Source organism: Nomascus leucogenys, chromosome 19 (genome assembly GCF_006542625.1).
Source record: "Nomascus leucogenys isolate Asia chromosome 19, Asia_NLE_v1, whole genome shotgun sequence".
NCBI classification, from domain to species: Eukaryota; Metazoa; Chordata; class Mammalia; order Primates; family Hylobatidae; genus Nomascus; species Nomascus leucogenys.
The window spans coordinates 2787084-3026946 of record NC_044399.1 but is presented as its reverse complement, the minus strand read 5'-3'; the positions used below and the strand labels follow the sequence as shown (position 1 = coordinate 3026946).

General features: G+C 49.1%; 1 protein-coding gene across 2 annotated transcripts; it reads left to right on the top strand.

The window, feature by feature from the left end:
• Nucleotides 1-1277: 1277 nt before the first annotated feature.
• On the top strand, nucleotides 1278-175975 carry EIPR1 (EARP complex and GARP complex interacting protein 1). Of its 2 annotated transcripts, XM_030799727.1 has the most exons (9): nucleotides 1278-1562; nucleotides 15775-15858; nucleotides 32162-32294; nucleotides 113199-113355; nucleotides 151122-151221; nucleotides 168284-168420; nucleotides 171053-171220; nucleotides 172653-172820; nucleotides 175440-175975. In XM_030799727.1, the coding sequence occupies exons 1-9, from the start codon at nucleotides 1521-1523 to the stop codon at nucleotides 175612-175614; spliced, it is 1164 nt and encodes a 387-aa protein (XP_030655587.1). In that variant the 5' UTR covers nucleotides 1278-1520; the 3' UTR covers nucleotides 175615-175975. The 2 variants fall into 2 exon arrangements, with proteins under 2 accessions (XP_030655587.1, XP_030655588.1); XM_030799728.1 differs by lacking the exons at nucleotides 1278-1562; nucleotides 15775-15858; nucleotides 32162-32294 and adding an exon at nucleotides 75381-75454.
• The last annotated feature ends 63888 nt before the right edge of the window (nucleotides 175976-239863 follow it).

Genomic DNA, 239863 nt, shown 5'->3' with positions numbered 1-239863 from the left:
TGAATAGGATGATTCTCATGTCTGGGCAATTGCTTACTTGATTTCTTTCTTTCTTTTTTTTTTTTTTGACCGACTCTGGCTCTGTCACCCAGGCTGGAGTGCAGTGGTGCGATCTCATTCACTACAACCTCCGCCTCCCGGATTCAAGTGATTCTCCTGCCTCAGCCTCCCGAGTAGCTGGGATTACAGGCGTGTGCCACCACACCCGGCTAATTTTCGTATTTTTAGTAGAGACGGGGTTTCACCGTGTTGGCCAGGCAGGTCTCGAACTCCTGACCTTGTGATCCACCCTCCTCGGCCTCCCAAAGTGCTGGGATTACAAGCGTGAGCCACCAGGCCCGGCCTGCTTATTTGATTTGTAATGTAATCTCTAAAATCTCATCCACTCAACAGATATTCATCCAGCCTTAACTCAGTTGGGCGCCATGCCCAACTGAGCAAAACCAGACCCAACCTTTTCCGTCACGGAGATCAATAAAGGGTAGAGGGGAAAGCTAATCACAGAAATGGAGGAAAGGTGTGTGGTCCTGGAAGCCGCGGTGGAACTAGGCTAGCGGCGTGGTTCAGCTATGATGTATTTTGGAGTCCTTGCAATGCCATTTCTGCTGGCCCAAGGCCAGGGCAGGCACTTTGGGCAGGATGCGTAAGAAGGGAGGTCTCTCCACCACAAGTCTTCAGTCTTTGGAGACCTCTAGGAACCCCAGGGCCTTCCCTTCCGACTCCCATTCGGAGGCATATACTAGTCCGGGACCACCAGTGGTGCGGTGCCGGCTTTCATAACCCCATCCTTGGTAGTGCTTTCTTTGCCACACAGTGCTGGGCACCTGCAGAAATGCATTAGGCATGGCCCTGACTTAGGGCACCTTGGGCCGAACCTAAGGGAGTCAGACAGCTCAGGTGCTCATCCTGGCTACCCAATGGACCAATGCGCGCTGCGACTGTTACTCAACTTTGCAGCGTCTCATCTGTAAAATGGAAGTGTAACGGCTTATTCATGGGGTTGGATGAAGCTCCTTATGGCAGTGCGTGTGAAGTGCTGGCCCAGCGCTCAGGATCGCCAAGTACAGTACAAATGACAATATATGGCGTCGCCCAACTACGGCGTGAGGGATTCTTACATGCAATGGCTAGCTAAGGCTAATCGCCGCTCGCTCCTGACGGCCTGCGCCCAGAGCCGGCCTCCGCAGCCCGCTCCGCCCACTACCTTATTTCCTCTGGGCGGGGTTCTCACCTCCGGGATCCTGCGCGCTGAGAGCCCGGATGTGACCTAACTGGGCATGCTCACAAGCCAGCGCCGCTGCCATTGGTCGCTGGTGAGGAACAGATTGATGACACATCCGAAAAATAGGAAGTGGCCACTACGGAAGCTGTTCTGGGCCAGAAAGACTGCCAGTTTGGAGTCGTTTGCTGCGGGGAGGGAATGAATGGGCGCTGGGAACACGCCCGCGAGGTGGGGACGCGCCGGCCGTAGCGAGCGCCTTAGCGTGTGAGTGGCCGGGGTCGGGTCGCTTCCCCGCAGCATGGAGGACGATGCACCAGTGATCTACGGGCTGGAGTTCCAGGTGGGTCACTCGGAGGGCGGCAGGTGCTTCTCGGCCTGGCTGTTGATAGCATGCGCGGTCCCATGGTGACTTTGGTTTGCAGATCTCCCACCAGCCCTGCAAGGACCCGTGTCTGTACCCTAGTTCCCATTTTGCAGAGAAGTAAACTGAGGCTTTGGGAAGTTAAACGGTTGTACTGGATAACAGGGTTGGCCACAGCCGGCCTGCCTCCTTCCCCTTCACGTCGTGTCCCGAACATGACTTCTGACCTGGAAGTTATCACTCACCTTGGTGGACTCATTTGTTTACACGCCCACCTTTTCCTCTAGAATTTGAGTTCCTGAAGGTAGGAACTGTATGTTGTTTTAAAAAAATTGTTTTATTTTGAAACTATTTAAAGTATTTAGAAGAGTTGCAAAGATACATAGAAAGTTCTTCTTTACCCTCCACCCAGCTTCCCTTAATGTTAACACTTTACATAACCATGGTACATTTATCAAAGCTTAGAAATTAACATTGATACACTAATATTCAGTAAACCACAGACTGTCTTCGGATTTAACTGTTTTCACACTAGTTTTTTACCTTGTATTTTCCAGTGCCTTTTCATGATTGTCACATAGTAGGTGTTCAACAAATGACTATGAACTGAATGAGCCCCCAGAGCATAAGCAATGCACATGGCAGTTCAGGACAGCAAGAAAGCTGCCGTGGATAGAGTAAATGCATCAGGGGGAATGAGGTAGGGGATGAGATGAGCGGGGGAGGAAGATGAGGATTGTGTAGGGCATGGTAGAGTCCTGTCCTGGTTTCATCTATTCAAGTAGCTTTTGAGAATGTGTTATGCCTAAAGCACTGAGGGACAGATAGATAGATAGAAACACAGTTCACTGCCGTATGAAGTACTTGATACATAATTTTGTGCAGCAGTATGTGTTAAAGATATAAATTATGTCTGCCTTTTTTTTTGTTTTTGGGATGGAGTCTTGCTCCATTGCCCAGGCTAGAGTGCAGTGGCATGACCTCGGCTAAATGCAACCTCCGCCTCCTGGGTTTAAGTGATTCTCCTGCCTCAACCTCCCGAGTAGCTGGGATTACAGGCACCCGCCACCACACCCAACTAATTTTTGTATTTTTAGTAGATACAGGGTTTCACCATCTTGGCCTGGCTGGTCTTGAACTCCTGACCTTGTGATCTGCCTGCCTCAGCCTCCCAAAGTGTTGGGATTACAGGCGTGAGCCACCGCACCTGGCCTAATTTAACTTCTTGATCTCCTTAAGAAATCTCTCAAAAAACCCATAGGATTTTATCTTCAGTATTGTGTCTTTGAGGTTAACTGAAATGCTATTTTCTGAGATTTGAAAAATGAATGAAATTGATTCTATTTTTAGTAGAGATGGGGTTTCAGGGTGTTAGCCAGGATGGTCTCGATCTCCTGACCTCGTGATCCGTCTGCCTCGGCCTCCCAAAGTGCTGGGATCTAGCCACCGCACCCAGCCTAGAGATTAAATTTTCAAATGCTTTTTTATATACATGGAACTGATAATTTGGTCTTAGGATTTTTCTCTTTTCATGTCTTTGGTCAGTTATGTTTATAGCTTTTTAAATATTGGCCCAGGGCTTGCATCCTTAGAAAGAAATTCCACTTGATTGTGGAATAGTCCTCTGCTGGATTCAGTTTACGAGTAGTTTACTTAAAATTTTCACGTTTAATATCTGTGTATTTTCCTTGTTGAGTTTTGTTTCACTGCTATGCTGTCTGCATAAAAAGCACTTAGGAATTTTCCTTCTGTTTCTGTGTTAGAAACAACTGAAGGTGTTATTGGTGTTGCCTGCTCCTAAGGCGTGGTGCTCTTAAAATGTTGACTTTTTAATCTGTGGTAACTAGTTGTTCAGATTTCTTGTCTTTTCTGATCAGTTGTGGTAACTTACATTTTCCTGGAAAATTCATCATTTATTCAGTGGACAAATATTTATTCCCTGTAATAAGGCACTGTTGTATGTGCCTGGAACAGCATAGGAGGAAACAGACAAAATCCCAGCCCTTGTGGATTTACTCACCCAAGACGCACCCTTGCAGAGGTATTTCTGTAGAGGAGTGAAGTCTCTGAGAATTGAGGATTTGTCTTTTGGGTTGTTTCCATTTTTTTTTTTTTTTTTTTAATTTCATCAGTTGAATTTTTATTTATTTTTTATTTATTTTTATTTTTACTTATTTTTTGGGACAGAGTCTCACTGTGTGGCCCAGACTGGAGTGCAGTGGCACAACTTGCCTCACTGCAACCTCCACCTCCCAAGTTCAAGCGATTCTCCTGCCTCAGCCTCCTGAGTAGCTGGGATTATCGGCGTGCGCCACCACAGCCGGCTAATTTTTCTATTTTTAGTAAAGATGGGGTTTCACCATGTTGGTCAGGTTAGTCTTGAACTCTTGACCTCGTGATCCGTCTGCCTTGGCCTCCCAAAGTGCTGGGATTCCAGGCATGAGCCACTGCGCCCGGCCAGTTGAAATTTTTAATACAAAAAATTCAAAACAATTTCCATTCATTTGCTCAGCATTTTTCTATCTTAATTACCCTCTATGTTGGTCTTCTGTCTTTTATTTGCAGTTGCTTAAATTATTTGTTTTCATTCTTTTTGTTAACACAAGCATTTTAAACACATGGATTTTCTTCTGAACACTCACTTCTTGATTTTATTGTTTTGTGGATGTTTTGCAGCTTTGAATTTAATTTTGAATTTCAGATCAAATTTCTTTTTTGACCTGAAATTCATTGAAGAGACCCTTCTCACTTCTGTCCCTGTCGCCTGCTGTGTTTGGGAGTTGTCTGTCCTTGTGTCCTTTCCACTGCAGACTTCCTTCCTGTGCTGGAAGTTTTCATTTCTATGAGCTGGAAGTTTTCATTTCCATCTATTTGTCTTGGGTTGTCTTGCCATATCTTCTTTGAGTTCTGCTTTGCGTTTTTCTCTTTTACTTTTCTTTTCTTTTTTGTTTTGAAACAAGGTTTTGCTGTCACTCAGGCTGGAGTGCAGTGGCACAATCTCAGCTCACTGCCACCTCTGCCTCCTGGGTTCAAGCGATTCTCCTGCCTCAGCCTCCCAAGTAGCTGGGATTACAGGTGCATGCCACCATACCCAGCTAATTTTTGTATTTTTCTTAGAGACAGGGTTTTGCCATGTTGCCCAGGCTGGTCTCGAACTCCTGACCTCAAGTGATCTGCCCACCTCGGCTTCCCAAAGTGCTGGAATTACAAGTGTGAGCCACCATGCCGGGCCTCTTTTTAAAAAACTTTTTTTTGAGACAAGGTCTTGCTCTGTTGACCAGGCTGAAGTGCAGTAGTGTGATCGTGGCTTATGGCAGCCTGGAACTCTTGAGCTCAAGCTCTTCCCCGGTTTCAGCCTCCTGAGTAGCCAAGACTACAGGTCTAGCTTATTTATTTATTTATTTATTTATCTCTATCTAATCTATCTAGTCAATCACTTAATTAATCAATGAGATGGGGGTCTCATCATATGGTCCAGGCTGGTCTTGAACTTCTTGGCTCAAGCAATCTTTCCACCTTGTCCTCTTACAGTTGTGGAATTACAGTCTTGAGCCACCATACCCAGCTTCTTTTTTTTTTTAATTAAAACAATTTTTTAAATTGATGCATATTAAATGTATATAGTTTCAGGGTATATATGATAAGTTAATACATTTATGTGATTATAAAAATCAAGTCAGTGTATCTGAGATATCCATCACCTTAAATATTTGTTTTTTCTTTATGTCAGAACCGTTCAAATTATTCTCTTTTAGCTATTTTGAAATGTACGATAGACTATAAACTGTAGTCAACCTGCTGATACACCAAACACTATGTCTTATTTCATCTATCCAACTGTATATTTGTAGCTATTAACCAACTTTTCTTCATCCAAGCCACCCTGCTGTTTTTCTCATTCTCTGGTGACCATCAGTCTACTCCAGTTTCAGAAGATCCACTTTTTTTTTTAGCTCCCACAGATGACTGAGAACATGTGTTGTCTTTCTATGCTTGGCTTAGTTCACTTAACATAATGACCTTCATTCAGTTCCATCCATTTTGCTGCTAATGACAAGACTTCATTCTTTTTTCTTTCTTTCTTTTTTTTTGAGACAGGGTCTCACTCTGTCACCCAGGCTGGACTGCAGTGATGCAATCTCAGCTCACTGCACCCTCTGCCTCCCAGGCTCAATTGATCCTCCCACCTCAGGCCCTGGAGTGGCTGGGACTACAGGTGTGCATCATCACACCAGGTTAATTTTTTTTTGTATTTTTTGTAGAGATGGGATTTCATCATGTTGCCCAGGCTGGTCTCAAACTCCTGAGCTCAAGCAATCCTCCTGCCTTGGCTTCCCAAAGTGCAGGGATTACAGGCATGAGCCACTGTCCATGGCAATTTTATTTGTTTTTATGGCTGAGTAATATTTCACTGTGTATGTATAGCACATTTTCTTTATCCATTCATCTGTTGATGGGCAGTTAGGTTGATTCCATGTCTTGGCTATTGTGAACAATGCTGCAGTGTACCCCGGGGTGCAGGTATATCTCTTCAACATACTGATTTCCTTTCCTTTGGATATCTACCCAGTAGTGGGATTGCTGGATGATGTGGTAGCTGTATTTTTAGTTTTTTGAGGAGATGCCATACTCTTCTACATAATGACTGTACTAATTTATATTCCCATTAATAGTGTATGAGGGCTCCCTTTCTCTACATCCTTGCCAGCATCTGCTATTTTCTTTTCAATAAAAATTATTCTAACTGGGGTGACATGATATCTCAGTGTGGTTTTGATTTGCATTTCGCTGACAGTTAGTGACGTTGGGCATGTTTTCAGAGAACTGTTGGCCATTTGTGCGTCTTCTTTTGAGAAATGTCTATTCAGATCTTTTGCCCATTTTTTAATTGAGTTATTTTGGTGTTTTTTTTGTTTGTTTGTTTGGTTTTTTTTGCTATTGAGTTGTCTGAGCTTCTTATCTGTTGTGGTTATTAATCCCTTGACAGATGGATATTTGCAAATCTTTACCCCATTCTGTGTCTTCTTCTTTTCTTTTCTTATCTATTTATTTTTTTGAGACACGGTCTCACTCTGTCAAGCAGGCTGGAGTGCAAGGGTGCAGTCTCTGCTCATTGCAGCCTTGGCGCTCAAGCCTCCCACCTCAGCCTCCTGAGTAGCTGGGACTACAGGTGCACACCTCCACACTTGGCTGACTTTTATATTTTATGTAGAGATGGGATTTCACCATGTTGCCCAGGCTGGTCCCAAAGTCTTGTGCTCAAGCCATCCGCCCACCTTGGCCTCCCAAAGTATTGGGATTATAGGCATGAGCCACCATGCCTGGCTGCTTTTCTTTTCCTCTCTTCCCTGTTTTTAGAAAGATGATTCCTCCATTAAGTTTTATGATTTTTGTCGATATGTTTGATTACAGTTTTCAGCTATCCTGTGTCAATACTTCCCGGTTTGTGTTTTCCATCCTTTGATGTCTTTTTCTGTTTTTCTTCCCTGCCCATCTCCCTTTGTAGTGCCTATGCTCGGCGCCTATGCTCGTTTCTTTTGATCGCTGGTCTTTTCATGGTGAATCTTTCCTGGTCCAGCAGGATCTGTATGTGGAGCTGGGCCCAGGCCCCATCGCAGGCTGGCAGGAATGCTGACAACATACTGTTGTGTTTGTGAGGAAATTCTTTGAGCTGTCATTTACCCCAAGCCCAAGGAGAAGGGCAGATGCAGGCCGCCCAGGATGCAGCACCTCTCCCCTCAGCTTGAAGAGCCAGAAACAGCTTCCTGAGAAGACACCAGGTGGCCCTGCCTGCCCTACTCTCCTTCCTACCATGTGGTGTGTGGGAAGCACCTGCCCCCAGCCTGGGCGCCTGTTGCTGTCGTCCCCTCCAGGGTTTCAGCATTGCTTCCAGGGCATGCACGTGGTCTAGGGATGCTCCCCGGGGTGTGCGGGGCTGTGGCTCCCCCAGCCCGCGCCTCCAGCACCTGCTCCTTCCTGACCTCAGCAGCCAATGCCATCTGTCTTCAGATACTATGCCTTTGGATTATAGATGTTTCTAAGTTTCACTGTAGATGGCGTTTATATTTCTGTTTTTTCTTCTTTTTTTCTTTTTTTTGAGACAGCGTCTTGCTCTGTTGCCCAGGCTGGAGTGCAGTGGAGTGATCTCCTTCTCCTTCCTGCTTTTGTGTGATTTCCCAGAGTCTGAGAGGAAAGAAATGAAGTCTTCAGCCCACCGCTTAAAACCTGAAGTCCAGATTTGACTTGATAAAGTAGCTTTTGTGGCGAGCTTTAGGGTAAACTGGAACATGAACTCAGTCGGGAAAATTGGTTAAGAGGTTGTTAAAATGTAATTTAAGCACCGAATGGGGAGAGGAGGGTGGGGATGGAGAGCGCTGGAAGAGCCAGAGCCCAGGTATTGGGTGTGGGGCTGGGAGGGAGGGGCTCACCCCCATATGTATGAATGAATGGGGCAGGCTGGAGGGAGGGGCACATCCCCCTGTGTATGAATGGGGCAGGCTGTGGGGGAGGGGCTCACCCCCATGTGTATGAATGAATGGGGCAGGCTGGAGGGAGGGGCACATCCCCCTGTGTATGAATGGGGCAGGCTGTTGGGGAGGGCTCACCCCTGTGTGTATGAATGGGGCAGGCTGGGTGGGAGGGGCTCATTCCCTTGTGTATGAATGGGGCAAGCTGTGGGGGAGGGGCTCACTACCCCCTCCCCCCTCCCCTCCCCACTGCCATGTGTATGAATGGGGCAGGTTGGGAGGGAGGGGCTCATCCCTGTGTGTTGAAAGGGGCTGGGGGACTGGGGAGGGACAGGGACCAGAAAGGTAGTTGAGGTCCAAGCTTAGTTGAGTGGACGTGCCCAGGGGCGCTTAGTGCAGGTCTGGCTCGCGCAGTTGAGGAGGTGCCTGGGCACCAGATTCGCATCTGGAAAGCAGGGGCCTAACTTACAGAAAAGGGAGCGTGCCTAAGAGGAAGGTGTGGGTGAGAAAAGTCAGAATTGAACTCCAGAAGCGAAAATGCAGGTGAAGGGAGAAAGAAGAGCAGGAGGCGATTGGGAAGGCTTTGCAGGGTGTGCGGATGGTGGAGGTGCCCGTGTGAGGGAGTCCAAGGGCTTGGGCAGGGTCAGAGGGTGGAGGTGCCCGTGTGAGGGAGTCCGAGGGCTTGGGCAGGATTGGGGCTGGAGGCGGCTGTTGGGTCTGACAGTTGGGTGACTCTGGTGACTGAGTGGAGGTCAGCTCAGCACAGTGTGAGGAACCGGGCGCAGCTGGCTGGAAGGGCTGGAAGAGCACTCCTCGCCTGCTTACCCATCGTTACATCTGCTGTGAGTGGAAGGACGGAGATAGGGCAGTAGTTTGGGAGGGACATTGAGTCAAAGACAGTTTTTTTTTTTTTTTCCAAGGAGAAGGGGACATGTGAGCTGTTAACTAAGAAGCCAGAAAAGAGGGAGAGGTGAGAGCAGAATGGCTGCTATGGGGGTTTCCTGGGGGTTTCCTGCAAGCCAGAGATGGCTCTGTTTCCTTGGGGACCTGTGAAGTGAGTTCTTTCGTTGCAGCTTAGGGGGCTGGGCTTGCACCAGGGGCTTGCGAAGAGATTACAGGTAATATCTACCCCAGGCGATACAAAATGGAGGAGGCGAGGGTGGAATGAAAGCCCCTTAGCTACGTGGAAAGGCTTGGACTTCAACGGGTAAGTGCAGGAGCGAATGAATGAATGTGTGTTAGGGCTTCTGGGCTCTCAGAAACAGAGCATCATCACCTCAGTTCTCCTGGAGGGTTTATTTTCCTTTTAATGCACTTCAATGCTTTGATTGCATTTTTTCTTTTGGGTGTAGGAGATGAGAAATGGGTATTTAGGTAACACAGAATGGGGAAGTTAGCACTTTGCCCCCTTTCCTTCTTTTCCTTTTTTTCTTCTCTTCTCTTCCTCCCTCCTCCCTTCTCGTCTCCTTCCTTCCCCCTCCCCTTTCCCCCCGCACTTTCCCCTTTCTGAGGGTCGTCTTAGTGATTGGTGAGCAGCGCTCTGTAGCGGTCCTTTCTGGAGGGAGACTCTCAGTGTTGGAGAGCAGGTTCATCTGCCCCTGGCCTGTGTCTCCCCTGCTTCAAGCTGCAGCCCCTCTCCACCTGCCCTCCTTAAACCTTCTAAGTGGGGAATTCTGATAGCAAAGCTTTAATGGACATGGTTTGCTACCTGTTTCTGGTAACCACTTACTTGCTTAACCTAGTAAGCAAATGAATACAATTTTGAGTTTCCCCAAGAGAACAGCATGTGCTCAGTTAATATGTATAGGTACTGATATTTCTACCTTCTCTAAGTAGTCATAAGGTTCCTGATGGTTCTTTCCTGCTACGATCCTGAACTCTCAGCATTTCCAATTCCTTTGCCTGGTTTGGTTCCCTACAGGTGGTGGCAGACTAGAAATTTGGCTTTATGAGAAAAACGCCTTGGCCTTTCTTTTCTTTTTTTCTTTTTTTTTTTTTTTTTTTGAGATGGAGTCTCACTCTTGTCGCCCAGGCTGGAGTGCACTGGCATGACCTCGGCTCACTGTAACCTCTGCCTCCAAGGTTAATCAATTCTCCTGCCTTAGCCTCTTGAGTAGGTGAGATTACAGGTGCCTGCCACCATGCCCAGCTAAGTTTTGTATTTTTAGTAGAGACAGGGTTTCACCATGTTGGCCAGGCTGGTCTCGAACTCCTGATCTGAGGTGATCCGCTCGCCTCGGCCTCCCAAAGTGTTGGGATTACAGGCGTGGGCCACTGCGTCTGGCCTCGCCTTGTCCTTTATGAGAATTGGGGAAAACGCACAGCATTTTTATTATAAAGGGACCTGTGTTCCAGCTTCTACCAAATGTGCCATTTGTGTTGCCGTCTACCCTACTTTACCAGGAGAGAGCCATAGCGGGGCTGAACAATGGGAGTGTGGGTTCTTTTTCTCCTTTAGTAGCTTCAAGGCAGAGGTGAAGTCACATGACCTTGCTGGTCCTCAGTTTCTTTATGTACTAAATGGGAATAATCCTCATCCTGTCTTCCTGTGTACTTCATTGAATTATGAGGATGAACCAAGACAGAATATGTGAAAATGTTTTTTGACATATACCATGAAAATTTTATCTTTTATAATAAGGTCATTGGAACACCTGTAAAACGATCATTCTGACTAGACTTAGTGGTCATTTTATCATTACTTTAATCAAAGAGGTAGAATTTATACATAGATCTGTCACCACAATGGCCCAAATTAAATAATTTTGGGGAAGCTCTTAAACTTTTTATTTCACTGTGATTTTTAAAGATACATTTTAGATATGTCTATACAAATGATTCTCTGCTTCCATTTTTTTTTTTTAAAGAAGTGTCTTTTCTTGTATGAGCTTGAATATGATAGTTTGCAATGCTTTTCTAAAACTGCAGCCTCTTCACTCCGTCTGAAACAGATGATCTATTTAGACTTGTTTTTCTGCTTGCTTACCATGATTCCTCTCCAGGTATGCAGCTCTCGGCTCTGCAAATTGCTTTAGAGTGGAGTAAATTGAATGCTGGTTCATTGTTGTCACTCAAGCAGCTTCTGCATTTTCTGAATTGCCCTTCATTTTTCAATGTAGTAGCCACTGATACAATTTACTTATTTTTGGTTTTCTTCTATTTTAAAGTGATGGCATTTAATCCTGCCTTCTGTCTAACTTTGAGCTCCTGGGTTCATTTTGATAAATGTTAATATGTTGTTATTATGGTCTGTGCCAGTGTTTTTGATACTTAATCGTCTATCATCTTGTCTTTTAATCTTTTTGAGTCTTTGTCTCCTCTCTCCTGATGGGAGTCCAAGTTTCTTGAGGGCAGAGGTGGCACCTCATACCTCTTTGATGCCTCCACAGCACCTGCTGCTAGGCAACCCTTCATCACTGACTTGAGGCATAGACGAGCTTTTCTGTGGAAAATAATAATTCCCTTTCAGGTGGGTCCTCTCCTGGGTGCTATTTTTGGGGCCTTTTGGGCTTTTTAACATCTAGGGTGATAACACAGTCCTGCATTTGAAAATCTTGGTGTTCTTGTCTGAAGGTGGACCTATCCCGGTGTTCTCTTTCCTGACCTGGGGTTCAGCCTTGGAGCAGTCAGCGCTTTGTCTTTCAGGAATGGCTTGCCCTCCTCCTCATCAGAGTCATCGTTCTCCAAGCCAGAGCTGTTTAAATTGGATAGAGTCAGAGGCTCTGTGAATTTGCTGATAATTATATGCAAAATTTTCTGCGCATATATGCACATTTTTGGCAGAAGGCCTATAACTTTATGAGTCTAAAGCTCCAAAAATTGTCCAGGGAAGTTGCAGCAGAGGGTAGAGGAATACCAATAGTGGGACCCTTAAGTGTATCTTGAAGAGTCGAATTGGCTCACACAGCTATTTTCTCCAAGTGTCTAATCATGGGAATGTTGCTCTAGACATGTGTATTCTTGGTTTTATTGAAATGTATTTTAGCTGTTGAAGTTTTGTGCTGCTATTTTGGGAAGGTTGGGAACATAGATTAATATTGGTTATGTTTTCTAAGAATAGTTCATGAAATTGTTCTCTCTCAACTTTTTTGCATTGGATACCCAAGAGATGTCATTGTTTTGCTCTAGTTGTGGAAACCAAGTCAAAACTAGGCAGAGTAAATGGTCAGGGCAACCGTTCACTTATTTCTCTTACCTGGTTTTGAAAGAAATGAATCAAAACACCGGAAAGAACATGTAAGAGTTGGATGTGACTGCCGAGGAGGTGGGAAGTGGGTGTCAGGTGTATTCAGAGCTTCGTATGGGAAGGGGGTGTGACCGAATGGGGGCGTTTAGTGAACTGTAGGATGCAGGGTTAGTTTCCTGTTGCTGCCATAACAAATTCCCATAAACGTAGTGGCTCAAAATAACAGAATTTTATTATTTTACAGTTCCGTAGGTCAGAAACCCAAAATGAATCTCCCTGGGCTAAAGTCAAGACATAAGTAGGTCTCTGTTACTTCCTGGAGGCACCAGGGGAGAATCTGTGTCTTCACCTTTTTTAATTTTCAGAGGCACCCACGTTCCTTGGCTCATGGACTCTGTTACAAGAAAAACTTCAGCTGCATCAAATTTAAAGGAGTTAAATTGAACAATGATCAATTCGTGAATTGGGCAGCCCCCAGAATCACAGCAGATTCAGAGAGACTCCAGGGATGCCTTGTGGTCAGAACAAATTTATAAACAAATAAAGGGAAGTGACATACAGAAATGGGAAGTGAGGTACAGAAACAGCTGGCTGGGCTACAGGCTGGCATTTGCCTTATTGGAACACAGTTTGAACACTCAGTGGTGTATGAGTGGTTGAAGTATGGCTGCTGGGATTGGCCAAGACTCAAGTGTTACAGGTGCATACTCCTAAGTTAGGTTCTCAATCTTGTCTGCATATTAAGGTAGGTTATGTTTAATCCACCAGGACTCAAATATAGAAGCATGGAGTCCTTCTCAGGCCATATTTAGTTTGCTTTAACAACTCCCTCATTCATCTCCAAATCCAGCAACAGCCACTGGATCCTCCTCACAGGTGCTGTTGTTACTGGTGGAGGGTGTCCAGGTTCTTGGCATCTTGAGCAAAGAATTGGACAAAACCAAGTGAGGAAAGAATGAAGCAACAAATGCAGAGAGTTATTGAAAATGAAAGTACACTCCATGGGGTGGGATTGGGCCGAGCAGCCGCTCAAGGGCCCTGAATGCAGAATCTTCTCGGGTCCGGATACCCGCTAGAGGTTTCCCACTGGCCACTTGGTGTTTACCCCATGTAAATGAAGTGATGGCCCACAATCAGTGTGACTGGTTGTAGAAAGCAACCAATCAGAGGCTACAGTGAAGTTACAAAGTTACAGCCTTATGCAAACGTCTGATTAGTTGCAAAAAGCAACCAATCAGAGGTACTTTCAATTTCCCTACTGCCATGCAGAAAAGGTGAGGGTTTGCAAAGGGTGTAACCTCTGGTCCTTTTGTTACTTGGGTGTGGAAAATTAGGATTTTCCTTTCAGTTTAGTTCTAGGAAGTCAGCGTGAATTGGCCTTAGGTTCCCTGCCTCCAGACCCTGTTCTCCTGCCTCTCCACCTCTCTGATTTTCTTTTCTGTGGTCACATTTCTCTGGGGCTACAGCCAGGGAAGGTTTTCTGATTTCAGTGACCCATGCAATTAAATAATCCAGGATAGCCTCCTCATCTCAAGGTCCTTAATTTAAGCACATCAGCAGGGTCCCTTTACTGCGTAAGTTAACATTCGCAGGTTCTGGGGATTGGAATGTGGATATGGGTGGAGGGCCATTATTATGCTGGCCACAGGGACTTGATCCAGGTGCAGTTAATGCTTGTCCTAAAACAGATGGATTTGAATTTATAAGCCTGCAGTGCTAGTCACAGCTCTAGTAACCAGTTGTACAACTTTTTCCTCTAAGCCTCAGATTCATCACCTGAGATCTTAGTTTTATCTTCTAATTATTAAACATATTAACCATAGCTATTGCAATTCAGGCTGTTGGATACAGCCTACATTTCTCTTTCAGGAAATCCAGCCACTTCTGAGATAGTTGGAGGCTGATAGCTCTCAGCTGGGCCCTGCTCCAGTAATTGCCCTCAGCTGAACAGAGGCACTTTGCCCAAGGTCACACCCCTCCTCAGGGACAGCCTGCATCCAGTGACTGACCCATGGGGGTAGGGGTTGGGTGGTATAAAATCCTGGCCATCTGGCCTTAACTCTGAAGGGCCGTCCAGCTCCAGAGCTCCCCATTGGATTGGCTGAGGCCTCCATTGCAGATGTGATGCATTTCATCTTCTCCCTCCCAGCCCTTCCTCCTTCCTCCCAACATGGAATAGTTCCCAAGAGCACTCTCTAGTAAGTCTCCTTTACATACCTTTGGAGCTTTAGAGCTTGCTTCCCAGAGAACCTGTTTGAATCCTCTGTAGCCCTTTTTCTGTTGGTTGTTGTTTCTTTTGGTTTTTGATCATGTGGTTTTGTCTTATTGTATGACTGGCTATTTTAATTAATTATTCATTTTATTTTATTTTAGTTAGGGTCTTGTTCAGTCGCCCAGGCTAGAGTGCAGTGATGTGATCATGGCTTATGGTAACCTCAACCTCCTGGGCTCAAGTGATCCTCCTGCCCCAGCCTCTTGAGCAGCTAAGTCAACAGGCACGAGCCACCATGCCCAGATAATTTTTACGATTTTTTTTTGCAGAGATAGAGTCTTGCTATATTGCCCAGATTGATTGGCCAGAACTCCTGGCCTCAAGTGGTCTTCCTGCCTCAGTCTCCCAAAGTGCTGAGATTAGAGGTGTGAGCCACCATGCTTAGCCTTATGACTGGCTATTTTTGATTAAATGTTGAACATTTTTCGGTGTCAGATTTTAGAGACTTGGGATGTTATCTTCTCCCAGAGGATTGACTTCTGGCAGGAGGCTGGCTAGACTAAGAGCACTGGCCTGCTCCAATCAGGATTGAGATGACTTGGAGCTTTAGCCTGGGCAGGTTGGTCTGATTCTCGTTTGCCTTTACTCCTGGGCTGTACACCGGTGGGGTTAGTGCTTTACAGGCTCTTCTCCCGGGTGGGCCCTGAGCTCGGGCTTTTGTGCCCTGAGCTCCACAAGTCTGTCAAAGCTCTCGTCAGCATCATCCTATCAGCCAGGCTTTCCAGACTGGCAGGTGCCTTTAGGTGAAGAGTGACCAGGTGCTGGGCTTCCCCACTAGGCTTCCTCCTGTCCTGGATCTTGGCATTTCTTCGTTGCCTTGGTAGTTCTCTGAGGCTGTGAAACAGATTCAGGTTATTCCTTTAGTTTTTCTAGTTGTTATCTGCAGAAGAGTTGGTTTAAACCCCCTACTCTGCTATTGCTGGAAGCTATTTTCTGCTGTATTGTTGAAGTATAATTTGTTTAACCAGTCTTTTACTGTTGAAATAATAGTTTTACTAAAAAATAATTTAAACATTGATGTGTAGATAATTTACATCTTTATTGCTTAATTTTGTACCCATTTACAGTGATTTCCATATGCAAATTTGAAGTGGAATTGTGTTGAAAGTGTGCAAAAGTCGAAGGCTTTTAATACGTATTTCTAAATTGCTTTCCAGACACTGTACTAATTTGTACTTTATCAACAGTAGATGAGATAAACTGCCTTTTTAATCTGTATTAAATCTAACTTCATAAATGTGCATGTATTTTTCTTCCCTCCTGCAGGCACGTGCCTTAACACCTCAAACTGCAGAAACAGATGCCATTCGGTTTTTGGTTGGGACGCAGTCTCTTAAATATGATAATCAGGTAACTATTTTTGACAAATGTATACATGATAATTACTAAGCCTATTCTTAGTTTTATAACCGTTTTGCTCTGATTTTCCAGCAACATTTGAGAAATTAATGCCACATAAACAAAATAAAACTTTCATTTGGATTTAAGTCTATCTTCAAATCAAAGAATATTATCCGTCTATATTATTGATTGTGTTCAGTAATTTAAACTTCCTCTGTTTGGCATGACTTTCATAGTCTTGTCTGGCTCTTGTGGTTATATAGATTTGGCTTTATGAGCAATTGAGAAGCAAGGATATGTGGTCACCACTACCCCTCCTTCTTGGGCCTGTGTATTACTTCTTTAATTGCTTGTAGAACTCTTTCTAGGTGAATGTGGGCTGGGTCACAACCTCATCCCCACTTGACCCAGGCCACTTGATCTGTCACTGCCACTTGATCCAGGCAGGGATACAGATGGAACCCTTTTGCTGTTCTGGCCACTGTAGTGGACACTCAGGAGATCTAGATACGGTTCATGGCCTGGCAGTAACCATGTGACCTTGAGCACATGGATTCCCCTTGCTGGACTCCGTTTTCCTCATTGCTAAAGTGGAGATTAAAATGAGATGCTGTGGTGATTGCAAAGATGTGCATTGTCTTTGACAGTGGGAAAATGTGCAGGAGGCCATGTGAGACATGGTCTAGGGCTTCTGTCCAGCTTATCTGATCACACAGGGGAAATGGCATTCAAATAGCTGTCGAAGAATATGCAGGCCTGCATAGGCTCTCGTATGTCAATAAAGATTTAAAGTCGGCATAGTCATTGGCAACTAATTCAGTGATATATCCTTAGAGCTTAATAAATAAATGTTTATGTACTCAATCTGTAATTCCTGTTCCCAAACCTAGGAAAAATCATTATACACAAAGAATATTAATTATAATGATACTTATAGTCATAAAAACTTACAAGCAATCAGAATATCAAAATGTGTGAATGTTAGGTTGAACAATATGAAGTTGCCATTTGTAATGGCAGATTCATACACTTCCCTCAGGCTTAATCTGATTACTCACAGTGAATAGTATTCCGTTATTACACTCATTAAAAGTTACAGACTCCGAAGAAACATGACAACTTAAGAATCGTTAGATGATTCGGTGGGATGTTAAAATTGTGTTTACAGTATGATCAACGTGTTGTAAAAAAGCAAAGTGCACAATTGAATCTCTCCTTAGAATAAAGACTGGAAGAAAATAGGCCAAAAAGGACTAAAAATTGAGCCAAGGGTTATCTTCAGATGCTATTCACAGGGCATGTGTTCCAAGACCACGCAGTGGATGCCAGGAAACCTTGGCGAGTACTGAACCCTAAACATAACATGTTTTTTCCTATACTTACATATAGGTAAAGTTTAAGGTATAAATTAGGCACAACAAAAGATTAACAACATAACTAATAAAAAAAGAACAATGATTATTGGTTATGAAAGTTATACGAATGTGGTCTCTGTCTCTCAGAACACCTTACTGTACTATACTCACCCTTCCTCTAGTGTTTTTTTTTTTTTTTTTTTTTTTTTTTTTTTTTTTTTTGGGACAGAGTTTCACTCTGTTGCCCAGGCTAGAGTGCAATGGCACGATCTCAGCTCACTGCAACCTCCGCCTCCCAGGTTGAAGTGATTCTCCTGCCTCAGCCTCCTGAGTGGCTGGGATTACAGGCATACACCACCACGCCTAGCTAATTTTTGTATTTTTAGTAGAGATGGGGTTTCACCATGTTGGCCAGGCTGGTCTCAAACTCCTGACCTCAGGTTATCTGCCGGCCTCAGCCTCCCAAAGTGTTGGGATTACAGGCGTGAGCCACTGCGCCCGGCCACTCACCCGTTCTCTTGAGAAGAAGTGCAATAGTATAAGGCCTGCATGATGAGATGAAGTGAGGGGAATGACATAGGCATTGTAATGTAGCGTTAGGCTATTATTGACCTTCTGAGGATATGTCAGAAGCAGGAGTATCTGTTTTGGGTGATCCAGATCATCAAGCCATACGGTGTTGATGGTTGGATGTCAGGAACAGACAGTGTGGATGGCTCAGGGGCAGGTCGCTTCTGTAGCATGGATAGGCTGATCAAAGGTGTCAGGAACAGACCGTGTGGGTGGCTCAGGGGCAGGTCGCTTCTGTAGCATGGATAGGCTGATCAAAGGGATGACTCATGTTTCGGGTGGGATGGAGTGGGACGGCTCCAGACTTCACCGCACTACTCAGAATGGTGTGTGATTTAAACTTATGAATTGCTTATTTCTGGAATTTTTCATTTAATATTTTTGTGCTACACTTGACCACAGGTAACTGAAACCTGAGAAAGCAAAACCTCAGATTGGGACAAGGTGGGGGCAACATCTATTCAGGATGTAAAATTCTTTTCTTTCTAATATTTTGTTTTCAGAATGTATATATATGTATGTGCGTTACTTTTCTACTGGCAAAAATATGAGAAGGGAATTACTTATTTATAAAAATAGTTACCAATGGCCACCTGAAAGGGAAGGAGGACCCACCATGAAGATGGCCTGTGGTTTCAGGGATGGTGCCTACAGGGGAGTTGGGGAGTAAAACCCACATGGGTGACAGTGGCACAGAGATAGGATGGGAGGCATGCCAGTCTGCCTTCCAAATGCAGCTCCAGGAAGCAGAAGCCAGCAGAAACCCAGGAATTGAACACAAAATGGGGCCATGGAAAGCATGATAGTTATGAGCAAATTACTGTGTACCTGCTCTTAGCCAGAATGCAGTAATGGCATTTCCATTTGGTAATGACATTAATGAAGAACCACTGGTACCAAAGTTATCAAAATAGAAGAAATAAAAAGAGGCCAGGTGTGGTGGCTGACACCTGTAGTCCCAGCACTTTGGGAGGCCAAGGTGGGTGGATCACTTGAGGTGAAGAGTTCAAGACCAGCCTGGCTAACATGGTGAAACCCTGTCTCTACTAAAAATACAAAAATTAGCTGGGTGTGGTGGCAGGCACCTGTAATCCCAGCTACTTGGAAGGCTGAGGCACGAGAATTGCTTGACAACTGGGAAGGTGGAGGTTGCGGTGAGCCGAGATCACACCACTGCACTCCAGCCTGGGTGACAGAGCGACTCTGTCTCAAAACAAACAAAAAAACCAAAAAGAATGAATTGCCCAAAATGACAGAAAGTGTTTTAATCTGCCTTAATTTGTTTTTTTTTTTTTTTTTGGAACGAAGTAACATTCAATTAATTATTTTAAAGAAGCTTTCCAGTTTTTCTGTTTCCTTTCTTCTAAATTGAAGAGTTCCTGATAATTACTCAGGTTAGTTTCCCAGGATCTTATTTTTTTGAGTCAACAGTATGTTTTATTACACACCTCATGTATCTCCACACTTGCCTGCAGTTGTGTGTGTGTGAATCCATATGATAGGTATGAATCTGTGTTTTTGACTTGCTGGTTTTGTCTTTCTGTTTCTGGTAAAGGCATGTGACATTGTTGAGCTGTTCATTCATTCATCCACTCAACAAATGCTTACTTTGTAGATTAACAGAACTCTTTAATGCTTCTTTTTTATGTGCTAGGTACACAAAAACTGAACAGATATTCGTGTCCTGAGTTCAGTGTTTAGTGAAATGGTGAAATGGACAAGCAGATATTCATAGTACTATTAGTATTACCATCTGGTATAGTTTGGCCCTGTGTCCGCACCCAAATCTCATGTTAAATTGTAATCCCCAGTTTTGAGGGAGGGACCTGGTTAGAGGTGATTGGATCATGGGCGTGGATTCCCCCCTTGATGTTCTCGTGACAGTGAGTGAGTTATCACAGGTCTGATTGTTTGAAAGGGTGTGGCACATCCCCCTTCATGCTCTCTCCTGTCGCAATGTGAAGATATGCCTGCTTCCCATTCACCCTTCTGCTGTGATTGTAAGTTGCCTTAGACCTATCCAGCCATGTCCCCTGTATAGCCTGTGGCACTGTGAGTCAATTAAACCTCTTTTCTTTATAAACTACCCAGTATCGGTAGTTTTTTTTTTTTTTTTTTTTTTTTAGACAAAGTCTTACTCTCTCACCCAGGCTGGAGTGCAGTGGCGTGATCTTGGCTCACTGCAACCTCTGCCTCCCAGGTTCAACCTCTGCCTCCCAGGTTCATTCTCCTGCCTCAGGCTCCCAAGTGATTACAGGCACAGGCCACCATGCCCAGCTAATTTTTGTATTTTTAGTAGAGACAGAGTTTTGCCATGTTTACCAGGCTGGTCTCAAACTCCTGACTTCAGGTGATCCGCCCGCCTTGGCCTCCCAAAGTGCTGGGATTACAGGCGTGAGCCACCGTACCCGGCCTCAGGTAGTTCTTTACAGCAGTATGAGAACAGACTAATACACCATCTCACAGTATTCTCTGTGTCCCCATCTTGCGGTGTGCTTCCTGTCCCTGTCTCCCAGCATCCTCCCTGTCCCCGTCTCCCGGCGTCTTCCCTGTCCCCGTCTCCCGGCGTCCTCCCTGTCCCCATCTCCCGGCGTCCTCCCTGTCCCCGTCTCCCGGCGTCCTCCCTGTGCCCATCTCCCGGCGTCCTCCCTGTCCCCGTCTCCCGGCGTGCTCCCTGTCCCTGTCTCGTGGTGTCCTCCCTGTCCCGGTCTCCCAGCATCCTCCTTGTCCCTGTCTTGTGGTGGTATTGTGCAGTTCTTTGGCTGCTGTTTGCCCTGGGTCTGTTTGGAGCCTCCCCGGAGCCGGCTGTGTGGGCGGTGCTGGCACTGAGATCAGTAAAGCAGGCCCTGCCCTCACACTCTTCCCAGGGCTCACAGTTGGCCGAGGTTGTGGAGTCGGGGAGGTGGGTGAGTGGCTGGAGGAGGCAGCTCGTCGTGGAGCAGGGCCGGTTAAGGCTGCTTCCCACCTGCTGCCTCACTCAGCAGAACACGTTTTCTGGTGAGGCAGGTGGCCCCACGCAGTGTGTAGCTGGTGTGTGGCAGAATCGGAACTGAAACCTGCACGTCTGCCTCTCTCTGCTGGCTTCCCTCTCCTTTGAATTTGCAGTTCAGCTCTGAGGCATGTGCCATGGATATGCTCTTGCACCTGAAGTGTACAGTTTTGTGCAGACACACATGGAAAGAGTGCACCCGTGCTGTTGCCATGCCATGTCTCTGTGGGGTGAGATGTCCTGAAAATCAGGACAGCTCCATCCTGAACAGCCTGGGCCCCATGGTTCCAGCTGCGAGCAGCCCGCCTGTGCGCATCTGCACAGACCAGGAGAGACGCCGGGAAGTGCTCCACTGGCTGTGGACTGCAGCCCTGCCCCTGCCTTCTGTGACTATTAATCGAGTCTGGCCTCCTCCTGCACAGTCGGAAGCCCCCGTCCCTCGCTCTGGAGCTCCAGCTCTCCTGGCGAGTGGTGGCTGGGAAGGGTTAATGGCTCCTGGCGTTGCCTCAGGCCCTCGCTCCTCTCAGTCATTAATTCCCTGGAAAATGCCCGGTACCTGCATCGTTACTCCATAATGCAGCTGCGCTATCTTTCTGAAAATGTGGGGACTGTCACAGTTGCTGACTTTCCTCTGAGGGACGAACTGATTTGTGTGTGTTTCCTCCTGTGGGACAGGACTCTGTCATAGCTCCCTGTGCTTAGGCAGGACAAGGATTTCTGGGGTCCTTGCTCGCTTTCTGGGGTTCTCCTTTGAGGAGGAGCTGGAGTTCTTCCTGGGGGGTGTGCTTATGGCTTAGCATGGGCAGGGATGAGGAACCGCGACCTGAGGTCTGTAAGTGCTTCTGCGTTTCCCACGGACTCTCCCTGTGTATTGGTACCCCCCTCTTTCTCATGTAGATAAGAGATGAGTCTTAGTCTTCCTCTGGAGACCTCTGGGAGTGCCATGGTGACAAAGAGGACCGGCTTTGCCTCTTCTAACATGGAAGCATTGCCCCAGTGGCTGGGATCCTCGTCAGTGAAAAGACTGATGTCACAGAAGGGCAGTGACAGAGCAGCTCATTTCCTCCCCTGGGTAATGTCTTGGTTTCTCAGCTCAGCTGCGTGGTTCTGCATCTGGTTCTGCATCTGTTTTGATTTGTGACAGCTTTGTTCCTGCAGTCCCCCTGCCTGCAAGTCCTGTTCTCACCTGTACTCAGAATCACCAGGGCGCTTGGTCAGCATTCAGATTCCCAGCCCCGTTCTAGACTAACTGAGCCTTGATTTCTTCCCCAGTGCTCCTGCTGTTTCCTCCCTCACCCTTCTCTCTTCCTCTAATGGTAAAAGGACCTGGTTGCTAAGCGTCCCTGACTCGCATTTCTGTTTCTTACTGTCTTCAGTGTGAGCTCCATCTTCAGGGGTCCTGTATTTTTAGGGTACATCCCTAGATGGTCTGCCATACTTGGAAATTCTTTAATTGGTTCTTTCCAGCTTTCAAGTTCAGTGAGTCTTAAGATCTAACATGTAAAGTGCTCTCTGATATTCCCCTTTTCCCTCACTCTTGAAAAATCGGTTTGACCCCGTATCAGTCTGTTTTCATGCTGCTGATAAAGACATACCCGAGACTGGAAAGAAAAAGAGGTTTAATGGACTCACAGTTCCACATGGCTGGGGAGGCCTCACAATCATGGTGGAAGGCAAGGAGGAGCAAGTCACATCTTACGTGGATGGCAGCAGGCAAAGAGAGAGCTTGTGCAGGGAAACTCCACCTTATAAAACCATCAGATCTCATGAGACTTATTCACTATTAGGAGAACAGCGCAGGAAAGAACTGTCCCCATGATTCGATTATCTCCCACCAGGTTCGTCCCATAACACATGGGAATGCAAGATGAGATTTGGGTGGGGACATAGTCAAACCGTATCACACCCTCAGGTCTGTTGGTGTATTAGGCCATTCTTGCATTGCTATGTAGAAATACCCGAGACTGGGTAATTCATGAAGAAGAGAGGTTTAATGGTTCTGCAGGCCATACAGGAAGCATGGCTCCAGCATCTGCTTCTGCGACAGCCTCGGGAAGCTTCCAGTCATGGCAGAAGGTGAAGTGGGAGCAGGCACATCACATGGCGAGGGCGGGAGCAAAGAGTGAGGGGGAGTGCCACACGCTTCAATGGCCAGATATCAGAAGAACTCACTATCACGAAGACAGCACCCAGCCATGAGTGATCCGCCCCCAGGATCTAAACACCTCCCACCAGGCCCTGCCTCCAGCACTGGGGATTACAATTCAACATGAGATTTCAATAGGGACAAATTTCCAAACTATATCAGGTGACATTCCTGCAAGTGTTCAGCTGGAAGGGCTCTTTGGGTTTGAGGAGAAATTTATGATTTTTGTCCAAGGTTTTTGAGTCCCGATGTCTCCTACAAACAGCTTCTGTCGTCTTTTCTGTGAAGTCTTTCCTTTTCCGCTGCCTTTTCAATTCCTGAGCTGGAACTAATTGATGCCTTTTCTCTACTCTTGTCTGTCCTTGTGTATGCATGCCTCTAATATAAGTCTTCACGTTATAGGATTCCTGTTACTTCTATTGTGTATTTATTTTTCTCCAAATTCCTTGACACTTTGCCATCCCTGACACATATTTTGAGGCCAAGGACCGTTCACTGCTGTGTCCTTTCGATGCCTGGTGTTGAGCAGGTTGTTGGATGGATATATTTTAAGGAAAGTCACAGACTTTTGTAATAATTAGTTCTACTGCAGCAAGCATACTCACTTTTCACAAGTAAATCTTGTGATGTCCTGTTGGGCATCTATTACATTTTCAGACAAACATTGGCTTTGTTTCTGTCTAGAGAAGTCACGCTATCCAGAAACCCCATGCCTGGCCATCCACTTCCGGGATTTTGCTGCAAATTCCATCAGATTCCCTGGTGTCCATATCAACGAGCATTGGGTCAAAACCCACAGCCAGTTTCATCGGTCCCACCAGAGTCACAAGGATTCAATGCCCAGAATCTCCCATGAGCCCTGCTGCCGCCCTTGGGCCAGCTCCCAGGTGGTGGCCCTCCTGCACGGGCCTATGCTCGGTTTGTGGGGTGTGGGGGGTGGGTAGGGTGTCTGTCACTGCTTCAGATGAACAAAACTTGCTGGGAGAAGTGGTGTGGACTCTGGATCATAGGGTTTCTGCAGTCATCTGTTTCATAAGGGTTTCCTTAATGCATTTCTCTGTCACGGTGGTGGTGGTGGTTTTCACTGGATTTCTGTACCAGGAGCAAGTCATACGTGTGCACCAGTATAAACCAAGGGAAAGATTAACATGGTGCCCTATTTCCCTCTTACGTGTGCACCAAGCTAGATCTAGGGAAAGATGAGCGTGGTGCCCTGGGGCCGCATTCCCTTCCTACATGTGCATCCATGTAAAGAGAAACAGAAGTGTAGTGCCACGGTGCCACCTCCCACTGTGCACTTTCTTTTTTATTTTCCTCTGTGAATTGTACCCCACTTTGCTTTCTGAGAATTTTGGTCTCACTATATATATACATATTTTTCTTTCTGTTTTTTGATTTTTTTTGAGACCGAGTCTCGCTTTATTGCCCAGGCTGGAGTGCAGTGGTGTGGCCTCATCTCACTGCAACCTCTGCCTCCCAGGTTCAAGCGATTCTCCTGCCTCAGCCTCCTGGATAGTGGGGATCACAGGCGTGCACCACCATGCCTGGCTAATTTTTATATTTTTAGTAGAGACGGGGTTTCACCATGTTGGCCAGGCTAGTCTTGAACTCCTGACCTCTGTTGATCCACCCACCTCACCATCTCAGGTGATCCACAGTCCCAAAGTTCTGGGATTGTAGGTGTGAGCCACTGCACCTGGCCTGGTCTCACTATATTGATTATGCCCCAGTAATTTTTTTTTTTTTTTTTTTTTTTTTTTTTTACAGAGTTCTACTTATGTCTTTCTGATTTTTAGAGTGAGAGGCAGCTCCCCACTGGAAGGAAGAGTCCGTACTTCAGCCCTGTTCTCTGCTACCAGAGGCAGCTGGTGGCATTCCAGTGACCCAGTTAGGTTCCAGCCTCCCCTGCGCCCTTGACCACACACTACACAGGCTGCGTCACCTTCTGCACAATTCGGAGCAACGTGCTTGTGGGGCACAGGGAGCTTCTGGAATGTGGAGTCTTTTTTCTCTCCCACTGCCAAGTGTACTGTTTGGGCTTCACGGGCAAGGGCTATTAATACCCTATGCTTTAATTGCCTAAGAGAGAAGTATTAATATGTTTAGGGAAATGGTGGTTTATTGTGTAGGGCTCATAAGCACTGGAAAATCTGTTAACATACTTAATAACTCTATTACTCACCATTTACGTTCTTAGCTAAAGGACCAGTATGTGTTTTGGCCAAGTGTGGTGGCTCATGCCTGTAATCCCAGCACTTTGGGAGGCCCGGGCAGGCAGATCACAAGGTCAGAAGTTCAAGACCAGCCTGGCCTGGTGAATATGGTGAAACCCCCTATCTACTAAAAATACAAAAATTAGCCGGGTGTGGTGGTGCCTGCCTGTAGTTGCAACTACTCAGGAGGCTGAGGCAGGAGAATCATTTGAACTGGGGAGGTGGAGGATGCAGTGAGCCGAGATCGCACCACTGGACTCCAGCCTGGGAGATAGAGTGAGACTCTGTCTCAAAAAAAAGAACCAGTATATGTTTCTATTAGAACAAAGGGATCTTAGAGATGTAGTTTCCTAAATGTACAAATGCTGAGAAGGGCCCAGATACACAAAGAGCCCAGAAAGGGTTAGTGGCTTGCCCAGGGTCACACAGCCAGGAATGGCAGAATCCAAATGAAAAAACCAGCTCTCCTGATTGGCAGGTCACGTTCATATCAGCACCGAGCTGAAGTGTGAAGCCGACTAGAGTAGAAACCGTGTTTTCAGAGTCACTTGCTGTAACCAGGGGTAAAGAAAACCAGCGATATGGGCCCATGGCTTGTCCTGTCCAGGATCTGGTCCCAGGCAGTATTCAGTGTTCTGCATAACTCTTAAGGAATTGCCATTGGGCAGGTGGGCTTTAGTAATGGATGACGTGGCAGGGATGGCATCTCCTGTCATCTGCCTGGTGGCTGTCCAGGGTGAGAACAGGGGGGTTTGCCATCAGTGGCCGAGGGAATCTCCTGCCTCTGGAAAGCCATTGGATCATTCACTTTCCCTAGGCGGGTGGCTCTTGATTTTTTTTTTTTTTTTTTTTTTTTTTTTTGAGACGGAGTCTTGCTCTATCACCCAGGCTGGAGTGCAGTGGCCCGATCTCGGCTCACTGCAAGCTCCGCCTCCCGAGTTCACGCCATTCTCCTGCCTCAGCCTCTCCGAGTAGCTGGGACTACAGGCGCCCGCCACCACGCCCGGCTAATTTTTTTGTATTTTTAGTAGAGACAGGGTTTCACTGTGGTCTCGATCTCCTGACCTCGTGATCCGCCCGCCTCGGCCTCCCAAAGTGCTGGGATTACAAGCGTGAGCCACCGCGCCCGGCCATTGATTTTTTAATATCCAGTCTCATTTATGTGTGGTATTTTTTATTTTTATTTTTTTCTGTAGAGATGGGATCTTGCCGTGTTGCCCAGGCTGGTCTTGACCTCCTGGGCTCAAGCCATCCTCCTGCCTCAGCCCTGTAAAGTGCTGGGATCACAAGTGTGAGCCACCGTGCCTGGCCCTTTTTTTTTTTTTTCAATTCTCAAGAGTTTTTAAACTTTCAGTTTAGAAGCGCAGATGAAATGGACAGCACAACGGCCTCAGCTCTGTACTCAGCAGCCCGGCCCCGCGGCTCTGTGCTCGGCGGCCAGGCCCTGGGCTGTGGCCACACAGCATTTCTCTCCAAGCCCCGATTCTTCCAGAAAAGGAGGGAGAGGTGATTAAGTTCATCTTTACGGACTTCCTAATAAATTTTTATAACTCTTTATTCTAAATCTTTACAGTGTCATCTGTAGCCTTAGCCCGGCACTGGTAAAATCAACTTTAAAAATTTTAATGATGATTCAAAATATATGAGTTTGATCTTTATTATAAACGATTAAAAAATTTAAATTTTTAAAAATTAAATCCAATGTGGCGTGAAAAGTTTAAAGTAACATTTAAGTACTGCTCACAGGGCGACCGTCTTTGCGGACCTGCCTAGCTGGTGTTAATGGGTCTTTCTTTTGGGCCCTGGTAACCTTTTGCACTCACCTTAGTTACGGTGCATTACTTGTTTTCGGAGCTGGCCTGTACCTGCATATGTTTATTCAACAAAACAGTTGTTTATACTTTCAGGTGAGCTGGGTGTAGGGTGATGCCCTGAGAACAGAGAGTTGGGGTACTGGTTCTTCCTTCCAGCTGGGAGCTGCCTCTCACTCTGGCTTGCTGCCGCCCTGCAGAGCGCATCCACAGGGCAGGCAGCAGGGCTGCAGAGCTCACACGCCAGGACCAGGGGCTCCCGTAGGCCTGGCTCTGCCGTGTCTAACTGGAGGAGCCCAGGCCCTCCACTCTTCAAGCCTCGGTCTTTTCACCTGTAGATTGTGGTTAATAGTAATATATTTATAGGGCTATTTTAAGGATTAAGGCACTAAAGTGTATAAAATACTTCGCATAGTGCCTGATGCAATATAAATTTCAGCCATTACTTTATTTTTGCTCATGGTGGTTGATGGCATCCTGTTTGAACAGCCCCGAGTTAAAACAGTTCGTGAAGATGTGTACTTGCACTGCTCTATGAATCAACCATAAATAAGGATATGTGGGAAAATCTCAAGACTCATCAGGCTTAGCAATGAAGGTTAAAGGCCATTTCTATTGCAGCATACCAGATGAGGAGACATGGGTCCCCCTCTGCCCTGTGTGTGCTTGCTGGCTGGAAGAGGTGAACCTAGAGCAGATGTGTGCATCCAGGAGCTGAGTCCCATTGGAAAGCTGTGCCTTGTGTCTTCACAAGAAGGAAAACAGCTGTATGGGAAGAAAGGCGGGCCCAGGTGGAGGCAGAGCCTGTGGGGAGGCAGGAGACTAGGAGAGAGGGTCTGCTGAGACCTACAGCCAGGCCGAGGGGCCAGCTTGGGGGCCGCGCCGCGGCACTGTCCTGAAGATACGCCCAGAAGGCCCCTGGCTGTGCCTGCTGCCCTGGTGCATTTCAGAGGAGCAGATTTGGAAGGCAGTACATTTAAGTGCATCCCTTTTTTCAATGCTAATGGATTTCCTAATAAGTAGGAAATGTGAAAAATACTGAGGAAAAAAAATTCCCTAGCAACACAAATATTACTTCTAATTTTCTATATCACCTTGTGGTCTGTGTTACTGTGTGATGGTATTATATAATCACATGCCATTTTATAGCCTGCTTTTAAAATGTAATACCCTTGTAACATTTTTGGTATTAATAATTGCTCTTAATCATAACTTTTAAAGCTATATAACATTTCATAATACACCTTTTTTTGTTCATTTATTCTTTGGGGCAGATTTCACAAAATCAAATTATTGTTTCAGTTTCAACATTTATGTAGTTCTTATTTACATATTATAACAAATCTTCTAAAAGAATTGGACAAGTTATAACGTGGACCAATTCTATCATAGAATTCCCTGTATTGGTTGCCATCACTTAGAAAAAGTTGGCTAATATAATAAATATTAATTGGTATGATGAAATTCTCATTTTTAAATTTTTAAGTCATTGGTTATAATAAAGAATAAATTTTCTTCATGTGTTTGTTACTAGTTTTTATTCTAATGCATTTCTGCCTGTAAGATATAACTATAACTTAACGTGCATCCAAGTGCATGCATCCAGAATATGCTACCGGGGGCATCTTTACACATGCATGCACTGGTTCCCCACACCCACGTACCCACCACACACCCACACCCTCCCACGCACCTTCCACACGCCTGCACCTGCCTCACACCCACACATACATGCACATTCACACCCATGTACATCCACCATACCCATGTACCCACAGACACACACACCCTTACATACACACCTGCACCTGCCTCACACTCACACCCCCTCCCTACACAGCTGCACCTCCCCCACACCCACACCCGCACACATACACGCATAGACCACGTACCCATACTCCCACACACATCTGCACACATACATGCATAGACTGTGTACCCATGCTCCCACACACAGGTGCACACCTGCGTGTACACGCACCCACACCCACGTGCACCCGTGTCACTGCCGTGAAGGACACCCCAGCAGTCCCCTCAGATTCCTGGAGTCTGGGCCAACTCCAGGCCTGCGGTGAATGGTCTCTGTCGTTACCTCAGTTGGTTTTGCCTGAGGTAATCGCACAAGGTGCTCTTTCTCGTGTCTGATTTTTCTCACTCAGCATTGCCTGTGCGTGTGTTGTTGTTACTTGTCATTACTGTAAGAATTGCATTTGTGAATATACCACAACTGATTTACCTATTCTATTGTGGAGTTTTTTGTTTGTTTGTTTGTTTTTTGTTTTGTTTTGTTTTGTTTTTGAGACAGAGTCTCGCTCTGTCACCCAGGCTGGAGTGCAGTGGCGTGATCTCTAGGCTCACTGCAACCTCCCCCTCCCGGCTTCAAGTGATTCTCCTGCCTCAGTCCCCCAAGTAGCTGAGATTATAGATGCCTACCACTACGCCCGGCTAATTTTTATATTTTTAGTAGAGATGGGGTTTCACCATATTGGCCAAGCTGGTCTTCAACTCCTGACCTCAGGTGATTTACCCGCCTTGGCTTCCCAAAGTGCTGGAATTACAGGTGTGAGCCACCGCGCCTGGCCTACCCATTCTGTTGTTGATGGACATCTGAGATGTTTACTGCTTTGGCTATCACAAATACATCTGCTGTGAAAATTCTTGCACTTACCTTTTCTTTGGTGTTTGTAGGGTCTATCCCCAATTGTAGAGATGTGGCATCATAGGACATATGTATTTCTGCCAACTGTTTTTCTGAATATCACTTACTAATCATTTAGTAATTAATAAGATATTATAAAATGTGTAACAGGTCCACAGAGGAAAAAACTGCTCATAGGTAAACTTCCCTTGGGTGTGGAAAGGAAAAAGAGTACAACAGATTTTCACTTACAAAAACAAGTGCTGTGTTCGTTTCTCTGGTTCTTAGATGTGTGATTTGTAATTGGAAGCTGTTCACTGGGAATGTTTCTGAACCTGCTGTGGAAACTTCAGTGGCCCTGAACGGAAAGGGCGGGAGTGCATGCTCCCTGAGCTGCTGCTCTGCAGTGGGTACACCGGCTGTAGCTGGCTTCTCCTTGGCCCCAGGACCCGGTGCTGGCGGCCTGCTCTACTCCTGGGAGATGGTGGTTCAGCTCACATGGCTCTGGGCACTGGCCAGGTGTGAATTCCACCCTGAGCAAATCCAGAATGACTCCTTGGGGTCACCTTGTATTAGTTCGTTCTCATACTGCTACTAAGAAATAGCTGATACGGGGTCATTGATAAAGAACAGAGGTTTTATTGGCTCACATTTCTGGAGCTGTTCAGGAAACAGCAGCATCTGCTTCTGGAGAGGCCTCAGGAAACTTCCAATCATGGTGGAAGGCGAAGAGGGAGCAGCCGCCTCACATGGAGGAGGCAGGAGCAAGGAGGGGGAAGATGCCACTCACTGTATTTTGTTGTTGTTGTGGAGACGGAGTCTCGCTCTGTCGCCCAGGCTGGAGTGCAGTGGCGCGATCTCAGCTCACTGCAAGCTCCGCCTCCCGGGTTCACGCCATTCTCCTGCCTCAGCCTCTCCGAGTAGCTGGGACTACAGGTGCCTGCCACCATGCCTGGCTAATTTTTATATTTTTAGTAGAAACAGGGTTTCACCATGTTAGCCAGGATGGTCTCAAACTCCTGACCGCAGGTGACCCGCCCACCTCGGCCTCCCAAAGTGCTACAATTGCAGGCGTGAGCCACCGCGCCCAGCCCATGCCACTCACTTTTAAATGACCAGGTCTCAGGAAAATTCACTATCGTGAGGACAGTAGGATGGTGCTAACCCATTCGTGAAGGCCCATCCCCCATGATCCAGTCACCTCCCGCCAGGCCTCACGTCCGACATTGGGATTACAATTTGACGTGAGATTTGGACGGGACACAGATCCAAGCCATATCAGACCCTGAGAGGAGCAGGTGGAAATAATGAAAGGGCCGTCTGAGGCCTGGGTGATGTGTAGGTGCTAATGGGTATGGTGGAGACAGTTTAAAAATGGCATCTAATGTTAGATTGCAAACGTATTGCAGAGTGCGCCAGGCACAGTCAGTCCCAGACCTAATTAGGCAAAAAATGTTAAAAGTGCAAATAAAGCACAAAGAAGTAAAGGAAAACCACCTATAATTCCACCATCCAGACACCACTCAGGTACCTGGTAGTTCTCGTTTGGACACGCGTACATTTTTAAAACAAAACAAAACAAAAGGATGTAGCATTCGTACGATTTCTTTTGTGTATTCTCTTCTAAGACATATATTACATTGTTCCATGACACTGAGTAGTCTACAGTACAACGAATGGCGTCATGATACTATATTACCTTCAAATGCTGCAATTTATTTGAACAGTTTCCTATTACTAAACATTTAGGTGACTTCTAATTTTTTTATTTCAATAATCAATGCCATGGTAAATGTCCTTGGATATAAATCTTTTGTGCAGCCCCATGAATGTTTTCTTAGTTCAAATTTACTTTTAAAAGAGGAATTATATTTTCTCATTGACTTGGGTATTGGCAAGAAATTAAATGTGAAATCATTTTAATTCTTCTAAAAATTATCCTGGAAAGCATGGAGATAGTATATTTAACTTTCTTATGTAGTGGCTAAAATGTTATACTATTTAGTATCGTAAGATAATAGGCACCAGTGGCTGTTGGATTTGTTTTTGAAAAGAGGATAAAAGTGTGTGAATATACAGCCCTTTCTCACTCTCTCCCACCTTAACTATGTCTGAAGTTCTGCCCACTATAGACAGAGTGGGCCAGGCGCGGTCAGTCCCAGACCTAATTAGGCAGTTGTGCCCTGCCGCCCCTGCCTTCCCCAGCAGCCATGCAGCAGGCTGGGAGGACCTTGCTGATATGGACAGCCCTGGGCAGCTCTGGCCTGGACACCAACAGTGGCTCAGTCCTAGAGCCACTTGAGGACACAGCGTTTGGTGCCTTATTTCTTTAAGACTGGATATGACCAGAGGGCAGTCGTACGTAGCTTGCAATCTTAAAAATGCTCCACAGGGATTTTTTAACTTGTCTTTGGAGAGGAGTCCAGTAAGAATTAAATATATAAGCACATACTGTTGGCATAATAACAATTAATTAAAGATGTATCTGTCATGAAATGTGCATGTGATTGTTCTTTGTAATCATGATGTCTGATGAAGGTACTGAGGAAAGTGTTTGAGGTCCTGATGTGCTCTTTTCCTGTATTTGTAGATCCACATCATAGATTTTGACGATGAAAACAACATTATAAATAAAAATGTCCTCCTCCATCAAGCGGGTGAAATCTGGCACATTAGCGCTAGCCCTGCAGACAGAGGTGTGCTGGCGACCTGCTACAACAGAAGTAAGTGCGGCTTTTCTAAGGTACTTGCTAACTGGAGGTAACTGGAGGTATTTCCTAAGACTGGTTTTGTATTGCTAATGGGTCGACACATGACTGAAAAGATTTAGCCATTAATGAAGATGTTGCATGCACAGAGAAGCCATGATATTGTGAGTAGATGTTTGCAGAAATTATTAGAATCTTAAGATTCTAAGAATTGAAGCTGGAATCAGCTGTTCTGGGAATGTTGACCCCTTGGTCAGGGGAGTACAGTACTGGAGTTTCCTGTGAGGCAGACACAGGTGTCCTGATGTGGAAACTGTATGTTGTGGGGAGCAGCAGGGATTCATCTCTTTCCTGTAGTGTCTTGGTGACTGTCTTCCAGTCCTCTTTGGTAAGGGCAGTTCCATGCACACACGTGCGTTGACTGGTGATATGCCTCATAGGCTTCTTCCTGCCCGCTGTTGGGCTCTCTAGGCTCTTGGGGCTCTGGGACCTTAGTTTGTGTCAATGCAGTTGTCTGAGTTGCTGAACCGAGCCTCCCTCTTCCCCAGTTCTCCTTGTTCGGTCATCGTCAATGACTACTTTCTAAATTCTGGCTCTATGGAGAAATACCTCCTGGGATCTCGTTCTCTACCATGTAAGCCAGAACAAATGCTTTGTGGTTTTTGATATGTAGTTTCTAAAATGTTGCCTTCATTTGTCCCACAGGCTGAATGACTTTTTAGATACTTTTAATGCATTCTGTCTGATCTTCCCTCTCATACCCTGGCTTCAGAATATTGATGAGTAGGGATTGCATGGCTCGTGTATCAGGCTAGTCACCAGGACGTCCCGATCTAAAATTCCACTTTCACCGGGTTCTGTGTATATTTCCCTTCCCCTCCCTTCCCTTTTCCCTTCCCTTCCCTGTTCCCTTTTCCCTTCTCTTTCCCTTCTCCCTTCCCCTTTCCCTTCCTTTCCCTTTTCCCTTCCTTTTCCCTTTCCCTTCCTTTTCCCTTTTCCTTTCCTTTCCCTTCCCTGCCCTTCTCCTTTTCCCTTCCTTTCCCTTCCCTTCCCTTTTCCCTTCCTTTTCCCTTTCCCTTCCTTTTCCCTTTTCCTTTCCTTTCCCTTCCCTTCCCTTTTCCCTTCCTTTCCCCTTTCCCCTCCTTTTCCTTTCCTTTCCCTTCCCTTTCCTTTTCCCTTCCTTTCCCTTTCCCCCTCCTTTTCCCTTCCTTTCCCTTCCCTTCCCTCCTCCTTTTCCCTTCCTTTCTCTTCCCTTCCCTTTTCCCTTCCTTTCCCCTTCCCCCTCCTTTTCCCTTCCTTTCCCTTCCCTTCCCTTTCCCCCTCCTTTTCCCTTCCTTTCCCTTCCCTTCCCTTTTCCCTTCCCTTTTCCCTTCCTTTCCCTTTTCCCTTCATTTCCCTTTTCCCTTCCTTTCCCTTTTCCCTTCCCTTTTCCCTTCCTTTCCCTTTTCCCTTCATTTCCCTTTTCCCTTCCTTTCCCTTTTCCCTTCATTTCCCTTTTCCCTTCCTTTCCCTTTTCCCTTCCCTTTTCCCTTTTCCCTTCCCTTTTCCCTTCTCTTTCCCTTCCCCCTTCCCTTTTCCCTTCCCTTTTCCCTTCTCTTTTTTCTTCCCTTCCCTTTTCCCTTTTCCCTTCCTTTCCCTTTTCCCTTCCCTTCCCTTTTCCCTTCCTTTCCCTTTTCCCTTCCCTTCCCTTCCCTTTTCCCTTCCTTTCCCTTTTCCCTTCCCTTCCCTTCCCTTCCCTTTTCCCTTCCTTTCCCTTTTCCCTTCCTTTTCCTTTCCCTTCCCTTTTCCTTCCCTTTTCTTTTCCTTTTCTTTTCTTGACAGAGTCTCACTCTGTCGCCCAGGCTGGAGTGCAGTGGTGCAATCTGGGCTCACTGCAACCTCTGCCTCCCGGGTTCAAGCAATTCTCCTGCCTCAGCCTCCTGAGTAGCTGGGATTACAAGTGCACATCACCACGCCTGGCTAATTTTTATATTTTTAGTAGAGATGGGGTTTCACCATGTTGGCCAGGCTGGTCTTGAACTTTTGACATCAGGTGATCTGCCCGCCTTGGCATCCCAAAGTGCTAGGATTACCGACGTGAGCCACTGTGCCCAGCCCTTCTTCCACTTTAACTTCACAGCTGCCCCATGTCCGTCCTCTGAGGGCCCTGCCTTCCACATGGAGGGCAGCATGGCATGTGGCTGAGTGTGGCTATGCACCTCCCTCCCGCCAGCGGGAGGTTTGGGGTCCGAGAGCCTCCTTGTGTTTTGTCTGCTCTCTGTGCCGATTGGTCCAAGCTGACAGTGTCTCAGCAGAAACACATTTCTCAAGAATCTGTGGGTCTTCAGTAGATTTCCTGAGGCTTCACTTCCTCAGACAAGAGCCTAACTGCAGATCTTTTAGAGACGATCTCTGCTCTGCCTTGGTCTCCTGCTAAGATGGCCAAGGGACTGCCTCCTTCATCCTTGACCCTTCACCCCCGCCTTCACCCTTCACTCTCTCTTCTGCCTGAGGATCTGTGAGGTGCCTCCTTGGCTTCTTGAGAGGCCCTTCCTAGGCCTGCACTCTGACCTCCTGATCTTTCCGAGGCTTTAACCACATGCAGTGTGGCCCATCCTCGGCCTTTTCTTAGGGGCACACCCTCCTGACAGTCGGGGTATTAGTCCATTCTCGCACTGCTATGAAGAACTACCTGGGACTGGGTAATTGATGAAGAGGTTTAATGGACTCACAGTTCTGCGGGCTTAAGAAGAAGCATGACTGGGCAGCCTCAGGAAATGCACAATCACAGTAGGGGGTGACGGGGAAGCCAGGGCCTTCTTCACAAGGGAGCAGGAGAGAGAGAGCAAAGTGGGAAGAGCCACACACCTTCAAACAACCAGATCTCACTGTCACAAGAACAGCAAGGGGGAAATCCACCCTGTGATCCAGTCATCTCCCACCAGGTTCCTCCCCAGACACGTGGGGATTACAATTCGAGATGAGATTTGAGTGGGGACACAGACCCAAACCATATCAGTTAGGCTTTTCATTTCAGCACTTTTTGCCGGCTGGAGACGCTGTGCTTGTTGTTACTCCACCATCGTATAGGTCTTCCCCATTTGCCCTCTCCTCCACCCTTGCCCTGTCCCCGAACCAGGAAATGCCCCGCGTGCAGGACCAGCCTCAGCACAACAGGAGCTGCCTCCATGGCCCTGCAGGGCATGGCCTTTCTGCCCCCTGGATATTCCAGGCAAGCTCTGTTTTTTCTGTGGCTCCTCAAAAGCCTCCCAGCCTCTACCCACTGCCAAAATCCAGAGCTCCTCCCGCATTTCAGGCATTTGTTACTGTGGCCCCTGCTTCCATAGTCATTATACACTGCAGAGGAATTCCCACAAACACAGCGGCTTCCAACAGCACATGCCTCTTCAACAGTATGTACTGGCTGTAGCTTCGTAGGGTGCTGGTCTGGGGTCTCCCGGCCCCCAGCAGGCTGTGTCAGGGCTCTCGCCTCATGTGGCTCCTGGGGTTGTAGGATGCAGGGTTGTAGGATGCAGGCTTGTTTCCTGGCTGTCTGCTGGGACCACCCTCAGCTGCTCCCAGCTGTAAGTGGGCTTTGAGTTAAGCTGCCAAGTTTGTGGCAATTTGTAGAAGCAACAGAAAACTAACACAATTGCCGAGCACTCTTGGTCTTGTTGGTCGTCCACAGGCGTAAGTCGATCGCGTCCTTCAAGTTACCCTGGATCTCGTGATTTCCAGTCGCGGCTTCCAGAGACTGACTCTTTCTGCCAGACTTTGAAGGCAGCATAGATCTTCTGTTAAGTATTTCCCGAATCTGTCAGCCTCTCGAGGAAGAAAGGCGAAATTGTTCCACAACATTCATGTCCAAGTTCCAAGAATTCTATTTTATTCCTGCCATAGCAGAACTGAGATTTACATCCCGCAGGGAAGGCTGGTTTCCAGTGTGAAATGCTGCGAGTTCCTGCTCTGATCAGGAAAGAGCAGCACAGCTGCCTGACTCGTGCTTAACCTGGCTCTTTGCCCTTCGAAGCACACACGGCGCTGTGTCTCATCTGAATCAGGTCATCTGCAGCAGCGGTCGCACCCGTGGGGCAAGGCGCCAGGCCCTCTTGCTTCAGCTGCCTCCGGAAAAGCCTGGAGTCACAGACCTAAGCTTGCTGTGCGTAATGCAGTGCAGGGAAAACATTCTAGAGGCTTCATGTGTTTTGCAAACATACTTGTGCTCTGTAGTTTTTGCACTTAGCTCGCCTGTAAATCACTAGGCTTCCACATTGCAATGAATCAAATATGAATTAAATCCAGAAGCACCACAAACTTAGATTAGACGGCATTGCTTAAATCGTCACTTCGTTATAACAAGTCTCTTTGCAAAGATCAGAGTTGCACTTTCTCCTCTTTGTCTTCCAATAGTGTTTTCTCCTATTGTGCTTTTACCCTGCTGGTGCCTGGGCTGGTGGGAGGCTTCTTGCGGCATTTCCTGTGTATGTGCTGTTTATTAGGGGTGCTTAGAGAGAAGCTCCTGTTGTCTGCTGTCCTTGGAGACCCACGTGTGTTTTTTTTGTTCCTGCTCTTTTGTAGCCCCTTCCTTCTTTTTGTTTCCATTGGTTTGTGTGCTATTTTGGTGAATGGTGGCATCTTTTAATGAAGAGACCGAGAGCTTCTGAGACACGCCTTTCGGCGCACACCCCGTGTGGGGCAGGGGCAGACAGTGTGGGAAGCAGAACCACAGGTGGAGACGGCGAGCAGATCACAGGGCCAACTGGTGTTGAGTTGTTAGGAGCACCCTCCTTCCGGCAGACAGTTGCCCTTTTCTTTCTTTCTTTTTTTTTTTGAGACGGAGTCTCGCTCTCTCGCCCAGGCTGGAGTGCAGTGGCGCAATCTCGGCTCACTGCAAGCTCTGCCTCCCGGGTTCAAGCCATTCTCCTGCCTCAGCCTCCCGAGTAGCTAGGACTACAGGCCACCACGCCCGGCTAATTTTTTGTATTTTTAGTAGAGATGGGGTTTCAGTGTGTTAGCCAGGATGGTCTCGATCTCCTGACGTCGTGATCCGCCCGCCTCGGCCTCCCAAAGTGTTGGGATTACAGGCGTGAGCCACCGCGCCCGGCTGACAGTTGCCCTTTTCTAAAGCTGCTTTCTGTGTCTTTCTTCACAGATGTCCTGAAATCCTTTTTCATGGAATTTTTTTTTTTTTTTTTTTTTGGAGATAAGGTCTCACTCTTGGCTCTTGTCACCCAGTCTGGAGTGCAGTGGCACGATCTTGGCTCACTGCAACCTCCGCCTCCCAGGCTCAAGCAATCCTCCCATCTCAGCCTCTCGAGTAGCTGGGACCACAGGTATGCACTACCATATCTGGCTGATTTTTTAAAAAATTTCTAGTAGACATGAGGTCTCACTGTGTTGCCCAGGCTGGTCTTGAACTCCTGGGCTCAAATGATCTGCCCACTTCAGCCTCCCAAAGCACTGGGATTACAGGTGTGAGCCACTGCACCTGGCCTTCCATGGATCTTATGGGGAGGAAAAGAGACAGCAGCCATGGAGAAGGGGCCTCTGGGGAGAGTGTCTAGAAACAGAATTCATTTGGAGGGCCTGGCTCTTTTTTAGGATGTTGCTATTGGTTATTTGTCAGAAGCAACAGTGTTTACATTCTATCTGTTTATTGCGTCACACTGAATCTCTGCAAATCAGTGGAAGTCTGCAGTAGAACTCTTGTGCACACAAGCACACCTGCTAGAATGAACATCACAAATATGCAGAAGTGGATGAGCTCGTGACTTATTTTTTTAAATGCAAACGAGAAACCCTTTCTCTGTACCCTTACTGTTCTTAAGAAGGGTGGTCAGGAACGGCAGTGTTGAGTTCCCCGTGCACAGCTGAAGGATCTGGCGCTCATAGGCAAAATCTCCTTGAAGAGTGATGTTCTCTTCACACTTAGAAAATGATAGAAAATTTGCATGAGGTTAAAGTATCCTAAAAAGTCAAACATTTTCAGATTAAACCCATACATCCATCTCTCCTAGCTTAAATCTCTATTCATGCAAGGAACAAGTGACAGATTACCATCGATTACTGATAGGGATTTATAACTGCTGTTGATGTGTTTTCAGTTATTACCTGTGATGATTGTGAAAAAGACATCCCTGGAGTTGGTGGAAGGGGGAGTTGTAGCCCAATAAACTCATGGAATGTTTTCTACATAGACGATGAAGATTTAAAAAACAACTTTAACTCTCCTTTCTGATAATTTTATAAGAAAAATGCATCTCCATGAAAGCAAAATGAAGGACTGTGCCCAGGGTAGTAGCTGTCTCGACAGGACTGTACATACTTGGAACAGGAGAGATCTCAACAGTAACTGGCCTGTGGGCATAGATTGCAGGTTGGACACGGCTGTGGGGATGGTGGCAGGTGGCAGGCTGGCCTCTGAGGAGGACGCAGACCTCCACACACAGCAAATAACAGCACAACCTTCAGGTCTCAATTGGACCTGGGGCCCCGAGAGGCTGTGGTGTTGCCACCTGGAAGAAGCCTGGTCATGCAGGGAATTAGCATGAGTGACATATTTCTCTTGGGGTTTCTCCCTTCGGAGCTGCCGGGCACTTCCAGTCACCTCCCTCCCCAGTTTGTGTGCACTTCAGAATGTGCTGTCAGCAGGCCTTGACCTTTCTATGCATCTCACTTCCTATATTTAGAACTCGTTTCACCCAAGGTTTTCTTAAGGTTCATTGAGAAAAAAGCATATGTTTCAGATAAACATAAAAAAACTCCAACTTTGCTGCTTTAATTTCTAATGTATGTTTCTGAATTAGGGTACACCACATGCGCCTGCTTCTGCTCACACCATCTCGTGATTGTGTGCCAGCCTCTGCTCACACTGTCTCATGAGTGTACAAATGTCTGCCGCTGTTCACACTGTATCCTGTGTGTGGGCCTGTCTCTGCTGACACCATCTCATGAGTGTATACACACCTGCCTCTGCTCACACCATGAGTGTACACCTGCCTCTGCTGACACCATCTCATGAGTGTGCACACGCGTGCTTCTGCTCACACCACCTCATGAGTGTGTGCCCATCTTTGCTCATGTGTCTCATGAGTGTACACATGCCTGCCTCTGCTCACACCACCTCATGAGTGTGTGCACCTGTCTCTGCTCACACCATCTCGTGAGTGTACATGTGCTTGCCTCTGCTCACACCATCTCATGAGTGTACACGTGCCAGCCTTTGCTTACACTGTCTCATGAGTGTGTGCACCTGTCTCTGCTCACACCATCTCGTGAGTGTACACGTGCCAGCCTCTGCTCACACCATCTCATGAGTGTACACGTGCCAGCCTCTGCTCACACTGTCTCATGAGTGTGTGCACCTGCCTCTGCCCACACTGTCTCATGAGTGTACACATGCCCGCCTCTGCTCATACCCTCATGAGTGTATATGCCTGCCTCTGCTCACACCACCTCATGAGTGTGTGCACCTGTCTCTGCTCACACCATCTCGTGAGTGTACACGTGCCAGCCTCTGCTCACACCATCTCTGAGTGTACACGTGCCAGCCTTTGCTTACACTGTCTCATGAGTGTGTGCATCTGTCTCTGCTCACACCATCTCGTGAGTGTACACGTGCCAGCCTTTGCTTACACTGTCTCATGAGTGTGTGCACCTGTCTCTGCTCACACCATCTCGTGAGTGTACATGCGCTTGCCTCTGCTCACACCATCTCACGAGTGTACACGTGCCAGCCTCTGCTCACACTGTCTCATGAGTGTGTGCACCTGCATCTGTGCCCACCGTCTCATGAATGTACATGTGCCTGCCTCTGCTCACACTGTCTCGAGTGTGTATGCCTGCCTCCATTCACATTCTCACGTGTGTGTGCCCCGCCTCTGCTCACACTGTCTCATAAGTATACATATGCTTTCCTCTGCTCACACCATCTCATGAGTGTGTGTGCCTGCGTCTGCTCACACTGTCTTGTGTGTGTACCTGCCTCTGCTCGCACTGTCTCATGAGTGTGTGCTCCTGCCTCCACTCACACCATCTCACGGTGCATACCTGCCTCTGCTCACACTCTCTCCTGGGTGGGTGTGTCTGCCTCTTCTCACGTTGTTTCATGAGTGTGTACCTGCCTCTGCTCGCACTGTCTCATGAGTGTGTGCTCCTGCCTCCACTCACACCATCTCACGGTGCATACCTGCCTCTGCTCACACTCTCTCCTGGGTGGGTGTGTCTGCCTCTTCTCACATTGTTTCATGAGTGTGTGCCTGCCTCTGCTCACACTGTCCTTGGCGACACTCTGTGTGGTGGCCTGTCAATCAGCAGAGGGAACCAGTGGCCTGGCTCTGTGTCCCCTTTGCTCTGGACCTTCCATTGTGTCCCCTTTTGTGTCTTCGTGACCATGTCCTAACTTGATCCCTTATACTGGTGCAAGCCGTTTTTAAAACTTTCATCTGCTTTTCTTGCTGCTCTCTAAATATTTTCACAGACTTTTACACCTTGCTTGAAAAACAGGTTTGCAGAGTGAAACTAACTCCTGCATTTAGCTGAGGTTATACGCATTGAGTAGTGGTCACTCCAGAGCACTTTGTGGGTTTCTATAGAAAAACAAGAATGGAATTTAGTTCTTCACTCCTAAACTTCAGGAATTCGCCAAGGGGAACCTTCTCAATATCTAAGGACATCTGACCCAGGGGAGCCCAGGCTGGTGCCCCAAGATCATTAGAGAGTGGTCATGGAACTGTCTTCTGGGGGAGCCCAGGCTGGCACCTCAAGATCATTAGAGCATAGCGCATGGAACTGCGATCCAGGGGAGGCCAGGCTGGCACTCCGAGTTCATTAGAGAATGGTCATGGAACCCTCATCTGGGGGAGCCCAGGTTGGCACCGTGAGATCATTAGAGCATGGCGCATGGAACTGTGATCCAGGGGAGCCCAGGCTGGCGCCCCGAGATTATGAGAGTGTGGTGGGTGGACTCTGATGCTGGGGAACCCAGGCTGGTACCCCGAGATCATTAGAACGTGGTGGGTGGACCTATGATCCAGGGGAGTCCAGGCTGGTGCCCCGAGATCATCAGAGCGAGGTGGGTGGACTGTGATCCAGGGGAACCCAGGCTGGCCCCCCGAGATCGTTAGAGTGCTGTGGGTGGGCTCTGTTCCAGGGATCCCAGTCTGGTGCCCCAAGATCATTAGAGTGTGATGGCTGGACTGTGATCCAAGGAAACCCAGGCTGGTGCCCCGAGATCATTAGAGCATGATGGGTGGACCTGTGATCCAGGAGAGTGCAGGCTGGTGCCCTGAGATTAATTAGAGTACAGTGGGTGGTCTCTGATCCAAGGGAACCCAGGCTGTTGCCCCGAGATCACTAGAGCTTGGTGGGTGGACTCTGATGCAAGGGATCCCAGGCTGGCACCTGAGATCATTAGATCGTGGTGAGTGGGATCTGATCCAGGGAACTCAGGCTGGTGCCCCCAGATCATTAGAGCGTGGTGGGTGGACTCTGATGCAGGGGAACCCTGCTGGTACCCCAAGATCATTAGAGCATGGTGGGTGGGCCCTTATTCATGGGATCCTGGCTGGAGCCCTGAGATCATTGGAGCATGGTGGGTGGACTCTGATCCAGGGTAACCCTGCAAGTACCCCAAGATCATTAGAGCATAGTGGGTGGGCTCTGATTCAGGGGAGCCTGGCTGGCACCCTGAGATCATTAGAGCGTGGTGGGTGGACTCTGATCCGGCGAACCCTGCTGGTACCCCAAGATCATTACAGCGTGGTGGGTGGAGTCTGATCCGGGGAGCCCAGGCTGGCACCCCAGATCATTAGAGCATGGTGGGTGGAGTCTGATCCAGGGGAACCCTGCTGGTACCCTGAGATCATTAGAGCGTGGTGGGTGGGCTCTGATTCAGGGAACCCTGCTGGTACCCCGAGTCATTAGAGCGTGGTGGGTGGAGTCTCTTCCAGGGGAGCCCAGGCTGGCACCCGAGATGATTAGAGCGTGGTAGGTGGGCTCTGATTCAGGGGAGCCTGGCTGGCACCCTGAGATCATTGGAGCGTGGTGGGTGGGCTCTGATTCAGGGGAGCCTGGCTGGCACCCTGAGATCATTAGAGCATGGTGGGTGGAGTCTGTTCCAGGGGAGCCCAGGCTGGCACCCCGAGATCATTAGAGCATGGTGGGTGGAGTCTGATCCAGGGGAGGCCTGCTGGTACCCTGAGATCATTAGAGCATGGTGGGTGGGCTCTGATTCAGGGAACCCTGCTGGTACCCCGAGATCATTAGAGCGTGGTGGGTGGAGTCTGATCCAGGGGAGCCCAGGCTGGCACCTGAGATCATTTGAGCATGGTGGATGGAGTCTGATTCAGGGAACCCAGGCTGACCCCCCTAGATCATTAAACGTGGTGGACCCCGTGTGATGAGCAGGCGGTAGGGGTGGCACCCCCAGGTGGAAATGGTCCTTAGAGAGGGATCTCTCGGTGTGAGACAGACTCATGTACTTCCCGTCCGAGGTAGTCTGCTGTGACAGGTGTGAGCACAGATGTTTGGACCTGGAGGTCTGAGTTCCAGGGAATGGTGCCAACCCATGAGCTTCCCACGGCTCCCCAGGTGACATCCCTCTGCCTTTGTGCCTTTCTGTGGCTCTGGCCCACTCCCCAACCCCTCTCTTGTGTACACATTGGGAGCTCTTTTTTACCCTTAGAAATGGAGGCCAGGGTGGGTGGATCGCTTGAGCCCAGGAGTTCAAGACCAGTCTGGGCAACATAACAAAACTCTGTCTCTACCAAGAAAAAAAGAAAAGAAAAAAAATTTAAAAATTAACTGGGTGTGGTAGCATGTGCCTGTGGGTCCATCTGCTCAAGAGGCTGAGGTGGGAGGAGGGCTTGAGTCCAGGAGTCTGAGGCTGCAGTGCCCCGTGATTATGCCACTGCACTCCAGCCTGGGTGACAGAGTTAGACCCTGCACTCCAGCCTGGGCGACAGAGTTAGACCCTGTAGCAAAAGGAAAAAAAATACAGGATAGTTCATCCGTGGAGTTTAACAACAAAACAAGCTGAGTATACAGAGATTGAGAGTAAAACCATGGTTACATGGTTAAGGAAGGGGCACTGGGAACTGTAGGTCTGAGGATGCAAAGTAGCAGGTATGTAGGATGGAGAAGGCCAGAGACCTCATTTACAGCGGGGCTGTTGTTGGTTATCTTGTTTCATATTTGGGATTTTCGCTCAATGAGTGGATTGTAGCTACTCTTGCCACAGAAAAAGAGAATGAGTAACTGTGTGAGCTGATGGATATGTTAATTCGCTTCACTATAGTGACCTTTTCTCTCTGTATCTCAGCATCATGTTGCAGACCTTAAGTACAGACAATAAAACTTTTTTAAAAAATGAAAAAGGGCCAGCACAGTGACTCACACCTGTTATCCCAGCACTATGGGAGGCCAAGGCGGGCAGATCACTTGAGGTCGGGAGCTCGAGAGAAGCCTGGCCAACATGGTGAAACCCCATCTCTACTAAAAATACAAAAATTAGCGGGTGTGGTGGTGCATGCCTGTAGTCCCAGCTACTCGAGAGGCTGAGGCAGGAGAATCGCTTGACCCCAGGAGGCGGCAGTTGCAGTGAGCTGAGATCACACCACTGCACTATAGCCTGGGTGACAGGACGAGACTCCGTCTCAAAAAATAGCACAGCACAGCCTCTGTCTCAAAAAATAGCACAGCACAGCACAGCCATATCCACCGCCTCCTGAAAGCCCCACTCTACCCTAGCTCCCCGGGGTCCGGGGTCCCAGCCCGTCTCCCTGCCCCTGTGTGGCCGTTTCTGCCAGAGCACTTGTCTCCCTGTTTCCTGTCTCACCTGCTGACTGGAAGTGCCCGGCAGGCCTGGACGCGGCTGCTTGCCTCTGTGCCGAGCACCCTGGCCTGCAGAGGCCACGCAGCTTCGGCCGCTCATCCTGGCACCGTCTTCCCCTGAAACATGACTCCGTTTGAGTGATCAGCCATTTTGCTACATCATAGCTACTCAGAATATAGTGACAGACTGAGTCGACCAATTTGAATTATGTTGAAATTATCATCTCAGTGAGATTTAGGAAGATACAGTGGATTTTTCTTGGGAACAAGGCTACTGAGGTGTACTGAATAAATCAGTAGGAAGAAATGTAAGAAAATGACAACTGAGCAGCTAAATTCATCTGGGTCTGCGTCCTCAGGTACTGCAGTGTCCTGGAAGTGAAATGTGTGTGACCTGGAATGGGTTCTTTACCCTTTCTCTGTCTCGCTTCCTCTGTCACACCCTGGACACGAAAACTTAGCACACCCCACGGAGGCGTTTGTGAATGAGTGAGACCCACTGTCAGATTGTACTGAAAAATTAAAAAGGGAAGCTAACTGTAAAGTGGTCCAGTTATTTTCCCAGCCTTTCTTTTACCTCATTAGGTGGGCATGGTGGGAGCACGGCAGTGGAGGCTGGGGAGGCAGCGGTCTTACAGGGGCACCGGGCAGTAGAGAGGGCACCAGGTTTGGTGGCTGGAAAGCCTAGACTCTCTGCTTTTCCCTCTGCTGCTTACCGGCTCTCCAATCCTGGACCAATCAAGTAACCTCTGGAGCTTTCATCTGTAAAATGGACACAGTTGACTAACACCGCTGTTAAATAATGAGAAAACATGAGGCTGCTGTGAACAGGTTTGTCTCAGAGTTGGATCTATGTACCCTGCAAGGACGGGACTCCAGGGGTGTGTGCAAACAGTCCCGAGCAGTGGGCTCTGAGCATCTAGAGCACACCGTATGCCCAGTCCAGGGCACCTTGCCCCTTACCCCCAGGAGAGGTGGGCAGCGCTGCAGCCACAGCCTCCTCTGCACTGGGGAGCAGCCACCGCAGGAGCCTCCGGCACAGGCAGCAGAGCCCGCTGGAAGCACTGGGCCAGCCCAGGAGTCTACCCGGCCTCACGGCTCACTGACCGAGCCTTCCCTTCCATGACGGGAGCTTCTTAAGCAGGTCACAGCACCTCCAGGGGTGGGTGGCGGGTGCCAGGGGCACTGAAGCCACAGAATAAGGGTGGTGTGTCTTTCTGTCATGTTACTTCTATTTGATTTTAAGTAATGAAAACATGATTTATAGCCTGAAATGAATGTAGCTATGTTACGAAGTAGAATGCAAACTGTGCGGTAATCTCTGGAATGAAACATGAGGCTCGCGGAGGGTCCCTTTAGAGAGGGTCCCCAGACCCTGTTGTGCAAACACGTAGCAGTGTGTAAAGGACGCTGTCACAGTAGGATGTGCCTTCTCTTTCCTCTGCTGTTGGTGTGGCTCCCTGAAGACAAGGACAGCAGCTCTGTTTTCGGGGGTTGGGAGTAGGGAGGGTGGCACAGGGAAGGTTTTGTGCTGAAATGGGCCCTTTCACTGGGCGGCCCTCGAGTGGAAGGCGGCCCGCCCCAGCTTCCTGTCACCGCTTCCCTGCCTTGACTTTCCTTTGCCAAATCCAAAGGGCCACAGTGGACAGGATGCTGGTCCTCTCTGAAGACCCCACCTCCTTTTCACCTCGGCTGCTCTGCTGCGGGAGAATTCCCATTCCCGTGACCTGGAGATGCACCTCCCACTGTGACCTGTGAGCATCAGGCGTGCTCTGCACGGGAGGGCCCCACGCTGGGGACACCTCTTGGGGCTGCTCGGTGATGCAGGGTGATATTTGAGGTGGTCCTGACCCCCGGCCCTTGCAGGGAGCCCAGAGCTTGGCCTTCTCGTCAGCTTTCCTTTTTGGGCCCAGTTGTATCTCTGTTTCCCTGGGAACCGGATGGGGCAGTGCTGTAGCAGGTCACCAGGCAGGGTTGCTTATGATAAAAGATACAGCTGATCAGGCAGTCGTGTCTGGACTTAGGACTCTGACCCTAAACCCCTGGAGGCCGTTCTTTGGCTTCGCTGAGGATGGCGGTCCTGCCAGATCGTGGGAACCTGGAAGTGCTGCTTTTCAAGTTGTTACAGCTCTTGTGAGGCTTGAGGCCCTAAAACCAAGGCGCCGCTGACCCCAGCCTGATGAGGGTCAGGCCCTCCCCCCGAGGTGCTGGAGGCACGGCAGTGGCCGCTTTGGAAGTCTGAGTGTGTAGGTTGCCTGCACCTCCCCCGGTGTGACCGGGGCCCACGAGGCTGGACCCCGGGGATTTTCCAGCAGGCCTCCCGCCTGCTGCGTCATCCCACTGACCAGAGTTGAGGATGTCCTGAGAGACTGATTGTTAGAGCGAGGAGTAGTCACGAAATGCTTCACAGACAAGTGGTGCCCTGGGCAGGGTCGGCTTTCACAAGGTGCCGCCCTGAGCGGGTGGGTGGCCAGGGGCTGCCCTGAGGTGCCTGCCCCGAGCCTGAGTTAGCATCATGGGAGAATCCCCCCAGGACAGACAGCTGCCCGAAGCTGCAAGGCCCGTATGAGGCCGCGGCCTGGGAGTCCGGCCTGGAGGGCAGCATCCTGCATCCTGAGGAGCAGCAGCGGGCACACGGAGCGACACTGCTTAAGCACTGGGCCACTGCCCGGGAGGAGCCGGGAAAGCTGGGTGGGTGCCGGGAATGACGCAGCCATGCGTGCTGCTCACCGTGAGCTCTGTGGGTGTCCCTGCAGGGGCCGTTAATCATGTCCCCAGGGGCAGCGAGCTGTCATGGGTGGGTCCTGCGCTCCAGGGGCTGGGGACCTGCTCTGGCTGTCACAGTGCCACATATCGCTCATACAGTGCCTGGGGAGGAGGTGCTCCTGTCTCTGAGCCTCAGTCTTCTCATCTATAAGATGGGAGGAATTCCGTCTGCCTTGACTACTTTAGACTTTGTTGGGATTCAGAGAAGGCCGTGTGCGTAACATGGTTTTGTTACGTGATTTCTTAAATCGTTGTTCTGTCCCGTCATTGTTTTCACACTGGCGCTGTGAATTCAGTTTTCCTACCTGTCTGGGCCTTGACTCTGAACCTTCCAAGAGTGTTCAGCCTCGCCCTTGCTGCCTGCTCCAACACAGCAGCAGCTGAGCACCCCTGCCTCTGCCAGCAGGGCCCAGCGCTGCCCGTGCCACATACTGTGCTGCCTCCTTACGCAGATGGGTTCATTTAGCCCCGTGATACTAAGCAGCAGTCACTGTTGAAAATCCCAGCTTTTCAGATGAGAAAACAGGGTTCATAGAGGGTGCCTGGAGGTCGGATTCAAACCTGGGCCCATCCAGATTCTGCTCTGGGTGTCTTCACATCTTGCCACCGTCGCTCCCAGACTCTCCCTCACGTGGTAATTCTCTGTAAGGGACTTTAAAGCCACTCCTCCACATGGCTGGTTTCATGGAGGCTGACAACACGGCGAATGTTGGCTGAGGGACCACGTGCATCATGGACCCGTGCCCCAAGGCTACAGGAGAAAATGCAGAGTGAAGACCTCGTCGCGTGCAGGGCTCGGAGGGAACTTAAGAACTCTTTACCCTCATCGATGAAGGAGACTAAAAATATGAACAGATGAAGGGCGCGGATGTCCTCGTGGCGTCAGATTTGTCGTGGGAAGCCGGGGATACTGGGGGCAGTTCCCCAAACCTTTCAGGCAGATACCACCCCCACATCGCCTTTGGTGTCCCTGCCAGAAGCCTCATTCCTGGCTGGGGGGACCACTGGTCTAACTGGGGATTCCACGTCTTGAGCCTAAAACTTTTAATTTCTGGTCTTCTGACACGCCTATATGGAATCATTGCAAATATGGAATGAAATTTTATAATTTTTATCATTCTGAGAGATTATCCTCTTCAGTGACTAGGTGTTTTTTAAAAGAAAAAATCAGAGAGCGGAACTGTAATATAAGATTAGCTTTTCTGCCAATTTCTGAATCTCCAGAAAGAGCCAGAGGTTATGAAGACTTTAGTGTTTTTGCATTTTCATAACGTTTGTCGCTTTTAGTTTACATGTTGGCTGTGGTGACAGGGATGCCTTGCACATACGCTGAGGCATCCCAGCCAGATCACCCACTCGCTTCGGTAGCTGCGGGAGGGACGGTGCTGGTGGGTCAGGGCCCTGCCCTGCCTTAAGCTCCCTAATGAGCGCTGGCCTGGGGACTTCTGACTTTGCTGTTGAAGGAACTGGGGCATTGTAAGGACTCTCTCAAGGCCACCTGGGCAGTGCGAGGGCGGATTTGGGATTCGGGCTTTGGGCTCTGCCTCCAGGCTGTGCTGTCTTCACCGGGCCCTGTGGCCTCTCTGTTCAGCCAAAGGCAGATGTGCGTGCGAGGGACTCTGTCAATGGAATTCATCCCGAGGCTGCTCACCGAGTTAGGGCATCCACAGTCAGTGCTGGATGAGGAAGACCACAGGATTGCAACTTAGGAGACTTAAGTTTTGCCGTGATCTTGCCAAAAATCAGTCCTGTAATCTCTGACAACTAAACTTTCTAGGTTCCATTTTTGTCATCTGCAAGAAAGGAAACTTAACCGTGGTTATGGCTAAGACCCTTTTCTGTTTCCTGCTCTGGACATTCATTGTCATTTGCCTTTTTGAAAAAATTTTTTGAGCTTCTGTCATGATTGAGACAAAACAGTAAGTACTCAGGACAGAGAGATGAGAAGACTCAGTCCCAAACTCCAGGCACCCACCATCTAATGGGGCAGACATGAGAGACACAGCCAGTGTGTCCTGGTCAGCTAGTGCAGTTTCAGTGCTGCTTTAGGGTCCTCACTGTGACCATCAGCCCTAAAGCCAAGGCACCGTGGAGGCCCTGCCAGGGGAGGACCGTGCTGACCTCACTGGGAAGAGCGGATCTCAGAATCCCACTCTGGCTCCTGATCCGACAGTGGAATATGCCCTGGGCTCAGGCCTTTGGACATCTTCCCGTGAAGTGAGGGCGGAATTCACCACTGATCCCTTGGATAAGATGCTGTCGAGAATTGGCTTTCGGAATCCTTCATTGTGAAGAGCAGCCTGTATCATTTGAGCTTGTGCGTGGCCGTGGGCGGCGTGGCCTTTGTTGGAGATTTCCACTGCTGAGGAGTCCGTGGATGAGGCAGCGTCTGTGCCTTCTGTTCACTGGGAGTGATGTCTGCCGCACCCGCCTGGTCCAGGACGTGCTTTTTAAGCTGTAGAAAGAAGGTGCTGAACTAGAGGGTTCCTGAGATTTCTTATAGCTTCGAGGTCTGGAGGCTCTCTGCTCATAGTGAAAACTGTATCCTCCTCCACAGATATAACAAGAAAGTCAAGATACAATGGTTCTTGTTTAAAGGTGCATTTTCCCCTTGATCTCTGCACCAAATGAGAAGAAAGTTGCATTTTTGAGTGGTTACTTTGCATTGTGAAAATAAGCTGAGAGAAGAAGTGGGTTTTCCCTGGAAAATGGTATTCTTAGGCTCCTCTTTGTGAAACCAGAATTCTGAGAGAAAATGACCAAGAGCCCTCTGAAAGAATGGAGTACACGAGAGGCGGGGAGAAAAGTTGGAATCCATCAGCCTCATTGTCAAGTGCATGCTTAAAGACGGGGTGGCGGGGGCAGAGGACGCTCTGCTGCACACAAGATGCTGATACATTTCTCAAGCATGCCGGCTTGTGTGTCTCCGGTTAAAGTTTCTTTCCCATTTTCTGTGCAGATGTTAAAAGATTGACTTCTTTCCTTTTTTCAGGGTATAGGTGCTCAGCTGGGAAAGGTGAGAGTTAAATTTTCTCATGATGCTGGTGTCAAGAAATTGCACCTTGAAAAGAGAAGGAAATCAAGCCATGATCTCCAGGGAGCTGTCATTTGGAGCACATCCCTGGGAGTTCTCCCCGGGCCGGGAGGCTGCGTGGTGTCGTTCCCTCAGCAGCGTGCTTTGGGTGGAGCCTCCTGCCCTGTTCAGATACGTTATATAAGAACACCCTGACAATGCCAGCCCGTCTTTAGTTTTCACACCATCTCAACTAAAATATGTTTTGAAATGAAAACATTTTGCATTTTATTTTAAGCTTATTTTTGGGGCTCTAATTTTTTTTAAGACTAACAAAAATAGAGTTGGGTGACCTATCTTCTCTGGAATAGCTGTGCACTAACCAAATTGTCAGCTGAAGAGGGTTTTGCTTTGGAGGCATAAGACAGACAGGGCTGAAGTTGAGTGTATCTGCTGAATTAACAACAGAAAGGGTTTCTTTTGGTCCTTTTTCTTTTGGGATTCCTATGGAAATAGTTCACTGGGGTCACTTTGGTGAGAGATGGGAAACAGCATGAAATATCAATTCACCCGAGTTCTGTTTGTTGTGACTTCAGGGAACAAGTTATTATTTCAGTTCAATGATACTTCCTTTAGGGTGTGGGTTGCTAAGTCTTATTTACCATAAACTGTGCATTTCATTGCTGCCTGGTCTAATAAATAGTTCATTTGTTAGTGATAAATGTAACATAGCCTAGCAAAGAGAGCGTCTGTGCCCTCCCACCTTAGTGCAAGAAGAGGAAGCAGAGTTGCTGGGGGCTGCCTCTGGAACTTTGTATGCAGGACCTGGAGCACGCAGGTGCAGTGTTGTTCACAGGTGTGGTGGTGTTTGCAGGTGCAGTGTTGTCTGCAGGTGTGATGTTGTCCTGCCCGCAGGTGTGGTGTTGGCTGCAGGTGCAGTGTTGCCCACAGGTGCAGTGTTGCCTGCAGGTGTGGTGTTACCCTGCCCATAGATGCAGTGTTGCCATGCCCGCAGGTGCGGTGTTGCCTGCAGGTATGGTGTTGCCTGCAGGTGTGGTATTGCTCTGCCTGCAAGTGTGGTGTTGCCTGCAGGTGCGGTGTTGCCTGCAGGTGCGGTGTTGCCTGCAGGTGCGGTGTTGCCCACAGGTGCAGTGTTGCCTGCAGGTGTGGTGTTACCCTGCCCATAGATGCAGTGTTGCCATGCCCGCAGGTGCGGTGTTGCCTGCAGGTGTGGTGTCACCACAGGTGCAGTGTTGTTTGCTGGAGGGAGGAAGAGCACACCGGGCATGGTGGACAGAACAGCCTGGATTGCAGCCAGTACTTGGGCATGGAGAGTGATGAGGAAACCTCAGAAGACTGGAGCTTAGGCCCCAAGTCCACTGCTCATGGTGGGTCCTTGGGCAGGTCATTTACGGTTTTTGGCTTCCATCATTTTCATCATCCTTACTTTATACATGAGGGAATGGGATAATGATAACGACAGTGAAGATGATGACAATGACAGCTCCCATCGAGGGCTCATGTGCCAGGCATGGGGATCAGCGTTTTCTGGGAATGATCAAGCTGAATCCTCTGTTCCATTGGCCTTTCCCCCTGAGGGAGCTGCAGTGACCCGCCGGGCCAGCAGCGCTAATTAGGAGCACTCAGCGCACTTCCAGAGCACCTGACCCACAGCTACAAGGCTTCAAGGATGCTGCTTCTGAGGCGCAGATTTTGTAAATATGCCTTGTTGTATAAACATGTTTTCTTCTTGCTGGTTTTTGTCACGCAGGATGGAGACGTAGCTATCACCTCTGAGTAACATTTGTAATGACGCTCAAGCACTGGAGTTTAGAGGCCGATGAGGTAAAGATCTTAAACACTTTTCTCCTTTCTGTCTTTAGAAATAAAATTAGATTTTATGGACCCAACTATTTTGTTGCTGGGGTAAGTTCCAAGTATCTGAATTCCTTCTCGTCTTTTTAGGAGACATCATAGAATCCTTTGGCTTTCTTCCTGTAGCTCAGAGTCCCATGGTTGTCTTTGTAGACACGTTGCACCAGGTCTTCTTCAGGGGACAGGTCGTAGGTGAGCTCAAAGGTGTTTATGTAAACAAGCACCCCTCCTGAGTTTGGGGTGCACCCGTGGGGATCGAGGAATGGCACGTCACCAGATGTATTTTGGCCTCAGAGATTGGAACGGTGTGTGAGGAGAACTCTGATTGCCAGGACACAGCTGAGCATTGCACAATGAGAGTCCTGGTTCTGGATATGAAGGACTTGAATAGCAAGGGGCTTCAGACAGTAGGGAGCATGTGTGTTTTATTTAGTTGTGTTGTGGAATGAGGCATGGCTCTGGAATAGTGGCCATTTTTTGATCTTCCTTTTTTCGAGGCTGACTCCTGTGTTGTTTCTTGCGTTCCTCACTGACTCCTCAGATCCCGTTTTTATCATCTCTCTGTCCTCACTGACTTTCTGTGGCACCTCCAAATTCAGTGTCATCTGGAAATGGAATTAACGTGCTGTTTACGGCTCCTTCCAGATCACTAATGAAGATGTGAAATAAGACTTGGTCCCTGGAGCAGCCCGCGACGGCTCCTCACGGCGTCCTGCTCTGTCATTTGCCGATGCGCTTTGTTTATGGCCCTTTCTCCAGGTTTCAGCCCACGAGGGGGTGCTTAGACAAAGCCCAATTTGAATTAATTTTTCCAGTAAGACTGTAAAGAACACGGGCCAGCTCCTCCCTCAAGCCCAGATGTGTGGTGTGCTGTGCTCTTCTGCGGCCCACTGGTCTGCTCCCTGCCCTTGGCCCACAGCCGCTTCCACGTGGCAGCAGTTCTGCGTGGAGGTGCAGAGAGGAGCCATTAGGAGCCATGGCTGTGCGCCTGGGACCCAGCAGGAAGCAGATGTGACCTTGAGATGATGCCCCGTCCGAAGTGCTGTGCATCCTGTTAGGCAGGTGCTGAGCCCGTGTCTCGGGCGGCCTGGACGGCTGAAGCAGAACACTGTGAACTGGGTGGCCCAGGCAACAGAAGTTAATTTCCTCCCGGATCTGGAGGCTGGAGGTTCAGGGTCAGGCATAGCAGGACTGGTCCTCCTGAGGCTACGCTCTGGGCCTGCAGTCAGTCCCTTCTCACTGTGGCATCATGTGGCCTCTCCTCTGTGCATGTGCGAACCCCACATCTCTTCCTCTTCTTATAGGGATGCAGGACCCACCTGATGACCTCCTCTAACCTTAGTTACCTCCTTAGAGGCTGTGTCTCCAGTACGGTCACACTGGGATTAGGGCTTCAGTGTATGAATTTGGTGGGGGAATGGGGGGTAGATTCAGTCCATATAGCATGGAGTCTTCAGTGTGTTTATTTAAGTAAGGTGGGAGTGGCCTCTGTCTAGACTCAACCCTCACAGCTGCTGCAAGATCACCTGCCTGTCAGCACCTCATGCGCTCCCGGCACTCTGTGCTCCACCCCGTGTGTGAGGCATACAGTAGGCTCTCAGCTCATTCAGTGCCTCATGTGCTCCCAGGGCTCCGTGCTCCACCCCGCGTGCGAGGCACACAGTAGGCCCTCAGCTCGGTCAGCACCTTGTGCGCTCCTGGGGCTCCGTGCTCCACCCCGCGTGCGAGGCACACAGTAGGTCCTCAGCTTGGTCAGTGCTTCATGTGCTCCTGGGTCTCCGTACTCCACCCCATGTGCAAGGCACAGAATCCTCAGCTCACACATGCACTATTTCTGTGCGTCTGACTCTTGGTGGTACCTGACAGCACATGGTCTGTTTTCCTGAGGCATTTTGAGTCTCTCACTGTTGGGACTGTGTCTAGACTATGGCAAGAGGTTGGCGTGGCTGGGGAAGGTGTGGACCAGGTCAGGGGGCTGTGAGGCCAAGGAGCCTGGTGGCCTGGCTAGCGTCTGTTCTGCAGCCAACGTTGTGGTTCGTTACTTGAAGTTATCTGTACAGCAACCCTTTGGGGGAAAAAGTAGTAATTACACAGCTTCCTTGTGAAAAGTCAACGTGAAGACAGAAAAACTGGGTGGAAGTTGAAAAGCAGTGAACTTGAGGAATGGGTCTCCTAGAACGTGTGAGTGTGGCCTGTGAGTTGGGAGAGAGGCAGGATTCTGTCCAAATAGTAGTGAATTTGCAGCATCAGGTATAATGGCTGCCTACGGATTGCCTCATAGGAAGTTTGTGTGAAGTATGGGACTTAATTCTACCTAATCAAGGTCTATTTCAGGCATTAAATAAATAAATAAGTACTTAAGCCAAGCTGGTGTGCCACAGTGGCTTTGCAAAAACATGGTAAACAGATGGTGAGGAGATTGTTCCTCTGGGCAGGTGCTGCAGACTCCAAGACAAAAGCACCAGGGTAGAGGGGTCCTGGGTGTAGTGGAGGGGGTGGGAGTGGGGATGGTGGTGATGATGATAATGGTGGAGGCGATAACAGTGGTGGAATGGGGGTAGGGACTGGGATGGTGATGGTGGGAGTGGGTGTGAGGGTAGTGATGATGGTGGTGTGGATGGTGGTAGTGATGATGGTGGTGGGGTGTGGATGGGATGGTGGTGATGGTGTGGTAGGGGTGTGGATGGGATGGTGGTGATGGTGGTGGTAGGGGGTGTGGATGGGGATGGTGGTGATGGTGGTGGTAGGGGTGTGGATGGGGATGGTGGTGATGGTGGTAGGGGTGTGGATGGGATGGTGGTGATGGTGGTAGGGGGTGTGGGATGGTGGGATGGTGGTGGGGGTGGATGGGGTGGTGGTGAGGGGGGGGTGTGGATGGGGATGGTGGTGATGGTGGTAGGGGGTGTGGATGGGGATGGTGGTGATGGTGGTAGGGGTGTGGATGGGGATGGTGGTGATGGTGGTGGTAGGGGGTGTGGATGGGGATGGTGGTGATGGTGGTAGGGGTGTGGATGGGGATGGTGGTGATGGTGGTAGGGGTGTGGATGGGGATGGTGGTGATGGTGGTGGTAGGGGGTGTGGATGGGATGGTGGTGATGGTGGTAGGGGTGTGGATGGGATGGTGGTGATGGTGGTAGGGGTGTGGATGGGGATGGTGGTGATGGTGGTAGGGGTGTGGATGGGGATGGTGGTGATGGTGGTGGTAGGGGTGTGGATGGGGATGGTGGTGATGATGGTGGTGTGGATGGCGGTAGTGATGATGGTGGTAGGGGCTTTGGATGGGGATGGTGGTAGGGGATAGGGATGGTGGTAGTGTGGTTGTGGGTGGTAGTTGTGATGATGGTGTTGTAGATGGCAGTGGTGATGGTGGTGGCAGTGGGGGGTGTGGATGTTTGTGGCAATGATGGTGGGTGGAGATGGGTGGTAGTGGTGGTGAGGATGGTGGGGGGTGTGGGTGGTGGTGATGGTGATGGGGGTGGATGGTGATGGGGGTGGATGGTGATGGTGGTGTGGATGGTGGTGTGGATGGTGGTGGTGATGATGGTGGGCATGGGGGGATGCTAGTGGTGATGATGGTCGTGTGGACAGAGGTGGTGAAGACAGTGGTATGGATGGCGGTGGTGATGACTGTGGGGGGGTACAGGTGTTGGGGGCGGGTGGCGGGTGACGGTGGGGGCATGTGAGTAAGTGCTGCACGAGGGGATGCAATTTGCCATAGAGCAGCAGCAAGAGGATGCTGTGTGGACACGGCCAGGGCAGGGCCTTGCCAGGGAGGCCTCGGGGTGACCAGCACTCTTGCTGCTGGTCCTGAGAGTGAGCGGCAGGTCACCAGGCAGAGCCCATGGGGCACAACTCAGGCCTAGGTGAGAGCATCTGCAGGTGCATGCGGCTTGTTGGTCCAGTGCGGCTGAGGCAGGTCCTTGGGAGAGGTTAGCTGGAGGCTGGGGGAGAGAGCTTTCTGCAGGCAGTCAGAGGGGCATCGGAGCCTAGAGCCAGAGGAGTCCCAGGATCAGGTGTGTCCTTCAGGAGGCCCTAGGGGGATCGGGAGGGAACACGAGAGAGGGACGGCAACAGGCTGGCCGGTGAGTGAGACCACCGAGGGCCCTGAGCCCGGCTCCTGCCCCTCTTCTGCCTGTCACAGAAATGCTTGTCACCCTGTGGTCTTGGAAAGACAGTCTTTACAAAAAAAAAGCCAAGTACTATGAAAATATGAAAATCCTCAACGTACTGGTGAAATTTCAGGAAGACCAAAAAAGACAGTGTAGCCTTAAAAATAATAAATGTCCACCCATGATGGAGAATAAATGTAAAATGATGTGGCACAGATTGATAAATTAGGACTGTAAAGTCTGCTGTATAATCGGGAACTGGCTTAGCTCAAGCAATCCCTGGCCCCAGGACAGGGGGCTGAGTGGCAGCTGGCATTAGCAGCAGCCGGAATCAATCTCCTTCCTCTGTACTTGGGAACGAGCGTCCCACGTTAGAACCGGGATGAATTTTTCAGCAGAGGAAGGTGAAATGTCAGGAAGACTGTAGATCACGCTGGCGCAGAGTCCTCGGGAAATTAGAGCCATGAAAAGCTGCCAGCGCGGCGCCCCGATGACATACGGCCGGCGTGTGTGCTCTCCGGGGAGCTAGTGTGAGAGGGGGGCTGGGTCAGCCAGTGCCGCCCTCCCCGGGTCCCAGCGGCTCAGGGCCATTGACCCAGACCTGCAGCTCGGGGACAGCCCCAGCTGCTGCTGTGACCCGCTGCTAATGAAGACCCTGGGTTGAGGGTCAGATGCACATAATGAGCCCTCTCGTCTCTGCCTGCCTCGCCCTCCCTGATCCGAATCCTGGTTTTTCCTTCATTTCTGCCCAGGCCCCAGCTTGGGCCTTGAGTTTCTCATGGGAACAAAGACAGTCTGACTCCTGCAATGACTTTTCTGAAACACAGATCCAGACACTCACTGTGCTTCTCAGAAGCTAGGGCGATAAAGCCCGGCTCCTTACTATGCTCCTGATGGTGGGGAGAGCTGTCAATGGCTATAAATTTAGGCAGGTGGGGATTTTCACCCTGGTCCCAGCATTTATTACCCCGAGGCCTTCAGCAATGTGTGGACCTTCTCTAGGCCCGTTTATGTCCACATAAATGGGAATAATACTTGTGGGTCCAGCCAGTGTTCGGTGCCCATTCACCTGGAGGACTGGGCTCTGTGTCCTACTGTGAGCTGGCTCCAAGCCACCTTTCCACCCTGGTCTCCTGCCACGCCTGTCCACAGCGCTCAGGTCTGTGTGCGCCTTGAATCCCCCACCCACTTTTCCAACTCTCAGGTGGCGTTTTTTGCTGCTGTCTCAGCCTTTGATCTTCTTCCTCCAGGTCTCTGCCTCTCAGAATCCATGTCCTCTCCCAGGGGTCAGGTGATGTCCAATTGGGTCCTCACTGCCTTTAACCCTCTCAGCACCCCTTTCACCTCGCATGACACTTTGTATCTAAGGGGTGGGCAGCTGTCTGGCCCCCAGTGGGAAGAAGTGGAGCCCTCATCGCAGCTCTGGCACTGGGGACTCTGAATCGGAGGCAGTCACCCAGCCTCACTGGGTCACTGGGTCTCTTTGAGGCTAATAGGTAATATATGTCCCGTACCTTGTAGATTTGTGTTGAAGCTGAGGTGCGAAGTGTGCATCAGAAGTAGGGTTGCCAGATAAAACACAGGATACCCTGTTAAACTTGAATTTCAGGTAAACAAGGAGTAGTTTTCAGTGTAAGTCAGTCCTGTGCCAAGTTTTTATTTCTCAATCTGGTGACCCTCATCAGTAGGTGTACCTCCATATGAGGCTTTGTTAGGTAGCATCCATTCCAGAATGAGGCCCACAGCGGTGGTCAGGCTGTGACGTGCTCATGTCACAGACCAGCAGAGGCAGACAAAGCAACTTAACCACCAAGAACCTTCTCAAGCCTGGGGCACCAAAGATCTCGTTGAAGGGACCAGTGGAGGCTCTTCCTCACCCCGCCGTTATCCCCTGAGCACAGAGGCAGTGGCATCTTGGCTCCTTCTCCCTGCAAAGCTTTACCTGCAAAGCTACGGATAAAACTTCAAATTTAAGAGACCAGAAACACGCTGACAGTGATGAGCAGGTGCTGAGTGTGGGAGGGGGCCTTAGGAGGACCGTGGGAACCCGGAGATGGAATATTGGACAAGGTGTATTTTGGAGGCAGTGAGAGAAGGTCCAATCATGGGGTCTGAAAAATGAACTTCGCCCCCCAGATATGAGTCTCATCCCCACAGCAAGCACACAGAACCTTCCAGGGACTGTCTTTGCCAGGAAACTCAATTTTATGCCACAGCCACCTAAAAAGTAGTGCAACCTCAGCCTCCGTTGACTAAGCTGTGGTCAGTGGGATGGCGGGTAGAAGGTCAGAGCACACCCGGAATGCGGCCTCAGTGGCCATAGGCAGAGTAGACAGATGGAGACTGACGTGGCTGCAGGTCACTCCATGTGCAGAGTGATGGACAGATTCGGGGGGCAACTTGAGGAAATTTGGGAGCATCCCGAGACTCATCTTCAGGCACTTCAGTTATCAGACAGAGGGGAGAACTGTGTTTTGTGGCTCCAAGCCGGGCAGTCTTGGGTCAATGAAAGCTACAGGGTGGAGGGTGTCATTTGCATGTCAGCACGAGAGTGACCAACAGGTCCTCATGTGGTTCCGTGCGCTGTTCCAAAGAAGGCCAGGTCCAGGTTCCCGCAGGGTTCAGCAGATGCTGGGGACAACCCCGACACTGCACAGGGACCCCAGGGCCCCAAGACTGGAGCCCCATGCCCCCGGTGACTGGAGCCCCCCTCCCACCTCTGGTGCCCCAGAGTAGAGCCCCCCGCCCAGCGCCCTGCGAATGGAGCCCCCCAGCACCACGCGACTGGAGCCCCCACCACAGCATCCTGCGAGTGGAGCCCCCTGCACCCTGGGACTGGAGCCGCCCCCCACGCCTCGCAACTGGAGGCCCCCGGCGCCCAGTGACTGGACCCCTAGCCCTGTACTCTGCAGACACCACCTCATGCCCTCCTGTTTCTGAACGAGGGATGGTGGGTGAGACAGGAGTTAGTAGGGAGAATGTCTGGCCTGTCTTAAGCCTCAACATTTTTTGAACTAAATGAATAGAAGAAAAAGAAAGTGTTGTAAGAGAACGCCACATGTTCTCAGATTTAAAATATGCCACTGCCTTCTATATGTTCTAAGTGTGAAAAAAGCAAGTCCTTGACCTTATGGGACTTGCTTGTAGCTGCCCCCTCACCCCCATAAAAATCATGCAGAATTACTTTCTAAAAATCTTTTTTTCTTTTTTTTAAATGTGAAAAGAAATCATTTCTGGAATCTCAAAAGATACAAAACTACTAATTGAGGTATATTTGAAAATCACATATTTCTAGGAGGAGATCAGCTTGAGAGTGTGTAACAGGACCAAGGAGAAGAAAATTCTGTGGGCTTTTTCTGGTCTATCAAATAGTAAAGCTTAGAAGGTGGAGGCACTTGTGTTGATAGAGACTGTTCTACCTGTGCACATACTAGGCCCAAGTAAGTAGTAACCTTGCCTTTGCTTGCCAATTTTCAAAGCACTCTTCGAGCTATTGCAATGTGATATTTCTGGTAATCGTCTGAGAGTGCGCGTCTTCATATGCTCCATTTTCGTCAACAAGAAAATGGGAGGTTCAGAGACATTGGTTTGCTCAGGGTCTTGTATGTAACATTTCAGAATCAAGTTTCAGGAAAAATTTACTTTTTACCCAGCAATTATTTCCCCTAACATATGGGAAACTGGGCTGATTTGTTTGTTTGTTTATTTATTTATTTACTTATTATTATTTTTTGAGACGGAGTCTCGCTCTGTCACCCAGGCTGGACTGCAGTGGCGTAATCTCAGCTCACTGCAAGCTCCACCTGCTGGGTTCACACCATTCTCCTGCCTCAGCCTCCCGAGCAGCTGGGACCACAGTTGCCAGCCACCACGCCCGGCTAATGTTTTGTATTTTTAGTAGAGACGAGGTTTCACCTTGTTAGCCAGGATGGTCTCGATCTCCTGACCTCGTGATCCACCTGCCTTGGCCTCCCAAAGTGCTGGGATTACAGGCGTGAGCCACTGCGCCCGGCCGATTTGTTTATTTGAAAAAAAAAAATTGATTGATCTGGGGGAATCATAAAATATTTACCAGTGTAACAAAGTTTAGTATATAACATAATTTTAAATATTTGTATACCATTGAGACGTAGCATACACAAGTACAACTGTACCCTGAAGATTCTTGTGTTAAATATAAATATAAAGCAGTCTTACTATAAAGTTTAGATAAGTTTTTAGTTTTAAATTATCAAGACTTTTAAAAGCCTTTGAGAACTTACTGGTATTTCTTCTCTCCCTAAGAAAAATATTAAAAAGGAAGATTTTTATAATACCCTTAGTATCTATTTCCTGTTGTTTGGAAACCATTTGTAGTCTTCAGAACAGATAGCTATTTGCTGTAGTCAATCTTGGGTGACTGTGGAAGCATTGTTTTCTGACCTTGGCGCTGAACCAAGCGTGCACTCCTAATATATAAACAACTTTCCAGCTCCTTTTTCTCTAACAGAGTGTGGTGATCTTGCGGTGGGCACATACCCTCAGGGGCTGTTCTTGCTTGTGTGGGGTAGTGGCTGTGTTCTGGTGTCTGCAGTGAGGAGACACGAATATTCCAGTTTGGAGCAGCACAGGGAGCGTCCCTGCCCTGCGCGTACCCAGGAGCACTGCCAGAGCCTGCACACCTGTGCGTACCCAGGGGCACTGCCAGAGCCTGCACACCTGCATGTACACAGGGGCACTGCCAGAGCCTGCACACCTGCACGTACCCAGGGGCACTGCCAGAGCCTGCACACCTGCATGTACACAGGGGCACTGCCAGAGCCTGCACACCTGCACGTACACAGGGGCACCGCCAGAGCCTGCACACCTGCACGTACACAGGGGCACCACCAGAGCCTGTATGGAGGCTTCTGCCCACACCACCGCCTCTTTCCTACCCTCGCCTCTGCTGCCTCTCTCCCACATGATTACCTCCTTTGAACAGGTAGGAAGGGGGGTGTTAGAACAGAAGGAGGTGTGGACTGGTCTCTTCAACCTTCGTTCCCATTGGGAAACATCTGTCGTTTTGGGGTCTCAAGTCAGTGACCCTGGTCCTGGTCGAGCCCCGGCCATTTTCATGCACTCCACGCCCACCACCCTCCCCCACTTTTTTTCCTTTCCCGGGATGCTCCGGGTTTTGGGAGGTGGGATTTTTTGTACACTGCATAGGCCACATGGAGCTGGATTGTGTGTTTACGTGCATATGTTTATTCCCTCTGCCAATCTGTGTCTTGTAATTGGTATACTTGGACTACTGACCTCTAAATTATTGATCTCTTAGGGCTTAACTCCGCCATGTTGTTATTTGTTTTCTGTTCTCTTTGTTTCTCATCATTCTGTGTCTCTTTCACCTTCCTGAGTTATGCGAACATTTTTAATACTCCATTTTGATTTAGTTACAGTGTTTTTGAATATACAATTCTGTATAGGTGTTTTGATGCTTGCTCTAGATGTTACAACGTACCTATGTCACTTACCAAACCCACAGTTATTGGCATTTTCCTACCTCGAGAGGAATAGAGCAGCCCCGCTGCCATCGAGGCCATCTCTGCCCTCCCACTTTAAGAATATAATTGTCTTAAGTGTTTTCTCTCTGTACATTGACCATCAGATGTGGTGGTGTAACTTTTTCACCAACCATCACATGTGGTTTAAGAAGCTCATGAGGAGAAAGATGGCTACTGTATTGACTGGTTTTTGCCCATTCCGTTGTTCTTTTCTTTCAGAAGTTCTAAGCCTTTTTTCATTACAATTTCTTTCCGTTTGAAAAATTTTCTTTATCTATCCTTTGAGGATAGATCTGCTTGTGGCAAACTTCCTTAGTTTTCCTCCTTTTGAAAATATCTTTATTTCCCTTTCATTCCTAAGGATACTTGCACTGAATATAAACTTCAAGGTTGACAATTCTTTGAAAAATGGAAATATTTGAAAAATATTGTTCTGCTTTGTTCTGGTCTCTGGTTTCGGGTGAGAACTTGGTGATCCAGTTTGAATGCAGAGCAGAGGCTGCTTTCGATTTTTGTTCTTGTCTTTAGTTTTCAGACGTCTCATCGTGCCGTGTCTTGGAATCGCTTTCTTGGGGTTTATGCTACTGGAGATTTTCTCAGCCTCTTGAATCTGTAGGCGATGGCCTTCACCAAATTCGAGGAGTCTCTGTCCATTATTTCTACAAATGCTTTTCAACCTCACTTTCTCCTCCCTGGAGACTGAGGCCATCTGCTATTGTTCTGCGTTCCTGAGGCTGTTCATTTTTTTTCCCGTCTATTTTCTCTCTGGTCTGGTGTTCAAATTGGGCATTTCCTGTTGTACTGTCTTCAAATGTATTCTTTTCTCTGCCATATTTATTGTGCTGCTGTTGAACCCATCCATTTGGTTCTTTTTTATATCTTTCATCTCTTTGTTGAAATTTTCTGAATTTTTTCCCTTTATTTGTTTCAAGAGTAGAGCCCCTCATAGAAGCATCTTTATGGCGGCTGCTTTAAGATCATCCTGTCCATTGACTGTCTTTTCTCATTCAAATTGTGATTTCCTGGTTCATGGGAAACTCTGGGTCATATTTCTGCCAGCAGTCGCCCTGTTTAGGTTTGGGGGCTGGGTCCTGGCCTCCTTCCATGGGCTGTGGTTCCAGTGGCAGCTGTCAGAGCCCCCACAGTCTGTGCAGGTGGGCCTCATTCTCTGAGGCCTCTGTGGCCACACATGGCTGACAGCGTTGGCCAGTGCTGGAATGTTCTTCCTGGGGTTGGTGCGGCTCTGTTGCATGTGGGAGACGCCAAGAGCATTCCCAGGCCTGCTCTGATTTTAACTGATATAGCATAGTGGGACATATTTTGGAGGTACATGTGATATTTTGATACATGTATACAATGGGTCATGATCAAATAGGATCATTTGGGATAACCAAATGGCTAGCGTATCTTTCCTTTGTGCTGGGAACATTGCAATTCTTCTCTTCTGCTATTCTGAAATATACAGTAAATTTTTAACTCTAATTTTCCTACTATGCCATCAAATACTAGAACTTATTCCTTCCATATAACCATGTTTATACCATTCACCAGCTTCTCTTCTTCCCTGCCTCGCTTCTTTTCCCAGCCTCTGGTAACGGGCAGTCTACTCTCTCCCTCCAGGAGAGGTGCGTTTTAGGCGGCACATGAGCGAGAATGGGGATGCCGTCTTTCCATGCCCGGCCTGCTCCTGAGGCTGTGCGCGGGCAGTGGGCAGGGCGGGGCTCTTGTTTCCGGGCTGCCTGGTGCTGCTCCTGCAGAAGCAGGGCTGCTGGTTCTATTGCACAGAGACAGTCTCCATAGGCTTGCTTCCTGGGGCCCCAGCATGGTAGGGCTCCTGCATGAACACTGTCTATGCCGCTGAGAAAGGGAGGCACCCACCCCAGTGCCCTCTACCTCTGGCTTGGGGCCGGGAGACATTAGGGCAGGAGCCGCTGGGTCCGGGGAGACACTGGCAGGAGCTGCTGGGTGAGGGCTGGGAGGGGCTGTCTGGAGTTTTTGACAGATATTGGAATTTGGGCTGGGTGCAGTGGCTCATGCCTGTAGTCCCAGCACTTTGGGAGGCTGAGGTGGGCAGATCATTTGAGGTCAGGAGTTTGAGACCAGCCTGACCAACATGGTAAAACCCCATCTCTACTAAAATACAAAGATTAGCAGGGTGTGGTGGCGGGCGCCTGTAATCCCAGCTACTTGGGAGGCTGAGGCAGGAGAATCACTTGAATCCAGGAGGTGGAGGTTGCAGTGAGCCAGGATCGCGCCACTCCAGCCTGGGCAATAGAGCAAGACTCCCTCTAAAAAAAATAAATAAATAAAAAATAAATAAAAAATAAAAAGATTGGAGTTTGAAACCATATATTTATGTACATCCTAAATAGCAAATATAGGAAAAGGAGTTCTCTTTTTTGACTCTATAACTAAACAATACAGTTGACTTTGAACAACATGGGTTTGGACTGGGGGGGTCCACTTACGCGTGGAATTTATCCTGCCTCTGCCACCCCCGAGGCAGCAAGACCAACCCCTCCTCTTCCTCCTCCTCAGTCTGCGCAGTGTGAAGATGACAGGATGAAGAGCTTTATGATGATCCCACTTCCACTTAATGAATAGTCAATATATTTTCTCTTCCTTATGATCTTCCTAAAATGTTTTCCTTTCTCTAGCTACTTAATTATAAGAATATAGTCTGTAATACATATATCATACAAAATATGTTAATCGACTATTTATGTTATTAGCAAGGCTTCTGGGCAACAGTGGACTATTAGTAGTTAAGTTTTTGGGGAGCCAAAAATTATACACAGAGTTTTCAGTTGTGTTGGGGTTTGGTGCCCCTAAACTGTGTGTTGTTCATAGCCCAACCGTAATTTCATAAAGAAAAGCAAACTTCTTATGACAAAAGGGAATATATGATATCACCAAAAACGAGTGACCAGGGAATAAGGTCAGATAAGAATCTTAGATAACGAATCCTGCATAAAACACTAACCTGGGAAACAGAAGGGGGAAAAAGAGAACAAATCTAACCAGATATCCTTAGAAACCCAGAATGTGGGAAAGGTGTGTACAGCGCCGTTCAGAGGAGCCAAGGGAAGGGGCGGGGTGGGACCCAGGCCATCGCCAGCGTGACGAAATGCTGACTTCAGGCCTCTGTCCCTCAGGCTGAATGCGTCTGCGCTGGGTGCCCATGCAGCTCACCCCAGTTTCGTTTTTGTATCTGTCAATAAGTTTGGCACAATATTGTTTGTAAAAGGCGTGGCTTTGCATTGTAGTGGGCTCGTACCCAAGTGACTGCCTCGGAACTCTGTAGAAAGGGGGAAGCAGCGATTTGAAATTTTCAGATCATAGAATTAGTGTGATCATGGTAATATGTAAGAGGAGTCATCTTGTAGGAAAATACAGAATAAATAGGAAAGAAAGGAGAACAGAGCCTATGAACCGCCTGGGAGGAGGTGAGAATTTATCAGAAATAGATATGACAGACATTTAGAAGACTGTCTGGATATAGACATAAATGAAAGGGGTGAGTCGAAACTGTCAGATGGCTCTCAGCCCAGCTGTGGGAGAAATTGTGGCGGTGCCGTCAATGGTGAGGGCCTTTCTGGAGGGCGGGCAGGTCCCCCTTTGTCTGTCTTTCCCCGTCCCCTGCACCTGCTCCTCCCCAGGGTTGTCAGGTCTGTGAACGTGGCCCCAGTCCGTTACTCAATGGGGGCACAGGACGGGAGTGGAGGGCTGAACTGGACGGGAGTGGAGGGCTGAACTGGACGGGAGTGGAGGGTTGAACTGGATGGGAGTGGAGGGCTGAACTGGATGGGAGTGGAGGGTTGAACTTGACGGGAGTGGAGGGTTGAACTGGACGGGAGTGGAAGGTTGAACTGGATGGGAGTGGAGGGCTGAACTGGACGGGAGTGGAGGGTTGGACTGGATGAGAGTGGAAGGTTGAACTGGATGGGAGTGGAGGGCTGAACTGGATGGGAGTGGAGGGTTGAACTGGACGGGAGTGGAGGGTGAACTGGACGGAGTGGAAGGTTGAACTGGATGGGAGTGGAGGGCTGAACTGGACGGGAGTGGAAGGTTGAACTGGATGGGAGTGGAGGGCTGAACTGGACAGGAGTGGAGGGTTGAACTGGACGGGAGTGGAAGGTTGAACTGGATGGGAGTGGAGGGCTGAACTGGACGGGAGTGGAGGGTTGAACAGGGCAGGAGTGGAAGGTTGAACTGGATGGGAGTGGAAGGTTGAACTGGATGGGAGTGGAGGGCTGAACTGGACGGGAGTGGAAGGTTGAACTGGATGGGAGTGGAGGGCTGAACTGGACGGGAGTGGAGGGTTGAACTGGACGGGAGTGGAAGGTTGAACTGGATGTGAGTGGAGGGCTGAACTGGACGGGAGTGGAGGGTTGAACAGGGCAGGAGTGGAGGGCTGAACTGCAGGTGTCAGAATCACATAGTCTTGGTTGCTGGACGTGGAGCAGAACCGTGTGTGATTCTGAGAAACGCTGGGAACCTGGACACTTTGTTCCTCAGCCCTGGCCATCTCAACTCGGATCTCGCCGGACCACCTCCCTGTGCACAGCACGCTGTTCCCTGGATCTCTCCAGCCTTGCATGGCTTTCCGTGGGGTTTTGGGAAGATCATCTCTGTGGCTTCACCGCTGCCTGTTCTCATGCCTGGGCGTCTCCAGCCCTTCAAATGGATCCTTTCCGTGTGAACTTGGTGACCGTGTCTGTCTTCCTACATCAGAGTCAGCAAATCACACAATGGGGATTTTGTAACAGGAAATCTTCATTTCAAACCATGAAACAATTACGGTAAATCGGACTTTTGAGTGATAGGGTTTTATGAGAATCTTCATTATTCAACCCAAATTATATAATTGTATAAGATTTTTGACAATCTTCCTTTGACAGCGATCGACTCTTTGGGGTTATACTCCTCTGTTGTCTGTTCTGGCTGGTCAGCCTGCTGTGAGATTCCCGGTCCTCCGAGCACCCGATGGATCCCGCCGGCTGCCAGCAGAGGGCGAAGCTTCCCGGGCGCGGCGGCCGTGCCGTATCACGTGTCATCTATTGTGTTCACTGTGCCCGGAAACACAGGTTGCCGGCGTCTGGCGGGTTTGTGGCTGCTCCTTATCTTTGGAGTAGTCTTCCTGTGCTTGGGGAAAATTCCTAGGTTGTTAGTCCCATTTCCCAATATGAACGTAAGAAATCTATTTTCCAGTTTCTCTGTGACCCAGCTCCGCAGGCCTGAGCATTTGGGTGAGACTGATTCAGAGGTGGCAGTGTGAGGGGACAGTGGGGGCTGCCACTGCTGCTGTGAGTGGCAGTCGAGGTGGCAGCAGTGCCGGTGACTTCCAGGTGGTGGCCGGTCCCTGGCACGCAGCAGCCTAAGGCAGCAGCAGAGCTGTGGGGTGGCTTCCTTTGTGCTGGATGGGGGCTGCAGAGACTCCCCTGCTGGGCCATTGCCCTGGTGAGGCTCCGAGCTTGGCCCCCCAGACGCTCTGCTTAGCCTGGCCCTTGGCATGGCTGGTGAGAGTGAGCTGCCTGGTACCCCTCTCCTTCCACCGAGACCCTCACGTTCATCTCCTTTTCTGCTTAATCAGCTGGAGCCAGCTTTTGTGAATTGCAACTAAAAGTGCAGCAAATACATGTGACGTTGGGCTGTGTAAGTCCCCAGGCTGGGGATGGTTACATAGGTGGACACGAGGGCACTGGCTGTCACCACGACTGAGTGCAGCTGTGAGCCGGCGCCACTGTCACTTTTCAGCGGTCTTCATATTTAATCTCCACAACTCTCGAGTCACAATTTCAGTTTTACAGATGAAAAAAACGGAGTCAGAATTCGTGTCCCTGCTGTGGCTGCCCAGGCCCTCCCTCCTGCTGACCTTGGCCCTGGAGCTTCTGCCCTTTTCCTCTCTTCTGTTCTTAGTATTGATCCCTCTCTCCTGCATGCCAGACGCCCTGCTGGAGTGCCCCGGGCTCAGCCATGCAGACACAGCCAGCCTGGCCTTTGGGAGCCTGTCCTCTGATGGGAAGACAGGCACAAAGCAAGCAATTCACCCAGAGTGACAGCGACAGGGCGGCGGGGGCTCCAGGATGCAGGGAGGGCTGTGGATCTGTACTGGGCCTGGGCTTCTGGCAACGGCCACTGCAATGGGGCACAACCTCCGGTTTCGCGACGTCACATCACTGCCATCGCTGTCCTCATCCAGCCTGTCACCGTCCACCAACTGCACTCAGGATCAGCTTGCTAAAGCCCAGCAGCAGAAGGAGAAGCAGCCAACAGAAAAGAACTAGGGGGCAAAGAAAGGAGATCGTGGTGCTGGGAGGACGAGGCAGCAGGAGAAAGCCAAGGACCTGGATTTCAGAAGAGGGATTGTCCTCTAATTGCTTGAAACCGCAGTTTGCCACTCACCACACATGTTTTATTTAAATTACATTTTAATTGATTGTTAACATTTTAATTTTTTGTCGAGACAGAGTCTTGCTGTGCTGCCTAGGCTTCACCAGAACCACAGAATATCAGGCAGAGACTCTGATCCTGTGATTCATTAAACATTGGCACAGAGGCATCCTTGTTAAACTCAAAGCTGATTGAGTTTAGGAAATTAGAGTTTTTCTTTTTGCTGTATGCCAGGAAGTTTTCAGGTGGCTGGATCTGGAAACCCCAAGTTGCTGAGGGAGTATTCTATACACAGGTTTCCTGAATTCAGTTCTACCCTGGAGGTTTTGCCACTGCTGGCGTGGCCTCAGGAGCCCTGTAAAAAAGTCCTGTGAGCTTCTGCTTTATCGCATCTGGTGGTCTCTCCACCTTTAGAGCCCTCTTGGTGGTCCCGTCAAATCCTAACTGGTGCGCTGCTCCCCCTTCTGGCCTCCCGACCCAAGTTGTTTTAGAAGTGAGAAGCCCAGATGGGTGTTTCTAAATTTGTTTTTATTCCCGTGTGTTCCTGATAGAAGCACCTACCACGTCTAACACCTAAGACATTTTAAATGGTGGGTTTGAGTATCCACAGGTATCAAAGATGACTAACCATCCCTTGCCACTTGTCACTTTATTTTTATCCTACTGTGTTATTTTATCACCTTGAGACTGTATTTAATCAGTCTCTGAAATGAAAGTAAGAGGTTTGAGGTGTCAAACAAATATTATAAGACCAGAAACACTCTTCTCGTTTGGTTTTGTTTTTAACACAGTTCAGGTATGTTTGGCCACCATTGTGGGTACCTGAGTAAGAACTAATTACTCAGTAATGAGCCTGGCCCACTTGGAAGAAGAAAGAGCATTCTCTGACTTAGTGACCTGGCCTGGGAGACTCCTCGGTGTTCCAGTGGTTGTCCCCTGGCAGGCATATGGAGTGAAGGCCAGTTCTCCTTGGAGTCCCCGGGACCTGCCTCTCTGCTTGTTGCTGTGAAGGGGTCAGAAAGATATGTGTCTGTTGCCATCTACTGCATCTCACTTGGAACTGAGTCACTCATCCCGGAAGCTGCATCTGAAAAGCAAGGCTCACTGCGGAATCTTATGCAGATACAGAGGAACTTGTATGCCCGTGAGTGCTGACCTCTGCTTGTCCAAAGAAACTGTCATTTCCCAAGATGTTTTTGGAATTCTTCTTTCAGAAATGCTCTAAAAGTCAGCTTCAGTGCCATCTGAGAAAATCTCTCTGCTGTGTTTTTGTAGGATACTTTTTGGCTCCTGATAATTTAGCCCTATGAATCACCTTTTTCATTCATCAGGCTGGCCTCTGAGATTTTTGACTATTTTGAGAACTCAACTGTACCCTGAAAAACAAGATTTCTCCTAACGAAGAACACGCAGAAGCCTGTGCTGTTGGATTCGGCACTGTTAGGATTTCACAGGTTTGCTCGCTCACTCGCTGTTTATAACCCGTGACATACATACTCTCTTGTAGAAAACACGCCTGGGTGACAGCTGGTTTACAAACGCTTTTGGATCATTAGGTATTTGTATGATCGGGACTTCCCAGCATCATCCAGAAAGAATTGCATAGTGTGCACCTTCTTGTTTTCGTTTTTGGTTCTTTTTTTTTTCATGGAAATGGTATTGGCAAGAAGGCTGTTTGATAGGGTATTAGCGCAAAAGCCCATTTGACCCTGAAGCACAGCCTTGAGAAATGGACACATTGGAGAGACTGTGACGCAAGGATATGGCCGTGGACATGCAGGTGGCATTGAGGCGAGACTGCTGGGAGCCCAGTGCAGGCTTTTTAGGGGACAATGACAAGGGCACTGTAAGAGCAGAGGAGGCAGTGCTTGCATCCTGAAGCCAAGGCACTGATGAGGGGGAGAGGGGACGGGCCTGTGTAAAGGCACTTAGGTAGACCTGTGCTGGGAAGACTGGAAGCCAGCCATTCATATGTAAAAACTGTCTAGGTACAAAGGAGAGTACATGTGTTACAGGGAAAACTGTCGTCTTAATGGACCAAATAGAATTTTGGAGTTTTGACATCTTAAAACTACTTTTCCATAATACAGGACATTCATTTTGCAGTCGTCAAAACTGGGAGGTTAAAAGTCTTGTTTGGGACCAGGCGCGGTGGCTCATGCCTGTAATCCCAGCACTTTGGGAGGCTGAGGTGGGTGGTCAGGAGATCGAGACCATCCTGGCTAACACACTGAAAAACCCCGTCTGTACTAAAAATACAAAAAATCAGCCGGGCGCGGTGGCAGGTGCCTGTAGTCCCAGCTACTTGGGAGGCTGAGGCAGGAGAATGGCGTGAACCTGGGAGGCGGAGCTTGCAGTGAGCCGAGATCACGCTGCTGCACTCCAGCCTGGGCAACAGAGCAAGACTCCGTCTCAAAAAAAAAAAAAAAAAAAAAAAAAGTCTTGTTTGGGATTTCACAAAGTTGAGTTATATGAAATTGCTGAAATTTGACCCTTTTTGACCTATAAGAATGGCAGTTTCATATGGTTCAAACTATTGATTTAGTGATCCAGCCACAGCTGTCTGCACTGGCGTTTGCACTTTGCCAGGCCAGGCTGCATACTTCCTTGGGGAATCTTAGGGTCCCCGTCTAGAGGCACCTTGGAGACCAAATAGTCGGACTCTTGCATCATAAATTTGCTGGTTCTGGGCTCTGAGCGCTTGAGTGACTGGCTCAGGATGGCTCGACTGTGAGTGGTGGAGCCGAGACTGGGAACGAGATCCTTTTCGCTCACTGCCTGGAGAACCAAGCTTTCTACAGACTGTCAGAAGAGGGAATGTGGCTTGGTGAATGACATCCTAGGGACATATAAGATTGAATGTAAACTGCCCGGATGTCTGTCTTCCATGATTTGGCAAAACCTAAGAAGAGCTTACACAGCTTACACGTATAGCCATAACTCAGTGTGTGTGTGTGTGTGTGTGTTTGTGTGTGTGTATATCTGTGTGTGTGAGAGAGAGAATATTTTCCTTTCTGAAATTTAAAACTTACACACAAATGGGAATTTCAGCAGGCTGTAGTGTCAAAGTCAACAGTATGATTTGCCCATTAAAACAAAAAGTCAATCTAATCCAAGGACTCTCTTTTCCTAAGAGAAGGAGATATTTGTAACAAGGCCATGCCTGGTCAGATCACATTCATGTGGCATCCAGCTCTCAGAACGCCATCAGCAGAGCCCCAAGCAGAGTCCCCGGGACAATGAGCTGACCCAGGGCCGAGCACTCCAGGCTGGGGGACCAGGACAATGAGCTGACCCAGGGCCGAGCACTCCAGGACAAGGGGCCAGGACAGTGAGCTGACCCAGGGCCGAGCACTGCAGGACAGGGGGCCAGGATAATGTGCTGACCCAGGGCCGAGCGCTGAAGGACAGGGGGACAGTCCATGGAGGCTCACACAGGAGGCCCTGTTGGGAGACAGACACAGCGACATTCTCAGCAATGGCTAGGACTTGTGATGAATCTTGGCTTCCTGAAGTCCAGAACTCACCATGGTTATCTCATTACTTTTGAAAAATGAGAACCCCCCCATTTTAAATGTTTGAGGCTTTTGGGCCTCATTAATAGTGCTATGGTGGGGCTTTTCTGTATCTGAAGGGCTGCTAAGCAGAAGAAGACTGGACCTTCTCTTCCTGCTCCCAGGGCAAAGATCTGAGTGCAGTGAGCAGGGGCGGGGTAGGTCAGGGAGCAGTTAACGCCGAGTCAGACGATGTCCCCTGGAAGGCTGGGCTTGACGCCTGCAGCTGTCCCAGAGCTGTACGTGTCTTCTCCCAGGAAGCATTTGTGCCGACACTGGAATGCCTTCTTATGGAGGGCGAGTCTTCTGATGGTGGTTGGATAGAGTATGGTTGGGGGTTCCTTCCCTCATGGAGAGCCTGAGCACCTTAGAGAACACGGCCCCTGTTTGGCTGCTGTCAGTCCTGGTGTGGAGCATTTCTGAATACAGAGTGAGCTCTCGGTATAGCCGATCAAGAACCCACGACATCTTGTCGGGGGAGGACACTGGAATTGCTTGTTGAGATCGCAGGACGCTCAGCCAGGGGGAGGATCATTATTACAGAACCAATTTACCAACACCATCAAGATAGTAAGATCCTAGATACTATCAGGATGACTTTGGAGGCCATAACTCCCTTCTGATTAATTTTATCTCTTTCGAGGGCACGGCGACAGACGAGATGGGTCCAGGGGAAGCAATAGATGTAATCTGACACTAGTAAGACTTGGATTCTCTCCCACACAACCCAGCCATCAATAAAACGGCAATATCTAGGCCAGACCAGTGGCTTTCAGATCTTGTTTTAAAGCTACAGAACCCGTTTTCACAAGTGACAAGGAACCCCAATATATAAGCCTGTAATAGACATATAAATAAAACCCCAGTATGTGAAACGGGTAAGAGCGGGGCTGCAGTGGCTGAAGGAGTGGGCTGCATGAATCTCAAGCCTTTCTCTGCTAACAAGCATCTGTTAAGGGAATGAAGGGAAAATACAATAAATACAGCAGGAAATGTATAGCATTATCCGTGAGTCCCAACTCTCTGAGATGGCAGATCTTTCGGTGATGACCCCCTCTCTGACCCATAGGCTCAAAAGTGCCTGGCACATAGTAGGCACTGAAAAAGTATTTGTTGAAGGTAGTGAATGAGCAAATGAATGAAGGGTTTCTCCTAAATCTCCTTAAAAAGCAGGACAAAGCTGAACCTGGGAGGCGGAACTTGCAGTGAGCTGAGATCGAGCCACTGCACTCTAGCCTGGATGACAGAACGAGACTCCATCTCAAAAAAAAAAAAAAAAAAAAAAAAAAGCAAGACAAAGCTTTTCATGGTCTAGGAGAGGGGCCAGGAAACCACAGCCACAGCTAATTCTGGCCCACTACCTGGTTTTGTGAATAAAGTTTTATTGGCACACAGATACACTTGCTTATTTCCATAATGTCTGTGGCTGATTTTGCTCTACAGAGTAACTGTGATAAAGACTGTGTGGCCTGCAAAGCCCAAAATATTTATGACCTGGCCCTTTCCAGGAAAAGTTTGCCGTCCCTTGGACTAGAATGCAGGGCATGAGGCTGAACTGGGAGGTGGAACCTCGTAGCTCAACTCATCTGAAACTGGTTGAACTCTGCTGTAAAATCAGCTCATCTACAGCTTTATTTAACTGTTAGGGCAAATGCCCACCATCTGCTGAGCCCTGTGCTTACCACTTGCCTCACCAGTGGTGTAACGTGAATGGCTGTCTCTGCACGCTGCAGGTGAGGCAGGTGTGGCTGAAACACTCACTTCATGCCATTCAGCTTTCTTTTATACCCCACTGAAACATCAGCCTTTCCTCGCCCCCACCCTCTTTATTCAGGAGTCAGACTCCATCAATGCTGTCTTCACAGTGTCCCACACACCTCTTTCTTTTATGGTCAGCAGATATATGCTGAGCTCCTAGCATGTGCCACACTGTCCCAAATGCTGGAGCCACAAACACAATTAAGCCCACCTAAACCCTGCCACCCAGGAGCTCATGGACAAAAGGAAGTGATTCTGGTACAGAGAGAAGCATTTTAACTGCCACCACCTGCCTGCCAGATGGGTGCTGGGAGAAGTAGATGGCTTCCAGGCTAGGCAGGAGAACAAGATTAGCTCTCAAATTGGAAACCCCTAAAGAAACAAGTCAGAGATTGGGAGAGGCTTGGTCCTAGACAGCTGAGGTGGAAGAAAGGTCAGAGCCCAGGGTTCGCATGTGAGGACAAAGATGCCCAGAGCTGGATGGGCAGTGTGTGGGTGCAGAGAGGACAGGCTGGATGGACAGTGTGTGTGCAGAGAGGGAACAATCTGTGTGTGTACAGAGGGTAGGCTGGATGGACGGTGTGTGTGTGTAGGGAGGATGGGCTGGATGGATTCTGTAGGCAGAGAGGATGGGCTGGATGGAGGGTGTGTGTAGAGAGGATGGGCTGGATGGAGGGTGTGTGTGTAGAGAGAGGATGGGCTGGATGGAGGGTGTGTGTGTATAGAGAGGATGGGCTGGATGGAGGGTGTGTGTGTAGAGAGGATGGGCTGGATGGAGGGTGTGTGTGTGTAGAAAGAGGATGGGCTGGATGGAGGGTGTGTGTGTGTAGAGAGAGGATGGGCTGGATGGAGGGTGTGTGTAGAGAGGATGGGCTGGATGGAGGGTGTGTGTGTAGAGAGAGGATGGGCTGGATGGAGGGGTGTGTGTAGAGAGGATGGGCTGGATGGAGGGTGTGTGTGTAGAGAGGATGGGCTGGATGGAGGGTGTGTGTGTAGAGAGGATGGGCTGGATGGAGGGTGTGTGTAGAGAGGATGGGCTGGATGGAGGGTGTGTGTAGAGAGGATGGGCTGGATGGAGGGTGTGTGTAGAGAGAGGATGGGCTGGATGGAGGGGTGTGTATAGAGAGGATGGGCTGGGATGGAGGGGTGTGTGTGTAGAGAGAGGATGGGCTGGATGGAGGGTGTGTGTGTAGAGAGGATGGGCTGGATGGAGGGTGTGTTTGTAGAGAGAGGATGGGCTGGATGGAGGGTGTGTGTAGAGAGAGGATGGGCTGGATGGAGGGTGTGTGTAGAGAGGATGGGCTGGATGGAGGGTGTGTTTGTAGAGAGAGGATGGGCTGGATGGAGGGTGTGTGTAGAGAGAGGATGGGCTGGATGGAGGGTGTGTGTTTGAACATCAGTTCAAGAGCACAGGTCAAAGCCAGGTCACGAGTCTGCTAAGCTGGTTATAATTATTCCTCCTGTGGGATTCTCCTGATGACCAATATTACTTCTATACAATAAGATTATCATTTATGACTTTAAATGTATTTGTTAAATGGTTATACATAATTTTTTGTTTACTGATTTTGAAAAGTTCAAGAATGAAAACATTATTTGCACTTTGGATATCATCAAAGAATTGTTAAGGTTGATATTTGTTAAAGTGTTTGGAAGCTGTGGTGTTCAAATAGCCACTATTCCATTTAATTAAATTTAAGGAAGAAAAATCTTTCTTTTTGAATAATATGTGGTTTCTGTAGCTTCACAGAACATTAAAGGGCATGTGTAGACATTAACATGTTCGGTGATGGACAAATTCAAAGTTGTCTGTAATCAAGCTGAAGATGACTTGATCATTCCCTTAAAATAATGACAGGCTGCCTCTGCTTCCTGGGGGTGGGTGTCACCTGCAGCATATTAAGAGAGTTTACCTGCTGCTGCGGCCACCTGCATCCAACAGCTGTCGGGACCGTTCCTTTCTGGAAAACCCAGGAGGACTGTCACCAGGTGTGTCCAGAGTGATGGGGAGAAGTGGAGCAGAGGTTGAGGGGTTGAGGTGCCCGTGGGGGCTGGTCCAGTCGTGGCTGATGGGCCCGTCTTTGAAGCAGGTCTTCTGTGTGCGGTTTTGCAGCCTGAACGGCTGTCTGGGTGCCAGGACCATCCTGAGCAGTGCGGGTTCTCCTTGGGGCCTGCAGCTCTGCCAGGAGAGAAAAGCAGGCCACATCTGATTGGTCCAGGCCCTCCCCACGCGTGGGCTCACAGGCTATACCAGCATTTCCCTCTGTTTTCCACCACACCCCTCCTAAAGCCTTCCAAGGGCCTCCTGGAGGAGCCACTGAGCCAGCGAAGACGCCCTTTCCCGAGCCTGCTAGCGTGTCCTGGGAACCCGGTTAGTGTGCTGCAGGCCGGCTTGAGGGGAGGCCCTGATCTGTGCTAGAATGTTGCTGAGTTAAGCTCAAGTCACCCAGCAAGCCATGCCACCAGGCTATAGATTGTGGGGTGATAGTTTGTCGAGATTGTTCTGTAATGGAATGAGAGGAAACACAGGAAGACTCGTAGGCTGGCAGAGGACTTGGGAGGATACATGTGGGTGCAGAAGAGCTCAGGCCCGGGCCAGTATCTGCACAGAAAGGCTTCATGGGACCGGGGTAGCGGGGCTTATTTCGTTTAATGTGGAAAAGGAACGTTCTCTCTCCCTGTCTTGTTTTCTGCAAATGACAGTTTTATTTTAGACCTAGCCACTAAGGTTTATATTTAGTTTTAGTTGTTTTTTTTTTTTCAAAACATTTTTGCTCTCTGTCTCATATCTCATTATTTTCAGTAACAGTTGAATTCATTGTAAAGAAATCGACATTATTTTAATCTTCCACATACTACTGGCATCATCTTGGCAGAAGTCGCTGTAATGTAGATGAGAGCTTTTTGGTGGTGGTTACCTGTTCATCACACGAGGCTGCGTGCCTCGGAGGCAGCACAGACATCAGCGTCAGACATCCTGGATTTGAGTCCTGGCTCTGGCATGGAGGCCGCGCGGCCTCGGGGAGGTCTCTTAGGCTTAGACTCATTCCTTGTAAAAGAGGGACAGCAGCACCTATCTGGAGATCGCTCTGGGGGTTAAGGAGAGATACTCGTGAGGTGCACAGAGCCGGCCGTCTGTGAGGTACGGGGGGCCATCCCCCCAACAGCGTGGTGAGCATGGGGGAAGTATCTGGAGCCTGCAGGGCTCATGGTCTTTATTGGACGAGTGTTTTATGAAGGGCACTTGAAGATGACAAACCATTAACATAAATGATGGGTCAGCCACTTAATGGACTGGGTCCCAGTCTGGCCACGCATCAGAGTCACCTGAGGACTGAGGGAAAGTTCCAGTGCTGCAGGCCTCACCTTGACCCAGAATATTTCCCAACAGGGCCCCAGATGTTAGTAGGTTCATTCCTGAGTGATGTTAGCATGTAGCCTCCATGTTAGAATGGGAAACGCTTCAACCTTCCTCACAGAGCACAGCGTGTGTGGCAGGAGGGCTCAGCGGACATAGGCTGCCATGTGGCCCTGTGGCGAGCATGTGTGTATGGTGCCCCTGGAGTGGATGGCCCAGCGGGGGCCCTGATGGCCACAGGACCGGGACACAGACAGGCTTGGGGCCGACAGCATCCAGCTGTGCCACTTGCTGTGACATTGCCGTGGTCATGCAAAGGTGACCAACTTACCTTTACATCACATTGTGTTTCTCCAAGAAAATCTTGGAGAGACGGCAGTAAGATTGATATTTGAGAACTTTGGTTTGCTCTTTATAAAGTGATAACAATACCATGATATAAAAAGGTAATAACCTCCACGTCTGTTATACAGATTAAATGAGAGAAGGGATGGAAAGTACCTGGGTGAGTTTCTTAGCCACACTCCGTCACGGCGCCACACTCCGTCACGGCGCCACACTCCGTCACGGCGCCACACTCCCTCACGGCGCCACACTCCGTCACGGCGCCACACTCCTCACGGCGCCACACTCCGTCACGGCGCCACACTCCCTCACGGCGCCACACTCCGTCACGGCGCCACACTCCTCACGGCGCCACACTCCGTCACGGCGCCACACTCCCTCACGGCGCCACACTCCGTCACGGCGCCACACTCCGTCACGGCGCCACACTCCGTCACGGCGCCACACTCCGTCACGGCGCCACACTCCCTCACGGCGCCACACTCCGTCACGGCGCCACACTCCGTCACGGCGCCACACTCCGTCACGGCGCCACACTCCCTGCACGGCGCCACACTCCGTCACGGCGCCACACTCCGTCACGGCGCCACACTCCGTCACGGCGCCACACTCCGTCACGGCGCCACACTCCCTCACGGCGCCACACTCCCTCACGGCGCCACACTCCCTCACGGCATCACTCCAGAGACGACTTGAATGTGTTCCCTACTCAAGACAAATGGATGCAGATTGAATTTAAAAACCATTTTTTTAGGAGGTATGCTTTGTATTTAGATAAAACTATCTTTTAAATTATGACGTTTTTATCATATAATTTTGATCTATATCTTAATGCATTTAACAACTAGCCATCTCTCTTAGACTCCTTTTGGAAGCAGATAGTTATGAGTTCTAAGTGTTCAGCACCCAGCATCATCTAATATGTGGATTCGGGTACACGGCAGAACTGTGTGTGTGGCCCGTTACGTGGATTTGGGTACATGGCAGAACTGTGTGTGCGGCCCGCTACATGGATTCGGGTACGCAGCAGAACCATGTACTCTTCATGTAGGATGATAGCCCACTTTGCACTGATGTGTATCCTAATTACAACAGAATTGAATTCTTGACCTCCAGTTGTGTGTGTTGTGATGCTGGGTGTGCCTGTAGCTTCATTCTGGGTGTTCTTGCCCTGACCCCCAGGCATCCCTGCTGCTGTGGGGTTGACATCCAGCCTCGCATCTGAGGCATGTTCCTCGGGGTATCCTCATCGATGCCAGGGTGGGGGAATCTCTTAGGTACTTGGGCAGAAGCCAGATTTTAGACCCAGTTTACTTCCTAATCAGAAAACTGAGGGCTGGCCCCTGGAATGTGAAGAGTCCATCCCACTCTGGCCTCTTTCTCTCAGTCCTGGCCTGGCCTGGAGCACCAGGAGATAAAATAGATTCTCTGTGCTCCTCTTGCATTGCTTGGGCCGTGATGGAAGCGCTGTCTGTGTGTGCTGACACATGCAATCTGATGGCAATTAGTGCTGGTTGATTCGCGAAAGACCCAGATGACCGACGGTCCATGTCATGGGGCCTCTCCTGTCACAGCGAGTGCGCTCAGCCCCACAGAAGTGGTCAGGCACGGCTGCCTGTGCAGTGAGGAGAACGTGGACCCTCGCTGCCACACCCCCGCCACCTGCCCCCAGCACCCTCCTCTTTGGAGAGCCGTGGCGTACCCTAAATTCATGGCCAAATGAATTCTACAGATGGCCAAGTGGCAAGACCCATTACAAAGACTGAGCCTATTTTTTTAAGGAAAAATCCCTAAAGAAGTACAAGCTACAGCTGATTGCTGCCGCCACTTCTTCAGGGAGAAGATTTTTCTCTTGATTGTGGCTTAGATTCCTGGGAACCTTTGACTGCCCCAATTCCAACCCTTCCTCACCCAACCCGCTATCACATTTTAGTGGTAAAATAACATCTTTAAAAAGGACTCTTCCTTTTGTATTCTTTTGCATTTAAAAAGTGTTATGCATCTCATAATCTTTTGTGTACTTCATATAATATATCATAATTACGCATCCACCATCCTTCATTGTGCATCTTATTCTGCCCCAGGCAGCATTCTAGGCCTGGGGGCTGCATCCGGGTGAGTGAGACGAGCCACTCTCTTGTGCCAGGCACTGCCCTGTATACTGGGCCTGTAGCATCCACCAGCTACACACCTTGCCCTTGTAACCTGCGGGCTTGATGGGGGACAGACAGTGTTAAGTACAAAAGAAAATGTGTAACTTGTGCAATGGGATAAAGGAGAAACAAGTGGCTGGGAAGGAGATGCCAGCCAGGGCTTAGCCAGGAGGGCATTGTGTGGTTCTGTGAGCGACCGTGGCAGCTGGAACTGGGGCACTCACCCTGGAGGCTGTGACGAGGGGTGTAGTGGTCATGATGAGAGGCGTGGATCAAGGTGGGGCCAGTATCTTGTGGCCTGAGCAAGCGTGTAGCACTGATGCTGTCTGCTGAGACGGGAAGCCCCAGGAAGGATAAGCCTGGGGGCTGCTGGCATTCAGGTTTGGACACTAAGTGTGAATTGCATATCATGCGTCTACTCATCTGCTGAAGCCGGTGGCTCTGGGAGCCTGCGTTGGGGAGATGAGCATGGGAGATGTGAATTGGGTGCTGTTAACACACCCTACGGGATTCAAAGCCCTGGGGCTCATTTTAGACTTGGTGCACATAGGGAGACAGGATCACGGATGGGTCTGGGCATGCCTCGTTTACAAGCTGGGAGGGAGACTGAGGCAGCCAGCACAGAAGCGGAGGGCCGGGAGGCTGGTGCAGAGTGGGGAGCAGGGCATGGCTCCCAGGATCCCGTGGCCCCGCAGTTCGGTTTTGGGTCTGCCATTGCCCTTCTCCCACAGAGGACGAGACTGTTCCCTCTGTCATTGTTGGAGGCATTCGAGATCCAACAACATACTCCGGGTCCCTGGGTCACACGCCCCATCCTCTGTCTGGACAGAGAGAAATAAAACCCTGAGCTCGGCATTCTTTGTTTTAAAACTATAATTTGGAGGATCACCCAGAGAGAAGAGAGAGACAGCGGAATGATTGAGAAGAAAGAGACAGGAAGAGCAAGTCCTGAGAGGTCCAGGAAGCAGGCGGCAAAGAGGTTTGCCAATTAATACGGAAATGAATCCTGCCTTGTCTCCCCTCTCCCCTGAAACCAGTGGTGAGATATTAATAGAGCAGTTCTGTTGCCTAGGAAGAAAGCAAATGGGCAATTAAAACTCCAGAAAGCTGAGCAGTGCGTCAGCGTCATGGATTTGAAAGCCTGCATTTTAATTGTGGGAGATACGGCCGTGCAGGCACTTGGAGGCTGCGTGTGGGGTGGGGCTCCGCTGGGTGCCTGTGGCTGCCCAGGGGGCCAGGGCTGCTGGGGCCTGTGGGCGTTGCCGAGGCCACCACCTGGCCCTCCTATCCATCCCATGCAGGAGTGGCTGGTGCACCAGAATCTGGTTTCATCCCCACTCCCACTGTATCATGGCTGCTGCGTGCTGCGCGTCTGTCCTCTGTCCCAGGCTATGCACCATCTGATGCTGCCATGTCTGACCGTGCCTGCTGAGCAGTGTTTCCTGGTCTTGATGGAAGGTCGGGCTTGTCTCGGGATCTTCACGTTTGGCAAAGTTCAGCAGCTGCCACCCTCTGATGCCCGAGGAACTGGGAAGGCTGTTGCTTAGCAACAGATTCCGGGCCGCATCTGCCCTGTAAGGGCCACAGTGACACCCCGGTTTTGTCCTCGGAAGTGCTTTTCTTCCTGGCTTGTGTTCTCACATCATTAATAACTGTCTTTTACTCTGCCACCTGTCAGAGAAGCAAAAGAATTTTCCGGACACCCCAGAAGCCCCAGCCATGTGAGACTCATGTTCAGCTGTAACGTGGTATTTCATATCACCTTCTTGTTCACCCTGTGGTCACTTTCGAAGAACTTGGATAGTTTCAATGACAATTTCCTAAACTGCTAGAGTCCCAAAACTTGCTTCGGGTTCAGTGTTTCGATGAGGTACGAGGGTGGCCTGCGTTTTGGAAGACCTCCAGGTTAGCAGAGAGGTGGGGGTTGGAAATAGCACACCTGCTTCCAGAGCAGCATCTGAAGGGTGGCAGGACAAGCATGTGCCAAGGCCCCAGGCGGCAGTGGGTGACTGTGGCCCTGCCCCACCCGCTGCTCTCACCCGCCATGACGCCACCACATCAGGATGCCACCCCGTCAGGATGCACCCTGTGACAACCCTACCTACAGCAGACTGGGGCCGCAGGGAGGAGGGGGGAACCCTGTGAGGAGCCACGAGGAGCTCTCATGGCACTTACCCCTTAGTGCAGGCAGCCTACTCCTTACTCAGTACCCTCTGCACACGACCTCAGCCCTTCCACCGCCTGGGTACGTAGGGGCTAGAGCATGCTGAATGAGCTTTCTGGAGCGTGGTGAACGAGCTTTCTGGAGCATAGTGAATGAGCTTTCTGGAGCATGGTGAATGCACTTTCTGGAGCGTGGTGAACGACCTTTCTGGAGCGTGGTGAACGAGCTTTCTAGAGCGTGGTGAACGAGCTTTCTGGAGGGTGGTGAACGCACTTTCTGGAGGGTGGTGAACGCACTTTCTGGAGCGTGGTGAACAACCTTTCTAGAGCGTGGTGAACGCACTTTCTAGAGTGTGGTGAATGACCTTTCTGGAGCGTGGTGAACGACCTTTCTAGAGCGTGGTGAACGCACTTTCTGGAGCGTGGTGAATGCACTTTCTAGAGCGTGGTGAACGACCTTTCTGGAGCGTGGTGAACGACCTTTCTGGAGCGTGGTGAACGCGCTTTCTGGAGCGTGGTGAACGACCTTTCTGGAGCGTGGTGAACGCGCTTTCTGGAGCGTGGTGAACGCACTTTCTAGAGTGTGGTGAATGGCCTTTCTGGAGCGTGGTGAACGACCTTTCTGGAGCGTGGTGAATGCACTTTCTAGAGCGTGGTGAACGACCTTTCTGGAGCGTGGTGAACGACCTTTCTGGAGCGTGGTGAACGCCCTTTCTAGAGCGTGGTGAACAACCTTTCTGGAGCGTGGTGAACGCGCTTTCTGGAGCGTGGTGAACGCACTTTCTAGAGTGTGGTGAATGACCTTTCTGGAGCGTGGTGAACGACCTTTCTGGAGCGTGGTGAATGCACTTTCTAGAGCGTGGTGAATGCACTTTCTAGAGCGTGGTGAACGACCTTTCTGGAGCATGGTGAACGAGCTTTCTGGAGCGTGGTGAATGAGCTTTCTGGAGTGTGGTGAATGAGTTTTCTAGAGCGTGGTCAACGAGCTTGGTGCTGCAGCTGGGTCTAGGTGTGATGTGCTCCCCACCGCCCCCTCTGCCAGCTGGCACTCTGGTGTGTTCTTGGACGGTGGCTTCAACTCTCCAAGCCTTGGTTTCCTTGTCTGTATGTGAAATTGATAGCTCCGCCTCTTGGAGCTGCTGGGAGGACGGACTCAGCACTTGGGGATGCAGGGGCTGGCTTGTTCCTCTGGGGCATTGGTGCCTGTGCTCTGCCAGCTGCTGTCTCAGGGGTTCTGTTGGGCACTCTGGACTGTGAGATCCCCTGCTCCTCTGGAGCACACTGCCTATGACATATGACAAGTGCTTATGAAAACGCTTCCAGAGTCCCCAAGGTAGACACAGCCGGAAGCCTGATGCCTCAGCCTTTCCCTGTCATGGACACCAAGTGTCCCTCACCCCTCGGTCTTCCCATGTGCCCAGGACATGCCTGGCAGGATGGCCCCACCCCCGGGAGTCCTCGGCACTGCTCCTTCTGCGCCCACTCCTGGGGCTTCCTGGAATCTAGCACTTGACACCTGGAGATGAATGGAGACCATGTCACGGCAACACATTTTACACAGGAACAGCGTGTGCACGCATCATACACAGGCAGACACAGTGACAGTTGTCGAATCACCCTGGGTTTGTAAATGAGGCCAACCTATTTTTTTTTATTAGCATAAGAACAACCTTTTGTGCTGCTCGTGGGTTCTGAGGGTCGGGAATCAGGCAGGGATAGCAGGTGTGGCTTGTGTCTGCTCCATGTGCCTGGGGGCTTGGCTGGAAAAAACTGGAGTCCTGGGAAGGTTTTTTCACTCCCAGTTGCTGCAGCTGGCATGGGCTCTCAGCTAGGAAGATGAAGCCACAGCTGGAACACCTACAGGCGGCTGCCCCATGTCCTCAGGGCAGGGCACTGCTTCCAAAGTGAGGGTCCCAGAGACAGTCAGTGACTTCTGCTCCGTGCGAGGGTCCCGGAGACGGTTGGTGACTTCTGCTCTGTGTGAGGGTCCTGGAGACGGTGACTTCTGCTCCATGTGTTAGTAACTCTTGCACAGCATCAGAAGCTGAGGCTGCACCAGTGCCTCCTGAGCTTTGCCTCCCTGTGGTCGGCAGAGCTTTCTTTGGACTCCAACACTTTAATTCTTAGGGAGCACTTCTGAAAGAAAACAAGCAAACTCCTGTTTTGAAGCTAGAAGTGCTTAGTCCCCAGCGCTCGGTGTTTAATTGGCCCTGAGCCCTGATAGAAGCAGAGGCCGTGGCCGGTGCTCGCTCGCTGCAGCTGGGCAGGCAGTGGGTGTTGCTGCTCCCGTCCACCACAGCCGGGGCCTGGGGGGTGGGGGCGGTGGGGTGGGAGGGCGTTGGCTCTGTTTCCTGGCCCCCATTCTGACCCCAGCCCTGACTTTGAGGTTTGTTCCAGGATGTGCTTGGAGCCTGCTTCTCCCCTGTGCTATCCCAGGTTCTTCCTCCTGGGCTGGGGGTCTCTGGTTTGCGTGGAGATAGAGGCAGTAAGGGCCACAGGCTCGCTGACCTCGGGGGACTGTCTGGCCTGCCCTGAGATGGAGCGAGAAGCCATCTTTCACGAGGACATTTTCCGTGGTGGTCTGACGTGTCCCTGTGTATTTAACCCATTCTCCGTTGGGGGACATTGACTTTCACTATCTTGCCCTTGTGCAATGCTGTATTGAAAATCCATACCTACCCGTTTGTTCTTCTTTCTCGGGGAGAGTTGCTGGGTCACATGGTTCTGACGCCTGCTTTCCCTTCTCACGGTGACCTCACCAGGATCTCCCCCGGGGTCTCTGCACTCTCTCCTCTCGCAGCCACCTTCTCTTCCTCTGACTCTGCTGCTGGGGGGCCCCCCTTTCCCAACTGTGTGCTCCTTCCTGCCACAAGAGGAAAGGCAGGATAATAACACGGCAAAATGGATTTGGAGTGGGGCAGACTCGAGTTGGAATCCTGGCTCCATTTGAGTTACTATATCCTGAGGCGTGAACTGCTCTCTGCTCCTGACTTTTCTCATCAACAGAATGGAAAGAACATCTGCTTCGTGGAGTGAGATTAGATGGGCTGAAGAATGCAAAGTGCAGGCACATAATAGAAATTGAGTACATTTTGGTTCTGTTTCCCTTTCTGCACCACTGTCTGTGGTCTGCACACTGCTCAGGACCCGGCCTCCGGCCCCATCTCCATGTGCCCAGCTTACGTGCAGCCATGGCGCGGCCTTCTGTGCCTGTGGGCGGCCTCCGGCCCCATCTCCATGTGCCCGGCTTATGTGCAGCCATGGCGCGGCCTTCTGTGCCTGTGGGCTCTCCCATTTGCACGTCTGCTTCCTGGCCTGCGTCTTGGGGAGACAACCCTGGGCCTCTGCACCACTCCCTTGCACATCCTCAGGTGGTTTTCCCTTTTCTTTTTTCTTTCTTTTTTTTTTTTTTCAGATGTAGTCTCGCTCTGTCTCCCAGGCTGGAGTGCAATGGCGCAATCTTGACTCACTGCATCCTCTGCCTCCTGAGTTCAAGTGATTCTCCTGCCTCAGCCTCCTCTGAGTAGCTGGGATTTACAGACAGCCACCACCACGCCCGGCTAATTTTTGTAATTTAGTAGAGACGGGATTTCACCATGTTGGCCAGGCTGGTCTTGAACTCCTGACCTCAAATGAGCCTCCTGCCTTGGCCTCCCAAGGTGCTGGGATTACAGATGTGAGCCTCTGTGCCCAGCAGTTTTCCCTTTTCTTTTCTCCCCCTCTTTAATTAGTGGTGCTCGCTGGTATCTGGCTCTCCTGCCCTTCTGGGTGTCCTTCGCAGCTGGGGGAAGGCATGGCGAGTTTTGGCCGGTGTGCCGGGTGTGAACGTGGTACATCACTGATGGGTGTGAGCTGGGGGAAGGCATGGCGAGTTTTGGCCGGTGTGCCGGGTGTGAACGTGGTGCATCACTGCTGGGTGTGAGTTCCTTCTGAGTCCTCATGTGCCACTACAGGCAATGCTGAGGCAGTGGCTTCCCTCTCAGCCTGGGTTGCAGAGTGAGGAGATAGGAGTGGCCCGGCCACCTGCCAGGAGGGGTGGTCAGGGCAGGAGGTGGGCCTGGTTGTTCGGAGCCCCTCGGGTGCCTGCGTGTTTGTTGGCACAGTGTTACTTGGCTGCTCAGACCAGTGCGCCATGCTGCTGGTGTGGGGAAGGAGGCCAGCCCGGCGTGGTGGTGCTGAGAGGCGCATCTGCTGCATGGACCCTCTTAGGATGTCCCTGCCGCAGGAGAGCCTCATCACTGTGATGGCAGTAGGAGCCAAGGGTTGGGGCAGCTGGCCTTCCCCTGATTCCTCAAAGTGGCAAGGACTGGTACGTTTCATATATTCTCCAAATGAGGACTGCAAAAACAGGGAAGACTAAATTGGGTTGGGGGGCATTGAAAATGGAATAAATAAGCAAAATAAAGCAGAGTTTGCATTAAGTAAAAGGACAGATCACCCCTAGGTATGCAGGGCTATTCCACTGCTCTGTAGCTGACAGGCATTGTCTAAAAATAGTAAGAGCGCCTCCTCGAAGCTAATTCTTTCCTCCCACTCTGTGCATTTTGTTTGGGTGGTGAGAGTGGCGTAGTCATTAATAAGGCAGCAAGGCAAGCCCGTTTGTCAGTGGGAAGAGCGGGGCCTCTGGACCTGCTCCTTGTTCCTGGAGCACGGAGAGCACTAATGGGCACCTGCCGGGCACAGCCCCTGCAGCGCCAAGGTTCAGCCAGCACCGCGACAGGCGCCGTCCTGGTGCAGACTCGGGAGCGCACACTTCAATGGCTGTTCCCTGGGCAACGGCGTTGCCGCCGCCAGCTGGCTCTGCCCCCAGAGCCCATCAAAGCACACACCCTGCCAGAAGCCGGCGCAGCAGCCCGTGCGGTCGTCTGTAGGCACCGATGTCGGCGCGTTGGCAGTCGGGTTTCAAGGTTAAACACGAGGGAATGAGCGGGATGACTGACTAGACAGAGACCGCAATCTGGGTATGTTCAGTATGCACCAGGTGGGAGGGAGTGAAGAGGGAACACAAGAAGGAAGTGCCGGGCTCATTGAAGCCTGTGGGGCTGTGTTTTTTGTTTTTTCCACACAAAAGGCTGGAAAGACAGATTTCACCACTTGGTCTGAGGGTAAAAGCATGTTCAGTCCAGGGCAGCTGCTAGCTGTGTCCACAGAGCTGTCCGTCTTCAGGCCTCTGTGCAAGCTGCACGGAGGGGCAGTGCCCCCACCTGACGGAGGCCCGGGGCTGGTGATGGCTGCCGACACCAACCCAGCAGGGAGCTGACTTGGCTCTCCTGTTGGCTGGTTTGTCCTAGAATTTTCATAAACTTACTTATTTGATCTTTGCAGGGATTCGCCCTTCACTTGATGGCTGCACCAACTGGCTCTCATCAGTGAACTTTTTTTGTAGCATTGAATATAAAATTCTCATTTCCACGTATGCAGTGCCCCTTTCAAAGCGTCCCGGCATTTGAACTTGGTATTTCCGCCTAACACTCAGTTCCATTCATGTGAGCCCCTCTAGTGCTTAAAAAGGGTCTCTACCATCCCGCAGAAACTTCGGTTTTAATCTCTTGTTTTGTTAAAACTATTTTTTTTGTTTTTTCTCTCTGATCTATAGGAATTCGAAATAAACACAGTTACATTTGAAAAGATATGGAAAATTCAAATAATTTATTTCAGAATCAAGTTTCAACATGAAATTTTAATTTGGGAGGGTTGGACAGGTAAAAATAAGAATATTCAGCATATTCCACATTGTAATGTAATGAATGTCAATGCTGTTTTCGCCTTGACCTTCTGAAGGGAGCTGGTTCAGCCCTACTGCGCCCTTCCAGGCGTGCGCTCCTGTATACGTGGGTGTTGCTCATGAATGCTGTGTGGTAATAGTGACTTTTTGGAGCCACTGACTAAATTTCCAGATTTTTCCTCAGTTTCTTCATCTCACGACTCCAATTGCTCTCTTCTGTGTGCCTTTTCCATTGTTTTGCTTTGCTTTACCTTTTCATGAAACAGGTGTAAGTATTCCCAGCGTCTAATCCCTGGATCTGTTTACCTTTCATAATGAAGACTTCTGACTTTTGAGAAGCGCTCACTAACTCGCCCTACGTTCTCAGGAAATGTGCACACTCACTGGATTTCTGTAAACAAATCTCCAGTCTTCCTGGAGGGACACCGAGAAGGAGGGCAGGTCCCAGCCACCACAACCAGAGGGCACTTTTGGGCCAAGAAGAGAAATGTGACTTCCCTGATTTCCAAGTTGTTGAGTGGATGTTTGTGTCCACTCAACAGTGTGAGCCAGACCTCGAGTACAGAAAGACCAGGGAGTGTGGTGCACATTCCAGCCATGAAGGCAAGGACAGGGCGCTGTGCCCAGGGAACATGGCTTTGTGTGGGATGGGGGCGGGTATGGTGCTTGAGTTCTCCTGGAGGACCACGTAGGAGATAGCGCCCCAAGCTGGAGGCCAGGGACAGGGATGAGACACCAGAAGGAGGGAGATCAAGGGGAGGGAGAGCATCCAGCAGCGGCAGCCGCACAGGCGGCTCCTGGAAATGACCACAGGAGGAGGCGCGGGTGGCACTGGCTGCTCGTGCTCAGACCTCTAACCTGGGCATGCAGCTTCTCATGTCCTGAGGCTGAGAGGAGCTGCCTCTCCTTGAGTGCCCTGGAAGGCACAGCTTTCAGTGTGGCACTGGCCACGTCCCTCTGGGTGCCACCACCTCTAGGAGCCACATTGTGGAAGCCATGCCAGTGACCTCTCATGAGAGTGAAGGAAAGAGCTTCCCCTGAACAAAAGAGGCCTGTGATGTTAAAATCAGAGCAGATACTTGCAGCTGACTCAGCCAAGACAAACTCATTTGCTCGCAGTCTTGAGCCCTTCCCGTCTGCAGGCGCGGTCAGGGTTGTGAGCGAGTTGGCCAGAGCCCCTCTTCCCCTGGAGCAGGTTAGATTCAAGTTGGGGGAGACAAGCAGGGAGGTGGGGCCAGTCATCCCAGGTCCACTCACCCGCGGCCCACCCTGTTCCCCCTGCCAGGGTGCAGCTCCTGTGAAGCCTGAGATGCTGCCTCGAGGCACCTGGAGGACGGGAACGAGGCTGGGCGAGGGGTTGGGAGACCGGGTCCGAGTTCCTCTGTGTGCGTGAGGGAGCGTGGAGCCTCCTTAAGGTTTTGCCGACTTGTCTGTAGCGGTGGGTAACCACCAAGGTGCTTTGCAACCTGTGAGGCTCTGGACTCAGGTTTAAAGGGGCTAAGCAGAGTGGTCAGTGTGGAAGGAAGAGTGTTTTGGAATTACTGCTGCATCTCCCTTCTTTTCCCACAGTTAAAGAATCGGAAAGGCGTAAACAACACATCCCTTTCCTCTTCTAAGGTGATTACAAGAAAATGGTGAACCAGAATGGGCTCCATAGAAATCATACAAATACGTAAAAATAGAAAGATAAATAGTAACATTTATTTTTCTTTTCTCCGTCCTTACAAAAAGCTACTGGCAAGACTGCAGCTGATATGCTCCAGGCTGCGCTGTGGTGACTAGTAAGAGGATGAGGTCCTGTTACTTCTTTTTAGCCAGAGACGTGGATATAAGTGAGAGGTGTTTGATTCCAGAGTCGTTTGGTGTGTGATGCACCAAACTTCCCGGGTTGTGTGTAATGTCGTATCGCGGTGTTGGTTCACCTCACAGCTGTGCACATTGGGTCAGCGGAGCAGCCTCCTGCAGTTGCACAGATGAGCAGGCCGCTGTCCCGACCCTCGTGCCTGGGCGTTCACCATTCCACACCTTCTTTAAACTCGCTTCTGTTGAGTGTCTACTTTATCTCCTGGGCTGCATGATATGTGCATTCATTTCCATCTCATTTAATATTTTAAAAATCCCGAGAAGAGAAGCGTTGGTATCTGTCTACATTTTGCAGTTGGGGAGACTGAAGCTTAGGGACTGTAAGTGACACCTTGCCCAGGATCCCAGCTGGCAGGCCACAGCGGGGGATTCCGACCTTGCCTTGTATGATGTCCATTTGGCCCTGCATCCCTGTATCCTACACTACCTCGTTGGGCTCAAGGTGACAGACAATTCCCACCTCTTCCCAGTATTTACTGACAAATATGTTTTTACAGATAAATTGAATATTTTTATAAGAGCATTTTTGATATTCCAGTGTGGGAAAAAATATTGGAAACCTAAATACATCAGTCAGAAAATCATCAGATTTGCAAAGAATGAAGGGATGAAGATTTTTTGGAGTGAGGGGTGTTAATTAATTTCTGACATGATCGGTTGCCAGGTGTATAATGCTGATTTTTAAAAACTACCTCCTAAGGTGCCATGTGCCACCTTTGCTTTAGCAAATGCTGGCAAATCCACATTTTCCTGTTTTAGTGAGAACATGGGTGTCGAGCCACTGTCTGGAAAGTAGTTTGATGTCGAGCAGACATCACTGTTTCCTTCTGTAGGCGTAAAAAAATGGCTCGATGTACTCAGAGCACAGGTGAACTCACGTATCACCCAAGGTTTCTGCTGTCTGCCAGAATGCTTCTGTTGGCTGGAGGTGAGGCTGACGGGCTGGCAGGAGGTTGGGCAGTGCCCCCCCGTGACCTCCTCCCTGCACAGGGCAGCCTCTGTGGGGCTTATGGAGTTGCCAGTTACGGGGGTGCTGGGGCAGACATGGCCTTCCGTCTGCTTGATCTTCCGGGCTTGCCTGAATCCTGTATGTGGTTGGGTTTTGGAGGTGGGCCAACCTCGCTGATGGTCTGGGGGCCCTGAAGCAGACTCAGCTGGAGGGGAAGGCCACTCCCCTTAAAGAAATGGCCACAAGTGGAGCCTCTGGTAGAGCAGGCCAGGCCAGGCCGACCTCAGGGGTCAGAAGTCGTGAGGAAGGAAGAGGGTGAGCTGGGCCTGGCTGCCTCCCAACCTGCTCCTGCCAGGATGCTGTGGAGACTGGGAAGGACAGGGCTTGGATTAAGGAGAGATGGTGCCCCGGGCAGAGCAGCTCTGCACGGAGGGAGGGTATTCTCTCAGAGGGCCGGCTGGCCACAGGTTAAAGGCAGGTTCCCCTGGCTCCTGCAGAGAAGTGGTAGCTTGGAGGAGGTTCCTGGTTGGGCAACATGGGGCCCATGGTCCAAGGGCAGGGCATGTGGGCAGTAGCACCAACCGCAGCCTGTGTGTGGTGTGGATGGCAGCAGCTGATGGGGCAGGATGCGGGGATGCAGGTGGCCTCTGCCATCCACCTGCATCTCCCCCTCCTCTCGTTTCCATCTCAGACTCCTCTGGGCCTCTGGGGCCTGTGCCTCGTACCTGGAGTCCCCATAGACAGACTGAGTGAGCCTGGGGATGGTGGTGGGACCAGGTGAAGTTCAACCACAGGTGCAGACCCTCCTGCTATTCTCAGGGATGATTAGGGAGGGCAGTTCCCTAGTGAGGGAGGCCTGGGAGCAGAGGGTGGGCTGGGGCCCTGAAATGGGAGTGCTGGTGCAGCCCTGACTGGCTTGTGCCCCCTCATTCCATGAATGGCTGGAGAACACAGGGACGGGCCGAGGAAGTGCTGCTTGGTTAGTGCCGCCCAAGGGCTCGAGTCCACCATGAAACACACCTTCTCATGTAGCTCCCTTCCATCCTCACCACAGCCTGAGAGATGCACAGATGGGGCAGCAACGTTCACAGCAGTCAGGGCCCCTAGCTGAGGCTGCGCAACAAGTAAAGGAGGGCCGGCGGTGAGATATGGCCGACTGCAGGCAGTGCCCGGCAGGGACCCCACTCATGCCCCGGGCTCCTTTGGAGAAGCAGGTGGGCGTTACTCAGCCTAGTCAGGTGGGTCACTTAATTAATGAGAAAAGGAACCAGATGAACACCTGGGGGAGTAGTTCCCACGGCCTGGGGTTGTTCACCGGATAAGTGAGTTCTTATTTGTAAAGCACGTAGGTGGAGACCACAAAGGCAGGGCGAAGTGGATGTCTGCAGAATGGTCTTGCCACCCATCACCTGGTAAGGTTTTGAAGCTGTTCGTCTTTGACATGGGGTCAAGGCGTTTCTGCAGACCTGAGTATCCCGCATGTACATCACCCTTCTTATGTAAATTATTCCCAGAAATGTCCTCTACAGTTTCCAGTTGTAGTTTCAGTGCACTGAATGGAGAACAGGAGACACGCGTGGAGCCGTGCGAGTGGAGACGCTCCTGGATTTCTGTGGTTTCTCCCCCAACATTGCACTTTGTTTTGCCTGCATCTAAATGGGCAGGGTTTTTTAATAACTTGTTTTTACCGAGACTTCCTTGCACATTCAACCTAGTTTTCCTGGTACCTTCTCTTTCTTTTACGTTTTTAATTAGAGTATTGGATTACACAGTACCCGTAACTGACGAACAGGTTTGCTCTCTGGTGACTCCTCTCGTGGTTTAAGGTATTACTCAGAATATAAAGTGTAAATTTAGAAATTTCAGTAAATTAATCTATCATTGTAGGTGTTTGCATTTTAACCTAATCATATGGATGCTATTATTTTTAATATTACTGATGCTTAGATTTGTGTTCCTTGTTAAAACAACCAGAACTTAGAGAAAACTATGAACTCAGTGCACATCCACTGAAAACGCCACCCGCTGGTAAATTACATCTGTAGATCTAGAGGAAACCTTTCCAGAGCATCCTAGCATAATTCTAGGGATGCGGAAGAGCAGCCATATTTATAGTTTTTCAAAACCAGTTGACGTGGAGGTAGTGGATTGTGAGCTGGCCACAGTCTGAGACCAAGTGGCACATGGGCCACTGTGCTCCCAAACCAGCAGGAAGACACCCAGCTTTGTGTGGTGGCCCAAGGGTGCTGGGTGCAGCAGGAAAGAACATGGTGGCTGGACTCCTGACCACATGAGAAGAGCAATCTTGCAGAAAGACTGCAGCTAAACTGGATATAGTCTATCTCTTACATGCTATAAGAAAAAATTCTAAAAGCAATATTTTTCATGAAAGGAAATTTCAGCTCTGTGGATAAAAGTATTTATTCAACATAGGCGCCCACATCATCCCTTCTCTGTCTGTAGATGAATATTTATGCACCAGAACAGCTAATTATGTTACCAATAAATTGTCAAAGAATAATTTTTAAAAGTTTTTGATATAGCATTTGCAACAGCAAGGAAGTAAACAATCCACTTTAGATTGATTTTCACCCTAAGTGGTAATTTCTAAAAATCGAGTACATGTATCTTGACAATTTGTCTGTGTTTCATAGCAATGCCTATGAAATTGAATGGTTTCTTCACTTTAGTGGGGTCCTTTCATTGCCTACCCTACTGTTTTGTAAATTTTTAAAATACTTATTTGCTTAAGGTCATTGGTACGTTGGATGCAATAGAGTAGAAAAATACAATCGTCTTTGAGTCCAAAGCCTTGAGTTCTATTTTTGTTCTGCCATTAGCAGTTATGGGACCTGAGGCAAGTTACTCAGCTGTCATGGTAGCAATTTTCTCCTGTGACCTCTATAATAATCTTCTTGAGTGTATAGTCTTTGGCAGCTAGATAATTTAACTTAGTAGTGTTTGCACTGTAGGATTTCAGCACATCTTCACTTTTGCCTTTTCACATTTAGCCATTGTTTGCTGCCTCTCACAAGCATGTGTTATTGTGAAGATGCAACTTTTTCCTAATCTTTTATTCTCTCTTGGTAGTTTTTAGAAATTCTGATATTGACGTGGAGTCTCTTTTCCATAAAAGGGGGACGTCAGTTAAAAAAGGAATATGATTGTTTAATAGTAATTCTTTGAAATATATTGAGATTTTTAATGGTCTATTGTATGGATTAATTTTTATATTGCATTTATACTTGAGAAAAAAATTGTGTTGTGTTTGGATCTTTTATAACCTTGCTATTTAAATTTTTTTCTAACTGGTTCTATCAGTTATTGAAAGATTTAAAGTCTCCCACTATGATATTGGATTCCTCTATTTTTATTTGTTCTGTCAATTTTTGCTTTATGTGTTTTGGTGTAATTTTATTGAGGGCATATAAGTTTAGAATTTTTTGTGTTTCTGAACCTTTGTATTATTCAGTGGTGACGTTTTTTGTGTTTCTGAACCTTTGTATTATTCAGTGGTGACCCTTACTCCTTTTGCTCAGATCTATTTTGGCAAATATTAATATGGCTAAATCAGCTTTTCTTTTGTTGCTTGGTGTGGTGTTTTCTGTTCTTTGCCTTCCTGTGTCATTACGTTTTAGGGATATGTCTTGTAAACAATGTTTTGCTGATTTTTAAAAAATTCAGTCTAACAATCTCCACCTGATGTCCCTTATAGTTATTGTGAACACTGATCTGTTTGTAATAATTCCTGTCATCTTATTTTATACTTTTTTCTGGTACAACTTTCTTCCTTCTTACTTTATGCCGTTTTGGGGGGTTTTGGTCCTTTCTTGTTCTCATGAATGATTTTGAATCTTGTTTTTGCTCCATTTCTCTTCCTCTGTTATTTTAGAAGTTATGTGCTCTTTTCTACTCATAACATGTTGTTATTCATATTTAACATGAAATCTGAAATTAAATATTCAGTATTTCTCTATTCCAACAATATGAAAAGCTTTTAAATCTATTTTCATCTCCGTTCTATCTTAGATACTTTGTTGGCCAGTATTTTAATTTTACCTTTGGGTATTTTTATTAACCTCAGAAGTAAATATTGTTATTATCATTAGTGTCACACATATTTAGATGTTTTCTAGATTTTTGCCATTTATTTCTCTTAACTTTTTCTTTTTTTTTTAACTTCGAATTTGAGACCTTTCTTCTGGGATCACTTTCTTTATTTTCCAAATATGTCCTTAGAAGTTTCCTTAGTGAGGCTTTTGGAGGTAAATTCTCATGGTTTTAAAAATATTTTATTTATACTCCAAGTAGGGTCTCATGGCTTGATTTACCTTAACATGCCTTTATTTTTGAGTGTTTAGCCAGCTGAACAGTTCTGCCCTGACTTTTTTTCTAGCATTTTGTTGTGTGCTGTCTCTGGATTCCTTTGGTGCTCTTGGGAAGTCAGCTGCCCAACTATTCATAGCACTGGCAACCTGTAAGTTTCTGTCTTTGTCTTTGGTGTTCTGCATTTGTGCTACAGTGTGTCCAGGAGTGGATATATTTTTAATTATGGTACTTGGAGATAGTTGTGCTCCTGAGTCTGAGAACTTGTTTATTGATATCGTGCCTGCTGTTTTCTATTTTTCCTGTGCACCCCATTTAAGGGTACAGTGGACCCTCTCAGCCTTTCTCCCACATTCCCACGCTGCAGTCTCTGCTGCGTCCTAGGTTCTTTCTTCATATCTTTATTCCAAATGATTAATTTTCACCAGTTATTTCTAATCCGCTGTTAAATTGCCAATGGAGACTTTTATTTCTTTTTTTTTTTTTGGTATGAACATTTTATTTTATTTTTTTTTATTATTATACTTTAGGTTTTAGGGTACATGTCCACAACGTGCAGGTTTGTTACATATGTATCCATGTGCCATGTTGTTTTGCTGCACCCATTAACTCATCATTTAGCATTAGGTATATCTCCTAATGCTGTCCCTCCCCCCTCCCCCCACCCCACAACAGTCCCCGGAGTGTGATGTTCCCCTTCCTGTGTCCATGAGTTCTCATTGTTCAATTCTCACCTATGAGTGAGAACATGCGGTGTTTGGTTTTTTGTCCTTGCGAGAGTTTACTGAGAATGATGTTTTCCAGTTTCATCCATGTCCCTACAAAGGACATGAACTCATCATTTTTTTATGGCTGCATAGTATTCCATGGTGTATATGTGCCACATTTTCTTAATCCAGTCTATCATTGTTGGACATTTGGGTTGGTTCCAACTCTTTGCTATTGTGAATAGTGCTGCAATAAACATATGTGTGCATGTGTCTTTATAGCAGCATGATTTATAGTCCTTTGGGTATATACCCAGGAATGGGATGGCTGGGTCAAATGGTATTTCTAGTCTAGATCCCTGAGGAATCGCCACACTGACTTCCACAATGGTTGAACTAGTTTACAGTCCCACCAACAGTGTAAAAGTGTTCCTATTTCTCCACATCCTCTCCAGCACCTGTTGTTTCCTGACATTTTAATGATGGCCATTCTAACTGGTGTGAGATGGTATCTCACTGTGATTTTGATTTGCATTTCTCTGATGGCCAGTGATGATGAGCATTGTTTTCATGTGTTTTTTGGCTGCATAAATGTCTTCTTTTGAGAAGTGTCTGTTCATGTCCTTCGCCCACTTTTTGATGGGGTTGTTTGTTTTTTTCTTGTAAATTTGTTTGAGTTCATTGTAGATTCTGGATACTAGCCCTTTGTCAGATGAGTAGGTTGCAAAAATTTTCTCCCATTCTGTAGGTTGCCTGTTCACTCTGATGGTAGTTTCTTTTGCTGTGCAGAAGCTCTTTAGTTTAATGAGATCCCATTTGTCAATTTTGGCTTTTGTTGCCATTGCTTTTGGTGTTTTAGACATGAAGTCCTTGCCCACGCCTATGTCCTGAATGGTATTGCTTAGGTTTTCTTGTAGGATTTTAATGGTTTTAGGTCTAACATTTAAGTCTTTAATCCATCTTGAATTAATTTTTGTATAAGGTGTAAGGAAGGGATCCAGTTTCAGCTTTCTACCTATGTCTAGCCAGTTTTCCCAGCACCATTTATTAAATAGGGAATCCTTTCCCCATTTCTTGTTTTTGTCAGGTTTGTCAAAGATCAGATAGTTGTAGATATGCGGCATCATTTCTGAGGGCTCTGTTCTGTTCCATTGATCTATGTCTCTGTTGTGGTACCAGTACCATGCTGTTTTGGTTACTGTAGCCTTGTAGTATAGTTTGAAGTCAGGTAGCATGATGCCTCCAGCTTTGTTCTTTTGGCTTAGGATTGACTTGGCAATGTGGGCTCTTTTTTGGTTCCATATGAACTTTAAAGTAGTTTTTTCCAATTCTGTGAAGAAAGTCATTGGTAGCTTGATGGGGATGGCATTGAATCTATAAATTACCTTGGGCAGTATGGCCATTTTCACGCTATTGATTCTTCCAACCCATGAGCATGCAATGTTCTTCCATTTGTTTGTGTCCTCTTTTATTTCATTGAGCAGTGGTTTGTAGTTCTCCTTGAAGAGGTCCTTCACATCCCTTGTAAGTTGGATTCCTAGGTATTTTATTCTCTTTGAAGCAATTGTGAATGGGAGTTCACTCATGATTTGGCTCTCTGTTTGTCTGTGATTGGTGTACAAGAATGCTTGTGATTTTTGTACATTGATTTTGTATCCTGAGACTTTGCTGAAGTTGCTAATCAGCCTAAGGAGATTTTGGGCTGAGACGATGGGGTTTTCTAGATATACAATCATGTCATCTGCAAACAGGGACAATTTGACTTCCTCTTTTCCTAATTGAATACCCTTTATTTCCTTCTCCTGCCTGATTGCTCTGGCCAGAACTTCCAGCACTATGTTGAATAGGAGTGGTGAGAGAGGGCATCCCTGTCTTGTGCCAGTTTTCAAAGGAATGCTTCCAGTTTTTGCCCATTCAGTATGATATTGCCTGTGGGTTTGTCATAGATAGCTCTAACTATTTTGAGATACGTCCCATCAATACCTAATTTATTGAGAGTTTTTAGCATGAAGCGTTGTTGAATTTTATCATAGGCCTTTTCTGCATCTATTGAGATAATCATGTGGTTTTTGTCTTTGGTTCTGTTTATATGCTGGATTACATTTATTGATTTGCGTATGTTGAACCAGCCTTGCATCCCAGGGATGAAGCCCACTTGATCATGGTGTATAAGCTTTTCGGTGTACTGCTGGATTCGGTTTGCCAATATTTTATTGAGGATTTTTGCATCAATGTTCATCAAGGATATTGGTCTGAAATTCTCTTTTTTGGTTATGGGAGACTTTTATTTCAACAGTCATAATTTTTTCTTCTAGATGCTTTATTTTTTTTGTTTTAAGAAGATTGCTGGTAAATTGTGATAGTCTTTTGTTGCCTGCTCATAATCCGGCTTTTATTTCTTTGAACATTGCGATTCTAGTGTCTGAAGTTGTTGGAATGCTAATTTGCTCTGTTCTCTTGGACTGCCTTCATTCAGGCCACTGTCTTCATGGGTTTGTCGTGGGTCACAGGCTCCTATCAGGCTGCTCTAAGTCGGTGGGGCCTCCAAGGGGCCGGCCTGTGGGTGCATTCCTCCAGAGACGATTCTCATTTGTTTCTAGAAAATGTCCAGGGCGGCCCAAAACCCAGGAGTTCTTTAAGTTAGATTCTTGGCTTAAGATTTCCTGGACCACACCAGTAAATTCAAAGTCAAACTTTTATAAGGATCAATGCAGTTTTCAGGTTCTCAGTGTAGACTCTATTTTTTATAAGAGCCATAGCTGAGATAAACAAGTGGGTCTTTTTTTTTTTTGACATTTTTCTATGCATGCCAGCTGGAGAATAATGTTTTCTAGCTCATTCCTGTAATGAGGACGTGGGTTTTAAGGAGCCTGGGTTTTTGCAGAGGTTCTAGTATCCCCTCTTTACCTTTCGTGGGCCAAAAGCTTACTTTCCCATTCTATGTGTGGCCTTTAGCTTCCTAGCAGAGGCCAAGTGTGAAGGGTAACCATGGTTTATCATTTTGTTTTCAACAACAACTTTACTATTTGCTCCCAGTCATATTCTTCACTTCCCTGAAAGCATAGCTATGCCTTCAAAAATATATCTAAATATTTTAGAGAGGCATGCTTTTTTTTTTTTTTTTCCAAATTAGCTGTATTGCTAGAATCCAAAGTCCTAGAATCTATTGATACATGAAAGAGAATGTGAATAAAGATACTGTAAGGTAAAATAATCTCAAACCTTTACTTCCATCCCTGGGCTTCACATAACAATATCTAACTGCCTGGTAGCTGTTTTCGCCTAGATAGCTCTTGACATCTCAAAAGCAGCACAGTCTAAACCGTGTTCTCTGAATTACTCATGTCAGTGGGTGATGTCGCCATTGGTGTAGATTCTAGGAGAGTTTGTCAGTCAGGGTCAAGAAACCACTCTAGATACAGGTGCACCTCATCTTATTGCACCGTGCTTTATTGTGCTTCTCAGGTGTTGTATCTTTTGTAAATTGAAGGTTTGTGGCAACCCTGTGTCCATCAAGTCTATTGACCCCATTTTTTCAATTACACGTGCCAACTTTCAACAGCACGTCCCACTCTGTGGCACGTTTTGATAATCTCACAATATTTGAAATTTTTTCATCGTTATTATATCTGTTATGGGGCTCTGTGGTCAGTGGTCTCTGATGTTCCTATTGTAATTGTTTTGGGGCTCCACGAACCATGCCCATGTAAGATGACAAAGTGAATCCGTAAATGTGTGTGTTTTGAATGCTCCATCAACCGGCAGTTTCCTCATCTCTCTCTTTCCTCAGGCCTCTCTGTTCCCTGAGAACAACGATATTGAAGTCATGCCAATTAATAACCCTATAATGGCCTCTGAGTGTTCAATGAAAGGAATATCTCTCACTTTAAATCCAAAGCTAGAAATGATTAAGCTTAGTGAGGAAGCCAAGTTTCAGCCAAAAGCTGAAGTAGACCAAAAGCCAGGCCTTGCATACCAGTTGGCCAAGTTGCGAATGCAAAGGGAAAGTTCTTGAAGGAAATTAAAAGTGCTACTCCAGTGAACACACAAATGATAAGAAAGCCAAACAGCCTTCTTGCTGATAATGGAGAAGGTTTTAGTGGTCTGGATAGATGATCCAAATCATGCACAACATTCTTTTAAGCCAAAGCCTAATCCAGAGCAAGACCCTAACTCTCTTTATTCCATGAAGGCTGAGAGGAGTGAGAAAGCTGCAGAAGAAAAGTTGCGAGCTAGCAGAGGTTGGTTCATGAGGTTGGAGGAAAGAAGCCATCTCCATAGCATAAGAGTACAAGGTGAAGCAGCAAGTGCTGATGGAGAAGCTGTAGCAAGTTCTCCAGATCTGCCTAAGGTCATTGATGAAGGGGGAACGCTTCAGAACAGTAAACAACAGATATTCAGTGTCAATGAAGTAGCCTTATATTTGAAGAGTATAAGCCATCCAGTACTTTCATAGCAAAAGAGGAGAAGTCAGAGCTTGGCTTCAAAGCTTTAATGGACAGGCTGACTCTCTCATTAGGGGCTAATGGAGTTGTTGACTTTTAAGTTGAAGCCAATGCTCATTTACCATTCTGAAAAACCTAGGCCTCTTAAGAATGATGCTAAATGTACCCTGCCTATTCTCTGTAAATGGAACAATAAAGCCTGGATGACAGCACATCTGTTCATAGCATGGTTTAATGAATATTTTAAGCCCACTGTTGAGACCTACTGCTCAGAGACAGACTCTTTTGAAAATTACTGCCCATTGGCAATGCACCTAGTCACCCAAGAGCTCTGAAGGGGAGGTACCAAAGAAACGAATGTTGTTTTCATGCCTGCTAGGACAAGATTCATTTTGCAGCCCATGGATCAAGGAGTAATTTCAACTTTCAAGTCTTATTATTTAAGAAATACATGTCTTAAGGCTGTCATTGCCACTGATAGTGATTCCCCTGATGGGTCTTGGCACAGTAAATTGAAAACCTAGAAAGGATTCACCGTTCTAGATGCCATTAAGAACATTTGCGATTCATAGGAGGCGGTCAAAATATTGACATTAATAGGAAGTTAATGGGGGAAGTTGACTCTAACCCTTGTGGATGACTTTGAGGGGTTCGAGACTTCCATGGAGAAAGTAACTGCAGTTGTGGTAGAAATAGCAAGAGAACTTGAAGTAGAAGTGGAGCCTGAAGATGGGACTGAATTGCTACAATCTCTTGATCGATCTCGAATGGATGAGGAGTTGCTTCTTAAGGATGAGCAAAGCAAGTGGTTTCCTGAGATGGAATCTACTCCTGGTGAAGATGCTGTGAACACTGTTGAAATGATAACATAGGATTTAGAATATTCCATAAGCCCAGTTGATAAGGCAGTGTTAGGGTTTTAAAGGACTGACTCCAATTCTGAAAGAAGTTCTACTGTGCATAAAGTGCCGTCAAATAGCATCACATGCTAGAGAAATCTTTCATGAAAAGAAGAGTCAATAGATGCAGAAAACTTCATTGTTGTCTAAGAAACTGCCATTGCCACTCCATCCTTCAGTAGCCACCACGCTGATCAATCAGCTGCCATCAGTTTTGCCATTGAGGCAAAACCCTCCACCAGCAAAAAGATGACAACTCCCTGAAGGCTCAGGCGACTGTTAGTATCTTTAGCAATAAAGTATCTTAAAATCAAGATATTCCCAGTAGTTTTTTAGACATAATGTTATTGGACACTTACTCGACTGCATTATAGTGTCAGCATAACTTTTACACGCACTGGGAAACCAAAAAATTCATGTGACTCTCTTTTTGTAATATTATTGTTACTGTGGTGGTCTAGAACCAAACCTGCAGTAAGTGTGCCTGTGTTTCAGAAAGAGGGGATTTCATCCAGGGAGGAAACACAGATCTTAGTTACCACGGGAAGCAGCTACCACCCCTGCATGGAGACGCAAAAGGAAAAGGTAATGAACCTGGAGCTTGGAAGAGGTACCCCGCAGAGCACACACTGGCACACGCCGACACACAGCAGGCCCTCTGCGGGAGTGTTGGCATCCATGGAGCAGGTCTTCTGAGAGACTCTTTGGAACTGAGACCCTGCAGTGAGCATCCGTGTGGGCACAGATGGGCTTGCACTCTGCTCAGCCTGAGCCCCGACATCCGCTCCTTGTTTTGCCCCTGCTCTGCGCTTTCCAAGTCCTGGTTATATGGGCAAAATGGAGGCTACTGCCTCTAAATCAATAAAGATCCATATCTCTGTCCATCTGCCCATCTGGACGATGTGGACAGCCAAGTGTCCTGCTCAGAGTTTTGCCTCCTGGTGTGATTTCTCCTTACCCATTGTTGTCAGAGACATCTCTTCATGGAGCACCTACCGTTGCTGCAGCTCATGAGGCAGTGCTGTGTGCAAGCTGAGGGCCGGTGCTCCCAAGCTGAGGGCTGGTGCTCCTCTTCACTCGCGGTGCTGGGGAGCTTCCCAGGAGAACAGTGACAATGCAGGGGCGCCAAGGGCAGAGGGATCTGCTGCCCCTAGTTGTGCCATCTGCCTGTGCCTCAGGACCTGCTTGAACACAATTTTATTTGGAAGAAGTGAGATTTCCACGCAGTGACTGAGTGCGATGATTGAGTGTGATGCTTGAGTATAGCTGCTGCTTCTGTCTGTGCTTAGGGCTTGGTGATCGGACCACATGCATTTTTTGATGTGCAGTGCTCAGTGTACAGCATACCCACATGATGGAGTGGGTGGGGAAGCCAGGAGCTGTGTCTGGACAGGAGAGAAGTTACCTGCAGAAGGGACACTGCTTTCTTCCCACACTTCAGCAGCTGGCCTGTGATTCTCCCGTGGGTCCCCCAGAGGCCCCACACAGCCTGCTTGTTCACCCGACACTGTGGGTGCCAGTGGCCATGCAGGTCTTCACAGCCCGCCATATGACATAGGTAGGCTTTCTATCATATGTTACCTCCCAGATGCAAAAAGCCCCACCAAAGTCGGCCTCATGGTGGTGAAGATGCCCCCACCTGCCCACATCACCGGACCTTGACGCCTCCCCGAGCCGAGGGGAGCCGGCTTACTTTCCATCTCTGTGCACTTGTGTTGTTCGGGTATCTGAGGTGCCCTATGCTTCCTGGTCAACAGGCCCCAAGCGCATGCTGTCCTCAGTGTGCTTTCTGTCCCTGTGATTGAGGTCTTTGTGGATGAGGTCAGGCTCTATTGGTCTGGGCAGGAAGCGGAAACAGAGCAGGTTAAACAGGGAAGTTTAGTATGAAGAAGGGCTAAGTGTGGTAGAAGAGTCACAGGCATCAGATATTAAGAAACTCTCTCAGGTCACCCAGGACTGAGCAAGAACAGCCCAGGAAGGAACACCTTGGAGGGGCGCAGACCTCGGCCCACCGTGCAGCAGAGGTGGCTGCTTTGGCCAGGCTGGAGCTGGTCCCCAGTCGCTGGATTGGCAGGAGGCTGCCCTCTGGAGTGCAGGTGGGGAGTGGGCGGTCACAGCTGATGGCATGCTGTGCCCAGGGAGTGCAGAGGGTGTGGGAGTTCTCTAGGCTATAGGCAGGGTACAGATAGGCCCCACGAGTGCCTTCAGAGGGAACCAGGACGCTGGCGCGGGCCCCAGGCCACCCGGAGCTGGTGTGGGCAGGAAGACTTGGGGTGCCTGTCTGTGGATTGAGAGGCCCATGGAAAGGCTATCACCAGGCTGAGGTGGTGGGGTCACAGAGGGACCAAGGGCCCAGTGCAGGGGCCACGCTTCTCTGCACACACAACCACTCCAGGACAAAGGCATGGAAGCCCCTGCCTCTTGCAGTCTCCCTCCAGGGCCTTCGGCTGAGAACAGGGTCTCACCTCCAAGGACAGCAGCCAGTCTGTGCGCTACACAGGGCACAGTCTGCAGGGCACCTTCAGCACCTGAGGTGGCAAGTGGGTCACTGGCACAGGTGGGTGGAGCCAGCCAATTTCTTCCTTAAAGGGCCAGAGAGTAAATATTTTAGGCTTTGTAGGCCATTCAGTCTTTGTTTTATATTCTTTTCTGTGTCCTTTTATGTCTCTTTAAAAATGCAGAACCACTCTTAGCTCATGGGGTGCAGGCCAGATGTGCCCGATGGGCACAGCATGTTGGCCCCCGGCCTGAGTCTTGATGTAGGTCTGCAGCAGGACGTGAACAGGCACTGCTGGCCTTGCCAGGTGACAGCAAATAGCTTCTGGTGGCCCTTTAAATTGGCGGTGTGAGACCAAATTGCTAGCTCAATCTTTATATCAGAAGCCAGGGCCTGCATTCTTGTATAGATATGCTCTGTGACAACAGCGTATCTGAAATAGCTGCAGTTGGGGTTGCCCGCCTGATTAAGTTTATGATCATGCACTGTCATTCTCCAAGAACCCTCTGCTGCGACGCAGGCCAAACAGCATCTTCCATGCAGCACCGAGCATCTTTCACAACCTCCATGGTGCTCCTAACTCTCCATCCCGCCGACACTGCAGTGTTGCTTTTGGTTGACTATTTTCACAGGTGAGGGAATGTCCCGGGGCATCCCTCTGGTCCTTCCTGTCATCACTGGCTCTATAGCCATGGAGTGAGTGCTGTGTGGTCGTCCTGCCAATGCCAGGTCCGCCTATTCCAACACACATACAGGGATTGGAGAAATAACTGCAGGTTGGATACACTGACCCCACTGGGCCCTCTGAGGTGGACTTGGGCCACAGCTTCCGGGTCCCAGCTTGGCCCTAGACCCTGTGATGTGTTGGGTCCAGCAGGACTGGCATTGATTCAGGGTCTGGGGGTAGTTCCCTCTCCCCATGGTTAGCTCTCCTATAAAATAGCCATGGGTCCTTCCCCAAGGGGACCTGGGTTCCCCTAAACCGAGGGGCCATAGGCCTGTGAGCTGGCTTAGGTGAAGAGCTGAGAGAGGCCGCGCCTCTGCACTGTGGTCATCGGGCCAGCTTTCTGTCTCTGTCCTGAGCCTTTCTGGCATGTGGAGTGGGGCTGAGCAGCCTGCCTGTCTTTTTCTCTCTTGGCCTCTGCTGCAGCTCCATCTGGGCTAGACTGCTCTGATTGGCACATCGTGCCTGCGCCCACTGTGTCTCTGGAGCTCACGGCCAGCGAGCCCCTGACACCCCCCACTTCTCAGCACCCCCTTCCTGTTGGGGCAGCAGCCTGTTGTGATGCTGGCACCACCTTCTGCTGCCTCCTGGCCAGCAGAGCTTGTCAGAGGCGCGGGTGCCCCTCACCAGTGCCTGGAGGATAAGAGACTTGGTGTCATCCTTGTCTTGCTCATCAGCCTTGCCGCCTTCTGCAGTCAGTCTCTGCCCCTGCATACGCAGGCGATGCAATCTGTACATGGTGCCACCCCTAAGGCATTTAAAAGGCCATCGAGGAAGGTATTTGTAGGCCCAGATCTTCAGACATCCTGTCGTGCACCCCGAGGCGTACCTGCATCAGGTGAGCGCCCAGTGAAGCTGTCGTTTGTCCTCATCCATCCTGCTCAGCTCCTGCCAGACTCAGAGATGGCTGCGGGCTCTGAAAACAGCCCCATCTTAATGTACTGCTTATGCAGCCCTGGAAGCCTCCTCCTCCTCCAGCTGGGGATCAGATTATGTCCCCCAGGCAGAGCATCGTTCGCCCTTTAGCCGGGCTGGCTGGAGCTACTATTCATGCTCACGAAGACTCCAGTCTCCTTTGAATTCCTGTAAGCCTTTTGCCTGGTAATCCCTTCCGCGGGCAGCATACCCGTGGCTGCAGTTGGCGGTCAAGAATATGCCTCCCTCCCTTCATTTTGCCCTGATTATCTCTTTATCTCATTAAGGGCCTTTAGCTCTTCTGTTAACATGTAACAAGTAGGTGGTGGCATCAAATTGGCTATAAAGACACAACTTGGAATTTTCTCTCTCCAAGCAGGGGGCTGTTATGGGAGTCAGGAGGCTCCATTCATTCTGGACATCAGTGCTAATGAGCCGTTTGAACTTGGAAAAGTCAGTGGCTTCACTGAGCCTCAGTTTCCTCATTTGTGAAATGAAGGGGCTGTGTCGTTCAGCATGATATCGGAGTTCCCTTTCAGCCTAGGTATCATGTGGTTCTCTGACTTCTGTCGGCACAGACACGGTTTCTGTGGGCAGTGCTGCTGCGGTTTGTGCCATAGGCCTGGTTTTATGTGGCAGCCTTGAGCCCTGCCCTCTGCCGGCTTCTAGTCATTGTGATATTAATTCGGCACAGGAAGTTACATTACAGAACCTCAGTTCAGGAGTGTGTGAAAAACAGATAAAAGATGAAATGCCTCCCTGCTTACTAACAGCATTTTCCTTCTAAAGATCAGGTTTTCCTTCTTAAAAGCTCCTTAGTTTCTTTGATAGCTGCTGGATGTGTGTTGAACACTCTGTTGGGATTCACACAGCTACAGAAATCCTCAGAGTTTCAGAGCCGATGAGTGTCTCCACAGGTGCTTCTTCCTTAGTGCTGTTTACCTTCCATTTCATCGGCCTCTGAGGATGTGGACAGTTTCTGGAGGTACGAATGCCTACCGTATTTCCTGAGCCCCAAGCACACTCCTTATTCAGCAACGTGTGCAGCTTTGTTCATTTCTTTGGGTGACGATGCCAGTGACACCTCCTGCCTGCACACCCCTCTAATGTTCTGGTCTTCCTCAGGGTGGTTTCTGGTGTTCACATACTTTATTAAGGCACTTTGAACTCACCTCGTACCCACCAGATTTTCAGACCAAATTCTAGAAGGACAATTTTATAATCTTTTGGAAAATCTAAGTAAATTTTTCACACACTAGAAATTTTATTAATTTTATTTTACTTTTAGTTACCAATTTTTAGAAAAATGCACTGGGGCCAGGTGCAGTGGCTCAAGCCTGTAATTCCAGCATTTTGGGAGGCTGAGGAGGGCGGATCACGAGGTCAGGAGTTCAAGACCAGCCTGACCAACATGGAGAAACCCCGTCTCTACTAAAAATACAAAAATTCGCTGGGCATGTTGGCGGCACCAGTAATCCCAGCTACTCAGGAGGCTGAGGCAGGAGAATCGCTTGAACCTGGGAGGCGGAGGTTGCAGTGAGCCGAGATGGTCACTCCAGCCTGCGTGACAGAGTGAGACTCCGTCTCAAACAAACAGAAAAACTGCATTGGTTCCGTAGTGTTTTGCAAAGGAACGGGGTGAGGTTGTCTTCTTGTGTCACATGAACTCGCACGTGGCTAACATTGTTGATGCTTCCACCCACTGCAGTTCCCTTTTTTGATCTGTCCTGCCCGGAGGAAGCCTCCTCCGGCCCCTGCCTTTGACACTTCCCTAGCAGTGCTGGGAGCTTCCTTATTTGCCATACACAGGAAAGTCTTTATTTATCCAGTTCTTCTTGGGCACAGCAAGCTGAATTTGATTGGGACATTCATTACAATATGGAAGCAGCCTGGGTGCTGCTGGGCCGGGTGAACGGATAAAGAAACTTGGTCCAAATGGAGCACGCTCGGCCCTGAGAAGGAAGGAAGTCCTGCTATCCGCAGCACCAGGATAATCCTTGAGTGAAATGAAACCAGCACAGATGGAGCACGCTCGGCCCTGAGAAGGAAGGAAGTCCTGCTATCCGCAGCACCAGGATGAGCCTCGAGGTCTCGAGTGAAATGAACCCAGCTCAGTCAGATATCATGCAATCTCACTTATATGCAGAATCTAAAGATACTGAAGTCACAGAAGCGGAGTAGGTGATACCAGAGGCTGGCGGGAGGGAGGATGGGGAAAAGGGAGATGATGGTGAAAGGATACAAAGTTTCAGCTAGGTGGAGAAATGAGTTCTAGAGATCTATTGGATGTCTTGCTGACCACAGTTAGTAACAATGTATCATGGTAACTGAAGTTATTAGCAATGTATCGTATACTTGAAAATTGTTAAGAGAGTAGATTTAAGTGTCTTCACAACAAAAAAATGATAAGTAGGTCAGGTAATGCAAATATGAATTGGCTTGACTTAGCCATTCCACAGTGTACACACATATCAGAACGTCCTGTCGTATACTATAAATATATGCATTTTTTAATTAGTTAGATAGTAAGAAAGTTCATGGTGCTGCAGCATCATTTGTTGGGGACACAGAGCCATCTGGAAATACTGGGTTCCAGGCCTCTGTGTGCTATTACTGGGGCAAGGAAACTGACAGAGGAGCTGGGTCCGGCACCGTGCCGCGTCCTGGGGAAGGCGCTGGCTGCACCGTGCCGCGTCCTGGGGAAAGTGCTGGCCGGCACAGTGCCGCGTCCTGGGGAAGGCGCTGGCCGCACAGTGCTGCATGCTCTTGCTGCATGAACCCGGCACACCTACGATGTGATATGGATAGGAGATCCTGGGCCCACTCCTGCTTGCTGCATAGTGCAGTTCTGTGGCTTCTCTGATTATGTGCTATTTGTAGTGGTGGGGCTGTTGGGGGGTGGTCTCTGGTCAGGGCATCAGGGCTTTGTTTTTGCAGCCAAGAAAGGCAAACTCATACTTGGACTAAGTGTTGGATGAACCCCTTCCGTTCTCAGGATGGAAGGGGCTCCAGGCATCACCTTGCCACATGCAACACAGTGGGTCTCCAATTTCTCAGTCTTTTTACTTCCAGGCTTCTAACCAATCACCAGGCAGTTGGCCACGCCCTTGAGCATGGGCCACTTTTTGCACGCCGCAGGGGTGGCCAGAGCAGTGCTGGGAACCCTGCCTCATGATCACCATTCTTCACAATCAGCTTTCCCTCCATGCTCTCCCAGCCCTCTCCTGAGCGTAGCCATCTGACAGCACCTGCCCATGTTTGGCTTATGTCCTCTCCCGAACTCATTGATCTGTAAAGCAGCTCAGATCCCTTCTCCTTCTTCAGCTAAAAGTACAGGACTCCCACATGGCCACAGGCGTGAGTGCAGGGAGGGTCCGGGGCGGAGAGGTCATGTATGGTTTGGGCACCTACCATGCAGTTTTCTGGTGCCCTCTGGTCCTGCCTGACTCTCTGTCCTGTGTGCACCATCTCTACTTTGTAGTAAGTCACTGCTGGCCCTGCCTGACCCTGTGATGTGGTGGGTATGACTGAGCTCTTCTCAAGAGTGACACGTGGCACTTGGTGCCCCATGGTCAGGAGCTCCATTATCAGGTCCCAGAGGCATGGTCAGAGCTGTTTATCAAAAGACGTGGTTCTGTGCTGCAGATGGCATGGCTTGCTCCAGAGACGTGGTTCTGTGCTGCAGATGGCATGGCTTGCTCCAGAGACGTGGTTCTGTGCTGCAGATGGCATGGCTTGCTCCAGAGACGTGGTTCTGTGCTGCAGATGGCATGGCTTGCTCCAGAGACGTGGTTCTGTGCTGCAGATGGCATGGCTTGCTCCAGAGACGTGGTTCTGTGCTGCAGATGGCATGGCTTGCTCCAGAGACGTGGTTCTGTGCTGCAGATGGCATGGCTTGCTCCAGAACCCCGGGACCACATGGTGACTCCACCCGGGCTCTCCACAAAGTCCATGCTGCATGCTTTCTGCCACCGACAACCTCCACACCAGCAGGTCTACTCGGCGTCCCCAGAAGCAGGGCCGCCTCTCCCCAGCCTGATCTTGCTGTAGTGCCCTCTTGGCCTAAGCTGGCAGCCTTACGTGCTACCACAGCATCTGGGCTGGCCCAGCCTTCCTAGGTGTGTAATGTGTCACCTCTAGAATGAAGAGGCCTGCCAGGCATTACAGCGTCTTTTCTGCTTTTGCTCTGGAGGGGAAGTCCTGGTGTCCTTAGCAGAAGTAACAGGTCCTGGAATCGCCATAGCTTGTGTCTCCTGCCGTCTTGCCAAGGGTCTTCTGCACGCTCCTCCTACGTCATCACTGTGATGTCATGAATGCAGTGGGTCCATGTGATGGTCTATGGGCTGCCCACATCTCTTTGGACTATATTATGATAGAAAATGGGAGACCAGCACAGCTCTGTGGCAAGAGTGTTTACTGTTTTCCTTTGCTTGTGAATGCGGATGGTTTCTCATCTTCTTTCTTCATTGGGATAGGACAGGATGCATTTGGTGATCCGTGTGCACGCATCATGTGCCTGAGGGCCTGCGAATCTGCTCTAACAAGACTCCACGGCTGGCACTGTGGATCTGAGCAGGCTCCTGCTTTGTTGAGCTTAGAGTCATCCACAGTCATTCTCCAGGGCCCATTGGCTTTCTGCAGAAGCCAATGGTGAATTCAGCAAAGCCACACCCACTTCATATCCTTGATCATTAAAGTAAGCGCAGATCTCTACCACTCTTTGATGGGATGGGGAGGCAGTTTCAGAGGCTTCTATGTGACCTTCCCGTTAACTCCACAGGCCACAGACCCAGTACGGGTATTTCATAAACTGTCCAGTATGTCAATCCTATCTCACCTTAACAGACCCTGGAACTGCCCACTGGGTGCATCCACAGACTTAAAGGATGTACGGTAAGCCAGGCTTTGCCTAGGACTTTACTTATTACCTGGCATCCCCATGCCCCACTCGGGCTGGAGGACAGTGGGACACTTTGGGTACGGACTGGGGTAATCATTGCAGTGTACACCTGCCCTAGGTTCCTAACTCGGGAATCTGACCATCTTTACAGTCAGTGGGTTCCAGCTCTGAAGCTGCCTCAAATCTGGAACTGGGTAAGGGATCGTGACTGTGAGGGGTGACTTCCCTCAGCCTTCGGCTCATTCATTCTTGTTTTCTTTTTAATACGTATGTACGTTATGTATGTTTGCATGCATGTGTGCATGTGTCAGGCAGGCAGTACTCTCCTTGCATGCCTGTCTGTTTCACCCCTAGGAATACCGTCTCTATTAACTGTCTCCACAGCCCTCTGCCAGTTAAGCTTCCTTGGCCAGCACTCTGGTCTCGCTGGTCATTATGATAATCTCTACCCCCTGACTTCTGGCAGTTACATACCGTCACCCGACCACATTTACTTGGGGCTGGGTTTAACTGCCCAAGTCAGAAAGCTGCCACAAGGCTTATTATCAACAAGCCAAGCTTTGTGACAGCTTCTTCTAAGAGTGGGATTATTGGGTCATCTGGGAAGTGAATATTCAACTGCAAAAGTGTTTTCCAAAATGTGTGTACTGTTTACACTCTCTTTTTACAATCTGAGAGAGATCCAGTTACCGTACATCTTTGCCAATACTTGCTATTGTTGGTCTTTTTTCAATGAAAATTTCACCACTCTAGTGAGATGTGTGGTGCATCTCACTTGGTTTCACTTTGCCTCCTTCCAATTATTAATAATGTTGAGCAGCTTTTCTGGTGCTTGTTGACCATTCATATGTTTTCTTTTGTGAAGTGTCTGATTTGGTGTAAGGTACATTTAAAAAAATTGAGTTATTTCATTATTAAGCTGTGGGAGGTCTTTATATATATTCTGGATACAGGCCCTTTGTCAGATATATGTATTATAAATAATCTCCCCCTGGTCTGTCTTTTCATTTCTTTTGTTTTCTTTCGTTTCGTTTCTTTCATTTCTTTCTTTTCTTCGCCCTTCCTTCCTCCCTTCCCCTTCCCCTTCCCCTTCTCCTTCCTTCCTTCCTTCATTTTTTGAGATGGAGTCTCGCTCTGTTGCCCAGGCTGTAGTGCAATGGCACAAGCTCAGCTCACTGCAACCTCCACCTCCCGATTCAAGCAATTCTCTTGCCTCAGCCTCTTGAGTAGCTGGGATTATAGGCGCCCCCCACCATGCCCAGCTAATTTTTGTATTTGTAGTAGAGACGTGGTTTCACCATGTTGGCCAGGCTGCTCTCAAACTCCTGACCTCGTGATCCCCTGCCTCGGCCTCCCAAAGTGCTAGGATTACAGGCGTGAGCCACTGTGCCCGGCCAGTGCTTCATTTCTTTAATAGTGTCTTTCTAAAAGCAGAGTTTTTAATTTTGATTTTAAAGAAGTTTTAAATTTTGATGAAGTCCAATTAATAGGGTCTTTTGGTGAATAGAAGTTCTTAATTTTACTAGATTCTGTGTTATTAGTCTTTTTCTGTACGATCCAGCTTTTTTTCCTGCCATTTAAGGAGTCTTTGCTTGTCCCAAGGCGGAGAAGATATTCTACTATGTATTGTTGAAAAGATTTGTATTATTGTATCTTTACATCTTTATCATCAGTCTATCTGGAATTGGTTTTTGAGTATCTTATGAGGTAGGATATGAGTTTATTTTCTTTCATATGGATATACAATTGATCCAGCATCGTTTATTGGAAAGACCATCCTTTCTCCACTCTGAGTATTATTTTTGTAGTAAATCAAGCAGCTGTCTTTCTAAGGATCTGTTTCTTTCCAGCTTCCGAAACTTCATTGCTCTTCTATCCTTGTGGGTTTATGTTTTTAAAAGAAAATAGAAACAAAAACCCCTCTTTGTTACAACATTAGAAAGGTTTCAGAATGGAGTAAAAGTTGAAGTGAGTGTAGATTCTCTTATCTATATTTTCTTGGAGGTTCCTCCATTGCCTTCTCTACTCTGTGAAGTTGATGGACTGTGGGGGGAGAGGTGAATAGCGCTAGATGAACTGGATATGTGGAAACTTCATTGTCCAGCTGGTCACTTAAACATTGTATCTGGTGTAGACTTTGAAGGGAGGTAGCTTACCTGAGAGTGGAAAATCTTACTTCACCTGCACCACTTTTGCTTTACTGAGGGCAACATGGATATAGTTAAGGAGTTTGGTGAGCTGGCGTTTACAGGAAAGTCACTTTCTTTACACCTGAACAGAATTCTCCAAAGAAGGAATTTGTGGGGGATGTGGGGGGAGTGTTTGCCATTAGTCATTTCTTCCACAGAATAGCTGTTTTTACTATTCCCTGCCTTTGTCATCTTGTGTATTTCATTCATTTTGAAGTGCAGCCACAATTTAGCGCTCCCATTATTAGTTCTATCACTTGTAAGATTAGACATGTATTTTTCTGCCATTTAGAAAGATGGAGATAATCTGCACCTCTGTTGGGTTCGTGTGTGCTAGTGGGTCAGGCATTCATTTTTTTCTTTCCTACTCCAAATTGCCTGCTTTCCCTTTGGTTATTTTCGTGTTTCCAGGAGTGCCATTGCCAATCTCGTGGGCTCTGCAGAAAGATCGTGTAACTGAAAATTTCAGCAAATAAATAAATAAAATAAAATTCTCATGTAGACTGAACTGTCTGTACACTCCATTTTTGTAAAGTTGGAAATGTTAACATTATATGAATATATGATGAAGGAGTTTTTTTCTTTAAGCCACAATTGCATGTTCTTTTAGACCCAACGTGGTATATGAAATGGGCACTGAATTTGGAATCAGAAAATCCTGGTTGAAATCTTAATCTTTTAACTTCTCATCGTCCGATCATGGTTAACAATGGCATTAAGAATATTCACAAAGCTAGATATTTTGTCATTAAGTTGGTTGCTGTATTTCTTGGTTGATTAGTTGATATTGAGATCGCAGGAGCATCATCACCAGTAAGTGATACATTTTCGATTGTAACATAAGGTCATTGTTATTTTGTAATGCCATACTGTTTTTCTTCTTATACTACCCATGGGATGTTTTTTTATGTTCTAACACAATATATAATATTTTTATATTCTTCACTTGTTATCAATTGATGATTTAGTGTTGAGTCCTGTTTGCTATTTTATGATTATTCATTAAAGGCCATCTTTAAAAGGGAGAGGTGTTTAGCACATATTCAATTTAAAACTAAATGGAAAGCAAATTCTGAAAGGATTTCTGTTCAAGAATTCAACGTTAAATCTAATTTTTAAAAAATTTATCATATTGAGAAATTTTGTAGAGCGTCAGAGACCTTCCTTGAAAACAAGTGACCCCAGTCTTTCTAATGCAGGTTGAGTCTCTATCCACAAAGTGGCTTTTCTAGGTACTCTAGATTCCTGGAGCATCTTAAAAATAAAGAGTATCAAGACTCAGGGAGACCGAGCAGCCACCAGCAGAACCATGTAAGGATGGGACTCTCATTTCTAGTAGAAGAGGCTGTATTGATGGTGACATGACCAGGCTGGGCTGCCACCTGCTGCCCACCAGGGCTCCAGGCCTCAGCATGCGATGCCTCTGAATGGCATTACCTTCCGGTCCCAGATACTCATCACTTTAGGTAAACTGAGGCAGAATAACATGAGTGACAGGATTTCCAAATGGAATATTGCTCAGTGTGCTTAATAGTCATTTAAGGTGATCTCATACAGCGATGAAGAGAAAACCCATTTAATGCCAACCTTAGACACCAGCTGCATGCGTGGTGATTATATTTTTAGTCCCCCATTTTGCTCCCTTTTTTGAAGAACTATTGAAGAAGAACGGAAGGAAATCGATTTTGAGGAAATTAAATTTTCTTTTGAAACAGCATGATGGTTTTTAAAACAAAGAGAAAGCGGGGAACAGGATGCTGATTACAAACTGTGCCGGGTTCTGCCTGCAGACTCAGGCTGTGCTTCTCCCTGCTCCGTCTTTGCTGCCTGCAATCGTAAATATTTTAAAGAGCAGATGCGCCCTGCTTATGGATTTGTGTAAATGTGTGTGTGCTGTCTGCAGAATGCGGGGCACACCGTGCTCTGTTGACATTATCCATTATGCTCTGTTGCTCAGCTTCAGACAGCAAAGTCCTGACATGTGCAGCCGTGTGGAGGATGCCGAAGGAATTGGAATCAGGCAGCCACGAGTCCCCTGATGATTCATCCAGCACTGCGCAGACCCTGGAGCTGCTCTGTCACCTTGACAACACAGCCCATGGCAACATGGCCTGGTAGGATTTTGCATATTTCATGCGCCCAGAATGAGCCTGCAGGTTGGCCAGGTGCAGGAGCTTGTGCAGATTCCTTTGCAGGAGCCACCATCCACGCTTTGAATACGCTCCTTTCTTTTAAAAAGCTGCGAGAATTTGATTTTTAATTTTAGTCCCTGAGTATTCTAGATTAGCCACATTGGCAGAAATGTAGCAAGCGCGCCTGCATCCCGTCTTTCTCCTCTTCATCTAAGAGGACTGTTGCCCACGGGGACCTGCCAGAGGCTAAAGGGTCAGGCACTGCACTGCCCTCGAGCACCGTGTGGCTTTTCAGCTTGGTCAGTATGCATTTATTCACACTCGCACGGCAATTATTTACCACTTCAGGTTGCAGGCTTACAATCCCTTCCTCCCGTGGACAAAGCATGAATGCGCGGTGTGCGTGTGGGGCTGCGTGCCCGAGCCCGCCCGTCGGCATGTGGCGTGTCATGCACGTGGCTCCCTGGCCAGTTGCTGCTTCATGAGCTTGGAGGCCTGGCTGTGTGCACCCACTGGTCATTCCCAGGGACCTCTCCATGGCAGTCATAGCTGCTCTCTGAAGGCCCTGAGGCCTTGGTAAAAATTAAGAAGCCGTATTTTCTAAAGGAGATTGCAGGGGCATGATGTTGTTATGAGTGTTTACAATAACGATAGTGATGGTTTTACTTAATGCATTAACACATACACATGTGCGTGTGTGTCTGCAAGAGACAAATCGTTTGTACAGTGACTTCTGTCTAGTCATTTCTACCAATTAAATAAATTTAATACAACAAATACTTACTAAACACCTGCTACACAAACCCTGCCAGGCCCCAGGGACACCAAGGTGACAAGTTAGAGGACCCGGCCTCCGAGAGTCATGATCTCCATGGGGAGACCTAGGGTGTACACAACTAACTGTGGCTGGGCCAGCCGTGCTGTACCCCGAAATCATTACGAACTGTACGCTGTGGCCCCGGAGGGAGCAGGCATTAATTGTTATTAGAGGAATTGAAGAGGGATTCACTTCCGAGGTGGAGTTTGGAACGGGCACTGAGGACCGGCTCAGGTTTCCCTCGTCAGGTATGGAGGAGAGCAGTGCTGCGGGTCAGGCAGTCTGTAGCTCCGGATGCTCTCTGTGTATCAGTGTGTGGTGGAATTATTTTTATACTTGCTGTGCTTCTACCACGTTGGTGGATGTTTCTTCTTATGGAGATGCTCTGAGTATTAAAATCGCAGCCAGTCTTGCACAGTAAGGGGAGGCAGATGAAGAGTCCCATGGTCCCCAGGAGTGATTGCCTCTGCTGTCACTCCCTGCCCGAAGGCAGGATCTCTGTGCAAACCACACAGCACTGTTACGAGTTCCACATTTCAAATGATCGCCACATCCCCAGCAAATAGACATTTGTGCACATGTGTGTGATGCGCACATGCATGTGCACACACATTTGTGCTTGTGTCTCTGTGTGCATACGTGTGTATGTGTTAATGTGTGTACACATTGCAGGAGACACCGGCACCAGGGAGCAGTTGAGTGAGACTCTGTGCAGGTTGGTGGTCGTGTTAGGGAGGTTAGCATGTGCGGAGGATGGCAGTCCTGCTGGGATGTGCAGAGACAGGGGAGCTCAGAAAAGGGACCTTGGTCCTGCCTGGGGACAAGGAGCTCCTCAGCTTCCCACCGTGTGCAGACACTATCCCATACACCATATGCAAAGGCTGGCCACATGGGTGTGTGTCATGGGGAACTCATTATTAGATTGTAATGTTAAATTGCATCATACATACATAGACTTATGAAAATAGTTGTTGAAGGTGGGGTGCAGTGGCTCACACCTGTAATCCCAGCACTTTGGGAGGCAAAGGTGGGTGGATCACCTGAGGTCAGGAGTTCGAGACCAGCCTGGCCAACATGGCGAAACCCCATCTCTGCTAAAAATACAAAAATTAGCCGGGTGTGGTGGCACGTGCCTGTAGTCCCAGCTATTTGGGCAGCTGAGGCAGAACAATCACTTGAATGTGGGAGGCGGAGGTTGCCGTGAGCTGAGATCAGGCTACTGCACTCCAGCCTGGGTGAGAGAGTGAGACTCCATCTTAAAAAAAAAAAAAAAAAGGAAAGTAAGAAAGTAATTGTTGATATTAAACAGGCAAATTCAACTATCCTCAGATCTACCTTGGAATGCCATTTGCTCTGATTTTGCCTCTATTTTTCAAAGTATTGCTTGAATTCCATTTTGTTATCCAATATATTATTGCATATTCTTTTTTCTCTTAAGCTTTTTATTTGGAGGTTGTAAATTCACATGTAGTTATAGGAATAACAGAGAGATCCCGTGTATCCTTCAGCCAGTTTTCCCCAATAGTAACATTGGATAACTATGGTACAGTCTCACAAACAGGAAACTGGCATTGATACAGCCCACTGAACTTACACAGATTCCACCTGTTTATATGCATTTGTGTGTGAACATTGACTTCTGTCCCATTTATTGTGTGTGTGGGTTCGTGTAGCCACCACCAGAGTCATGACACAGAACAACTCCAACCCTGGGTCCCTTGTGCTACCTTATATTTATAGCCACAGCCACCTCCCTTCCTCCTCCAAGGCCTTAGCTCCTGGCCACCCTGAATCTGTACTCTCTGTATTGTTATTTGGAGAAGGTTCTATAAATGGAATCACACACAGTGTAACCTTTGATAACTGATGTTCTTTACTCAGCTTGATTCCCTGGAGGTTGAGTTGCTGCCTCATTTTTAAGTTTGGGTTCCAGGCACCATGTGTGCCGGTCAGTGGCCGGTTCCTCTTTGCTGCCACGGGATATTCCATGGCATGAGGCACCACGCTTTGTTAAGCATTTACCTATTGAAGCTGATCTGGATTTTTCCTTGTTTTTGGCGATTATGACTACAGTTGTGGTAAATATTAACGAACAGGTTTTTGGATGAACAGGAAGTTTTATTTCTCTCGGCTCCGTTGGTTTTGTACGGAGCTGCTGCACATGTGATGCCGTGAGACAGCGTGAGGGCCCCTCCTCTCTGCGTCCTCCCCAGACTTTGGTGTCATCATGCGTGTTCTTTTAAGTGTCTTCCATGGTGTGAAAGTGTTATGATTAGATAGGGAATTTGATTTGGGGGAACGTCGGTCTGGTGAATACAGCACAGGTGAAGGCTACCCTTTGGGGTCAGGCTCCAGGTGCTTGGTGGTGGTTTTGTTTGCCTCCTTTTGGCATATAATTGGCATCAAGTACAGCTTCAGGAGACATTTACCGCACAAAGCTTCAGGCCACCCGGGAGTGCCCGAGAATGCCACACGTTTCCCCACACTCATGTCACTACCACTCCAGCCGCCATCACACCTGCCATGGGTGCGCCCTGCAGACTAGAGGCATGCCCTACACCCCAGGGAATGGTGTTAGGGGCTCCTGTCCTCCTGGCCATTTCAGCTTTTGCCTGTCTGTAGCAATCTGATGTCCTAATTTCAGTCACCCCTCCTGTGTCTGTTTCAGCCCTCCAACAAGCAGAGGCTGAACAGAGCACCCCACCAGTCGCCTTTAGCTCCTGCTAGTGGGAACAGTGAAGGCTAAGGAAGGAACTCGCAGAGCCTTGTGACCCGGTGTGCCCCCCGGAACACTAATCAGACATGCTCCAGAGCCAGGCAGCCTATGGAAGCAGACAGAGACTGGCCGGGAATTACTGAGCCCGGTTTCTCGTCCTCACCCACTCCTCGAGCAATAGGGGCTTTAGGAAGTCACTCATTTCTCTAGCTCCAACCTTCATCCCTGAAACAGAGATAATGTTGCTCAGCTGATGGTTATGTGGCAGGGCCTTTACATGTTGTCCACCAAGAGTCCAATTCTGTAAAATATTTGAAGAGATTTATTCTGAGCCGAATATGAGTGACCATGGCCCGTGACACAGCCCTCAGGGGGTCCTGGGAACATGTGCCCAAGGTGGTCGGGGCGCAGCTTGGTTTTATACGTTTTAGGGAGGCATGAGACATCAATCAAATACATTTAAGAAATACATCGGTTTGGTCCAGAAAGGGGGGACAACTTGAAGCGGGAGGCTTCTAGACTGTAGGTAAATTTAAACATTTTCTGGTTTACAATTGGTTAAATTTGTCTAAAGACCTGAGATCAACTGAAAGGGATGTCTGGGTTAGGAAAAAGGACTGTGGAGACTCAAGTTCTTATTTGCAGAGGAACCTTCAGGTAGCAGCTTCAGAGAGAATAGGCTATAAAATGTTTCCTTTCAGACTTAAAGCCTGTGTCGATGTTGACGCCGGAGAGGTAGAATGAGGCACGTTCGATCCCCACTTCCCTTCATGGCCTGAAACAGTCTTTCAGGTTAAATTTTAAAAGAGCTCTGGCTGGGGAGGAAGTCCATTCAGATGGGTGGGGTTCTTAGAATTGTTTATTTCTGGCCGGGCGCGGTGGCTCACGCTTGTAATCCCAGCACTTTGGGAGGCCGAGGCAGGCGGATCACGAGGTCAGGAGATCAAGACCACGGTGAAACCCCGTCTCTACTAAAAATACAAAAAAAAAAAAATTAGCCGGGCGTGGTGGCGGGCACCTGTAGTCCCAGCTACTCGGAGAGGCTGAGGCAGGAGAATAGCGTGAACCCGGAAGGTGGAGCTTGCAGTGAGCCGAGATCGCACCACTGCACTCCAGCCTGGGCGACAGAGCGAGACTCCGTCTCAAAAAAACAAAACAAAACAAAACAAAAAGAATTGTTTATTTCTGGTTTACAGTGGAAATGTGTCCCTTACCATATTTGCTAAGGAAGATCCTAAAAACAAGGCAGTGCTGGGGTTCCTGTAAGGGCCCCTCAGGTCCCCGCCAGCCCTGGTGCTCTGCAGCTCTGTCCGACAGGGACGGAGCCCCTGAGCTGGGCTTAGAGGAGCTGCCCCATCACCAGCACCACTTAGACGCTCCTGTCTCTGCCTTGCCTGGTTAACCCTTCCCTCTCAAGTCACTATGCTCCACCCCACCCTGTGATTTCTTGCCATTTTGCCCAATTTTTTGTTTTCGTTTTTGTTTGGAGACAGAATCTCCCTCTGTCACCCAGGCTGGAGTGCAGTGGCATGATTTCAGCTCACTGCAACCTCCGTCTCCCGGGTTCAAACAATTCTCCTGCCTCAGCCTCCTGAGTAGCTGGGATTACAGGCACCCACCACCACGCCCGGCTAATTTTTGTATTTTTAGTAGAGACGGGGTTTCGCCAGGCTGGTCTTGAACTCCTGACCTCAAGTGATCTGCCCACCTCAGCCTCCCGAAGTGCTGGGATTACAGGTGTGAGCCGTTGCACGCGGCCCGTTTTGCCCAGTCTTCATAGGAGTTGCCACTGCTCAGTACTCCTGTTTCTGTTCTCACTCACGTGTGGCGTTCTCTGTGGACGCTGAGCCTCTGCAGAAGCTGCTGACTTTGTCAGGTCCGAGGCTGTGTCCTCAGCACCAAGGACAGCACAGGGCGGACACTCCGCGTATTTTGAGTGAGAAAATGAACGCTTTGCAACAACCATATCGTATCGAACCGTTCTATGAACCAGGCTCCTTTGCTAGGGCTTTGCATGCATTACCTCATTCATGCAAATCCTGTAAAGTAGGGACTGTCCTTTCCCATGGCCCCAAGAGATTAAGGTAAAGGTATCTGGCATTACTCACTCCTACAGAGGGAGTATTCAGGATTCATAGCCAGAAGGTCTCGCCCCAGAACTCCCGAAACACTGGGATCCCCTCCCTGCTGAATGAACAGAAGGACCCATTTGTGTTCATCACAGTGTGATTATGAAATTATCTCTGTTCTAGGAATATAAATGTATCTTCATGAGAGTAAGCGTTGAGGATGTTTCAGTATTCTAGCTGGTCCTTTTGGTTGATAAACATCAATAAAGTATGCTGTATATGGGAATTATGCGTTTTGAAAACAACAAAATGCCCTTCTTTTCTAACCTGCTTTCCCCTCCTACCTCTGGTTTGCTTCTTCGTCAGCTGTAGTGACTTGTGGGAGAGATGGTGGACTTCAAGGTAGCAGACCTAGGGTGGAGGGCTCTCGTTTCAGATTTGCAGGTAGTTATTTGTAGTGTTCTAACTTTGGGCAAGTCATTTCTGTTGAGGACTTATTCTCTTGTGTGTGGAGTGGGGGTGGTTGTGGGGCCTCTAATTCTTTCCAGTTCTATGTTTGTTAGATGTAGAGGACATTTATTTGTTTATTAGATGTAGAGTCTACATTTATTGACTCTTGCTCAGTGCCACATAACTTTGTTTTTAATGAATCAAAAATAAATTACAGACCCTCTTCCCACCCTCCCTTTAGCCTCACAGTGGCTGACGCCCCTGCTACTCCAGCTAAGCAGCCTGCTTCAGGAGTAGGAACTTACAGAGGGCACGGCTGCAGTCTTCTCGCTGAAAAGGACTTTGGAAATCATTCAGATGAGTTCCCTCTGTGGATGAAGTCAGTTCAGCAGACCGCTGGCTGCCTGGGTGGAAGTGGATTGAACACTCTCTTGGGGGTGGTTTTATCAAATTATGCCCATCTAGTGGAATGTTTTAACTATTTTTCAGTATGTCTCACACTGTTATATTTTATTTTATGTGTGTTAGCTGCCTCTGTTAGTCTGTTTGCGTTGCTATAAAGGAATACTGAGACTGGGTAATTTATTAAAAAAAAAAATTGGGTCAGGGTTCTGCAGGCTATATAAGCATGATACCAGCATCTGCTCTTGGTGAGGCTTTAGGAAACTTACAACCATCGTGGAAGGTGAAGGGGGAGCCAGGACATCACATGTTAGGAGAGAGAAGCAGTTGCCAGACTCTTTTAACAAGCAAATCTTATGGGAACTAACTGAGCGAGACGACTCAGTCATCACCAAGGGACGGGTGCTAAGCCTTTCATGAGGGATCCACCCCTGTGATCCAGTACCTCCCACTAGGCCATGCCTCCAACATTGGGATCACATTTCCACATGAGATTTGGAGGGGACTAACATTCAAACCACATCATTCTGCCTCTGCCCTCAAAGAGCTCATGTCCTTCTCACAATGCAAAATTCAATCATCCCTTTCCAATAGTCCCCCAAGGTCTTGGGGGACTTGTTCCAGCCCCAACTCAAAAATCCAAAGTTTCATTTGAGACTCAAGGTATGGGCTGTAAAATGAAAACCAAGTTATTTACTTTCAAAATACAATGGGGGTGCAGGCATTAGGTAAACATTTTCATTCCAAAAGGAAGAAATCAGCCAAAACAAAGGGGCAACGGGCCCCATGCAAGTCTGAAACCTGGCAGGAAAGGCATTAAATGTTAAAGCTCCAACACTGACTCTATGTCCTATGTCCAGGGCACACTGGTGTGAGGATTGGGCTCCCAAAACCCTGGCCAGCTGTCCCCATGGCTGCCTGCATGGGTTGGAGTTGAGTGCTTTTGGCTTTTCCAGGCTCAGGATGCAAGCTGCCTCTGGCTCTACCATTCTTGGGCCTGGAGGGCAGCAGGTTCCTTCCTACAGCTCCACTAGGCAGTGTCCTAATGGGGACTCTGTGGGGGCTTCGACCTCACATTTCCCCTAAGCATTACCCTAGTACAGTCTCTTGCAGTGGCTCCACCCCTGTGGCAGTCATCTGCCTGGGCACCCAGGCTTTCCCATGAATCCCATGAAATCTAGGGGAAGCTGCCAAGCTTCTTTCACTCCTGCATTCTATGTACCCACGGACTTAGCACCATGTGGAAGTTGCCAGGGCATATAGCTTGCACCCGCCGGAACTGTACCTGTGGCCCCTTTGAGCCATGACTGGAGCTAGATGCGGGGAGCAGTGTCCTGAGGCTGCACAAGGAAGCGGGGCCCTGGGCCTGGCCTTGGAAACCATTCTTTCCTCCTGGGCCTTTGGACCTTGGATGGGAGGGGCTTTCCCTCTCCCAGGATGCCTGAGATGCCTTCAAGGCCTTTTTCCCGTTGTCTTGACTATTAGTGCTTGGTTCCCTTTTAGTCATGCAAATCTCTCTAGTAAGTGGTTGCTCCACAGCCCTGTTGGATTCTTCCCCTGAAAATCCACTTTGCATCTTTTCTACATGGCCAGGTTGTGACTTTTCCAAACATTTGTGCCTTGATTCCCTTCTAAACATAAATACCAACTTTAAGTCATTTATTTGCTCCTGTATCTGACTGTAGGCTGTTAGAAGCAGCCAGGCTACCTCTTGAATACGTTGCTCCTGAGAAATGTCTTCTGCCGGATACTCTAGGTCATTTCTTTAAAGTTCAAACTTCCACAGATTCCCAGGGAATGGACACAATGCAGCCAAGCTCTTTGTAAGGCATTTACAAGGGTGACCTTTGCTCCAGTTTCAAATAGCTTCCTCATTTCCATCTGAGAGCTCATCAGGCCTTCACTGTCCATATTTCTATGAGCATTTTGGCTACAATCACTTAATAAGTCTTTACGAAATTCCAAACTTTTTCTCATCTTCCTTTCTTTTTCTGAGCCCTCCAAATTCCTTCAACCTCCGCTCGTTACCCAGTCTCAAAGCTGCTTCCACATTTTCAAGCATCTTCGTAGCAACGCTCCCCTCCTCAGTACCTATTTAATGTGTTAGTCCATTTTTGTGTTGCTATATGGAAATACATGAGACTGAGTAATTTATAAAAAAAGAGGTTTATTTGGCTCACAGTTCCACAGGCTGTACAGGAAGCATGGCAGCAGCATCTGCTCCTGGTGATTCTTTAGGGAACTTACAATCATGGTGGAAGGTGATGGGGGCCCAGTGCATCACATGGCGAGAATAGGAGCAAGAGAGAGAATGGGGAAGTCCCAGACTCTTTATTTTTAATTTAATTTAATTTTTTCTTTTTTTTAGACAGTCTCACTTTGTCCCCCAGGCTGGAGTGCCATGGTGCCATCTTGGCTCACTGCAACCTCTGCCTCTGCCTTCCAGTAGAAGTGATTCTCCTGCCTCAGCCCCCTGAGTAGCTGGGATTACAGGTGCCCACCACCACGCCCAGCTAGTTTTTTTTTTTTTTTTTTCTTTTTCAAGACGGAGTCTTGGTCTGTCGCCCAGGCTGGAGTGCAGTGGCGCAATCTCGGCTCACTGCAGCCTCTTCCGCCCGGGTTCCAGTGATTGTCCTGCCTCAGCCTCCTGGGTAGCTGGGATTACAGGCACCCACCACCACACCTGGCTAATTTTTGTACTTTTAGTAGAGACAGGGTCTTGCCATGTTGGCCAGACTGGTCTTGAGCTCCTGACCTCAGGTGATCCACCTACCTTGGCCTCCCAAAGTGCTAGGATTACAGGCGTGCGCCACCACACCCAGCCCATGCCCAGCTAGTTTTTGTGTTTTTAGTAGAGACGGGGTTTCACCATGTTGGTCACGCTGGTCTTGAACTCCTGATCTCAGGTGATCCACCCACATCAGCCTTCCAAAGTTCTGGGATTACAGGCATGAGATACCACACCTGGCCCCCAGACTCTTTTAAACATCCAGATTGTGTATGAACTAATTGAGCAAGAGCTCACTCACCACCAAGGGGATGCTGCTAGGCTATTCATGAGGGATCCAACCCTGTGCCCCAATACCTCCCACCAGGACCCAATACCTCCCACCAGGCCCCACCTCCAACGTTACGGATCACATTGCAACATGACATGTGGAGGAGACAAACATCTCAACTATGTTACTGCCTTAAATTCTTTCTGGAAAAGATGGGCTATAGATAAATAAGAAGAATTAATAAGATTCTATCCTTTGACTGTTACAGAAATTGAGGCTAAATGAGATGAATACCAATGTCACCCTTGTAATTGATAATACATTTTTACTTTCCAAGAGTAGATAAGAAAGGTTTCTTTAGGATGCCTTTTAAAAATATTATATATGGTTATTCTTCTGTAAAGGATTAGGTTTCTCCCTAAGTCAATGATTAAACTCATAGCTAAATGCATCTTATCAATATATAGAGTGTACATATTGATAGTGAATAATGAGCAATTGACTGTGGACCCACCACATCCTCTAATGCTTCCCAGCACTTTACACCTACCCAGCTCATGTTTACACCAGTGCCTTTCAGAGCCCTGATAAAGGGGAGGTTTCCTGGAACTCTGCAGGTAAGAGCAGGAAGGAGGTAATTATCTTCTGCAAGTACTGTTCTCTTGTGTCAGCTTGCTGTGAAGTTGGGATGTGGTGTCTCCACAATGCATCATCATCACCATTGGTTCGATGGCTGATTAGCCACAACAGGGTAATTTTATGGTTTTCCATCTCGCTTTGATGATAAAGAGGCTCTCCAGCTGTTCAAGAGTTATGCACCTTCACCGTAGATTAATGCTCCCTGCCGGCTAGTGGAAGCAATGTCAAAATAATGGAAACCTTGGCGCATTCTTGTTGTGCTCTGTTTCCCAAGTGGTATATCAAGAGTCGTCCTAGAAATCGCCTTGTTTCTTGGATGATGAAAATCTCCTTTAAAGGCAAAGTTACTAGAATCCATAATAAGAAGCTTTTGAGGGATAAGAGTGAAGTGAATCACAGCTGCAGCTCCCTCCCTCCCTCCCTCCCTCCCTACCTCTTTCCCTCCCTCTCTCCCTCCTTCCTTCCCTCTCTCCCTCCTTCCTTCCCTCTCTCCCTCCTTCCTTCCCTCTCTCCCTCTCTCCCTGTCTTCCTCCCTCCCTCCCTCCTTTCCTCCCTCCCTCCCTTCTTCCCTTCCTCCCTCCCTCCCTTCCTCCCTTCCTCCCTCCCTCTGTTTCTCCCTTTCTGCCTCCCTTCCTCCCTCTGTTCCTCTCTCCCTCCCATATGGCTACCACCCTGGCAGGGAGGAGGCCACAGGGAGGAGTCCTGTGGGCTGGAGCTGAGCAAGGCTGCACTCCACACGCTGTGTGTTTCTCTGACACGTCCAAGTGCCCGTCACCTGCATGGTGGCCAGCTGATCTCTGTCTGCCATCTGAGCCAGTTTCTGGGGGAAGACAACCCCCTCAGTGTAGATGGAGGTAAATATCACAGTGAAATGCCAGACAGGCTGAGAGCGTTTAGCATTACCTGGGAAAGCGGGGTGTACGTGTTAAGATTATTATCAGAAGAAAAGGGCACAGAAGGCGGTATTGAGGTGGGGGGAAGGGAAGCAGTGTGTGTGGCTCCCCCAGGCACTGGAGGCAATTTGTTCAAAAAGCAGGATTTGGCTTCAGCTCTCTTCATTTTTCCTCATTTTAGTTTAGTATGACAGAACAGTGGAAATTGGCTTAGGTTAAATGTTACAAAGAGGAGTGAACTGATAGCTATCCTTCCCATTCTGTAAATGTTGTGTTTGAGGATAAGTAGTAAGAAAATGTGCTCGAAAGTCTCAGAGACCCTATGATATGGTTCTGCTGTTAATGAGAGTAGGGAATTGTCCGTGATTATGGCAGTATTGCCACTGAAGATTTATTAGGTCCTTTTTTTGAGACAGGGTCTGGCTCTGTCACCTAGGCTGGAGTGCAGTGGTGTGATCATGGCTCAACTACAGCCTCGGCCTTCCGGGCTCACATGATCCTCCCATCTCAACCTCCCGCAAAGCTGGGACCACAGGCGTGCACCACCATGCCTGGCTAATTTTTAAATTTTATGTAGGGATGAGGTCTCCCTACATTGCTCAGGCTAGTCTCAAACTGCTGGGCTCAAGCAGTCCTCCCACCTTGGCCTCCCAAACATTGAGATGACAGGTGTGAGCCACCGCACCTGGCCTAGATTCTGGTAAGGAAGATTTACATTAGTGCTGGTTGGTTTCAGCCAGCCTAGATGTGCTTCGGTGTAAAGTGCCTCACACTGGCATGCTTTCCTGTTACTGGCTCGTGAGCAGAGTTGTCTGTTAGCTTTCCAAAGGAGCTCAGAATGATGCCTAACATCCCTTCGTTTGTGTAGGAAAAGAACAACTTGTGATATTACAGGAGAATAGAAAAATACCTTCTTTCAAATTTGTTTAAAGTCTCCATTTAAAATGGGGAATGAGGCTGGACAGGGTGGCTCCTGCCTGTAATCCCAACACTTTGGGAGGCCAAGGCGGGTGGATCACCTGAGGTTAGGAGTTTGAAACCACCCTGGCCAACATGGCAAAACTCTGTCTCTACTAAAAATACAAAAATTAGCTGGGCATGGTGATGGGTGCCTGTAATCCAAGGTACTCAGGAGGCTGAGGTAGGAGAATCACTTGAACCCAGGAGGTGGAGGCTGCAGTGATCCCAGATCACACCACTGCACTCCAGCCTGGGTGACAGAGCAAGACCCCATCTCAAAAATAAAATAAAATAAAATAAAATAAAATAAAATAAAATAAAATGGTTATCAGAGTCTCCCTTGCCCCATATAAATGTTATTAAAATTAATTATTAGAAAGGAGATGATGAGAAAATACTTTAGTAAAATTCAAATACAGGTGCAACTTATTCTAGGAAGAGTCATAATACAAAAATCTAAATATACAGTGCAGAAAATATAGATAATTATATTGCAAGAGAAATTCCTGTCTCCCCTAGGATTTTAGTTCAATTTCCATTAAATAATGTGGTTTTAAAGTATGTTTTTGTTGATCCTTTTATGAAGCAAATGGGTGTTTTAGGTAAAGAGAGGCAGATTGGTGTGTCCAGCCGAATGGCTTAGAAAACGCCTTAGTCCATTTGGGCTGCTTTAGCACAATCCCATAAACCGGGTAGCTTCCGGACAGCAGAAATTCATTGTTAATGAGTTCTGGAGGTTGGGAAGCCACCATCAAGGTGCTGGCTGAGTTGGTGTCTGGTGAGGCCCCTCTTCGTGGTTCACAGATGGCGCCTTTTTGCTGTGTCCTCACTTGGTGGAAGGGCAGAAGGAGCTCCCTCAGGCCTCTTTGATAAATGGCACTGATTTTGTTTGCCAAGCCTTTGCCCTCATGACCTGATTACCTTCCGGAGGCTCTGACTCCTAATACTTTCACGCTGGGATTAGAATTTCCCCGTGTGAATTCTTGAGGGGCGGCGGGTGGGGGGTGGGTGGGGCTTCCAACAAGAACATAGCAGAATGTGTTTTTCAAAATTCTATTTGTGATATTTAAACTTGAAGTTTAAATAATTTAAAAATGTTATGCCTGAAGGTATACTAACCCTGCATGTAAAGAATTTTAACTAGAGTTGACTTTTCTTCTATTGTTTAATAAACAGGGGTCAAGGGAGGAGAAGGAGAAGAAGTAGAAGAAAAAGGAGACCAAACTGCGATTCAGGTTTTAGACAGCATGTTTTACCTAGAAATATGTTATGATTCAGAGGCTATCTTTGGACTTGCTGAGAAGACCCAGGGAGAAGACTGTTTGATATGTTAATGTTTCCCTGGAAGTCCTTTGCTGATGCAGCCGTGCTCTCCCACCCGCATCCTGGGGGGAGCTCTGCAGTGAGGGAACCCCTGTGGGCCTGGGTTGTCACAGCCTTAGAGAGGACACACTGTGTGAACCCGAGAGAGGACACAGGTGAGCCCTGGGGCTGGTGTGAGTTCTGTCCGTCAAAAGGACATTCTGAGCCCTGGCTGTGCTCCTCCAACCCTCTCTGGGATGGAGGGTCAGGACTGCGAGGCCTCCAGCGTGGAGCCATGCCCTGTGCGTCACAGCCCATGTCTGCCCCAAGGACAGGCTTGCCTGGGTTGTGGCCTGTTTCCCACCAGAGGGTAGGGTTTTGAGGAATGGAGGGCTAGGTGACTAGGGCCATTGTGTTTCTGCCTACACACTTGATAAATGGTCCTGTTTCTGCTTGTGAATTCTTTTTAAAATTTTTTTTTTTAATTTTTAATTTAATTTCATTTTGGTTTTTTTTTGAGATGGAGTCTCACTCTTGTCACCCAGGCTGGAGTGCAGTGGCGTGATCTCGGCTCACTGCAACCTCCGCCTACTGGGTTCAAGCAATTCTCCTGCCTTAGCCTCCTGAGTAGCTGGGACTACAGGCGTGGGCCATCACACTCAGCTAATTTTTGTATTTTTTAGTAGAGATGGGGTTTCACCACGTTGGCTGGGCTAGTCTCGAACTCCTGACCTAGGTGATCCACCTGCCTCAGCCTCCCAAAGTGCTGGGATTACAGGCGTGAGCCACCATGCCTGGCCTTGCTTGTGAATTCTTAGTGTTAGAGTGCTTGTTTCTGTTGAGCCATGCCCAAGTTCTATGAAACATTTACTTAGGCTGTTAATTATTGATGACAGTCTCCACAAAAAAGAAAAAAATTGGAGTAAAAAGCCATTCCCCTCATGCGCAGCCTGTATCTTACTTTTGCTTTCTGTCACACTTTAAATGGGGTTATTTGGTTGATGGAGCTGTACGTTTGTCCCAGTGAGAGATGTCTGAGTAAACACAGAGTTTTAATAACTGAGTCACCCAGTGTCAAACTTCCATGCTTGCCTGTCAGAAAGCGTTCCCAGGAAGCATAGAAACATGATGCTGTTCCTGGAAGTATTCCATAGGTCCCAACATAAAGAACTTGTACATCTGCAGAGTTGATCAAAGGGAGCCTGGGGACTGAACAGTGTGATTCTCGGAGTTTCCTTTTTCATACTTCTTGCATGTGTGGAACGCTGTCACGTGCTTTACTGTGGCTTTTCAAGCAGGAAGAAATTAACCACATTGCCACGTCCGTGTGTTGTAAGCGATTTGTAAGCTGGGGAAATAATTCATTACATTCTTTTTTAAAAGTGTTTCTCAAAGTTCCACTGGTAAGCAATGACATAATCACCATCATTGGATAGATACATACCTTTCTTCAGGTTTTTCCTTTTTCAGTACAGTAATAAACTTGAGTTCTAGAAAGCATTTGGAATCAGTCTGAGCACAAGCTTCCACGCCATCTGAAATCTCTGTCTTCCAGCTGTTGGTGGCTGCTGCCTGGTGCGTGGTGTGGAGTCGGGGGCCTGAAATCTCTGTCTTCCAGCCATCAGTGCCTGCTGCCTGGTGCGTGGTGTGGAGTCGGGGGCTCCTGTTCTGTTAAGAGCTGTGCCTCTTGCCATTTGTCCTGGCACCTCCCCTTCCCATCCTACATGACGGCTGGGCTAGGAGGCATCTGCACACCATCTAATGTAGTAAATTTTATGTTGAGGTTGTTCTGAGGATTTCTTGGTGTCCCTTGAGTTATCCCCACCCCACGTGCCAGAGTCCAGAATGGTGAATCACTCATTTTGGAATCACTTATTTGAAGAAGAAAAGTATACATTTTGTTTGATCAGCATGAAACCTGCCAAATTAAGACCATATCCCATGGTGATGACCCTTGTGAACGCCTCAAAGAAGTTCAGCTTGTCATTTGCTTGTTTCAGTTTATCTGGGCTTATTGACAGGGACAGCCCATTTCCAGCACCTTCCTCTCGGTGGCAATGAAGGGACGCTGCATACTCACATCAGGTGTGTGCCACCTCGTTCCTGACTTGTTCACATCGTTTTATGTCCTCTTCAATTCAGTGGGAGAGAGTGATAAAGTAGAAAAGTGGGTGATTTTTACGAACAAAGAAATAAACGTCTTAGTTTGGAGTAGCGAGTACTGTAGAAATTCTAGGTTATTTTCTCATGTTTATGGCACTAGTTTCATGGTGATGGTCCATGATAAAATAGAAATCCTCTTTTTATTTCACTTTGCATACTCCAGTTATTCCAAGGTATACTGCAAACAGTAATGATTGTAGGGATTGCTACGTATAAAATAACAGCAGTTATTTCCAGATGTATCATCCATGGATAAATAGTGAAAGATACGATAAAGGAGCTCTCCCTACCATCATTCTGCCTGGCAGTTGGGCCCCCATGGATTACCTCGTGGCATCTGCATCTCAGCTCTGCGGAGGTGCCTTCAAAACGCTTTGCTTTAGGAGGTACCAGCTGGCTTGGCTTTAGGAGGGACCTGCTGGCTGTTCTTGAGGAAGGATCTGCTGTCTGTTCCTGAGAAAGAGTCTGCTGGCTTTGCTTTAGGAGGGATCTGCTGGCTTTTCTTTCTTTAGGAAGAGTCTGCTGGCTTTGCTTTAGGAGGGATATGCTGGCTTTGCTTTAGGAAGGGTCTGCTGGCTTTGCCCAGTGTTCTAGTTTCACGTCACCCTGGAGAAGAACAGAGACTTGTTTATGTGTTTGAAGCTTCATATGTGAATACATGTTATAGGACCAAAGACCCAGATATGTAAGGAAGGAGATGGAAAGAAAATAAGAGTTAGGAGAAGCCTAGGTTGGGGTTAATGAGCAGCCAGGAAGGGATGCCTTGAGGGTCTGCACCGTGCTGAGGGCAGGGCCACACGTGGAAAGCAAACAGGCACCCTGGGTGTCCATGCAGAGCGGACACACGATGCCCCACCTCATGGCCAAATCAGAAGATGGACCCACCTCATGGCCAAATCAGAAGACAAAACTGCCGGCACACTGAGCCTCCTCCCTGTGTCTAAGTGTCTGTGCGTCAACCACAGAGATGGTCATTTTACTAAGAAAGTGAGCCTGGGTTGTCTGTACTTGAAGATTCCCCAGCCATATTTCCTGTGTGAAGGCGGCTTTTATCTGCTCTCCCTTCTGTGTGTACCTGTGGGGTTTTGTTTGCTTTTCTTACATATTTTAATTTGTGAACTGGCCCATACCCACCTGTAATATTGAGAAGGGGAGGACACAGCCTGATGGGGCCTGTCCCCAGAGGTCCCAGACCCTCGGCACCTCCTCGTCCCTGTCGATCCACTCTCAGACTCTCCTAGTGGCCGGGTGGGGTCTGCTGTGCAGGCAGCCGGGCAGAGCCAGGTTGCATCCCATCCTTGGCCGTGGCGCCTCATCTGTTGACTGTGGGTTTTTGTGTCTTTTCTTTTTCCTTCAACACACTCTCCCCTTCGAGGCTGTCCCAGAGACTTCACGCTGAGCTTAGATAGTCCTGGAAAGAAGCCTCTGGGAGTTTCTCCATCCCAGGCTGGCTGGCTCCCTTCTGCTTGACGCAGTCTTTTCCAAGGCTAGGTAGCGGACGGTGAGTGGCACGGTGAATATAAGGAGCCGGAGGGCCCACTGTCCTTGCCCGTCTTGTCTGGGAATCTCAGGGCATGCAGATGATGTGGCCAGATGGCCTCTTGCAGCATAGGAAGCAAGCTCCTTTCTCTTCACACTCATATAATTCAGAGACTGCAAGGTGAACCCTTTCAGAAATGAATGGCGAACATTCCAAGGCATCCCTTGATTCATACCCTGAAGTTATTCAGAGTTAATTTTCCACATTGGATGCTTCCTCTGTGAAAACAAAAGTCTTTAAATTCTCCTGACAGTGGGGAGATCAGGAGGAAGGCTGCACTCTGGGCCACAGTGGCAGTGGGGTGTGCATGGTATACAGTGTCTAAGAGAGAGGGAATGTGAGGAAGGTCCCCCAATTTGTGCATTAGCCTTAAAAGCAGAAGAAAACAAGCAGCATCCCCACAGGGACCCAGAGCCCAGGGCTCTGGGATGGGAATCGCCTGTGCAGGCAACAGGACCTCCCGCAACTCTGGAGTGTCACCAGCCCGTGGAGGGAGACAAGTGAGGCCCAGCCGGCTGATGTGGGTGGAAGAGCACCAGGGGGACACGGGCGCTCTGGGAAGCTGTGTTGGTGATTCTGGTCCTGAGCTGCTGGGTAAGACGCGGGTAGGATGGCTGCACATGATTGAGTTTGGATGCCTCTTGGAACAGGTGAAACATTGAGTTTTAGACATCTCTTGGAGGTTTTTTTCTTCTTAAAATATATCTCCATGGAATTTTTTTGGTGCATGCAAAGGTGATCATTTCAGTGTCCAGCCAAATTTTAAAGAAGCTTTTACGGTTTTCGTGAGGGAGGCTGTTGGCATTTGGGTGAGATAAGCCTTTGTCGTTGAAGCTGTTTGAACATTAGGAAGGTTTGTGAAACCAGAAATGTCCTTCACCCCTTGGATTTCTCAAATACCCATGGAGGGCAGCACCACGGTCAGCCTGAGGAGCACAGATCTCATCGCGTCTGATAACAGTGAGGGCTTATCGAACAGCAGCCGTGTGCGGGCCTGTTCTCAGTGTTGACTATTGACCATCCCAAACCTGTAATGTCAGTTTACTGCTATTCACCCCGCTGGACGGAAGCGGAAACCAAGGCTCAGAGAGATGCAGGCACCCAGGGCTGAATCCATCCAGGCTGCTGCAGACTCATGTGCCGCACCATTCCACGCTCTCCTCTCAGCGCGTTCCGTGTAATTGCCATGCCGTTCCGTGCTCTCCTCTCAGCGCGTTCCGTGTGATCTGTGCTCTTAGTCATACAGCAGTCCCTGTTCCAAGGCCCTAGCGGACCCCTGAAACGGCTGATAGTGTGGAACCCTAGATGTACAGTGCTTTTTCCTGTGTGTAATACATATGATAAAGTATAACTTACAAATTAGATGCCGTAAGAGCTTAATGCGGTAATGGCTAATAAAATAGAACACCTGTAACAATAAACTGGAATAAAGGTTCTGCGAATGTGGTCTCTCTCTCTCCTTGGCTCCCAATATCTTGCTGTACTCAGCTATTTTTAGACTGTGGCTGACCTCAGGTAACTGAAACTGTGGAAAGCGAAACTGGATAAAGCAGGACTGCCATATGAATGGTGTGTGTGTGTGTGTGTGTGTGTGTGTGTGTGTGTGTGTGTGTGTATAGTTTTCAAAATACAGCTTAATCCTGAAAAGTCAGATCTTCTTTCCTCAGGTTAATGATTTGTGGGTTTTTTTGGACTGTTCTCCGCACCCTCCCCATCTCCCAGGTGGACCTGCGTGGGGATCACTCAGTCTAATCCCTCCCTGGGTGCGTCTTTGTGTGCCTTGTGAGGAGCTGTGGAGGCTGCTGCAGCCACTGTAGGAAATCACAGCCACCCGGCTTTGTTTTTCTCGTGTGTTAACATGGTACAAATCAGTATAGTCAGCAGCTTTGAAGGTACCAGACAGTGTTCCCTTAGTCCTTTTGCATAATGGTGATATTGAAGCCAACAAGCTTACTGAAAACTGTGAGCTTTCGGGCCACGTGCAGACCTCAAGATATTGAGTCCACCCTTGGTTGACTCTCAGCTCTGCCATTTATAGCTCTTTAATTGGGGCTGCTCACTCATCTTTCTGTGTTTGTTGCCTCATCTGTACAGTAAGGAAGAGCGTAGGAGTCACCTTCTAGGCTCACAGTCAGTGCGAGAAGGAGAATGCCGCCCAGGTAGCCCAGGGCCTGCACCAAGCAGGCACCCTGGGTGCCACCTACAATGAACCTGGCCCTCCAGGATCCTGTCCTGAAATGGTACCTGGGCCTGCCTGGTCTTGCCCACGATTGCATCCCTTCTGTTCCCTGGCCCGAGTTGTGTCCTGCCCTGGCCCTGTAGTCACCTTTCTTAGGTGTGGTTCTCAGCCAGGTCCTCGGACATTGCTCACAGATCCCCGTGTCCTCCTGAGTGAAGTCATCACCCGGGCTGAGCTCCCGAGGCTGTCATCAGTCCCAGCCTCTGCTCATGTCCCTGGGCCAGGCAGCGAAGGACAAGGATGAGGACTGGGATTTGTTCCTGACTTGCCAGAGATGCCATGTTGGCCAGGTTCCTTAACAGACCTCTCTGAGCCCAGTTTCCCATCTTTAATCATTGTTTTCCTGCCCAGTTCATGCTTTTCCCACATATTCTTGGTGGATATAATAGTATTCTGTAGACTTTAGCGTACGATACACGTACGGCGAAATACACGTATGGCGATGTCATGACAGCCTCCCTGCCTCACAAGGTTGTTCAGTTCCGTGCTGCGGGCTGTGACTGTTCATTTCTAGGTGGCGGGAGGATGGTGTGGTGCCAGCACCATCATGCATGTGGAGGCGCTCTTAGCATTTCAACAGGAGTGCCCAGGTGTTGATGTTGCTCTTACCGTGCTTGCTAGTGCTCATTTGGCAAAACCCACTTTTCTCCACCTAAGTCCTGCCCCGAGGGTCTCACTGGGAGGGAGGGCTGTCGTAAAGCTCCAGCTTTCATGCAGAGCTTAGGATGATGGGTGTTAATTTGGGGCCTTCTTTACCATTGGACCAAGTGCTGACATGGGTCAGTATCTACCAGGAAATCTGATTAATAACAAGGAATTATTGCTCAAAGAAAAGGATTTTGATGTACTTTCTAGTAATTTTGTTCATTTCTATTATGTGATAAGCCTTTAAAATCCTGCATTCTATAATAAATGTGTGGAATCTTAAAATAAGTTTTGCAAAAACTTAGAGTTGAATTAAGTTCATTTTGAGACTTCTTCAAAGAGCTGTAATTGCAGGAGCACCAAAAGGTTTCCACACTTGTCGGGTGCTTTGAAAAATTAGGCAGTGCCATAGTGTGGACCTGAAGGACCTGGCCCACTTGAGCACTTGCCAGTCACCTTGGGTAGTCACTGAGAGCTTTGGCTATTGGGGTGTGTGTGTGTGTGTGTGTGTGCGTGTGCACGCATGTTTGTGTTTCTAAAGGAAACCTTTGGTAACACAGAAGCCACCCACTGCTGTGCAGATGGTCATAGCTCTTATTCTTCAGACGAAGGCCTGTTGAGGCCAAGAAGAGGGAGGAGCTGAGGGGATGTGACCTGTTCCTGTGGCTCCACATTGGCATCACCTTTTTACGTCATTTGTAGCGCTCACCTGGCTCGTACATCTTTGAAGAGGGTAGTGAGTGAATAACAGGTAAGCAGCCGTCAGAGGTTGTCATTTTCTTTTTCCTTTTCAATTTGCATCCTCCAGAGTTTTTGATGTGTAAGTTTGCATGTTAGTCTGAAACTGTTCTAACTTGCCGGTGGAAAACACATATAGGCTTAAAAGGCAATAATTACCTTGCTGAAATTCTTTTCTCACCTTTTATGAAAGAGAAAGCTATTTTCTTGAGGAGTCAAGTTCCTATCCCAGCAAGGAAAAACTGATGACAGATTAGGGATGTGGTCACAGGCCCGGGACCGGCCGGTTAGCTAAACTCTCTGAGTGTCTTTTGGAGGCCATGGCCTTGTGAGCACAGAGATGAACACTTATTTCAAAGCACAGGATCTTGACACTCAAGAGAGCAGGTCTCTTGTGCAAAGTAGGATCGTCTTCCAGCCCAAGGGCAGGGCTTGGAAAGAGACTGCAGAGGCTTCCAGGGAGCAGTGCTCAGTTTTGTGAATGCTGCTGCTTGTAATTCAGCAGCTTCCCGCACTTTTATGGTGTGTGTCGTAGTGACGCAGGGGCTGCAGGGGACCCCAGCAGGAGTGAGGGATGAGACTTTCTTTTTCCTCTTCTATCAGGGTATTAACCGCCACGGCCCTGGGCTCCAGCGGCCTGGGTCTGGTCTTATTTATTGTGCATTCACCATGTTGGGCCTCCCCAGTGCAGAGTGTCGTGACACAGGGCCCTGGCTGCCGGAGCCTCGACGTGACGTCCTCCCACGTGGATGTCCCCAGCCGACACGGAGCACTCCTACCCGCTCTCGGGGACTCTTCCCTGTTGTTAAAGATGGAAAAGGTAGAGAAACAAGAAGGAATTCTGAGTGGTTCAGTCAGACATGTTTAAAGCAAAAAGTTGGCTTTTCAGTTTCAGAATTTAAGCATGCGACGTATTAGATATTTTCAGCCAGTGACACTGAGCGGCACAAACCACAATTTATTGGTAAAAAAAGAGCAAAATACAAGACATGCCAAACACATGTGCCCTCATTCCTGCAAGTTTTTTGTTTTGTTTCATTTTTAATTCTAGCAGTAATATGGATCCATACCACCCCCTCACTCTGTGGCCCTGGGCCTAATCCAGCCTGCCGCCTGCTTATGTAAATAAAGTTCTGTTGGATCCTGGCTGCTACCCTTTGGTTATATATTGTCTGTAGCCACTTTTATGTTACAGTGACAGAGCTGAGTAGCTCAGAAGCCTGACCTGGCCCACAAAACTGAAAATACTTGTCATTGAGCCCCTTATAGAGAAAGCCTGACACCTGCTCAGGGTGCTGAAAACTTTGACTCCTATCTTTGAGATTTTTTAAGTTCTAAGGGAAAAGTGAGTGACTTCTCTATTGCTGTAATTCTTCACCCACTTAGGCCTCAGCTCACTGGACATTTTACCCACATGGAACTTTGGTAAAGAACAAGTCAACAAACTTTCCTTTGAAGGCTCCTTAGCTTGACTTCCAAAATAGATGCGATGAATGAAGAAGCAATTCACAGAAGTGTGAGAAGCAGCCGGTACACATTTGACGGGTGGACAAACTTCCTAGTTGTTAGGAAACGCAGATTAAAGCAGTGAGGACATACCCCGTGAGGTCGGCTTGGGGAAGGGATCAGCACGGTCACTATCAGTTACGGCTGGGATCCAGTGTCCCTGAGAATGTGGGGGGAAATGCACCTTCTAGGAAGACAATTTGGGAAACATGTCTGTGTTTTGGCCCAGCAATTATAGCTCTAAGCACTTACCCTAAAGTGTGCCAAGAAGTCTGTCTCCAGGATACTTATTGCTTCAATATTAACAATTAATATTGTTAAAATGTCCATACCACTCAAAATGATCTACAGATTCAATGCAATCCCCATCAAAATTCTGATGGCATTTATCCATAGAAACAGAAAAAAAAAGTCCTGAAATTCATATGGAACCCCAAAATACCTTGAATAAGTAAAGCGACTTTGAGAAAGAAGAACAAAGCCCAAGACATTACACTTCCTAATTTCTTATATCATAAGACTACTGTAATAGAAACAGGATAATATGAAATTACAAATTGACATATAGACCAATGGAACAGAATAGAAAGTTCATAAATAAACCCACACGTATATGGTCAACTAACCTTTAAGAAAGATACCAAGAATACACAATGGGAAAAAGATAGTCTCTTCAATAAATGGTATAGGTTGTGTATCTGTGATCTGAAAATTTGAAATCCTAAATGCTCCAAAATCTGAAACATTTTGAACATGAATATGATGCCACAAGTGGAAAATTTTACACCTAACCTCATGTGGTGGATTATAGTCAAAATGCAGGCCCACAACACACAGTTTATTCGGCATCCCCAATGGGAAAAGAATCCTCCCACCCCCTTCAGCTGCAGCATATCTTTTCTGCACACGTCCAGATTTCCCCCCACACACCCACAAAGAGTAAGAAAATGTCATGTGTGCAGGCTGGATGTGCCAATGGCAGCTTCCCTACAGTGTTCCACGTGGCCAAGACCTGTGTGCATTACTCACCATGTTTTTTGCTTATTCTTTGCATTTCTGTATACTGACAATGAGCTATCCAAGAAAGAAATTAGGAAAACAGTTCCATTTACAAATAAAAAAAAATTTTTAGGAATAACTTTTACCAAGCCAGTGAAACACCTGTACACTGAGAACTATAAACCATTGATAAAAAAAAATTGAAGAAGATGCAAACAAATGGAAAAATGTTTAATGTTCATGGATGGGGAAGAATTGTCTTCTTATGTGATGTAAAGATAGTGTTGAAAATGTCAAAAAGGTCAGCAGATACCCCTGCGAGTAATAGTGATAAGAAAAAAAGGAAGCATTTGTATTTATCTATAGCACAGAAAGTCATGCTGTTGGAGACACTGGACAGTGATGTAAGTGTGAAACAGAAGAGTACCATGTTGGAATGACCACCATATATGAGCTGAAGAAACAGAAGGATAAACCGTTGAAGTTCTATGCTGAAAGTAATGAACAGACGTTAATGAAAAATAGAAAAACACTGCATAAAGCAAAAAATGAAGATCCTAATTGTGTATTGAAAGAGTGGATTCATCAGCATTGCAGTGAACACCTGCCACTTAATGGAATACTGCCTATGAAACAAGCAAAGATCTATCACGATGAACTGAAAATTGAAGGGAACTGTGAACATTCAACAGCCTGGTTGCAGAAATGTAAGAAAAGACACAGCATTAAATTTTAAAAGATGTGTGGTGATAAAACATCTGCTAATCATGAAGCAGTGAAGAAATTTATTGGCATACTTGCTAAACTCAAAGCTGTTGAAAATCTCATGCCGGAACGAGTCTGTATTACTGATGAAACATCACTGTTTTGGTGTTATTGCCCTGGAAAGACACCGACTTCAGCTGATAATACAGGAATTAAGGATGTCAAAGAGAGAAAAACTGTGTTAGGATGTGCGAAAGCAGCAGGCACTCTAAGTGTAAACCTGGCTGTGATAGGCAAAAGCTTGTGCTCTTACTGTTTTCAAGGAGTGACTTTCTTACCATTCCATTATTCTAACAAAATGCGTGGATCACCAGGAAAATCTTTTCTGGTTGATTTTACAAATATTTTATACCAGTGGCTCATGCTCACTTCTGGGAAGCTGGACTGGACAACAACTGCAAGATTTCGTTATTCCTTGTCAACTGCTCTGTTCATTCTCCAGCTGAAATTCTCATCAAAAATAATTTCTGTGTCATGTACTTTCCCCTAAATGTGACTTTATTAATTCAGCATTTGACTAGGGTATATTAGTCTGTTCTCATGCTGCTAATAAAGACATACCTGAGGCTGGGTAATTTATAAAGGAAAAGGGCTTAACTCACAGTTCCACATTGCTGGGGAGGCCTCAGGAAACTTACAATCATGGTGGAATGCAAAGAAGAAGCAGGCACCTTCTTCACAGAGTGGCAGGATGGAGTGAGTGCAAGCAGGGGAAATGCCAGATGCTGATAAAACCATTAGGTCTCATGAGACTCACTCATTATCACAAGAACAGCATGGGAGAAATTGCCTCCATGATTCAATTATCTCCACCTGGGCCTGCCCTTCACATATGGGGGCTGTGGGGATTATAATCCAGGATGAGATTTGGGTGGGGACACAGCCAAACCATACCATTCTGCCCCTTCCCCCTCCCAGATCTCATGTCCTCACATTTCAAAACACAATCATGACCTTGCAACAGTCCCCCAAAGTCTTATTCCAGCATTAACCCAAAAGTCCAAGTCCAAAGTTTCATCTGAGACAAGGCAAGTCCCTTCTGCCTATGCATCTGTAAAATCAAAAGCAACTTAGTTACTTCCTAGATATAATAGCGGTACAGGCATTGGGTAAATACACCCATTCCAAATGGGAGAAATTGGCCAAAACAAAGGGGCGACAGGCCCCAGGCAAGTTGAAAGTCCAATAGGGCAGTCATTAAACCTTAAAGTTCCAAAATGATCTCCTTTGACTCCATGTCTCATGTCCAGGTCATGCTGATGCAAGAGGTGGGCTCCCAGATTCCTTGGGAAAGCTCTGCCACTGTGGCTTCACAGGGTACACCCGACTGGCTGCTTTCATGGGCTGGCATTGAGTATCTGCAGCTTTTCCAGGCACACAGTGCAAGCTGTTGGTGGATCTACCATTCTTGGGTCTGGAGGATGGTGGCCCTCTTCTCACAGCTTCACTAGGCTGTGCCCCAGTGGGGCACTCTCCCTAGCAGAGGTTCTGCATAAGGGCTCTGCCCCTTCAGCAAACTTCTGCCTGGACATCCAGACATTTTCATACATCCTCTGAAATCTAGGCAGAGGTTTCCAAACCTCAGTTCTTGACTTCTTTTCACCCACAGGCTCAGTACCATGTGGAAGCACCAAGGCTTGGGGCTTACACCCTCTGAAGCAATGGCCTGAGCTATACCTTGGCCCCTTTTAGCCACAGATGGAGCAGAAGCAGCTGGGATGCAGGGCACCATGTCCCAAAGCTGCACAGAGCAGGGGGGCTGTAGGCCTGGCCTGTGAAACCATTTTTTTTCTCTTAGGCCTCTGGGCCTGTGATGGGAGCAGCTTCCATGAAGGTCTCTGACATGCCCTGGAGAAATTTTCCCCATTGTGTTGGTGATTAACATTCGACTTCTTGTTACTTATGCAAATTTCTGCAGCAGGCTTGAATTTCTCCCCAGAAAATGGTTTTTTCTTTTCTATTACATAGTCAGGCTGCAAATTTTCCAAACTGTTATGCTCTGCTTCCTCTTGAATGCATTTCCACTTAGAAATTTCTTCTGCCAGATACCCTAAATCATCTCTCTCGAGTTCAAAGTTCCACAGATCTCTCAGGTGGGGGCAAAATGCCACCAGTTTCTTTGCTAAAGCATAGCAAGTGACCATTACTCCAGTTCCCAATAAGTTCCTTATCTCCATATCGGACCACCTCAGCCTCGACTTTATTGTCCATATCAGTGTTAGCATTTTGGTCAAAGACATTCAACAAGTCTGTAGGAAGTTCCAAACTTTCCTACATCTTTTTGTCTTGTGAGCCCTCCAAGTCTCTAGGTAGGAGTTCCAAACTTTTCCGCATTTTCTTATCTTCTTCTGAGCCCTCTGAACTGTTCCAACCTCTGCCTGTTACCCAGTTCTAATGTCACTTCCACATTTTTGGGTGTCTTTACAGCAGTGCCTCACTCTCTGCAGTACCAATTTACTGTATTAGTCTGTTTTCATGCTGCTAATAAAAGCATACCTGAGACTGGATAATTTATAAAGAAAAAGAGGTTCAATGGACTTACAGTTCCACATGGCTGGGGAGGCCTCACAATCATGGCGGAAGGTGAAGGAGGAGCAAAGGCATGTCTTACATGGCAGCAGGCAAGAGAGCATGTGCAGGGGAACTGCCCTTTATAAAACCATCAGATCTTGTGAGACTTATTCACTGTCATGGGAGAAACCTGTCCCCATGATACCATCACCTCCCACCAGGCCCCTCCTCCAACACTGGGAATTACAATTTGACATGAGATTTGGGTGAGAACAGCAAGCCAAACTTTATCAATATTGGCCTTGGCAATGATCTTTTGGATAAGACACAAAAGCACAGGCAGCAAAAGCAAAAATAAACAAATGAGAGTGCATCAGATTTAAAAGTTTCTGCACAGCAAAAGAAACATCGGCAAAATGAAAAGCAGTGTACAGAGTGGAAGAAACCATACATCCGATAAGGGGTTAATATCCAAAATACATAAGGAACTCATACAACTCAATAGCAAGCAAACAAAATAACCCAGTTTAAAAATGAACAAAGGACCTGAATAGACATTTTTCTAAAGAAGACATACAGATATCCAATAGGCGTATGAAAAGGTGCTCAACGTCACTAACCATCAGAAAACTGGAAATCAAAACCACAATGAGACATCACATCGCACTTGTTAGGATGGCCAGTATGAAAAAGACAAAAGATAAGTCTTGGGGAGAATGTGGAGAAAAAGGAAACACTTTTATATATTCAAGGTGGGAGAGAACATAATGGAAAACAGTTTGGAGGTTCCTCAAAAATTAGAAATAGAACTACAACCCAGTGATCCCACTTCTGGGTATGTATCCAAAGGAAATGAAATCATTAGCTCAAAGAGATCCCTGCACCTCCATGTCCATGGCAGCTTTATTCACAGTAGCCAAGATGTAGAAGATACACAATTGTCCATTTGACAGAGGAAGGGATAAAGAAATTGTGGTAGATACATATACTGTGGAATATTGTTCAGTCTTTACAAAGAAGGCAGTCCTGCCATTTGAAACAATATGGATGAACCTGGAGAATGTTAAGCTAAGTAAAATGAGACAGAGAAATACTGCACGATCTCACCTGTGGAATCTGAAAAAGTCAAACTTCTAGAAAGGAAGAGTACAATGGTGGTTACCAGAGGCTGGTGGGAGGGGTTGGAAATTGGGAGGTGTCGGTCAAAGGTTAGGAACGTTCAGCTTATAAAATGAATACGTTCTGGACACATCATGTACAGCATGAGAACTGTAGTTAATAATAATGTATTGTGTACTTGAAATTGGCTAAGAGTGCATCTTAACTGTTTGCATGACAAAAAAATGGGGTTAACTATATGAGGTGATGGATACGTTACTTAGTATAATTGTGGCAGTCATTTCACAATGTACGTGCATATCAAAACATCACATTGTGGCCAAGCGTGGTGGCTCATGCCTCTAATTCGAGCACTTTGGGAAGCTGAGACAGAAGCATTGCTTAAGCCCAAGAATTCGAGACTAGCCTAGGCAATGTAGGGAGATCTTGTCTTTACAAAAAATTTAAAAATTAACAAAGCATGATGGCATGTGCCTGTGGTCCCAGTTACTTGAGAGGCTTAGGTGGGAGGACTGCTTGGATCCAGGAGGTCAAGGTTGCAGTGAGCTGTGATTGCACCACTGCACTCCAGCCTGGGTGACAAAGCCATACCCTGTCATACACACACACACACACACACACACACACCACAGTGTACTACCTAAATATACACAAATTCCATTTGTCAAGGACACTTCAATAAATCTAGGGGGGAAAAAACCAACAGTATGATCTGAAGCAGTATTTTCCAAATTTGTTTTGACTGCACCTACAGATAGTTTTATATAATGATTTCCCCCACGCGTGTAAATAGATGTGCACGTAACTGAAATAAACTGTTCACAAGGGAGTACTCACATTGAAAACGGGTGGCACACTGTACTTTACTCCAGCCTTGTGCTGGCCCTGGTGCCCTGATGTGGCTTCTTGGCCGGTCACAGGCTGCAGCCCCTAGTGGAAGAGCTCCGGTGCTGGCATTCACGCTATCTCATGAACCCTTAGGCAGCCTTTGGAGTAGGCAAGTTCCTCTTCAGATGTAACAGGGGTTCTGGCAGGTGGTGGCATTGCCAGTGGCATTGCCCGCAGGGATTCAGGTGAGCCCGACGTTCAAGTCGGTAGGTGCAGTGCTGTTACTGAGGGAGCTTGCATTTGAATTAGGGAGATGTCCATGCCGGGATGTGGAAGGACTGCGTGTGGTGAAGAGAAGCCTTGTTGGAGCAGTTATCCCTGGGCAGCTCAGCCTCTGCTAGAATGGCGGAAAACTTTCACACGGGGCTGCCTCTTCCTGGCCGCGTGCGGGGCAGGCAGTGTGCCTTGATCATGGGGCCCCGCAGCAGAGCCTAGAGCCTCATGATACAGTGTCCAGCCAGGCACCTCTGGTCCTTTGAGGTGAAGCCTGTTGGGCAATCAGGGCTGGTTGGACAGGCAGGCGTGCAGCACCCAATTCTGAATCTTTCTAGTTGAGCAACTTAATATGTAAAGTAAGGCGGATGTGACTGTATTACAGGTAAAGCCGGGCGCATGGTAGGAGTTCCATAAGTGCCGGTTGCCGTTATGGCGTGGTTGAAGCTGACTTCCTGTTGGAAGTAGCACTTGAGCTTAAGACTCTGGATGGTGAGTCCTTAAAGTAAGACACTGTAGGTTTTCTTGTTTAATGATGGAAAATGGCAAATACAGGCCGAGATGGGACCAGGCAGAGACTACAGGGAGACAAATTTAGCCGGTAAGGCAGGAATCAGGCAGGCGATGTCTCCAGACAACCCGGAATGAAATAACAAAGCCATGGCCAGATCTTAGGTTAGATTGAAGAAAAGGCAACATGACAGACATTAAAAAGTACGATTCAGTGAGCTTTTTTTGCATTTAGAGTTTAAGAATGATAGAGAGGTGTAACTACTCCGAAGGGTTTGTTCCCGGGATGGTTCTTGTGGGTGGAAGAGGCGGGTGCCACAGAGGAGCACTTTCTGCTTGATACATGGGGAGTTTAGGGGTCACATGGGACATGTGGTCGGAGCTGGGGAGTCCACTGGACGAATTGGTTCTGGCTTTGTCCAAAGGCATGCCGCCATGCTGTTCCAGCCCTCGGAACGGGAGTGGGCAGGTTTGGGAGGAGGAGCATAGAGAGAACAGAGGGCAGGTGTCCACCCTGGGGGCCACCTGCAGGGCTGCACCTTGACCTGGCCCCAGCAGCCCCTTGCAAATTGATTCACAAGCAAAACCTCTTTTTTAATGAGGCGCTTTGGATACTGAGTAGCAAACCCTTTCCATGGAGTTCTAGGGTGAACCAGTCTTCACTGAGTTGTACTTGATAAACAGACTTTTTCTAAGTTATTTTTTATGCATTTAAGAATGCACAGAACAGCCTCACATACTCAGAGGGGGTGGGATGAATTATTCCCTCCTCCTTCATCAGCACACAGTTTACTAAGGGCCTCTTAGGTGCCCTTCACAGCCTGTGCTGGCTGCTTGCATATTCCCATGAGTGGGAGGTGTGAACTCGTTGCTCGTACAGAGTCGAGAGTCTGGCCAGGAACCCAGGTGCCAGTGGTGATCAATGTGTTGCATGTGTGGGGGGTGTGCAGGCTGCCACCGGGAAGGACCAGGGAAAGTCCCAGCGACCTTTGCGGATCAGTCAACTCCATGGGGGGAAGTGGTGTTTCGACCAAGGCCTGAGAATGTGCGGGCCAAGTGATAGGAAATAGACTACATCTCTTCGTCGTCATCTGCAAACTACGCGTTTTATTGTAAGCGATGTGCCCTTCCAGCTTCAGTCCTGGTCCTGTGAAGAATAATCCATCTTGCCAGTCTCAGGCTTGGGCAGTTTGTAGGACCCTGAGGCTCCTGGGCTCAGATTCTTCTGAATTGTCTTTCTTGACCCTTTCCCTCTTTGCCTTGACATTTATCTCTTAACAAGAAACAGACACACAAAACTGTGATTGGTTAGGGAACTGCCTGTCACTACTCTGCAAACATGTAGCCACCACCCATGGCTGTGTTTCCAGAAACACACGAAGCTTCTGTTTGTGTAGTTGGTTTCCTAGACTTCTAGCAAGATGCTGTCTCGATCTGGTCTCTCTGAAAGCGAATCAATTATGTAATCGTGCACCCATCTACCCAGGTGACAAGTTTTCAGTCTGTCTGGCAGTCACTCTTCAGGGCCCTCCACGCCCAGGCCTCCCTCCCACAGACACAGTCGGTACTGAGGCTCAAGTGCCATGTGACCTTCCTTCATTTCCCTGTGCTCTTTGCAGACTTCATCACAGCCTTACAATGTTCTCTGTGATCTTCAGAACCCAAGAAGCATTTCTTGAAAGCTTTACCTGTGAGAACTCGAAGCCAGGTTATTTTCTAAAGCAAATCAATATTACCTCCTGTACTCTTTAAGCCTTTTTTTGCTTCTTTTTGAATTATATTTTTTCTTCATAGATCTAAAAAGTTACTTATACAGCCACTTGAAACTCATTTTATTGTTTCCTCTGATACTATGACTGAGAAATACGAGCTTTTTCATAGAGAAGTATATCCCTTGGCCCACACCAAGGCAGATATAAAATCAGTCGCATGCAGAGAAAATGAGTGGAATAGTGCACCACGATTTCCTGCAGGAAATACCCTCCTCTCCCCTACTTCTTTTATTCCATGTCTGGAGCAAAACTAGACTAAGGTGACCCATTTTCTTCTAGCTAGGGGAAGAAGGTGTTGCGGTGATATGTCTGCAGGGAGAGCGTCTTTTAGAGCACATGCTCCTCTTAAGTGCAGGATGCTTGCTGCTGGATGTGCATGTAGAGGCAAATGTTTGATTCGGCTTTGAATCTCTACCACTTTAGAATTGGTACCCATTCAAATGCATATGTAAATGTCTTGCTAAGCAAAAAAAAAAAAAAAAAGACCGTGAGGGGATTTGGGAAACAAGTTTTCAGGAGCACTGATTATGACCATCAGCTCCCTAGGAGGTGAAATGGATGCATCCAAATCTGTCGCAGAGCTGTCCATGGCCAATCGTGTGCATGTGCACCTGACTCCATAAATGCTCTAGAGTGTACCTCGGCCATTGTGTGCGTGTGTTCCCGACTCACTGTGAATGCTCTAGAATGTACCTTGGCCATTGTGTGCGTGTGTTCCCGACTCACTGTGAATGCTCTAGAATGTACCTCGGCCATTGTGTGCGTGTGTTCCCGACTTTCTGAATGCTCTAGAATGTACCTTGGCCATTGTGTGCGTTTGTTCCCGACTCACTGTGAATGCTCTAGAGTGTACCTCGGCCATTGTGTGTGTGTGTTCCTGACTCACTGTGAATGCTCTAGAGTGTATCACGGTCATCGTGTGCATGTGCACCTGACTATAAATGCTCTAAAATGTACCATGGCCATTGTGTGCATGTGTCCTCAACTCACTGTGAATGCTCTAGAGTGTAGCATGGTCATTGTGTGTGTGTGCACCTGACTCTCTAAGTGCTCTAGAGTGTACTAGCGCCATCATGCACATGTGCACCTGACTCACTATAAATGCTCTAGAGTGTACCTCAGCCATTGTGTGCGTGTGTTCCTGACTCTCTGAATGCTCTAGAGTGTATCTCGGCCATTGTGTGCGTGTGTTCCCGACTCACTGTGAATGCTCTAGAGTGTACCTCGGCCATTGTGTGCATGTGTTCCGGAGTCACTGTGAATGTTCTAGAGTGTGCCTCGGCCATTGTGTATGTGTGTTCTAGACTCACTGTGAATGTTCTAGAGTGTGCCTCGGCCACTGTGTGCGTGTGTTCTAGACTCACTGTGAATGTTCTAGAGTGTGCCTCGGCCACTGTGTGCGTGTGTTCCAGACTCACTGTGAATGTTCTAGAGTGTGCCTCGGCCACTGTGTGCGTGTGTTCCGAACTCACTGTGAATGTTCTAGAGTGTGCCTCGGCCACTGTGTGCGTGTGTTCCGAACTCACTGTGAATGTTCTAGAGTGTGCCTCGGCCACTGTGTGCGTGTGTTCCGAACTCACTGTGAATGTTCTAGAGTGTGCCTCGGCCACTGTGTGCGTGTGTTCCGAACTCACTATGAATGTTCTAGAGTGTGCCTCGGCCACTGTGTGCGTGTGTTCCGAACTCACTATGAATGTTCTAGAGTGTGCCTCGGCCATTGTGTGCATGTGTTCCGAACTCACTATGAATGTTCTAGAGTGTGCCTCGGCCATTGTGTGCGTGTGTTCCTGACTCACTGTGAATGCTCTAGAGTGTATCACGGTCATCGTGTGCATGTGCACCTGACTATAAATGCTCTAAAATGTACCATGGCCATTGTGTGCATGTGTCCTCAACTCACTGTGAATGCTCTAGAGTGTAGCATGGTCATTGTGTGTGTGTGCACCTGACTCTATAAATGCTCTAAAATGTACCATGGACATTGTGGGCATGTGTCCCTAACTCATTGTGAATGCTCTAGCATGTACCTCAGCCATTTTGTGCGTGTGTTCCTGACTCTATAAATGCTCTAGAATGTTCTATGGCCATTGTGTGTGTGCATACCTGCCTCATTGTAAATGCTCTATGGCAGTGGTCCCCAACATATTCAGCAACAGGGACCAGTTTCGTGGAAGACAGTTTTTCCATGGACCAGGGTGGATGGTTTTGGGATGAAACTTCCACCTCAGATCATCAGGCATTAGATTCTCATAAGGAGTGTGCAGCCTAGATCCCTCGCATGCACAGTTCACAACAGGGTTCCTGCTCCTATGAGAATCTAATGCCTGATTTGACAGGAGACAGAGCTCAGGCTGTAATGTCACTTGCCCACTCCTCACCTCCTGCTGTGCGGCCAGTTCCTAACAGGATATAGATTGGTACCAGTCCACAGTCTGGGGGATGGGGACTCCTGCCCTAAGAATGTACTGGGGCCATCATGTGCATGGACTCAATTTGAATGCTCTAGAGTATACCAGAGCCATGCCAGGTGTGCACCTGACTCACTGTGAAAGCTCTAGAGTGTATCAGGGTCGTGTTGGGTGTGCACCTGACTCACTGTGAAAGCTCTAGAGCATACCAGGGTTATGCTGAGTGTGCACCTGACTCACTGTGAAAGCTCTAGAGTGTATCAGGGTCATGTTGGGTGTGCACCTGACTCACTGTGAAAGCTCTAGAGTGTGTCAGGGTCGTGTTGGGTGTGCACCTGACTCACTGTGAAAGCTCTAGAGTGTATCAGGGTCGTGTTAGGTGTGCACCTGTGTCATTGTGAATGCTCTAGAGTGTGTCAGGGTCGTGTTGGGTGTGCACCTGTGTCATTGTGAATGCTCTAGAGCATACCAGGGTCATATTGGGTGTGCACCTGACTCACTGTGAATGCTCTAGAGTATACCAGGGTCATATTGGGTGTGCACCTGACTCACTGTGAAAGCTCTAGAGTGTACCAGAGCCATACCAGCTGTGCACCTGACTCACTGTGAAAGCTCTAGAATGTATCAGGGTCGTGTTGGGTGTGCACCTGACTCACTGTGAATGCTCTAGAGTGTACCAGGGCTGTGTTGGGTGTGCACCTGGCTCACTGTGAACACTCTAGAGTGTACCACGACCATGCTGGGTGTGCCCCTGACTCACGTGTATTTAGTATTGCTTATGAGGGGTTGGGGAGTGAAACCTCCCTTACTGCCTGGGAGTGGCCATGGGGGTTTCTCAGCTGAAGTGACACTTGCACTCTGTTGGGTGTATCAGGGTAGCCAGTGGGGCCTCTGAAGATTCTTGGGTGGGGCCCAGAAAGTGGTATCTCAGACTGGTACCGTGCGGGGTCTTGCTGGTTGCAGCCTTTTTGTGATACGTGGTTTCTGAACATCTGCCATCAGATTTGACCCGTGATACTGGTGTCTGCCTCTCTCTGTGGAGCATGTTGCTTCACAGAGGGCGGCTTTGGCTTCTCCACTAATCTGCAGTGGGATAAAACGTACACCTCTTTGTACAGTGCTTTTACATGAGTTTAACTCAATTTTTTAAAAAATTTGGATTAAAATCTTAGCTATGTGAAATATTTAGGATTATTCTTTTTAATGTTTTTATTTGTTCATTGACAAATTGCAATTGTATGGGGTTACTTTCTCGAGTTTTATTAAGCACCTATGTTTATTGAAGTTAAACATCAAACTTAAAACATTTAGATGAAAACTTTTCAAAATATATTTTGATGTTTACTACTTTTTAGCTAGAGCTTACTGCAGGTAAACCCCAGTGATTCTTGGCGGTGACTAAGAACAATTCCTTACACAAACTGTAATACAGTGTTGCTCTTACGGCTTTGCGAGTACATGCTAGTGTTTCAAATTCCATCCAAAACGAACTGCCCTAGGTTATGGGGTCTTATTAATTCCTGTATTTTTGCTTCCTTCCCCCCAATCTATTTTGCTCTGAATTAATCATCTTTTATAGCTTGCTGAATCACCCACATTTCTGTTTAGAGCCACCCCTTTTCTCTCCTCATCCACAATTTTGTTCTCTTGTGGATTTAGAAACCAGATGATGACACAGGTTGGGACTGTGGGCAGTTGAAAGGGCACACTTGTCTTCTGAGGAAGGGCTTGAGGATGCTGCTCTTTGAAACACAGTGTTCGAAGCTTCAAAGTTGTTCAGAGGCCTCTAAAACATTTCCTCATTCTAGAGTTGTTGACTGTTTTCCAAATCCAAATGTACTAACGGTTATAATTAAATTTTTTTTTAAAATAGTCTCATTTGTTAATATGACATCTTCACTCTTACCTGGAATTCTTCACTCTTACTTAGAATTCATCAACAGGTATTAAGTGTTGTGTGTCCCAAAGGTTGCCGGTCATTTGTGGAGAACATAGGAGAGTTTTAATAGATGGGGTATATGATTCAGAAACCTTTCATCTGTTTAGAGACACTGGAGTCAAATATTTATGGCACCAAAGGAGGTAGCCAAGATTAGCATTTGCGCATTATTAAAACTGGTCTATGGGAAAGTGTGGATAACTTACAAGCTCGTAGCTTTGATTCATAATTAGTAGTCTTTGACATGAGATTGGCTAGTTCTCACCCTGTGATGTGTGAGTTAGTTGGGAAGGGAATCTCTGCCTTTCTGGAGCTTCTACTAAAAACCCCAAGTGTCTTGGTGCTGATGTAGACTGCGTCTTGCTGGTACCATGCTGAGAAGTCACTGTCACTGCATTGTTGGCATAGCCCACACGGATACTCCTTGCTCCAGCCTTTTGCTTGCTTGTTTTTTGGTGGGAAGCACACATGAGTTATAAGTGAGATCTGCTGGGGAGCTTATGAATCCGTGGAAATTTACTGCCCGTCATACAGAAAATGTCCCGCACGGGGTAAGTGCATTACTCCACCAGCACGAGATCTGTGGGCTGCCCATTGCAGCCTTCCCTCCCCGCATTGCATTTGTTCCTTGGAATTCACTGTCAAGCTGTCCGAACTCTACCTGTGTTTACTTGCAGTAACTGGGCTACAGAGAGAAGTGTGATCGTTTCGCTCCAAAAAAGTATCTTCAGCATTAGGGTCAGCCACTGTCTTAACTGGACAGGAGCAGCGGGATTTGGAGCAGGTTTTTCAGCATGCTAGCTATAGAGTTTTGATCTTGTTTACTACATATTACGTGTTTATTATGATTATGATTAGATAAGATACAATAAACTCTTGGTCTAATATAGGCATGATGTGCCTTTGATCACAGTACTATGAGCTTTCTGTGTGTTCCTTAAACTATAAATGAGAAAGAGATTGTGGTTTTGAATGATGTTAATGTTGTGATTACAAGTAATGATAGCTCCATGGACAGTCTTGAGATGATGGTGTAAGGGACGTATGCTTGAGGGTGCCCCCAATCAATCCATATTGTGTTCTGTTTAAAAAGAAATAGTGTAGTACCTTATTGATGTCTTTAATTACTCACAAGTTAAAGCACATGGAATGAAATTCCCTTCTTTGTAAATAAGCATTTAAGAATTTCACCAGAGAAAACAGAGATCCATATTTGTGACCACGTTGAAAAATTCTTGGTCTCTTTATGGCTTTATCGCAGAGGTGAGAGGATTTTGGTCTTTGTTGAGTAACTGAATATGCATTGTATCATTTAGGATGGCTTTGGCTGCAGATGATGGGAAACTGTGGCTCCAGTTGGCTCAAACATTAGGAAATGGCCTCACATCACCCCTGAGCCTCGTGTGGCTGGTGGCAGCTCCTCTGCCCTGCTCTAAGCTCTGTCCTCCCATCTCGTCCAGTACTTTGCCATTATCCTTGAGTGCCTAAGGAGATCGCTACAAAGGATGTGGGCATCCTGTCTGTGCAAATCACCTTCTCCTCTTTGCCTCCCTAAGACTCTCCACCCTCCAGCCCCCACAGGCCTCCCTCACGTCTCGTTGGCCACTGCTGGTCAGTGTCCGTTCCTTAGTTACTGATGAAGCCCACGTTGGTGAGTGTCTTAGCTTAGGCTGCCATAAAAAGTGCCACATTCCGGGCAGCATCAACATGAAAATGTGTTCCTGGGGCGGGAAGTCCAGGATCAAGGTGCTGGCTGATTCATTTCCTGGTGAGGGCTCTCTTACTGATGTGTAGACAGCTGCCTTTTCACTGTGTCCTCACGTGATGGAGAGAGACAGAGGAAGCCTGCCCTCCAGGTCTCTTCTTTTAAGGGCATGAATCCCATTGTGAGGGCCCCAGCCTCATGACCTCCTCTAATCCTAATCACCTCCCAAAGGCTCCATTTCAAGTACAGACAATCCCTGACTTATAGCCTCTCGACTTTGCAATGGCATAGAAGCACTATGCATTCGTAGAAATTGCATTTCGAGTCCCATACAACCATTCTACCTTTCACTTTCAGTGTGATATCCAATACGTTACATGAGATATTCAGCACTTTCTTATAAAGTAGGTCTTGTGTTAGATGATTTTCCCAGCTGTAGGCTGATGTGAGTGTTGTGAGCGTGTTTAAGGTAGGTTAGGCTGGCTCTGACGATGAGTGGACTTGGTGCATCCACTGCATTTTCAGCTCACGGTATTTTAAACTTACGATGGATGTGGGGACATAGCCCCCATGTACATTGAGCAGCATCTGCAGCATCACACCAGGTTGGGGGCTAGGACTTCCACACATGAATCTGGGGAGGGGGGCACAATTCAGTCCATAACAGTGAGACAACAACAGTGTTGTCAGGCATTTCCGGATGACAATGTAATAAATACTCTAGTGACTACAGGCCGGAAAAGAGTTCCTGCGTCATGAAGAATGTGTATCACAGCTCTTAGCTACCAGCCTGGGTATCTCAAATGTTTATGTTAACATTTGGTACTTCTCTTTCTCTTAGTGTCGTGTGGGAGCCAATGGGAGATGGGAAGAAAATCATTTCATTGGCCGATAACCATATCCTGCTGTGGGATTTACAGGAAAGCTCAAGCCAGGCTGTGGTAAGTAAAAGGAACAACACAGCATTTGTTTTTGTATTTTTAAACCAAACACCGCATGTTCTCACTCATAGGTGGGAATCGAACAATGAGATCACTTGGACACAGGAAGGGGAACATCACACACTGGGGCCTGTCGTGGGGTGAGGGGAGCGGGAGGGATAGCATTAGGAGATATACCTAATGTAAATGACGAGTTACTGGGTGCAGCACACCAACATGGCACATGGATACATATGTAACAAACCTGCATGTTGTGCACGTGTACCCTAGTACTCCAAGTGTAATAAAAAAATAAAAAAATTAATAAATGGGACCTTTGGGCTAAATTCAGAATATAATTCGTGATTCACAACAGTTTAGAATTTAAACCTTAGTTAATGAACAGACTGAATCATCCATCAAAGAACTGACTGATGGGGTCTTTCAGGTGAAAGCAGTTTAGATGTCACTCAGGGCTTGTGAGATATGACACAGAACCCAGTGGTTTGCAAAACATCTGCCTTTTGCTGCACTTTGAGCAAAGGAGGGAGTGGGATGCCCAGGAGTATTTTCTACTGTTTCAAGCGTGCTGTCCTTCTGAGGAATGGATTCTTAAAGTGTATTTGGGTAAAATCATAGTCTTAAGCAGGAGCAATTATAACATTTTAATTTCACAGTGGTGCCTAGCTCTTTTCATGTATTGGCATGAGTTATGAAAATAACTTTTAGCACTTTCTTTGGGTTGAGTTTTGCTTTTAAATGTGCATCGTTTGAATACTTTGTCTTTCACAGAGTAAATATTAATATATATTTTTCATATTTGATTTCTTAAAATTTTCTCCTTTAAAATGTGTTTTTTACATGCATTCATAATTTCACTGCATTTGTTTATGTCAAAGTAACCACTTTAGAGAAGAAAAAAGGGAAGAACTTTGAACTGATGTCGCTTACAATGTCACTTATACCTTGGGGGCTGCGTTGCCTACACACAGTCAAAGGGATCGCGAAGCATCCATTGGATAGATTTCTCCAGTGATGGCCTCATCTTATATTTATTTGTTCCTACCATATTTTTTTAGCTCTTCTCCCTCATGGTGCCTTAGAATATTAATAAGTCCTTTCCTCACCCCTCTAGGCTGATGAGGTGGTATGAATAATGATGCATCATTATTAATAAGTGGCACAGAAGTAAGACTTAAAAATATTAAGTTTCGGCCGGGCGCGGTGGCTCACGCTTGTAATCCCAGCACTTTGGGAGGCCGAGGCGGGCGGATCACGAGGTCAGGAGATCGAGACCACGGTGAAACCCCGTCTCTACTAAAAATACAAAAAAAAAAATTAGCCGGGCGTGGTGGTGGGCGCCTGTAGTCCCAGCTACTCGGAGAGGCTGAGGCAGGAGAATGGCGTGAACCCGGGAGGCGGAGCTTGCAGTGAGCCGAGATTGCGCCACTGCACTCCAGCCTGGGCGACAGAGCAAGACTCCGTCTCAAAAAAACAAAACAAAACAAACAAACAAACAAAAATTAAGTTTCCTGTTAAAGCTTTAAACCTCTGAATGGACAAAAGGGAGTCTCACAGCCTTCACCGTGGAATTAAGTGTTGGGCGTTCACCCACAGCATCAATGGTGTTTAAGGAAGAGAATTATTTTTATGAAAAACTTTAAATATAAGTCATATCTTCATATCTTGGAGTAGAATGCAAATTTCACACAAACTTTTAAGATAAAACAGGAAACGAATGACATTTCATGCCTGAGATTGACCCCTATGGACCACGTCTGCAGGCTGGGGATGTATGTTCATAATCTCCCACGTTCCAGGAGATTTGGCAGAGAGTCCTGGTCATGGTCGAAGGCGATGCCTTCCTTGTCCCTTCCCTCCCTGCGTTTTCGCAGGGCGTTCCTACATAACTATAAACTTCCAGGAAGAAGGAGGAAAATACTTCCCTATTAAAATGCCAGGCTCACTGTAGGCTTTGGGCAAGACGCTTGGGCAGAGGACCCAGGTCCCGAGGCTTTGGGCAAGACGCTTGGGCAGAGGACCCAGCTCCCGGTGTAGACGCTTGGGCAGAGGGCTCCGCTCCCGGTGTAGACACTTGGGCAGAGGGCTCCGCTCCCGGTGTAGACACTTGGGCAGAGGGCTCGGCTCCCGGTGTAGACACTTGGGCAGAGGGCTCGGCTCCCGGTGTAGACACTTGGGCAGAGGGCTCGGCTCCCGGTGTAGACACTTGGGCAGAGGGCTCGGCTCCCGGTGTAGACACTTGGGCAGAGGGCTCGGCTCCCGGTGTAGACACTTGGGCAGAGGGCTCGCTCCGGTGTAGACACTTGGGCAGAGGGCTCGCTCCTGGTGTAGACACTTGGGCAGAGGGCTCGGCTCCTGGTGTAGACACTTGGGCAGAGGGCTCCGTTCCTGGTGTAGACACTTGGGCAGAGGGCTCCGCTCCTGGTGTAGACACTTGGGCAGAGGGCTCCGCTCCTGGTGTAGACACTTAGGCAGAGGGCTCGGCTCCTGGTGTAGACACTTGGGCAGAGGGCTCCATTCCCAGTGTAGACACTTGGGCAGAGGGCTCAGCTCCTGGTGTGGGAAGAGCTGAGTGGAGCCTTCTGCACACCTACTGTGCTCGCCGTCTCAGGGAGGAAGCCGGGGAGAAAGGAGACCCCACACGTTAGGATGCGGCAGGTTCTCATTCGCCCCAACTTTGGAGACCTATTCTCTAATCAAACTGTGAACACATCTTCAGAGCCTCGGTCATCTCAAATGGATTTCATAGTAGGGTGATTAATCTGTAACTTATTTTCTGCAGAGATCAATTTAGTTTTCTCTCCCCCTTTTTTATCCACTGTCAGCAGTTCTGTCAATATCACTTTGTGACCCTCCACTATGATATTTAATACAGAAACCTTCCTATCGATTTGAGCCATCTTCACACCCAGCTTCTCAATGTTTTTTTATTGTTTGAGGATATTGCCTTCTGTGGTGAATCTAATCTCATGCTCACTGCATCATTACCTTTTGCAATTAAATTGGAAATTCCGTGCCATTTATAATCATTAGCAGAACTCAGGGGAGGCCTGGAGTGGAAGGTTCCGTGGGGGCCACAGACCCCGAGGAGGGTAGAGGGATGGCCGCCCTGTGTCTGTGCGTGCTCATTCATCTTTGCCTTTCCCAGCTTTCACTCGCTGTGAAATAAATAGCTTCTGTCAAGGAGCCGACAGTGGCGGAGCAAGAAGGAAGCTTGCATGAGGATTCGCTGCCACCTCTGCCTTCTGTTCACGTAGGGGAGCAGGAGCTCCTTGAAGGTGGCCATCTAGAGAGTGCCATCTGCTTGGCGTGACACACACAGCGCCTCTTTGAAGGAAGGGAGTGTGCTTCAGGAACACAGTGTTTCTACTGGAAAGTTTCTAATCAGAGGTTTAAAATGTACCACAGGAGGATCAGATAAACAAACATAAGCTGGGGGGCACTCCTAGCGACAGCAGCATGGTCCTTGCAGCCAACGCCATGTCCAGCGTGCCTGTAAATGCAAATAGCGTTTGTGTTTTGGGGACCAAGAGAGCAGTGGGCAGAAGCCAAGCTTAATCTCAGGGCTCGTGGGGAGGGGCTGGGAACTTTGTGGGCAGGCGGTGGTTTCTCTGGCTCCTCGCCAGGGCACCTTGGAAAGCCTGTTCTGTTTTCATCTTTCTTCTCCAAACTGGAAGAGACATGGTACAGAGGAAAGAAAGAGGCTTGTTTTGTTAGTGTTAAAGTGGAGAACTTCATGTGTGGAACCTGACTGCTGGTTCCAGCAGCGACCCTCCTGTTCACTGCAGCGTGCCCATAGGTGGATTCATTTGCCCTTTTATTTCTGATATTTTATTAGAATTTTATTTACTTATTTTTAAACTTTTGTTTTAGGTTCAGGGGTGCACGTGCAGGTTTGCGATGTAGGTAAATTGCATGTCACAGGGGTTTGGTGTACAGATGATTTCATGAGCCAGGTAATAAGCACAGCACCGATGGGGAGTTTACAGTCCTCTCTCCTCCCATCCTCCACCCAAACTATGCATGTTCTCACTTAGTAGTGGGAGCTAGGCCAGGCGCGGTGGCTCACGCCTGTAATCCCAGCACTTTGGGAGGTTGAGGCGGGTGGATCACCTTACATCAGGAGTTCGAGGCCAGCCTGGCCAACGTGGTGAAACCTCGTCTCTACTAAAAATAAAAATAAAAATAAATTAGCCAGGCGCAGTGGCAGGCGTCTGTAATCCCAGCTACTCAGGAGGCTGGGGCAGGGAGAATTGCTTGAACCTGGGAGGTGGAGGTTGCAGTGAGCCAAGATCACGCCACTGCACTCCAGCCTGGTGACAGAGTGAGACTCCGTCTCAAAAAAAAAAAAAAAAAAAAGAAGTGGGAGGTAAACACTGAGAAGACCTGGACATGGAGAATGGGACAGCAGCACCGGGACCTCCTCGACTCGCCTGCAGATGTTGCTTTCTTGTCTAGAAATCAAGCGTGCTTACCCCTGCCTGTGGCTGTGATTCTCATGGGGGTGTTTAGGGACAGCTCCTTGTCCCAATGTCTGTCCCTCGTCCTCTGTGGCAACACAAACCAGGACAAGCCTCACTCCCCAGCCTCTCTGCAGCCTGCTGTGGCCGTGGGACTGAGTTCTGGACAAACAGACGTGGGTGGGACAGGTGCGTTCACCCTGAATGAGGAGTTTTAAGTCTCTGCTCCTGAAACATGGAGGTGGCTGGCAATGCTCTTTCCTATTCTGTCACTTTTCTTTTCCTCTTTTTAATAGGGTCTTTTTTGAGCAAAAGTTTCTCTCTCTTTTTTTTTTTTCTTTTAGGACAGTTTTAAGTTCATGGCAACATTGAGTGGCTGATACAGAGATTTCCCACAGCCTCCTCCACTCTCAGCATATCCCCTGCTGGTGTGGGACCTTCGTTATCACTGATGAACCCACACAGGCACATCACCGTCACCCAGAGCCCCTTGTTGACATTAGGGCTCCCTCTTGGTGCTGGACGTTCTGTGGGTTTGGACAAATGTGTCCTGACACCTGTCCTCCACTGTGGTGTCACACAGAATTGTTTCACAGCCCTAAAAATCCTTTGTGCCCCAACGACGATTCCTTCCTCATGCTCTCCCTCCAAGCCCTTTGCAAGCTCCATCTTTCCACCATCTCCATGGTTTTGCCTTTTCCAGGATGTCACAGAGTTGGATCCATACAGTATGGATGGTTTTTAGATTGGTTTCTGTCCATTAGTAATAAGCAGTGAAGGTTTCTCCAGGTCTTTTCATGGCTTGAAAGCACATCTCTTTTTATCACTGAGTAATGTTCCACTGTCTGGAAGGTTTCTCCATGTCAATGAAGTTCAGTTTGTCGGTCTTTCCTTTTCTGCATTGTCGCTTGTCCCAGGGCTGAGAGCTGAGCTGACTTGGGTGCTGAAGATTGTCTCCTGCTTTCTCCTGAGGTGCTGATCGCTGTGCATTTGACAGTGACGTCAGGGCCCACTTTGGTTAAGATGCACAAGGTGCCTGGGCCTCCCCTTCCCTGCACCCTCGCCATGCGGGGGACACGGAGTCCAGGCTTCCCTGTTGTAGGGGGGAGCGGGGACATGGTTTTTTCTGGGCTGCTTGTCTGGAGTATGTGATTTCTGTCTAGAGGTTTTGTGTCCTACTTGGCTGCCCCTTTTTGAAAATGTGGCTTTCAGTGGGCTCTTCTGGAGCCTTACTTGGTAGTGTTTCCTGGCTGCCAGCTTCTTCGGCTCCAGGTCTGGGGTGAATGAGGCAGAAGGAGACCCTAGGGAGCCCCACTGCGTGTCTCCTCATGTGCCACGTGGGCCTGCCCTCTCTCTCCAACTTTCAAATCACCCTCTGTTGTATGTGCAGTGTCCAGGCTTTCTTTGTGCTTAGTGAGAGAAACACGGAACGGGTGTACACCCTGCCTTCCTGGCAGCAGGCATCCCGGAAAAGATGGTGCTGGTCACCCACCTCAGCGATTGTTCCCGCTTCTGGAGACCTCGATAATAGGAGAGCTCTTCCCTTGTCCAATTAGAGGGAAGAATCTGAACATTCTGAATGAGTGTGCACGGACCCTGTGTGTGCCGTCATTCCCAGGCTGGAGGCTGTGTGGGGAAGAGGAACACGGGAGTGGGCGAGCAGGGATGGCCCCAGACACCTGCACCTGCCACGAGCCTCACTCACGGAAGAAGCACCCGCCACGGGCCTCACTCACACAAGGACTCACCACGGGCCTCACTCACGCAAGGACTCGCCACGGGCCTCACTCACGGAAGAAGCACCCGCCACGGGCCTCACTCACGGAAGAAGCACCCGCCACGGGCCTCACTCACGCAAGGACTCACCACGGGCCTCACTCACGCAAGGACTCGCCACGGGCCTCACTCACGGAAGAAGCACCCGCCACGGGCCTCACTCACACAAGGACTCACCACGGGCCTCACTCACGCAAGGACTCACCACGGGCCTCACTCACTCAAGGAGGACCCGCCGAGTGTTTCCTGGGGGAATTGGGGTTGAGTTATGACTGCAAGAAGTCAGCCATGCTCCAAGCATACCAGAATGCCATGGCCAAATTCATTCAACAGATACTCAGTGAGCTCACTTTGGAGAGGATAATGAGGACTTTTCCCAACAAATGGTCATTTCTCACTATTTTAAAGTAGTCCTTTTAATCAAAGACATAGACCTCGTCGTCATATAGTTGGGCCCCCTCGCAACTGACAGATGAGAAGAGGAAAGCTAATGGAAGCAGAGGAAGTTTCTGAAGGGGACGTGGTCTGAGTGCCAGATTTGGGGCTGCGGGTCAGGTCTGATGCCCTGTGAGTGAGTCCCAACCAGGCACAGAGGTGCTCACAGCGGCTCCTGCCTGCGCAGACCTCTCCTGTCCTCCTTCAGGTCTGTGAGGCCCTCAGATAACTTGCTCTTATTTGAGTATCTTGAATGATCAGTAATGTTTTGTCCTATGAGCATGAATTTGATTTTTGGAAAAAGTTAATTGGAACAAAATCTGGTAAATAAAATAGATCAGCACGCTTTGCAAAAGGTGATTAGTGGAAAACGGGTTAAAACCACATGAAAACTGATTTCCTTGTAAGACTCATAAGAAGACATTCTAAAATATTTTGAGCAGAGACTGCATCATTAAAATAAATGTCAGCTTTATAGCCAGGGGTTTCAGACAATGGCCAGTGAGATTTATGTTTTGGATATTTGTTTTGAAAAAGCCATTATCTTTAAGAAAATATGTAGTCAGTGATTTACTAAGTTGCATATTTTAATATCATAGTATAATTTACCAAGTTGCATAGTTTTAATATCATAAAACTCCATATATAGTTTGATTTTGTAAATATTGGAGCTCACTAGCGTTTTCTTATTAGTCTTCCATTCAGATTTTGAATAAAAGTCATTAAAAAACAGAAGTGGCTATAGGTGCTGGGATCTAGCAACTGAGCGTCTGTTTCCCAAGCTCCTGAAAGACTTCTTTCTGAGAATACAAAACAAATTATATATTTTTAGAAGCAGGCGTCTTTAAGCAACAGGAGCTGCTCACCCTGGGGAGCTTCGGCACAGGCTCCCCATCAGCGCCCTCTTCTGAGTGCCTTCCGTATCCAAGGGCCACCTGAACGGTGACATGCTGCTGGCACTTTGATGGCCAACACAGCCTCTGCCTTTTGTAATGTGCCATGCGGTTATAGGGCCTGCAGTATCTAGATGATGCATTTAATGTAAGATTTCAAGTTTTGCTGGAATAGCTGGGACAGGCACGGGTCAGTGGGAAGGTGCACAGAGTACAGGACGACCTGAGCCGGGGGAGGCCCGGAGGCAGTGAGTCCTCCTGCAGGTGGGGCAGCAGTGCAGCCTGCAAGACCAGTTCCTTTTCCTGACACTCCTTAACAGTGTGACCTGGGACATGTTCCTTGGCCTGACCAAGTGTCAATTTAACAGTGGAATTATAGGTTACAGGAGAACAATGTTCCTCACAGCAAGGCAAGCACTTAATGCGTGCCTGCCAGGTAGATGGACGGTGGATGGGTGGACGTGTGGATGGGTGCGTGGGTACATGGAATGGATGCGGACGGAGCAGCTGTAACACATGATCTCCAACACTGGGCTGTGGGTGAAGGTTACCCAATAGGAGGGTCACTAAGAAGACCCTTGTGCAGAGGCAAGACAGAGCTTGAGGTCCCAGAAAGCAGTCTGTGTCTCCTTCATAATTAAGTGACTTTTCCCAAAGCCAGCAAGTGATCATGACAGTTCAGACATGAGGGATCCGGCATGCTTTCATGACGCGCTGTTCCCAGTGTTTTCTGCCCTCATTATTCTTGTTAAAAGATCTTTTTCCCTCTCCCAAGAATTGCCTCTAATTAGACCCACCTCTCCAACGGATCACTGATGTCTAATTGGGGTTGCAGAAATATTTCTTATAGTTTAGTCTATCTTGGTAAAAAAATTCAGATCTGCACTCATGGCCTTTCCAATTTTGAGTGTGGAAAACTGAGGTCAGATCTGCATTTTGGGGTTTAAGACACAGTTTTTCTCTAGAAACAGAGCTTAGATTTTTGTGTAGCAAAGGAGGAGTGAAAAAACCCTTTTAGTTCTATTGTTCCTACAAATAGAATCCTTTTAGAAATAAACTAAAAATAAGTTTAAAACAGCACATCCTGTCACCTAATGGGGACAGCCGATGCCCTGTGTACATTTTCTAACACAGGAAGGCTCTACTCTTCCAGGAGGCCACAGTGCAGACTCTCATGGGGGTCAGCTCTGTGCACCTCAGACTCCGTCTCCCCAGGGGATGGTGCCCTCCATGGTCTGTGGGAGCCTGCAGCCCGCTGGGGCTCTGTGTCCCATTCAAGCTGGGTGTGCAGAGCCTCCCTCAGGGCCAAGGGCCCACCTGCTGTGTGACCCTGGCAGGACCCACCTCCACCCTTTCTCTGGCCCCTGGTGCTACCAGCTCCTGCCATCTGGAAACAGGAGCCCCGGCAGCCAGGTATCCCACCACAAGAGCCTGGGTGTCCCGCCACAAGAGTCTGGGTGTCCCGCCACAAGAGCCCAGCCCTCCCAAGATCCTCTTCCTTTTCTTTTTCTTCTGTATCCTGAAGGTGGCGCTGGGCCTCAGGGACTGCAGCGGATTTCATTTCCGTTGCCTCCATCAGACCATAGTGCTCCAGAAGGCAGCGTCAGTGTTCGCCCCACGTAAAGATCGCTCAGAGCTCTTCTGAATGTTCCAGGGTGCTGTTTTTTGAGTCATAGTAAAGATGAAGAAAAACATGTTTAAGATGCCTGCCACGTGCTAGGCACCGTCTGGACATTTGATCTGTATTATCTCCTTTAATCCTTATAACCCTGCAGGGTGGGTCCTTTAATATCGTCATGTGCGTGAGTTATAGGAGCTGGAGCCAAGCCTCAAAGAGACTAAGTAACCTGCCGATGATGGCTTACTTGGAAGCAGAGCTGGGATTCAAGCTCGGGGTATTCACGTTCAAAGCTGGGACTGGAATTCCCAACCAGAGATAGGGAAGCCAAGTTTCCACAGGTGTCATTGGCATTCTCAAATGAGCATTAGAGGTATAGCAGTTAGGATGTATTTGGCTGCAGGACACAGGGAATGACTTAAACAATGAGGAATCTTTATTATCTGCTATAACAAGAAGCTTGGAAATAAAGCGATTCAGTGTTTCCACAGCATCAAGGCCTCAGCTGCTTTGCATCTTTCCACTCTGCCATATCCACATGTGACTGCTTTCTGCCTTCATGACTGCAAGGCAGCTGCAGCAGTCCCAGCCATCACATGCAGACTCCCACAGTTCCAGTGCAGAGAAAGCAGATTTCTCTGCATCTCTGTTTGTAAGGAAGGCCTTTCTTAGAGGTGCCTCTGTCCAGTTGTCAGACACAGTGGCAAGTCATGTCTAAATTAGTCATTGGTGAGAACAGTTTCCTCCTGCTCGGCTCAGAGCAGTGTGAGTCCCTGAGGATGGGATGGGAACGGGCTCAGGGTGGGGTGGTCATGGCTGTTTTGTAAGCCAGCCCCTCCCGCCTGCCATGCAGCCCAGGGTGCACAACCTGTGACACGCCTGCACCAGGTGCTTCATGCATCCTGCGCCCTAGACACCACGGCCTTGCTGTTTCTTCACCCTGCTGTTCTCTGTCCAGTGTGAGAGGGTGCTGCATGCTTCCCTCTGCTGGCCCTCCATTTTCCTTGGTATTGGTCAGCGTGCATGTGGTAGGGTCTGCTGTGAGCGTGGCCTGCAAGTAGTAGGGTCTGCTGTGAGCACGGCCTATGTGTAGTAGGGTCTGCAGTAAGTGCGGCCTACACATAGTAGGGTCTGCTGTGAGCACAGCCTACATGTAGTAGGGTCTACAGTAAGTGCAGCCTACACGTAGTAGGGTCTGCTGTGAGCACGGCCTACATGTAGTAGGGTCTACAGTAAATGCGGCCTACACGTAGTAGGGTCTGCTGTGAGCACGGCCTGCGTGTAGTAGGGTCTGCTGTGAGCTCAGTGCTATGTTCTCTGTGGTTTTCCTGTCCTCCAAATCAAGCCACCCTTGTCAGCTCTGTGGCTCTTGATGGCAGGAAGTACAGCTTTTTGTCTCTCCAAATCTTCCACTGAGACTCTTCTTAGATATGCCCCACATGAACTGCTAAAGACGATGCCAGGCGCATCGTTTTGCTCGTTAAGAGGTGTATTCTTTTGTTCACATCCTGGCATTAGTAACATCTCCCTTGAAAGTTTTGTGGGCGCCTTTAATCATTCCTTTTGGACCGGGAAGCACTGAATATTCTTCTTTAATGCTGGAAAACAGATTACCGCATGCATCGCACCCTGTGGAGTTCTTGCTGAGTTCTGTCACCGTGTCCCCAGGAAACCAAAAAATGTGATTGATTAACCTTACAACTTACACTGTACCGTCTGCCCTGAGTAGACCCTCAGAAATTGATGGCAAAATATCTTTCAGGCTTCTATTAAAATTTACCTTCCAGACTTCTCTGCATCTGTGAGCGTGAAGTTTTCAGGGCCTGGGAGTACAGGCGTTAGCATTGATCAATGGAGTGGAGTCAGGTGACAGATCCTGTTTCTGCCTCCAGCTGGCTGTGGCCACAGGCAGCTCACCCACTCTCCCTGGGTTCTAGTTTTCCCAGCTGTGGAGTAAGCGGGGCCAGAGCCCGCCTCTGAGCTGCTGAGATCCATCAGGGTCTCCCCTTATCTGGGGGCATCTCCCCCTCACCTCTGGTCAGTGCCTCGTGTTAGTCTGTTGCTGGAACAGATGACCTCGAAGTGCTCAGCACGGCCCACGTGTGTGACCTCAGCTTCTGTGGGGATAACCTGGAATCCAAGCACACTTCAGCTGGGTCCTCTGCTTGAAGCCTCCCTCGCATGAGGCTGTGGTCTCAGGGTCAGTGGGGGCTGGGCTTGCTGCTGGTTGGATGTGGCTTCTTCTGGGCCGCCGGACTGAGGGCCTGGATTCCTCCAGCTGTTGGCCAGAGGCCACCCTCAGCTCCTGGCTGTGTGGCCCCGCAGTGTGGAGCTTGCCTCATCCCAGCCAGCAAGATGAAGCCCAGATCTTTTCTCATCTAATCCGCCGAGGGACCCCGCCCTGCTGTGCTGGTTAGAGGCCAGCCGCTCTGGGGCGGGGACTCCATAGGCCACCAAGTCCGAGGGCCATCCCAGATGCTGCTGACCATGGGCCCCTTCTGCCTCCAGCCTCCCTGGTTTTCAGCCTCCTCATGTCACAGCTTCACCTCTGCCAGCTCTGCTTTTTTTATCTACCCTCCAGCTGGAGGAGGCGCCCTGACTGCAGGCTCTCCTGCCCGACTCAGTGCTGTGCTGTCCCGGCCTCCTGGCCTGGTCTGTTTTGTCGCTGACTACTGGCACGTGGTTCCCCTTCAATCAGGTGTATTTACGTTACCTATCTCCCTGCCTTGGTGAGGCTTTTGTTTTTGCCAGGAATGGCTCACTCCTGTGTTTCACTGATTTAGGTTCTGTTCAGTCTGTAAAGCCCATCGCAGTTCCTAAGCCTCATGAAAGCTTTCCCTCGTTACTCTAACCTGGATGAGTTCTACTTTATTTGAAATCTCTCTCAACGTACGTTATTATCATTTACCCTGGCTTTGTCACTTGTTAGCTAGCTTTTAAAACATTGTACAATTATGTAATTGCTCCAAGCCTCAGTTTTCTCATCTGTCAAATGGGGATGTTAACATCTACATCATGTGACTTGTGATAATTTCACTAGGAAATGAACATAAATGCTCAGCACAGGGCCTGGCATTGAGTAACTGATAACGAGTTGTATTTGTTGAGTGATTTCTTTTCGTTGCACACATTTACCTCTGCAGCCAGACACCGAGTGTGAGGAGAACAAAAACCATGTCTGCCGTCATGGCGCTCGGCACAGGTGAGGAGCTTGCTCAATAAATACTTGTTGATCAGTTGCAAGGCTAATTGGTAGTTGGTTGATGGCTTAATTAATTAACTTACTCTTTCAAAAATCTAGACGAGTCCGTAAGCTGAAGGCTAGGATGTGTTTTATCCCGTGGGTTTTGGACGCAAGCGGTGCTCCATTTTGCTGACTGAACTTCTGCAAGGAGCACTTACGGAGTTAGAAGTTGAAGTGCAAGAGCTTGGGATGGCAGAAAAGCTCTGCTGGGGGCTCAGCTTGCTTTGCTCGGCTCAAGATTTCTGGCCTTCCCCTTCTGGAATGGCCCTATGGTGTTTCGCACACACGAGTCATCAAGAACTTGTCCAGGTCACTCTGCCGAATTTGCATTACCTTCTAAAGATGTGGCCTTGCGTTTCTGTCTTCTAAAGAGTTTCATAATGAACCAATATAGTTAGTAGAAAGTTAACTGGAACACAGTATCGATTAGTTAGAAACAATATCCAACCTTTTCATTATATCTGCTAGTTGGTCTTTTTTACTGTATTCATTGTCATCAGTGGATAATCATTAACCTGATAAGTAGGTCTTCAGAAAACTAAAATAGTACCTGTAAAAAATTTCACTTGACTTTTTTTTGTTTACCTAAAGGGAATACTACAAAAGTATTTCTTCATTCATATTGTCCCTGTGGAAGTTAAGACATTGAACCTAGGCCGGGCGTGGTAGCTCACGCTTGTAATCCCAGCACTTTGGGAGGCCGAGGCAGGCGGATCACGAGGTCAGGAGATCGAGACCATCCTGGCTAACACGGTGAAACCCCGTCTCTACTAAAATACAAAAAATTAGCTGGGTGTGGTGGCGGGCGCCTGTAGTCCCAGCTACTTGGGAAGCTGAGGCAGGAGAGTGGCGTGAACCCGGGAGACGGTGCTTGCAGTGAGCCGAGATCGCACCACTGCACTCCAGCCTGGGTGGCAGAGTGAGACTCCGTCTCAAAAAATACATAAATAAATAATAAAAAATAAAATAAAATAAAATAAAAAGACATTGAACCTAACTAACTGTAAGGTGCCAAAGTTGAAGCCAAAAATTAGCTCACCCTGTGTTTCTGAAATAATGTGCACACTCGAGTCATCGCTAGTTTTTGACATAATGTTGCTACCAGTTCTTCTCTTTAGGAAACTGTATTCCATCATTGCTGTTGGCAACGTTTATTTTGACGTACTCCCCAGTTGGCTTTTACTAAAGGTTTTCTTGTGGCTTAGCGTTTAGGGTCGTGAATTTTCCAGCTCTGTTTTCTTCCTCGGTAGCTTTGTGAGGGGGACCCTCTCCTTGGCTCCTGTGTGTCACCCCGCACACTACATGGTTCCTTGGAGCTTGCTGTGGGAGCTACGCCCTCCCTCCCTGCAGTGTCTGTGCCCCCAATCTGTGTCTGGGTCCATGCTGAGCGTTCCTGGGAGCTCGCCTCCCGCGCCAGCTGGAAAAGCTGCATCCTTGCAGCAAAGGTAATTAGAAGGAAGAAATGCTGTAAAATCTGATAGAGTGAAATAGGAAGGTGGGAGGCACCTCTGACTTTATGCGCAGAGCACTCCCCTCTTTTGTTAACATACCCCCGTCCGCCATGGTTGATTGTTCCTGGCGAGTGCCTGGCCCGGCTGTGCCAGTCTACCTCCTTCTCCAGGAATTTGGGGTGAGGTCTAAGGGTTGGCTCATCTTTGGGTGCCTGGTCAGGGGGATGTCAGGCCCTGGTGTTCCCGGCGCCTTTGCCTCCCGCCCTGTGGACATGTGGGAGCCAGGCCGGAGTGAGAGAACGAGAAACGGAGCAGGTGTGGAGAGAGGGGCCCGGCTCAGGGTGGGAGCATGTTCCTGGGGCTTGGCAGCCCCAAAGCCCAACGTAGTTCCCACCTCTTGGTCCCGAGACACTCCAGGCTCCTCAGGTTCAGTTTCCCTTTGCTGGCGCTAGTTCGAGTCCGGCGTCTGAGCTGCTGCACATGCTGCCATCACCGTGCGGAGTGCACGGGCCCTGGCCCACCTCCCTGCCCATAGCCTGAGACCTGCCCAGCCTTTCTGGTTCGGTCACTCTGTCCTGCTGACAGCTGGCCTGGACCCTGGCTGTCCTCACCAAGTTCAGTGCTTGGTTCCAGCCCTGTCCCCACCGTTCTGCCTGGCACTGTGCCGGCTGCCTTGGTGAGCCGACCAGACTCACCACGGACGCCTTGGCCTGGTGTTCATGACTCAAGCTTAACCCCACCGTGCTCACACGTGCTTGCGCGTTCTGGTGTCTGCCCCTGCCACCCTCCCTGCCCTGCCCCCCTGTCCACCTTTCAGTTCTGCACAGGCTTCCCGAGGCCCCACATGTGGCGGCTGCTCCAGCCTCCTCTGCGTGTTCCTGGCGTTTTCTTGCTTGGTCCGTGTGTGGGACGCATGCCTGCCAAGTGTCCCCACACAGCAGGAATGCAATTAACATTTCCTGCATGGAACAGAAATAGCCCTTCAGCTTACTGTGGAGAGAGAATCAGTAAGTCACCCTTGGCACATACGACAGTAGAGCAGATAGTTTACCAGGGATATTGTAAGACAAAAGCCCCGAGCTTTTCCTAAGGAGACATCCTTTGACTTCTTGAAAGTCACTTGATTGTGGGGATGAAAGTGGTGGGCCAGGGTGGACAGGGATCTGGGCACAGGGGAGCTGGGCTGGGGGCACGAAGGAGGCTCTCCATAAACAAAAGAAAGAGCCCATCGGTAGCCATCCACTTGGGGCTGGGAGGGAGCGGACAGGTCCACTCCTCAGCGACACCCAGCCTGCCGGTGCCCCTGTCCAAGCAATTCCTAGAGAGCTCCTCTGACCATCACCATGGCTATTCTTCTCCTGGCTCTCAGTGAGGCCTCAGGTGCCACCCCAGCCCTAACACTCTTGCCTGTATCCAGATGTGGACACATACCCCCCCATGCCTACCCAGATGCAGACACACCCCCCATGCCTACCCAGATGCAGACACACCCATGTCACCTCTGCCCAGATGCAGACACACCCCTGTCACCTCTACCCAGATGTGGACACACCCCCCATGCGTGCCCAGATGCAGACACAGCCCTGTCACCTCTGCCCAGATGTGGACACAGCCCTGTCACCTCTGCCCAGATGTGGACACAGCCCTGTCACCTCTGCCCAGATGTGGACACACCCCCCCATGCGTGCCCAGATGCAGACACACCCCTGTCACCTCTGCCCAGATGTGGACACAGCCCTGTCACCTCTACCCAGATGTGGACACACCCCCCATGCGTGCCCAGATGCAGACACACCCCTGTCACCTCTGCCCAGATGTGGACACAGCCCTGTCACCTCTGCCCAGATGTGGACACAGCCCTGTCACCTCTGCCCAGATGTGGACACGCCCCCCATAGCTGCTCAGATGCAGACACAGCCTCCTCACTTCTGCCCAGATATGGAGTCATGAGTACCCCGTTCCCGCAATGGGTCTCTTGTGTCCCCACCTTCTCTTGACCTCTTCTCACCACCACAAGGTGTTGTAGGAAGTCAGGGACCCCGAACAGAGGGACCTGCTGAAGCTGTGACAGAAGAACATAAATTGTGAAGATTTCATGGACATTTATCACTTCCCCAATCAATACTTGTATAATTTCCTATGCCTGTCTTCAATCTCTTAATCCCATCATCTTCATAAGCCAAGGATGTATGTCGCCTCAGGACCCTGTGATGATTGCATTAACTGCACAGATTGTTCGTAAAGCATGTGTATTTGAACAATATGAAATCTGGGCACCTTAAGAACAGGATAACAGCGATTTTCAGGGAACAAGGGAGATAACCTTAAAGTCTGGCTGCCTGGGAGCTGGATGGAACACAGCCATATTTCTCTTATTACCAAAACAGATACGATAAATATCGCTGAATTCTTTCCCCAGTAAGGAATGTTAATAATTAATATTATGCATTCTTTTCCCTGCCTTTAACAGTCATCCTGTGCATTGAAATTCAAACCCCAAATTGAAATAACGATGCAGCCAACATGCTCAGCCGTTGTACATGAAATCCTAGGCGAGCAGAGAAACGAGCTGGGGATCTTCTCGCAGGCTCACAACTGGGCCCCACCCTCTTTTAGGCAGGAGGAGGTTTTATCCCTAACACCAGCCCCAGAGGGCCTTGCTGAGGCCTTCGTGGTCAGCTCACTGACTTGGGGCGGTCTGATTAAATGCCAGGCGAAGGTCGTGTGGGCCTCGAGACGGAGGGAGGGAAGAGGGCGTGCACTGGAGACAGCATCTGACCGAGTGAATGTGTTTGTCCCTTGGTTATTCCAGAACCGGTCAGGTGGACCTGACTTGTTTTGTCCCTTTCTTTGGGGAAAGCCAGATGTTTGAGTTATTTTGTATTGTTTTCCTTCAAGTTCGAGTTGATTATCTCTAGTCACATACTTGCAAGCAAATGCTCTTTAATAGAGGCCTATTAATATGCTTTCTATTTTTTGCTGTGCTCAGTTTTATAGATTTCTCCAAGTAAGGTTCATTTTTGCCATTTAAGGAAAGGGAACAAAGACAGAGCTTCCTAATTATTCTCAGTAATTATTTTCAATGATATCCTTGAGTTTAGGATATTCTCTCGCGTTTTCTGAACAGACTTCACATTCTTCTTCTTCTTTTCTTCTTCCTTTGGAAAACATCATGACACTCCCAGCTGGCCAGCTCAGCATCCCTGGAAGGGAAGGGACAACTGAAGTTCACCTCAGGACGGTGGAGCCCGCATCATAACTGCACCCAGGTGGCCACAGCGAATGACACCACCCTGCGTGGCTGGGACACCCGGAGCATGAGGTCAGTGAGCCCAACCGGTGCAGCCCCGCTTCCTTTCCTCCCTCACCGGGCAGAACCGGGACGATGGTGGAGCTGATCGTGAGCCAGATGCATTTGGGGGCGCATGGTTTGTTTGTCTTCATCTGGTTTTTGTAGGAAATCATAAATCTTCATCTTGTTTCTTCACCCCAAATTAAGCTAGCACATCCACTGCCGTGGAACCAGTGCACCTCGGTGGCTGTTTAATGTTCCATATTGATATCTCTGCATTAGCAGCAGTTTATGATGAAAACTAGGAATTGGGGCTTTTGTAACACTGAGCGAGATGGGGACCACAGGGTGCCTGTCTCTGATGAGCTGCTGCAGGCTGACAGCTGCAGTCCCCAGGTTAAGCCTCTCCTGGGGTCGTCCTTGACCATAGCTGTGCCTTCAGGGGACACACCTATAGGGCAATCATATTTTGTCACTTAAGTAATTATACACAACAGCCAGCAGCTCTAATGGAACAAATAAGAGCGAGTTTTCCGTTCCAGTTGTGATTTTGATAGGCAAAGGAGTGATGGTAGCACGTCTGTTGCCATGGCAACGGAAGCCCACACAAGCTTTTTTAAGATACAGTTTATCCCCTCAGCACACCATAATTTATCACCGAGCTGAAAAGACGGATGTCATGCAATAACTCGTGTTGATTCCAGGGTGGGGGCACGACTTTCGGTTTCGTTCCGAGGCCCCTCTGAAAACTCAGGGGCTAATAAAGAATCAATCGCCACTTCCTCCCTTGTGCACATCCATGCAGAGGGCTTGTTTGGTTTCCTGATCAGAAGCTGGAAACCACAGACTCAGCCCGTGATGAACGTCCTGCTGAAATCCATTTCTCCATGTCCTGTGGTCATATGTCCTTTGTCTGCATGGTTCTTTGAAGAATGTGAAGAATTTCAGTATCTGAAAACAAGAAACTCAAAGACTGATGTTACAGACCAAACAAATAAGCAAACAAAAAGATGCCGGTGCTTTGATGGGCAACATCTGGCAGTGGCCTCGTTTTGCCCGTGTTGTGTCTGTGGTGAGGATGTGCCAGCGCAGCACAGAGGGTCCTGGCACCTTCTCATTGACTGTCATTTCTCCCTTTGCAAACAGCTTTGGTTTGCATGGAGCCAGGATGCCTTTGGTGCTTTTTTAGGTGGTATGATGCTTTTGTGTCACAGTTACTGGCAATGGAGCATGCAGTAACCTTTAGTTAATACGTCGTGCATGTGCGACTGTCCATCCAGTTCCCTGGGAATCTGCTGTTTTTAATTTTCTACCTTTGCCTGTTTCCCTTGAAAGATTTAAAGGTTAAGGTATTATATTTTAGGGAAGAAATATTAAGATATTGAAAAGGTGCAGGATATAAAAACCAGAAGATTTGAAAGTGGTTTAGGGCCGGGAGTTCTAATGTGAGAGAAAAAGATGAAAGGAACTGAGTTCATCTACCTTGGAGAGCAGAGAACAATGATGGTCTTCAGATAAGTGAAGCAAATTACAAGGCACAGAAGTTTCCCATTGCTCATCAGCCCCATTGAGGCCTGCGGTGAGGAAGGTAAATGATGCAGGAGTGATTTCAGTCCTGCGCACGGCAGTGCTGGGGAGGCCGTGCAGGCAGGTAGGAGCCGCCGGGCAGCGCCAGGCCATGGGTTCTGTGCTCTCCCGAGTGCAACCTTTTGTTCCAAGCCACTGTCCAGCCTCACTGGATGACCTGCCCTCTGGGATTCGTGACATCAGGGTCCATAGGCAGGATATTATGACTTCAGACCCTGTGAGGAGCAGCCAAGGACCATAGGAGCCAGGGCAAAGTGAGGTGTGTGAGTGCGTGTGTGCATGTCTGCCCTCTCATGCATGGATGTGTGCATGTGTGTGTACATACATGTGTGGGCGTGCACACAGATGCATGCGTGAGAGAACGCATGCACTGTGAACAGCCGTGTGACTCATTTCAAACAGTCCCCTTCTCCCACCCTGGAGCGAGTGGGTTGCACTGGCCCCCAGCAGTGCTGGACCTGGAGCTGGTGTGGACGGTGCAATGGCGAGCCCAGCTGGCATGGTCCTTCCTGCTTTCATGGCCTTCCCCACTGCTCCTTCCTTTCTTTCTCTCTCTCTCTCTCTCTCTATATATAGTTCTATATATAGATAGATATTTTGTGTTGTATGTGTATGTATGTGTATATATATAAAATTTCCCAACACTATATTCTACCTTAATTCCCTGTCTTTTTCTTTTCCTTCTTCACTGTGTCCTTCCAGAAATGTGTCAGACATCCTATCCAAATGTCTGGCTCAGTGTCCCCGTGGCTGTTGCAGCCCCTCTGGCATGCTTTCATTCTCAAGATACCAAGTCACATTTTTGACGGCTGCAAAGCAAAATTCCTTCCACGGCTCACCCGGAGGGTCACAGATACGCTCCTGGAGAGATGAGCGTGGTGTGACCACACAGGGTTGCTGGGATGGAGGCGCTGGCGCCAGTCTCATCCTGCAGGGCAGGAACGCCGAGGGGACAAGAGCACCCTGGGCCGGGGGATTAGACAGGGTCCCGGGAAACCAGTGTGTGCCTGCAGCACTCAGTGGCTTTTCATAATCCATTTACTATTTTCCTTTGCTGTTCTTCCTTCTCCCTCAGCCAGATCTACTGCATAGAGAATGCCCACGGACAGCTGCTGCGGGACCTTGACTTTAATCCCAATAAGCAGTACTACTTGGCCAGCTGCGGAGACGACTGTAAGGTGAAGTTCTGGGACACCCGAAATGTCACTGAGCCCGTGAAGACCCTGGAGGAACACTCCCACTGGTAGGGCCGCTCCTGGCTGCTTCAGGGAGGAGGGGATTACGCAATTGATTTTGCTAATTACTTTACCATTGGGAAAGACACAAACCAGCTTAGTTTGTGCTGCTGTGAATCATTCAATCAACCCAGTTTTATTTTTCCTAAAGAAACACTAATTCCAAATCTGAATGTTTGTGATTTATGAACATAGGAAAAGAAGAAAAACATTAAATTCTGTTTTCTCTTGAAATAGTGCTGGTTCAAGTATTCAAAAATAAATGTGCACAGATGTTCGCGCAGCATTGTTTGCAATGCTGGAAACCTGGAAACCACCCAAATGTCCATCACTAGGGGACTGGTTAAGTAAATTAGGTGACATCCGTGCAGCAGAGATGATGCAGCTGTCAGGAGAACGTGGAGCATCTCTATGTGGCTGTGGGAAGATCTCTGAGGTCACTTATTCTCCCTGACATATTATTTGAATGTTTTTAATGTGCTGGGTACTTTTTGCTAAGTAAGTAAAAAGATCAAGTTGTACAATGGCATGTATAGCATGAATCCATTTTTATGCAAATAAGACGTGTGTGCACACATGGGTGTACACAAGTGTGAATGACACAGGTATGGGGAGGAAATGTCTGAAAGAGTAAGAGCCAAAATCTCATCAGGAATCCTCGCCCAGTCAAAGAGGGGCATTCACTCCCTATCGCCTGCATCTCTGTATCGTTTGAATTACTTATCTGAAACAGTATTGTTTTTGCAATCAGAAAGTTAAAACCCCGGATTGCTAGTGCACAGTTCTGATAAATTCAGTGACTTGCTGGAATTTCCTGTGGTCTGAGTGGCTGGGCCTCCCTGTGCCCCTGGCCATGCTGGGTGCACCTCCTAGCATCAAGGGCCCAGCACTATCTGCCACCTGGGCCCTGGAGCTTGTTTTGGCCTCAGCACGACTGGGAGGCAGAAGCTCCCAGGCTCTAGGACCTGTGCCAGAAAGAAAGCCGATCCCAGTAGCCAAAACCAAGGACAGCCCTTGTGCCCCGGGAGGCCGCCATGCCCTGGTCTCAGGATCCACAGTCACTGCCAACTGGGAAGATGCCGTGAGGCTTGTTTGATATTACAGGATATCGCTAATCCACGTGTTGCTTTTGGGGTAGTATTTTTTTTTTTTTCAAATTTAGAAAGCTTGTCTGAAACGTTGAGTGATAAGCCTCCTCCTCCTGCAGGTTTCAGCCAACATTTAGTCTTCGCTGTCTGTCTCTTGGGACTTGAGAGAAACCTAGAGTAAACCCAACCTCAGTGGCAAACTGCCTTGTGTCAGGCCCTGTGACTGGGGGTTGATTGCCTGGCAGTGCCTAACGTGAGCCCCAGCCTAGTGGGGCCCTCAGAGCCGGTGTGTGCGTTGTTGGTGTTGTCTGCGGGTGACCTGTCATTTCAGTAGCTGCCTTGCCCTTTGCAGGGTGTGGAACGTCCGCTACAACCACTCTCATGACCAGCTGGTCCTCACGGGCAGCAGTGACAGCAGAGTCATCCTTTCCAACATGGTGTCCATCTCGTCGGAGCCCTTCGGCCACTTGGTAGACGACGATGACATCAGTGACCAGGAGGACCACCGCTCCGAAGAGAAGTAAGGGCATACACTGCAGAGTGGCTCATGCCGTACCAGAGCCTCCTGTCCCCACAGCCATCTCCCGAGCCAGGCTGTGTACGTAGAAAGCTTCCAGGAGTGCGTCTGGGGGACACTCTCCTTCCCCACTGCAGCTGGGGGGACCCACAGTTCCAGGGGTGCCGTCACTAGCAGCCCAGGTGGGAGGCATTGCAGGTGGGTTAGGGTTAGGTGCGGTTTTAAAATAGATCTCTCTATATGTGTGTTTGTATTCTTATTGAATGCCATCTGTAAGATTTAAAAGACTGTCACTGGTCTTCAAACTTGAGCATGAATAACAATAGAACAAATATATCCCAATCCTCACAGCACTCCCTGTAAGAGATGCATCACAGTCAGTGTCTTCACTGGCGTGGATTCGAGCGTGTCGGGGTCAGGTTGTTGGCCATCATCAGCTTACGGGCCTTCCACTGGCTGGTAGCAGGGCAGAGACTCTAGGCCAAACTTCCCAGTCTCAAACCCAGTCCTACTTCACTTCTAGATACTCTACAAAATGTGGTCAACCATGATGTGTGTTTTCTAGTCACACCATCATGGTTCTGGATTTTCCCAAAGCTTTTTCCTATGCACTTACATTTCCGACCCTAGGTGAGAGGGGAGATCACTAAGAGCACCCTCTTCGTGCCCACCTCTGGTCAGTGGTGCAGTGCCAGGGCCCCTGTGTCCTTGAGCAGTCCACCTTCACAAGTGGTAGCTGCTTCCTGGGGGGTGACTAGGCGTGATTCAGATGCAATCACAGAGATTCTTGCCCCAGGTTCCAGAGGAAGGAGGTTCTGGAATAAAACCCTGTGAAGTTGGACAGAGCCCTTAGATACGATGGGGTCTGTCACTCTGTTCTGGGATCCTTTGCACTGTTTTTTGTCTGAATTCTTCCCCTACCCACCCTGAGCTTGGTCTAAAATTCCTCTGTGAGAAGACCTCTGTCTTCGGACCCTTTCTGCAGTGGCGATGGGCCCATCTGTTTGTCTCTTGACTCTATTGGCTTTGTTTTGTTTTTGAGACAGGGTCTCACTCCGTCACCCCAACTGGTGTGCAGTGGCACGATCATGGCTCACTGCAGCCTTGACCTCCTGGGCTCAGATGATCCTCTCACCTCAGCCTCCTAATTAGCTGGGACAACAGGCCCACGGCACTATGTCTGGCTAATTTTTTTGTTGAGACAGAGTTTTGCCGTTTTTCCCAAGCTGGTCTCAAACTCCTGAGCTCAAGTGATCTGCCCACTTCAGCCTCCCAAAGTGCTAGGATTACAGGCGTGAGCCAGACTCTGTTGTTTTTCTGTTCAATCCTTAGAAACTCAGTCCGCCGTAGAATAGTGTTTAAGGACATGCATGGTAGCGTCTTCCCAGTGGTGTCTCGGTGCCTGTGGGCCTGGCTTCCTTTACCATCCTCTCTGCCAGTGGCCCAGGGAGTCTGCACTTCCTCACCATGTCTTTCCCTGATAGGGGAGGAGCCTGATGGGCCCGTTGGTCGGAGACTGCTGGCATTGTCCTCCAGGTGGCGGTGTCATGGGAGCAAGATAGGAAGGGAGGTGATCGGGGCTACACAGACTTCTTAGCACATCCCTCAGTCCTGATGTCCTGCTGCATTGAGGAAACCATTATTCCCCCTGAGGATCCGCACCTGGCATTTGTCACACAACAGCAGTTGGCCACTGGCAGGTCCACTTTGTGGGAAGCTAACTTCCCAAAGACTGTGCAAGTTCTGGAGGGTCCGTCTTGCTGGGGGCGAAGCATTTTCCTACAAAGAAATGCAAAAGCAGTTAGAATGTGGTACACAAATTAAGTGGGAATTTTTTGTGAAAGGGGAAGGAAAGTGCCAAAGAAGGCTGTGTCCACCAGAACGTGGCTGCTGTGAGCCGGGCAGCGCCCCCTCCCCACACCCACGCAGTGTGCTGAGGAAGTGGTGCTTCTTGTGTGAGGGTCTCCTGGTCAGGGCTCCCAGTGAGGGTAACTCACAGTCAAGGGAGGCGACGTGGGAAAACACCCTGGGTGAGGCCAGGCGGGTCACACCCCTGCTGCTCTCACTGGGCCAGGGGCATCTTTCTCTTGGTGTCATGGGGGGATCCTCAGCCCAGCCCCACTCCCATCCTAGCAGGGCCCCTCGTGCGCCAGCCTCTGACTCCTACACAGCCAGGAGCTGGACCAGCTGTTTCTCAGGGTCCTTTCTGCTCAAGCAATAGGGGCTTTTACATCCTGCATTACCCAGACACGGTGACTGCTTCCCCCAGTCTTTCCCCTGAGCAAAGGAAGCCTTTGGAAGACCCCCGACAAAATATCACCCCAGGCACCCGGGGGCCAAGGACAGAAGAAACCAAGACACCCGTGCCGATGTCGCCGATTTCCATAAACCTTTTGACAAACGCCCACTCCTCACAGTGACAGTGAGGGTTTCTGGGCTTCTGCAGGAACTGCCTCACTGTCCTCATTGTGGAGCCTCGAATTCTTCCCATCCCACAGCAGAGAAAACTGGGGCCCCGGCACCTCCTGTGTCTCCCAACGGCAGCGCTCGCATCCTCCCTGCCCCTCTCCTGCCCGCCCCGCTGGAGCTGCCGCGCTCATGTCTGTCTCTGTTGTGTTGCAGGAGCAAGGAGCCCCTGCAGGACAACGTCATCGCCACCTATGAGGAGCACGAGGACAGCGTCTACGCCGTGGACTGGTCCTCGGCCGACCCGTGGCTGTTTGCCTCCCTGAGCTATGACGGGAGGCTGGTGATCAACAGGGTGCCCAGGGCCCTGAAGTACCACATCCTGCTGTGACTCCCAGGCCTGGGTTATCCAGGTCCCATTGGCTGGTTTCCCTCTTGGCAGATTCTCAAACGGTCACAGCTCTTTGGAGGTGACTCGTTTTCCAGGTGGATCCCTCTCCGGGAGAGCCGCTGTTCCCTTCCTGTAGCAGCAGCATTTATGAAGGGGGTGAATGGGGCTGTTGTCCACGGCACAGCTAATGCCCGAACCCAGCCCTTGTCGGCAGAGACAGAGCCCCACATTGTTATGTGAATAACGTTTTCTGTTTCAAGGGTGTTAGGAGTTTCACTTATTAAAAAAATGTCTGTTCCTGCAATAGTAACTCTTCCTTCTCTTGAGAGTAAGAAATGAAATAAAATAAATCTACGCTGCACAGGTGCTCGGCTCATTCTTTCAGGAGCTCTGCCTTGTGACCCCATCTCCTGGGTCTTTGTCCATTTTCTCTTTCCTGACCCAGGGAAAATGCAGATGGACAGATGTGTGCTCTCTACGCTGCCCAAGCCTGGAACTCCTGGGAGCCATGCTGGCTGAGGCGGTGGTGGGCACCTGGCTCGTGCCCTGGGCTGAGCTGGTGTGATGCATTTTCACTGCTGTAGACGCAGGCTCTGCCCGCCCTGGGCCTCCCCTGGTCTCTGCAGCCCATCCTGTGCTGTGTCCTGCCCACCTTGTGAGCCGGGCAGGGTCCCCTCCCCATGCGCACACACTGGTGGCCTTGGAGGTGCCGTCCTCCCTCACCTGGGAGCTTGGGGTTGGGCTCCCGCGTCTCAGTTGTCGGGAACCCCTGCTCACAGGCTCCTACACTCATCAGTGCCTCTCCTTAGGAATCCTCAAACACTGACCTCGCAGCCTCTGTTCGTGGTTCCCTTGGGTGTGCGGGGTCTGTTCTGTGCGTCTGGTGCATGTTCCCACTGGAGAAGCCACCTGGGCCCTGGACTCTGGGCTCCGACTCCCTTAGGCCTCTGACTCCCTTAGGCCTCCACCTGGCCAGGTGTCCCCGCAGGGGCCACTTCTGTGCTCTGCTGCCCCGATCACCTCATCTGTAATGATGGGGAAGGACGGGCTGAGCTCACAGGCCCATCAGCTCTGGGGTTTGACGATTCTAGGACAAGTCTTGCCTGACCTGCAAAAAGGACACGTGCTCGCTGCAGCGCCCTCCGCCAGCACGTGTGCTGTGCTGCTAAGGACACTGCACCCAGAGGGATGTGCTGTGCTGCTAGGGACACTGCACCCAGAGGGCCACATCCTGGATTTTCTTTTCATAGATGAGAGTTCACAGCGAAGTGGATGCCATAGGGGAGAGGTGAAAAGGTGGGGTCCTGGGGGAGGGTCAAGTACAGAGGGGGGGTCCACAGATGGGGGCTGTAGGGAGGGGCACACAGCTGGGTGGGGCTGTTGGGAGAGGCACACAGGTGGGTGGGCAGTGGGGAGGGGAACGCAGGTGGTGGGGGTTGGGGAGGGGCACGCTGGTGGGGGGGCCGTGGGGAGGGGTGTGCAGGTGAGGAGTCAGGAGGGGTGCCCAGGTGGGGGGCCGTGGGGAGAGGCACGCTGGTTGGGGGGCCGTGGGGAGGGGTGCACGGGTGGGTGAGGAGTGGGGAGGGGAATGCAGGTGGGTGGGGCCGTGGGGAGGGGTGTGTTGGTGGGTGGGACCGTGGGGAGGGGCGCGCTGGTTGGGGGGGCTGTGGGGAGGGGCAAGCTGGTTGGGGGGACCATGGGGAGGGGCACGCTGATCGGGGGGGTCGTGGGGAGGGGCAAGCTGGTGCAGGGGGCCTTGGGGAGAGGTGCGCTAGTGGGGAGTGGGGGTGGGTAGAGACAGGTGTGTTGCAGACCCTCCAGCATTTCTGCTTCCAGGTAAAACCTGCATGTGTGGGGAATGCGTGGCATTCTAATGTCAGTCCTCCCTTCAGTTTCTGTCACTTGAAAGAAAATGTATGTGTTTGTTTAACAAACATAAATTGAGTGCCTACTGTGTACCCACACTTCTAGATCCTGCTGTTGCTGCAGCCACAGCTGTGATGAGGGCAAGTCTCAGCTCCCCTGGAGTGAGTGCCCCTGTGGGCCATCAGGTGACATGGCGACAGATGCCACAGAGGAGTGTAGAGGAGGGGCCAGGGAGCGCCGTGGGAGCGAGGCTCTCTGAGAAGGCAATGCGTGAGCCAAGGCCCAGGGTTGGGGTGGGGTGGTGCCTGGGTGAGTGGATCAGGTAGGGAGGCAGACGGGCTGGTATGGGAATGAGGCAGGAGGCCCAGCTGTGGGGAACTGGAGGTCCTGCCTTTTTGAGATGGAAGCCACTGAACAGGTGAGGACTGAAGTTTGGAGTTTGGATGGTTTACTGCCTTTGATTGGCACACAGCCGCCGGTGTGTGTGCATTGTGTGTGTGCAATGGTGAGGCCACTGTGCACCCGGGTGGCTGGCTTCTCATGAGTTTAACACACACTCACCACACCAGTCAGCCCTCACGTCTTTACCCTGGATCCTTTTCTAGAAAGGATCTGAAAAGTAAACATTTTAGACTTTGAGGGCCACAGTCACTGTCCCTGTTCCTCTCTGTGGTTGTCCTGCCAAACACACGCCATGAGTTTACAAAGAGGCGGTGGACGGATGTGGCCTGGGGCCTGTTTGCCAACGCCAGCCCCAGAAAATAAAACTTAACGTTTGCATAAATACCTATACACAGGTATTTCTACCCAGGCATAATCACCAAGTGCTGGAAGCAACACAAGCATCCTTCAGTGGTGAACGGATGGCAGGGCCCCCAGGAGACCACAGGAAAGTTGTGTAGAGAAGACGTCAGGTGAGCTCTGGGACGAGGAATCTTCAGAGGAGGTGAAGATTCCTCTGAATCCTCCTTCAGAGGAGTCTGGGGGTGGGAGGGCACAGGGCATGGGGTATCCAGGAGCCAAGCAAAGTGGGGGTTTCCGGGAGAAGGACTGAGGCACCTTCAATGCTGCAGATGGGGCGTCAGATGTGGGGGAGAACGAGCTGGAGATGGACATGGGCATGGAGGTGTGGATGGCCCTGGGGAGGCCCCCAGGCAGCTGGTGGACGGCAGGAGCAGCGTGGACGGCAGGAGCAGCGTGGGATGAGAGAGGTAGGAAGATGGGAGTGGGAGGGGCTGTGTAAAGGAAACAGAACAGGAATAGCCCCCGGGGCCTGTGACCACAAGGAGATTTCTCTTTCTTTTTTTTTTTTTTTTTTTTTATTGAGACAGAGTTTTGCCCTGTCGCCCAGGCTGGAGTGCAGTGGCACAGTCTTGGCTCACTGCAACCTCCGCCTCCCAGGTTCAAGCAATTCTCCTGCCTCAGCCTCCCGAGGAGCTGGGATTACAGGCATACGCCACCACACCAGGCTAATTTTTGTATTTTTAGTAGAGACGGGGTTTCACCTTGTTGGCCAGGCTGGTCTCAAACTCCTGACCTCAGGTGATCTGCCTGCCTCGGCCTCCCAAAAGTGCTGGGATTACAGATGTGAGCCACCGTGCCCGGCTGAGGATCTCTCTCTTTAAGAAGGAGAAATATCTGTGTTTCTGAATGCGGATAGACTAGTCCAGTGGAGAAGCACAGAGAGGGGAGAAGGGATATCCTGGAACAGGAAGGCGAGGGTGTGACCTGGTGAGCAACTCCAGATGAACAGGGTGAGAGGTTCCGTTAGAGAAAGCGAGTGTGCCCCAGGACAGCACCATCCGGGACCCAACGCCATTGCCAGTGCGGCCATCGCCAGTGCGGCCGTCGTCAGTGTGGCCGTCGCCAGTGCGGCCATCGCCAGTGCGGCCATTGCCAGTGCAGCCACGGTGGGCGTCATCAACAGTACTTCTATTTGTAAAATGCACACACGTTCGAACACAGGACATGGTTTTATCTTAAGGACCCCTTGTAAACAGAGCAAGCATCCCCTTTCTGAGGATTTTGAAACAGGCTGGGGGCACCTTGCCTGGCTCTGTCCATGGTCCAGGGCACAGGCTGTGTCCCTTCATGCAAGTCTCTCAGGCTCTGCCTCCAGCAATTCTCACCCAGAGGCAGCCCAGTGACCTCTAGGTGACTGGCTGGGCAGCTGGAACAGTTAGGATGCAGCCACATGGAGACTTTGGGGTTCACCACCAGCATCCTTGGTTGCCCATGCCATTTTCAGAGCTAAGCCTGCATCCCTGTGCATGGGGTGGTGGAGGGGCTGCGCTGGACACCCCTGTGTGAGGGGTGGTGGAGGGGCTGTGCTGCACAAGCCTCCTGTATAGATGGGGTTCTTCCCTCCGTTACACGGAAGCAGTGTTGCAGGTGATAGGATTACATGTGGACCTTCTTTACCAGGACTTGGGGGGCCAGGAATATGGGGAAAGAAGTCAGCCTTGACCCGTCCTCCCGGCCCCTCTGTGCAGTGTCAGGTGCTGTGCGGTGTCGCCTGCGGCTGTGGACGGCAGGGTCAGTGCCAGAAAAGATGAATGTCACCCATGGTGTGCCCTGGCTGGGGCCTGACTTAGCTCAGCACGTGTCCAGCTGCACAAAGTGGGGTCATTAGTAACCTACTTTCCCCGCAGGCGCCTCTGCAGCATGGGCCTGGCAGGGCTATACTGAGAATCCAGGAGCTGTGTGACATTGGGAGCGATGGGCGATTTTGGATTTAACACTTTTCAGCAGCCCCTTCTGGCATGTGCTGCCCAGCGAGTTAGCGCTGCTCTTAAATGGCTGGGCTGTGGCTCTCCATTCCTGCTCTCTGCCTGGCCAGGTGATGGGAGGGAGGGTTGGCGCTAATTGAGAATCATCTTCTGACACCAGCAGGGGAAGCACTGCCAACCCACAGCAAGCATCACGCAGCATCCTCAGGGTATCCTGGAGCTGGAGCTGGAAGTCCCCCTCCCCACACCCAGGGCACACGCTGCAGACTGCAGGGCCACACTGTGTGGGCTGCAGCTGCCCCATAATCTTTGTGGCTCGTTCAGAAGAGCTGTGGCTGCTTCCTCTGGGATGTGAAAAGCTGCAGTGTTGGGGGCAGGGTGTGAGAGCACTGGATGGGCTCCTAGGGGTGTCACCAATGACATGAGGACAGCCCTTGTTAGTGGGAACTCCAGCAGGGTCAGCTTTAGTTCAACAACAAGGACCCCAGACAAAGATCTGCGGGGGATGGAGTTGGGAGGAGCAGGCTTTCAGCACGGCGGGCAAGCCTGCTGGTGTTCTCCCTGAGACACTGTGCTAGGCCCTGCAAAGGTATCTCCTGTAGCCAGAGAGGCAGAGACTGAAGACACCAGAAATGGGGGGTGGGGGATCAGAGGAGGGAAGGAAGGGGTGAGGGACAGAAGGCAGAGACCAGGTCAAAGATTTGTGGGCCCCTGAGGACCTCAGGGCTGAGAAAGTGGGTGCCAGGCAGGGGACAGTCAGACTGGGGTGGATAGGTGGGTGGGTAGAAGGGTGGATGGACAGAAGGGTGGGTGAGTGGATAGTGGATGGGTGGGTACAGGTGGGTGGATGGGTTGATGGATGAATGGATGTATGGATGGATTGGTGGATGGGTGGGTAGATGGGTGAGTGGGTGGATGGCGGGCGGGTGGGTGGGGGGTAGGTGATGAATAGTGGATGGGTGAGTGGATGGGTGGATGGACAGTTATGTGGATGTGCATGGGTGGCTGGATGGGTGGGTGAATGAATAGTGGGTCAGTGGGTTGGTGGGTAGATGGATAGGTAGGTGAGTGGGTGGATGGATGCATGGGTGGGTGGATGGTGAGTGGATGAGGGTGAGGGGTGGGTGGGTAGGTGGATGGGTGTGTAGATGGATGGGTGGTTGGATGGGGGTGAGGGGGTGGGTGGTGGTTGGATGGGGGTGGATAGGTGAGTGGGTGGCTGGATGGGTGGATGGATGATGGGTGGTGGGTGAGTAGGTGGATGGATGGTGGGTAGGTGGATGGGGGAGTGGATGGATAGGTATGTAGGTGGGTGGGTGGGTGGATGGGGTAAGTGGGTGGGTGGTTGGAAGGGGATGGATGGGTGGATGGGCAAGTGGATGGGACAGTGGTTCGTATCTTAAAACACTCGTAGGCGTCACTGGGTCTGGTAATCTTACCCCTAAAGGCTGAATGAGGAGATGCCGAGTTTGGAACATTTCTAGAATTGGGTCCTCACTTTCAGTAAATAACCCAAAGCTCTTAGTCTATCTCAAGATAAAGTGCTTGATGGACAGATGAGAGGATAATTGAAATACTACCTTGTATATTTGTATGAAATACGTGAAAAATGAAAGTTCTTAATTCCTTTGAGACATTGAAAGCCATAAGCTGGGTCATTTCAAAGCAAGATCCCCTAAATAGAGATGGATTAAAATGGAACTTCCAAAGGCATTCTGTGCTGTGAGTGAATTCAATGTGACTATTTTGCAAATAGAAAGCAGTACATAGAAGGCCATTTCCTAAGAATCAAGAAAGATGGCTCCGTAATTGACTACACCCCTCCGTTGACAGGCTTTGTCTTTTTGACTTCTCCTGATACTCTCTTTTCTAATGTAAGAGAACCTTAAAAACATGTCCCATGCACCAGTAGAGTGGCTGGGCTTCCAGAACAATGCAGGGGCGCGGAGCCCATCACAGATTCCCCAGCAGTTACGCCGTCATGCGCTTTATGGTCTCAGGAAGTGACGATGAGGATTGTGATTGATTAGTGTTTACTGAGCCTTGCTGATTGGATTTCTGCATGCCTTATTGAAGAGGCACTAAAAATCACACAGAGAACAGCCTGCGAGTTTCTGGTTTGAAATGCTGCCTTATGTGTAATAGCAGTTAATGAGGGTTTATTAAATCGATCAATCAACTAACCATCAATCATGGTCCTCTGACCCAGCCTGCCTTTTCATCGACGTCCCTGCATCTCTGTCATAGCTGACATTCTGATCAAACAGATTAGCGACCTTTCCTAACGGCGTGTCAGAGCACCTTTGTCTAGATTGGCTCTTCTTTGCAAATCCTTTGGAAGTCTTCCTCCACCTGGGGAAATTCTGCTCATTCTTGAAAGCCAGCTCCAGTGTCATAGCTTTGGGGCCTTTCCCTGTGTCTCCTCCTTCCCTGACGGTGCCCTGGAATCCAGCCCCCGGGCTGCCTGATGGAGGAAGGAGCCCCATTTCCTGGTTTACATGGGCTTCCATGTCAGTGCTGGAATAGTGGTGAGCATCCCCATGTCAGGAACGCTGGAATAGCGGTGAGCATGTGTCGGGAGCGCTGGAATAGCGGTGAGCATGTGTCGGGAGCGCTGGAATAGCGGTGAGCATGTGTCGGGAACGCTGGAATAGCGGTGAGCATGTGGCGGGAACGCTGGAATAGCGGTGAGCATGTGTCGGGAGCGCTGGAATAGCGGTGAGCATGTGGCGGGAACGCTGGAATAGCGGTGAGCATGTGTCGGGAATGCTGGAATAGTGGTGAGTATCTTTGTGTTGGGAAGCTGGAATAGTGTGTGCGTCCCTGTGTCAGGAACGTTGGAATAGCAGTGAGCATTACCGAGAAGTGAGTGTTCCCGTGTCGGGAACGCTGGAATAGTAGTGAGTGTTCCCGTGTCGGCGCTGGAATAGTGAGTGTTCCCGTGTCAGTCCTGGAATAGTGAGTGTTCCCGTGTCAGTCCTGGAATAGTGAGTGTTCCTGTGTCAGTCCTGGAATAGTGAGTGTTCCTGTGTCAGTGCTGGAATGGTGAGTGTTCCATGTCGGTACTGAAATAGTGAGCGTCCCGTGTCGGTGCTGGAATAGTGAGCGTCCCCATGTCGGTGCTGAAATGGTGAGCGTCCCCGTGTCGGTGCCCCGTGTCAGTGCTGGAATAGTGAGCATCCCTGTGTCAGTGCCCCATGTCGGTGCTGAAATAGTGAGCGTCCCATGTCAGTGCCCTGTGACGGTGCTGGAATAGTGAGTGTCCCCATGTCGGTGCCCCGTGTCAGTGCTGGAATAGTGAGCATCCTCATGTTGGTGCCCTGTGTCGGTGCTGGAATAGTGAGCGTCCCGTGTCACTGCCCCGTGTCGGTGCTGGAATAGTGAGCGTCCCTGTGTCGTGAACGCTGGAATAGTGAGCATCCCCGTGTCGGTGCTGGAATAGTGAGTGTCCCCGTGTCAGTGCTGGAATAGTGAGCGTCCCTGTGTCGTGAACACTGGAATAGTGAGTGTCCCCGTGTCGGTGCTGGAATAGTGAGCGAGTGGGCTCACTGCTTCTCCTACCCTGTGCATGGTCACAGGAATAATTTCCTTAAAATCAAAATGGGTGGAGATGCTTGCCCACCCTTGACTCCTGCACTGTATTTGCAGGTCAGATCCCACCTGTTGCAGCCTTGTGTTGAGGCACTCAACAGACCCTGCTTCCTGGCTGTTTCCCTTCACGCTGCCTCCAGATCAGGCACCCATGGCCTGTCTCCGGGCTCCAGACACTCCCTGCAGCTTCCACTTCCCACATCTTACAAGGCCTGCCCCGACTTGTATTGAGAGTTGACATGGAAAGGAATTGATAAATGTACAGTCCTAGACCTGTCTGTGACCCGGAGCAATCCAATACATGTTTATTGAGCTGCTACTTTGTCCAGCATGGTCCTCCAGGGAAGGAGGAAGAGACAGGGAGGGCGTGGCCCCCAGGGTGCATCTCGGGGAGCCCCCTCCCTGCAGTCTCTGCCTCCTACCTGAAAGCCCAGAGGGCTGGGCTGGGAGTGTGAGGCAGCCCCATGAGGGGGCTGATTTCTGGTGAGGGGGACACACGGGCTAATCCCAGGCAAGGGGCCGTGGTGGCTTGGTGCCCCCTGTGCCAGAAAGGGCAGGAGCCCAATCCCTCAGTGTAGGTCAGACTCTGGAGGTTGCTCTGAGAAGCATGGAGGTGGAAAGGGAGAGCAGGAAGGGGCAGTGCAGGGGTGGCTCCAGGCCCCAGTTAGGCAGCCCCCGGGGCATCGGGCATCAGCCCCAGAGCTTCACGCTTGGTGTAGATTGGTCGTCTTCACCTATTTCTATAAATTCATTCAGAGGAAAACGTAACGATGTCTTTCTGAACGATGGACACTTTGCAGATTACAAAGGGTTTTCGAGAATGCTTTGCTTTTGGCAGTAGCGTCAAATACAATTCCTGCAAATACAGGAAGCGCAAGTTTGGCAGGTGGCGCCCTCCTGAGGCCTCATGGCTCCCTGTGGGTTCGCGTTCGCCTCTTCCCTCCCTCGTTCCTGTGTGGGATTCTGGGCTCTTCCACTGCATAGACATCCCTGGAGTGGCCACATGGCTGCCAGGGCCCCTGTCCCGCCTTCAGCAGGGAGCGTGTTCCAGCTCCAGCTGTTGTCAACGGGGGCCACGAGATCATGGCCCAGTGTCTGCCCACCCAGCCACCTGCGTCGGGCAGTGCCTGGCTGTGCAGTGAGCAGCTCTCACCTCTCTGTGGGCACTGCGCTACGGGCTCAGCACCCACCCACCCACTCAGTCCCTCCATGCCAGATGGGAGGTCTGGGGAGCCCCTCTCACAAACATGTACCCTGCCTGGAGGCCTGGGACGGGGAGGAAACGCATTGCCAATAACCTCTAAGCTCACGGAGGCCAGCCCGGGACAGAACCATGCAGCTCAGCAGGGGGCATCGGCCAGCACAAGTGGGCGGTGAAGAGAGGACGGCTCCCCTGAATCCTGGAGGGGTGGGGCCGCCAGCCAGGCATGGAGCTGGGTGGGCACGGGAGGGCACGGGTGTCTGAGCGGTGGGACTGCAGCAGCAAGGCTCTGGTCTGGATTTTAGGCTGTGCTGGGCCTGCATGTGGAGGAAGAGCTGGCCTTGCCAGCTCTGAGGCTGCCTCTGCCTCTGGTGAGGGTAAGGGGGACTCTCAGGGCGGCCTACCAGTGGCCCCGGGGCCATCCTTAGCTTCCCAGGAATGGGTGGCCACAGAACCCTGAGCTGCCGCCACCTGGCCTCAGGAGAGGGCGGGGAATGAGGGCCAGTGGTGTGCAGCAGGCCTGGTCAGGGAGCAGCCCTCAAGGGTGCTACTGGTAGGGTCCACCTGCCTCCCAGTGGTCTTTGAGATGTACCTCTGCAGGCTTCTCCTCAACACTCCTTATCCAGCGTGTCAGCCCCACAGAGGGAGGCCTGGGGGCCTCTGTCCATTGCTGGGTCCTCAGGGCTTGGCACCGTGCCCTGCACGGAGTCGAAGTGCGGTCACACTTGCTGATGAACCGGCCTGGCCAACCCCCCGGAGCCGCATGGTTCAGGGCTCACAGCTGGGGGCCCTCCAGCAGCGCCATCTCATGACAGACCTCAGACTGCTGTGTGCCCTCCCACCCTCCTGATGTGGCACCCACGGACCAGCGGGGTCTTCAGGCAGCCTGTGCCCGAGGGGGCTCATCCGGGCCCACAGGCCTTTCCACTGGGCAGCTTCCTTTTCTGCTTTTTTTTTTTTTTTTTTTTTTGGAATAAGAAGCAGGGTCTTTATCATCATCACCAGTAACAGACTCTAAACCTAGAGGAAAGCATTCAAGAGGTTTTCCTGCTCAGCTGCTGGTTTATTTTAAACTGTCGGAGTTGATAGCCCAATCCACTTTTTGATGTAACTATGATGGTTTTAGGAGATTTAGACATGATTTTTTTATAGCGTGAAAAAGAAAAATAGAACTGAATATATGATAATGATGAATCCTTCGACTTTTGTGTCTGAAATGGCTTCTAGGCATGAGTTATTGCATAATAATTCATGCCCCATTGTGTCTTACTGCTTAATAAGCATATGGAAAATGTTGATGTCGGAATTGCCTTTCTGTTGTCATTTTGGTGCTGTTGGAATTGTGCTTGTGTGGTAGTTGAGGGGCGAGCTAAGGGCCCTGACTGATGAAGCCATCAAGGGCACCCCCAGGAGAAGCCATCCATGGGCCACATACCAGAGGCCAGGAAAAATGAAAAGATCTGTCGGCATCAACTTCTCCCCCCAGAAACCACGGGATTTCCTACTAATACGGCCGCCAGCTTCTCTCTCTTCAGGTGTCCCAGCCACAGAGGCGCTGACTCAGTCCTGGACACACGTCTGAAGTTGACATTGTGTCTTAGATGGAAACAGCCATTTGCATTTGCATGGGTGTGGATTTGCTTGCACCCAAGGCCTCTGTCACAGGGCATATGGCTCGTGACGTCCAGCTCGAAAAGGGCAGGGAATCCTTAGGGCCGCTGGTCCCACGTGGCGGGCCCTGGTGCCTTCCTTTATCATAGTTTCGGGTCACGACTCACCTTCTCACTAGACCGTGAGCTCGTGGGGCTCAGACCCCAAATGCTTTCACCTCAGAACCCACCAGCAAAGGCCGAGCCAGTCACTGTGAGCCAGAGTGGGATGAAAGCAGGTGTGAAAGGAGTGCCTGCGTTAGTAGCGCAGTCTGCGCAGTTTCACTAGTGGGGAATCTTTATTCTGAGAAGTTGATCCAAGACGTGTTTTCTAAGCAGCTCAGGGCAAGAACTGTGGTCCAGGTGTTTCTCCAACCACAGCGACGCCTCTGATGCACACTCGGGCATTGCGAGAACGCTTCGCGAACACGTGCACCCGGCCACCGACCCGTCGCACAGCGAACCCCAATCTACACTGCAGGAAAATGGCACTTGGGGAGGGAAGAAGCCCCGTGGCCAGGAGCAGCCTGGGCCATGTGTGTTACACACAGCAATAGACAGGTGCTCCCGCCCCTCTCTCCCTCCACCACTTTCCAGCCAGGAGACATGAGTTGAGTCCCTTCTCCCTTCTGGGCCTTCGTGTGCAACACAGGGAGGCTGACCTGTGACTGCCAGGCTCTTTCGGGTCTGGGCAGTTCCTGTGCCCCAGGGCCAGGTGTTCAAGCCCATCAGGCCCTGTCCCCTTCCCAGGACAGAGCCAGTTCTGTCTGCAGGCTCCCTGGGAAGAGTGCTGGGAGTCAGGGTTAGTGAGGACAGGGCACGAGCTGCACCCCGAGAGTCGCTGGAGGCCACAGAGTCCTGTCCACGCCGTGACTGTGACCAGGGCCCATCCACGGGTTTCCTTTGTTCTGGTGGGCAGGCCACAGAAACTGGCTCTGGCAGCCAGCAGAGCTGCAGAGTGACCAGGCGACTGCTATCGAGGGTGGTTCCGCTGCCACCACTGCCCCGGGGACCCTCTCAAGGCCTGGGGACCCCTCAGCCCGCACGGGAGGCTGGCTCACTGGCGCGGCCAAAAGCGACCTTGTTTTGTCTTTAGCCGGCTGCTTGTGCTCATGTATTTATACACAGGAGAAAGTGCAGTTGGCCGTGGGAGAAGTTCATTTTGTTTAATTTTTAATCAGAGACCACTGCAGAGTGGCACTCGACAAATTCTAGTGCAGAGGATGGCTCGTTGCACGGGGCTCCTAAGCTCACCGACAGAGCCCCGGGCCGCCGCCTGACCCTCCCAGCTGGAGTCAGGCCAGACTCCAGCGACACTTCCGGCATGCTTCACACAGCCCGTGTCCTGCTTCCCCACCCTGGGAGCACCTCACGCAAGTGTCCTCGGTGAATCTGCATCTTTAATTCTCCCCCCTTATTGGTTTGTTTTTGTTTTTGAGATGGAGTCTCGCTGTGTCGCCCAGGCTGGAGTGCAATGGTGTGATCTCGGCTTGCTGCAATCTCCACCTCCTGGGTTCAAGCAATTCTCATGCCTCAGCCTCCCGAGTAGCTGGGATTACCTGCGTGCACCACCACGCCCAGCTAATGTTCGTATTTTTAGTAGAGACGGCTGGTCTCAAACTCCTGACCTCAAGTGATTCACCAGCCTTGGCCTCCTAAAGTGCTGGGATTACAGGCGTGAGCCACTGTGCCCGGCCCCTGCTTTAATTTTGTGTGGCTTTGTTTGTGGCATCATTTAGTGGAATGGGGTCACATGGGTTTTGCAGCCAGAAGTCCTGAGTTGGAATCATGGTTGGGCCACTTCACTACCTGGGACAATGACCCTTCTTCTTCTGGGCAGCAGCGTCCTCATCTGTAAAGAGATGGTATTAATGCCCTCCTCCTGAAGGTGCAGTTTCCATGGCAAGATGCACATAAGGTGCCTGGTATGTGACCGGTGTTCAGGCGCTGGTCCCTTCCCTCCATTTCCAAAAGCCCTTGTGTGTTTGTGCCTCCGCAGTTGACTGGAGCGTCACACCTCAGGTCTTCCCTGGGCGGTGTTCAGCTCTGAACCCTTCTAAGCATGACAGAAAGTGGGCTCAGCCTGCCAGGTGGGCAGATGAATTGCACAAAAGTGTCTGCCTCAGCGTCCTCATCAAAGGCATGTGGCAGATGCCCTTGGAGTGAGGATGAACCCTGCCACAGCCATCAGCTGTCTGTGCATCATTCTGAGCAGCGCCCTGCAGCTTCCCTGGAAAGCTGGTGTTCTATGGCCTCTGCAGCTTGTCTCAGCCTCACCAGGCAGGGTGGCAGAGTGACCTCCTGGCCGGGCATGATTGTGGTGCTGGTCAGTTGCCTGTGAGAGCAGGCAATCTAGCCGCCCTCTGTGGACCTGCAAGGTGCCCTCCAGACACCCACAAGGAATGTGGTGATGTGGGGAAGGAGGAAGCCCCAGGTACTGCAGAGGGAACAGACCAGCCTGGACTCCCCTGTGGATAGAGCCCCGGTGGGTGAGGCACCCTGCTCCCCACCTGCCTCCAGCAGCTGCAGAGCAGGGATCGCGTAGATCGCACTGCGATGAACAGCCGGGCAGCGAGCAGACAGCGCTGCAGACCCAAGCTGGCCACGTGATGCGGGGGCACCTGTATGCCCGAGAACTGACAGCTCTTGGAGTCTGCAGCCACACGGCAGGGCCTGGTTCTCTCCTGACTTCCTGGTGCACACCCTGAGCACCTTCCCTGCGTGGATCCCACCTGTGCTGCCCACTGCCCCCACAGAGTTCCTCCTGGGAACGACCCTCTGTAACCAGGACTCATGGGCCATCGTGGTTACAGCTGTGTGCTCGGCCCTATCACATCCCACCAGAGATCAGAGGCCTCGGGAGGCACCTGCAGTGCTGGGGTCGCAGAGCAAATGAGCTCACAGCCGGGATTCCAGGCCGGGGCTGAAAGGCAGGGCTCGGCTGCCTCTTGTGTGTTGACATTTAGCACGATGTTTGCAGGACTGTGCGTGTCGTTGTGCCTGGGTTCATTTTGGATTTGGATTTCTACTTCATTTTTAATATATTTAATTTAAAGCAACTATCTGATTTCTGGGCTGACATTCAGCACAGTCAGAGACCAAAACATGGAGAGAGGGCAATGTAATTCATGCTTATCTTTGAATTCTTTGTGGCTAGCATGGGGCCTGGGCCATAACCTTCGCTTAGATGTTGCTAATAAGTAAATAAAAAATCGAATTCCATAAATGGTCTGCATCTTATGCAAAATAATGTAAAAGTGTTAAGAGGAGACTATCCAACAAAATGGCAACCATTAGACTTATTTTTAAAGCTTGATCTGTCCAGGTGTTTAGAGCAGAGTGGTATATGATCTGTCCAATGGGGTCGTGGTAAAGTAGTATTTGAGGCCATTCATTCAGCAAACATGTACTGGGCTTCAGATGCTCTGCTAAGTACTCAGGATAGAAAGCAAGTAAAACACACTCTCCTGCTTGGAAGGGCCTACAGCTTAGTCCATTCACATGAAGCAATGGAGGCGGGACATCAGGAAAGGGCCGTGCACAGTGCAGGTGCAGAATCCGAGTCCAGGGACCCCGTATTCCCCCTTGAGAGGCAGCTGAACATGGGGCAGCGGTTGTGCTCCTCTTTCAAGCTGCCTTGGGCCCCGCCTGAGGCAGAGGCAATGGCCTGGCAGCATCGGGAAGGTTCAGAGGGCTGGTGCTTGTGGCCCCCGTCTCCTGAACAATTAGGATCATAGCCCTGAGTGCCACGCACAAGCCTGAGAGGAGCAAAGGGTCTCCTAACCTTCATGCCTCTACAGTCAGTCCATACCCTCCCAAGGGGCAGAGACCCTCTTGGGGCATCCGTAGCAAACAGAACACTTTGTCTTCACAACAGCCAAGCCAAGTTCTTCCTCCTGCTGAGAGAACAGATCCCGTGTGACCTTCACACCTTCATTATTGGAAACTGCTAATGTGTGTTCCTTCTGAAATATGCAAATGTTGGGCGTGATAAACTGAGGGAAGATTAAGGTGAGTTACTCCTTTGTTTAAACTTTGGCTTCATGGGTAGTCTTATTAAGGGAAGGGATTTAAAGTGCTTAAAAATTCAATAGGACAAAGGGCATGTTGTGGTTCAAGAAGTGATGTATTGCCATACAGGATGCGATCTCTTCCAATGGCTGTAAAGCAGTCATCTGAGCTCGCTGTGGTGGGAGCCGGCCAATTATAACACCTCCTGAAGACACAGGGACGCAATCTGCACGCTCCTGCAGGCCCTGGGATGGCTTGGCTGGCAGCTCGGACAGCTGGGCTCCTCCAGGTGCTTCCCAGCCCCTTTCCGTCCTGTCAAGGTCATCCTAGCCATTTCCCTGTGGCTGTCTCCCCAGCCAGTGGCTAAAGTCACTGGCAGACCAGCCACTAAAGATGGGACGCCCCTCGCTTCCCTTCATCCACTTGGCTTTTTGCAAAATCCTTATCTTACACATTCCTCCTTTTGCTTAAGACACGTCCTTTGGTGGGGTCCTCTCTCGGGGTGAATCCATTCAGGGCTCACAGCAAGAGGGGAGCACACAAAGGAGAAGAAGGGCTGGATTAGGGGAAGGAGCATTGGGAGGGTGTCAAATTCTCCATCTCCGCATTGTGTGGCTTTTCTGAGTGTTTCCTCTTGGGCACTGGGAGGATGATGTTTGCTCTGGGAACCAACCAGTGTCAACATGAGAACCAAGTGCTGCTTGTTGAGCGAGGCCTGAAGAACTGGAATCTGGAGTCAGACAGGCCTGGGCTTGTGTTTCACATCTGCCACTCACTGTGGGGCCAGGGTGGCAAGGACTTACCTTCCTTGTGCTTCGGTGCCTGCGTTTGTTAAGTGGGGATAATAGCATCTAATTCATTTCGATGAGGATGTTCTCAGGCTTAATGCTATGATTTATGGAACTAGTGCTTGACCCAGTGCAGAACCTCGAGGAATGGCAGCCACTTTTCAAGTTATTACCATGACGATGGTGTTATTATCACTGTTTCTTCTACTTCCGTTACCATTACTACAACGCACGGCACAGAAGCCCTTCAGAAAGCGCGGAGCCCCTGGCAGGTGTGAGGGCTGATTCCGGGTAACATCCAGGCTCACCTGATGAGGGTTGTAAGTACCCAGAACTTGCTGCTGGTCTCTCCTGCTGGTAACTCTTGCAGAACAGCCACCAGGAGCCTTTTCTATCGTGTGTCATAAAAACAACTCTGATTGGGTTCCTATGAAGTTGGGTGTGTAACGGCCCCGCCTGTCACAGAAGGAGAATGCGTTTCCAGATTAAAAACGACGAGGACTCTTGCTCCTGTGCGGGCGAGCTGTGACTTGCACTTTGTAGCTGCACACACTGGCGTATCCTTGTCCACATAATGATGCCTCAGGCCAGTGTGTGCATGGGCAGATGGCACTGCCCTTCCCTTCAAGCTCTGCTAGTGAAATATCTCTCACATCCGCCCAGCGAGGCCCAAGCCTCTTCCTGTCTCAGCCTTCGTCACTCTCATCTCAGCCTTTTTCTTCCTAGTCGAGGTGTTGATGAGTTAGTGCGGTCACTCATTCACATCAACAAGCATGTATCAAGGGCCTGTGGTACAGCAGCACCGGTGACACCAGCCAGGAAACCAGCGTGTGAGCTGCCCGCTCCGTGGGGCACATGCGTCGGGGCCTGAGGGAGCAGGAGGAGCTTGTGTGCTTTCTGCTTGGCTGGGGAAACCAAATACAGGGACACAGGGACAAGTCACCCAGGCATCACAATGTGCTCGCACACGTGCAGACGCACCGCGAGGGTGGACACCGTGTGGGGCCTGGCCTGTGCCCAGCACTGGGTTAGAATGCGGCATCGTCCCTGTCCTAGCTCACACCTAGACGAGGGACGCTCTGGTGAACACACAATTTAATCTTCAGTAGAATCCAAACAGGTACATATCAGGTTTTAGAAGAAGAGAAAGACCACGTTTGGCAAAGAGGCACATGATGGCTTTGAAGATCTGGGAAACGTGGAGCTAGAGGTGAGTGAGGCCCGTGCTGGGATGAGAAATAGGGGTTCAGCCGAGGGGGTTCATGAGATGCAGCCAGAGGGATGGTGCCATGGTGCACACACACGAGGATCCCCTGCCACGGTGGACACACATGGGGACCCCCTGCCACACTGGACACACACGAGGACTCCCTGCCACGGTGCACACACACGGGGACCCCCTGCCATGGTGCACACATGGGGACCCCCTGCCACACTGGACACACACGAGGACTCCCTGCCACGGTGGACACACACAAGGACTCCCTGCCACGGTGCACACACACGGGGACCCCCTGCCATGGCACACACACACACACGGGGATCGCCTGCCACGGCACACACACGGGAACCCCTGCCACAGTGCACACACACGGGAGCCCCTCACCATCCTTCTGGCCACCTAGCTCCACCTCAGCTCGTCTGCCTGGCGTGGGGGACCATCACTCGTCACTCTCTGACTCACATCCCATTCCTGTGTGAGTGCACCATGGCAGGCGGCTCTCCCGTGTATGGTCTGTGGCAGGGGGTCCTCGTGTGTGTCCACCGTAGCAGAGGGTCCCCATGTGTGCACCGTGGCAGGGGGTCCGCGTGTGTGCACCATGGTAGAGGGTCCCCGTGTGTGCACCGTGGCAGGGGGTCCCCATGTGTGTGCACCATGGCAGGGGGTCCCCGTGTGTGCACCGTGGCAGAGGGTCCCCGTGTGTGTGTGCCGTGGCAGGGGGTCCCCGTGTATGCACTTCAGGGCAGGGGTTCCCCTGCACGCACACTGTGCACTCCACACACGCAGATATGAAATTGTGGAACAGACCTCAACACCTATAAGTTTGCCTGGAAAGGACAGACTAGCTTGGAAGCTGTTGTAATAATTTCAGATAAAGTGGTTGAGGCTAGATGGACTGGCTGTAGAACCGGAGAGGAGATGCAGCTTTCATCCTGGGGAGGGAGTGGGAGATGACACAAAGGGTGGGTTTGTGAAAAGGAGAAACAGGTGTCAGGGAAGAACCCTAAAAAAGGCCCTTGGACCTGATCTCCTGAGAAGACACACCTCAGCTACTCTTGTGATCATTAAAATGTGACAGAGTTAAACCTTCGTTAGTTAGAATTTCATCCCAGCACCCTCTCCCATCTGCAGAACGCTGATACCTGGTGTTGGGAGTGATGGCCAAGACTCCAGACAAGCAAGTAAATTAAGTGCAATTGGATGTGGGGGTAAACCAGCGTGCACCTGCCTTCCAGCCTGGAGGACTCAGGAGCTCCTGCAAGCAGGCGAGGTGACCCTCTACAACCCAACGAGCCAAGCCCTTCCCCAGGCATCACCAACCCCAAAGGGCTACACTCCCGTTTAAAATTAGAATCAAACCGATTCCTCCCGTAATAGAAGCTATTTTCATATATAAATCAATATATCTTCCTTTCTCTTTCTGTAAGGAAGACAGAGGATGGTAATTTATTTCTCTTCTGTGTATACACTAATTTTTTCTTGTTATAAAAGAAAGAGAATTCTAATTTGCTGCTTTGGAACAAGCCCAGCAATGGAGCCTAAGTATGCGGAGGGAACTCTGGAGACTACAGAGTGAAGTTCAGCTGACCTGGTGCCACAAATTAAGCTGCAGGTCACTTAAGCTGCCAACAACAGTAAATTAAGCTATTGTGCTTGGAGGACGTTGGGATTGGCACTGCATAGGATCAAGGCTCTATGAAGTGGAGGCACTTACTCCATCGCTCCTGCCGCCAGCCCTGGCCGAGGGGGCTCGGCGTCTACTTTTCCTTGAAATGCGTGATGTCTGAACTTCCATTTCAGCGCGCATGTCATCAGCACGGTGCCCCAAGGTGCTGAGAGTTCCCGTCGTTCTTGGTCTTTGACAGAGTAAGGGTGATAAAGTCAGGAGATTCGCCTTTTATGAAATAACGTGAACATTCTCTAAGGTGAGACCTGTGAGTAGTGAGAGGTGGGCTGAACCACAAGGCGCACTGATGAGGTCCATATTCTTTTCCTTTTCACCTGAGGTCATTCTGTCTGGCCCTTCGTACCCCCAGAGGCCAGTCATGGATTTGTTCACAAAATGACGACGTAGCCTCTAGATAGCTTATTGTGGGATGACTCAGAGGTGATGAGCCTCAAATGAGTTGGAGGTTCTAATAAAGGGGTTGCATATTCCATGCTCCCACAGCTGCCTTCAATCTATGGAAATCTTAGAGAAAATGCTGATCTTTCCTCCAAGTAAATCGTTAGTTATTCTGAGCTTGTGAATAGGGCTAAGGCCACTCCTTTCCTCTTTTTCTTTGTCTCTTCCCCTTCTCTTTCTTTTATTCCTGTCCCACATACAGGCATTTGAAGTGTCTCTTAAACCAGTCACAGCACACAATGCTGCTGTTGGGAATAAGGGCAGAAAAGAGAATCCACGAATGGGCATGAGGAATTCAGGGTTCCCCGCGCGAGTGTCTTCTGGGGCTAAATTGTAGTCTGCAGATGCTGCGCCGAGGCATTTTCCCTTGCGCCTGTCACCGTGCCCTCCCCTCCCCCGGGGTGACTGTAACACAGCTCTGCTTCCTCTCTGGAATGTTCCAATGTTCCATAAATTAGTCAATGACCATCCAACCTGAGGCAGGATGATGCAGCTCATGGCTTCACAGAAGCTCGGATTTGGTCACCAGGGCCCTGTCTGGGCCTCTAGCCATTGATTTAGCAGGTTCAGTGGGTGGCTTGTGCTGGCCGGGCTGACCCCTGCCTGCCTGACCACAGCCTGTTAGCTGCAGAAGACTGGCCCGTGGGGCTCTCCAGGCGGCATTCTGAGGGCCTGGCGGATGCTCTGGTTCAGGTGGGGGGTGCCTTTTTCCTGGCTAAATTCCCCTGGTAGAAGTGGCAGGCCTCCCCTGAGCCACCATGGCGGAGGGCTGAGAGCCCACCTCCTGCAGCTCAGCCCTGCATATCCACCTGGAAAGGCACAAGTCCCTGCAAGGGACACTGGGTCCAAGGGCAGCTGGGAGTTGCATTAAAGATTTCTCTTCTTTTACCCTTATCTGATGAGTCTGTTTTTGTGTGTAGGGACCCACTTCACTTGTTTAGAGGAATAGTGATACATGCTTTTTACCTTTCAGACAAGAAATTCAGTCTTTAATTAGATTAAAACAGGGAAACATAAAAACACAAAAGCAAAACAGATTCATTTGCAAAAATGAACTTATTCTTGGAACTAAAATGCAGTTCTCAGAATGAAGTTCTGTAATGACTTAGAGCAACACAGCAGACCATACATTCAGCCCGGTTTTTCTAAGAGATGAGCTGTTTCAATGACTGGTTTGTTGTTGTTGTTGTTGTTGTTGTTGGGGTTTTTTGTTTTTATGGAATTTCACTCTTGTTGCTTAGGCTGGAGTGCAATGGCGAGATCTTGGCTCACTGTAACCTCCGACTCTGGGGTTCAAGCTATTCTCCTGCCTCAGCCTCCTGAGTAGCTGGGATTACAGGTGCCCGCCACCACGCCTGGCTAATTTTGTATCTTTAGTAGAGACGGGGTTTCCCCATGTTGGTCAGGCTGTTCTCTATCTCCTGACCTCAGGTGATCCTCCCACTTTGGTCTCCCAAAGTGCTGGGATTACAGGCGTGAGCCATGGTGCCAGGCTGGTTCTTATAATGATCCTTCACAGAAGGCTGAGGCTGCCACACTAAGTCACAACACAGTGGTGGGATTACCAAAGGGGTGAGTACAGAAATCAGATCTGGGGACAGGCACTTGGTCCAGTTCCATCTTTGACAGCACAGATAGAAAACGCCAGTGATATTAGCTACACGTACAGTGGATAATATATTTTAAAGACTTGTTGTTCTGTTCTTAGATTGCAGCCACCACAAAAACTTTTCAAAAATCCTGTCCAGTTGTGAAAAGGCAGACCACGGAGGTCCTGTGCAGCCTGTCCCTAGCCACAAACTCAAGTCGGGGTAGAGACAGAACACATGCGTTTGAGCAGGTGCAGAGGTGGATTACGTTGATTGATTTTCAAATGCTGACCAGCCTCACATGAGGTTGAAGTCCCTTAGTGTTGATTTGCTATTCGTTTTAAACATTGAGGATTTTAGTTGCTATTATTTTGTGGAGGATTTTTATGTCTTTGTTCATGAGGATATTGGTCTCTTTTCTTTTATTGTGATTTCCTGAATTGCCCTTGCAGAATGTCAAAGACATGCAGCCCCACAGCCCCACATGGGCAGCCCCATGTTCCAGCCTGGAGCCAGGCTCACCCACACATCGAGGTGGCTACTCCCCAAACCACCAAACTCATTTCCTCACAGTCCTTCTGGCCACACTGACAACCTGGGCTTTCTCCCTCAGGGCCTTTCTCCGACTGCTCCACCCACTCGCAGACCCTCCCTGTTCCCTGCCTTGGCTCGTCTTGAAATTTGGGCCATCAATGAGCTGTGCTGCAGCCACTTGAGCACACGGGTTTCCACTCCCTAGACTTTTTAAGCCACCATACTGCTGGCTGCATGTAGACGTCTTCACATTTATTTATTTTTTAAAGATATCCAGGTTTTTGTTTGTTTTGAGATAGAGTCTTGCTCTGTCGCCCAGGCTGGAGTGCAATGACTCGATCTTGGCTCACTACAAACTCTGCCTCCCAGGTTCAAGCAATTCTCCCACCTTAGCCACCCTAGTAGCTGGGATTACAGGTGTGCCCTACCACATTCGGCTGATTTTTTGTAGTTTTAATAGAGACAGTTTTGGTCATGTTGGCCAGGCTGGTCTTGAACTCTGGGCCTCAAGTGATCTGCCTGCCTCCAAAAGTGCTTGGATTACAGGCATGAGCCATTGTGCCCGGGCAAAGATATTGAGTTTTAAAATTTGCATCCACTCTTTTTAGTGTACAATCTATGAGTTTTTGACAAATGCATACTGGAGCAGCCACCACCGCAATCGAGATGAAGAATCCACCCTGGCCGGCTCGCCTGAGCTGTTCCTTGCAGCTGAGTCTCCCCTCCCTCCCCCTTAGCCACGGACAACCTGTGAGCTGGTCTTCATCTCTGCATTTGCCTTTTCCAGAAGGTCATATAAATGGAATCATACATATAAATAATATATGATCAAACATGTAAATGGGGTCAAAAGTAAACATGTTTTACTAAACACAGTGCATCTGAGATCCCTCCATGCTGATGCAGGTGTCTGCAGTTCCTTCCTCTTTATCGCTGATGAGTGCCCCATCGCATGGACATACCACAGGTGATCCGTTCTCTGGGGCTGAGTATTTGGGTGAGTATGAGGATGAAGATGAATAAGGCTGCTATAAACATTTCATGCAGATTTGTGTGTGGTCATAGTTTGCTTTACTCTTGCCTGCTCGGGAGAGTCCTAGTCATGTGGTAAGTGTTTGTTTAACTTGGTAAGAAACTGCCAGTTTCAGCTGGGCACAGTGGCTCACACCTGTAATCCCAGCACTTTGGGAGGCTGAGGCAGGCAGATCATTAGGTCAGGAGATTGAGACCATCCTGGCTAACACGGTGAAACCCCCTCTCTACTAAAAATACAAAAAATTAGGCGGGCATGCTGGTAGGTACCTGTAGTCCCAGCTACACGGGAGGCTGAGGCAGGAGAATGGCGTGAACCCGGGAGGTGGAGCTTGCAGTGAGCTGAGATTGCGCCACTGCACTCCAGCCTGGGGGATAGAGCGAGACCATCTCAAAAAAAAAAAAAAAAAGAAAAGAAAAGAAACTGCCAGTTTCCCGAAGAGGTTATGCTGTTCTGCATTCCTGCCAGCAATGGGGGTGCGTTACGGATGCCCACACCCTTGCCAGCAGTGATGTGATCTGTCATTTTAATGTTAGCCTTGCTGGTTGGTATGTAGAGGCATTTAATTGTGGTTTTAGTTTGCATATCTCTAATGACTCCATGTTGAGTCTCTTTTCATGTATATATTTTCTATCCATACATCTCCTCTGGTGAATTATCTATTCAAAATTTTGTCCTTTAAAAAAAATTGGGTGGTGGTTGATTGCATAAAGAAACTGTGGTACATAATCACCATAGAATACTACACAGCCATAAAGAAGAATGAAATCATGGCCTTTGCAGCAACATGGATGAAGCTGGAGGCCATTATCCAGGCAAATTAACACAGAATCGGAAAGCCAAATACCGCATATTCTTACTTATAAGTGGGAGCTAAATCTTAGGTTCACGTGGGCATGAGGAGGGGAGCAGTAGATACTGGGGACTCTAAAAGGAGGGAGGGAGGGGACCAAGGGCTGAACAACTTCCTGGTGGAAACTATGTTTAATGTCTGCGGGATGGGATCAATAGAAGCACAAGCCTTAGTTGGACAAACCTGCACATGCACCCCCTGAATCTAAAACAAAAATGGAAATTAAAAAACTGGGTTGCAAGTTTTCTAACTGTTGAGTTTGAGAGTGCTTCATATATTCTAGATATAAGTTCTTCATCAGATATGTAACTTGTAAATATTCGCTTTTAGTCTATAGTTTGTTTTAAAATTTTTCTTAGCAAAAGTTTTGAGTTTTGCTGAAGTCTAATTTATTAATTTTTTGAACGGATCATGCTTTTGGTGTCATATCTGAAACCTAATTGCCTCACACAAAGTCTAAATAGCTTTCTCCTATTTTTCACTTAAGATCTTTACAGTTTTGCATTTTACATTTAGACCTGTGATCCATTTGACTTAATTTTATGAGCTATGGAAGGCTCTAGGGAGGCTCATTTTGTTGCATATGCATTTCAATTGTCCAGCATCTTTCATTGAAAAGATGATTCCTTGAATTGCCTTTGCAGCTTCGTCAAAAATCAATTGACTATATATTTGTGTGAGATTATTGGACTCTCTGTTTTGTTCCATTGATCTGTGTATTTGTCCTTTCACTAATACCACATGTGATAAACTCATTTATTTGCTTGAGGAGCTTTCTTTTTTCCTAGAATACTTGGAATTTTTCAGGTAGACATTTATGTTTTATGCAAACCAGAAACAGTTTTATTTCTTACTTTCTATTCCATATGCCTTTCATTTCTGTATGCTTCTCTATTGCAGTGGCCAGAACCTCAGTATAGTGTTGAAAAGCAGTGGTGGGAGATGACATCCTTGTTTAGTTCCTGATCAGAGGGGATAAATTTTTCAGTCTTTGACCACTAAGTGTGATGGCAAATTTTAATATTTTGTAGATGCTCAATATCAGGTTGAGGAATTCCCTTCTGTTCCTATTTATATGAGCATGAATCAGTATTGAATTTTGTTTAATGCCATTTTTGTGTTTATTGATATAATCAGGCCTTCTTCTTTAGTCTGGTAACATGGTGGATTACACCAATTGATTTTCAAATGTTGACCAGCCTCACATGAGGTTGAAGTCCCTTAGTGCTGATTTGCTATTCATTTTAAATATTGAGGATTTTAGTTGCTATTATTTTGTGGAGGATTTTTGTATCTTTGTTTATGAGGAATATTGGTCTCTTCTCTTTTATTGTGATATCTTTGTCTGCTCTTGGCATCAGAGCAATACTGGCCTCATCAAGTGAGTTGTACAGGCTTCCCTCTCCTATTTTCTGGAAGTTATTGAATAGAATTAGTTTTATTCCTCCCTTAAATGTTTGGTAGAATTTGCCAGTAAAACCTTCTAGATTCTGAGTTTTCTTTTTGGGAGGCTGAAATTGTCCCAGAGGTTTCTGAGACTATGTTCTCCACCCCTCCCCCCACCTCCCTGCCACTCTTTCCCCCCTTCTCTGTTCTTCAGATAGGAAAATTTATACTTTCTACCTTCAAGTTCTTGGGCTCCTCCCACCCTGTTATCTTAATTCTACAATTGAAGCCTCTTCGTGATTTTTTTTTGCTTCTGTTTTATTTTTTCAGTTCTAAAATTTTCATTTTTCTTCTATGGTTTCTATTTCTTTGCTGCAATACCTGTCTTTCTCTTTGTTTCAAGAGTGTTCACCTTTATTCATGGAGCATGGTTATACTAGCTGCTTGAAAGTCTGTCGGATAATTCAAACACCTGAGCCATCTCAAAGTTGCATGTATCCTGGGTGTTTGAGTTATCAGAACGTGACAATTGGGAAGATTTTCCTAGTTCTTAGCATGTTGAGTAATTTTGGATTATATCTTGGGCATAGTGGCTATGATGTTGTGAGATGCTGAGTTTGTTTAAATCAATGGTTTTCAACCAGGGATGATTTTGTCCCACAGGGAACATTTGGGAATGTCTGGAGAAAATTTTGACTGTTCCAACTGTAGGGTACTACTTACTGGTTTTTAGTGGATACAGACCAGGTGCTGCTAAACATCTGATAATGCACAGGACAGTCTCTTCCAACAACGAATTATCCGTCCAAAATGTCAACAGTGCATAAGTTGAGAAACCTGTGTTTAAATCTTCCAGAGAATGTTAAGTTCAGGCCAAAATGCTGTCTCACCTTCTGTGGGAAGTGATTTTAGCATCAGTTCAGTTTTAAAAGCCTTTGTTCTATGTGCCATTATTGAGTTGTGTCCTTCAAATTTATACGTTGAAGCCCTACCCCCAGTGTGATGGTATTGGGAGGTGGGGCTATTTAAGGAGGTAATCAGGTTCAGATGAGGTCACGAGGGTGGGGTCTTCATGATGGGCTTAGTGCCCTTACAAGAGAGACCAGGGAGCTCTTGCTAATTGAAGACACAGTGAGAATGTGGTCATCTGTAAGCCAGAAAGAGGGTCCTTCCCAGAACTAGACCCTGCTGGCACCCTGATCTCATACTTCCAGCCTCCAGGACTGTGAGAAAATAAGCTTCTGTTGTTTAAGTCACTCAGTCTTTGGTATTTTGTCATGGTCGCCCGAGCTGACTAATCCACTCTGCCTCTCTATGTTCCATGCATGCACAGCTTAGAGATAAGCCTAGGGTTCATGGCAGCTCACACACATTAGGGGGACTTCTTCTCAAACTGTCTGCCCCTGGGAATTCCCCAGTACTGTCTGGATCACAGGGGCACCTTCCACAATCCTTGGCTAGAAAGCTCTGGTTTCTCAGCCATGTGAGAAACTGTATTGCAGTTTTACTTGACTAGGGTGGTTTTCAGGGCAAAGTGGCAAGAGAAAAAAATTAGTGGGTTCCCCCAGTATTTTTGGAACACAGAGGCCCATTTTCTCAGTTCCCCCAGCCAGAGGGATGATGTTTTTCTGGTATTTTAGTGACAACACCTGTGCCACTGCCATAGTTTTGGGATGGAGTGGCCTCGGAGCAGGGCCAGGAAAGGAGACAGAGAAAGGACCTTGGTGTCCCAGCTAGCTCCCTCTGGTCCTCTTTTTCAGTCCTCTGGCCAAAAAGAGAGGGATTCTCTCAAAGTTATTTCCGCACTGCTTGCTGAGAAGTGCTGAGGCTCTGGCTGCCTTCAGGACAAAGCTGAGAGATAACAAGAGAGAATCCAATAACTTCATGCCTACTGGTCACCTGTCAAGTTCCAACTTCCCGTTCCAATCTGCCTGCTGTTGCCCACATTTTGGAGTCCTCAGGTGCTAGCTTTCTGTATGCTGTCAGAGTTTTTTGTTGTAGTTGGTGGGAGAGAGCCTGTAGTGGACTTACTGCATCTTGACCAGGACCAGAGTGATTTAATTTCCTTTTTAGGAAAGAGACAGGGAAGGGACTTGAGATGGTAAGTAGATTTTCTTTAGACATAGCAGATATTGGTTTCTTTTCTTGCACTACTTAGAGGCAGTGTGTTAGCTGGCATGAGGTATTGTATTTGTTTTTATTTTTTTATTTAATTTTTTTTTTTTTTTGAGACAGGATCTCTCTCTGTCACTCAGGGTGGAGTGCAGTGGAGTGATTACAGCTCATTGCAGCCTCAAACTCCCAGGCTCAGTCCTCTCACCTCAGCCGCCAGATAGCTGGGATTACAGGTGCATGTCACCACACCTGGCTAAGTCTTGTATTTTTTGGTAGCGATGAGGTTTTGCCATGTTGCCCAGGCTGCTCTTGAACCCCTGGGCTTAAGTGATCCTCCCTCCTCAGCCTCCCAAAGTGTGAAAATTAGAGGTGTGAGCCACTGTGGCTGGCTAATTTTTGTGTTTTTGTTGTTGTGGTTGTTGTTGAGATGGGGTTTCACCATGTTTCCTAGGCTGATCTCAAACTCCTGGGCTTAAGCCATCCTTGGCCTCCCAAAGTGCTTGGACTAGAGGCATAAGCCATCGTGCCCAGCCAGCATGATGTATTTTAAATATATTCTTCTCCTTTGGCATTCCTCCTAAGGAAGGTGGATGGAGTTGGTACTCCAAATATGGAGGCACGCTCGTAGATGTGCTGTCTCAGTCAAGAGACTCTCAGTGTTTATTCTTGCACATTCCACATTTCCAAGCCTGTTTTGCAGTCAGTCATGGCCATGTTATTGCTTTCCGGCCATAAGTGAGCATAGCAATGAGTTATAACCCTTTCAGGCCCTGCCTGAGGACCCTGCACAACCTTCCTGCTATGGTCTGTGCTCCCTGGCCAGCGGGATGCAGCCAACAGAGCTCAATGGATGCTCTAGAGACCCACAGGCCAGAGAAGCTCTGGACCCCTGAGTCACTGCATGGAGGAGACAGCCCCATCATGGCCGCCTGGCCCACATCAGACTGTAACACTAGCAGCTAGTGGGTTCTCATTGGGTTGAGTCACTGATATGTTTGTTATGGTAGCTAGAGTTGATTACCCTAACAAATACAATCTTTGATGGGCAATTTGAATCTCTCCCTGGTTGGACTGCTGAGTGAAATGTCAATCTTCTGATGAGTTATTTTCCGGCTCTAATTTTGGTTAAACCCCCTATCAAATGGGGATATATTAGTCTGACCCACCAATATTACTTTTTGCTTTCCACAGCAGTGTCAAAAGATAAATTGAAGCAATCTGGAAGATTTCAGACCCTTCGGAGGAAAGAGAGGCCATAAAGCCAAGGTATCACTATCATAATTTTGGCCACCACTCTGCCAAGTACACAGATACAAATTATGAATCATCTCTTAACTTTGACAGAACATAAGGTTCACTTTTGCAATTGAGATCTGTGGATAATTTTAAGTGCCCTGTGCCCACCTTCAGGGTGCTGCCTTCCCTCTGACTGTTGCCATTCCCTTGGGTGGCATGGCTCGCAGGCACTATGTGCCTTGGCAGCTGAAGGATCCAGCCCCAGGAGCCTGAGGAGTAAGTCTGCTTCGCGCGAACTCGCTCTGTCGACGGGATTTCTTGGCACACGTTTGGGGAAGCAGCACAGCACCGCCTGTCCGGATCACTTGTTAGATGTGGTTTAATTAAGCAAGGAGGGTCACTGTGGAGGAGACTGCTCTGCCTGCATTTTGATTTGTGTGATGGTTAAAATGTTTGGAAGCTCCTTTAAGAAGCCAGGTGGTGTAGATGAAGGGAGTCATTCGCCCGAGTGAGTGAGTTAGAAACAGCTGAGGGGCACCGTGCTTGCTTTATTCAAGGCATTCCCAGGAAGCTGCTGCTTCTCAGCCCCCACCATGGGAGGAGGAGAGGAGACAGACATGGCTGTGGGGGGTCGGGGGTCGGTGCTGTGGATGATGGTTCTCAGTCCTGGCTGGCCACTAGTGCCCTGGGGAGTTCATTCTTCATTCCCAGCCCCAGGCCCAGCCAGTCCTACTGCAGCAAAGACATCTGTCCCCTTCTCCCTTTTAAACGTTTTTACTTTGATATAATCGTAGATTCACATGTGGTTGTAAGAAATAATATAGAGAGGGCCTGTGCACTCTCTACCCAGCTTCCCTTGACAATAGCATCTTGTAAGACTACAGTCTAATCTCACACCTGGGATATTGACATTGGTGTGGACCAGTGATCTTTCAGACTTCCCTGGTTCTGCTGAGTAGTGCGTTTGGATGCATTTGGTTCTGTGCAATTTTATCTCATGGGCGGCTCCCCTATTGTCAAGACACAGACTGGTCCCGTGGATGTATGTTGCTGGTGCGTGGTGAGGCCTCCATAAATCTTTGTTGAATGACCCTTCAGCTCCTCTTTGACGTGGAATGTGGGAGTTCTGTGCCAAACCAAAGAAGTGCTAAGGAAGCACTTATCAGAGGACACGCTGGGGACATCCAATCAGGCCAACAGTGCTGGAAGAGTCTGGAGCAGGCGAGGTGACAATGGTGGCTGCCACTCTCCGCTGGAGTATTTCTGTATTAGAATGTGAAACAGATGAAGGTGTGTCTGTTAGTACATTTTAAAAATATTCGAAGTATGTTGAGGTGCCCAGTTCTTATATCTGTAACTGGGCTACTTTTGTTGAATTATACTGATGGTTAGCTGAAGAGCTGGCAGAAGTATTTTCATGTTACTAGGGAGACGTTTTAGAGTCTCTCTAGGATTTAGTGTCTGGTTGCCTCACGCCGTGACAGAGAGTTTCTGGGCCATGTATGAGAAGCTCGTTTGATCACATCAGTTGCTGTGCTATTCCTCAGCCCACGTTGATTTAGATCAATAAACCTCAGATCTGTTCACACCAGAATAGGCATGGAGTGTCAGCATATCCACATCATAAAGGCTTTCGGGGGCCTTTTCATCTGCAGTAGACTCCCTAACTTCTGCACCTGGCTGGGTGCCTGTAGTTGGTGCTAGCTGGTGTTGGCATAGTGTTAGTGTGGTATTAGCATGCTGCTAGTGTGGTGTCCACATGGTGTCTCCGTGATGTTAGCATGGCAATAGCATGGTGATAGCATGGTGTTAGCATGGTGTGGTGTGGTGTTCATGATGTTAGCATGATGTAGCATAGTATTAGTGTGGTGTCAGCATGGTGTCAGCATGGTGTCAGCATGGTGTTAGCGTGATGTTAGCATGGTATAGTGTGATTTAGTGTGGTGTCTGCATGGTGTCAGCATGGTGTTAGTGTGATGTTAGCATGGTATAGTGTGATTTAGTGTGGTGTCTGTATGGTGTCTCCATGGTGTTTGTGTGATGTTAGCATGGTATAGTGTGATTTAGTGTGGTGTCTGCATGGTGTCAGCATGGTGTTAGTGTGATGTTAGCATGGTATAGTGTGATTTAGTGTGGTGTCTGTATGGTGTCTCCATGGTGTTTGTGTGATGTTAGCATGGTATAGTGTGATTTAGTGTGGTGTCTGCATGGTGTCTCCATGGTGTTTGTGTGGTGTCAGCATGGTGTTAGTGTGATGTTAGCATGGTGTAGTGTGATTTAGTGCGGTGTCTGCATGGTGTCAGCATGGTGTTTGTGTGATGTTAGCATGGTGTAGTGTGATTTAGTGTGGTGTCTGCATGGTGTCTCCATGGTGTTTGAATGGTGTTAACATGGTGTAATGTGTTGTTAGTGTGATGTCTTCATGGTATTTGGATTCAGCTGTGATGTACTTGGAAAAGTCCTGACTTTGGAGTAAGACACAGGTTCAAATCCCAGTCACATCACCTTTCCCGATACCAAAATTTCTCTGTGCCTCAGTTTCCTTTCTCATTTAACAGTAGCTCCCCGTTGTTTGTTTGTTTGTTTGTTGTTGTTTTGAGATAGAGTCTCGCTCTGTCCCCCAGGCTGGAGTGCAGTGGCACGATCTCAGCTCACTGCAAGCTCCACCTCCCAGGTTCACGCCATTCTCCTGCCTCAGCCTCCCGAGTAGCTGGGACTACAGGCACGTGCCACCACGCCCGGCTAATTTTTTGTATTTTTAGTAGAGACGGGGTTTCACCATGTTAGCCAGGATGGTCTCGATCTCCTGACCTCATGATCCTCCTGCCTTGGCCTCCCAAAGTGCTGGGATTATAGGCATGAGCCAACATGCCCAGCCTAGCTCCCCTTTCTTTACTGAGTAGGAGTAAACAAGACTTTATGGAGGTGCCTTCACCATTCTTCATGTATTGTTAGCAGAGTTCAACAAGTTTTTCACCCTGCAATTGACAGTAACCAAAAGACTTTTCTGTTTCTCACTGCTAAGGCCTGTGATCGAAAGTCTGCATGATTTCATGGCTAGGACATGAGGGCACGAGGGGTTTGCAGAAGGGCAGCCGTCTCAGGAAGGCAGCATGTTATAGGGTCAGACCACGGGCCTTCACGGCTGTAGGCGGCACCAGGCTGGATTCATCTCAACATGCTTGTGACCAGGTGAGCCACGGATCCTCCTGTAGATAGGCGACAGACAACACGTGAGTCACATGTGGAGGTGCAGAGCATTGTGATGGGGAAGGGGTCTGAAAAGCTGAGAAAATTTCACAGGTGGGGATTACTGTGTGATGTAATTTTCTAAATAAAAATATACAACAAAAACCTAATGTCATGCAGAGAAAACAGTTCAGAAGCAAAGCACCGTGCTCAGTTCTGCTCCTTCCTTTCCCTAAACTAAAGGACCCCGCTGACCAGACCCTCCCCTCCAGCATCGGCTCCATGTCACTCAAGTCCCCAAAGCCCAGACAGCCACTGTAGCCTCGGAGGAGCTGCTGGGGGTGCCCTGACCTCGCCCACCTCTTCCTGAACAGCTCCTCAGCCCGAGGCTGAAGCACCTGTCACCAATCCTCCATTTGACAGACTTGGCTGGATCCTGATTCAAGATGACTGAGCGTGGTGTTTATTTCCTCTCCCTCCTCAGGTCCCTTTAAGACATGGCAGTGAAACGATGAAACAGGCAAAAGCTGGTTGGAGAGGAGTCATCAGAGAAGGAGCTTTAAGTGAATTTCTTGACGATGGTGCGTGGATGGATGGAGGAAGCCTCCTTGCTGATACAGAGTTGTGATCCAGGGTGGATGGGGGTGCATATGTGTTGGGGGAGGGCCATAGGGATGGAGGGAGCTGCTCCTGGTGTGGTTGGCGGCCGCGATTCTGTGGGTTAATGGAACGTACTGGGGATGGTCAACTCTGGTCACGCTCACCCTGCAATCCGACGGTTCCAGTGCCCACTGACTGGCCCAAATCACTCTTCTTCAAAGATTCTGAAAGGGCTGTATGTCTAGGGTAGATCCAGGGCTTTTGCAGTGTTGGTGACTTAGAATAAAAATCTTCAAATTACAACATTTTGGGCCTCTGGCTCACTCTCCCAAAGCAAAATTTGTCCAATGACAATCTACAAAACTCGAGTAAGCCTCATTTTTAAATGTGACTGGAAATATTTAAGATAATCCAAAATAATCAAAGAGAATAAAAATAGCCTATGAAGAAGCAATTTAGAAAAAAAATCCTCCCAATAATTAGAATTCTCAGAGGGATTTAAGGAGATAATGCAGCCATAAAACATGAACACGTACTTCAAGAAAACAGCAATTGTGCCTCATAAAAGCTCTTGGAAACCTGGAATGTGGTAACTTCTGAATTTTTTTTAATCAAAAGAAAAGGGGAAATTTCCTAAAAAGTAAAACAAAAGAAGTGAAGGGGTAATGAGGCATGAAGGATCCTTCTAGGACAGACCACATTCAGCCAATAGAAGTTTTAGGAAAAGAAAACGGAGAAAATGGAGTAGAGTCAATTTTCAAGTAAATAGCACCAGAAAAGGCCCCCAAATTGTCAGGGAGACTCAAATGTTCATATTGAAAAAGTTGTGAACTGCTAAGTAAGATGAATTTTAAAAGATATCTTCACGTGTTATTGTAAAAATTCAGAACACCTGGTTTAAAGAGAGACTAAAGTATTACCTAAAGAAAAAATAATTCAGCTACAAAGAAATAAAAATCAGACCTGCATTAGATCTCCAACAGCAACGTAGCATAGTGGCATTCCAGAAGGCGTCAGGGTGATGTTTTTCTAGAAGGCAGCAGAGTGATGCTTTTTCGAGTGCTGACAAAGTTTCCACCTAACTTCTACATCTAGACATCTATCAAATAAGTATGATTTTCAGGCATTCAGTGAGTTCTAAGGGTCCCAAGATCCTTTCTGCTTTTAATAAACTTTTTTTGCTCTAGTGCAACATACACGCAGAGAAGTGGGCAAAGTGAATCGACCTCCGCAGCCTGGTGTCCACATAAAGAGATGGAACACCACAGCGCCTGCTGGCAGCCTCCCCAAGCCCCGCCTGCCATGGTCTCCAAGGGTGACTGTGATGTCCACCATCAGTGCTGTCATTTAGCTCAGCCAATATTGGAACAGTTTTAACCAAGCATCCTTTCTTAATGAGTTATTTGAGCACTTGAAATAGGGCACTGAACAGGAACAGAGGAAATGACTGTCCAGGGTCTGAGGCTGCAGCGAGGGACTGCAGGTCCCAGGGTGGCCCCTCCATGCAAGAGTGTATGACTGGATGGGCTCAGAACAGGTGTTCCTGGGGAAGGGGATTCTCAGTAGATTAAGTGGGGAGACTGGGTGGGTGGGAAATGCGAGGACAAGATAAAAGTAGAGGTTGAAGAAAAAAAGAAAAGCCATTAGACAGAAGCAGGATAATAATAGTAACAATGTCCACTCGACCCAGCCAAGGCAAGCAGAGAAGCAGAGATGTTGTGGTCTAAACATGGAGCGGTGGGTCCAAACTGGAGCCAGAGTGAATCTAACTTAATGAAAATGACAACTGCAAAAAAAAAAAAAAAAAAAACAACTGATTCTAAGCAATCCATGAAATGCCTAAGAAGCTCAAATGTAATTGGGACAATGGTGAATAGCATTAATATTTCTTCTCTCTCAATAAGGAAAAGGCAATTAGAAATTCTAGGAAAAACAACCACATAATAAAGACAGGGCCCCAGTATGGAACAATAAAAACAACGGTGGTTTTGAATAACTGGTAAAGCGTAAGACAGGAAAAGTCATTTGAGTTTGACAGCAGGAACATTTTCCTGGGAGTGGCTCATGCTTTGAGTCATTGGACGTAGAGGGAGGGGTGCAACCCTGCAGTGGTGCTGGGCTCTGCAGTGAACCATGCAGATCACCTGACTAACGCAGCCGGGAACGGGGCCCAGCCAGCCAGCTGCAAAGTGACTCTAGGTGCATCTTCCATGCGTCTAGGTGTGCCATGTGGCAAGGTGCTGCGGGATGCCTGTGGGTGGAAATGATGCCAGTGTACCCGGGCCTGGCCCATTACAAACACCCACATTGTGCTCCTTTGGCCACTTCCCCTCCCATGGCTGAAACTGGATGACCTGGGATGACTGTGGAGTCCCACACTCAAGATGTCAGAGCCTGGGTCACCTGGGTCCCTGAGTGGCTGAGGAGGAGATGCCACTCCATGGACCCACTTACCTTCAGGAACACGTACACCAGCAAGAAACAAATGATGGTGTTTATGCCATTTTATATTTGGAGGTTTATCTATTAGAGGAGTTAGCTATGCTAACTATTAACAATTCAGGTTAATTGGTTTTCAATTTTTTGGACTCTACAGACAAAGCACAGAGACTTACCCATAAGTAAAAATACAGTGCACGTGTCAGAAAGCTTCATAAGGCAGGGCGCCACTGTCAAAAGCAGAAAGAGGAAGCCGGTGAGGGCGGGGCAGGGGGAAGGCTGGCGGTGCCAGTACCTAGTCTTGGGGTGCCTTCTGTCGTTAGTGGGGAGTGTCAGGTGTATTGCTTATCGTTGCAGTTAGAGAATGGAAGGTACATCTGTCAATACTGGTGTAACTATTGGGAGGCTGTAACAATAGTAAAGACAACTAAATTCTTATTGATCATAATAGGAAAATAAGCTGATCAAGAAATCAGGGTTTAACCTTCCAGAAAGATCTGGGAAGTAACCAGAGGAGAATAGGAATCAGAACCATTAAAAGCAGTTACCCCTGAGGAGCAGGGCTGGAGGGGGGAGGGCTGTTTGGGGGCCGCCCAGGGGCTGGAGGGGGAGGGCTGTTTGGGGGCTGCCCAGGGGCTGGAGGGGGGAGGGCTGTTTGGGGGCTGCCCAGGGGCTGGATAGGGGAGGGCTGTTTGGGGGCCGCCCAGGGGCTGGAGGGGGGAGGGCTGTTTGGGGGCCACCCAGGGGCTGGAGCGGGGAGGGCTGTTTGGGGGCCGCCCAGGGGCTGGATAGGGGAGGGCTGTTTGGGGGCCGCCCAGCATTTCCCTTTTTCTTTCCTTTCCTCCATCTCTCCCTGTCTCTCTCTCTGTCTCTCTCTCATCAGCCCTCTTGCACTCTTTCAAATGTTAAACATATGCATTTATTACTTTCATTAGAATTTAAAATATTTAAAGGTTTACTAAATACACATTAGAAATTAGGTTACGCAGGGGAACATGAAGTTTTTCCTGAATACTCTAGGGACACTCAGTTATTAATAATTGATATGCAGCTCCCATGCCATGGTGGCCTATTATGGTAGGTCTCCATACACCTGGCCTTACGATGTTCTTTCTTTATTTTTTCCATAGGTTATTGGGGTACAGGTGGCATTTGGTTACATGAGTAAGTTCTTTAGTGATGATTTGTGAGATTTTGGCGCACACATCACCCGAGCAGTATATACTGCACCCTAATTGTAGTATTTTATCCCTCGCCCCCTCCCGCCCTTCCCTGCAGGTCCCCAAAGTCCATTGCTTCATTCTTATGCCTTTGCATCCTCATAGCTTAGCTCCCACATATCAGTGAGAACATGATGTTTGGTTTTCCATTCTTGAGTTACTTCACATAGAATAATAGTCTCCAATCTCATCCAGGTGGCTGCAAATGCCGTTAATTCATTCCTTTTTATGGCTTTTATTATATATATATATATTTCTTTATCCACTCATTGATTGATGGGCATTTGGGTTGGTTCCACTAGTTTGAAATTGTGAATTGTGCTGCTGTAAACATGCGTGTGCAAATGTGCAAGTATCTTTTTTGTATGACTTCTTTTCCCCTGGGTAGACAACCAGTAGTGGGATTGCTGGATCAAATGGTGGATCTACTTTTAGCTCTTTAAGGAATCTCCACACTGTTTTCCACAGTGGCTGTACTAGTTTACATTCCCACCAGCAGTGTAGAAGTGTTCCCTGATCACCGCATCCATGCCAACATCTACTGTTTTTTTTAATTTTTTCATTACAGCCATTCTCGCAGGAGTGAGGGGGTATTGCATTGTGGTTTTGATTTGCATTTCCCTGATCATTAGTGATGTTGAGCGTTTTTCATGTTTGTTGGCCATGTGTGTATCTTCTTTTGAGAATTGTCTATTCATGTCCTTAGCCCACTTTCTGATGGGATTGTTTGTTTTTTCTTACTGATTTGTTTGAGTTCATTGTAGATTCTGGATATTAGTCCTTTGTCAGACGTATAGATTGTGAAGATTTTCTCCCACTCTGGGGGTTGTCTGTTTACTCTGCTGACTGTTCCTTTTGCTGTGCAAAAACTCTTTAATTTAATTAAGTCCCAACTATTCATCTTTGTTTTTATTGCATTTGCTTTTGGGTTCTTGGTCATGAAATCCTTGCCCAAGCCAATGTCTAAAATAGTTTTTCAAATGTTACCTTCTAGAATTTTTATAGTTTGTGGTCTTAGGTTTAATTCTTTAATCCATCTTGAGTTGATTTTTATATAAGGTGAGAGATGAGGATCCAGTTTCATTCTCCTACATGTGACTTGCCAATTATCCCAGAACAATTTGTTGAATAGGGTGTCCTTTACCCACTTTGTGTTTTTGATTGCTTTGTCAAAGATCAGTTGGCTGGAAGTATTTGGGTTTATTTCTGGATTCTCTGTTCTGTTCCATTAGTCTCTGTGCCTATTTTTACACCAGTACCATGCTGTTTTGGTGACTATGGACTTCACTTCTTGCATCATTTTTTTGGATTTCCTGGCATTGGACTTCGCCTTTCTCTGGTCCCTCTCTGATTAGCTGAATAGCTAACCTTCTGAGTTCTTTTTCAGGTAAATCAGGGATTTCTGCTTGGTTTGGATCCATTGCCAGTGAGCTAGTGTGATTTTGGGGGGTGTTAAAGAGGCTTGTTTTGTTATATTACCAGAGCTGGTTTTCTGGTTCCTTCTCATCTGGGTAGTCTCTGTCAGAGGGAAGGTCTAGGGCTCAAGGCTGTTGTTCAGATTTTTTTGTCCCACAGGGTGTTTCTTTGATGCAGTTAGTACTGTCCCCCTTTTCCTATGGATGTGGCTTCCTGTGAGCCAAGATGCTGTGATTATTAACTCTCTTCTGGGTCTAACCACCCAGCTTCAAGCTGGCAGTGGGGATTGTCCACAGAGTCCTGTGATGTGAACCGTCTATGGGTCTCTCAGCCGTGGATACCAGCACCTGTTCTGGTGGAGGTGGTGGGGGGTGAAATGGACTCTGTGGGGGTTCTTAGCTTTGGTGGTTTAATGTTCTGTTTTTGTGCTGGTTGGCCTCCTGATGGGAGGTGGTGCTTTCCAGAGAGCATCAGCTAATGTAATATGGGGAGGAACAGGTGGTGGGCAGGGCCCGAGAACTCCCAAGAGTATATGCTCTTTGTCTTCAGGTACCAGAGTGGATAGGGAAGGCCTATCAGGTGGGGGCAGGGCTAGGCATGTCTGAGCTGAGACTCTCCTTGGTTGGGTCTTGCTGTGGTTGCTGTGGGGGATGGGGGTGAGGTTCCCAGGTCAATGGAATTGTGAATCTAGGAGGATTATGGCTGCCTCTGCTGAGTCATGGAGGTTGTCAGGGAAGTGGGGGAGAGCCAGCAGTTACAGGCCTCATCCAACTCTCATGCAATCTGAAGGGCTGGTCTCACTCCCACTGTGGCCCCACTAACAGCACCGAGTCTGTTTACAGGCAGTGGGCGAGCAGGGCTGAGAACTCGCCCCAGGCTACCCACCGCCCCGTAGCTGCAAAAGCAATTAGGGCTTTCATTCTTCCCTCGCCTGTGGAGTCTGCACACCAGATCTCACCCTCGCTCGAGTTCTCGCCAGGAGGCTTCTCACCTGGTTCAAATTGTTACAAAGTCCGGCTGGAGAATTCTTTCTCCCTGTTGCATTTCTCCCGCCCCGCACCTCCGGTCACCCTGCCAAAGATCCCTGTGTTGCCACGCAGGAGAGGGCTGCTTGGGGACCCAGCAAGCTCCCAGGGCCTTTCCCGCTGCTTCCTCTACCCCTGCATTTTGCTCTGCTCTCTAAATTGACTCAGCTCCAGGTAAGGTTGGAAACTTCTCTCGAAAACTAGACCTTCGGTTGCCCCAGTGGGGGTGTGTGCTTGGGGGCGGAGGGCCTTCCTGTCCCATTTCCACAGTTGGGGCACTCACAGTATTTGGGGTGTCTCCCAGGTCCTGCAGCTGTCTGCTTCCTTCAGAGGGTCTGTGGGTCCTCTTGGGATTCCTGGTTTGTACTGGATCTAAAATGAATGATGCGAGCCTCCACACACTGCTCGGTCCATCTGAGTCGGAGCTGCAATCTAGTCCTGCCTCCCGTCCACCACGATGATCCATGATGCTCTTTTTTTAAAAATAAGAAAAATCTTTTTAGAGGAAGGGTCTTGTTCTGCCACCCAGGCTAAAGTGCAGTTGTGTGTGTGAGGCTGCACTCACTGCAGCCTCAAATTCCTGGACTCAGGTGATCCTCCTGCCTCAGCCTCCCGAGTAGCTGGGACTACAGGTGCGTACCACCATGCCCAGCTAATATTTAAAATTTTTATTTAATTTTTTCTTGTAGAGATGGAGTCTCACTATGTTGCCCAGGCTGGTTTTGAACTCCTGGCTCAAGCCATCTTCCCACCTTGGCCTCCCAAATCACTGGGGTTGCAAGCATGAGCCACTGTACCCGGTCAGGACGTTTTCACATTGGTCCTTATGGATCGTAGTCTGCCCTTGAAAATATTAAAATTATAGTCCTTTGAGAAGAGTTTCCAACTATGGCTTTTCACTTTCACACACATTGTCCCTACTCCCCTCCAGGCCCCAACACTAATCTGATTTTGTGAGGTTTCAGTGGACCTGTTTTTGAGCGTTTGGTAGCATATTGCTGGGATGGAGTGGGAGGGTTGGAAGTGGTGAGCAACGTTTTCCTGCAGGTCAGCCAAATCAGCCAAACTCATGTTTACAGATCGCTTAACCAAAGTCAAAGTGAAACCACCTCACTGGATCCCTCGGAGAAAAGAAATGCAGATTTGTTTTACTTGGACAACCTAATATTTGTATAAAAACATCTCCAAAGTCCTTGCCCAGTCACTAAGATGGTAATGGCCGGGTCCACGTGAAACTGTCCCAGGCAACCTTCTGGGGCCTGTGCCATGGGTGGTCAGCTGGCCCTGAGCGCTTGGCCACTCGAGCCATCTCCAGGACCCCCTTGGCAGGAATGTCCAGGAGTCAGCGCCTTGAGTACACTGCAGCCCCAAGTTCTGTTGCAGAAAAGGCTGTGTGCTCTGTCATCTCAGCTGCTGGGGCATCTCCCAGGCTGTCAGGGGTCAGGGTTCCCCCAAGCGCAGGTGTGCCCAGGTCAGGCATCTCTGGGAAGACCACATGCTGGCCATGGATAGACACCCTGAGGGACTGGGCATGCCCACGGGGGCCTGACTCATTGCAGACTGGGTGCGTCTCCCTCTGGCTCCCACCCCGGGAGAAGGTTTCCATGGAGTTGCAGCACTTTTCCGAGCAGGGGCAGGGGCTGGGGAAGGTCCGGCCCCACCTGGCTCAGGACAATGCCTTTTGGTGACAACATGGTCTTCATGCTTGGTCCCCCCACTTTTTCGTGACTAGTCCACATTAGCTCAAAGAAGCTTCCCTCTCGTGGGAGAGACTTGGTGGAACAGCACTGGAAATACGGGCAAGGGCAGGAGGGGCTTAATAATCCATCAAGATATGAATCTCAGTGCCTCATTTTTAGTAGATAAAAAGTTACATTGTCTTTGCAATAAGGTATAAATTCCTTTACAATTAATTTTTTAAATTCACCAATTGCTGCTACAGAGTCGATCTTATGTATCAACTCAGCAAACAGGTTCCAGGTGGGTAAAGGACATGACGATTCCCCAGGTGTGGGTGAGCCTGGTGCCCAGCCACCCATGCTGGCCATGCTAGCCACGCAGCCTCCTTGTCCCAGCCCCTTCCCATCCATCTCCGGCTGCTCCCTGAGCCCACGCCTCCTCCAGGGCTGGCTCCCAGGGGTCTCTGCCCCGGCTACAGGGGTGGTGTTTCCCTAAAGTGCGAAACACGTGACACCCAGTGTTTCGCACATGGCTATGTCGGTCTCCTCAGGTGTGCTGTGGGCAGAGGCAGTTCTCCTTTTGAGCCCTTCTTAGTGCCTGTGCACCCTGCGGGGGTCCTGCAGCACCTGTGCCCTGGATGCTCAAGGTAAGCGACAGTTCCTGCTCATCCTGAGTAGCCTCAGGCCTTTCTGTGGCTGTGCTCATCCATATCTGTCTCTGTGGCATCAGCCTTTCTGTGCGTGTCCTTTGCCAGCTACACTGCTCTTGGAATGAGGCAGGGTGTAAACAATTGCAGTAAATACAGAGGTTACCTGGAGTCCTTGCTGAGGGACAGTGAGGTAGCATTGTTTCCAGGCCTCCCTTGAGTGAGCTGACCGGGCTTGCGGAAGGATGGAAGGTGGAACAGTAGGCTTTCTAGAATCGGGGCGTCTGAGGGTGGGTCTGACTGTGGGGAAGGGTGAGGGTAGCGAGGGACCGGGGGCATGCGAAGTCAGCATGGCAGGCCCTCCAGGAAGCCAGCATGGCTCTGAGATGGATGAGGGTGGGGTGTGTTTGGCAAGTGAGAATAGCAGCCTGGGTGGTCACATGGCCAGAGCCCTGCGTGCCAAGGCTGCAGTGGCAGAAGCGAGGAAGCAGCCACCTACATGGGAGCGTGCGTCCTGTCCCAGGCTCGGAGCCCTGGGCTTCTTATGCACTGCCCTTTACTCCCCACTGTGCCCGCGTGAGATCAGGGACACCCTGTCTTCATCTGCAGGGGTTGGGGACTCTGTTGCCTGCCCGAGGTGGGGCAGCGGGGGAGCTGCTGGGTGACCCTGTGGGCGCCTGTGGCTCCGCGGTGTCCTCCGGCCTCTGAAGCACCGCTGCATCCAGGCCTGCTCTGCGCTGACTACTGTGGAGGTGGCACTGCCCACAGGACAGCGGCAGTGACCGCAAAGGAAGAGAGGAGGAGGGTAAGGGCGGTTCCATGGAGAATAAGGACGTCATGATTATTTAAGGAGAACAAAAAATACGTGTGCATCCTTTTGCCACCTGCGAACACCCGTCCTTCATCCACACGGCCGCTGCCCGTGCGTCCTTCCGTTCAGCAGGAGGGGCCTTGTGCTGGGTCTGGTGCCGGGGCCGGGGCCGGGGATGCTGGGGTGACAGCCCAGCCTTCAGGAAGGTCTTCCGTGGGAATGGAGAAAGCCGGAATCTTCACCAGTGAGCCGGCCCTGCTTCCCTTCACTCCCTGGGGACAGACACTCGGGGAAGCCGGGACGAGCAGGGCTTTCCCCATGGCGGGCATTCTGGTGTTTCGTGGGATGGCGGCAGAGTGGCGTCAGGGCAGAGAGGTTTGGCTGCAGCCAAGTGCAGTTGCAGCATCCCTGACTTACTATCCCCCGGCCGGGGTCCTGGGTCCCTTGGTTTCAGGTGACGATGCACCTCCTGGCGAGTCCGGGTTTCTTATCTGGAAAGGAGAGGCAGAGGCCTGGCAGCCAGTCTCCCCGAGGTCTCCCTTCTGTCCTGGTGTCTGGGGGCTCCCGGCACAGCCTAGGTGTGGCCTGTGGCCACCACTGTCCTCCGAGGACCAGCCCTCGTGCATGAAGAAGCCAGCTGCGGCCACGGTGGTCTGTGGGGTGGGCCCGTCCCCCGGGGAGCTCCATGTGCAGACACTGGGGCGGCTCCTGCGGCTTCTGCCTTCCCCAGAGAGGGCGGTGAGGCAATGCCTATTCCAGGGCCGTTTCCACAGTAAATCCGAGTCAGGCTCTGTGAGATTGAAGTCCCTGGGAGTGAGGCTCTGGGGCGGCTTGACCGACTCCAGCAGAGTAAATCCCCAGAGTGGATGACGCCTTTCCAGCTGGAAATGCAGCGGGATCTAACCAGGAAGAGGAATGGCACCTGCTCAGCCGGACTCAGCAGCGGGCAGGAGCCTCTGAGGGCACAGGTCAGGGCTGGGGCTCAGAGATTGCAGTGGTGATCGATGAGGACATCCTGGGGGCGAGAGGGCTGGTGAGGCGGGGCGCATCTGAGGCCGCGTTTGTTCATTTATTTATGCTGGGCTTCATTTCACTAAGGATTCAACATGGCTTGTAGAGAACACAGCATAAAACAAACAAAGGAGAGGGCACTAGGCTTGAAGGTTTTCAGCGAGAAGAGGTAGAGGTCAGAGGGGAGATGCCGGAAAAACCCTCTTATTCTCTTCTTTATTAGATGTCAGTGATGACGAACGCATCCGAAGCTTTTAATATGTTAGGTGCTGTTCTCAGCACTTTAGGAACATTCTCTGATTTAATCCTAAGAGGTCAATGCCATTCTCATTTGACAGCAGAGGCACAGACAGGCTCACACAGCTGCCCCAGGCCACACAGTGAGGGGGTGGAGCCGGGGTTTCTGCCTAGCAGCTGGCGCTGGTCCCCACCACCTCCCCACGGCGAGCTCCCTGGGCAGGAAGAAGCGCTTGGCCACAGGGTCCCACCCTTTCCAACCAAGTGACTCGTAGAAGAGCACCCCCTAAAGGTTGACATGAATGAGTGAGTCCAGGTCCTGCTTTGGAATCAGGATGTACTGAGTGGCTTTGGCTGAGATGGTAGTGCGATCATTGTGCTAACAGTGATAGCTTCCAGCCGTTGAGGGCCTGCTGAGTACAGAATTTTACAGAAGTGGATTCTATTAATTTCCCCAACAGCCCTGGGCTGTGTGTACAATTACAATCCTTTGACCGCAAAGGAGACTGAGTCTCCGTGAGGTTAATGACGCGTTCCAGGTCATGGAATTGCGTGCGGCAGAGCTGGGATCGTGTCTGGCAACTGTGTCTATTCTCCTGCTGCTTTCCAGGGCTGGGCCCATGTCAAAGGGGCCTTTCCTCGGTGGGCTTCGGGCCGTGTGCCACCAAGAAGGAAGGATCTGGGGAAATAGACCCAGCTCTGTGTGAAGGGCAGGCAGGTTGTGGCTGCCTGCAGGTGGCAGCCCGAGGGCCTGGTCCCAAAGGCCGGTGACGCCTTCTCACCTGCATCCGCTCCTCCAACCCAGGCTGGCGGTGACTGCTGTGATCACTATGTGCTGTGAAGGGCACGGTGACAGCCTCTGATCTGGGTCCTTGCTGCCGTGTGAAGACACCCACCTACCCTGCTGGAGAGGGCTCTGGAGGGCCAGGGAGAGAGAGGAGAGCTTAGCTCCAGTCGGTGCCCCATCCAGAGCCCACAGACAGGACAAAGCCATCCCGGGCCCTCCAGCCCCCCGTTGGCCATCGCAGCACACGCCACCTGCGCAAAGGTAAGCCCTGTCCAGGCTCCTGGCCTCAGGGTCGTGAGCAGTAGACCAGCTGTGTTAAGCCTCTGACTTTGCAGGGCTTCCTAATGGAGACCATTCACCACCCAGTAAGTGACCTAGCGGAGAACACGCAGGCAGCTTCAGGACTGCTAGGGCTGGAGCCAGACAGGATTGGGGCGGGGTGGCTGAGTAGAGCAGTTCAGAACCCGCTAAGTGTGGGCTCAGAGGTGAGAACAGGTTAAAAGATCCTAGAGGAGTGGCAGAAACGTCAGAGGAATCAGAAAAGCACCTCCTAGGGCTGTTATCCTACAGGATCAAAGGAAAGGTGAGTTTGCCTTCAAACGGCTGTTTGTTTAATATAGGAAAGCATAAAACCAGGCTCTGACAGGAGAAGAAACAGCAGCAAATGAGCTCAGCCAAATGCTTAAAATGGTCCCAACCACAGACCATGTGGGCCGAGAACCACGGAAAGGGGGTCCACTAGCTGCTGGGCACTGGATTACAGGTCTTCAGGGCCATGAGGGGAGCAAAGTGGAAGAAACCCACCAGCATCACTGCCCATGTTCCTTTAGGTCAGGGCACTGGGTCCAGGCCTGATTCCATGTTATTATGAACCAGGGAGTTGGGTCCAGTCCTGATTCCATGTTCCTACAGGTCAGGGCACTTGGTCCATTCCTGGTTCCATGTTCCCACAAGCCAGGGCAGGTCTTCCCCCGAGTGATGGCTGCTGGACTGCTCTCCTCTGGGGCCCTCTCAACTCTATGTCTGTCGTCTGTCACCTGCCTGGCCATTATGGATTTGATTGCAGTGGACTGGCTCCATGGGACCTCAGGCCTCGGGGGAGACTCAGGACCCTGGGGTGGGCATGGATGGGGATACTGGACCCCTGAAAGAAGGGAGGCTGAGAGACTTTTTTTCCTTTAAAGACTTTTCCATGTCATCTCCACTCAGAGAATTCTTTTCTGCAAAGTCACGGGCGGGAGGTGACATTGAGCCCTCCAATGTGACAGAAACTGTGCTGGGAACTTTAAATGTGCTACCTAATTTATTTAATTATTCCAGCAACTCCACAAAGTAGGCATTTTTATTGACATTTCTCCAATTGAGGAAACAGAAGCTTAGAGACTTTGTGAGACTTGCCCGAGACCCCAGGTCACACACGAGCAAGGATGAGGTCAAGCTTTAATCCAGGTCTGCCTGGCTCCAAGTCCACACCCTTTCATGACAATGAACTTTCTTTATGATTACAGATATTATTTGGGGAACTTTATATAAAACATTGACTTACATAAAACGTCAACCATAGACTATATTCTTTGTTTTGGAAACTGAAGACCCAAATTTTTTATAAACTCAGAACAGCTTCCAGTTTTCTCTAGATATCAGAAGATGGGCTGTGTTTTTTGTCTGTTGTCCAGTGAGGCTGATTTGTAGTCAGACATGTGAGTCAGTTTGGTTGGAGTAGGCTATTGTGGTTCTGTCGCATCAGAAAAGAGGGGATGCACTTGGCCCCTCAACTCCAAGTTGGTGTGCGATGATTTTTCCATATTCTCCCTTAACAGGCTGCGAGGGAGTCTGGGCCAGGCACTAGGCCATGAGCAGGGCAGACCTGGGGTAAACCCTTAGTGAGCCTCTCTCCAGCCGTGAGGAAACCTGGAGTGTGTGCGTGCCTGTGTGCTGCTGGTGTGTGTGTGAATGCATGCATGTGTGTGCATGCACTGTGAGTGCATGTGCACTGGTGTGTGTGTCCCTATGTGTGTGCTGGGTGCACACATGCATGTGTCTCTGTGTATACATGTGTATGTGTGCCAGTGGGTGCATGTGTTTGTACAGTGTGCATGTGTGTGTGTGTTTGTGCACACACATGAGCCTTGTGAATTAGGGGAAGAAGAAAGGCTCTGGCTTACAGAAAGAAAAGGAAAATTCCTCCAGAGATAATTGTCATTAAAATGCCAAGGCCGTACACGTGAGCTGCACTGCCTTCCCTGAAAGGGCCAGTCTGCCGCCTTTTCTTTTGCTCTCTCTTACAGCGACAGCCAAGCGAATGGAGCTGCGTGGCCTGCGGGGGCTGGTGCCCGACTTCTGGCAAGGAGCAAGTTTGGTGGAAGCCAGAGCTGAGCTTTTCTCCTTGTTGACCTTGGCAATACAGCCTCAGATGCCTGTCTTTCCTGGAGGAGCTGCAGGCAATGCCCTTGTTAGCTGGCTGCGGCCTTTCACCGCAGTCCCCAGACACTACTCAGGGCACTGAGCTGTTGGATGCTGCTCCCAGGGGGACGCTGGCTGGGACCCATTCTTAGGGCCATCTGCCAGGTAGAGACGTGGTTGTTGCTGTCCTTATTTACCAAGAAGAAAGCAGAGGCATAAACCAGCAAGGCCGTGGAGTCTGGGAGAGGTGGGGCTGCCCTCGACAGCCTCCAGGCTTCTCCCAAGCAAGCACGGTCCTTGGGGCGTGTGCCCAGGGTGAGGCGTGTGCCCAGGGTGAGGCGTGTGCCCAGGGTGAGGCGTGTGCCCAGGGTGAGGCGTGTGCACACGTGTGCGTGTGTGTGCGTGTGAGAGGCGGCGCTGTCTGTGGGATGGTGGGGGATCTGAACTCTGCTCCACCGTCATCGGGTCATCTGGCAGAGAGCCTGCCACCCCGCCTGGGAGCAGGGAGAATGTGGTGGTGCGTTCGGATGGAGGAGGGGGGTGTTTTCTAGGACATCTCTTCAGCCGGTGCTGACATCCCCAGGTGGCCACAGAATTGCTCAGGGACCCACATGTCTCCTTGTCTTTGAAAATCTGCTTTTGTTTGATGGCTCCAGGAGAGGAAGAATGAACTTGCTTGAGGCTGTGTGGCCCGGCCACTCCCCTGGGACCCATGAGTCCCTGGCCCAAGAAAGCGTCCCAGTACAGGGCTGGGCACAGAGGTTCCCTGGAGAGGCCCCATGCTCTCCTTCTGCAGTGGGGACAGGAATGAGTCCTGTCTTAGTCATGCCCCTGCCTCCCTCCCGAGACCTGAGAGTAGGGCCCACCTCTAGGCCCAGATGCCCTCTGTGGGAGCTCTGCACGCGGGCCCATTCGGGGCAACCTTCGTGCCAGCTTCCTGCAACCTTCTTTGCTTCTTTTTTCACCTATAGCTTTCACTCTTTCAAGATGGTGTCGCATGAGCAGTTCTGAGTTAGGCTGTAGTGGTTTTCGAGCTTCTAATCTAAATAAGTTCCTCTGGATGAGTCCCTCTGAAGGAGGAGCCTCTTACAGGAGTTCACACAGAGTTGAGAATCCCAGGAACTGCAGGAGTGTGGGGTAGTAGAGGAAGGCAGTGTTCTTGGATGTTGAAATAAATCTGTAACTTATTGTTGACTAGACCTAGTGTGTCATGGTGCTTAAAATTACTTAGGTAATGATGATTTTGCCATGTCTTACAAGAATTAGAGACAATGATGACAGCAACAACAATCACAAACCACAACAACGGCAGTGGCCATGCACCAGGAACCAGGGATTGGTTCCTGAGGCGACTGAGGCGCATCCCTGCCCACAGGGAGCTTGCAGTCTAAAGGGGAAGACAGCATGCACACATGACTGTAACAGAGTCCTTTAGACAACGTGTGGCAGGCACCTTTGGGCTGCTCTCAGGCACGTTACTTCAACAGCCACCGTGGGGATCCAGTGAAAGAGGAGGACACGCCACTGTCCAGGGCAGCCGCGGTAGCTCAGCAAGGCCGAGAGAGCAGGGCGGGTGCAGGACGGCCTGGGTTAGCAGGGCATCTCTGAGAACTGATCTGGTGTTTGGAGTGGGGAGGGAGGGGTGCAATATGGCTTCTGATGGAGGTTTCTAGCTCGAAGGACTAAACAATGCAGGAAACTCAAAAGGAGATGAACATTGGTGAAGACGATTCCATGTCTATCAGCATTGATTGAGGGGCTGTGGGAGATGAACATTGGTGATAATGATTCCGTGTCTATCAGCATTGATTGAGGGGCTGTGGGAGTGGACATTGGTGATAATGATTCCATGTCTATCTGCATTGATTGAGGGGCTGTGGGAGATGAACATTGGTGATAATGATTCCGTGTCAATCAGCATTGATTGAGGGGCTGTGGGAGATGAACATTGGTGATAATGATTCTGTGTCTATCAGCATTGATTGAGGGCTATGGGAGTGGAGGTTGGTGATAATGATTCCATGTCTATCAGCATTGATTGAGGGCTGCGGGAGTGGACGTTGGTGATAATGATTCCATGTCAATCAGCATTGATTGAGGGGCTGTGGGAGATGAACATTGGTGATAATGATTCCGTGTCTATCAGCATTGATTGAGGGCTATGGGAGTGGAGGTTGGTGATAATGATTCCATGTCTATCAGCATTGATTGAGGGCTGCGGGAGTGGACGTTGGTGATAATGATTCCATGTCAATCAGCATTGATTGAGGGCTATGGGAGTGGACGTTGGTGATAATGAGTCCATGTCTATCAGCATTGATTGAGGGCTATGGGAATGGACATTGGTGAGGACGATTCCATGTCTATCAGCATTGATTGAGGGGCTGTGGGAGTGGCAGTCTGTGGGTGGAAATGGCATCTAGGTGTCTAGAGGGAGGACGTGAGCCATGGCCTGGAGACTGCAGCTTCTCTCTGTCACCCACAGTCTGCATTTCAGGGCCTTCTCAGGATGGTGAGAGTAGGAACTCTTCTCAACTTCGGAGCCTGTCCCTAAGACTTTGTCTGTGGGAAATGTGCCTGGTAGCCCCCTTAATTTATGGAGAAAGAGGCTTTCTTTGCATGAAGTTTGCATTGTAGGATGGAAAAAGAGACAACACTCTTTATTTGATTTTTCTTTTTATTGTCATTGTTCACTAACTATGGTGATGCTTGGGGAGGGGAAAATTTGTCTGTGTAAATGATCCTCCACGAAGGAGGAGGATTTCACAGCAGGAGGCAGATTCTTTGAGAGGGGACTTCAGAGATATTTGAATAACAGGAGCTGTGTCGAGAGCAAGACTGGAAAGCTCTGTCATCAAAGCGAATCTGGAAATTGATCAAGGCACTGCCAGCTGCGGGTTGGCGAAGGGAAGACAGCTGCGAGGCTGGCAGGATTCAGGCTCCTTTGTTCTCACGATGGACATAATCTCACGGAGAGGGAGTGATTGTGGAGTAATCACTTGGGGAGTGATTTTGGAGTAATCATTATTGATGAGGTACAGTTTTGAAGGTAAAACTAGACAAAAAGCTCGAAGTTCTTGAACTCATAACTTAAATCTGTTAAGAAATCCCAGATTAGGATTTCCCAGAGTTTCTTAGTTGATGAGGTTTTTTCCTTTGTGAAGTGTAGCTCATTACCATCTTAAAAGTGTTGTGGGCATCGCCTCACAGGGAGCTCAAGCTTTGTTTTTGGTGCTGTTACTGTTCCTTTCATTTTCTCACTTTCCTAGGAATTCCACTCATCCAACTTCTGTTTGGAGGCAGAAATTCCTTCAACACTCTCTCAAGGGGCTTATCCAAGGCGCTTCCCGGACACTCTTGATGAGGCACTGCTATCTCCTGGGTGTGGTAGTCAGGAGCGCAGGCTTGAAGACCTTTGCCTTTGATCTTGAATGTAGCTTTGCCACTTTGAGCCAGAAAGTGAAGTCTCAATTTCCTAATCTGTAAAATGGGGGTAATAATGATGAAATGAAATTAATTTAATCGATGCATGTAAAGTTCTTCGTACTATGCCTACTATATAACAGACACTGAGAAACACACCGTCTTTCTCGTTTCCCCTGTCCCAATCCATCAGCCTGCTTTTGCTCAGGGCGTGCCTTCTGAAAGACAGTCCTACACCTGAATCTGCATGGCCTGACCTTGTCAAAGGAAGTTCATAAAAGAGAGATGAATCGAGAAATGAAGACACCTGCTGATACCACATCCATTGACATTTTCATGGGCTTCTCAGTGAGCGGGGACCAGTTTCTCACCGTCTTCCTCGTTTCAGCCGATGGTGTGAACTTGGCTCTCTATTTTTTCTCTTCTCTCATAAAAGATGTACTTTGTGGGACAGCCAAAAAAGAAAGAGAGAAAGAAAGAAAATGATCCGTGAAGCCTGATTTTTCTTCATAGAAGCCTGAGGCTGCTACAAGGCTCGCATGTCCTCCGGGGCTCTTTCTGACCCTATGGGATGTTTGGGGTCCATGACCTCAGCCCCTGCGTGCTGAGCGGCTGCCTGTCCTCTGAGGGGACACGAGGTTGCTCTGCTCACACTGGAGAGGTGGTGCCAAGCAGGCATTTTCAGGAAGCCCGAGGAAACTGTGGAGTCCACCTCACAAGTTGGGATCCTGTAGTTCTCCCAGATCTGGACACATGCAGGATGCATGTGTGGTACCAACTCCAGGCGTGGCCACACTAGGGGAAGTGTGAGGGAGTGCAGGAGGTTGGTGTCTCATGGCTGTTCACAGTTGATGGCGTACGTTTGCGAATGTGTGCCAATGTGTGTTTGCATGTGTGTGAATGTGCATGTGTGTGGCTTGCTGTGTGGCGTGTGTGAGTGAATTCGTGCATTTAATTATGTGCATGTGTGAATCCATGTGTGTGAATGAGCATGTGTGTTGTGAATATATATGTGTGAATGTGTCTGTGTGTGCGAATGTGCAAGTGTGTGGTACAATATGTGGTATGTGCGAGTGAATTCATGTGTATGTAACTGTGAGGGTGTGTCTGTGTGTGTGTGAATGTGTGCATGTGTGTGCATATGTGTGTGTGAATGTGTGTTACTGTGTGACTGTGTATGACTGAATTTGTGTGTGAATGTGTGCATGTGTGTAGGTGTGTGACTGTGTGTGTGAATGTACATGTTAATGTGGCTGTGTGTGCATGTGTGTGTGTCTACATGCATGTGTGTGAATGTGTGTGTGACTGTGAGAGTGAGTGTGAATGTGCATGTGTGTGCATGTGTGACCATGCATGACTGTGAGAGTGTATGTATGAATGGGTGTGTGACTGTGTCCGTGTGTGAATGTATGAGTGTGTATGTATGTGTGAATGTGCATGTATGTGAAAGTGTTTATGTGTTACTGTGTTACTGTGTATGACCCTGTGAATGTGTTAATGTGTGCATGTGTGTAGATTGGCTGTGACTGTGTGTGTGAATGTACGTGTGTGTTAATGTGGCTGTGTGCATGTGTGTGAGTGTGTGGCTGTGTGTGACTGTGAGAGTGTAGGAATATGCATGTGTGTGAATGCATGTGGCTGAGTTGAATGTGAGTGCATGTGTGAATGTGTATGTGTGTGAATGTGTGTGTGCATGTGTGTGCATGCATGTGTGTGATTGTGACCGTGAGAATGCATGTGTGAATGTGTGTGTGACTGTGTATGTGTGTGAATGTGTGTGTGAATGTGCATGTGTGTGAATGTGTGTGTGGCTGTGTGTGAGACTGTGTGAATGTGTGTGTGAACGTGTGTGACTGCAACAGTGTGTGCATGTGTGTGAATGTGTGTGGCTGAGTGTGACATGTGTATGTGCGTGCATGTGTAGGGGCGCGTGTGTACATGTGCGTGCATGTGTAGGGGTGCGCGTGTGCATGTGCGTGCATGTGTAGGGGTGTGTGTAGGGGTGTGTAGGGGTGTGTGTATGGGTGTGCATGTGTAGAGGTGTGAGTGTGTATGGGTGTGCATGTGTAGGGGTGTGAGTGTGTATGTGTGTGCATGTGTAGGGGTGTGAGTGTGTATGGGTGTGCATGTGTAGGGGTGTGAGTGTGTATGTGTGTGCATGTGTGGGGGTGTCATGGACAGAGGATTCTTTCTGCTCAGCCTCAGGGTATTAGATTTGGACTTTTGGTCTCATCTTCAAATGAAGGTCTCTCTCCTGCATGCTGGTCCTCTTCCCTCTATCCTGTGGGCGTGGCTCCTGCCCTTGGTAGAATTTGCACAACACCCACTCTTTCTGTTGATTGCAGGCTCCCCATGAAAGTCATTCACTCTTTCCTAGGAAAGAACCGAGTTCTAAAAGGTCACGCGTGTGTGTCAGTCTGAGCCACTCTGGCTTAGTCATCAAGGAGAATTGAATGATGAGATCAAACTACAGGAGGGGTACCAAGGACCTGGAACCCGCATTTTATTTTAAAATTATAATTTAGTGTCATATTTAACATGCTAGTTCTCAGGGGATGATGCATTTTTATTTCTCAAGTCTTCATAAAGAAACAAAAATAGAAAAAAAAGAAATATAACTTGTAGCTTGATTTGTGTTTGTTTAGTAAAATACTTTGATTTAGTTCACAAGAAATATTCAAGTAAAAGCAAAGAGCCCCCAGTGAATATTAATAGATATTTGCATGCATAGCAACTAAGCCTTTGTCCTCGGATCCTTCTATCTCAAAATGGGTGGGAGCCACGGAGAGAGGACAGGAAGACAAAAGAGGAATAAAGCTGATTGCATTACCTGGACAAAATTGCAGCTTCAATACTGGCTGCTACATTCAGATTGCTACTGTTAAAAAACAGCCGTGGCCGGGCGTGGTGGCTCATGCCTGTAATCCCAGTGCTTTGGGAGTCCGAGGCGGGCAGATCACGAGGTCAAGAGATCGAGATCATCCCAGCCAGCATGGTGAAATGCAGTCTCTACTAAAAATACAAAAATTAGCCTGGTGTGGTGCGTGCCTGTAATCCCAGCTACCTGGGAGACTGAGGCAGAAGAATTGCTTGAACCAGGGAGTCGAAGGTTACAGTGAGCCGAGATTGTGCCACTGCACTCCAGCCTGGCAACAGGGCGAGACTCCGTCTCAAAACAATAGCAACAACAACAACAACACCAACAACCCCAGCCTTATGGGGATATAATTTACATACCATAAAAGTCACCTGTTTTAAGTGTACAGTTCAATGAACTTTAGGCTGTTTAAAGAAGACACAGCCATCACCACCCTCCAATTTTAGGACCTGCAGTCACCCTGTGATGACGCCTCATTCTGACACCCAGTCCTAGGTAATTGTTATTATTTTTGAGATGGAGTCTCCCTCTGTCACCCAGGCTGGAGTGCAGTGGGTTAATCATGGTTCATTGCAGCCTTGACCTCGCTGGGCTCAGGTGATCCTCCTGCCTCAGCCCCCCTAGGAGCTGGGACCATAGGCAGGCACACGCCACCACACCCAGCTAATTTTTATATTTTCTGTAGATGTGAGGTTGCCCAGGCTGGTTTCAAACTCCTGCACTCAAGTGATCCTTCTGCCTTGGCCTCCCCAAAGTGCTGGGATTACAGATGTGAGCCACGGCACCTAGCTCTTAGGTAATTACTAATCCACGTTTGGTCTCTCGTGATTTGCTTTTTTTTGACACTTGAAATAAATTAAATGACCCACTATGTCTTCTTTTGTGTCTGCTTCTTTCAGATAATGTAGTGTTTTCAAGGTTTATCCACGTGGTAGCGGATGCCAGCGTTTCCTTCTTTTTTATTGTCAATTAATGTTCCATTTCATAGACATACCACATCCTGTTTACCACATTACCACTTGATGGCCGTTTGTATTGTTTTCACTTTGTGGCTGTTATGAATGATGCTGCTATGGACATTCGTGTGTGAGAGTCTGTCTGGACACACACTTTCATTTCTCTGGAGCACATACCTAGGAGCTGAACTGCTGAGTCACGTGGTGACTTTACGCTGAAAATCGTTTTGATCCAGCAATCCCACTACTGGGTATCTACCCAGAGGAAAAGAAGTCATTATACGAAAAAGATACTTGCACACGCATGTTTACAGCAGCACAATTCGCAATTGCAAAATAGTGGAGCCAGCCCAAATGCCCATCAATCAACGAGTGGATAAAGAAACTGTGCACGTATATATATACATATATATCTGTACATATATATATATGTGTATATATGTATATATGTATATGTATATATATCTGTATATATACATGATAGAATACCACTCAGCCATAAAAATGAATGAATTAACGGCATTTGCAGAGACCTGGGTGAGACTGGAGACTATTATTCTAAGTGAAGTAACTCAGGAATGGAAAACCAAACATTGTATGTTCTCACTCATAAGTGGGAGCTAAGCTATGAGGATGCAAAGGCATAACAAGGATACGATGGACTTAGGGGACTTTTGGGGGAAATGGTGGGATGGGGATGAGGGATAAAAGACTACAAATTCGGTTCAGTGTATACTGCTCCAGTGATGGATGCACCAGAATCTCACAAATCACCACCAAAGAACTTACTCGGCTGGGCATGGTGGCTCATGCCTGTAATCCCAGCACTTTGGGAGGCAGAGGTGGGCGGATCACCTGAGATCAGGAGTTCAAGACCAGCTTGGCAAACATGGTGAAACCCTATCTCTACTAAAAATACAAAAATTAGCTGGGCATGGTGGCAGGCACCTGTAATCCCAGCTACTCAGGAGGCTGAGACAGGAGAATCGCTTGAACCTAGAAGGCAGAGGTTGCAGTGAGCCGAGATCATGCTGCTGAACTCCAGCCTGGGTGACAGAGCAAGACTGTGTCTCAAAAAAAGATTACAGACTTACTCATGTAACCAAATACCACCTGTTCCCCCAAGACTGATGGAAATAAAAAGTTAAAAAAATAAAAATAAAATTATTGTCATGAAAAAATGTGCCAAACTGTTTTCCAAAGTGGCAGTGCCATTTTACATTCCCACCAGTAGCATGTGAGGGTTCCAGTTTCCCGTTGTCCTTGCCAACACTTGTTGTTTTCCTCTTTTTTTGCTAATAGCCATTCGAGTGGTTGTGAAGTGGAGTTTCTCCATGATTGGATTTGCCTTTCCCTGATGGCTAATGATGTCGAGAATCTTCTCATGTGCTTGTTGGCCATCAGTGATGATGTCGAGCATCTTCTCGTGTGCTTCTTGGCCATTGGTGATGATGTTGAGCACCTTCTCGTGTGCTTGTTGGCCATCGGTGATGATGTCGAGCATCTTCTCGTGTGCTTCTTGGCCATTGGTGATGATGTCGAGCACCTTCTCGTGTGCTTGTTGGCCATCGGTGATGATGTCGAGCATCTTCTCGTGTGCTTCTTGGCCATTGGTGATGATGTCGAGCACCTTCTCGTGTGCTTGTTGGCCATCGGTGAGGATGTCGAGCGTCTTCTCGTGTGCTTCTTGGCCATTGGTGATGATGTTGAGCACCTTCTCGTGTGCTTGTTGGCCATCGGTGATGATGTCGAGCACCTTCTCGTGTGCTTGTTGGCCATCAGTGATGATGTCGAGCGTCTTCTCGTGTGCTTGTTGGCCATCAGTGATGATGTCAAGCACCTTCTCGTGTGCTTCTTGGCCATCGCTATGCCCTCCCTGGTCAGGTTTTCTTTTTTAAATTTCCCTAAACATGGTGCCCTTCACGCCCCGCTGTGGTTGCATTTTTCCATCTGGCTGTGAAGTGCGGAAGCTGCCACTGTGCCTCAGCGGGCTCCTTCATCACCAACTGCCCCATAGCAGGTGCCAGCAGGAAGGGAGCTGGTGGTGGAGTCATCCTGGCAGGATGTCCAGCTGGCCCCTGGAGCTGGCAGCAGATTGGGCACTGCTGGCTTGGCTGTTACCTTCCCTCCCACCTGCGCCACTTAATGGTATTGGACAGCAACTAACAACCTTTCAGCTCCTGCTCAAAAAGTGACTTTCCACATGGGATGCCACGTGCTTTTCTCAGTAGGCTGTAAGCTAATGGTGACTCTCACCCATTTTTTGCAGAAGGAACCTGAAGCTTGTCCAAAGTTGCTCAACAACCTGACCAGACCTGGCTCTCTTCTTCTGGTATATATTTTTATTGTGGCATACTATACATAACATACGATTTTCCATTTTGACTTTTTTAAGCGCACAGTTCAGTGGCATTAGGCATATTCACGGTGCTGTGCAACCATCGCAACTATCCGTTTCCAGGGCTTTTTCATCTTGTGAAATTGGAACTCTGCCCCCACTCAACACTAAGTCCTCATGCTTCCCCCTCCCTCAGCCCCTGACACCCACCCTTCCACTTTCTGTCTCTATGAATCTGAGTATGTGGGTACTGCATTTAAGTGGAATCACACAGTATTTGTCCTTTGGGGTCTGGTTTATTTCACTTAGCATGATGTCCTCAAGCTTCATCCTTGGTGTAGCACATGTCAGATTTCCCTTCCTTTTCTGAAGCTGAATAATATTCCACTGTGTGTCTATGCCACATGTTGCTTATCTGTTCACACACTGATGACACTTGGGCTGTCAACACCTTTTGGCTGTTGTTAATATGCTGCTGTGAATGCGGACTGCAGATGTCTGTTTGAGACCCTGATTTCAGTTCTCTTTCATATATTCCCAGAAGTGGGATTGGTGATCAGAACAACACTTATGTTTGTTTTTGAGGAGCTGCGATACTGTTTTCCATGGTGACACAATTTCACATTCCCACCAGCAATGCAGGAAGGATCCAGACACAGCTTCCTTCCTAGAAGTGGAAAGAAAAGATAGAAATGGGCCACAGCTCAGGACCTCAGGATTTCAGGATTCGCCATTTGAGCTCAGCTATGTGAGCTCAGGGACTCCGCAGATGACTGCGGGACTCTGAGGGCAAGGGGACACCAGTGTGGCTGGTGAGTGTCATGGGTGCCCTCAGATAACGAAGGGGCAGGTGTGTGAGAGGCAGTGGCACTGCCATGTTGTAGCCAATGCCAGGTCAGCTCTGACTCATAGCTTTGTGATGGGAAGTTCACTCCCTCGTGGTCAGTGGATGCCATTGATAAGCTGCCCAATTGTTACCTCCCCACTTTCCCTTCCAAACAGACGGCAGTTCTGCTCAGGCGGACGGGATGGTAGGACCAGGTGTGCCCATTCACGGGATGATCGGCCAGGCCCTGAGGGTCCCGTGACCCTGCTTCCTCCCTGCACAGGGACAGGTGCTTCCACTCTTCCACTCCCCTCTGGGCTGGGGGGCCATGTGGAGTGTGAGGGTGGGGTGTGGATTCGCCGGGTTGAAGTGGAATCCAGGATCTGCCTGGGGCATACTCTTCACAGCCTGCGCAGGGCAGGCAAACCCCAATTTCCTGGAAAGCAGGCCTGGGTAGGGCCGCCCGGGGCTGGCAGAGTGAAGTCCTTGAGTCCTCTGCCCAGGGGTGCTGTGTCGGGGCTGTGGTTGTCATCTGCATAGTTAGAAGGAAAGTCAGGGGTTAAAATATCCCTTTGTCTGCTGAGAGGGTCTGTGGTCTCTCCATCCTTCCTTTGATTTAATAAGAAAGATAAACACTGTACAGCAGGTGCTCCTGTGCCAGACAGGTGCTAAGCCCCCCTAAGACACTGCCGTACACCAGCTCACTCATTTAATTTCAGGTTTAAACAGCTCTTGGAATATAGGAAAGTCTGCGGATCACAGTGGAGGGTTTTATACTTTATTCTTCTCTCCAGATCAGGCAGGCACCGGGAGCTGGCTGGCGGGTACCTCTGAGCACACTGGACTAATTCCCAGGGCGGCCACACAGCAGTGGGGCCCCGTGATGTTGGCACTGACCACCCACGGAGAGGACAGAATTTAAAGAGGCTGAGTTTTTCATTTCTCTCTGCTGTTTTCTCTCTGGTTTCCCTTTTACCATTTTGACAAGTCCTACCATACTCAGTTCCAGCCTGGGACACACACTTGTGGATTGCTAACGGGTGGAAAGTTGTGCGTGCCGTGTTGTGTTGCTGACACCAAAGGCAAAAGCCCAGGACCTGGCCCCAGGTTAGGCCCACACATGCCTGGGCTGCCTCATCTCGGGGACTCCCTGGTCGGAGCTGAAGCTCTTCAGGCTCTGGTCCCTGCGGGGCTCCCTTGCTGGAGAGTGTGTCCAGCCCTGTCCTCCAGCACTGGACCCCCGCCTCCCCAGACACGGCCCTCAGGGCAGAGGGGACCTCAGACATTCTGACGTGAACTCTCCTCCGTGTTGGAAATATGAAAACGGAAAAGGGAAGGGCTGGGGGAAGAGAAGGGGCATTGTTTACTTCCCCAAAATTCCATGTTAACAAGTTCCCGCTGAATTCTCTGGTTAAGCAGAGAACGGCTGTGCAGAGCATGAGCTGTGAGCCCCAAGCCAGGCCTCCTGGTGAGACTGGGCCCCACAGCGCTGGAGCTGACCTCTCACCAAGGGTCCCTTTGTAACTTCCTATGACTGATTCTTTAATGACATCTAATGATGATGCAAGGAAGCTGCCAGCTGGGAGTTTCAGCACCACTGGTTGCCCCCATAAGGAGCTAGTGGGATGGACACCAGCTCCTGCCCCTTGCCCGAAACATCCCTGCAGACCCTGGGCCTGCACCAGTGCCCCACCGAAGGCCCCCACCTATGGTTCTGCCCACACCTCCAGGGTCTTTCCAGCTCACCACCACCCAGGGTCCTTCCAGCTCTCCTCCCCATGGGTCCTTCAAGCTCTCTCCCTCCAGGGTCCCTCCAGCTTTCCCTGCTCTAGGCTCCCTCCAGTTCTCCCCCAGGGTCCCTCCAGCTCTCCCCTTCAACCTCCCCGGGGTCCCTGCAGCTCTGGCTCCCGCCCCCAGGGTCCCTGCAGCTGGGCTCTCTCTTGCACCCTGGGGCCTGGTGCTCTACACTCCTCTGTCCACTTCCTGCCTCCAGGCTGTGTCCGAACTTTATGCACCTGACACACATGTCTCCCCTCTTCATCTGTCTAAAGCCTACCTGTGCTTTCACAGCACATCTCAAATATCATTTCAAATGTCAAATAACAGAATGATCTTTTAAAAATATAAATCGGATCATGTCATTTGTGCTTGAAACTTTTAATGGTTTCTGATTGCACAGTAAACCCAAGGACCTTCTCTGGGGTCCAGGTCCCTGCCCACCTCAGTCCTTGTCCCTCTGACCCCTTCACCCCTGAGCTTATCCTTGCCCTGGGGATGTGGCACTTGCCGTAGCTTTGCAGGAATGGCTTTCCCTGGTTCTGCATGTGGCGAACTCTGTCTTGACACCCACGTCTCAGTTTAAATATCACAGAATCTGCAGGAGAGCTTCTGTGCCCCCGGATCTGAGGCAGCCCCTTCAGGAACAGAATCACAGCCCTAAAGACGTCCGTTCCCCAATTGCTGGCACCTGTGAGTGTGTTATGCCCTGTGGCAACAGGGGCTTTGCAGAGGGAATGGAGGTTACAAAGTTTAAGGTTTCCTGGTTTATCTGTGGGGTCCCAGCATAATTACAAATGTTCTTAGATGTGGAAGGGAGAGGCAGGAGGAAGAAGCAGTGTGGGTCCACGTGAGATGCACGGATGACTGTTGCTGGCTTTGATGGTGGAGGAGGGGGCCAAGAGCTGAGGAATGGGGTTCACAGGAGAAGGAAGCATCCCTCAGCAAGGGAAACTCCATCCTGCAGCTACAGGAGCTGAATTCTGCCAACGACCCACACAAGCTGGAAACAGACACCCCCAGGACCTCTAGAAGGAAGGCAGCCGGCAGACTGGGGACCCCTAGAAATGGTAGGATAACATACTCGTGTGGTTTCAGCTGCTGAGCATGTGGTTACAGCAGCCACAGAAAATGAATACAGCCCGCATTGCTCTTTTTTTTTTTTTTTTTTGGACACGGTTTCACTCTGTCACCCAGGCTGGGGTGCAGTGGCAAGATCACGGCTCACTGCAGCCTAAGCCTCCTGGGCGCAAGTGATTCTCCTGCTTCAGCCTCCCAAGTAGCTGGGACTATAGGTGCGTGCCACCATGCCTAGCTAATTTTTTTAAATGTTACTCATTATTTATTGAAAAAACCTGAAAGGCACTGGATTCAGTCATAACATGTCCAGACATTCTTTTTTTTTTAAATTTACTTTAAGTTCTGGATTACATGTGCAGAACTTGCAGGTTTGTTACATGGGTATACATGTGCCATGGTGGTTTGCTGCACCTATCATCCCTTCATCTAGGTTTTAAGCCCTGCATGCATTAGGTATTTGTCCTAATGCTCTCCCTCCCCTTGCCTCCCACCCCCAGACAGGCCCCAGTGTGTGATGTTCCCCTCCCTGTGTCCATGTGTTCTCATTGTTCAACTCCCACTTATGAGTGAGAACATGAGGTGTTTGGTTTTCTGTTCCTGTGCAGGGACATGGATGAAGCTGGAAACCAGCTAATTTTTTTTCTTTTTAGACGGAGTCTCACTCTGTCGCCCAGGCTGGAGTGCAGTGGCGCGATCTTGGCTCACCGTAACCTCCATCTCCAGGGTTCAAGCTACTCTCCTGCCTCAGCCTCCCGAGTAGCTGGGACTACAGACGCGCACCACCACGCCTGGCTAAGTTTTTGTATTTTTAGTAGAGATGGGGTTTCACCATGTTAGCCAGGATCGTCTCGATCTCCTGACCTTATGATCTGCCTTCCTTGACCTCCCAAAGTGCTGGGATTACAGACGTAAGCCACCTCACTTGGCCTGAAACCAGCTAATTTTTAAATTGTTTGTAGAGATGGGGTTTCACCCTATTGCCCAGGCTGGCCATGAACTCCTGGACGCAAGCAATCTGCCCGCCTTGACCTCCCAAAGTGCTGGGATTACAGATGTGAGCTGCTGTGTCCGGCCCCCATGACTTCTTAATCAGATCAGCTGATTCTGTCATCTTCATAGCTTCTGTCATTTTCTGACCTGAAAGTGATGTTTCCCCTGACATGCTATGGCCCGGATAAACCTTGCGGACATCACGCTAAGTGGCGCAGGCGAAGTCAGTCGTCACAGAAGGACAAATACTGTGGAATTCCACTTCCTGTGAGGTCCCTGGCAGAGTTAAACTCTTAGAAACAGAAAGTAGAATGGTGGGTGCCAGGGCAGTGGGGGAAGGGTGTATCTGAAACCCTAGTTTCAGATATGCCAGATGAAAAGTTCCAGTAGTGTGTGTAGCGCCAGCCCTGCTGCACTCCACACTTCAGAGCCTAAGTTTATGTTATATAGATATATTTTTAAACCAGGGAAAAGGTGGTCTTTTCTTGCATTCTTGTGTGTCTCCCAGTACCCTCCTGGCACCCCAACTGAAACATCAACTTCGAGCAGGGTCTCATCTGCCTTGGTCATGTGATACGGTTTGGCTGTGTCCCCACCCAAATCTCAACTTGAATTGTATCTCCCAGAATTCCCACATGTTGTGGGAGGGACCCAGGGGGAGGTAATTGAATCACAGGGTCTGGCCTTTCCTGTGCTATTCTCATGATAGTGAATAAATCTCATGAAATCTGATGGGTTTATCAGGGGTTTCTGCCTTTGCTTCTTCCTCATTTTTCTCTAGCTGCTGCCATGTAAGAAGTGCCTTTTGCTTCCCGCCATGATTCTGAGGCCTCCCCAGCCATGTGGAACTGTAAGTTCAATTAAACCTCTTTTTCTTCCCAGTCTCAGGTATGTCTTCATCAGCAGCATGAAAATGGACTAATACATCATGCTAGTCCCCAGTGTGTGGAACAGAGCAGGTGCACACATACACATTATTATTTATTGTTTATTAAAATGTAAATTTGTTATTTAACAAAATATATTAATTCACATATAAATTACTGTGATTTGTGAAACCTCTTTCTAACATCTCAAATATATTTACTAATGAGAAAAATCTTTTTTTTAATTGTCAAAACCTGTGTCTCAACTTTTGGCTGAAAAACTGCAGTCCTGCTGTCTGCATTGGCTTTGTGAGTTGCCTTAGGGAAGAAGCAAGCAGGGAGGACAGACCCTGCAGACCAGGCTGGGGTGAGGGTGTGGCTCTTGCCTCCTGGCCCCCACACATTCAAGAAGAAGGTGCTGGGGCCTCATCTTGGCCCTTTGCCTCTTGCCTCTGAGCTGTTTCCTTAGGATGGATCTGGGACAGAGCTAATGGAGGCTTTTCTGGTGTGTCCTGAGGGCTTTGGCTCAATCTTGGTGAGTTTAGCTCCTCTGAGTTCTTCTTAATGTTCTCCTTGGGGGCCAGCAGTTGCAGATGGCTAGGAGAAGGTGGGGCAGCTCTGGTGCTCTCTGCACTGAGGAAGGACTCCTGCTGCCCTGTGCGTGCTGCTGTGGATGCTGAGCGCAGTCTGGACAGGGTTGCCAGCCAGGGCTCCAGGTGTTCCCTTCCTGTAAGTGTGATCAGCTCCTGCACCACACAAAATGCTCCCAGCCACCCACCTCCCACCCTCCACCCTCCACCCTTCACCCTCCGTCCTCCACCCTCCACTGCAGTTCTTCCCAGCTTCATTTGCGGCTGCCCAGGGAATAATTCCAGGGATATAGTAATGTCTGGTGTCTGGACGGTCTCCATGGGATTAAAAAAGCAGCTGGTTTGGCATTTCAGAGACAAAACAACCCTGCACCATGGAGTCAAACACTGCTTCTTCCCAGGAGATGCGTCCTGTCAGGTGAACACCAGCAAATCAAAAACCAATTCAGCAGAAGGATGATTTTCGCCTTCTGGAAGATGAAATCACGAAAGCTCAGAGACAGTGCGCACTCTGCGGAAAGCCCAAATCAAATTATTCTGCGGCCTGTGTAGATTTCCTGTGCCTGGCACCCAGCTGCCTGCATACAGGAAGTGCTCATTACAGGCACAGCAGCAGATGTCAGCCCCAAAGTGTCCATTTTACTAGCTGGTGTTTCAGCATCTGTCACGGGGATCAACAAAGCGTGACAGCCGCCAATGTGCCTCCGTGTGGACTTTTGTGATGCTGTATTTCCTCTTGGGAGGGGCCCCTGATTCTGGACAGAACGCACTGGATAAGTCTTTACCAGTTCATAGCCCCAGGCTCTTGGCCCAGGCAGGATGAGGAAAGGATGCTGCCCCAGGATTGCCTGAAACGTCTGGTTTATTTTGTGTGGCTGGACTTGGCCGAGTCCCTGCGGCCCCAGCAGCTCTCAGGCTTCGCTGCCCGGCTGCTGCCTCAGGGCTGCACTGAGCTCAGGCCAGAGCAGCGTCCAGGGCCTCATTTCAGTTGTTTTTATCATCTACGAGTTTTCCAGGGTTTCCAATAAATCACATTCCAGGGCAAGCAGCGCAGACCTGTGGGCCCTTATTTCCTCTCCCAGGCTGATAACAACGAACAAGTGATTTCCTGTCCAAAGCTGGGTACTCCAGCGAAATGAGAAGTCCTATCTCCAGGAAAATAACATTGTGTCTCTCTCAGCCCCAACTCCAGCACACCAAGCACGGACTGTCTCTGGCCCTTGGGCGAGCTGGAGCAGCCTTTCATCTCCTCTCTGCCTATTCGTGCACGCCCCACCCGTCTCCCAGTCCAGGCGGTGATCCTCACCACCCAGCAGGCAGGCGAGGCAGGGCTAGGAACCCATTTTACAGGTGAGAAAAGTGAGTTTGCCAGACATTAAGTAACGTGGCCAGGGTCTCACCGGCAGCAAGTGGACAGAGCCAGGCCAGGTCGGCTCTGTGTTCCTAGGAGACCCCGTGATGACCACCCAGCCCCTTCTGCTGCTGCTGGTTGAGGTGAGAGGTGCTTATAACTCAGAAATCTTAGTCATTTGGGTTCTAAAAGCAAACTCCACCTTGTGACGCACACCCCAATCCGCCAGCAGCTTCAGAAGCAGCATCTACCTGTAACCTGCGCAGTCTCCCTCTCCCATCTCAACAACCTTCCTGTGTGCAGCTTCCCTCTTGGATCTGCACAACCCCCTTCTTGAGAAGAGGCAGCAGGAGCAGCGTGGGCGGTCATAGCCCTATTTTACAGATGAAGGGTCAGGGCATTTAAACAATTTGGTCTGGATCGATACATAAGAGGGTGAAAGAGGCCAGAGGAGACCTAGACCTACTTATCCAAAACCCACTCACTGACGCCAGGACACAGAACTGTCCTTCCTTGTCTGCCCCCTCCCCGCTCACGCTGTGTTGGTGGAGACCTTGTCTCTCTTGGTGCCATGGGAACAGCACTGGGCCCACCCATCAAGGGATCCCTGGAAGCGTGCTGAGCGTGTGCCATGAGGCAAGAGTCACCAGCCACCCACGTTGCCTCTACACCGGGTGTCACTGTGACCTTAACAGACGACAGGGTCCTCCCGAGGAGACAACACAATAGGCACATTAGATGGGGGGAGAGGGTCCAAAAGCCCCAAGCAGCGGGCAGGTCGGGGCAGAGGAGAAGGCGCTGTGTCTGTGGTGGCACTGGATGCCTTGGAAGGTGTGTGGCCTCCCTCCATGGCTGCCCAGGACCCAGGGCACTGACCGTCTCTCCTGGAGTACAGCAGGGCCCAGGGCGCCGACCGTCTCTCCCGGAGTACAGCAGGGCCCAGGGCGCCGACCGTCTCTCCCGGAGTACAGCAGGGCCCAGGGGGCTGAGGCAGGACCCCTTTTGGCAAATTCCTCACTTGTAGAGGGTTCGTGTCTTTCTCTGTAAAATGAGGATGCGAACATAGTTTGTCTTTCAGGATAGCTGTGATTAGAACATGTGTGTAAAGCGCCTGTCATGGCTGCGTCCTTCTCCTGGCGACAAGTCTTCACTTGCAAAACAAATCCTTTTAGGTACAGCAAAAACTGCTGCACGCAAAGGGTGAAGGGGAATGATGGAAGGAGGTGTTGAAGGGTGGGGTGGGGAGTGTGCAGAGGCACCGGAAACAAACTTTTCCAATTTCTGTTATGCCTAGGAACAGGCTTTGTGACAGCTGCTGCTATCCAGTCATCTTTAGAGCCCTGGAGTCCTCGCCAGGGGCACGGGCTCCCTTTGTGGTCCTGGAATAACGGGGCCTGCCTGGCACTCTCAGATTGCATGGGGATCCGCTTGACTTAGGGTCACGCTTTTGTGGGATAAACTACAGTGGCGCTAGATCAATTGTCAAGGTTTGGCCGACTCATTTGAGAGACTGGGTTCATGCCGTGCCATTTCTTCTTCCTGTTGCAAGGCTCTGCAAGGAATGTGGTGTCAGAATTTTAGTGCCTCGTATTTCCTACAAATGATAGCAGTAAGCTAACGGTGCGATAGAGACAGTGCTTCATGTTGTGCAATTTGATTTGCTGAGATTCCCAGCTCTTGTGTCTTTGAAGCTGCAGCTCTGTGCAGAGATGAGATGGTGTTCCCTGCTCATGGCAGCACGCGTGGTAATCTCATGTTCAGGCACACACTCTTTTTGGAGAAA

What these genes read in the sequence shown, in the direction of transcription:
- EIPR1 (XM_030799727.1), top strand. Translation starts at nt 1,521, where the DNA reads ATGGAGGACGATGCACCAGTGATCTACGGGCTGGAGTTCCAG. An exon ending in TGGGACACCCGGAGCATGAG is followed by an intron (nt 168,421 to 171,052) that starts GTCAGTGAGCCC and finishes CTTCTCCCTCAG; the next exon opens with CCAGATCTACTGCATAGAGA. An exon ending in GACCACCGCTCCGAAGAGAA is followed by an intron (nt 172,821 to 175,439) that starts GTAAGGGCATAC and finishes GTTGTGTTGCAG; the next exon opens with GAGCAAGGAGCCCCTGCAGG.